The 236774-nt window shown below is 38.4% G+C and overlaps 16 protein-coding genes across 36 annotated transcripts in view; 6 read left to right on the forward strand and 10 right to left on the reverse strand.

Annotated features, from left to right (window-relative positions):
* LOC122328386 (trophinin associated protein) overlaps positions 1-2410 on the reverse strand; it is a 6524-nt gene extending 4114 nt beyond the window's left edge. Inside the window, exons 1-7 of one of the 4 annotated variants that reach the window (XM_043224058.1) lie at positions 2276-2410; positions 2003-2077; positions 1301-1514; positions 461-974; positions 225-340; positions 78-123; positions 1-2 (exon numbers count right to left, since the gene is read on the reverse strand). The exon at positions 1-2 is cut by the window's left edge and continues 144 nt beyond it. In XM_043224058.1, the coding sequence (XP_043079993.1) occupies positions 1-2; positions 78-123; positions 225-340; positions 461-974; positions 1301-1514; positions 2003-2058 (948 nt within the window). In that variant the 5' untranslated portion in view covers positions 2059-2077; positions 2276-2410. Of the gene's footprint in view, positions 3-77; positions 124-224; positions 341-460; positions 975-1300; positions 1515-2002; positions 2078-2269 lie in introns of all 4 variants that reach the window. The other 3 variants (XM_043224059.1, XM_043224060.1, XM_043224061.1) reach the window with 3 other exon arrangements.
* Positions 2411-4411: 2001 nt separating this feature from the next.
* Positions 4412-13700, reverse strand: phf8 (PHD finger protein 8). Of its 3 annotated transcripts, none has more exons than XM_043224950.1 (22): positions 13412-13700; positions 12102-12474; positions 11907-11992; positions 11197-11317; positions 10775-10935; positions 10532-10673; positions 10060-10246; positions 9782-9944; positions 9586-9673; positions 9388-9494; positions 9080-9171; positions 8611-8700; positions 8228-8533; positions 7830-7921; positions 7561-7727; positions 7310-7395; positions 7109-7227; positions 6693-7009; positions 6483-6578; positions 6292-6401; positions 5486-5861; positions 4412-5399 (listed from the first exon to the last, which is right to left on the reverse strand). In XM_043224950.1, exons 2-22 carry the CDS (start codon positions 12197-12199, stop codon positions 5311-5313), a joined length of 3093 nt encoding a protein of 1030 aa, XP_043080885.1. In that variant the 5' UTR covers positions 12200-12474; positions 13412-13700; the 3' UTR covers positions 4412-5310. The 3 variants fall into 3 exon arrangements, with proteins under 3 accessions (XP_043080885.1, XP_043080883.1, XP_043080884.1); XM_043224948.1 differs by having other exon boundaries at positions 5486-5867; XM_043224949.1 differs by having other exon boundaries at positions 5486-5867; positions 12102-12500.
* A 2906-nt stretch (positions 13701-16606) lies between these two features.
* arf3a (ADP-ribosylation factor 3a) lies at positions 16607-21160 on the reverse strand. 2 transcript variants are annotated; one of them, XM_043224109.1, is made up of 5 exons: positions 21105-21160; positions 19600-19761; positions 19339-19449; positions 18737-18861; positions 16607-17864 (listed from the first exon to the last, which is right to left on the reverse strand). In XM_043224109.1, the coding sequence occupies exons 2-5, from the start codon at positions 19745-19747 to the stop codon at positions 17703-17705; spliced, it is 546 nt and encodes a 181-aa protein (XP_043080044.1). In that variant the 5' UTR covers positions 19748-19761; positions 21105-21160; the 3' UTR covers positions 16607-17702. The 2 variants fall into 2 exon arrangements, with proteins under 2 accessions (XP_043080044.1, XP_043080043.1); XM_043224108.1 differs by lacking the exon at positions 21105-21160 and adding an exon at positions 20917-20966.
* Positions 21161-22895: 1735 nt separating this feature from the next.
* On the reverse strand, positions 22896-29556 carry wnt10b (wingless-type MMTV integration site family, member 10b). The gene is given in 5 exon segments (XM_043224196.1): positions 22896-25569; positions 27123-27370; positions 27373-27573; positions 27868-28130; positions 29195-29556. Coding segments are annotated over 5 exon segments (1278 nt in total). The 5' UTR covers positions 29269-29556; the 3' UTR covers positions 22896-25077.
* Positions 29557-32726: 3170 nt separating this feature from the next.
* On the forward strand, positions 32727-38762 carry wnt1 (wingless-type MMTV integration site family, member 1). Of its 2 annotated transcripts, none has more exons than XM_043224182.1 (5): positions 32727-33437; positions 33959-34105; positions 35239-35492; positions 35636-35901; positions 36832-38762. In XM_043224182.1, exons 2-5 carry the CDS (start codon positions 34005-34007, stop codon positions 37321-37323), a joined length of 1113 nt encoding a protein of 370 aa, XP_043080117.1. In that variant the 5' UTR covers positions 32727-33437; positions 33959-34004; the 3' UTR covers positions 37324-38762. The 2 variants fall into 2 exon arrangements, with proteins under 2 accessions (XP_043080117.1, XP_043080116.1); XM_043224181.1 differs by having other exon boundaries at positions 34000-34105.
* A 6844-nt stretch (positions 38763-45606) lies between these two features.
* On the forward strand, positions 45607-46725 carry rps26 (ribosomal protein S26). Its single transcript, XM_043225132.1, has 4 exons — positions 45607-45684; positions 46100-46277; positions 46364-46494; positions 46639-46725. Exons 1-4 carry the CDS (start codon positions 45682-45684, stop codon positions 46672-46674), a joined length of 348 nt encoding a protein of 115 aa, XP_043081067.1. The 5' UTR covers positions 45607-45681; the 3' UTR covers positions 46675-46725.
* Positions 46726-47710: 985 nt separating this feature from the next.
* ikzf4 (IKAROS family zinc finger 4) lies at positions 47711-57638 on the reverse strand. 5 transcript variants are annotated; one of them, XM_043225432.1, is made up of 8 exons: positions 57525-57638; positions 55468-55522; positions 55099-55203; positions 54649-54954; positions 54355-54522; positions 53395-53547; positions 52308-52439; positions 47711-51438 (listed from the first exon to the last, which is right to left on the reverse strand). In XM_043225432.1, exons 2-8 carry the CDS (start codon positions 55508-55510, stop codon positions 50642-50644), a joined length of 1704 nt encoding a protein of 567 aa, XP_043081367.1. In that variant the 5' UTR covers positions 55511-55522; positions 57525-57638; the 3' UTR covers positions 47711-50641. The 5 variants fall into 5 exon arrangements, with proteins under 5 accessions (XP_043081367.1, XP_043081364.1, XP_043081365.1 ...); XM_043225429.1 differs by having other exon boundaries at positions 54355-54537; XM_043225430.1 differs by lacking the exon at positions 57525-57638 and adding an exon at positions 57270-57420 and having other exon boundaries at positions 54355-54537.
* A 1669-nt stretch (positions 57639-59307) lies between these two features.
* On the reverse strand, positions 59308-61361 carry dnajc22 (DnaJ (Hsp40) homolog, subfamily C, member 22). 2 transcript variants are annotated; one of them, XM_043224111.1, is made up of 4 exons: positions 61181-61361; positions 60186-60746; positions 59728-60020; positions 59308-59613 (listed from the first exon to the last, which is right to left on the reverse strand). In XM_043224111.1, exons 2-4 carry the CDS (start codon positions 60724-60726, stop codon positions 59431-59433), a joined length of 1017 nt encoding a protein of 338 aa, XP_043080046.1. In that variant the 5' UTR covers positions 60727-60746; positions 61181-61361; the 3' UTR covers positions 59308-59430. The 2 variants fall into 2 exon arrangements, with proteins under 2 accessions (XP_043080046.1, XP_043080045.1); XM_043224110.1 differs by having other exon boundaries at positions 60186-60752; positions 61181-61360.
* An 852-nt stretch (positions 61362-62213) lies between these two features.
* On the forward strand, positions 62214-76505 carry lmbr1l (limb development membrane protein 1-like). 2 transcript variants are annotated; one of them, XM_043225199.1, is made up of 16 exons: positions 62214-62576; positions 67496-67580; positions 68983-69016; positions 69477-69616; positions 70916-71019; positions 71123-71246; positions 71408-71476; positions 71650-71714; positions 71960-72032; positions 72216-72299; positions 72384-72460; positions 72548-72625; positions 72799-72963; positions 73081-73147; positions 73692-73853; positions 74536-76505. In XM_043225199.1, exons 1-16 carry the CDS (start codon positions 62466-62468, stop codon positions 74619-74621), a joined length of 1524 nt encoding a protein of 507 aa, XP_043081134.1. In that variant the 5' UTR covers positions 62214-62465; the 3' UTR covers positions 74622-76505. The 2 variants fall into 2 exon arrangements, with proteins under 2 accessions (XP_043081134.1, XP_043081135.1); XM_043225200.1 differs by lacking the exons at positions 62214-62576; positions 67496-67580; positions 68983-69016; positions 69477-69616; positions 71650-71714 and having other exon boundaries at positions 71002-71019.
* A 4745-nt stretch (positions 76506-81250) lies between these two features.
* dhh (desert hedgehog signaling molecule) lies at positions 81251-86899 on the forward strand. The gene is made up of 3 exons (XM_043225337.1): positions 81251-82133; positions 84483-84744; positions 85221-86899. Exons 1-3 carry the CDS (start codon positions 81822-81824, stop codon positions 86009-86011), a joined length of 1365 nt encoding a protein of 454 aa, XP_043081272.1. The 5' UTR covers positions 81251-81821; the 3' UTR covers positions 86012-86899.
* Positions 86900-88555: 1656 nt separating this feature from the next.
* kmt2d (lysine (K)-specific methyltransferase 2D) lies at positions 88556-120993 on the forward strand. 5 transcript variants are annotated; one of them, XM_043225248.1, is made up of 54 exons: positions 88556-88963; positions 91750-91832; positions 92175-92286; positions 92568-92770; positions 93664-93773; positions 93882-94044; positions 94137-94308; positions 95034-95148; positions 95567-95748; positions 95964-96121; positions 96827-96970; positions 97238-98034; positions 98135-98263; positions 99022-99135; positions 99231-99335; positions 99426-99607; positions 99693-99857; positions 100253-100362; positions 100453-100494; positions 100588-100758; positions 101049-101237; positions 101320-101436; positions 101884-102147; positions 102229-102312; positions 102399-102482; positions 102560-102721; positions 102869-102899; positions 103003-103241; positions 103378-103451; positions 103549-103599; positions 103690-105288; positions 105386-105553; positions 106076-106203; positions 106314-108121; positions 108211-108334; positions 108691-108778; positions 108870-108930; positions 109445-109677; positions 109768-112713; positions 112791-112934; positions 113028-113192; positions 113350-113497; positions 113586-113667; positions 113771-113946; positions 114032-114156; positions 114248-114383; positions 114491-114606; positions 114716-116057; positions 116160-116296; positions 117733-117863; positions 117956-118241; positions 118326-118399; positions 118481-118589; positions 118684-120993. In XM_043225248.1, exons 2-54 carry the CDS (start codon positions 91784-91786, stop codon positions 118774-118776), a joined length of 14937 nt encoding a protein of 4978 aa, XP_043081183.1. In that variant the 5' UTR covers positions 88556-88963; positions 91750-91783; the 3' UTR covers positions 118777-120993. The 5 variants fall into 5 exon arrangements, with proteins under 5 accessions (XP_043081183.1, XP_043081181.1, XP_043081179.1 ...); XM_043225246.1 differs by having other exon boundaries at positions 102402-102482; positions 102815-102899; XM_043225244.1 differs by having other exon boundaries at positions 88557-88963; positions 102815-102899.
* A 729-nt stretch (positions 120994-121722) lies between these two features.
* Positions 121723-137750, reverse strand: acvr1ba (activin A receptor type 1Ba). Its single transcript, XM_043225249.1, has 9 exons — positions 137560-137750; positions 127589-127831; positions 126635-126880; positions 126329-126559; positions 125839-126006; positions 125594-125750; positions 125360-125484; positions 124273-124403; positions 121723-123917 (listed from the first exon to the last, which is right to left on the reverse strand). The coding sequence occupies exons 1-9, from the start codon at positions 137648-137650 to the stop codon at positions 123792-123794; spliced, it is 1518 nt and encodes a 505-aa protein (XP_043081184.1). The 5' UTR covers positions 137651-137750; the 3' UTR covers positions 121723-123791.
* Positions 137751-140398: 2648 nt separating this feature from the next.
* Positions 140399-153275, reverse strand: acvrl1 (activin A receptor like type 1). The gene is made up of 11 exons (XM_043224814.1): positions 152720-153275; positions 148221-148292; positions 147998-148033; positions 147687-147911; positions 146890-147068; positions 146414-146513; positions 145619-145765; positions 145190-145465; positions 143423-143620; positions 142026-142156; positions 140399-141272 (listed from the first exon to the last, which is right to left on the reverse strand). The coding sequence occupies exons 2-11, from the start codon at positions 148288-148290 to the stop codon at positions 141126-141128; spliced, it is 1509 nt and encodes a 502-aa protein (XP_043080749.1). The 5' UTR covers positions 148291-148292; positions 152720-153275; the 3' UTR covers positions 140399-141125.
* A 3107-nt stretch (positions 153276-156382) lies between these two features.
* On the reverse strand, positions 156383-164402 carry ankrd33aa (ankyrin repeat domain 33Aa). The gene is made up of 5 exons (XM_043224262.1): positions 163356-164402; positions 159798-160156; positions 159549-159678; positions 159330-159470; positions 156383-157855 (listed from the first exon to the last, which is right to left on the reverse strand). Exons 2-5 carry the CDS (start codon positions 160074-160076, stop codon positions 157041-157043), a joined length of 1365 nt encoding a protein of 454 aa, XP_043080197.1. The 5' UTR covers positions 160077-160156; positions 163356-164402; the 3' UTR covers positions 156383-157040.
* A 3689-nt stretch (positions 164403-168091) lies between these two features.
* On the forward strand, positions 168092-226516 carry arhgef25a (Rho guanine nucleotide exchange factor (GEF) 25a). 4 transcript variants are annotated; one of them, XM_043225026.1, is made up of 18 exons: positions 168092-168613; positions 170765-170903; positions 173478-173510; positions 207536-207843; positions 208458-208568; positions 213142-213266; positions 214512-214578; positions 214923-215026; positions 215425-215494; positions 217839-217928; positions 218707-218799; positions 219635-219685; positions 219958-220035; positions 220448-220639; positions 220714-220894; positions 221023-221240; positions 222069-222236; positions 224570-226516. In XM_043225026.1, exons 1-18 carry the CDS (start codon positions 168518-168520, stop codon positions 224687-224689), a joined length of 2244 nt encoding a protein of 747 aa, XP_043080961.1. In that variant the 5' UTR covers positions 168092-168517; the 3' UTR covers positions 224690-226516. The 4 variants fall into 4 exon arrangements, with proteins under 4 accessions (XP_043080961.1, XP_043080964.1, XP_043080962.1 ...); XM_043225029.1 differs by having other exon boundaries at positions 168093-168609; XM_043225027.1 differs by lacking the exon at positions 173478-173510 and having other exon boundaries at positions 168093-168613.
* Positions 226517-227421: 905 nt separating this feature from the next.
* On the reverse strand, positions 227422-230669 carry sp5l (Sp5 transcription factor-like). The gene is made up of 2 exons (XM_043224214.1): positions 230239-230669; positions 227422-229696 (listed from the first exon to the last, which is right to left on the reverse strand). Exons 1-2 carry the CDS (start codon positions 230290-230292, stop codon positions 228662-228664), a joined length of 1089 nt encoding a protein of 362 aa, XP_043080149.1. The 5' UTR covers positions 230293-230669; the 3' UTR covers positions 227422-228661.
* Positions 230670-236774: the final 6105 nt, after the last annotated feature.

The following is a 236774-nucleotide window of genomic DNA, read 5'->3' on the forward strand; positions in this document are numbered from 1 at the left end:
GTCTTCAGGTGAAAGGACAAATGTAAAGCTTTCTCTCTGAGATCAATGAGAAAAGTTGTCTTTAAAAATGAACTAACCTGTGGTGACATCAAAGCCGTGACTCTTCTTCACAACTCTTTGAGGCTAAAAGATCAGAATGCATGAGCACCAGAGGACATTCTAATTTGAAAAGCCAGCTGTCATGATTTTTATAACTTTTAATTTTATTACTGAGATTTTCTAACCATATTAATGGAGGTTTCTGGTCCAGGAGGGCAGGTAGATAAACGTGGCATCACGCATTGTGCTCCAACAGCACTTGATCCCTCACACCGTGGGAGGACACCGTGCACAGCTGATTCTGCTCTCATATTTACATTAATTAATTAAAACAAGTTATAGCTTAATTAAACAAAGAACTATTAATACAGTTGAGGTCGAACATCTGACACAAAAAAAGATCTGACATTATGCCACTCACCTTCAGTGCTTACATGCCTTTGTATTGTTGATGGAAAACAGTGCTTGTCCTTTGGTGCTTGATTATCAGAATTAATATCTACTTTAATGAGTGAAGTTTTACATAAATGACTCATACCAGAGTCTTCAGGAAGCTTAGATTGCGTAAGAGTGATGCTACCTAAACGTGAACTTAAATCGGTGTGGCTACAGCATCCAGATTCATGTGATGGTGGGTGAACATCAGTGGAGTCTTTATATGATGCCATGTATCCTACATGACCACCTGACTGCAGTCGCTGTGATTTGTTGGTTTGAGCCCTGAGGACACCTGATGTCGTAGCTTTATGGTTTGGAGTTACAGTTTTGGCACTTGGCTTCAAGTTCATCACTTTTGTCCCTGGTGTTAATCGGGTAGAAGGCACCAGAGGTGCTTTTCCCTCGTGATCACCCGTGTTTCTCTGATTGCGTGTACGTGACTGGGACAAATTGAAAGGAACAGGTTTGGTGCAGGTTCTTTTTTTTTGAGCTTTACTCTGAAGACAAATGAAAAATAAGTAATTATAAAACCACTGAAACCATTTTCTTTATTAAACAAAGCTTAAATAAAATATAAATACTCAAATTAAAACTTTCTTCAAGTAGTTGACAAGGAAATGTTTTTTAAGTACTAAAACCATTGATGCAAAAAACTATAAAGAAATATTAAATGATAAAATGGCAAAAGCACATTACCAAAAACAAACAAAAAAAACTAAAATCTAAAAATAAAAGCTAATTGTTCTAATACTATTCCCAAAAAAAAAACACTACGTAAAACAATAAATAAATGAATAAAATAACACTTAAGTGGTATCCTTACTGTTAGAGGCCTCTGTTCCCAGCTGTTGTGACTGGGATTTTGGGAGAGCTCACTTAGGGCTGGTTGCAGAGATTTGGCGAGGACGGGAAGCCTGCTGACACCTTTGAGTTTACCGACTCCTTTTTCAGTTTCAGCAGAAGCACATGGGTCAACATTTTCAGATCCTCTTTTAAAGGAAGCACTTTTTGTCTTCAACTCCTGATGTCTCAAGATCCTAATGGCATTGAAAATAATGGATCAGAAATCAGCACCACAGCATTATTGTAAGATTTTCCACTTTTCATACTTATGTAAACTATTCAGTCACTGAACTAGTTGTTGGTTTTATTAAAAAAAAAAATACTATTTTAAAAATATTACGAAATTACTCAAAAACTAAGCAAGACAATACCAGATATATTATAATAATGCAAATTAGAGGGTAAAATGTGTTTATTTTATACTAAAATAGCATAATGTTATGAAAACAATGTTATGAATTGGGTTTTATTCCATTTTTCATTATTTATTTTATATATTTTTTGCTTTTGTGCGAATTGTGAAATTTATATTCTTGACATGTACCTAAAATTGCTCAAAACAAAAATTTACATTCTGAATAGTTTCTGTCAAATGCATAACTTGAATAACGTAAGGAGGACAGACTGAGACAACGTTACCTGTTTATATGAAGGCTGATATAAATATTCATGATTCACTCACCCTGCTTGATCCTGTTGACTTCTGTTCTGGGGTCTCAGGGGGTAAGAGGACGCCATCTCAAGAGGGCTTCAGTGTCTAGAAACAAGACGGCAGTTGAACGGCTTTAAAACGTTAAAAGTAATGTTACTACTATAAAAGCGTAACAGTGTAGAGCGGCAGTAAACTGCAGATACGTACTCCGCGTACTACCAGTTGTTCTGTATAATGTTACGTATAAATTGAATACGGCGGCAGATTATATAATTATTAATATATATTTGTACTAACCAATACCTGGGTTTAGGCAGTATCCAAAAGCTGCAGCTTTTTATGTTGTTTGTGAAGCCACAGGACTTTCCGCACCAAACCACTCTAGCCTGGCCCAGGCTCTGAAGAAAACAACACCAGACTGCCGACTTCCGGAGTAGTTTGTAAAAAGCGCGCATTTTGACTGGCTGACGGAGAGTTGACATCAGCCAATCGCTGAGCGCCATTGACACTACTATGGCAACAGAGATGCGGCTTTAAATCACGTGACCGATTCCGTTTGCGCTGTCGATTCCATTTTCATGGGTTCATTATTTTTTAACGTCTGGCGCACAATAGAATTATGAACACTTGAAAGACACAAAGAAGCTTGTTCGCGGGTAAATGCGGAGTTGACCCAGAAAGCACGCGAGAGACCGCATGACACACGCAGAGGAAAATAGGCTTATAATGACAAAAATGCAAACATTTTTAAAAAATATCTTTTAATAGAGGTCATTTGGAAAAATCTGCTCAAGCCGTTTCAAAAACCAAAGGTGGTGACAATAGCAAAAGACAACGTCCAATTCTTAAATATTAACTGGGTTCAGATTTTACTTGTTTTTTTTGTTTTTTTTAAGTGATCCTGAATGTGAACTCCTAACACTACTGTTGCTCTTTTTAAACGATTCTATCAAAATGATATTAGATACAAAATAAACCCTGAGAGGAACTGTGTGATCAACATTAACAGACAAGAAAATGGTTAAAAGATAAATAAGTCCTAAAATGCACACAATTAACTTCAGGTGATAAAGAAGAGAATAACTTAAGTAAAATGTAAGTTTTAATAAGAACATATTTAAAAGTCAGATCTTGGATATTTTGAGGTTTTTGAACACTTTCTTTGTTGCACATCCTGCTTCACATCATTCCTGTTTTTACTGTCAATTTCCAGAAATCCTGAATAGCTGTCCTCGGCAGACAAGTGTTGCCATTAAACTAAAGTATCTAGTATCAAAAGATGTGCAGAGACGCACAGTTTCAATAAGAGGTTGCTACGTTTGGGACTTCACTGAAGGCACAGATGTTTAGTAAAATATGAATGTAAGTAGCAACATTAGAAAAAGATGTGAAGACGATGACAAATCAAATAAATGTACAAAAAACTCAAAATATTACAGAAATATCCTTTTAAATTTCAGAGTCATCTGACAACAACGTCTAAAAATAATTGTTTTACCAGAATATTCCAACAACTGTCTTCAGTTATTTCACGTTCAAAAACAAATTTCTACAAACCTCAAAACAAGTTTCTAATTACATGTGGATGGCATGATGACAGTTCGGCAGGGTGACAATCTGTGACATTTTTAGGAAAAAAAAAAACAATCTTAAAATAATATTTACACTGGCCCACTGATTTACCAATATTTTTGGTGGTGATTATAGACATAATGGAAAATGAAGAAAAAAAAAACTGTTGCCATTACATAAAATAACAAGGAAATGTTACATTTAACTCTTCTAGAATAGAGTGTGTATGTGTGTGTAATTTTTATATATATATATATATATATATATATATATATATATATATATATATATATATATATATATATATATATATATATATATATATATAAGCAAAACTAAAATATGCTGATGTTAAAATTAATATTATTGATAAGTGGGGGGAAATAAAATAACATTGAAATAGCAATAGAATACATTAACTTCATCACATTGCTAATAGCATAAGCATCAATGAAAAATAACAGCATAATTATCCTATACAAATAAAACTGACTAAACAACTCTGCTGTTATTTACCCAAAACATGTATTTTGTACAAGGTGTTTCAAGAAAGATTTCAATGCAATTTCTTTCTAAAGAAAAACATTAATAAACAAAAAACAAAAATTATAATAAAACACCAAATATGTACACTGAACCTACAGAACCACCCATATGATCTCAAACTGCTCTAAGTCAATTTCTGTTCTTGACAATTACTAAAATGTGCCCACCACTGAACCTCTAGAACACGGATTTGAACTATAGATGGGAAAGACAACCCTGGCCAAATAGTTGCAGGATATTATGCTGCCCATGCTAAGTGGAAAACAAATAAAACAAGACAAACTTAAAAGTATATACACATCTAAAATACATTTGTTGAAAAAAAAAAAAAAAAAAAAGTGTTAGTACACTACTGTAAAAAAAACATTTTAACAAGCAAAGAGACATTACTACAGGACTTCATCTACAGCAATTACAGTCAATTGTGTATCAAATTGCCTTCTATGGTATAAAACATATTGATATGAACAGATACTAAATGAAGCATGTAAACAAATAATATGCATGGCTTCAGGAGGAGATTGGACCAGGACAAATAGCCATGAGTGTGACATTTTCAAATTGCTGAGGTAATGACTAAAGAATTGGATCTCCTCTCATTTCTGGGACAATTCAGGCCAAACAACAACCTCAATACTACTTTTTGAAAAGTTGGTTTTTCAAATAAAACAGTCAGAGATCTTCTAAACAATGTCATTTTTTGTTTGCAATGGCTTTAGGCAATTTGATCTAACATCAAGTGCTCCTCAGCATTAAATTTTTTTCATTTCTTTTTATTTTTTTTTTTTTTTTTTTTTTTTTTAGAAATATACAATGTTAAAACTAAAACTCAAATAACTATGAAACAAACAGGGCTTAAGAGGAGTGTACTTGTACGCAGTTTGTTTTTCAGAGGTGGAGCACTGAAAATGATGGAAACAACTTTAGCGATACAGTCATCACTCCATTAATGCATCCGTCTGTTTAGCTCTATTTGTTTTTCCAATAGAATTTCTATTCTAAAACACCATGCTAAATGGATTTCAATCGAATTTATCACAGCAAGTTACAGTTCTTTTCAATTTTTTCGTCCCGATGAAGCAAATAAAAACCAGGCTAGCAGAACATTAACCATAAAACAGCCACATAAATTAACGCCAAAATCACTCAGGTCCTCTCCCGTCCTTATTCGTTTTCTCCTCCTCTATTGTTCCCTGCAGTCTCCTCTCCATTTTATTAAACTACAGGAGAAGCTTGCCGTTTCGATGTATTTTCAGGATCTTTCCCAGTCTCTGTTTAGCCGTAGCAAGTCCTTTCTTTGGACGTTTTCCTGTGAAAAGAAAGAAGAGTGGAAAAAATTCAGTGCGCTTCCAGACACATAACCTTTATTAAGTAAGGTAGAGTAATCCCAGTTACCTTGACATGCTACTGCCGACGCTGAAGTAGCCAGCCCTCCGGGTGAAGGGGCAGAGGGAGAGTAGCTGCTGCTGTTTTGGGGAGAGAGTGAGGGGCGTCTTGAAGTCAGGAACACGCCAGGGGCCATGGCACCACTTCCTCTTGGGCCCCCTGGGCTGAACGGGCCTGGTCCTGCTGTGTACTCGTGGTCCAGGAGGCTGGCTGAGTACACCTCCACTCTCCTCTCCTCGACTATGCAGTCCACTGGAGGCTCGGAGGGCAGAGGAGGAGACACGGGTGCAGAGTCCGGTTGGCGCTGGAGTTGGGCAGCTGCAGAATGTACTTTATCTTGAGAGACCTTCTTCTTGGTGTATTTCCTCTTGGTTATGGTTTTCTGCTGTTCCTTATATTAAAGTAACAAGGTGTTAATCTCAGTGTTGATCTTGTTGAAAAAAAACATAGCATATAATATAGCAATATTATAGAATATTATTTATAGAATATTATTATATTAGTACCTACAAAATGACTACAAAATGTAAACCATAGTGTTCATAGTAACGTTGTTTTTTTACAACCTTTCTTCAAGAGATCATATTTAAACAAGTTTTTATTCCTCTTTATTCCTTTTATTTAAAAAAAAGTTAGATACTTTAGATATTAGATACTTTCAGTAAAACTGCTAAAATGAGTATGAAATGAACAAATATTGACTACATTAAAAGGATATTTTGAAAAAAAATAAACTAACACTTTTAAAGGTGCACCCACATTAAGTAATAGTATGTAATGGTCCACATCTATAGAAGTTCTGGACAGAAGCTCACCTGTTGTGCCAGTTTAGCAGCAGCAGCTGCAAGCCCAGTTTCTACAGATGCCACCCTTGCACCCTCTCTCACCGGTCGCTCCTGCTTGGGCAACGTAGGGGTCACACGGGCTGAGGACGCGTGAAGAAGAGATGTTTAGAACTGTTTCTAAATAAAATGCTACAAAATCATAAAATCAAGATCACGGTTACCTTTAGGACTCCAGGGTGTATCATCCCAGTTTCGCTTTCTTTTCATTTTAGATTTGCTTACGTGATCCTCCTCGTCAGATTCTAGTGATGGATACACTGCAGAAGAAGTTGGAAATTCTCCTTTAAACAGAATCACTTTGAGCCGCAGTATTTCCTCTGCTGTATACGCATGCAACCCTCGTGTAAACATTGAAGAATCTGTGAACTCACCGTAATCAGAATCTTTAAAACAAGTACCCAGGGTCTCCTGTTCATCCAAGCTTTCTTCATCGCTGAGGTGCCGTGCTGGACGTTTAATGGGCCGTTTTCCTGGCCTCTGAAATGTGGTCTTTTTCTCACTTTTCTTGACTCCACTTATCCACCCAGCTCTGCCTCCTTTCTCCTTGATAAGCCCCAGCATCTCACCTCCCCCGGACATGGATAGAGGAGAGGATGAGGAGGACGAGGATGAGGAAGATGGGGGGTTGGCCATCGAGAGCATGCCCTGGATAGCATCACGAGTGCTGGGGGAGGCCGGTGCTTCCTCACTGGATGATAATTGAGTATTGAGTATAGCAGCAAGCACGTAACTGCGTATTTTATTGAGGCTAATAACGATCATAAATAAATAGATGTGTGTTAAGTACCTCAGTGCAGAATCAAGACCCGCCACCTGTTTGCTTGCCTTGAGCAAGTCTAAAATCCCACCTGCTCCGCCTTTCACACCCTGCACTGTAAGCATCTCCTCATCTGTGGTGTAATCCTCCTGTTTATCAACAAGATATAAAACTGGTGACAACCACACACCTAGAGAAGAATCTGAAGCTACCTAATATAGACTTCCATACTTCAATATCAAAGTCCACTTCGCCCGGCTCACGGATTCTGTGAGGGTCACTGCATGGTTTGGCCCGAGGTAGTTTCCTTGGTAGACCTTAGTGAAACAATTGAGCCAACTATTAGTTCCTACTAAGATGTTATTAAAAGTTAAATATTTTCACAGAAGAAAGTGAGTCTTGGGGTGATATAAATATGATTAAATGATGCATTAACAATGAAATCATGCATGCATGATGAATAAATGTTAGAAATCTTTTACCAGCTAATTTTTTCTTGCTGGGTAAAGATGGTCTGCGGCGAGGAGGAGGAGTTTCGTCAATCTGAAGCTCGTCTTCTGAATCAAAGTCTGACAATGTAGCCATGTGGGGCTGGAACTGTTGAAGTGAACTTCCAGCTCCATTTGCACTGCCAGCACGACCCTTCTTCCTGAGAGAAAGAAGAGGAGGTATTAAAAATAAAGGTGCCAACACATAAGGCTGAAAATCTCTGACAACAGGGAAATTAAATTAATGAAGATAACTGTTTTACCCTTGTATTTTTCCATTAGTCAGCACAAGCTTAAGCTTGCTCTTGTTGATCTTCTCTTCAAAGTCATCTAGACAGTCATCAGGCAGCTCAAGCTGAAAAGCCAAATAATTTTTTTTACACTGACGACAATGAAAATGTACAACAAAGTAACAATTTTTCAGCTTTAGTTCCATTTTTTTTTAATCATGATTACAAGTATTTAAATCATTTAATTAAATTTTTTTAAAAACAAATTTATCTGAAGAGAAAATAATATAACAGGCAGAGAATATATTCAAATAATAATCTGTCTGATACAGTTTAAAACCATTGTCTTGTAACATTAAATGTCTTTACTGCCAATTTTGATCAATTAAATGCATTCTTGATGAAAAAAATTTAAATATTCTGAATTCTACCTTGCTCTTTTTTACTTTGCACCCTGGCTGGAACTTCTTGAGAGTGTGTTTAGTATGAATCTCCAGCAGGTCCAGCTCTCCGGCTTCTGTTTTTATCTCTTTGCCTTTTTGGATCTTCTTCTTAGCTCCTGGAGGACCAACACCCCCTCCTCCAAATCCATCCTTCGACTTGGGGCCTCTCTTTTTACCAGGGTGCTGGCCAAAAGTAAGGGCTGTGTTTAATGGAGCTTTGGGGTGTGGAGAGGGTAGACCCTGAGAGCCACCGAATGGTGTCCCACTCCTGCCGATGTTCTGCTGGAAGATATCCTGCAAAAAAGACAAAAATCAAACAAAAACACAAACCACAAGATTTTTTTTTGCTGTAAAACCACAGCTAGTCTCACCTCAACCAGGCGAATCTCTTTTGCCAGATCTTTCACTAACTGCTGGGTCTTTATAGTCTCTGGTATCTCATGTTCATGTTCAGCCAGAGACTGTAGGGGAAAGAAAAAATAAATAAATAAATAAATACATCAACCAATACAAACTTTGTATCATCACACATAACTTCCATTAGGTGATTTATGATGGTAAAAAACAAATATTTGAAAGTTTCGCACATAATTTGACACGGATGACATATCTAAAATTCTTCAATATATATTCACATATATTCACTATTCATATATTTTTAGTGAACATCATACAGTGACGATGCAAATTAATCACTGAACTAGAGTTTTGAATCATTTAAGTGAAACATTTAGAACAGATTCAAGTGAAATTAACTGTTGTTTTGTGAATGTATTATATGTATATAACATACATAGCCTATTAATCGCCCAGTTCTGTATGTAATATAATTAAACTTACTTCCTTTCGTGTCCAGCCGCGAAAAGCATTGTTGAGAGCTTTAGCTCCGTGGACCAAGTATGTGGCAGGATGCCGTCGATTCTCTCTTAGACCTTAAACGGATACAAAAAAAAAAATTTAATTATATATATATAATCTCACAGAATGTTGTATTAAAACTAGGGCTGCACGATCATCATTGTGAGATATGTAATGTAAGTAAAGAGGGTTTTATAATCAGTGGTAAATTCCATCAGGTGCGTGCAGCCCTAACTAAAAACAAAAAAAAAGCTGTAAAAACAAACATTTGCTCTGAAGAGAAATCTCACCTCTGAAGGTGTCCAGCAGATGCTTGCCAACATACCAGCACACAGTCTCAAAGTTTGGAAACCTGAACAAGTCTGCTGTGCTTAGTCGCTTTTCTATTTCATATGCTCTGACAGAAAAAAAACAGAAAAGAATGACCAATGAAAAAGGGCAGTACGAAACCATTTAAAGTAAGGAAACAAACAAAAGCATCATCTCACCGAAGCTGCATGTCAATGTTGAGGCTGTGTAGAAAATTTCCTCCAAATGCCAAACAGTCCACAGGGGTCAAAACAGCATGAATCCATCCTGAAGGAGACAATTATCACACAAAGAATAACCGCTTATATATATATTTCTCACATGGGAGAAATAAGTCATTTTTTTAAATAAATCTTGCAGAAACAAAAACCGCACCTGTTGGGATGAAGAGAGTGTTTCCTTGCTTTAGTGAACATTTGTAGCACATGTCTACCTGGTCCCCAAAAAACAGCTCATTCTGATTGGTGGATGAACTCCAGCGCTCAAAAAGTGACAGGTTAGCAGCAGTGGGACGAATGAGGTAAAAGATCTTCTCGCCCTGACGTGTAAAAATGAATACATAAGATCACTTATATCTGGAGGACAAAGCATTATCCTTTCAAAGAGACTTGCTTTTATTTTGCACTGCATATGACTCATAGAAAACAACTAACCCGTAGTACATGGTACCACACAGAGGTTCCACCAAAGTCGATGTGAAAGTCTGTGTAACTGTCCTTCACTCCCATCAGGCAGTATTTCTGCACATTAGGCCTCTCAAAAACAGACTCCTCAGGCCAGAGGTTCTCCACCCATGACAGCTTCCTCACGATTTTTGGTGTCTCAACTAGGTTTGACAACCTACAAAAGAGACAAAGAATATAGATAGTTGGCAAGGTTAAACCCGTTAAAAAAAAAATCTTTGGGCACCTTTGAATTTGTGATGTAATGGAAATAATAATGGTGTAGGGCAATAACTTAAATCAATCAATTGGTTGTTGATTGAACAGAAGATCTTAACTCTAGGTGGTCGATTGCAAGAAAGATGCAGGGTTTATGGATGGATTGCCATTTGATAACTGTACATAGCTGTACACATTTAGATTGACATCTGTGGATTTAAATTTGTACATCCCTAAAAAGTACCTGGTGTCTGAGAACTCTAAGCTGATCACGTTGAGTACTCTGTCTCTGTTTGGGCTGTTGTAGTATTCGACAAACTCTCCCAGCTTCATCTTCAGGTCTGCTTGGCGGTTGACATCAATCACATCAATTTCCTTTTCAGCACCTATGAAGCAATAGCAAAACATTACATTACCATTTAAAAATGACTTCTCACAAACATGAAAAGCACTGTACAGCAATGCATATGTGATTAGAGCTATTTACCAATATAATGCTCTACATCCGATACAGAGAAAGATGACGGGGGCAGATTCATGCCCAGACCATCTTTCCTGAGCACCAGGACTGGGACACTGAAGGAGCGCTCCTCTAGAAACTCAACCGTTAACTGGGCCCCGGTTGGCTTCAGCAGGACTTCATCAGCACTAAACATAAATATATAAAGTGGTAAACATTTTTTCCAGAGTACTTATCTTTCAATTTATTATTTATTTATGATGTAACACCACACAACACACACACAATCATCTTTCAACCCAGTAACACCACAGATTGCTTGCCCCAGCATGATGGTATGAATCACGGCTTAAAGTCTGATCAGAGCTAAATTAATCTGGGTTACGAGTGTAAGGTCACCTAGTGGCCTAGATTTGACCTGGCAATAAACAATTGTCCTGTGAACATACCTGGGAAAAGTGCGGCTGCGTAGCTCCCTGACAAACTGAGCGCTGCCCGTCTTCACAGGTCGTCCTGATTCTCTGCCCACTCCTGCATCAGAGTGCTTAAAAGCCCCTCGACGTTTGCGCACTGAGAGAGAAGCAAATAACAAAGTTACTAATCAAATCTGTGAAATTTGTAAATCTTTGGTAGTACATTCTGAGCTACTTTAATGGTTTAAAATTTCATTTTCATTGTGTTGAGGTTGTAAACGATCTATCATCCTTACTAGTTGTACTTGATAAGTTATTAGTCTACTATTACAGTTAACTAAAACTAATACTATAAGTAACATTTTAGAACCTGAAACTAAATTAACATTAAATAATTTCAGGTAGTTACCAAGGTAATAATTATACATACATACACATATATATATATATACACATACACCACTAAAAATTACAAAAACAAAATTACTAAAATAGAAAAATTTAACTACTAAACTTAATACTACTGTATTTTATTTCCCTGTTAAATTAAAATAATAATAATAATAAAAACTATAATAGTGTCTCAATGACAGCAATTAAAAAAACTAAAAACAGTGGATACAGAGTTATCCTAGCAGATGTTCTGTGAAAATAAAACAAATCTGTAAGAAAAACAAATAACGCATTTCATCTAAACATCAACGAACTGCCAGTTATACAGATTATGCAGTATTTGCGGTACTTACTGACGGAGGGTCCATGTGTCACCTGACAGTTAGGACAGTGATACAGGTCAATATCTGCCGCTTTGTCTTCTTCCACACCAACACAACTACACAAGAAATAAAAACATTACAATTGCAACCAAATAACTTCATATACACCACAAAGGTGATTTCAATTTAGCTTTCAGTTTTAAAATTTACAAAACGCAACTTCACCTGCCATGAAACCAGTCCTGACAGACATCACATTCAATCATGAACCGGGTGACATCGTAAGGGAGGCGGCACAGGCAGTAAACGGGAACAGATGCCATTCTAAAGTCTCTGGCCAAATATGTCAATGTAGCACAAAAGTTTTGTAATATGGTATTGCTTCCGTTGGGGACCACTTCACTTAGTCGCTTTTATGGAGAGTCGGCTTCACTTTAGAGTAGTCCACCAATCAGCTTGCAATGCTGTTAAGTCTGTTGTATTCACAGTAGAGAGTATAGAAGTATGTTGGCAGTGACAACAGCTCTCAGTCAATCGTAGATGAGAAATGTGTTGCTACTACAACCACTGCAGTCAGGTGCATACCATGGTTCGGCACCTGTCGACAGAGAGGAGGACAATTAGCTGAAAAAAAATAAGAATGATCATTCTTATACACAAACTACAATGTAAATAACAATAAATACATGCACGGTAAACTCTGAAAAAAGTTGTTATGCCTAGTAGGATCATTAAGCAATTATCTGCTTCATTTGGTTAAAGTTCTACATCCATGCACCTGCACCCTTTATTATGGTCAAGAGACTCTAAGAGTCTAAGCAAGTTGCCTATTTATTTAAAAAAATGACTCTATACACTTAAAGCAAAGCACGAAAAGCGTTATAATTATATTTTATGATCAAAATGTGCAAATTATCTTCACTCCATATACTTCAATGCCTAGCCTATATTTTTCTGATATTCATTTATTTCGCGTCATAACACTTTTAAACACAATGCATTACAGATCTAAAAACGGCACATTTATAAAAGAGACCCCTTTAAAGTAACTTATAATCATACAAATAACAAAGCAATAACACAAACAGTAATTACACGCCTATGTATTAATAGTGATTTCACATAGTTTAAAAGCTTACTTAACCCTTGGACGGTGCCAATAAGTACAAAAGCCATTATGTGCAATGCAATGCACGATTAATTTCGCTGTGTCCGCCGTATTTGTTAACTTAAAAATAAACGTTTTCGATTTAGCAACGCGGTCTGTGATAGAAGAAAACAGTTTGTTGAACCATAAGAGCTAGTAGCTAGCTTAGCTGCTAATAACATAGCATCCTCGTCAACGTCTAACTACGCGAATCTGCCTAATCTTTGTGTTTACAATACAACAACGATACGGTACAGAGCCAACTCACATATCTAAACTCAAATGTAGCTCAAATACGAAACATGGAGGTTGGGGTCATACGACCCACACCAAAACAAAAGAACTTGTTGCAGCGCGCGCTGTTTCGATAAGCGCTTTCGGGTCTTACCGAGTGTCAAATGCCGCGAGTGTCCCGTGGGCCGAGCGCACCATGCCGGACACAATGTTAGGAAAATCCGAGGGCTCAGCGGCCTGCTTTACAAACAACAAGATGTTTTCTAAAAACCGCACACTTCTTCCGTTCTTACGTATTTAACAGGGGAGAGTGAATAAACAAATCTGGCAAGATCTCGAAAAAATACAGTCCACAGCTGAAAAGCAAAGATTTTATGAAATTCATAACGCAGCGATTTTCCGTGCTATAAATCCATCCCAATCCGCCCGTGCAGCGACCACTGTCTGCGGGAGAGGGAACAATAAAGTTGCTTCGTATGTCGGTCTTTCTTCGGACGGCAGAGACTTCAGTTGAGCATGTATACTCCATAACATTATTTCATAGCCATTATACTTACTTGAACATGTACTTACATAATTACTTTATTGATTTATTTAGCTGTGGTTCTAGTACATGAACCAAATGTAACACATTTGATAGCCCCTTGTCACCTTTGTAAGCTGAGTGTAACTATAGTTTCTAAAAAAATATATAAATAAAGAAGGTTTGGTTTTTTTGTTATAAAACAATTTTTAATAATATCATAAAATAGAAAGTAACACGCAGAGCTTCTCATAGCCGTTGATAGATTCGTGTAACTTTTACAAAGTAAGCTATTTGCTGTTTAATGGAAAAAAATAAATAAATAGCCTACGCAGATGCAGAAGCTGTAGATAATCGAGGGTTTGTTAGTCTGAATGTATGAATCAGCGTGGGTAAAACCACGGTATCTTTTCTTTGCTGTTACATCCGGCCTCGAGTGAAACATAAAGCAATTGTTACTACGTGGTAGATTTTAAGCAAAACGATTGCTTTTTTCCCTAAAATATAGAGCTGTATTATAAATCTATAAGTCTAAATGTGCAGGGCGTAACACTATGTGTGTCGTCCAGCAGATGGAGACATCAGCTAATTGATGCAGGGCGGTGCTAAAACGGCAGTCCTCGTCGGTTCGAGGTTATTTTGTAGCCTACAGTACAGTTATAATGGTTACTTTGAGGGAATACAGACAAAGATTTAAACTGACAGTAATGATAACCTACTGAACACCCCCATGTCCATAAACCACTTACATTTCCTTGGTATATTATCACACCACATTTCGACCCACTGATTTCATTAGACTTGTTGGTTCTGAATAGGCAACACTACTAGTTATTTACTTGTTTTTTTATTATTTGCCACTGTTTGAATAATCAAAGCGACTGCTGCAAATACTACTTATTAGTAATAACAACTTTAGTGAAACGTTTAGAGGAGGTCATCAAATATTGAGATACGGGGGAGTAAAGAAAAAAAACAAGTCACTGAAAAGCCATATTGATCTGCCACTAATATGGGTGTGATGTGTTCCCTTCGATATTTCTGGCTACTACAGCCTTGCCTCACTCCAAATGTGACATTATTGTGTACAAGAGTGTGTGTGTGTGTACTTGCTTGTTCATGCTTGACAATCCATGTACTAATTTCAAGTTTTCTTGAGGAGCTTCCCAAAGTAAAACAACTCTCATTATGCCCGTCTGCTCTGACTGAATACATGGCCTCCAAATAATCAGCTGTACGCCATCCAGCTCCTGATTTCTCCGGTCCTGCTTTTCAGCCTCATTGCTGGTGGTCATGGCCTGGATGAGGGGTGGGCTGGCCTGGCTTCAGCGGTCGCCGCTCCCATCACAGATTGATGAATTGATTGCAGCATTGCTGCCAGTGAGTCTGTGCCCTGGGCGAGGGCGCCCCGGTTACGGGAGGGAATCCCAGCTATGGCACCCGCCATGGTGCCGCTATTATGAGTGGCCTGCAGGGGGCCATTGGGGCTGGCAACCCAGGGAGCAGCCCTGACCCACATACTGCTGTCACGCCCCTGGAGACACACACTGTGAGGGCAGGCGGGGAGGTGTGTGGGATTTGCCACAGAATAAGGGGGTGAGGTACTGGGCATCTTGCTAAACAAACAGACTTCCCTTCTTATTATTTCTGGGCTTTTCTGAGCCTAAGAGCCATAAGTGTTCACACAGAGCGGATGAAGTGCTGTATGAAATTTTCACAAACCACACAAAGATAAGATTTATTACATTCTGTGGTGTCTGATAAAGTTATCAGAATGCAGAAACAAATTTTATAATTACACACCAAACCGCCGACTGACTGAAGCTACTCTGCCGTGTGTGTAAACTGAATTCTGGAGGAAGAAAAGATCCCAGAATGGAAGCAATTAGAGTAGATGAACTTTGTCAGGCATGTGGATTCATTTTTGTTTGCGAAGATTTGGTGGGATCTGAAAAACTTGAGTGGTTTTGTTGTGTTATTTTTTGCTTTTCCCAGGCTATAAGTTTTACTTTGGGGAACAAGCACCTGTCATACACTTCTGACTAGTTACATGGATTCAGTGTTGTTATTGTTAGCTGAAACTAAACTGTTAATGCCATTATTACATTTTTATATAAATATTAGACTTCAAAAAACTCAAAATTTACAAAAATGTGAAAATTTAAAAAGCAAACACTAATAAAAACTAAAAATGCTCAGGACAAATTTATTAAACTTGAACTAAAACTGAAATGAACAGAAACACTTCGAAGGTAACAATTTGATTAAATAGTATTTGGTATTGTTTTTTAAAAAAAATACTATTTGGTAATTATTCGATCATATTTTAAAATGTTTTGAAAAAGCATAGATGTCAGCAGCGTTATTCTGGTATTATTTATGTACTAATATAGTATTTATTAATAGTTTGAATTAGAATTTATTTATTTTTTTAGTTTGAATAATTTTGTAATATGTTTTGTTTTTGTTGTATTTTTAACTAGCTTAACAATTTAACTTTTAGTCTTTTATAATATATTTTTTTTAACTTATTCCAGTTAGCTGCAAGACAAAATGATTTTTAACAGTTTATTTTTGTATTTGACTAGAATCAAGCTAAAGACGATAAAATGATGCATAAACGAATAAACTGAAGTATGGATAATGAAAAAACGATTGTGTAGACGCAAAGTTGAAAAAAAAAAAACATCTAAAAGAGTTTTTAGGCAACATGATTTTAATATTAGCAGAATTAACATTTTTTTTCAACAATATTTTAATGCAAGGAACATAAAATAATGTAAAAAATGTGTGGACACAGGACTACAAGAAATAATAGATATTCGCTTTAATTTATCCAAGTGCATACTTTATTAAGCGTGTAATATATAAACACACTTCTTTCATGAGCATACACACAACCATAAATATTTGAGTCTACTATTACCTGTGTCTACTGTAAAGTCACTCTTTCCAGTCACAGGGCTATAGAGATCTACTCTTCAGCTCCTCAGATCTGCCCATGCAACTCAAGCAACAAAAAAAAAATCACATACATACGAATGCAATGACACAATCAATGAGCATGTCTACACGGCACGACACAGACGAAACAGCATGCAAAAGCAGCGGATACAGCCAGTGAAACAAACGCGTTTAGCTACACGACAAAACAGCGGCTTGGGTAGTGAACAATATCAGCACAAAAGAAACAGTTCTTGTACAGAGAACAATGTACTATTTAATCGTCGCAAACTACGCATGCCAAGACAAGAGATCCTTTATCTATTTACATACAACTGCACTAACCAAAGCTTGCTCAGCAACCTGTGCAGAGACGCTAGTGAATGCATGCAATAAGAGCATCATCATTGACAGTCATGAAGTCTGGCTGATATGCTAATAATAAATCACAATGCATATTTAATTGTCAGTAGCAAAACAACACCGCTGTAGCAAAAAACACAACATGTTTCTTTAATGTTTTCTGAATAACATTTCACTTGATTTTATTTAAATATTTCGGGAAACCGAATCAACAGGTTTCTCATCTATCAGTGCGGTTAATATAATTTAAATGACCTGCATTTAAGAGTTACTCCCACAGTATTAATATAAGTAAAAGCTTTTCATTCACTCCGTGTTAATGTCTTTTATACATTTACAGTGTAGAGACACGAGATGTTTAAATCACACGAGAATAGCAAAACATGTCTATCTTCACTAGTAAATATGAATATGAATCATGGGTGCTTGCCCAACCATCTCACGGCTCTGTTAGGTGGGACATAGTGAGGGGTTACAATGTCTGAAATGACCCGGCTCCTGTTGGTTTCAGCTCGTAAACAGAATGAAAGAAACTTGGAAACCACTAGTGCTCCCTGATGAGCTGTCACTCAGGTGACTCTTCGGCCACACCATTTCCTCTTGGATCCAGTCTGCCTCATTTCTTGTTCTTGAGCTGGTTGGCCAGCCAGTCCAGACCCTCATATAAGCCGTCCCCGCTGGTGGCACAAGTGGCCTGGATGTACCAGTTACGATGGCGCAGGGAGTGGAGGCCCAGCTTATCTGTGATTTCTGCAGCATTCATGGCATTTGGCAGATCCTGGAGAGGGAGAAAGAAACAGACACAACTTCGTATCTTACTATTTGTATGCATACTGCATGCCCTCATCGTTGAGGATTTCCCATAGTTCCTGAACTCATTTTCCTGGAACCATAGTCTGTAATTCCTGCATGCACCGAAATCCTCCATTTCTCTTGAGATCTTTTACAGATACAGTGTTGGGAGCATCGTGACCTGCTGCTTCTCACTAAGATACGGCAGCTGCACATCATCAGATCAGAGAGACCTTCAACGGGTGGTCAAAACTGCTCAACACATCAGTGGCAGACCTCAGCAACCACTGCCGGCAAATCATCAGAGAGCCCATCCAGCCCCAAAATAGCCTGCTTTTACCTCTGCCATCTGGAAGATGAGGCAAAAATCTACAAACTAGACTGAGGAACATTTTCTGTCTTATAGACGTTGCCTGGCTGACTTCAGTTAGTTATTTTTCAGTTAGAGTTCAAAACTGTGCCTCACCTACTGCATCTCTCTCCTGTGGGGTTCCCCAGGGTTCTGTTTTGGCCCCATTGCTTTTTGCTTTCTTATTGCCGCCTCTGTACTTTTCAATGTATGTTATCACTGCTATGTAGATGATATTCAACTTTATATCTCTTTTATTATCTCTTCTTTTAAATTCTATAAAAGTCTTGATGTCAAACGATTACCTCCTTTAAATCCATTTTAACTAATGAAGCATAAACATACATACTATTAAAGCAATTTCATCTTCAACAAATCATCACATATATTACAGAAACTGATACACATACTAGGGCTGATTCAGAATTGGTAGACAGCAGATGCAATGCTAACATTATTGAACTATTTCTGATTTGAAGAACACAGCAGACACATGAGGAAACTCTTGCCTGCTTGTTGGCAAAGACAAGGAGTACAGCGTCTCTAAGTTCATCCTCAGCCAGCATCCTCATCAGCTCCTCTCGGGCTTCATTAACTCGCTCACGGTCATTACTGTCCACCACAAAGATCAGACCTTCGAAAAAGATGATAAATGACATAAAATGTGATTATAGAGTGGTAGTAATTAATTAAAGAATTTCTAAAAAAAAAAATAGCACAGTTTCCCTAAAAAACACAACAGCACAACAGTTTTTAACATTGATAATAAGAATTTGCAAATCTGCATGTTAGAATGATTTCTGAAGGATTACATGATTAAAGTAAAAGCTGAAAATTCATAATTGCCATTATGGGAATATATCGCATTTCTCAATGTATTACAACAGAAAACAGCTATTTTGAATTGTAATATTTTACAGTATTTTACTGTAATTTTGTTCAAATAAATGAAGCCTTGGTGAGATTTCTATCAAAAAAAAAAAAAAAACAGGACCAATCCCCAAAATAATAATAATAAAAAAATATATATATATATATGGTTTACATAAACTGTTGGCTATTTATCATATGTTTTAGAGTGAGTGTGTGTGTTCATGAGTCCTCTTCTTACCTTGTGTGTTCTGGAAGTAATGACGCCACAGAGGTCGGATTTTGTCCTGGCCACCAACATCCCACACTGTAAAACTGATATTTTTGTACTCAACAGTCTCCACGTTAAACCCTAGTAACAAGAAAACACAATAGCACAGACATTACACAGAGGCCAGATGCTTAAAACATTACATAAAGACCTTTGTCTCTATATAAGAGGACAATACAACACAATAATAACCAGTAGATTAAATATTTAAAATCTAAAAATGTGCTTCACCAATAGTAGGAATGGTAGTCACTATCTCTCCCAGCTTCAGTTTGTACAAGATTGTGGTCTTCCCAGCCGCATCAAGCCCGACCATCAAAATACGCATCTCCTTTTTCCCAATAAGACTCTTCAAAAGGTTGCCAAAAATGTTCCCCATGATAGCTGGTTAGCCTTTACCAACATGAAAAGAGAACATCTATGGTCATTTTTTGTTAACTTGACACAACCTTCAAATAAAACACCAGTCCTTTCAAAAAGAGCACTTGCTACCACATTGTACTCTCTTAACTCCATCTAATTCATTACAAAATATCAGTGTTACTGTTTTTAAATCTTTTAGAAACCCTTCTGGAATTTTAATGATTAAACACGTCTATGATCTTTACGGTCTGTGGCCGTACAAAATCAAAAACTGCTAAATTTTCACAGAAAGCATTACATTTTAGAGTACATGAAACACCAGATGAGTATATACAGACAGAAATTTTTTTTTTTCTCTCTCTCTCTCTCTTTTTTTAACACAGCCGCACAGAAAAAAACAAATTGCACACTTTACTAATAAAACTTACTTTTTGCGTTAGGGAAAAAAAGATACTACAGCCTGCAAAACAAATGCAAACCTTAAAAAGAGCCAGAGCACATGACCGAGTCAGTGATATCATGCTAATGAAAGGTCATCTTGATCAAGCCGTGTCTGCAAATTCATCTCAGATGATTCATAACTGTTAACATGCACTGATTAAAAGAATGTGTACAGAACATTGTATAAATAACATTATAGGCTACACGTCATTTATTAATATAAAAATACAATCTACTGGGCTTCCCAGTCAAAACCCACTATTTAAAGCACATACATTAGAATAACTAATTAAGTATTGCTTTATTTCAGATGCTGACTGAAAGACTAAGATGTGTCTGTGGACAGAATCATGAGATGTGGCTCTTTTATTGTGTCTGTAAGGAAGAAAGATTCCTCATCCTCCATAAAATGGTGATGACATCTACATCGTGATTATAGTATGCAAATGATAGAAAATCTAAGACTGGTGATTTATATCAATTTAAATCCAACAGAAAAGGGCTACTGAAGCCCAGATCTGATCACATTCAGCTTTTGGGATCAGCCGGCTTTAACACACATGCAAATGGTAACAATGATTTAGGATCAGAAAAACATGATATGAAAAAATTATTATGTCAGCCTATACACATAGGTGGGCTGCTAACGAATACGCAAGAGATTCTCGCATCCCGTTCTATCATTCATAAAACAGAAATGCCTTCTCGTGATAAAGCGGTGCATGTAACATCAGGTAGTGATACCTTTTATTTTTGTCACGACGTAGAGATAACCTAGCAGCAAGAGCCGGCCTGCATATAAGACAAATTATAAATTGCTCGGCTATTTAAAGTCAATAATGTTTAACATATATCAACACGTCAACAATGTCTAATCTATTTTAGACGAAATTACAGCATCTTTTTTCACGCTTTGCAACATCCCTACTCACCTCGGAGACCAACACCGGATAATTTCAAGCAAGTCACTCCGCTCTCGCGATACAAACGAAATAAGCAGGAGAGCGTTGCAGGTCTCGCGATAGTATCGAAGCGCATCCTGGTATGTGCATTCAAAATGTCAATGAATGAAACTCATGCAAGAGGTGGTCTGTTTGAATCAGATTGCAAGATCTCTAAAAAAGAACTATTATTACGTATTTACCTACAACAGATACCTTACTTTTGTGTGAATAATAATGTGTTTGTTACATAAATATATTTCTGTTTTTATTACGTTTTTTATGTACATTTCGATCTAAGCTTTCAGTTACTGTCTGAGGACGAGTGATATCGAAGTCACAATATTGTCAAAAATGAGAATAAAGGAAAGTGTAGCCAACATTTGTATAAAGGACACTCTTATGATCTCTAAATCACAAAAAGCGTCAGAAGGCAAAATTGTTGCATGCAAAATTGTGGTACGTGTTTAGTCCCATATCTCAAAAACTCAGTGAACCCTTTGAAAAAGTTTCCTTCAGAAATTTGTATTATGTGATAATTTACGACTGAAGGATGTGTTGCTGGAAGTGTTTGGAAGCACATTTCCATATTGCGATTAATTATTCAGCTATGACTGAACCTAATGAATAAGTAACCTGCTAGATGCTGCCAAATTACAGAACTTGGCAGCAACTGGCTGATTTCTTCAGGCTGCCAAATTACTCAGTAGTTGCATGCCAGATTATCAGCAGTGTAGCAAAAGATCACTCTGTATAGAGTAAAGACTGTATGGTTAAACAGAATAATACAAGAAATCACGACATGCAGAAATAAAATTGCTCTAGTAATTACAGTAGGTTTTATTCATAATATGGTGCTCGTTGTCATGCATCAATATATTAATTTAAAATGCATGTTCATATTACATTTTAAACAGTCACTAAGCACACAGTCCCTGCCCAGACCTCGTCCAGATGCGAAGGAAACTCTGTCCCTGTGTCGCTTCACACGGTCCACCGTGTGTCAGTGGCTTTATGATCGATGTGTTTATCAATTCAGTGGTTAGGGAAAGAGAGAGGGAGTGGAGCAGATGCTTGCAGCTGCACACCAGATTATAGGGTGGAGTGCTGTATGGGGGGGGAGTGCTGTGTTTGTGTGCACTGGGAGTTTTGGGGGTTATGGGGTGGGCAGAAGAGGCTACAGTGGGTAGGGGTGGGAGCAGAGAGCTGGGCCGGGGGTGGGAGTTATAATTTAAAGGAGCCTCTCCTCTGAAGTGTTTGCCAAAGTGCACCCCAGCAAACACAATCATAAGTCGGGTTGGTTAGGCTTGCAGAACTAATGAGGGCTTGCACATTTAGGCAACAGCTTTGATGTTCTGAGTAGCTGGCTCCTTGTTTTTTCTTTCCCTTTCTCTTTTTCTCTCTATCCCACATCAAAAATGGAAGGGGAAGCTGGACAAGGAGCCCAGAAGCAGATGTTTCCAGCTGTTTTTCTTCCCCTTTTCCTTCTCTTGATGTACCTAAGTATGTGCAATATATTCACATATTTACATATCCGCTAACATCGACATCTCATGCTGTAATTTAATTACACTTGATCTATCTGCATCCATCTTTCTATTCATTTGTCCATCCATCCGTCTATCTGTCTGTCTGTCCATCCAACATTGTATATATCTCATGTTGTATATTAATTACTTATTATTTCTATCTCTATATCCCTATCTATCTATCTATCTATCATCTGTTCGTCTGTCTGTCTATCTATATGCCCATCTATTCATCCATCCATCTGTATAAATCATATCTATCTGTCCGTCCATCCATCTATTCGTTCGTCCAGCCATCTATCAACCGTCCTTCTATCTATCCATTCTTCCATCTCTCCATCCACCTATCCATCTATTCATTTACCAATCCATTCATCTACCTATATCTATGTATCTGTAATTCATCTATCCACCTACCTATATCTGTTTATCTATAATTCATCTATTTATCCATCCAACCATCCATGTGTCTTTCTGTGTAGTAGCTGACCCAGTCTTAGTTCTGTGGCCTTCTGTCTTAACTGTGGCAGTGTCTGGTTGTCATTATTCTTGATTTTGTCAGTATGTTGCTTTGTATGTGTGATTGGCTGCACTGCATTTTGTTGGGGAGGTGGAGGGGTGGTTTGGTCTATGGCTGTCCAATTTCTCTGTCTCACACATGGGAGAAACAGCGACAGGAAATTCCCTCTCGCAGCAGCTCCAGGGTGAAATGATAAAGGAATAAAGAAATGCAAACCAGATATCCAGCGCTTTATCATTCCACACCACTCTTTTTCTAGTTCTCTTATGCTCCCATCTTTATTGCCAGAGGAAATACCACGAGAAGTAAGTTCGATAAAGCCAGCAGACCGTGGGTGGTCACTTCACTCAGTCCACAGCCGCCACAGCGCATCCTCATTACAGAGTCTCGTGAGGAAACATACAGAAAACTCATTTATTCTTGAGATGTTTGTGATTGTTGTGCATTCAGAAAAGTCAGACAGAGCATAGACATCAGAAGTGCGCCTGTATTTAGTTAGGAAATCACACAGTGGTCCAGTCTCTGACAGTTGCAGATTCACAGACAAGGACAAACAGTACTCAGCAGCACATGGTGCAACTTTGGACAGCTGATCCCATAAGATCGGTTCATACCTCAATCTGCTTATAAAACTCTTTATGAAAACCTATCCCTGTTGCCCATTATGAGAGGTCAGATTCAGTAAAAAAAAAAAAAATCTCCAGAAGAGAAGAATTATATCTAATACGCTGATCTATGACCCCTCCACTGTTTTAGAGGGTTTCTCCTGGTTCTAAAACCTACACACAAGGTTTTCTTGACCAAAAATTCTTCTTGTATCACATCACAATAACAAAAGTCTCAAGAATGCAAAATGCAACAATACATGAAAGTTAATTTATACATATAATTAATTTGATTCCCTAAGCACTGATTGCTCAATAGTAATGTTTTAAAAATCGCATACATCAGATTCACTGTAATATGATTGTAATGGCAACTGTTTAAATACAGTTTAACTTGAGAGTATGAATGTCTTCCCATTCTTGCATCAAAGGCATCTGGCATCCAATATTGTTCAGCAGTATGAGATGAGATGTGACTGTTTTTAATCAGCTGCAAAAAATCCACGGGAGGCACAAGTGTTCTCCAGTCTTTCCTTCACTCTATCCATCTCCGTTTTCCGATTGGTCTGTCTCTATAAAGGTTAGAATGGGGTTACACAGCATATCAACTTCACAATTGTCCTGGTTTTCATAAAAACCAACTAAACTCAGATCCCTACACAAGGCACATTCTCAGTCGATGGCCAAGATTCACTCCAGACTTAGGAGAGTTTTCTCTACGACATCTTATGAAACCTCATAAAAGGCACTGGGACGTTCCTTTCAATCATCACAGCCATTGATTCTTCGTGATCAATGTGGGCAAAGATCATAATACTGCAAGATACAGTGTTTCAGAAACCTCAGCCCTACTATGATGGTATTTCACCATCGAGAAAGATTACAACTTCTCAAAACATTTTGCCAAAGTAAGGAATATACATTAAGTGCACTTTTTAAATGAAAAAAAAAAAAAAAAAAAAAAGTAGACCGTAGCAGTGCCGATATTTCTCAGGAATAATTCGTTCCTGCTGCTATGCCTCGTTATTTGGAGAAGTGCAGATGGCGTTCGGGCCATTTGCTTGGTTCTGGAGGCTGAAGATTCCAAGCGAGGAAAAAAAGACAAATGACATGAGTCACCTCCTCCTCAATCTCTGACTTGGCATTTTGAACATAACAACAGCAACACAACGCAAATGGATCCCAGATGATGAAGGAAGGAGAGAAATGGATAAACAGACACTCTGTAGGAGAGCAAAACACACAGGCAGTCACAGGTTGTTGTCTCCCGGTCCAAAAAAGAAATGAGGATTTGGATGAAAATGTGTTGGCTACTTGCACACATTAACCCACTCTGTAACCCTGCACTCCTCACAAAGCACGTAGCAGCACCAGTGGAAGCGGCAGTGGCACCGTTCGCTGCGTGCCTGTTTGAGGATGTTGTGCCCTCGACCGCAGCACAGCGACCCGCAGCCGTCCATGCTGGGGCTGCTCTTGTTGCAGATGCGCCCCTGTGTGCCCGGCGAATCCACTGCGGGCTCACGGTCGCAGAAGTCAGGCGACTTCTCGAAGTACACCAACTCACGGGAAATGTTCCGCCGACGGCCTCTGAGCTGGTCCGAGCCGGGGCTCTCAACAGTTCGAGAGTTGAATACTCCGTTGTTCTTGTTCTGAGAGTTTATGAAGATGGCGGTCAGAAATTTCTCCCGTAGCAGTGATCCCACGAGCCGGAATTCAGGAGATACATACCAGCAGGTCTTGAACTGGCAGCTGCCCGATGTGCCGTGACACTTGCACTTTCTTCTCATGTTGTCAGTAACTACCTGTTAAGGTCAAACGCACAATGAAAACATTTGTAGTATATCTGGATATCTATCTATCTTGAATAGTTTTTAAGAAACGCTGAATGACTGCACGTTCCGTTTAAAGACTGCAATGTTTCTCCAAATTAAAAAAACGTAAAATTACGCAGATGGGAGTCGCACCCCCTTTTGATACTGCATCACCGTAACATTTGTTTTACTTGTGAATGAAAACAAAAAAAAGAATTTAAATTCTGAACTTAAAATGATTAAAAATGCAGTTAAATAAAAATGCATATATAAGGTGTATGTAGATTAAATTAGATTTTTTTTATATCTAACATAGATAAAAAATTGTGTTATGTATCATTACATTTGGGGACTCCCCCGTGTGATACAAGTAGGGATGCACTCGAATTTCGGCCGCCGAAAATTATCGGTCGAAAATACGAGCTGAACGTAGGCTATATGATATAATAGATGGCGCGCCCCGCTCGAGTCATTGCGCGGTTTGGCGCTCCGCTCAGTATCTCGCTCAATGAATGCGCTTCTGCTCAAAGTCCGCTCAAATAACAACGCGCAAAAAGTAGAGTCCGCTCGAATAACGCGCCGACAGGAAAGGTCTACGTAGCATACTTGTTCCTGTTTGCTGTAACATGCTGTAGTTACAGCTGACGGTATACTCGTGACGCCAAGCTCTGTTTAAGTGCTCTCATAACAGTTTTGTGGGAATAATTATACATTATTTGGACAATTATTTTTTTAAAGTTATATTGATTCTGTTGCATGGAAAAATACAAAAATAATGTATTGCTATTAAATGTTAAGGCCACTTTACAATAGGGTAAACTAACATGAACGAACAATGGACAATAAATTACAGTACTTATTAATTTGTGTTAATGATAATACAGTTGTTCACTGTTAGTTCTTGTTCATTCAGAGTGCATTAACTGATAAGCACAACTGTCAATTTTAATAATGCATTAGTAAATGTTGCAATTAACATTAATAAAGATTAATAAATAAATTAATATTATTGTTCATTCTTAGTTCATGTTAATTATAGTAGTTGTAAATTAATGCTAACTAATAAACCATTATTAATATAAATTCTGTCCCGGTTTTGGTTTTCGGCCAATTAAATCCAGACTTTTTGTGTTTTCATTTTGATGCATAGATAGATATAAGTTGCATCACCAACAGTTTTTGACTTTCTGTCCCTCCAAATAAATAAAATAAAACAAAATCAAACATGACTTTTAATTCAGACCTTATATGTACAAAAACATATATATTTTTGGTAAATTAATAGATAAAATAAGTTTTATGCCACTGATAGACAATCATGCCCAATCTGAAGATATTTAATCTTATAACGATGATAGCTTATGGAGGGGAATTTTGGACCAATAAGATTTCGCCTGTGAATGTCTGCATAAAATCCAAGCAGGTAAATCATTTAAAACGCGTACAGGGAAAAACAGTGTTTTATCATGTCATACCTGTTTAGGACACGGTTGCTATACAGCTTATTAGAAAAGATTATTAGATTTGAAGACATAGAACCACACCTGTCTGCCCACTCTATTATTATGAATCCGCATCCGAGCGTGTATATCGCGAGGAGATCCTCTGGAATCCAACCAATCCCTGGAGAACCGTACACCAAGACGCACATCGTGACTGCAGCCTCCCCACTCCCAGGTGTCCTGCAGCGGCGTGACCTCATCCGGCAGGGGCTTGAGGAGACTGATAGGGTGGGACGAGTGCAGATCGGCCGGCAGGCTGCCATGGAGCGATCCCAACTCAGGTGTGTTCTCCCTGCACCTGCAATGGACACCCCGCTCCTCTGGAAAGTCTGAAGCTGGAGCTGGGTTAACTTGAGTCGGATTTTGTCATCATCCAGGCGACGTTTAGCCTCGCAGCCACACCCGCGCAACTTACCGAGGCTGCAGGCCGAGGCCACCGAATGCACGACACCTGCCGCCAGCAGCGACAGCGAGAAGGCACTCTCTCGGAAACCTGGGACGAAGAGAAAGCACTTTTACACCACAAATAAAGCTGCCAGCAGAGTAAACAGAGCCTTCAGAAAGCGAAGTGCGCACGAGCCAGCTGGTGAGATAATTATCTATAACGATCTTTATCTAAAATCTCATAAAAGATGTTTTCCATGCCGCAAATGCGTTAAACAATGACTCAACGCTGATATTTTCCGTCTTTGGCCAACGTAGCATTTCAATGCCCGGATTATGACTGTATTGGCTCTCCACAACTTCAACTTCAGCACTTCCCATGCCCCTTTTGCCATCAACTCACCCCTGTTGAGAATGGCACTCTGATGGGGCAACTTGCCATGGTTCTCCAGGGAGGAGCAGTTCCAGCGCTGGTCTCTGAGCTGGTGCTGGCATTCGTGAATAGCAACCTGAATGCCCTGCAGAGCAGAGGCTGTGACATCAGGGCTGCGCACACACAAACGCATCTGTTTTTTGGTCAGGCCTGCCAGTCGTAAACACACTGCGTTGGGGGTAAGCACTGGCTCTCCTGCCACCTTCAGGCCAAGGATGTCATTGCCCAGTACCCTGAGAAAGGAGAAAATTAATTTTATAGCAGTGATATCATTGCGAAGTAACACCGCATGCAGTAAATATTGCGGAAGGCTGGTGTTACTTAGCATCACATGTGGTCTTTTTTAAATGACTCACACATGTGAAGAAATTATGACAATGAATTCAGTCATTAACGAGAAGCAGGAAAATATTGTATCAGGAATGGATGCTTTTTATGGTGCCGTATTCATTTCGAATCATGCGATCGATACCTACTTACTGGAACGGCAAAGAAAAAAAAGAGACAACTTTTTATATCAGAAGTGAACGGCCCTGACGCTCAAACGAGGCTGTGACCTTGCAAGAGGCGTACATAAAACTTCCATGAATATTCAAACGCCCTGCTTTCTATCAGTGTCTTGGCATGCCTGAGGATAATCTGATGAGAAAATGACTATATGGAAAAGATTTGTGCGCAACATTATATCCAAATCATAACACGCTGATGCTAATAAATACATTATGCCCATCGCCAGTTTGGAGAAGTGAGAGAACATCCATAACCACACAGTTACACTAGATTAAAACGTTTCTGTTAACAATTACCAGAATAAACACTAGTTATCCATTCCATTAGCATTAGGAGGTAATTGTTACTAACACCTGTTAACTAGAGAAACCTGCACCAGCAACAATTAGTATCTGAACAGCAGATTCCCAAATATTCAATGCCAAACATGTGCAGTTTGTTACTAGTAACAATGGAGGAGTCACTTGTCTAGTAGCAAAGGAATGAGTACTAGTATGTAATGAATAAGTAGCCTTGCATTGATTGAAAAGAGATACTTATTGGGCTACACACTAATAGTAAAAACAAGTTATGATAACATTAAAAAGACACTAATTCGGTTTTAGATACTAGCATGCTACTTTTAATAGAAGCCGTGACGCGAAACTGATTTATTTTTTTATTCAAAGTTCTAATTAAATGCTAATGATAAACGAATCGTTCATTTGAATCTCTGGTTTCCAAAACAAACAGTCCGTTTAGGCGACTCCAACAGACCCCATGAAGGCGCTTCTACCTTTCTACTTACGTGAACGCAGGTGACAGAAGCGCTGCAGTCACAATCAGGACTCGTCCCAAACACTGTCTGTGGGGTAACTCCATTGCGCCGAAAGCTTTTCTCGACGGGACATTAAAACACCTGTGGGATCGCTTTGGAGAGCAACTGGAAATGAGTTCAATTGTTTGTGTGAGGAGCGGGGAGTTGAGCAAGCAGCATTTGATGAAGCCTGGGACGGGAGCGTGTATGTCACTGAGGAGAAGGAGGAGGAGGAGGGGGCGCCGTCAGGGTGGGCGAACTTCGCCTGAGGCGCTTGTTTTTAAACACGACGAAAAAACAGCAAGGCCTGTCAAACTTTATATATTCTTAAAGCTGCATGTCACAATCGTGCCTCCCCCCTCCACCAATAGTGGTCATGCTTAACAGGCATAAATCTGACTGCGAATAAATCAATGTCAATAGAAGCCTGAACCAATAGGCTATACTGTTTCTCATAAAGGACGCGATATTGACAACAAGGGCGTTTACTATTTTACATTTTTTTTGTTTCAAGTGCACCGAGCAGCACGTGACTAACAATATTACCAATTTTGAATGTAGGCTATCTAGCCGATTTTTTTAAATAGACAAATACACTCACACACACACACACACGTTGTTTTTATCTGTGACCAACCGACATGCAAAACCGACGAACAATTTAGGCTATTTGTTCATATGTATTTCTTTTTCTTTCTTATTTTTTCGTATTTTTCACACATTACGTGCATTATATTGTATGGTTTACTTTATTTAATTTTATTACCAGCAGGTAGTAGCCCATTGCGCCATAATATTTTTGCTAAATTGTTTTACGGTGTTTGTTTTTTTTGTCCAGAGGCGGTACAATGGCGTTATGAGGTGTTGTCTTTGCCGTTCATGCCATTTATCGGTAGAATATGAAAATAACCGATAACTAATAAGAAAAGCGCAAATAATGACGACAGACGAACAAACAAACAAATAGGCGTACGGTTAATTCAGCCAACAGAAATCTACTTTTAACTGCAGCTTTAAAATTTATTAAAACTAAAATGGCGATCTATAACAATTGACCAATTTGATTATTGGGAAATAAAATCGAATTCCGTCCCATTCATTATTAATATGAATTATTAATTTATTAATACTTCAATAACTCTGCTGAACCGCTGTCGCATGCATCCTAGGACCTGTGACTTGTTAAATGTTACTTATCGCATGCAGTGTGTGCATTCTTTGTATTTATTTATCGATCCATTTTTCTTGCTGTCTTTTTCTGTTTGTTTATTAAGTAGGCCCATTATCTGGCCTGTCTGCATTTTGCTCTCCCGTAAACGTATACGAGCGCCAGGGGCTAACCTAAACTAAAAGTCATTCGCATAGGCTACGATGCCCAGGACAGCAGCAGGCAAGCGTGCGGATCTTCTTGAACAATGCGAGGTGCGTGTGCGTGTGCGCGTGCATGTGCTCGCCCATCCTCCCGCTCGGAATCAGTTCAACAGTTCACCGCGCACCCCTAGTGACGTTTCACTTTAATTAAGCCCACATTCATCATTTTCCCCGACACTCTTAATGAGAAGGCTTTGCTGACTGTTGCTGCGGATAGCCTAGAGCGCTACTGGAAAATAGACTTATTTCGTTTGTTTGTCTATACACGTCTGAGTTTGTGCGTATAATTAGTCCCATAACTGACCATGATGGAGAGGTTGTTGTCAAGGCTCATTGAAAGTGATACGCAATTACATAGTGGGCCAACAAATTATGCATAATGCACATAATAAGTTTGTTCAATAGACAAGCTGTCAGTGTTTTTCTTTTTTCGTTTTCTTCTTCTTGTTGCTGCAACGTAGACATGATGCCATGATAAGACGTTTTGAGTATAGTAGGCTACTGATAAATGTATGAATAAAGCAGAATATTTGAGGCATTAGCAGTTTACAAGATTAAAGGATTATCGTGCTGGTGGTCAGCTATGCACTATGCACAGCAGGTGAAAAAACTCTTTAACTGACCCTAGAACGAGCATCTCGCTTCTTATCTTTATTAATATTACTATTAACAGTAGTAGAACTAGGATTAATGTCACGAAATTGAGTTAAATCCCCCTTTAACCATTCTTAACACCGGGTCCTGACAACACTTCTTGGTTTTTGGGCTAATCACCTCCCATTCTGGAAGATCAATTCTTGTATTGGAGCTAATCACCTCTATTCCTTTCCTTAAGCTCTGGCAACGAAAAGTGCATTAGCATTTTGCCATGGCGTGTATATCTAAGTGGCTTAAAAAGTGATTTGAAGTTGATTTGTATATAAAAGGCGTCCCTTTAACCGGATTGCCGCTAATCTGCGCCGCATCGCATGAGTGTTTCAGGAAAACCTGTTTAAGATCCTTCAAGAGTATAAGAGCAGGCTAAGCCCAGAAAAGCAGCCCTCATTAAATACCACTAACAAAAGCGCACTTCCTTCAGTTAGCCATTTACTTCAATCCCTCAGAGAAAAAAAGTGCTCTCTCTCTCTTTCTCTCCGATTCTTTCATGGTGACATCAAACACCGTATATGTGCTCAAAAAAATTAAAAAAACGCCGATTTAATATTTGCCGTTTGCACATAATTCTTTGCGCAGACGATGCCATAAATGTATGGAGTCAAACTGACAGCAAAACACCATTTGATTCGTGCCTTTACTGACCATGTGAGATCAAGGGAGGTCTGCAGTCCAGATGGTGAACAGTTTTATCTAGACTCTTTCTCCTTTGGTGTCACAATTTAAAATCAGACGTGTTGAGTTATTTATCTGTAGCGATTTCGTATTTTATTCGTCCTCTAAAATGGCATAGAATTGCTTATTAGAGATGTTGGAACGACTTGTGACATCAGTGAAACTTCTTAGAAACGAGTCACAGGGGTTAAATTGCCATTAGAAGTCGCAAGGACGCGAGAAACGCGATTTGTGCGATTCGTTTTAAAGTTAAAAGATACGTAACGTCTTTTGTTGATGTGTCCACATGAAACGTTTGCTATTTACGCTTTTTAAACAAACGTTGAAAACGAACTGATGGTATGATGGAATAATTATTGTGAACGACTTAATGTGATCACCACAATAAATTCGCATCCATTCGCACTTTTCACAATGTTCTTACAGCCTCGTCGTTACAACTCAGCAAATTTAAAACGGTTTGGGGATGAATTATGAATTTTAACTTCAGACAGCTATGCGAATATATATCGAAACACGAGAGACACGCAAGACCCAAGAGACGCCGAGTTACAGACTTTGAGATCAAAATGTGTTGCTGCACTGGTCAAGCTCCATTTGAAACTAGAAACTGAAGCGGCATTAAGCGCCGTCTCTTGTCTCTAATATTCTCCTATTCATTCAACCCAGATTTTTCACCATAATTATAGCATGACGTTTCTACTTGATGTGCTTTATTTAGGCTAAACAGTACAGACGGGTGCAGAGCGCAAGCATGGACATCTATAAAAAAAAAAAAATTACGCGCAAGAGGGAGGAGACGCAGTTAAGGGAGTAATGCATGCAAGCACTCCGGGTAAAAAGGCCAGTTTAAGATGTTTTATATTCTCCTCTTACTGTAACCGTGTCGCGACAGCATCCACGCAGAGGGAAGCGAAAACACAAGCGGCGCGCGCGCGCACACGCACACACACACACACACCCGCTGCAACGAGAAGGAATAAATCTCCTCTGCGTCTACGGAAGACTCCTAAAGGGACTGCGTTTTATATGAATTCGCTTGAATGTATCCGAGGAATCTTTGGACGAGGATTACAAAATGATATGTAATTTAAAGCGCCTATAACGGATCCTTTCTTCATCTCCTCTCCTTTATGTCGGGTTTTGCCTCCTGTATTCATTGTGCCCAATGAGAAGAATTAAGCTATCCGTCCATTCAGTTCCACTCAAAAGGAGGGAGGAAAAAAAACAGAGGGAGATGAGAGCTGCAAATCCCTTTTTTATTCATCTTGTAGCGTTCAATAAGTGAACAATGTGTCGCCTATCAGTCACCGAGGGGATCAGGTCTACGGGACTGTCCCACGCGCTCAGTGCTGTGAGCAGAGCATCACTAACACACAGACTGTAAGAGCAGAAGCAGCAGCAGCAGCAGCAGCGGCGGCGGCGGAGGAGGCACTGGCACTGGCATCCCATCCAGGACCCTTTCTGTGACTTCTACGCTTATTTTATGAATAAACTTTGACCCACGCTGTCAGTCGCACTGGAATGTGGAGTGGTAAGTGGATGCTTCTTACAACAAACAGGCAGTTTATTCAGTCGTGTAATGTTTAAATAAAGGCGCAGGCTTAAGAAGCATCTTTAAAAAAATAAATAAATCATATAGTCACTGTTGGGTTCGTGCGCTGCTGCATGATTCTTTGGAGACTTCTTTCCAGACCACGCGTATCCATGGTCTGGACGGTTTTGGAAAAAGCTAGAAAATATTCAATAGGTTATTTTATTTAGATTTTCACAACATCTTTATTTTCATTTATATAGCCTATAGATTTTTTAAATGTTGTGTGATGTATCTTTGTGTAGACCGATATTTGTTATTTTTGGTATTACAGAGCCGTTCACTAATCCGTGTTTTGATCATTCACTTCACACAACACGTAAAATATCCCTGCATTTAAAGGCTAAAGCAATAAAAATCAAACAATATTTCTGCACACTACCCAATGATTTTCCTGTTGTTTTTAGATGCCCACTAGCTCCTCTAATATAGAAAGTTCCTGATATGGTTTCTTTTCGCAGGGATCTGATTTGAGTTTAAGTGGTAAACTTTGCCCTTCCAGATATCATGCGGGTACTCGCGTTGCTTCTCGCAGTCAAAGCGGCATGTGTCCTCTTGGTCTCCTCTCTCACTGGCACAGGGGCGGTGAACAACAGCGGCCGGTGGTGGTAAGATACAGCAGGCCCATAATATACATTATCACATTTAACAGGCTACATATAGTACGTTCATCCTACAATGTCTACAACTGAAACCCTTTTTTGGTGCACAATATCTACGATCAATAACTAAGTCTCCTAGATCTTTAGCGCAGACAGCAGTAAATTAAACGTTGTTAGACGAGCTACAGATTTATAATGTCATTTAGTGGTTGGAATGAATCTGTCATTTACTTCGTTAGTAGGGTGTAGCGCGTTGTAATTTATAGCCTGGCTTTGTTTTAGGAAAAAAAATACATTATGTTAGGCACACTGATAAAATAAATGAGCTATGTTTAAAGTAAAGAAGTGAAATGCATCAATGCGCTCTCATGTAACCTGTTTACGCGGAGCTACTGTCTGCGCGCCCGCGCGCGCTCTCCCTCTCTCGGCTTCTCTCTGTCATTTTGACAGTGTGGCTTGAACACGGGACAAGATTTTTCAATCCAATGTGGGATAAATTAAATGCGGATTTATTTTATGGCTGGGAGCAGTTCCTTTCCAGGTCGCTTTCAGGGTCGAATTCATGTAATGTGCTGAGCATTCCGGAGTAGGTAAAAGACACGACTTACGAGCCAAAGCTCTACGCGTGTGTCATAACGTTGAAAGGAGAAACAACAAGTATACATACTAATGCAAAGCTATATGTATATATCATAATTCCGGCGAAAGGATCATTTAAATGATACATCTAATACAGCACTTTTTGTTATTTTTTTGATCCATGTACACATGCTGATTTTATATCTGATTGGTTTTGAAAAGTTTTGTGTTAAGCAATTTTTCAGATTAGATTTCAGTTTCATTGGACATGATTTGGACCTGATGCAGCATACTGCCAGTTGCATTATGAAATATGCACATATCGGGCTTATGTTCAGTATTACATCATTAACATTTTATATGTATTTGCTGTGAGATCTCCTTCCATGCATTCTAATGAAGCAGTTAATTTTTTAGTTTAAACTTTTGCACACCACAACTGTGATTCTCAACAAACTAAAAAAAAAAATCAATGACAAGAACGCAATGATTTGCATCTCATGCCAGTTAGACGAGAAAACTCTTTTTGACCGAAGTCAACCTTTCTGTTTCTCCATCAGGGGTATTGTGAATGTGGCATCCTCGGGCAATCTCCTCACCAACTCCAAGAATGTGCAGTTGGTGTTGGACCCCAGCCTGGCGTTGCTAAGTCGTCGTCAGAGAAAACTGATCCGTCAAAACCCGGGCATCTTGCACGCCATTGCAGCAGGCCTGCATACGGCCATCAAGGAATGCAAATGGCAGTTTCGTAACCGCCGCTGGAACTGTCCGACCACCCACAGCCCCAACGTCTTTGGCAAAATTGTCAACCGAGGTGAGCATGGCTTCTCAGAGTGACATTATGAAAGCTTTGTACCATCCCATACAGCGAAATGGGAGAATATGGAAGTACACATTAATATTTTCTGTATGGAGACAAGGCACGATCATTCTAAGTTGTGCTTATTGTTTGGTTAGGTTGCCGTGAGACTGCATTTGTGTTTGCCATCACAAGCGCTGGTGTTACTCACGCCGTGGCTCGGTCCTGCTCTGAGGGAGCCATTGAGTCCTGCACCTGCGACTACCGGCGCCGGGGTCCTGGAGGGCCAGACTGGCACTGGGGAGGCTGCAGCGACAATGTGGAATTTGGCAGGATGTTCGGGCGAGAGTTTGTAGATTCCAGCGAGAGGGGCAGAGACCTGCGGTATCTGACCAACCTGCACAACAATGAGGCGGGAAGAATGGTAAGACCATCAAAAGGCATTTGTCATTAATAGATCTAACAATAAGTGGTACACATGGAAAGCTGCTAAAATAACATTTATTTATTTTTTGTTATTATAATGAATTTAATGAATAATAACCAATAAACTTACTGAAAATACTGAATTAATTACAAACTAATTATTTTAAACTAAACTGATTATTATAATATATTGTAGTATAATATGTTGTGTTTAAATATACAAATAATCAACTAGTAAATTTAATTTAGTTTATTTTGAAGTTCATGTAACAGGGTACATTTACAGGTCTACATTTACAAAAAAAGACAATATTATATTGTAGTATATTACATTATATTCTACAATATGTTATAATGAAACATACAAAAACTCAAACAAATAAATTAATTAAATAATTTAAAATGAACGTTATAGCACATCTATAGATTGTTATTTACAAGATCTAAGAAAAAACACATTATATTGTATTATATTTATAGTATGATATATTGTTAGTAGACAGTATGTTATATTTGGAAATACAAGCATCCGAAATAATAAATAATTGATTAATTTTGTTTAATAATTAAATTAATTTAAACTTAAATGTAACATTTCACGTTTACAGATTTTTTTCTTACTTAAGACTAATAAAAACAAAGACATTATATTATATTATATTATATTATGTGACATTTTTTCCATAAATATATTAATTGATTCAGGTTATTATTTAGTAATTATAGTTAATTTGTTAATTATAATTAAAATTTCAATATAGGTCTATTAATATACTTTATTTGGATTGATGGATCAACTATATATGGGCTAGTTGATCCATCAACCATTGATACAAGTGTATTTGTGAAAAGTTAGTCAAATTGAAGAATTGAAATATATGTGTATAAATTATTTTGTACAATATAGATTAATTTTCATTCCCTACAGACAGTCGCATCAGAGATGCAACAAGAGTGCAAGTGCCATGGGATGTCTGGGTCCTGCACTGTGCGAACATGCTGGATGAGACTGCCCAGCTTCCGTGTAGTGGGAGACTTCTTGAAGGACCGTTTCGACGGGGCGTCCCGAGTCGTGTACGCCAACAAAGGCAGCAACCGCGCGTCCCATCGAGCTGACCCCCGCCACCTGGAACCAGAGAACCCAGCACATAAGCTCCCTTCTGCCAGGGACCTCGTGTATTTTGAAAAGTCCCCCAACTTCTGTTCCTACAACGGCAAAACGGGCACACACGGCACTTCGGGACGTGCCTGCAACAGTTCGTCGCCAGCGCTGGACGGTTGCGAGCTGCTGTGCTGCGGACGGGGATACAAGACTCGAATGGAGCAGGTCACAGAGAGATGCCACTGTACTTTCCACTGGTGCTGTCATGTGAGCTGCCTCAATTGCACCAGTACACAGACCGTCCATCAGTGTCTATGATCACCAAACAGAACGAATTGACAAACTGGAGGCTCCAAAACTGGGTATTGAAAGGGGCCGCTGGGGTATCTGGAGGTTATATAGGAATAAATAAGCGTGAAACTGAAAAAAAAAAACATAAGAAAGGGACTAAATAATCTGTCGGTTGAATACGCAAGTACACTCAATGTATTAACTACTGAGAAAAGTTCAAAAGTACATGTGCAAAACTCTTAGCTGATGGTAGTCCTTGAAAAACACAATATTTTGTTCATGTTACTGCAGCATAGGGATTCAAAAGTGGGTCGAGAACTACTATGCACTACGCACATGTGGACAGATTTTAAAATTCAGCATGCTTGAAGCACTAGTCCTGAGGTTCTAGTTTGTCTTCTCTTCTCCCGATCTCCGTCTCTGGTGCTCTAGGGAACATGGAAGCTAGAAAGTAGTAACTGGACACAGTTTGACAGATGTTCCTGTGGTTAGCGAACCACAAGCATGCTCTCTCATAAACCAGTGCAAAACTCTAACAAGAGGGCGGTTCTTTAAAATATTTTAGCGTTTTGTTTTCTTTAGCTGCAGTCCTACTCGTCTCACATAAAACTGTGTGAAGTGCTTCTCAAGGGATGGGGCTTCCTTTTCCGATTACTATGTAGCGGAATCCCGAACTCAGCCCAACCTCTTGTGATTTCCCATTCGGACCTGCCACACTTCCCGTCATTGCTTTGAGTCTCCTGCCATTTTTTAATACCATTTATTATTATGTGGTATACCATGTTATTGTACTGATGGAAAAGAATTGGGAAGAGAAAATTAAGATTGACCCGAGATTGACTCGATTCGGCTCTGACAGAAGCACGTTTACTATCACAGAAACTCTTTTGGGAGAGAAGAAGGCTTCTGTCGGAAGTTGCCTGCATCGATTACGCACAAGTAGATACTAGTTTTGAAAAAAAAAGTGTGTAAAGATAATCCTGTAAATGCCCTGCTACCTAGTTTACAGTGGACAAACAGTTCACGTTTATGTTTTTGAAAGAGCCACAATTATGGAAACTGTATTTTGTATATCAGCTAACATAACCAAAATGTTGTAAATATTCTAAATAGATATGATCTATATATTTATACTGCAACTTGCAATGTGAGAAAATGATTTAATCTGAAAGTGATGGTTAATACGCTATCATTATTTACGGAATAATTCCAGCCAGTTGTGCGCTAACTTATACAATGATAGGCCACATACATCTCAGAGACATGATTACTTTGTCAAATGCCTGATTTGCTTGTCTCTGGACACTTGTGTTTTACATGCACTGAACACCATCTTTTAATATTGTGAATGAAAAGTATTTATTATTGTATGATGGCTTTTTTTTTTAGAGAAGAAATGCTGATAAAAGGAAATATTTTAGCTCAGTCTAGAAGAGTTGTTTTCATATAGAGCAATAGCACAATAAAGTTTATATTTTCATTATCTGTGTTTTCAGAGAACCACTCATTTCCTAACGGTGCTCACAGTTTGTGTTCAATAACAGGTTTGCCTTTCCATATGTTCCACAGCGTATTCGCCCCAGCTTCATTTGCGATCCATCAATCATTTCTCACAACCGCAAACTGGTATGACAGGGTATGTCTAAAGCACTTAACCTAAAATCAACAATGTGACTGTGCAAGTATATCCGTTCCTCTAAACATCATTCCCACCGCTAAAAGCACAAGAGCAGCCCTCTTCTTCGAACAGTCATGCACCCTAAATCCACAGTAACCGCTGAGGGAATTTGGGCAGTGGCGTAACACAGCGTTAAATCTGTGTGTTTTCGCGACACTAGAGGTTTTGCTTCACTTAATATCAGAAACAAAATAAAGAAACGGTATTAGAAATAATGACAGGCTGCATTGCCCCCGCCCTGCTGGCGAGGCCGGTGCAACCACAAGAGTTTGGATGAAGGCAGGCGATTCTTTCGCTCTCCAACCGCAACATATCGCAGGGCCACTGAAGGTCAGCAAGACGGAGAGCTGCGCTGCTGTTGTCGTCAGATCCGCATCCCAGAACTGAACTGTCACCAGCCGTTACTTCAGTCTGCAGTGTCACATGAAATTATTTTAATATGCTGATTTGAGGCTGTGTTAGTGTACATTGGTAACAATTTAAAATAGGTAACACTTGTTAACTATTAACTATGACTTTTAGGTATCAGGTAGGATTAGGGATGTAGAATGATTAATATGTGCTTAATTAGCACTAATAAATGGCTAATATTTTAGTAATATGCATGCTAAAAAGCAACTAATAGGTGTAAAATAAAATAAAATGTCTTTTTAGACAAAGTTTAGATTTAAAATCTGTAAGACTTAGGCCTACTTTTAATAACCAAGGATGCAATGAATTGATCAAAAGTGCGAGTAAAGGTCTGTATAATGTTACAAAAGATATTAAAAATGTTCAAATTCAAATCAATGCAGGTTTTTTTTTGGATGAACTGCAAGTAAACAAAGTATTAGAGTTTTCAGAAATATTGAGCAGCAAATCTGATTGATATTAAGAATCATTATTAACTGTGTACCAATAATAACAACTGAAAATCAGCATATAATTTCAAGCAATAATTTCTGAAAAACCATGTGACACTGACGATTGTTTTAGTGGTTCCGGCAAAATTTGCTGTTCCATCAAAAAAAATATTTTTTTTTTATTTGCAATCCATTAGAAAATTAAAAAATGTCAAAAATATAATACAACACTGCTTCTACTGATTTTTTTTAGCATAACAGGCTTCTTAAAAAAAAAACACATCTTTATTGTCCCAAAATGTTGACCAAGTACTTAAACGAGACAAATGCACTAAAAAGTGTTTACAACAAAAAACCTGCACTCCGACATATTTTGTAATAGCGCCTCTGACAACCAGAGTTTAAATCTTAAATTAAAGTCCAATCACTGTCCTATCACCTTCTGCCTACTTTTAAATTGTATTAGCCAAAAAAATTTGGCATGCCCAAAAGATATAACCAAAAATTCTTCCTTCGTTGCAAGGGAAACAATCTGTATCATAAAATCATAATGTCTTCAATCTTACAGGAAGTTTATATATATATATATATATATATATATATATATATATATATATATATATATATATATATATATATATATATATATATATATATATGCGCATATTCATTACAAAGCAAAAGAATGAAGAGCATTAATTAAAACAGGAAAGATATAGTGAGAATAGAAGAGAAGGATAGAAAAGAGGGATAAAGAAGCAAAGTCAGACTGCATTCCCAGGCACTGGTGGGATGAGGGAGGCAGAGGGTGGAGGGCTACTGTCATTGTGGGAGTGCTGAAGAGTCACTGATAATTAGCTCAATTAGTGACAAAGGCAGTGTAATAAATACCGACTTAGTGTCTGGGTCCCTGCTGTCCACTCTCTACACGGCCTGTGATGCAGCCAGGGACTGACGGACAATTCATTAAACCGACAAAATACCCCACCGTCCAGGCGTGACGCTGCGAGTTAGCCCCCTACAGGCCAGGCCCATTGTTCTAATTGTCTGGGTTGGAGTCGCTTTCTGGCCATCTCCTCCTCGCCCCCTCCTTCGTCCTCTTCTTTCAAAAAACCCAAGGAGTTAATGCCCCTACCTAACTCTGTAAGTAGGTGATCAGCAGGTTGGGGGAAAGAAAAAAATGGAAAGAGTTACTCTGGAGGGAGGGGTACGGTGGGATTAGGGTCCGAGGGTTGCCCGGGAGTGTGAAGACCGGCCCTGATCGGAATGTCGTAGAGATGAGTCCAGAAGCTCGGATGCGGGACAAAGAGAGAGTTAATTAGGAAAGATTGAAGGAGTTGGCGACAATGGGCCGCCACCCGAGTCGAGATGAAATTGCTTCCGCGGATTATTGGGGAGCGAGTGTGTGGGTTGCAGAGATGTGTGCGCCGGGAGGGGTTCGAGCAGCCTTGGATTGATGGCTGCCCCTCTGGTTAGGGAATAGGGGACAGGGGAGGCTGACCGGCTGTTCCCACAGTCTGTTCTGCAGCAGCCACCTTTGACACACGGGCCTGCCAGGCGGCAAGCAGGGAGGGAGGCTGGGAAAGGGAGGAATCTCCAAACACAAGAGCTCTTAAAAGCATAAATTCATTTCACTTTCCATGCCAATGAGGATCATGATGGACGTATGCAAAGGAAAGTGTCAAAAAAGCCCAAATTCAGAGTCGCGGGTTACGGTGGATGCAAAACCACGAGATGAACACTCGTACATCTCTATTTAGTAACGTGGTCTGAGAGATTTTATGAATCGCCGTTTCCATTAATTGGAGCGCTCTGCTCTTTTTCCAAAACGGAGCAATAAAGTTTTAATTCAATAAGTGCCCTTGAGGGTCTCTGAAGAGCTTCGAGAAACTTAACCTTCCAGTCGTGGTTTGAAGCTAATAGAATAATGGCTAAAAATTAAATAACTTGATAAAAATCCAAAACAAAACCTCACTGGGTTGGACCGAGTAAGAGCTTGGCCAAGCACTGTTGTTGCAGAGCGACTACTTTCCATTCGAGGGAAGAAAAGAGTCTCTTTAAACTCATGGGAACTGTACAGCAAACAGGTACAGGAAGAATGGACAACCAAAAAATTGTGACAAGCAGCTTTAAAAAAATAGCGGAAGATGGAATAATGGCCAAAAAAAAAATTCATTACCTGACAAAAACCAAACTAAACTTCTCTGGACAGAGTAAGAGTTTGGCTAAGCGATTTTGTTGTAGAGTCACTGCTTTCAATCCAAAGAAAGAAACAGTCACTTTAAACTCAAGTTAAAACAGGTACATGTATATGGAAAAAATCGTGACAAGCAGCTTTTACCAAATATTACGGAAGACGTCTTCAAATTCAGGGCCTATGGAAAGGACTGAGATGCGGGTTACCGGGCAAAATGTACCAAAGAAAGTATATGGAATGTGAGCAAAGTTCGGGTCACCGTGCTGAATAGAGCACTGTGGAGCAGTGGTCACACGCAGGGCTGATGTAGTGTGGGCGCATAAGTTCAACAGAATGTGTGGATTCTGCACAAACCCAAAAAGGGAGGAAAAAAAACTCTGGTACCTCAAGACAAGAATCCCAACATTCTTTAGTGTCAGCCCTGATGAGAATGGTTTCGGCAGCGCAGCATGCCTGGGATTATGCGTGTCTGCGAGTGTGTGTGATAATTGCGAGGTGTGCAAGTGCGGTTGTGTGTGGATTTCGGAGTGCCTGGGCACGGCAGCTGGGAAGCAGGCAGAATCCAGGAGATTTGAACCCTACATGCTGCCTGACCCTCTCAGCAGATGGTGGCTCCAGAGAAACTGCCATCTCACATCACAAAGGCTCTAGTCTTGTAACATCTCCATCACTCGCTACTGCTCTGCCTTGCAACTGCTCCCTGAGAAGAAGCAATGTTAAAGATGACAGGGCATTAGTTGGCATTATTGTTTAGGAATTATAATGCAATCAACAATATAGACACTGAGCTAGTAGATTTCATTCACATGAGCAGTACTAAAGGAATAGTTTACTCACCCTCATGTCATACCAAACATATATGAACACAAAAGAAGATATTTTGAAAAATGTTTTCACCCATGAAAATCTGTAAGGTCCAGCATAACAATAAATTTAATAATATGAAAAAAAATACATAAATAAAAGAAAAAACCCTAACAATATCTAAAATATCTACAAAGGTTAATCTATACCTATGAATGCCCGCACATGACATAAGCAGAAAAAATATATATTATGGCCACAAATTAGAAACTAAAAAATATTAATTCAAGACAAGAGAATTATTATAACGTGGTCACAATTTAGTTGTGTGAACAAAACTTCAATTCATTTGCATAATATCCTGTTTTTCCGACATGCATAGGGCTCCATTACTCATAAATTATTGTGATGTTTTTATCAGTTGTTTGAACTCTCATTTTGATGGCACCCGTTCAATGCAGAGGGTCCACTGATATAGTTCTAAATTTCTCCAAATCTCTTCTGACGAACGAACACATCTTCTTGGACGTCAGTAAATTTTTTGGGTGAACTATTTCGGTGATAAAACCTATATGCTACGGCAAATAATGTTTGATGGCTTTGACGTAACTAAGATCTTTTAATAAAAAGACTTGCAAACATATGAAAAAATGCATTGTCTAAAAAATCAGAGAGTATGGTTGACGTGAATAATAAAGCTATTTTTACATTATTTAAGGATTAAGCAATCAGCATGCACAGAAATAAGAACTGTAGACTCTTAAACACACTTCTTTCCTGAGGATGTTTCTATGGAATGGAGTATTATAAACCATTAGATTGATGTCTGTGGCTTATACTGAGCAATGCGTGCAGTGATGCAGTGAAGTCTGGATGATGTACAAGTCTGTGGAAGAAAGACTGTGTGAAATAATATCCATATTCCTGTGCAATTGTGTACATCAGCGTGTGTGTGGGCGAATGGGCCTGATGCAGTAATGATTTAGGTGGCAATATCGACCCCCCTAACTAATGGACCATGACCTTTTGATTTAGTCTATTGAGGCGACAGGCGGTTCTCAGTAGGCCTGTTTAAATCACTTTCTGAAACCGCATGATGACGGAGATAAAGTTTAAATAATCGCTGCGTATTTTTTGGATTGTTGTAAAAAGTGAATCATTACTGTTGTTTCAGAAACAAATGTTTTAAAGAATGCAAAAGAAAATATGAAGGTCTATAAAAAAAGAGGGTGTTGTTTTTTTGTCTATAAAATAAAAGTCAAAGGAATCTAAAGGGATGTTGTCTGTAATGTTGGTAAGTAGCAATATACAGTTTATCTGCAATAATAGGTTACATTAATAATCTGCAGTGCTTCATGCACTTTCATGCAGAATTAAGAAAAAAAAATCTATCAATGGTACGATTGTCTAAAAACAATCCACTAGGGGAAAAAGTTGTTAAAGACAAAGAAAAAAGCATTGGGTTTTTTGGTTTTAATTATTGCCTATGTTTTTACAGCAACAGTGGGCAAGTGTTCAGCTCTGACACATGAACGGAGGAATGTTTATTTGCTGCAGTTTAGGGGCATAGTGGTTACAGGAACACTGACACATTCTTCTGTCACCATCTCTCTCTTTTTCTCTCTGTCTCATGATATCTTAAGAAACTATTCAGCTTCTGCACACACACTGACTGAAGCTTTCTCTTCTCAGATTAAATTTACAGATGCTTATATTTCAGTCACAGCAAGCTTTCCCTCAGGTCCCAGCACTAAAATTGAGACCTTAAATGCGGTACTATTACAAGGTCAAAGACAAACACAATAAGAGTAGGAGTGATTTGATTGCATGCACCTTTGCGTCAGTGGGCCTAGGTTTCATCCTTTCAGTTCCCATCGGCGACACTGTAAAGAAGACATTTTTCTTGGCAACAGCTCCCTATCTGTAGTGACCTAGGGGACAGTCAACTGCAGGAGCTACACGTCCACTCTTCAAGACTGCATATGCATGCTGAGAACTGCTTGCATAAGAACACCTCCCTCTTTTGCCCCCACCCTTCACCAACAACGCTCCACTCCACAACCCAACTCTATAATCACTTCCAGAAGCAAACCAGAGGACATTTCAGAAATGTCATCAGCCAGCCGTCAATCATTGTCCATAATCTCAGAAATCCACCTTAGTGAAATGGCAAATGACACATACAGAGGTGTGGTTTGATCTTGAATGACACTGGAATTTAGACAGTGAAACTGTTTATGAACTGTCCCCATTGATTACTGCTCAAACTATATGGGTGTTGTAATGATTCCTACATTTCTACATTTGATATATCCATATTTTGGCAACTACTCTTGGCAGGGCTTGATCCTTATTTAACTAGCTACTTCTAAACTTTGACGAACGCATCTGGGTGAGATGCTTGGTTCTCTGTGCTATCACAAAGCTTTTACTGACACCTAGCGGAAATCTTAATATGCCACAAATTTATGCACACAAAATTAACTTGAATGGTTTGGACTTACTGAGATGGCAATACATCAACTGCAAGCTATTTTATGAAGGTTATTTTAGAGCTCTCTAATTTGGAAATCAGTTTGGAAACCTGTCTTTGTACGTAACCAGAAATATTTCTTTCTATCTATCTATCTATCTATCTATCTATCTATCTATCTATCTATCTATCTATCTATCTATCTATCTATCTATCTATCTATCTATCTATCTATCTATCACGCGATTTATTTGAAATAAAACAGTGTTCTATTACTTTAAAATCTTGTGGGGCTTTTCCTTGTTTTACCCGGAGACTTCCGGCTGCTGTACGCACTATATAAGTGACGTAAGCGCTTTTCCGGTCCTCTCTCATGCCTCTCTGAATCAAGATGGTGAGTTTTCCGCTCGTTGAGACAGAGGCCAGTCTTTTATAGTTTGATTATGGCGGCGAGTTAGTGCATTTGTTTTAGCGGTTCTACATTTCGGAGTAATTTCTTTCCTCGTACAGAGAAACACTGCTTTGTTTTGTTTATATTAAGCCATTAAAGCGATCCTGCGAAGTGTAATGTTAACGCGTGTACAGAGAAGCACGCAACATAAGCATTTATAAGCCATTAAAAATCATTCATGTGTCTATTACCTTTTACACTGTATGTATTATAACAATAAAGAAACAATGAGTAAAAGACACAGACTTGGGCTACAATTATATTTTAACTTAATCACGACAAATAATTTTTTATGAGATTAAGCCGACATGGTTGTGTTTAATGAAGCTGGGTTAACAATATTTCTTAAATCTCCTAGACCAAGAAGAGGAGGAACAACGGTCGTGCCAAGAAGGGACGTGGACATGTCCAGCCCATCCGCTGCACAAACTGTGCCCGGTGTGTCCCTAAGGACAAAGCCATCAAGAAGTTTGTCATCAGAAATATTGTGGAGGCTGCAGCTGTAAGGGACATCTCCGAAGCCAGTGTGTTTGACTGTGAGTAAATACGCTTTCTTCACAAAGTGTAGGCCGCTTGGAGAGGGTGACAGAAGTACTGAAATTGCTCCCTTGTTTTTCTACAGCCTACGTTTTGCCCAAACTGTATGTGAAACTGCACTACTGCGTCAGCTGTGCCATCCACAGTAAAGTGGTGAGAAACCGCTCTCGTGAGGCCAGGAAGGACCGGACCCCTCCGCCGCGCTTCAGGCCCACTGTAAGTCCTGCATCCGTATCCACTCTCAATAATAGCATAAACGTACACGTTCTGCTTGATAGCTGGCATGTATTTGTGAAACATACAAATTGTATACTATTGTCAATAGAGCTATAGAGTTTACTCATTTTTTTTTCCTTTCAGGGTGGTGCCCCAAGAGCCCCTCCAAAACCAATGTAATCTGGAGATATTTTCGTACATTATGTAAGGAAATAAAGCAGACTAAAATAAGTGCATTCTTTTTGTCTGTTCATACAAAAATAAAAAATGTTGCTCTTGTGTACCTGAAGTTTGGTAGTGTTCTGAGAAAAAAAAAAAAAAAAATCAAACTGCTTAATTTTCCAGTCATATGAACTAGTAATTTTTTTTTTTAAATTGTGAATATAAGGCAAAATGGCTTAAAACAAATACACTAGTGCGTTTTAAAAAGGAAATTGCCATATTTTAGTATCATTTTACAATTTGTTAGTTTGTTAGTTACCCATGAACAGTGCGCAGGTTATTTCATTTACTAAGACCTTTTCAAAATCAAAGTTAAATCCATTAACATTAATGCGGTGTGAACAATAATAAGTTATTAAAAGACTAAAAGTTTTTTTTTTTTTTTTTTTTTTAAACAAAACCATCTTTAAATATTTTCATTCAAATTTTATACTATTTTTTACTAATATTAAGTAAGCATCAGTAGGCATTCTCATGAAAATACATTTAAACTACTCAAACATCTTGCTTACGGAAATAAAATGGAAATAAATAAACCAACTGAAATTAAAACTGAAAAAAAAACCCCACCTAATACAGACCCAACAAAAAGACAAACTTAGTTAAAATTACACATTAAAATGAAAACATTCCAAATATGAACAAATACTATAATAGTATATTAATAATACTATAATAGTATATTAATAATACTAAAATATCTGTATTTAAGTTAACAAAAATCTTTAATTTATAATACATGCTATAATTCTAAAATTATTAATGTAGACTACGTGGAATATTTGTACTTTTTAAAATTAATCTGTAACACTGCACTATTTAAATGCATTAGAAAAATAACAAATGGTGGTTAAAGATCAAAGTGAGCAGTCATTTTCAATATTCACTTCCCCTAAATGTACTGAACAACAATCAACATGAGGGCAATTTGATCTAGATTAGACAAATTAGGCAAACTAGAGAACAAGTGTTTAGAGTTGTAAGCGGACAGAAGTTACAACAAATATTACTTTATTGGACATGAAAAATTACTTCAACTTAAAGTTGGGTTACACTCCTTAAAAACAAGATCAAATAAACAATACCTCTTGAAACCAACACACCTTTTATAGAACATGAGGCAGTTTTTTATATTTTAACAAATTTGAGGTAAAGAGTTTTTCTTTGTCATATACATTTTTTTTTCTCACAAAATATTTAAAAACATTGAACCCAGGGATAAAGCCCAAGAATGACAGAGAGTTTGATCCCTGTCTCCCCCAAAATGCTAGGTCTCTCTTTCTCAGTTGCTGCTCATTATGGTTGCTTCACAGTTCATTTAAAAATATTGAGCTCATCACACCTTGGGGATAAGAAATATGAAATGGTGCAGAAAAGAGCTGGGTTTGGTTTAGAGGAAACAGGGAAAATTGCAGCTAGTATTTCACAAGCAGAACAGTTGCAGAACCCCAGCAAACAAACGAGTACACATGCAAACTCTCCCATTCACACGCTCTCTAGAATTCATTACATAATTTCTTTTTGACCATTAAGTGCATTAAGTGTCATATATGGTTTTTGCCATAATTTCAAGTAAATAAATTGATTTTCTGCAGAAAAGAGAGAAAATGAAAGTCTATGAAGGGTGCAAAGTCGTTATCTAACCTTTGTAAATACTGGATTTGGTCTCACTTCTTCGATCCATTCATACTGTACTCCGTAGGCTTGCACTGGAGTGAATTCAAGCATACGCATTAAGAGGCCTACAAACGTCGTAAAAATAATCGAAAGATGTAGGGTCAGTGGATTACACGTAAGCAAGTTTTGGAAACAGCTGACCACCTCCAAGGTCAAGTGATACACACATGCCACAACACCCAAGTACCCTTAACCACAGCCCACGTCACATAGAGGTGAGAAATGTACAAGCAATCAAACAAAACAAATCTTCAAGAATCTTCAAAATTCACTCGTTGTTGCTTTCGTTTTGTCTCAGTTTGTGCAAGTGAGATCCACTGATAAAACAGGCCACGATATATCTTGGCAGGACGGTACGTAACTCTACGACAATGTTTCAGTTCCTTCCTTCAAAATCGAGCAGCAGTTCGTACTCAGTGGGGATCGAGAGTACCGTATGCATGAACTCATATAGGACATGACCACACAGGACAAGCGTACAGGATACAAGTCCAATATCAAGGGCAGAAGTCACACAAACATCCAAGCACCAAATTTTACAACACAAGGAGAAAATGTTCAGTTCTGAATCCTTAAATGACCGCGACCCCTTTTGTTATTAGGAAAATAGCCTTTATAGAATTGTTTTTAAAAACACCACACTGTTTATCTGGTCTTTATAACCAACGTGTTCTCGTATCAAATTGTTTCTTGTTTTCTCTAAATAGCATTTTTATCAGAAATCAGTGCAATAGAGCAATTTCAGAAAACAAAAGAATATGTTTCAAAGCTCAGTTACCAGTCATTACTGTGCCTGCTCCCCTAAAGCCTTTAAATAAAATCCAACCCCCACCCCGTGCCGCCACGCCTGTCCTAAAACCCTCCCAACAGCCCCAGCAAAACACTCACATTTAAGCAGAATTAGAAAAAGTGCAATCCTCCTTTTGAGGTAACAACCCTTCCCCTTCACTCATCGTCAAAGTCACGGAATGCAACATGGGTCTGCGTTTGGTCTGCACCAGAACATTAAGGCTCCTTTCCCCCCTCCGCAATGATTTTACCGCGTCTAAAAAAACAAAACAACATAATGTGGCCCACTGTGTTCGCAGCATTACAGAGGATGGATGGCGGGGACTTTGTACTACAAAAACGATTTAAAAAAAAACCTCAATAGATTTGATAGGCAAAATCTTTATCGTCACTTAAGTGAGGTCAAGATAAAGTTTGAAACGACAATCAAGATCTGAGGCACGAGGAAACCAACTGTTTTTTTTTGTAGTTTTTTTTTAAATTCAGGACAGAGGTTGTAGACTCAAAAACTAAGGCAAATGTTTCAAGTTCATTTCCTTTCTCGAATAAAACATCAACATACATTTTAGACAGAAATAAAATTACCCGAGCCTTAGCCTGACCCCAATCCTATTTGACCCAAGAGTGCCGTATCATCTCAGTTCTGAAGTTACCCGAATTCAAGCTGCACGGTACCTACTGAATCGTCCAGCATTAAAAACCATGTGCAATTCGACAACTAGCTTGTACAGGGTTCATATAAAGCAACGATTAAGGCAATATGTGTCTGTGCTCCTTATATGGCTAACATACCAATACTCCAGCCTCAGTTTTGCAATTCATGCTGCTTGCTCTCCATTCCCTCTCTGTCAGCAGTGTCCTCCCTGAGTCGCCTAATTTCAACAGTCCCACCGAGGTATCCTAAAAGAGCACAAAGTTTGTGTGAATACTCCTAGGCATAGATTTCTCTTGTTTAACAGGCTCAGAAACTTTGGAAAGCCGCTCTGGAAACAGTCCAGACTTTGGACGTCTAAGCAGTTCATTGTCTTTCTCTCTTCAAGAGGCAGACTCAATGTAAACGCCACCGAACAGATGAGTATAGACCTAATCTCACACTTCGAATTTCTCTGCTCAACTGATAAAAAATAAACCCCACGGAAGGAAGGCACTTCTAAAGCAAAACAGCTGCGTCTTGCGATGAATGACTTGATGCGGGAGTGCAATTGGAGGATGTGACCTGTCCCCCATTTGTATCCTCCTGACATCCTCCAACATGGGATGCAATTGCACGTCTTATGGTCGTACCATTAGTGATTAGCCTTCGGCTGTAAAATTTGATGTCTGCTAACTATAAAAGCAAGTGCTAATGTGCCCCAATCTGGTGCAGACCGAACTAGACGCCATGACGCCATCTCAAAGCAGCATACAACTCTCTGTACATTTCCCCCCAGTCTCGACTTCCACCATCTACAAGCCCACCTCAGCCAACCTGGTGCTCCCCACGGACAATGTGCGAGGAGAACTCGTAGCGGTCCTGGCTGCGGTGGCCGCAGATGTTGCACTCGAAGGGCTGGCGGAAGCCGTGGCAGCCCATGTGGATGGTGAACATGACATGGTCCAGGAAGAAAATGCGACAGTGCTCGCAGCGGAAGGAGCGCACCGGCCGCCCTTCCCCATCCACCACCTGCATGGCTTCCCTGGCTGGTGGCGAGCGCGGACTCGCCTTGGTTGGTAAACCCCCAGGGACCCCTTTCTCCCTGTCCCCTTCCATGTCCATTTCTTTGGCGTGACTAGGACTGTGCCGCTCGCGCCCGCGGTGGTTCAAGTTTCCCGGTGGCACCGAGGTGATGACGCACTGTTCCTCTGCCATGCTCTCAGTGTCTGTCGAATCTTGGTAACCGTTGCTCGGCGACGCAGCACGGCTGCGGGTGGAGGGCGCATCTTCATGACCCTCGCCGGCCTCCCTCCCGGCCAGGCCCATGGAGATGCCCCCTGCACAGTTTAGACGCTGCCCTAGCGGGGTGATGTGAGGGTAGACGGAGCTGATGACTGGGGTGAACTCTGAGAGGCAAGCGGAGTGGGGAGGCATCCGCAGGGAGTGGGAAGGATCCACATCATTGCTGCCTCCTCTAGGACCCCGCAGGAAACGCCCTCCCATGCCTGCTAAAGCAGCGGGGTCACCCTCGGGGTGTGAAAGCAACATGTCCCCTTCTTTATCAGGATTGGGGTCGAGTTCATAAGGTGCTTCGGATATATTCAGTCGCATGTGCTTTTCACCTAGAAAGTCAAGGAGCATCAGTATCATTGATCTTCAGTAATGACTAGATTGCACTAAGGTGAAATTGTTTCACAGATAAGCAATTACCAATACTATTTTTTTGAAGTTACTTTTTAAAAATCATATTGCAACAAAATACTAAAAACTAAGGTAAACACACACACACACTTATATTTTACAGAAGCAAAAATATAAATAAAAAAGTAATAAAAAATTGGTAGTAAAAAAATATTTTATTCATAAATAATGACCACTGAAAATTTCGTTTTGCCACCACTTAAAGAATTTGCATAAATTGTAACAATATATATATATTTTTTTTCTGTGTCTTTTTTCTGTGTCTGTGTCAAATAAATGCCGCTTTGGTGAACACAATGTTCTTCTTTCTTTCATTAAAAATGTACCAACCACACTAGTGTATATACAGTACTCAACATTTGAAGTGGACCAAAAAAGGTAGTCAAAGTTTTCCCAAGACAGCAACGCATTTTGATTTTAGTGTTAAGGACAACTTTAATGAAAGGTTTTGGTCCACTTCAAATGTTGACTACTGTATACTTTTGAGAACACTGTTATATTGACCACCAATCTGTAATTGGACTGAAATTAGTTTCACTAACCTTACAAATTTCCATGTTTAACACTTGTGAATGTACAGAAAAGAGAGTAATAGTTTTCAGCTTAATTGGAATTGGAATCAGCTTAATTGGAATCAGACATAGTAATTATTTTAAAAAATAATCTAAATGCTTTTGTGTATAGTCTGTATATTTCCTCTCTTACTGCATAGAGTTCACTACCTCACAACATTTCACCCTTAACACCAGAGCAGAAACACTTTTTGGGTATTTAAAAAAAAAAAGCTTACCCAGAAACTTCTGGGGTGTAGATCTCTTCCTCTTGGTGATGCTATTAGCCAGCCGATCAATAAAGGTCATCTTCTCTGAGGAGGATTGGATCAGAGGTTCAGACATCATCTCCACGTTATGGGACTCGTCACCTGAACATAATGCCAATGTAAAAGCATGTTTATAACTGAAATAGTAAGTGCTTGGCTTCAAACATTAGCCTGTTGCATAAGACCATTCAAATGAACTATCTGTATATTTTTTAAAGGAAAGCAATTTTTATATGTTATTGAAATTACACTTATTTGACTTATTACTTATTTTCTTATAGCGGTAATAAAAGAAAACGCTTAATTGAGGATGTTTTGCATGTTCTTTTAGTCCATTTGATGTTTTTCTTTTGCACAGGTGTTTTATGTAGCATAATTTCAAGCATCTAAAAATCGACAATTTTATTTTTTGCCTTTAAAACATGTTTTCTTTCTAGTTACATAAAGAAAAAAAAATGCATATTTTTCCTGCAATTTAACTAAGGTCTACTAAAATGCAATTTAATTTTTTTTCTTCCATATCCCGATATAATATCGGTATCGTCTGGACAGCATAAAATATCAGTATATATATATATATATATATATATATATATATATATATATATATATATATATATATATATATATATATATTTCAGCTCATAATCGCCCTTCCCTAACTAAGAGTTGTTCGAACCTCCTTACTGAATTAAGCCCCAGGTCTGTTTATAAAATAAGAATAAAACTGAGAATATAAACAACATAACTACATTTTAACTCGCTCAGACCTCAATGTCTACAGAACAGTAATAATTTACACATAACCACCTGTTAATATTCTCTATGTTTACAATAATACCTCTCCAAAGCATGCATTTTAATCACAAAGTGCTTTGGACCGCTACATCACCAGCTGTGATCTTCACAGAGCATGAATGCAATAACACTGGAGAGCTTGCAAAAGCAGCCGCCTGTCAGACAGCACTTGAGTAATGAATACTACTGCTACTGCAGAAAGAATGATATCATGCATTTTAACATCAACTTGCATTTGTGTGAGTGAATATGGTATTACCGTGTGCAGGCTGGGTGTTGTGAGCCGGCTGGTGGTCCAGACTCTGTAGGTAGCTGTGACAGCGCTCACGATGCTCCTCCAGGGTGCTCTGCTGCTTGTAGCTGCGGCCACAGTAACTGCACTTGTAGGGCTTCCCTACTGTAGGGGAGGACACTGAAATATCGAGAAGGCAGCTTATGAATGCATTTCACAGCTTTGCAGGTGTTGTGTAAATATGAATATTATTTATACAATATTGACGTTGTGGCTAATATAAGGTGTTACCTACTTAAATTAGTATTTTTTAAAAACCATGCAAAATAAATGTAATATAATCATATTATTAAATACGAATAATGTAATGACTGGTACAGGATTCATCAGACCGCAAAATTTCCCTTGTCACAATTTCCCCCAAAACATCTCATCTATGATCATCTATGACGTTTGCAGAATAGGAAAACCTACAGACCGCAACAGCCCGTTCAGCTTTAGAGATGTGCGTCATTTCGTAGAAATTCACTACTAAGTCATATCTGCATCCTCATTCAAAGGACCATACTTAGGCATCACAGGTGAATGCTCTTCATCATTCAAAAACATAAGCAGGATATCCTGTTTTCATAATACTCTAAATGTCATACTAGACCGCTAAATTTTTGTTGTCTTTAACTTGATTACATAACCGATCGATGAGCTCTTATTCACACTTATTAATCTTCTTGCACAATCCTTAGTAGAGCAACAGGTTTAAAAAGGGAGTTTAGCAAAGTTCTAGGCAGCAAAATAATCACCACTTGCATTAAAGGAGAAGAAGGTTAAAATGACCTTGACTACATTAATTTCTGCTCTGTAACAAATCAAAAGGCTTTTTTCCATCCCACACACTTTTCCATCCATTTATTTTCCAGCCACAAAGTTCTCTCTCCTTCCTTCTCTTTATTTCTCGCAAATGGCCTCTCTCAAACCACAAAGGCTCACCGGAGTGGGTGCGGAGGTGTCCTGTCAGGGCGTCGCGGCGGCGACAGGCGTAGTTACAAAAGGGGCATTTGAAGGGCTTCTCGCCAGAATGGAGCTTGATGTGACGCAGCAAGTTGCCCTTCTGAGTGAAGGAGGCCCCACACTGGTTACATTGGAATGGCCGCTCACCTACCGAGACCAAGACTACCAGTTTTCCCACCGGCCCAAAAAAACAGCAGCACATATTTTCAAGCTAACATTTTTATAAACGGTTGATCTTTTTTTTTTGTCAAGAGTTCATCAAGAAACGCTTACCTGTATGGCTGCGCTTGTGCACCATTAGAACATTGGGACCAATGCAGATCATCCCACATATATCGCATTTAAGTTTCCCATTGGGCAGCCGAATGGGACCAGGGGATGCCGAATCAGAGCTGGCCATCTCCCCGCAGCCGCTCCCAGCCTGCCCTCGTGTACCTCCGACCATCTCCACGCCACCATCTTCTGCCAACTCGCCCTTTTCATCTTTCCATCCTTCATCCTTCTCCCCGACTCTCCTTTCCGCCAACGGAGCACCAGCTGCCTCCTCGTCACTATACAGCTCCACCTTGATGGAGTTAGCTGGGAGTGGAGAGAACGTCGTACATTTATTCCCTTTGCAGATGCTTTTATCCAAAGTAGAAATCATTGACTATCAACAAATGCAGAATTCTAGAAGAGTAAGATGTAAAAGTTAGTTAGTGTTTGTCAGTCAGAAATACTGACCACTGAGTGAACGGCTGGGTGAGGACTGTTGACTGTTTGGTGTGCTCACGGTGGGTCCTCTCAGCCCTGCAAAAAACTCCCGCTCTGTTGAAGAATCTCCACTACCTGAAAACAATAACATGTACGATGGGGTTCAAAACGGTTCTTAGCATTTTTTATATTTAATGCATATTTTCCACTATAAATTATATCAGCATGACAATTTGAATGAAAAGTTGAAATTAAAAAAATTCAGTCTTAAACAGATAACAAAAATCCCAGATTTTACTGTGAACATGAACATCTGAAACCCACTATATTTAGATGCATGCACGTCTATGTAAAAAAAAAAAAAAAAAAAAAAAAAAAGATCTGAAAAAGGCACCTTACCTGACATGTACGAACGGCCATTGCAATCGTCAGCATTCATCATCACACCAGCTGCCTGTACAGAGAAATCACACAAACATTTTTCTTTATAAAGGCACAAAACTTACACACCTTACCACTTTGAACATAAACCTATGTTTTTAAGAAACGAGTGCATGCTCTGGTAAATTTGCAATAATACAGTGCACATAAAGAGCATTAAAATGTACGTATTTGGTTCCTCTGATTTCAACTGAAAAAAAAAACTGGTTCACTTGCAGTTTGTTATTTCTTCCTTTCCTGTGTGGTTGCACGGTTCGAGTAGCTGAATAATTTATATGCACACACTGGTCAAGATCTCATTTCTAGCTCAGGAGCTGAATTGTGTGTCCATTCTATAGAATTCTAGTCTTAAACGGAGAACGTTAAGTGCAAGAAACTGCCCTCCCTTTAGCCTGTGACCTATCAGAACACAGGCTGACATCTAAAGAAATGCTCATACTAAGCCAAATGCAGGGGTTGTTATGAGTTGCTATTACTCAGAAATTTCCACATATTATCTGTCACTTTGATGCAACCCATTAGCAAAACAAAATATATGCTTTTGTTTACAAAAATATTATTTGACACCTCTGCTGTCAAATATGAGCCGTATTTAAAGAAAGCATTTAAAACTTTAAACCTTCTGCAAATAAATAGTTCTTCCTGGGTGTCTACAAATCAAATATATTCCCAAAATCAGACCCCCTTGTTTATGACAGGAAATAATAGGGCTAATGACCACCCCTTTGATGCAATCTTTTACACTAAATAACAACACTAAAACCCTAAATAACCACATAGACCACCATGGCACTTTCCTAAACAGTGCGAGTGCATGGAATAAGTGGGAATTAATACATTTGTATTAATACAAAATATTGTCTGCTCCACTCATAGTAGAGAATTTTTAAATATACATAAACCAAAATTAGAAATAAAAATACACCATATATATACACTAATAACAATATAATGCACTAGGTGTTTTGAAACAGGCATTGAAATGCTATAAGTGACTGAAAAAGCATGAAAAATGACACCGAGTTGTCAGCTTTTCTTTTTACATAAATTATGCACAAACAAATATTTTATTCACAAATAACTTTTTTCCCCATTATAGTACAGTTTGGTACCAGATACAAACTCCTGAACGACACTACATATATGGTATCACAATTTACCTATTTATTCATTTTAATGGTTAAATATGTATCAAAACACATTTAGTGTAGGCTCTAGGCAGCTGCTATTATACAGCTAAATGACAAACGACATACTGTTTTCTTTTTCATTCTTTAAAACCTGGAATAACCATATGGACTCTTAAAAAATATTATCTTTATTATACTGCCTATACAGTGTAATACTTATCTAAACATATACAATAATAGCTATATGATATGAACAAGCAGGCCGTCGAAAACGTAAGACCTTATTGTGTCGTAAAAGGCAGAGAACATACACAGCTGCAACAGGCAGATCTCATGAATTCACTGTGCTGTCAATGAGTCCAATTACCGCAATAATCGAAACAGCCCCTCTCTGTCAGAAATCACACCATAAACAATGCCTGGCGACGAGAACGCGATTATCGTGCTCGAGCCCTCGTATGTTTAGTAACTTTTCATGCACCATCGTTCCGCAGAGGAGGATTGACAGACAGCACGCAGAATCATGTCAATCCTGTCTGTCTAGAGCAACACTAGCTAGCAACCGCTGCTAACCAGCTAACGAGACGTGACAGCTCACAATAAGCCAAAGACATCGCTAAACTAACTCACAAACGAAAGAACTAGCGTTGCTGACAACGCAATCCAGTCGGCAGCCTCCGGTCGTGAAATACGGTCGATCTTTAGACGTGACAAACTAAAGCGGAATTATGTTTCCTGAGAGCCCGCTGGCGTTGCTATGGCACCCAGCACTCGACAGATGCGTCTAGCCTTGTAAACCCTCCCAATCCGAGCGTAGTTACCTGACCTAATGTCGCTTTACTTGAATAACCGCTATCGATTTTGCACGGTGACTATTTTTGTTACCTGACGATCGACTGTGATTGCAATATTTATACAGCAGAAGCGCCGTTTGTTTTCTCTGGCGAAGGCAGCATCTCCGGGATCTTTTACCTGAAACCCCAAACAACTTCCGGGCCCATGCCGGGATACAGGCCCGAATAACCTATAACCGAAAACTCATGATTGGGAGAGATTATCGAATGCATCGATCCTCATGCTACAGGTTACGAAATACAGAGCTACACAGAGGCCACACGCGCCACATATTATTATATTATTATTGATTTCGATGATAGTGTCAACAAAAGTGGCTTTTTGTTGAACGTATAAGTCTCTTAGGACAAATGACACGATGCTATTTTAAATTCTAAAATAATCATAGGCTAATTATGAATTTTTATTTATTCATTTATTTATGTGCTTATTTCATAATGGTTAGTATTTAGTTAGTATGGTACCGTTAATAAAAATCCAATTAACCTAAACTTTGTGGGTATTTTGTTGAACGTGTAATTAAAACAAATGGCAGAGCATATTCAAAATTATTAAACCATTTACTATTATCTTCATATGCGTATTGTTGTTGTTATTTCGATGACAAGAGATTTTCAAAAAACAAATGCTTCTTTAGAGGTATCTTAAATAATATGCTACTACTAAACTAGTCATTAGGGTCGATGTTTTGAAATTGAGATTTATACATAATCTGAAAGCTTAATAAATACACTTTCCACCGAAGTATGGTTTGTTTGACAATATTTGATATGACAATATTTGGCCGAGGTAAACTATTTGAAAATGTAGAATCTGAGAGTGCAAAAACAAACAAAAACAGAAGAAAAAAAGCAAAAAAAAAAAAAAAAAACCTTTACATTTGCCCAGGTGAAGTTCTTAGCAATGCATATTTTATCCAAAAAAGGACATTTACAAAAGATCTTCATGGAACATGGTCTTTACTTAATACCTTAATGATTTTTGGCATTAAACAAAAATCAGTCATGTATTATTGTCTACTGCTACACTTGTGACTTATGGCTGGTTTGTGGTCAAGGGTCACAATTATATTAATGTGCATTTTGTTGTTAATATTTTGATGACACGTTTCAGACATGTTTATGAAGATTCATCGTGAATTAACTTTTTTAATTTAACCACTTGAATTATGGTGAATGTAAAATTAGAAGAGTGTTCTAATTTCTAAAACCATTAATAATTATATTCATGCGCATATTCGCGTTGTTATTATTGAGATGACAGTGTCAGAACAAGTGACATTCAAATAACAAAGTTTCCCAAGATCGGCTACTTTTTCATTTAAGCAACCCTCAAGCAATTCTCTGTGTCAAAACAGGTAATATTTGTCTCTTTGTGGGAATATATTTGAACATATAATTAGAAAAAAAGCAAACAGTAATGATGGGTCTGTTCTAAATTGTAAAACCATTAATAATTATGTCATTGTGCATATCAAAAAAAAAAGTTAATTTAAAAAGCAAGCATGTTACTAAAATTGATAATAAATTCAAATTCCTCAGTCCTCAGTTAAAGCAACATTTAATCTTGTTATTACATTTATTTTAATGAGTGAATTGAATTTTACGTTCAATGATTTTATTTTATTAACAATAATTGGCCGATCCCTGCAGTACCACTCCAGAACCTCCTGGAGGCGCCATCTCCCCGTGGAAGACCGCTGTGTCAGACTATAAAACTACTCTTTTAATACGTAATGTTGCCACAAGGTGGCAGAGAATCTGAAATTGTCCACCTCGGGGAGAACTTCTCTGAACAAAAATAAGAAACTCTGTTGAAAGATTCACGTTTATTACTTGACATTCAATTTTATCAAGAAAAACAATCCAGTTGTTCTCAAGTATGTGACATTTTACTCTGTGTGTTTTAAATGATATGTGACCTCCTCCTCAGACGTTCATTGTCTGCTCTTCGTCTTATGTCTATTGAGAAGTATTTCATATGCCTCTTGGATCTGAATGAACATCTTTTGTGCCTCTTCTTGCCGCTTGGGGTTGTGATCTGGATGCCACAATTTAGCCAGTTCCCTATAGCTGCGAGTGACCTCCTCCAGTGAAGCTTCTTCGGACAATGATAGTATCTGTTTTTAAGAAAATAGCATGATGACAAATATCATTTGCGTTCTGATTATATGTAAAGACAAAGTGAAAATTCTAAATGCTATATACCTAGCTGACGACCGTACTGAGCTCACCTTCAGTGCCTCTTTTTCTTTTTTACTGTACTCATTAAGAATTATTTCTAGCACCTTCCTCCAGCTTTCTTCGTAGAAACCCTCCCCTGTCAGGACACATAGCAGACGGTATGGCAAAAGCAGAAAATACTCCAAGAGTCCTTTGAGCCATGGAATAAACCAGAAGAAATCGAGCAGGGCCGCTATGCAGTCCGATATGTAGTATAATGTGGCAGTAGTGTTGTGGAAAACACAGTATCCCAGCGGAGCAGAGAAAGCCAGCACACCTAAACTCAGACGATACAGACGAGGCCCTTGGGAAGATTAACACAAACTAGGTTAATTAAACAGTCTTGCGTATGATGCAACTCAAAGTAAGAAATATGTTCTGAGAAATCCCAACATGTCAGACAGTTCTTAGTAAATTTCTGTTGACTAGAATGACATGCATTAAATATTAAATGTATAGTGCATCTCACCAAGCGGCTCTGGCCTTAAAGGTTTGAGCGTGCTGTGCTGTGCAGCTGTAACGCTACCAGCGATGCTGATGGGCAGAGGAGAAAGATTGCTGCCGTAGAAGATGGACGACGTGATGATGCATGTAATGAAGGTCTTTTGAAGGTCAGAGGTCTGCTGGCCCACAGAGGACACCAGATGTATACCCGTAGCTACGCTCAGCGGCAGCACTAGGAAGTAGAAGAAGCTAAGAGAACTGAGGCTTATTAAAGCCACAGAGCCGAAGTAAATACCAACGCAAATCTGACCGGCAAACCGGATCAGGCCTACTGGTGGTGGCGGGGTGGCTTGTGAACGTCTAACGGGGGCTCTGTCCGCCGCATGGTTGGCATCTCTCACGTACGACGGTATACGGAAGAAATCCCTCGTCCAGCCAATGCCAAAACCGCCGAAGGTTAGAATCCAAAGAAGAGCATGGCTGTCTCTGCCCAGGTAAATGTGATGAAGGCCAAGTGGGCCACCCATTGCCCACAAGGCGTATGCGATCACGATCCTTTTAGCCATGAGGTCATTCTAGCTGCACGCTGGAGCTTGGAAAAAAAAAAAAGCCGATCAGTTTCAAGTTTAGCCAGTAAAGTGATTATGAAACTGCTGAATAGTAAAGTTTATGGAGAAGTGTCTCGTGTGAATCTCATAAATTAAACAAAACCTGTCATGTAACACTTAACATGTAATATAGCTTGTAAGTCATATGGTGCTTTTTTCTATTTTGAGCTTGATAGCATTGGTCTGCGTTTACCGTATGAACAAGAAAAGCACATTTTGTTAAGTATTTCCTCTTTTGGTGTTCTACGGATGAAATAAAGACATGCAGGTTTGGATTTGACACTAGGGTAAGTAAATTAGGACAGAATTGCCATTTTTGGGTTTCATGCTTTTGATAATCTCTCTATTCACTCTTATCACCTGTATCTCTGGCTTTCAAGTTATAAAATCACACAGCTCACTGTTCTCTTACCTGCGGGAACTGAGAGATCACGCTTCATTCGTATACCGAATTGTTTTAGAAGACTCCTATATCATTGCCAGCATTAAAAATATTAGACTGCATGCAGTAGATCACAGCATTATCGCTTTGACGTTAACTTTAAAATTTAAATCATTCACTTTCAGAAAGTAATAACCTATGGACTTCCGTGTTTGCGTCAGTATGGACTTTGATTTGATGATGACTCAGTTGTTAAGAGCAAACTTTGATTTATATTATCTGTGAACACTTTTCAGACATTGAACATTAGACATTTACTAAAATGCACTGGACTTTTTAAAATTGTTTTTAAACATGCTGTATCCTCAGACAGCAACCTTAAACACACTTAATGTTTTTTTTTATCATTGCTTTTTATTTAGCAAGGATGCATTAAATTGATCTAAACACACACACACACACACACACACACACACACACACACAAATCTATTAAAAAATGCTATTAAATAATAATGCATTAAATAATCCTAAAATAAAATGCACTGTTTTCACAAAAATATTACAAAAATTTGCAATAAAAATGAGAATTTCATTTTAGAACTTTTTTTTATATATGAAGCATTTGTTATATAATTATATATTGCACAAGGTTTCTGAAATAATAATTCTCATTCTAACAATTAGTTTTAAAGACATGCACATAGTTGATTGTGAAAAGAGCAAAGAGTAGGCTATTGATAACTCAGCTCTAAGAACAGTTGAAAATTATGTTTCAGGTTTTATTTGTTGAAGTCTAAAGTGCACAAATATTTAAAATAAAAAACCCCCATCAAAGTAGTTAAGAATGTCTCTTGAATTTGCTCCTCGATTTGAAACTAGGTTTTGTCCCATTACTATAATATAAAGTTTATTATGTATACAATAAAGTATTATTATGTGATATGAGAAAATATTTCAAACACTTTATATTATCGTCTATTTGGGCCTGCAAGCTTCATTACTCCTAACCCCTCCCCTTCTCCTCCCACAAGTCCTGCCCCTCTCCAGTAGATGGAGTTTGAGAGCGTCCGAACGCTTCATTTGTAGAGCATCTGTGAGCACGCTGGCTCGAAGACTTTCACGGTGTTTTAAAAATTCCCTGTTTGCGGGGGATTAATCATTTCAGAAGCAATTATCCACCTCGGTGAAGTAAGACAGGACTAGTTCGGTGGCTTCGGCCAAAGCAGCCGCGATGCGTTTGGAGGTGGACAGCGTTTGTTCGCTTTAACTTGAGACAAGTTTCCACGTAGGCTATTATCTTCTCGGAGACTCAAATGGTTCACAACTTACACCAGAAACGCGTCAAGACATGGTTTCAAAGCATGGAAACAGAAGACGTGACGGTTAGAGAGCAACTATTCCACGACCGAGTCCGAGAAACCATTGTGAGTTTTTCTCTCTTTACATTTCTCGTTTACACAGTGTTATGAAGTACCGCTTGTCCGAACGCGCCCTTGTGTTTGTCCTATTGGAATTCAATAACAATCGATTGATTAGATGATTAATGGAGGGTACTTTATGTTCTCGTAAAATTTAGATTTCACTGTGACTGTTTGCGCTGTGCTTGCTTTATTATTTGCAAAACATTTTGTTATGGAGTATTCTCTGCACAAAAGAGACCCCGAGGCATCCATTTACTTTATATTGTAACTACATGGTGATGCACAGCTGCTCATTGCAAAATTTGAGACCGTTCAGCTTTTTGTGATCCAGAGCCCATAACGGATGAGCTTTTGGCATCCTCGCGTCTTTCATTACAACTATAACTGGACTTCAGACCTCAAGAACCTTACAGCGAGACAATTGGAGCTGACCTTTACTCCTTCACAATGTATCTCACTCAGCAGTTTGCAGCAATACATTTGGTGCTTTATTTTTAAACCATTAATCTGGTAGATTATGCAATTCGCTAGCTACAAAAAAGGACCTTGTAAAACTATAGATTAAATGACGATTCTAATACACCACTTCAGAAAATGAGTCCTAATCTGTGTGAAGCAGTCATAGACATTGCTGACTTCATTATTTGTTTTTCTACACAAGCAGCGTTTTCATATATATATATTTAAAGTGCATATTCTCTCTATTTATACACTCTACTGTTCTGTTTTTGTCTGTGTGATGCAAAGCTGTAATCCTCCTAGAAAATGAGAAATGCCTCTTTTAGTGAAATGCACAGATGGGTTCACAGATAATGTAAATCAGACCCATTGTCCTGCCCCAGGCTGTGGACATCACCACAGAGCTCATGCTGTCATGGTTATTGATCCCTTTTGCTGATGCTTATCTCATCTGGGATTTATCATTTAAATCAGTGGTGTTCAACTGGTGGGCCGTGACCTAAAAATGCATCACCGGACTGTGATCACGGACTACAGGGAAAAATCGGCTTGAAGTTAAAATTGCGAATAATAATAAGGCAAATAATCATGTAATTATTTTTAGTTAGCGTAACAAATTGTCAAATCAGCTTTTAGGGAGGGTGGAGAAAATGCTTTACATATCTTTTTTTTGTTGACGTAGAAATATGCGCACGTTGTATAGAATGTGCGCACAGTCAGACTGGCTCTGTCAATCAGTAATATGACTAATATGAATCACAAAATATTAGGCTTGGTGATTCTTTACTGCTGATTAATCACTTATGCTGCTATTTATATATTAATGAAGCTGTTACTGTTCATTCGTGTATTTCTATGCTTTATAGTGCTTAATAAATTGGCTATTTTTACTATATTACTATTGCATATTGTGAATCTCGCCTTATGATGCTCAAATTGAAGACTAATTTTGCTGTAAAACCAATTAAGAACCACTGATTTAAATCAATCTGTGTGTTTTGATTCAGACTTTAGATTGTAATATACATGCTACAAAACAATTGGGGTTTATTTATTTTTTACGTATTTTTGAACATTTCTATCTCTTATTAATATTTTTTTAAATGCTCAGCAGTTTATTTGATTGAAAATGAAGCAAAATGTAGTCATATGTTTACAATTTTAAACAAATGTGTATTTTTATTTTAAAATAACGAATTATGTGAAGTGTAATTTATTCCAGTCATGGTAATTATTATGTTTATTTTTCCTCTTGATATTTAAAAATATTTGCACTAGCATCAAACAGTGGATAAAATTGTGATTAGTTGTTGCCACCTAAATTAAATGCATTTTGTGTGAATAAACAGTTCAACCGAGAATGTACACAGATGTGTCAGATAAAACCCCTTTCTGTAAATGGATCCTTGGGTGGAACTCAGAACTATTGAATTTCCACCTGTAAAGCTAACACAACATCAGTTTTGTTCTTGGATGATCTTCAGTCTGAGAGGGAGTAGCAGGTTTGGCACAGTCCCCACTCTTTAGATGTGCAAGGAATGCCGTGCATGTAATACAGTTTATTAAGGTGCATATCTGAACATGTTACTTGGCCTTCAACAATAGAGGGTTTGTACTCACACCCACAGATGTTTAATAGTGTTTACTAAGAAGGGATCTCTTTTATGACTATTATTTGTTCCTCCAGAAAATCAACTTTTTTGAGGTTTTTTTTTTTTGCATTTGATATTCCCCAGAGATCTAATCTATTCCTTTAGTACTGGCTGTAGGACTTCTAATCAAATCATTTCATTCGTTTTTTTAGTTATATGTCTGTCCTTTTGCTAGTCTGTCCCCGGACACCTCAAGCATTGTTTACTCATTGTGTCAGTTCACGGTCACTCTATAGCTGACTGTTTTGTTAAATAGGCTGTTTCACTTGAGTAAATAACATGGGCTTAGTTCCAAGTCTCATTGTGCAGAGAGAATTACCCAGAGCTGATAAATAAGCCTTAAGATTCAGAATGCTTGAGCTCAGCTGTTTAACCAGTCCTGCCAAATTGGTCAGCAAATACATTATAGATGACCTGGTTACCGGTTCATACTAAAAATTACACTCACGTTAGACAGTTAGTCATAACAACATTGACTCATTGATGAAGAGGTTTGGAAACCTGCCCACCAATGCCCAGTTATGTTACATTTTAAGATTTTGTTACTTATCTGTTTATTGACCTACAGAAACTGGTAAATATTGTCCCTGTCCGCCCTTTTGGTTGTAGAAGGGATTAAAAGGGATACTGCGCAAACAATGAAATTTCTGTCGTCAAAGAGTGCTGTTCCACACCTTTATGACGTTTCTTTCTAATGTGGAATTTCAGTTTTACAAAAGGACAGACTATCAGTGAGAGACTGTTGAGTGCAGTGTTGTTTTGGATCCCATTGACTCTTGTTGTGTAGAAAAAAAAAAAAAACCCTGAGGTTTTTTCTATTTTTCTACATTTCTTTGACTGGCAGTACAATAAGACCAGACATGTATTCTCATGTAATATCCAACTGTTTTGTGTTACAAGCAGTCTTTTGTTTTCGGTTTTCACATGCTTTATATTAGCTTGGCTGTTTTTTTGTTTGGGTATTTTCTGTTATAGTCAAAAGAAAACTAACTATTCAAACGCTGAGCTTACAAATCTGTGTGTGAACGTCTTTCAGCGCTTCGGTGATGCTGTCCCACAGATCTATTGTTTTCACTGCTGTTGCACTTTGAAGGCAAAATCCCAGTTTCCTGTCCCATCCCCTCCCTCATCTCTCTTCCTCTTGCTGTCTTTCTTCCTCTCTTTTATTGGACATATGGTGCTTCGGAATTGTATTTTGTTTCTTTGGTTCACTTATTATATCTCATATCTCATACAACACACACACAGCAGTTCAATACATAATCATGTCTTCTTTCATTTCTCAGACCTTATGAGGGTCTTGTATCTGAAATCAGGATAAAAGTTAATTTTAGAATTAGACGGTTACTGTCATGCGGACAGATCCCACTGCAGCTTTCTCAGGATGAGGGGAGTCATGCATTGCCCTTCCTCGATGTTAAAATAGCACCAAAAGAGAGATTGAACAACAGAAGTCTGATGCCAGCATGTTACAGGAATTGTGTTCATCTGATTTTCGAGATTGTGGCTTTGTTTTTTAATTAAGTAAAATAAGGCATTGACATGAATTCAAGGTAACTGAACCAAAGTCTCTCATATATCTTTAGCCATCCTGCTCATGCTTCATTAATTCATTAAATGTTACTTATATTTTTACAGTTTTACTTGCATAAACGACTGAATTAATTTTCTTCTGTTCAAATGCACTACAATTTCTTATGGCTGATATTATTTAGGAATGTAATTATTTGTAATATGTAATAATAATAATATTATACATTACATAATATACATCAATACTTTATACAAGTAGTAATAAATATTATACATAAATTGATACATTATTAATATTACTCAATTATTATGCAAGTAATTATAGAATTGTAATTATACAAATATTATTAATATAGCAGTAAATGTCTAATTTCCCTGTAAATCTTTACTGCGTCTAATCTATTATCTAATCCCAGTTGTGACTGGTTTAACTCTTCATTTGCATTTGAGCTGTAATCTTCATCCTCCATCTGGTGCCGTTACCTTCATTCTCAAGTCTGCATTGTGGGTGTTCATTCATTTGGAATTCATATTTCTAAGAAAAGGGACAGCTGGCACCAAAATGACACTGTACGTTCTGATTCACACTTGCTGATTCACTTTCTACTGGCACACAAATGACTGGACATTAAATCCATTTTATCTTTTATCAGGAATATGAAATGTATTTCTGTAATATCTTTGACCGGCCCGGTCCCGTCCCACCCCTTCGCCAGTCTGTGTGTTATCATTTAAAAGCCAAATGTCCTTGATTGGGAGCTCTTATGTCACAGAGCTGTAAAGGCAATCTGGACTGCACACAGCAGAGTGTATCAGTGATAATAGAGCCGTGTTGGAGTGTGTTTCATGACCTCTGCTCCGTAACAGGTCTCTGTCTAACGTGTACTTGATAACTTAAATTGGCATCACATCTAAGCAGCGTGTTTGCACAGCACGTCTTGTCACTGCCTGTTGACGATTGTGCTGCTCATTTTAACTGCGTGACTCATACTGCAGATGTCTATGAAAATGTATGTCATCTCTGATATTCTGCAAAGTGCCATTTAAACCCAATCTTCCAAGAAACGTTGAGGTTATTTCTTCATGGAACATGACATGAAAAGTTTTATGAGAGAATGAAATCCTACAATATTTATATACATAAATTTATATTGTTATTGCATATTAAAATCAGCTTAATCTGTGTTTGTTGACAAGCTGCAGTGTATTACTTTATTGTCTGTAAAAATAATCTAAATGTCATTTTGCTCTAATATTCTTCTTTTTTTTCTGTTTTAGATTTGCGTGCTACTTTTCATTTGCCTGTACATATTGTCTCACTTCATTCTCACGCACTTCAAGAAGAATGCTGAGTTTGTCACCGGTAAGTTTTTACGTGACCCCCGGACCCTCTGCGCTTGTTTGGCTTCATCACACCTGTGATTTGCTACAGCTGCTCTCCATTTGTTGGTCAGCACAACCTGACACGGTCATGCTCCTGCACTTTCCAAAAAACGCTTTGTTTGTTACCCAGTCAGGCTCAGATAGTGAAGTATTCGGTGTTATTGGTTAAATATATGAAATGATCTCCAGAATAGAAGAGTCAAAGCTTCTGATTGCTGTCAACAGCGGTTATGTAACATTGAGGGAGGGCAGCAGTGGGGATGAGGAATGTTCCCGTGAGATAAACATAGGCCCCCTGCCCGAGCACTGCCTGAGGTTTCATAAGAGAACACTACCTCATGTTTTGGTGTACACCCCATAATTGAACTCTCTTCTCTGCTATACCTACATTCAGTGGAAAATCCGAGGGTTGTTTTTTCTAGTGTCTGACTTCTGCAAAACACATCAGGCTTGTTTAGACTGTTGAAGGATTGTTAGGATCTGTCTACACAGGACGCATTCTTGTCCTAAACAGCTACGTAAAGCAGGACAGAATGCAGGAGTCTCATCTTTTCTCTTTTTTTTGCTTTTTATGATCGTATAGGTCAGCAGAAAGCTGACAGGAAAGCTCTGGGACATCAGTTTAGACTTAACCTGGGTCCTGTAAGCACAGCTGCTCCAGTGTCATCACAACATTCAAATACGTCCAGCTAGCACGTGCTTGCAATATCACCAATTTAAAACATGCGAAAACATCCTGTTAGACGCACTTAAAGAACATTGTGTACTGAACTGCAAGCTAAGCCATCGCCATTATTATACATATTCAAATCCGAGTACACAAACAGAATTTAAATCCAAAAGTCCATTTATATTCTGAATGCGCACCGATCGTGGGAGGCTGAAGGTGTTTCTTCAGTTGCATATCGGTGGGTTTGAGAAATATGTGCAGAAAACCTGTTTTGAATTAGGTTTGGAGCCCTCCCAGGAAATGTCACACATATCTACCCTGCAGCTGTGTCACACTGGGCATGTTTTGCTCTTCTCACTTGTGAATGTTTGAGGTTTATTTTTTATTCTCCATGCCTCATGTTCTTAATCCATTTGTTAATAAGGCAAATTCCTCTTGAAACGGATATTGTTTTCCTGCACAAGCAATAATATAAAATCTAACAACAAAGACTTCCCAATGTTTTTTTTTTTTTTTTTTTTTTTTTGCGAATAAGGGTTTAAGAGTTTTGTTTACTTCACGGAATAGCTTCATGATAAATCTGGGTCATTGTGGGCGCTTGTTGTTTTGTTCAATTTAGTTTCAAGGCTGAACGGTGAGTCTAGACATTAGTATGTCTGCAGTAGGTTAAATTTATGGTGACAAACTTTCCTTTTTCTTTTTGTGCCCGCAGATGACATTGAGGATGCCACTGTTAACAAAATTGCGTAAGTTCTTTTTTTTCCTGCTTGATTTCTTAATTTATGTCGTATAAACAACCGATTTTGTCTATAATAGCCAAATATCTATTTAGGCAAACACGCTGAAATTCAGTCTGGCTTCATTCGAGTGTTTAACATCCCACTTTTTTCCCCATCCAATAAATTCCAAACGCATGAAATAAGCACCCACCCTACTTAAGTGGCTGATTCTTGTTTCGTTCAGAAATTATGTCACATTATGGCAGTAGAATTCTGCATTTTACAGCTATTTGCACAGCTTTTAAGAAAATAGGCCGTTATTTTAATTTTTATTAGTTTGCCCTGAATGGTTGTAAGGGGACAGTATGCCCTTTGGTCTCCAGCGTGGCGTTTAACAACCACCTCCCTTCACAGCTGGCACTATGTCAAAGTAAAGCCCTGAAAAACACGTCCTCGCCCCTCTTTGACTGTTTTTCTCACTCTGCAGGCTGTGGCTGTGTACATTTACACTCTCAGTGGCCGTATGTGCAGTGCTGCTCCTGCCCATCTCCATCCTGTCCAATGAAGTTCTACTCACATTCCCACACAGCTACTACATGCAGTGGCTTAATGGCTCACTCATCCGTGGTAAATACACACACACACACACACACACACACACACACACACACACACACACATGCATGAATAACTAATTAGCTGGCTTTGCACATGTGGATTATGTGACTATAAGACTGGTTTTCAAAGACAATAAATACATTTGCCATTTTAAGTTACTCACAACTTTTTAAGTAGTATTTTGTTGCCCAATCTGGACTGAAATGTTATTGTTTTTATTCCCACAAGGTCTTAGTATTGGGTTATCACGTGTTGGGCATGCGCGAGTCTGCCAAGAGTATAATATGTTCGGGCTGTAATTCTAATGCCACTGTAGTTTAAAATCCAGATTTTTTTTATTTGCACTTTGATATTAAGTTTGTGGGCATATGGTGAAATGCCTTTTCTAGTGTTTTGCAGTGCACGTGTAACACCAGATCTCATAAGCTGCAAGGGTTGTATGTGATCACAACAGAATTAGCCAGGAAATCTCAAACCAACTAAAACGATACAAAAAGATTAAAGGAATAGTTCACCCAAAATTTTTAAATTCTGTCAATTTAATACGTTTCTAGCCACGCTGTTTTGGGTCACCATTGACTTCCATAGAAAATATACTATGGAAGTCAGTGATAACGCAAAACAGACTGGTTTTAAGAGACTAGATTTAAAACTACTCAAGGGTGAATAAATGATGCCAGAATTCATATTTGTGGATGAATTATTCCTTTAATGGCACTTTAGATGAAGAGCTAGTTGAAGTTAATATGGCACGTGGTTGCCCCCTGGTGGTTAGTTAAATGTATTTGTTTTACTAAGGTCATGTGAAATAAGGCAGTAATTTGTGCCTAATTAGCACCAATAAATTACTATTATTCTAGTAATATGCATGCTAATAAGCACCTAATAGGTGTAACCGTAAAATAGTGTTACCCTTTTTTGTTTTGTTTTTTATGCTTGCAAAATTTTATCAAAAATAAAACTAATATTTTCCTGATGGCAGAGCTGAAATTCAGCAGCCTTTTCTCCATGATTCTTCAGAAATCTAATATGCCAATTCAGTGCTTAAGAACATTTTTTGTGTTATTACTGATGTTGAAAAAAGTTGTGCTGATTAAATTTTTTGTGGAAACTGATACATTTTACAAACTTGTATTTGTAAAGAGCATTTCTTTGAAATCTTTACTGTCTCTTTAGATCAATGTAATTGCTGAATCAAATCTTACTGATCCCAAATTATGAACCGTAGTGTAACCAAAATGTACATTTGTGTATTATCACACAAGTAATAATTTTACATTTCTCATTGTCTCTCTGTATCTGTTTCAGGCTTGTGGAACCTAGTCTTCTTATTCTCAAACCTTTCATTGGTGTTTCTCATGCCATTTGCCTATTTCTTTACTGAATCAGAAGGATTTGCTGGGTCCAGAAAGGTAAAAAAAAATTAATTCGTGTAAACCGTAAACGCAAATACTGAACATTTGAACTCCTGTTCTGTGTCTGATGTTGATATGTGTTTTTTTTTCCGTCTGAAAGGGCATTATGGCGCGGGTCTATGAGACTGCTGTAATGTTGCTGCTGCTTAGTCTGCTGGTTTTGGGCATCGTTTGGGTGGCATCAGCCCTCATCCATCACAACACTGCCCGTGAGAGTCTTTATGGTGAGGCTGTGGAGCATTAGAGTAGCACTTGTTCAGTAAAATAGAGGATAGGTGATAATGCCAGCTCGACTCCCAAATGTCCTTTTAATTGAATTGGTACAAGATGGATAAATAGTTTTAGTAATGTTCTGCTTTTTTCTCTTGTGTTTTTTTTTTTTAAGACCTGTGGGAATATTACCTGCCCCGTCTTTATTCTGGAATCTCACTCTTTGGAGTTCTGCTGCTTTTGTGTAAGTGTGTTTGTGTGTGTATATTATATGTTGTTGGTGGCTTCTGTTTAGTTTGTTTGTTTTAAATCTTTACTGTTACAGTTTAGTTTGCCACTGTATTGCATTTGACTTTCAATATATAGATACTTTCAATATATAGATTTGTTGAATGTTTTTTTTTTGTCTTGTAACAGTGTGCACACCCTTTGGGCTTTCACGTATGTTTAGCGTCACTGGGAGCTTATTGGTTAAACCTCGGGTAGGTGGATAATGTCTCTTAAAATTTCTTTTGATTGTGATATATATTTACACAAGGGGCGGTATGTTAAAAAAAAAAAAGAAAGTCACTTATGCTCACAAAGGCTGCATTCTTGTAGAATAAAACACTAATATCTTTCAAACTGAATCTTAATGTTGACTCTATGTTGATAATTACTCTGAATGTTAAAAAATTTAAGGAGGATTTAGAAGTATTCTTCTTTTCTTTTCTTTTTTTTTTTTTAGCTGTTGGAGAACCTAGAAGAAACGATGAACTGCACAGCATTTGAAGAGGCCTCTCTGTCCAGGAAGTTGAAAAGTGAGTGTCAGGATGTGAGAAATACATACTTGATACGAAGGAAGTGACCCCCACCTTCTAAACATTTCTCTCTCTTTCTCTCATTTTCTTTTTAATGTCCAAAAAGCTTTACTGATAAAGGTTTTACATTTTCAAAACATTTTTTTCCCTAACCTCTTATACTCTTTCTGTCAAATGTTTCAGGTAACACTTCCTGTTGGATCAGTGCAAACATGGAAGCCATCAACAATGAACTTTTGAGTGTACAATCCAGACGCATTGCTTTAGGTACAAACATGCCTCTCAAAGTGTTGAAACAACACTTAACCGTCATGAATTGCTTTTGCTTCATCCTTGTTTCTTCCATTATAGAGTTGCGGAAAAGAGCATCTCCATGGCAACGCAACCTGGGATACCCAGTGGCCATGCTGCTGCTTTTAGCTTTAACTGTAAGAGTAAACCTTGTGGAAAACGGATTACTTATACTCTCTACAATTATACCCTTGTGCTAAAACTAAATTGATGGTCTTTCTCAGGCGGTGTCTGTGCTGATGGTGTGTTTCCATGTGCTCGAGCTGCTCTTTGATGAGTCTGCTATGCCTAGAGGAATGGAGGTGAGATGCATGAAATGGGGCATTAATATTTGTGGTTAGATGAACCTATGAATGTAATTCATGGAATAAAGGAACATTATTATAATTTAATTTACTCATCCTCATAGTCCAAAGAGTATTGCATTAATAATTCATTATCATATTCTGACAGTGGTTGGTTTTCTCTGTTGCAGGACCCTCACTTGGGCCTTGCCTCATTCTCAATGTTCGGTTCTCTGGGAGCTGCAGTGCAGGTGGTCATCATCTTGTATCTCATGGTCTCCTCTGTCGTTGGATTCTACAGCTCTCCACTTTTCACCGGTTTATTGCCACGTGCACAGGACACAACCCTCACACAGGTACTGAGATCCCTCATAATCATGAAACAGCTGTGGGAACGATGCTGGATATCACACATTCAGACGCTATGGCTCTTTATAAATTCAATTTAAGTCATTGTTTGTGTCTCTCCACAGATAATAGGGAACTGTGTTTCTCTTTTAATACTCAGTTCAGCCTTGCCTGTTTTCTCCCGCACATTGGGTAAGTATTTTAAGACAGCTGACCATTATTTAATAGGTTTTTATTCTGTCATTTCTTTTGTGTTTAATAGTGGCATAGTTTGAAATGTTTTTTTTCTAAACTGATTTCAGTAAAAAATGTGTTATTTAAACATAAAACTAAAATTGGTACTTCGGTATGGGATTAAATTCTCACCAAAAGTTTTGCAGTAATGGATAAAACAAGTGTGAAATAAATATAGAACCTCAAGTAAAAATGTATTGCGCAAAATGTAAAAATGAAAGCAATGTATTCAGAATTGCAAACAATGGTAAAGGATCAAAAAAATAAGCATACATCAAACATTTTAAAACACATTTTGCCATGCTTTTGGCTGTAATTTTATCCTATAACTTTTAAGGCCATTTTTCAATCTTTATGAATCACTAGTTCAGTTTTGTCTATCCACAAGAGGGCACTAAGCATCAATATTTCAGCAATATGTTTCCATTCTGCATTACAATTAGGAAAATGTTTAACCTTATAAGCTCTTTATATTCCTCTTTTCCCATTTAATTACATGTAGGAATCACAAGGTTTGATCTGCTTGGAGACTTTGGACGGTACAACTGGCTTGGCAGTTTCAACATTGTTTTCCTGTACAACATGCTTTTTGCTGGACTCACATCCGCCTGCCTCATCAACACAGTCACATGGGCTTTACAAAGAGAGCTCATCCGTGCCTTTGGTTAGTTGCTATTTATTTATTTATTTGATCCATTAATAGCATTGCTCATGCATGTGTGTATTTAAAAATATTCCTTAAAAAACACAAAAATTGTGAATATACTTTATTTTTTCCATTACACGAATGCCTTCTATATACCCCTTTAACTTGTATTGAACCCAGAACATTCCTTTCGTAACGGTTAATTCTAATGTTTATCTCAAGAAAAACGTGTGAGGAGAAAGATCTGTGCATGTACGCATTGTATCTAGAAAGGACAAGGGGTGTGCTACTCTGCCATTTGCCAGTGTTTGTAGTTAGGTGTTCCCCGCACAGGCCATGTTTCTCTATGGGTAGGTCTCTTTCCTCAGATAGAAAAAAACACAATTCTCTCAGGAAAGTGAGAGGGGACAGAAGGGAAGAAGGGTTCCTTGGGGACCTCAGGGCGTCAAACGCCTTCTGGAAGACACACGCCCATCGCCCTCCACCCAATACAAACAAAACTGCTGAATGTGAACACACACACACGCTCGCGCACATTGACCATCTTCAGATAGCATCTCTTTTTCTTTACTCCCTTAACTGGCTTTTGTTCTTTGATTGATTAGTTTGCTTTCAACTCAAACATCGCCTGCCAAAATGACCTTTTCTTGGTTGTTAGATCATGTTGTTTCTTTTTTTTTTTTTTTTTTCTTTTCTCCAGGTCTCCACAGACTGCCCCTGACTGTGTCTCGATCAACTATACCGCTCAAACTACTCCTAGCCAATGGGCTCTCAAAGATTCATTGAAGAGCGATTAAGCTTTTTGATATATCATTGGCTACTGAAGCCTTTTACCTTCTGGAGAAGGTTCTGGATCCCAATCTATGGCTTGCTCCTGTTGGACCAGAGCTATTCTGAGTCCATTTTAAGTGAACAATAGTCACCAAGGATGTTTACAAAGGTTGCCTAAACGATGTTGAACGATGGGACCTTCTAAGTGGGATTCTGCAACTGCGGTTTAATGCGTATTTTACTTCAGTAATATTTACACGTTTTACTGCCTTTAATAAAGGGATGTCAGATCACTGGACGCCTTGAACAAATGCCATATGAAAAATGAACAATGGCTGCAGAGGACTTTGACGTGCGTCCAGACAGGAGAGCTATTTCAGAGGATGACATCACAGCCATGACCGCGTTTCCTTTTCCTGGTGGTGGAATGACAGTGTTGAGTTCTGTCCTGGTGGGCCCCAGCGTTTTCCCCTTGTATATCACTATTTTTAGTGTCATCCAGTGAATTCTGTTCTGGGGGTCCTTATTGCACTGGCATTGGAAGTCCAGTCTGATGGGATTTGTCTGCTTCTAAATGAAGTGAAAGTCCTTGAGAAAAGGGATCAAAGGGTAACCAGTGACGGCGATCTTGGAGAGGATGTTCACTGTGAGAAAACAAATGGGGTTCTAGTTTGTAAAATACACTTTTTGTATAGGTTAGGTTTTAAAACGTATGCATAACAATGGTGGCTGACAGTGATTTCAAGCTTTAGGCCAAGACGAGACAGCTGTGAATGTTCAGGGATTTTGTTCCCTTTTTTGTTATATTTAATATGTGAATCTTTAACGTGCAATATTGTACTATGAAATGTCGACACAATCTAACATGATATTCTTCGAGAAGCTTGTGCTAACGACCAAAGGAGGGTGTTTACCCAATTAAGAACACCGGGATTGGGCAATAAGGTCAAAGTTCGGTTAGATATGTTTTGGATTGAGCTATGCAGAGGGACAATGAGCACACAGGAGCATTTCTTGTTTCACGGACACTAACTTGCTGTGATTTCATAAATGTGGACTTTTTGATTCGATAATCACTTGTTTTATATGGTGCAGTATTAAGGTGTACAAATTTGCTGATAACTGTTATTTGTTCTTTTTTTTATGATTCAGTTATTTATGACTTTGCTTTTGCGTAATTTTTAAACTAATGTTCTTCAAGCAGTGGCCAGTAGAGGACAGTGTGCCACAAATCCATCATTACAACATCGCTATCCTTCAGGTTCCTTCTTAACCATATTTCAACATGATACTTGTATAAAACAGATTTTCTTTTTCTTTGAGCATCGTTTACAGTTTTGTAGCTGTCCAACAATGAATGTGAATCTAGAAAACAAAAAAAAAAGAAAATTGTCATTTACTTACCTTCACGTTGTTCCAAACCTGTATGACTTTGTTTCTTTTGTGGAACACAAAGTAGGATATTTCGTGAACATTTAGGAGAATTTTGAAGAATGTTGAAGACGTTCTTAAACCACATTGAAACCAACTGACAACAGATATCTTTCAAAATATTATCGTATAGGTTAAGTAATGACCTAATTTTCATTTTTGGATGACTATCCCTTTAAGTGTTTTTTCTATTCTCACAAAATGCAATTTTTCATCTTAAAAAAAACTGGATTCATGAATTACAGGATCATATATGGATGTCTGTTTGACTTCTTTCAGGGAACAAAGAAAATACGACGAGCATTACATATATTTTTAAAAAGAAATTACTGACGTTTTAATTGTTTGAAAAACTCCAGTTGCTTCCTTTTTAATGCAAAGTAAGCAAATGGGATGTAATCATTTCTTCTCATTCCCTTCGTAATGCTGAGAAAGGAACAATAAACTTGTTTACAACTGTTTTTCCAAGCAGTGTGTCATTCGTGAGTCATTTAAACCCATTTTGGTTCTGGATTTGCTAAAGACCTTTCCGTAGAGGTCAGCATACATTTCTTGCCGTCTGAGCACCTGACCACTGCTTTAATGGTGCCGTGGTGGTTATGTTTAGCTCTGGTGTTAGTGTGCTTGTCTGTCCATACATCTTCCCCCAGCTGTCCCTCCGCCCGGCTTTAATCAGGGTCTTTATTTTGCCCTGGGTCTGTCAGCAGGCCTGTAGAGACGCCGCTGCTGACCCATCCTGTGCTTTCCCCCTCACGGATGCCCATGGCAGATAAAAGCCCTACATCATCAGGAGAGTGCAAACCACTCGCTTTCTCGCTTCCACCCCCCACCTCTATATCGTCCATCCGTTTTCCTCGTTGAGTGTTCATTTCCGTTTCCTTTTTTCTTTTCCCTTAAAGCAGAAAAAGCAATCCCGGCCTCTGATTATGATTTGTCTGTCTTGATTTTTGTTTTCTCTCTGTTCCTTGTGCTCTTTGTTGGATGTTCTGATTGAGCTAAAATACGGGATTTGTTTTCGTTGTTGAGTTTCCTCTTTTAAAGCAGCTTAACCGAGAAGCTTTTACTGAAACGGTAAATTTTAGGCAGATGGTATGACAAGCGAAAATTAAGATTTATGATACATCCCAATATTTTCTACATGCATAAATTTTATAATCAAACCAATATCAATTTAATCTTGCAAATTGTTCAGTTACTTTAAACTGAGTATCGGAATATTGAATATATGGACCAAATTTTTATATCTATAAATACAAAGGTGTTTTTAAGAGATACGTGAAAACATTAAGGAAATGTATATACTACATTATTTCAAAGTCAAAATCAAATTTTTTGGCATTGATCATGTCAAATTAACAAACTGATACTTATATGATGGCAGTTCAGGACTTGTCCTCTCGGTTTGTTTACTTCAGAAACGTTTAGTTGAACAATATTGGGTGGACGCATATCACTCGTATTGGTCAGTAGAGGGCATTTGACTGGTCCAAATCAATCATATCAGACAAGAGGAAGAAAGGCAGTCTTTCACAGGTTACGATAGGCTATCGTTATTGTAAAAACACAAAAATGAGGAGGAAAATAGGCAGATTAGCTTTTCTGGCGGTTGTTTGAAGTGTAGCCAAAGTGCATTAGAAGATGTTATTCCTTCTGGAAAATAGAAAACTCGGGGGCCGGAAAAGACTTGCTAATCAACTGATAATGAGCCGCTCTGCCCGCCTGCGAAGGCACATCCACACCCACCTTGCACACTCGTGACACACTCTGTTCACACACTTAACAGCCTTTCACACACAGAGGTATTTTTTTAGGAAAGGGCTACAGCAACTGAACAAAAAGTGTTTAATACAGAAAACAAAATGAGTTATAGAATTTGATTAAATTTATTTTAGTGCAACAACTTAATATATATTCAAGATTTGGTTGCAGAACGACAGCTTCAAAGGGATAGAGTTAAGAAAGAAGCTAATTAAGAAATATATATATATATATATATATATATATATATATATATATATATATATATATGTGTGTGTGTGTGTGTGTGTGTGTGTGCGCGCCTAGGCCATATCTACACACAACAAGCCAAAACTGACAATAAAAGTGCTTTGATGTGCGTTGGCCAGATCTAGTCCAAATCTAGTCCATATGAGACCTCTGCCATTGCCAGAACTGAGCCATATGTATCATAGTGGTCCTAGATCAGGCCTGGAAGTGTATGCTATATGGGAGTTTTGGTGGGTGCCATTCAAATTGTTTTGTTGCTAAATGAATCAATGTTTTAAATTAATCATTTGAGTGAATGATTCAAAGAATCATTTAAAGACATTTACTAATTTCAGAAACAATACTACTAGCAGAATATTTATAGGCATATAACAATATATTATAATAGTATGCTTCCAAATTCAGCAAGCCAGTTCAGTACTGCCTGAATGCATCAATGTTTAAAAGGCTTCATGAATTCTCTGTTTTGTATAATATATCAATCATAAAAGCTAGACGTGATGTTTTCCTGTGTTATCTTTTGTTTTCCTGGTCAAGTTAGTTATTCACTGCTGTAAAAACATGTTTCTAAATCTGGTCAGCATGATAGCAGGTACAGAACATTATCTGCAATATATTCTCTTCTCTTGACCTTTAACCTGTTTGTTTTGGGTCAGGAAGTTCCACCCTGATCTACTATTGTTCTGTCATGGTTGTTGTATTAAGACGCTTATTATATAGGCAAATTTCAATTGCTTATAAAAGCACAGAGCATGCATATATAGACGGCTCATGACGTGACGACTAAACCAGGCAATAATGCGGCACGGAGTATCTATGTACACCTATGACAGATCATCCTGTTTATCCATGATCCCCTGTCACATTGCTCTGGACTGCGATAAGCATGTTATTTAAGGTAAGGGGCTGCCAATGAAGCCGTATGTTGGCGCTGAAGCCAGAAATCATGTGCTTTTAACATAGCCCAGTCCGACACACCACCCTGCCTCTTCCTGGACTGATAACAGGGTGAGGGACGATAGAATTGACCGATGGTGGTGGGTCACAGTGGGTGTAAGCTCCTTGACTCTTCTCGGCAACCCCAACAGCTTTTGTCTCAGGAAACGTATGCAGAATAGCGTCTAGTCAGCGTTTTCCTGCTAAATCTAAGCGGCTCAGCCTTATTTACAGGCCCGTGTTACATAAACGTGGTCCGTAACATCTGACATGATTGATTGAACACCATCACCCCCCAAGATCAGCTGACTATTCGAGGCAATTTTGGAATCGAGGGCTTTGCGAATGATGCAGTATCTAATTTTGCTGATGCCAAGTAAAGTACCATGAGCTCAATGGCACTATTATAAGACCAGGTGTAGTCACGATTCGTCCGTAACGGGAAAACGAGGGCCAGAGCAACTCCGGCAGGAAAGATCTTATTTTCTGTGCTGTGGCTGCTCAGGAAACTCAGCCATTCACTGTTCTATATACTCCCATCCTGAAGTGGGGGAGTGAGGTCGCTTAAGAGACTAGGACGTGGGGGGGGGTGCAGAAATACTAATAACAATTACACGGTTTCCATTTTGAAACAGTTGAGTTTATTTTTATTATCATCTCCTCCCTTTAATGTTTAATGGCAGCTATTTTCTCTGTTTCCTCTTGGCGGGAATGTCAGTATCACTGATTGTGCTCTTGAAAGTGTTTGTACTTGTGATTAAGCTTTCCCCCACATTTGCTGTTATTTGTGGTGTCTGGGACGTGTGACTGAACCACAGATCCGTCCATCAGAGTTTCGGAAGTGCATAAAATATGACTCGATAATGTATTATTAGCATGGATTTTTGATTTATTCTAACATAAACTATTTGAACAAAAAGTTTACAGTTTATTAGTTTGAGACTGCAATGCAAAATGTCATTTAAACCTGAAAACAAAAATACAAGATATTATATTATAGAGGGAAATGGCTTAAAATAGTATTGTTTAATAGGTTGATAGATTTCCTAAGAGCCTTAACCTTTGCGTGCTTTATCTGTGTGTGTGAATTAATTGTCTGAGATGCCAAAGGTCTGAATGCATAACGTAGGTCAGCGGAAATCATTTTGATATTTTGCTGCTCTTTATTTTTCTTCCTCTTGCTCGCAATGGCACATTGACTTGAGATATTTGTATTGTCTTCTAATTTTGAGCTATTGTTCAGAGGTGGTTTATAATTACGAAGCTGATAAAATATGGGTGTTAACAGCCCAGAGGTCTTCTTGTCACTAGGCGCGCGTGTCAGCCAGTGTCTTCTGCTTCAGGAGAAAAACAAAGTGAGAAATTAATGAGTCACAGCTTAGCAGGAAGCTGTCATGAAGAGTAGATTTATGTGAATGACCCTCACCTACGTCTAAATACACTACAAGCTGATTGAGTGAACGGGTAGAGGAGACCGGGGCTAGTTGTCACACCGTCTTTGTGTTTCAAAGTTTTTGTTTGCATATTCTTCCCCTAGCATTAATGCTGAAAACATTAATAGGATAATTAGAAAGTTAATTTATATAATAAGAAAAAAATATGCAAGGGTCATTCTTTATGTTGGAAGGTGATTTTAAGTAGATTAAGTAGATTTCAGTATTTTTCTTTAATGTGAGGTCCAGGCAAGTAGTCAGTTTTTTTCTGTAATATATATATATACTTTCTTTTTTAAATAATTATTCGTTTACAAGATATACTATTTCAGACTTTCATCTCCATTGTTTTCCATTTCTTTGTAATTACTTCTGGAATTTTCTGAGTAAAAAAAGTGTTTCTAAACAAAATGTGTTTGATAGTAACCCTGGGGCATGGTCACAAAATATCAACATGCATTCAATAAACAACATATATTCTTAAAGTTGTTAACAGTTGAAATGCCAAAGCTTTTGTAGCAAAGAGAGTAACCTGTAGGCTACAGAAATGTAGTTTTAATAATAAACCGACCCTTAAAATATTGATTTAAAGGCCTGCAGCTTTCTCTTCTGTTTTCCCACTTTAAACAACGGACAAATATAGCGCAGAAAAGAACTTTTTTTGAAGTATCCCCTCACTCACGCGATACACTGTGATGAACTCACAACTGCATGACTGGAAACGCGCGCGGAGAGGCGTGTGCGCTACTGTCCCGGCGCGCGCGCAGGAAGGGAGGGCGATCTTTGTCCGGTCACAAACACTCAACGGTCCGAGCGCCGCGGTTAAAAGCTGGAGCAAACACATGTCGAAGCAGAGTCAGAGCACTCGGACAGCAAAGGAATGAAAGCATGTTTGAGCGCGACTATCAGGCAGGGGGACAAACAGAGACGCGCGCTGTGAACCTTACCTCAGAAAACGCTGTTTCGCGCGGAGCTGTCCAAGGTGGAGTAGGATGATGGGATGAAGCACCTGTTGCTATGCCAATATCTACAAAACGAGAACGAGGATGCAATCAACCCACCTCTGCCCGGAATGCTGAAATCTGGCTTTCTAAATGGATTGACCCGCGTAAGCGTTAGATATTATATGATAATTAGATGCAAAACCTTTAAGTTTTAACATGGCTGGTCGTCGGATGTATTTATGTTAAACTAAATAATCAGTTTAATCTGGAAACCACCAGGCTACACTTTGGTCAATGATTCACGAGGCTAATCCCCACGATTGCCCGTTTTAACGCAACGCCGTGATATGGACGTGGAAAAGGTCAGTTGTGTTAACGAAATGCCACGAGGTGCTGGCAGAGACGCTCGCGCTGCAGGGCTCGCGGCTCGCTGATCCCCTCACACGCTTCACGCGCGCGCGTCAATGACGCTGGCTCCTTGGTTAAAGCTGGCGAGGCTCGGCCTGCTGACTGCCTGGCTTTATTCGTGGCTGCTGGTGGAGGGATGCGGACCGGGTCCAGGTTACGGCACTCGCCACAGGCAACGCAAGCTGACCCCGATGTCTTACAAACAGTACGTGCCCGGTGTCTCTGAGAACAACCTGGGAGCGAGCGGAAGAGCGGAAGGCAGGATAACGCGCAGCTCGGAACGCTTCAATGAGCTCGTGTGCAACTATAACACTGACATTGACTTCAAAGACGAGGAACACACCAAAGCTGACCGGTTCATGACCAAGGTAAAGGAAACCGATGTCTAACAGAGTCAGCTGCGTTCCGTTTTGCAGATGAGTCGCTCCACATTGCCTTTCATGCACGCGTATATGCAATGACCAAACTATAATGTTTCTTAATAGATTTAATCTTAATAGATATGTTAAAATATTATTATACATAATTAATATATTATTATATCAAATAAACCCAGTTATATATTAATTGCAATCTGATTTATTAGAATGCATATCATTAATAATCTACTTTATTAACGTTGTGCACAGATAATTAGGACAGTATAATTTTTCAGAATGTGACAGTAAGGCCTTTTTTGTTTATTATAGTTGTTTGCAGGGATTTTATGTACAGTGTGAAGTTTTTTTTTAATTGAAAACTAGATATTTGTACAAATGTCAGCATTACGTAATCTTTCTCCTAAACATTTTGTAGTGTCATAATCTTGAGCACAAGACTAACGGCTAAAGGAATGGTAAACCTAGAATGTATATAGCTAGCAAAAAGCAATTTCCTATCACCTAACAAACATTTTTTTGTCTCATATTATGTTTAAAATCTAATATAAAAATCAAAATGGGAATGGCACAGATTTCATGTAATGACCCAGATCCTTTCAACTCCCTCAGTCATCCATGACATACTTCATGCACAGTTAAACAGTACTTAAAAATAAAATGTTTTGTTATTCCTGTAATTCAGCTGTTTCATTGTCTTTTTGTTTTTGAAAACTGATGCAAAAACGACAAAGTTGTTACAGAAAGCATTTTTTTTCCTGAACACACCCTGCAAAACTGCAACTTTTTAAACTTTAAAGTCGAACATTTTGACTGTCACGATCTCATGATGTTGATAGATTGTTTACCCATGTTGCCATGTTCCCTAGGCAATGCAAAAACGTGACAACAAGACTGTCTGGACAGCCACAGCACCATTTAATCTTTAACCAAGTTATTTGCTAGTGAGCTATAAAATGATCACTACACCTCTACTTCCTTAGCCTGGGAGTGTGTACATGTTCCCTTGTATAAACATGAAGGTAGGTAAGGCAGATAACATTGTGAAGAACACAGAGTGCACTAAATCTTCATATTAAACCTTAAATACATAAAAGCCAAAATAAAAGACATTTAAAACAATTTTTTGCCAAATAAGTTAACAGAAATAGACATTGTATTCTTGGGCACGGCCTAATCCGTTAAGGTATCAGGTCGTTTTGAGATATTACTGATAAGTTTGCTATAACTGATAATAAATTTGATAAGATTGTCATCTAACTAACTGTGAGGACACTTATGAAAGCACTTCAAGTTAGTGTATGTGTACGTATGCATGTGCCCTCTCATTGCCCAACTCTGAAAGCTATCCTTTGTGCATCTTTTCAAGCCTCTGCTGCGGGGTCGCCTGTGCAGAATTCTCGCCTGTTGAAGTAATGGCACCATCGGAAAAGCCTCTATTGTAGTTTTCACAATGAATCGCCTCTGTCCAACAGCATTGCGAGAAAAATCTCCCTGGTTTGTTTTCTTCCCCTCTTGATTTCTCACTCTCGCTGTCACATTCCCAAGTAGACGTCTAAACATTCCATCCATCTGCCCGCTCGCTCAGACTTTGCTTTCTTCTTGCTCTAATTGGCTTTTCGACCCTGTCTTGCTCTCTCGCCTTTTCCCATACCCCCTCAATCACGACCCTAGGTCACATAATATTATTTTCACTGACAAATAATACTACATTTTCACAGAGTCACCGTTACGCATGATGTAGAGAGGCACGAAATGTCGAAAATGCCTGGACGAAGTCTAAATTCTGTATTTTAAAGTCTCAAGTTTGACACTGGGGTCATTCAAAAGACTGTGTGAAAATGTTCCAATCGTGTGAAGAAAAAAAAAGGAATTGACCTTGACTTTACTCTGTGACCAAGCTGAAGTGTCCAAAGAATGCTGGAAATGAGTTAAAGTAGCTTTGTTCTTTTTGTTAGATGTTGGGGGTGGAAATGGCCTTTTGCAGAGCTGAAAATGCTGGAGAAAAATGTCCACCAGCACCAAATTCTGACAAAGAATTCTGAAATGTCATGGTATTCGCTGTGCTTTCAGCATTAGCACACCTCTGGTTTAAACCATCGGTAGTAGAGGAGGAGGCTTTGGCAATCTGTGGCAGCTGAAGTTAAAATTCACTCAAAAATAAATATTCCTCCTTAAGAAGTTGTAAACATGCATTACCTTTTTTGTTCTGTGCAACACAGAAGAAGATATTTTGTTTATGTCTGTGAAAGTAGGAGGGTTCAAAAGTTGTTTATGGTATAGTCCTTGCCTTTGTATCACCTGTTCAATGCTTTCATTTGTTCTTTCTACTTTACCTAGCGCTGTAAGGACTGCCTCAATAAACTGGCAATAGCAGTAATGAACCAGTGGCCTGGGGTCCGACTGCGAGTGACGGAAGCCTGGGACGAGGATGGCCACCATCCTCCTGGTTCTTTGCATTATGAGGGCCGTGCGGTTGACATCACCACCTCAGACAGGGACACAAAAAAATATGGACTACTTGCACAGTTGGCAGTTGAGGCTGGATTTGACTGGGTGTACTATGAATCCAAGTACCACGTGCACTGCTCTGTCAAAGCTGGTAAGATTTACTCCTCATTCAGATCTTTTAATGTTAAAGCTCTTAAAGTGATGGTTCTCCCTAAAATAAAACTTTTTACATAATTTACTCACCATAATGTAGTTCCAAAACTGTATAAGAGACAACAAAGAAGATATTTTGTAAAAGTACCATGCAGTGAAAGTCAGTGGTGTCCCATGCACAGACAAAAACTAATAAGGGTGAGTAGGCTAAATGACATTTTTGGGTGAACTATCACTTTAAATTCGAAGTTCTGTCATGAAACTCAGCTGAGCTTGCTACTTAATGTTTAAATACTTGGCTAGTGCTTGCTATATAAGTTGCAGTGCTTCAGAACCCTCCTCCTTCCTCAGCTCCACCTGTATAGTTCTGCTATGTTCATATGTTATAAACGGGGTTATTTGAAATATGTTAGACCTATATATGTACAATATTTCTTAATATCTCGCATTTGTTCCACCTCTACATTTCTTCAGATCAATCTGTAGCTGTAGAAAAAGGTGGCTGCTTTTCAGGATCAGGACTTGTGACAGTGGCTGATGGCGTGCAAAAACCTATGTCGTGTTTGCGGCCTGGCGAGAAGGTGCTTTCCTTGTCCGAGTCGGGTGAAGTTGTTCTCAGTCGGGTACTTCTCTTTTTACATCTCGACAGAAAGAGCAGAACCACTTTCTTTATTTTTACCACTGAAAATGGAAAACGAATGGCGCTTACTCCCAATCACCTAATTTTTGCGGCTCCCAATCTCAAACTGCACCACCATGAGTATGAAGCTATGTTTGCCAAAAAAGTTAGGACTGGGGACTACATACTTACTACTGATGACACCAAAGGGCTTCGGCAATCTAAAGTGGTCTCAATTTCACTGGAGGAGAGGATGGGGGTTTATGCTCCTTTGACAGAACATGGAAACTTATTTGTGGATAGCGTGCTGGTATCCAACTACGCTTCTGTTGAGGATCACAGACTCGCACACTGGGCATTTTGGCCTTTCCGTGTTCTTTTTTGCTTTTTCCAGACAGTAATGGAAGAGAACTCCCAAAGGACATCGGCTAACAGTAGTGCCGTGGTCCCTGATATCTGTTCCACAGATCAGACCTTCCTCACAAACGTGATGCACAATAGTTCTTCCAGTACATGCAAGAAACTCCCAGATGTCACAGAGGAAACAGAAAGTGAACATAGGTTTTTGCAACAAAAGGTTTACTGGTATGCAAGGCTTTTGCACACATTAGGACAGCTATTTCTTGACCCTCAGAAGTTTTACTGACGGTGAATATGCAAACATAATGTCAACTGCAAAATAAATTACTGCTTTTTTAAAAACTACTGACCAAAAAGGAAATGCAATAAGCACTATAGCTGGTATAAGCACTCACCACATATAAGGTCCAGTTACAGTTACTTATTACATTTAAAATTGTAAATGTGTTGCAGTTATGCATATTCTTTATGTGAAATATTCAGTATAATAAAAAAAAAAATCATAGTTTTTCAGATACGATTTGTCATATTGAATAATCACCATATGGACTATTATGGGATTCAAAATGTATTTTTATGTTTGTTTTACTTTTTTCAGAGATAATATTTATTTTTATACTTTTGGATTCATAATATATATTTCATTTAAACTGTTCATGTAGTTCTGATTATTTGTTATACCAAACAAAGACTGATACAGTTGTTATAATCTATTTTTAGTTATTTTAGCTCATTGTGTTGCAAAATAAACATGACCTGCTCAGATTTTTATTCCCAACAAACACGTTTTATTCTTACTAGAACTGTACCGAGTACAAAATGCCGTGTCTGTTCCCAGATTTACCAAAAAACACAAATTGTGGATAAATTAACATATTACATCATGTCTTGTATATGGTAATGTTAATGTTTTAAACATTGTGTTAACAGAGTTTAACCATGTCTAATGACTAATTGTGGTTCAATTCCGATGTCAAAAATCAACAGCCTTGTGCTAAACAAGAAGTTACTGCCCGGCTTTTGCTAAGTTCATCACACCCCCTTGTGGACACCAAAGAATACACCGCTGTCCATTCTAACGTGCTTAGTATGATTTGCCATCTTTCTGTTCTGAAAAACAGCTTCCTTGAATTAATAATACATGTAAAACTTTAATAAATTATTATTTGTAATACTTTGTATTTGTCCTCTATTATTTTTCCTGTTTAAAATATATAGCAACAGCAATGCAATGCAAACAAAATTTCGAATTAAGCGCAGCCTGACCATGCAAAATTAAAATAATGCTTTTGAGACTGTGTTGCATTTTTGGAAGTGCATGCTTTTTCCTCTATTTATTTTTTCACAGCTGTGAAGGTATAGAAGAGGATTATCTTGGTCATGGAGGGGGCAGATGGACACGCACCCCCACTGGAGAGGAGATGTTCTAAACTCTGGATCAGGCCAATGGCAAAGACTGTAATGTAGGCCCACCCAACAGTTACCTTTGGCGAACCAATCAGATTTTAAAGATAAGCTTAGTCAGGCTCCCTCAAAACCTTTCCCGTTCAAACTAATCCTGGCGAAAGCTGGGAAGAAGTTATTAATCTTGTCAATAGGGTATGATCGGAAAGTACAGAGAAAAAAATGTTTTATGCTATCAGGTTATATTCTATAGAGATCAATTTATTAATGCTTTAACAAAACAATATGAAACAGATAGGGCCTATACTGTGCGAACAGATTTTGCATTATTAGATTTTCAGTTTCTGACCGTAAAATAAACATGACCTAATGCAGCGTGCTTGAGTAGTATATTGGAGAGAACATGACTTCATTGTGTTAGATGTTGGCAGTGCTTCAGCATGTCCATAAATGGCCATTTTTCCATCATATTTATCTCTGGTATATGAATTAAACAGCCTGTCTGAATATGCTGTATAGCTGTATTTATTGCACATGACTTAAACTATGTGACTCTAATGCCTTGTCAATTTAAAAGATGTCAAAGCTACTCCTGCTTGGTTTCTTCCACTGAATAAAAGTATGGTTTACATAATTCAACAGTGCATACCTTTCATAGGCGCCGCGATGAAAACAAAATCATATTTGATAAAAATTGCCATGTCATATGCAGGTGTACATAATACAGACTTCACAATGCAGATTATTTCAAAACTGGCAGCTCGTGCATTTGCACTCTTGGATCAATAAAGTCTGTCTCTTTTTAAATCTATACTTATCTAGTCTAAGAATAGACTAATAGTAACCTTTGATCAGGCAATATTTTGTGGTCTCATTTACTCATTTTAATGCTTTGTTTAGAATTGATTTTCACTGAGCTAATAGTGTGCTAATTTTGAATGCAAGAATGGACTGCCATCTATTATGACTAAATGTACTGAGAGGTCTGCTGTTAGCATTTTGGCCAGATAATGAACTAGCTACTTCAAATGGCAACCATTTTAGGCAATAAATAAACATGATATATATACATTATGTAATTGTTTAGTTACTTATCTATTGTATAGATAGACAGACAGACAGACATACAGGTAGTTTAGTATTTAATAGATGACTGACAGACAGATAGACAGACAGATAGATAGATAGATAGATAGATAGATAGATAGATAGATAGATAGATAGATAGATAGATAGATAAAAACAAGCTAGTTATAGTTAATTACATCTTCACATTTATGCAGGACTGTGAAGGACAGGCGGTTCAACAGTAAATCGGGAGTAACTAACAGAATTAACACCTGTCTAACTAACTTAACCATGACCCAGAGTTTGTAGTGCACCCTAATTTGTTTGTCCTCTCAAAAGTAGGGGTCGCAGTTGGACTCGGCATCGGTGTTGAAAACATGTTTTAATCTGCAGACTGCACTTACACAGAAAGCTGGTGCAGTATCCGTCAAACAGTTATAAGAAGCAAGTTTATCAAACAAGCTTGCAACATTTCTCCAGATTGGAGATCTGGGTGTGGGTTAGCCAAAGCTACTCAGTCTGGATGAAAGCAGCAAACATGAGAGTCCTGCATGAACTCATTTGATTCACTGGTATCGGCCAGCCAAAACCTTAATATCAGGTAGTTTTGCAAACGTTTGCTCGTCCGACAGCACTTCCCCCATCAACAACAAACTAGTAAACCCTGCCTAGCCAAAGCTAGCTTAATGAAATGAAACGGACCCCAGCGATTATTATCCGGAGGATTGTTCCGATCATGTACGAGGACGTTAGCGGCGCATTGTAGGTGAGTGTTAAAAGTAGTATTTAATTTTGAAAAATATATATATACTTGCTGATTAATCACCCTAGCGATCCTCGGGCCCCCTTCTACGTCCATTTAGCGAAGTGAGTGCGAATCTGTCGGCCAAAATGAATGTGCTGCTAGCTTCATACGTACCATTGCGTTTCCTAAACTCAAGGTTACAAACACCAGCGTTAGGATTAAGCTGTTATTGTGCTGGCCGTTTAGTTTCTTTCCCCCATTGCTCGTCGTGTTTTTAGTTTAGCCTGATGCACTAGTGTTTATGTCCTTGGTAAATGGGTAAGCCATATTTTTAGCCAGCACCAGTTCACGAACCATCCGTCATTAAGAGCGAAACCACGAAAGCTTAACGTTAGGACTTAATGTGTTGCTTTACTGTCCAATATGTTGCCGTGATATTCTAAGTCTTTCATTTGCTGTATTTGCATTAAAATATGTGGCATATTTGCTGTTGTTGGAAAGAGCAACAGCATTTAGAGTATGAAAGTATCTGGCTAGCAAGCTGAGTTAGCAGATGTGAAACGGCGACTTGTTTATCTAATTAATTTGAATCGGTTTCTTTTTTATAAAAGTAAAACTGGTAGTAAACATGGAATAAAATGTGTGATTATTCTAATACATGTCGGTTTTTAGCAGCGGTTGCAGTTTTGTGTACCACACAGGGACGCTACTTCTTGCAGCCTGTTAGCATGCAGTGCGTTTTGGTTACTTTATAACATTTGACACGGTATAAAACATTTGAACGTCCCATAAGATGGACGAATTTCGTTCAGCGACTGTGCTATCCGTAGCATGTGTGAATGTGGTCGTCGGTTAGCGTGTTGGGACTTAAACCGCTTGGGAAACATGTCAACAAATTAGTGTGAAAGGATTTGGCTTGACAGTTTATTCCAAGTTAAAAGGTCAGGGATTTTCAAGGTGGTGTGGTAAATATTTCAGCATATGATAGTTTAAATTCACGTTGTTCAGGTAAGCAAACACAACAACACACCAGGGCAAATGGCAGCGATACGTCCCATATTTTGTAATTAGCTACGCAGTTTAAAGTTGAAATGGGGAAGCATTGCGTACAGGATTTGTTATCGCTAAACAGTTCCTTCTGAGAACACCTTAACTAAACAAATTGCCCAACGAAACACGGGTAGACACGTTAAAGATTGTTCCTTCGCAGAGAAACGTGGTCACATTAATAGCAAGTTTTGATTGAGTTTCCCGAATAACACGCTTAGCATATAAACCATAACAACGTTTTCTTCCATAACAGTCTCAGTATTTCTCTAGACTAATTTTAAGGATTTGTATGCTGTATAATGCTGCTTGCTTAATGTTATATACACGCAAACATTCGCATTCATAATTAAAGGTCATAGTGTCGTGTCTAAAGTGTTCTGGGTTAGTAGTTTAGGCTTCGAATGAGGATGGCCAGACTTCAAATTAACTTTGTGTTTCATCTGAATACAGATCCCTTTAAATATCTGCGAAAGTCCACTAAACATGCAACAAAATAAACACACACCATTGTGAAAATGTACAATCTGCTTTTTAGATTTCATATCTCTCAACCCTGTTTTCACATATCCTATTTTTTATAACACGAGAGGAAACGGGCAAATAAATCAGGAAATGTGTGTGCAGGGGTCCTGAGGAGGACAGGACATTGTATTTCAGTCAGTTTCATTTTTTTTCCATTTATGCATAAAATCTTGAGCACATTATGCAACCTTGTAGCCGAATTGCATTTCCTGGTGAACTAGCAACATGAGGTAACATTTACATCATGCTATATTCAGTTTAGATAGACAGATAGACATACAGACACACACTTAGACACGCATACAGTACAAAAAAAGATGGCAGAGCAACAGGGCTGCAGGAAGAGAAAGTTCGCGTTAGTCTGTAAGTGAAGAAACAGCCAGTTTAAGTACACGTTAATTTAAGTTACACTGAGCTTATCAAATACTCTGGGGTGTCGTTTTGTCGACATGACCGTATTTGAGTTTTTAAAACCTACACCGGTGCACCCCTGACAGGCGGAACAAAATAACCATGCCCGTGTTGTAGCCCGACCTCGTTGAGTGTGTCACAGGAAGCGCGCTACACGGAAGTTGTATTTTCTTTGTGTTTCTCCCTTTAGCGTCGTTTAACATAAAGAAAGTAACACGTTATCTTAGTTATGCACGAAGTTACAGGGTTTTATTGACCGCGGTGGATCACTAAGCAACGGAGCTGTGTATACGTATCTGTATTTGCCTGGTTTGATGATGGGCGAGCGGATTATTTTGCAGAGAGTTTGCTAACCCCGGTCAGAAAGCTAGCGTGTTAGCCGCGTCTATGCACTACTGTAAGCTGAGCAGAACGACGCAGCTGCAGGATCCGACAAATTAAAAAAATCTGTAAACTGTTGTTTATCTACCAGCGTTAACCAAAACGGAGAAAATGCATCGAACACGCGAATCCACCTCATGGTTTGTATTCAATCAACTGTTTTGTGCTATGTTTTCCTTTATACAGTAATGTTTGCGTAGTTAGGTGTGGAGTAATTTGAACTTTGCTGGATTATGCATATTAATTACGCATTTGCGGTATGACTAGACATTCCAAAAAGAAGCTGATCGGATAGTGTGCATTATCCAGAGAGAGTTTACTTGCAGTTAATCGCTCAAACTTTTTAAATTACATTCTTTGAGTGGTTTAAGTAAAATGACAGTGGTTTTGTGGCTGTAGAAGCGTTTTCTTTTTCAACTATGCAACTGTTCTCCCCGTTTCAGATCTCTGCAATAGAGATCTTCTTCAGGAGTAGGAATGGACGAGCAGAAATCCAACTGCGAAGAAAATGATTCAGAAACTGCAGGTTAGTAAACATTAGAAAAAGGTGATTTGTTTAGCCACGAGTGTGTAGTATGTCTCTTTTTTTTGTTGATAAAGGGGCATGTAAATACTTTTTTATAACTTTTTATTGTAGTAACTATGCTCTTATTATTAATGAACAAATTTGTGGGCATACTGTGGTTAAAAACGCAAGTAGAGAGATTTCAAAAAGTGTATAAACGCAGTGTTGTATGTTGCAGAGCAGTGATAGCTTGTGACCTTTGCTTGAAATCACTGTGAGGGAAGAGCGCTACCTATCTGGGATTTTTAAAGGGCACATTTATATTTGCTCCATCTTAACTTACTGCTACCATGTTTCTCTCAGCTGATGATGGGACCCCTGCAAAGGAGAGCGTCCAAGTTGAGGGGGAACTGAGTGGCCCTGTTGCTGCAGAGGACATCTCAGGCACTACTGTGGACACTTCCAGCTCATCATTGTAAGGCCTTCTATAAATATTGCGGTTTGAGCTGCTTTGCATAAAATGTAGGTCACGCTTGAATAGCTCGGTTTATAGGAAAAGGCTATCTTCAATAAATAGAACATGACGTTAAGTAGAAAAGCTAGTCACTTGTTTAGAGGCATCTATCTCTTAGTCAAGGTCAAATATAATGCAAAATTTGAATATTAATGCATTACATTTGATTAAACCGAGCTGTTCTGTTGAAGTAATGTGTACAGAGTTGCTAAACGTCTCTCCGGTTTGGTGTTTTTATTCAGGGAGACTGTCGGGGCCTGTGCTCTTTGTAACTGTGTGGAGCGTAGTCTGCATGGACAGCGGGAGCTCCGGTGTTTTGGACCCTCTTCCGATCGGCCCAGCTTGGAGCCCTCCGTCTCCTCTTTGCCAGCAGCTGGAAACGATGACCTGTCTTCCATTGGATTCTCCGAGTCCACCTGTCTGGCATCTCTCTTTAACGATACAGGTATGATAATAAAATCACAATTATAGTGTTGGATCGAGGCACGTGTGGAATAACATGGTTTTTATTTATTTCAAGCATTTCTATTTGTATGCTTTTTTTCAATTATGCAGAGATCAACCTGGTTGTTTAGAGCTATACATGCCTTAAAGTGTTTTTTTTTTTTTTTTTTTCTTAAATTTTTTTTTTTTTTTTGTTACTTGCCCAACCACAAAAAATATTATTAATCATTTTTAACAGTGCACTACCGTTTACATTTTTGGAGTCTAGCAGGGTTTTGTTCTTAATAATATATGAAATATGATTTGTGGAAACTGTGATCATTTGTTTCTTGGAGTAGAAAGCTCAAAAGAGCAGCCTGTTCGAATTGCTAATCTTTTGTAACATTATAAATGTTTTTTCCCAATTTAATGCATCCTTGTTTTATAAAAGTATTAATTCCTTTAAAATTCATAACAAAAGTTGTTACATTAAATTTAAATTTTACTTAAAATTAAGTCACATTAATCATAAAAACATTAGCTTAGCAGGAGGCTAACTCAACACTACAAGATGATATTAATCAGTACATCACAAGAAATTAATTTTTATGGTTTTCATGCTATAAAAATGCATGTTAGCAACAAATGTAGGGAGTAGTGACAGTTCCATCAACTGCTTCTAAATTCTCTCACTGGCCCCCAGGGTTTAACATTGAGCCCTGCAATACGTAAAAATTTGGTTTTTGAGTGTATGGTTTAGTGCATAGGTTTAGGTGCCAGTTTTTTTGCCTTGCAGTGATAACTGGTATAGCTGATATATTTGGGATTTTAATAGAACAAGACCTCATAAAATGCACTTTGAATGTATTTTATTCTCAATAGTGCTATAACTGCAAATCCTTTCTTATGAAACAGGGAGCTGCTGGGTTCACCACTGGTGTGCCGTTTGGTCTGAGGGAGTGGAGCAGACTGAGGGTGAGGTGCTGATAAACGTGGATAAGGCAGTCATCTCAGGGATACAGCGGGTAGGCTGAGAGCTTCCTTTATCAGTGCTTTAAACCTTGTAAATCTTGCTTTATAGCAGGCTAATTAATTTTTCTTTCTTTTGCTTTGCGTTTCAATCTCTGGTTCAGCCATGTGATTATTGTAAACGGATGGGTGCTACCATCCGGTGCCGGGCCGAAGGCTGCTCACGGTTCTACCACTTCCCCTGTTCGGCTGCGAGTGGATCATTCCAGTCCATGAAGCAGCTGGCGCTCCTCTGTCCAGAGCACATAGACAAGGCCGAGGAGATTGGTACGGGATGACAGCTCAACAGATGCGATGTTATCTGTAAATAATGTTTATGTTTCAGTGGTTACTGAGATGATACTGTGTTTGTTTTGCAGCGGGAGAGGAAGCACGGTGTGCAGTGTGCGACTCCATCGGGGAACTGTCAGGTCTGCTATACTGTACGGGCTGTGGGCAGCACTATCATGATGCCTGTCTAGAGATCAGTGCCACGCCACTTCAGCGGTCAGGTTGGCAGTGTCCTGAGTGCAAAGTTTGCCAGACCTGCAGGTATGTTCGTGCATCTTCACATCCGGTTTATATCATGAAACTTATCAGTGATGCACTAAACTTTTGGCACATTTTTGATTTGTTGTTAGAAACAGTTGGGATATTTAATTAGTGTTTTTCCAATAGTGTATATATAGTATATTTCATGCAGACTACATGGATAAACTACAACACTAGTGCAGGATTACCAAAATTGATTTGTTTTTATTTACTACTGTTATAGATTCTTAACAATCTCATGATCTTTTAGTTTGTTTTCTGCTGATGCCTGATCGTCACTAATTGCAGTAAGCTTTGTACTGTTACTTTTAATATGAGAAGTCTCAGCTTTAGAAAAGAAGTCAGTTTTAAAAAGAAATACAGGAAATTTGGTTTTGATGCTCTTTGTGGAAATGAGCAACAGAAGGTGTTATAAACAATAAAACATACTGGAATATATCATATCTCATGTAATCAGTCATTGTTTTGGCGGAAAACATCAATTTATTAATTTATCAATCTTTTATGAAAACAGGATATTTCATGCCAACCTAAAAACTGGATATAAAATTCCAATTTGAAATTGCAATTTAAATGTTTAAACAACTTTTTGTTGATTATTAAATTAGATTCTATTTTTAAATAAAATATATTTATTTTTTGCCAAGTGCATCCTACATTTTCCTACATATATTGTTGTTTACAAAGACTTTTTAAAGAAAAAATACATTTTTATTAACATTCAGGCAACCAGGGGAGGATTCAAAGATGCTGGTTTGCGATGCTTGTGACAAGGGCTACCACACCTTCTGTCTACTGCCGGCCATGGACTCTGTGCCCCCTGATTCATGGAAGTGCAAAGTAAGCTTAAACCCATGACTCATTCTTACATGCCCTTCATCTGTTTAATATCACCATTTAAGGCAGAATTCAGTCCCGTGTGGTTTATTTACATAGTTGCTCTGCTTTTTTCTTGTGCCTAAAACCGCATAAAGAAACCACCCGAATTTTTCAACCAAGGTTCCCCTAAAAATGAAAATCATTGTCATTTACCTCACCGGCATGTCGTTGAAACACAAAGTTTATCCAGTTCAAATAACACGTCATCCGAGCACTTTTAAAACGTGTGGCTATCCTTTTATGGTAGCCCTTCGAGTGATTGTGGCATGTAATGGCGGTATCAGTTTGTACAGATGTTTGGCGAGTAGGAAAATGTGATTTTTGTAAGTGAAATATGGCTCTATTGTTTTGTCTAACCTGATTTGCATGTCTGTTTTAGCGGTGCCGTGTGTGTATTGACTGTGGCATGCGAGGGCTAAAGCTTCCTGGCTCTGAACAGTGGTTTGAGAGCTACACGGTATGCGAGGGCTGTCAGCGCAGGCGCACCTCTGTCTGCGGCGTGTGCAGTAAGGCCACAGAGCCCTCGGTCTCCCTGCAACATCGCTGTGCCATCTGCCACAGGTCAGTTTATGTACCTTCTGGCATTAAGAACAGGCAAGTGAGCTGCTTCGTTGTCTAGAGCTGAGCGTTTAGTGCTATACAAAGAAGCGGGTTACTAAAATGGAGGTGACCTTTAAAGATTCAATGTGAAGCAGTATTTGTCATGAAGTAACAAACAAACTGACTTTCGTTTGTCTCTTTGCATAAATTTAACTTGTGTTTGATGTCCTCTGCAGATGGGTACACAGTGATTGTGCCTCTCTGTCAGGGCCTCCTGAGGAGAAATGCATCTGTGTGCTCTGTAAAGAAATCCCAGATGAGGTTCCAATCCAGTCTGAAGTGTCATCCACACAAGTAGATGAGAAAGCTGATTTGGAGGTGCCAATGGAATTGGGTATGATCTCAAGTATTTTTTAAAGAGCAGGCTCTGTGCAGTCACGTATCTGTTTTGAAAATCTCATGTGATAAGCACTAAATAAGGATGGGTGCATACAGGGTCCAGGATGTTCTTATGTTTCTTTTTCTTCAAACTACATTCAGGGGTTTTTAGAATTGCATGTGACGTTTTGTAAACACTTATGACTTATTTTGCTGTGTCCCTGTGAATTATCCATTGGGTTTAAAATTTGGATGGTCACGAGCTTTTAGAAAAGCCCATACATGCATAAACCTTCTGGAAAGTTTGGTTAGATGTCAACATAGTTCAGTTGACCAAAAGTAGTTTTAATATTGAAGCTTGAATAAATAAGGCTTGGAATATCTGTAATTTTAACTGCTTATTTATTTTCATTTTTAAATTAGTTTTTTTTTAAATAATTAATTATTCTACAATTACTGAAAGTATTTGCTGAAATGTTGCATTTAAATAAATTTTAAAATACATTTAATATTCTCAAGAAGCACATCTCCCTTTTAAGTTGTTTTAATACTTTGCGAAAACAATCTTTTTCAGGGTTCTTCGATTAACAGAAAGCTTTAAAAAACTGAACTAATTTTAAATAGAAATATTTTTTATATACCCAGATCTAGTTTCTTTTCTCTGTGCAGTTTTATTGACTGATATTAGATGTGGATATTGAGCTGATGTGTATCATTTTAGGGACAGAACTCGAGGTGGTTGGAACAGCAGAAGTGAAAGAAAACATGGAGGAGCTACAGGAAGAAGGTGCTGAGGGCCCCACAGAGACTGATATGCACAGTGAGGTCTCTACAGAGCAGCAGGGCCCTTTAGCTACAGTTTCAGGTAAATTTCAAAGCCCACCACAGTAGTTCAGGCTTATGTGCAATCATGTACACCGTCACAAAAATGGTTGTTTTTATTTTTTATGCAGTATATTGTATTTATGAAGGTGTCATTTAAATGTGTAATAATAAGAATGAGTTCTCAGGGGGAAATGTTTTTTAATTTTTTATTGAACAACTATATATTTTCACTATTTTGTAAATAATAGCTGCAATTTTTTTAATATTGGCAGCATAACATTGAAAACCTGCCTATTGTCTTTTGTAGAAGCTGATGAAAAACAAAAAGAGGAGACAACTACCATTGAAACAGTGGCTACAGAGGCCATTGAGGAAAAATCAGTGGACACTCAGGACACTCCTGTGAAGGATAGCCCAGACAGCCCTGTTCTAGACACTATAGAGGAAGCCCAACTTGATGTAGCTGAAAAGCAGGGGGAGTTGCAAAGGCAAGACAGTACTCCGCCAGCAGAGACAGAGTTGGCCATCACAGAGGAAGCTACAGAAACAAACCCTCCAACAAACCTATGTTCTCAGTCTTCTCAAATCACACTCCCTGTTTTGGAAGCAGCAGAGCCAGTTGTTATGGACTTGGAGGAGCCACAGCAAGAGGAGGCAATAGACCGGACTCCTCCCCCTGCTCCTCAGACAGAAGTGCCCCCTGCATCTGACACTGATGATAGAATGGGCCAGTCTGAGGATGAAGAAGAGGAAGATGAGCAGGGGGTGGAGGAATCTTTAGAGGATTCGCTCCTTAAAGATGAGAGTCAGGGAGAAGATGACCAGTCCAGGAAAGAGATGCAGGAGGGTATGAAGCCGGAGCTGGTCCTCGATGAGACATCAAACATTAGCCACGGTGACGAGAGCAGCAGCGGTTTCCTCGGCTCGCCGGCTGAGGCAGACTCTCAGATGCTATCCATGGAGCTCAGTCTGGTGCCAGCCGGCAGAACCCGTTCTGATTCGCTGCTCACCGAAACGGAGGACTCGTTGCCTTTTGATCCACTGAAGCCCGATGGAGATAAAGTAAAGCGCAGAGGCTCTCCAGGACGCTCACGGGTAAAACAGGTGGATGTCAGACACCAAACCTTTTTCTCATTAACATTGGATTCTGAAGAGCTTAGGTACACCGCTAGTCCAAAAGATACATTATGTTCTGACATTTCAGGGCAGAGGCAGTGGTTTTCCAGGGAAACGGCGGCCACGAGGTGGTGGTGGCAGCAGCGGCAGTAGTGGTGGAAGAGGACGTGGGCGGTCACGTCTCAAAGCAATGGCCTCTTGCATTGATGCCTTTCTAGTAAGTTTTTCTTTTCATCTGCCAGCCTTTCTATTCACAGCAAAGTTAACTTTTCAGTTAACTTTTGAATCTTAATTGAAATGAAATTAAGCATGTCTATTGAGTTTATTGCTTACCTTATAGACATACTGAAAGACAACAGTTAGTTTACCTTAGAACTTGAAAATAATTTAAAGCAAAGATGACAGATAAAACTGTGAACTCACTGCAAACCAATGAGTGTATTCCATAACAGAGGTGTTATCAGTCACTCAGTATGTACATTTAATGATGTTAACAAGCTTTAATATTTATGGATTAGATTATAAACATACATTTTGTTGCTAGATCACTGCGCTTCCAGAGACAGTCTGTCCATGCATGCGTCTGATTGGCTGTGATGTGCGATTGATTTTGATGCGTCACAGTGTTGCGTCGTGTTTAGTGTGGACACCCATATTGCTTGTTGCTGGAATCCTGTCGTGTCGCGTGTAGTTAGGACACGGTGTAAAGTTACTCAAGCTGAAAGAAAACAACTCAAAGCTAAATGCCCTCAAAAAAATGCAACACGGGTAATAAAATCTAAATCTAAATATTAACAAAATAAATGTGAAATTAATTTTGCATTATATTATTATATATTATATATAATATTACATAAATAATGCTGAACAAAATAAAACTCGGATGAACATGGTTCACCATAAATCCTGAAACAGCCAATATCCCTTGTGCTGAGCAATGCAAGTTTAAATGAAATTCATACATTACATTTACAGCAAACCATGACTGCAGACACTGGACTTAGCAAGGAAGAAGATGAGGAGGAAGATGACACCATGCAAAATACTGTGGTACTTTTCTCCAACACTGATAAGTTTGTCCTGCAGCAGGTATGAATATTACTTTCATAATTCCACTCCGTCTTGCTATAAAATTCAGCATCATGATTGACAATTACTTGATTTATCTCTTTTGTTTTTACCAGGACATGTGTGTAGTGTGTGGTAGTTTTGGACAGGGTGTGGAGGGCCAGCTTCTAGCTTGTGCTCAGTGTGCACAATGTTATCACCCATACTGTGTGAACAGCAAGGTAAGCATTCAAACTGTCTATTCTGTATGATTACTGGCATTATGCACAGACATTTTTTTTTTTTTATTTATTTGGATGCCTCCTCTATAGATCACCAAGATGATGTTGAGAAAAGGCTGGCGTTGTCTTGAGTGCATTGTGTGCGAGGTGTGTGGGAAGGCTTCAGATCCTGCCCGTTTGCTGCTTTGTGACGACTGTGATGTCAGCTATCACACTTATTGCTTGGACCCACCCTTACAGACTGTGCCCAAGGGAGGCTGGAAGTGCAAATGGTCTGTCATTGCCTTCTTGCACTTATATGTGCCACGAGTCCACAGAGAATGTTTTCTAACCAAAGCATTGTTTTACTCCCTTCAGGTGTGTGTGCTGTATGCAGTGTGGTGCTAGCTCCCCTGGGTTCCACTGTGAGTGGCAAAATAACTACAATCACTGCGGCCCTTGTGCCAGCCTGGTAACTTGTCCTGTGTGTCGTGAGAACTTCATGGAAGAGGAACTGCTTCTGCAGTGTCAGCACTGTGACCGGTCAGTAATGCATTCTTTTAATTAAAGGATAATTGAAAACTTGTATACATTCTTCTTAATAAGTTTGGGCTTAAGTATTTTTTAAAATGCTTTTATTCAGCAAAGATGGATTAAATTGATCAGACATTCAATGTATTAAAAATACACCAGTGTTACACCAGAGGCTGGTTGCATAAACTGCTTAGACTAGTCTTAAAAAGTTAGTCACCTCTTTCAAGTTATGAAAAGGTAGCAACTCCTAGTTGGTTAAACTAATTCTTAACATAGTGACAAAGGTATGCCACTGACCCTTGTAATAACTTGTAATAATAGTTGACTATATTACTGTTTTTATTGTTTTGAATAAAATGCAGCTTTGGTCAGCATAAATAGCTAATTGTATCTTTGCTTTATAGATGGGTTCATGCTGTATGTGAGAGTCTTTACACTGAGGATGAGGTTGAACAAGCATCTGATGAAGGCTTTGCCTGTACAGCCTGCACTCCATATGTCCCCAGGCCTGTTGGTGAGTTTCTTGATGCTTTTCAATTGCTAATATATTTAAAAGTGCTAATTTTACATACCTTTTTACATCTCTTTTATCTGTCTCTCTTAGTGGAGTCTACTATGATGTCAGCCTTCAAAATGAAAGAACCAGGTAAGTGCTTATGCATGATAATTAGTTGTCAGGCTTTCATCTATTAGCTATTTTTATATGACTTAATCACTTTTTCTCCATCTACATGCTCAGAGCCACAATTTTATCGTCTGGAGGGAGTCTGGCTAACAGAGACTGGCATGTCTTTATTGCGAAGCATGTCCATGTCACCCCTGCACAAGCGTAGACAGCGCCGGTCCCGACTGGGCACCATGTGTATTGATGAGCTGAAAGAAGGCGATGCAGATGGTGATGAGGGGAAAGGTCAGATAATAACCAAGTTTAATTTTGTGTTCTTCATGTTTAGCAATTTTATATATATATATGTATATATATATATATATATATATATATATATATATATATATATATATATATATATATATATATATATCTATATATCTATATATATATCTCTATATCTTTGTTGCAGCTGAAGTTTGGTACAATGTTTATAAATGTTTAAAGATTACTGGAACATTGTGTTAAATCAGTAAGGTGGCTCACTGTCATTGATCGTGAATGAAAATAATAAGAAACTGAAATTGTAATAGGAGGTGCAGAAGCGATGGAATGTGAGCCCAAGCTGGAAGCCCCTGGGAGCCCAGATAGGGATGGAGGAGTGGACAGAGAAACTGGGGCAGATGGAGGTATAGAGGGCATGGCTGACTGTGAAACTCTCAAAGGAGGAGTAGAGGAGACTGAAGACGGGAAGAAGAGAAAGCGGAAACCATATAGACCAGGTTACTGAGCTGCTTTATTTCAGATTAGTTCTATTAGTGTTTTGTGCTTTGAAAGAAATAGTTAATAAAGTGATTTTTGTAGGAATTGGAGGGTTCATGGTCCGGCAAAGAAAGTGTCACACACGAATGAGGAGAAGTCTGTCTGCTTCTGGTGATGGTGTTCCTGAAGGTCAATCAGCTGAAATGAAACTTGAGGAAGGCAAGTGTGGCCAAATTAGTTACTCTCTCCCAGCAAACACCAGCAACCAGTGCTTGTTAGATTTTATTGTGTAAGCATGTTAATAGCACAACCTGAATATGCCTTTGAGTTTTGGAATGTTTTGAGTTTGGTATATTTTTCCAACAAGCTATGCAATCTGACATGAAATAATAATGCCCTTACGAACTGCATAAATGTTTGTCTTGATTGACTGGAAAAATGCCTTTTACTTTTTTTATGAAATAATTCATATTGCATCAGAAAAGTAAGGAAATGTGAACTGCATCTGCAAATATACTTGTATTTGTGAAGCAAATATTTAGCTTTTTTTCCCATCAATGTTCGCCCAGCATCCTCTAGAGATTTTTCTTAGCAGTGTGATTTAACATGTTAGTCTCAATCTAAGCTTATGTCTGTCGTTTTCATGGTCAATTTTATTTCATTTAGGACCTCACCCTGACATACCTCTTGATGTCCCAGAGACAAAAACTGCAGAAGGAGAGGGTGAGCAAGCCAAGAAGCGCAGGGGCAGAAAGAAGAGCAAGTTGGAGGATATGTTTCCTGCATACCTGCAGGAGGCTTTCTTTGGCAAAACATTACTCGACCAGAGTAAGAGAGCTTTTCTTGCTCCTCCAACCCAAAGACATACGCAGGGCGTTTTGAGACCTCCACTTCCTGGGCAGGGGGCCAGAAATGCAGCCTCTGAACCAGGTAACACACTACAGTAATGTTTGTTTTCGATAATAATTGTTTGATTTAAGTGAAGATTTAAAAAAATTTTTGTTCTTACAGTTGAGGCTGCAGTCAGGCCAACTGGGCTGCCCATGGAACTAAAGCAAGAAGGCGAGGGATCCAAGCCTCCAGGAGATCGAGCAGGTGAGATTTTTGAGATTGAAGTACTTTGATATTTTGACAATGAATGTTAGCAGAACATAATATTTATTTTAATATTGAATGTTTAGAAGGGCAAGGAGCAAGTGGGCAACTTTCTAACAAAAATCAGAGCTCAGGAGATACACAAGGGTCTGATGTACAGAAGAAAGAAGGTAATTTCTTTAAACAAAATAAGTGAGGTAGCTGTCAAGAACAGCGTTACTCAAAATATCACCTTTTCACCCACCAGATCTCCCTCAGGGACTAGAAGGCCAGGACTCTCAGCAGTTTTTTCGCAAGGTACTAGGACCCACAGAGGGAAACGCCACAAGTGGGCCTCTGCAGCCTAGCATTAAGCCTGTTCGAGAGGGTGATTCAAATCAAAGTAGTTGCCCTCAAAGAAGCCTTCTAGGTATAGGCAGAATTTCATATTACTACTTTTTTTTTTTTATTTATACATATCTACACTTATAAATACTGAAGAAATACTATCATTTAACTACAGGTGCATCCTTATCTGGCGCACTCCCCACAACTAGTATGATGGAATCTTTTTCAGGTCTCTCCCAGTCCCCTTTTTTTGACATTCGGTAAGCCATAGATTTGCTTTTCTGTTTTGTCCCTTAATTTCTTTAATTCAATTATATATTCTTTAATTTAATATATATTTTTGTTTATTTGTGTAATCTTCAGGGATCGAGGTGGTCTTTTCAGTCCAGACCAGGATGAGGAAAGCCCATGGGCAACACCATCTGCTCCAGCCACCCCTTCAACTCCTCCAACTCCTACTGAACCGGAAGGTGATGGCCTCTCCTACAACCAGCGCAGTCTGCAGCGTTGGGAGAAGGATGAGGAATTGGGAAATCTATCTACCATCTCTCCTGTACTATATGCTAACATGAACTTCCCTAGTCTCAAACAAGACTACCCTGGTTAGTATTAATTTGACTTTTAGAAGTGTTGTAGTGTGTGTATTCGACAGTTATTTACTTTAACTGTGTAAGCTCTCTATATTTTGAGCAGTAAAGATTTGTTAGGTCTGCTTCATTATTTCCTTTTTATTCATAGACTGGGCCAGTCGATGCAAACAAATAATGAAGATTTGGAGGAAGGTATCAGCAGCAGACAAGGTTCCTTATCTGGTAAGTGCAAGTTTAAATCTATAGTGTAACTGAACTTTATAGTACTTTGTTTTCTAATTTTGTTCTTTTCTTTACTACTTTTCCATTATCTATTCAGCAAAAGGCCAAAGATAATAGGGCTGCTCAGAGAATAAATAAGGCACAGAAGGTAAGTAGCCATTCTATTCAAATGCACTGTATATTAGTTTGATTTGTTTGCATTGTAATTTTACACATTTTTCTTTATTCTAATCAACAGCAGGCAGAGAGTCAAGTATGTCGGCCTATTAAAACTGAGCCTGGCCGTATTAAAGGAGAGCGCCCTAATCTGCACCTCCAAATTCCCCCACCCTCAGGCTCCGTATCCACACCCTCCCAGCCGAGCTCTGCAGAGAGTCCCTACCCCCTTGCCCCTGACTCTGCATCTTCAGCCTTTTTTCCTGATGGACCCCTCAAGACCCCTTGCTCAGCTGATGTTCAGACAGACCCATTTTCTAAACTTCCCTCTCAGTCTCCGCACCTTCAGTCTCAGCCATCCACACCATACTCACAGCCTTCTTCCAGCCCCTTGCAGGCCTCTTCCTCAGGATATCCTATGCCTGGCCCACAGGGTGCTACTCAGGGACGGCCAGCCAACTTTGGCTCCCTTGACATGCAACCAGGGACTCCTCGCAGGGCCCAACAGGTTGACCCATTTTTTAAATCACAACAGCAAATCCCCAAACCGCAGCAGCTCTCTCAGGAGGCCTTAGGTCCACCTGAGAGTCCTAGATCTAGGCCTGGTGGGCCTGGAGACTCACAGATGTTCTCACCGCCTCATACAGCCCTTTGTGGAGACCCTTACCGTGGGCAGCATGGAGCTAGCCGGCAAGATCATGCTTCATCTCCATCACCTTCTGCGATAGCTTCTTCACCTGCTGCAGTGGGTCAAAATAGGGCAGAAATTAATGCCCCATCTCCACGTTCTTCATTTGGCAGACAAGACCTAAGCTCTGGTTCTCCTGCTAGTTTGGACTGTGGAGATGGGCTATTTAAAGCTCCCATGACACCTCGTATGCATCAGGGGGATGCAGGCGGATTATCTGTTTCACACCCTCCAGGTGCCTCTCCAAATCATCCTCCTGAGAGCTACCGCCAATCTCCCTCTACGTTCTCTGACCCTTACGCCCAGCCTCCTCTCACACCGCGACCTCAATCGGGTGACGGCTCGTCCCCTCTACCCCAGAGGCTTCCTCAGCAAGAAACGTACTCAAGATTGCCTTCCAGCCCTCAGTCACAAGGCAGTTCTCAGTCGCCTCTCACACCAGGAGCCATTTCCAATGATGTGCTTTCTGTGCAGTCACCAGTCACTCCACGCTTCCAGTCACCTGACCCCTACTCCCGCCCACCTTCACGACCTCAGTCCAGGGATTCATTTGCCTCATTGCATAAACCCCCCCGCCCATCTTCTGTAGCACCAGAAGGTAACTCTCCTTTTAGAGGCTCGCCTCATCATAGCCAACAACCGCCCTGCTCACCCTCAGTAGCAGATCCGCTCTCTGGAAAACCCCCTGCTTTCAGCTGCAGTCCTGGTGTAGGGCTTCAAATGGGCCAGCAACAAGTAATTGGCCAGCAGCAGATGACTCCTCAGCAAGCTCAGGTCCACCTCCAGCAGCCACAGTCCCAAACACAACCAGTGGGTGCTGAATTTAACTCAAGAATAGCACTCCCACCTGGAAACCAAGAAGCAAGTGTGCGGGCAACAGATGGTCCACATTTACCCAACTTGCCAGGGGTGCAGGATATGTCAGAGCTGTCAGCTGGACAGGATCCAGCTCTCATGAGCCTTAGTCCATCCGAGTTAGAAAAGCACAGACAGGTAAAGTAGACATTCAGTAGTTGTGTAAGTTTAATAAGAGTTTTGGGTAGAATGAGGTTGGTTTTAATTTTCACTTATCACACATCTGTTACTACAGAGGCAACGATCACGAGAATTTTTGATAAGACAAAAAATGCAGAGAAACTCACTTCGCCAAGAAAAGGAAACACCTGTGGTGGGTAATCCTGCTCAGAATTGGCCAGGTGGGGATATGCCACCCTTTCAGCAAGACAAAAGCCAGCGAGCACCACCTCCTTACCCTCAGGTATTGATATGGAATTAATATTGACTGGGATGTACGGAATCTGGGCTGCGTGATTTAATTTGGGAAAAAAAGATTTGATGCTGTGCTCTTATAGGGGTGCACAATATTTTGTCAATTTTCGTATTTCTCATTAACTTAAGAATATTAAGCAAAATATGAAAAAGAATTGTTACTACACAACTGTCAATTTTTTTCAACACTAATATTTATTACAATCATTATTAGTTGTCAAATCTTAATCGATCTTCCTTTTATTAATGTTTCTCATAAGTTTGGGAAAATGGTTGACACACATTGCACTCTCAAATACAACCCAAACTCAGAGCACATGCAGAGATGAGTTCAGAAATGAGAAACTTATTATTATTAGAAATGTATTTTACTAACTTGTGTGTGTGTGATATATGATCACATTAAGCCATATTATGATTTTTGGCTTTGTTTCTGTTGATTGTGCAGCAGTTTGAGTAAACAGCCAAAAGTGTTTTGTTAGTTAGCTTAACATCATCTTTTGACCATCAGGACAGAGCTGTGGTTGCTCAGGCAGCACTTGCCACCAGGATGCCTCCGCCAGTGGGAGCAATGGATGAAAAGCTCTGCCGCCCACCTCCTCCTGGGACACCAGCAACTATGGACCCCAGTGCTTTAAGGTAGACTGAACTAATTGAATGCTACTGATTTTGAGTACATTGTATTTTTAACAGTCCTTGTACATGTTACTTCACTAGTGAGCAATTCATAATCAACATTTTTCTTATAGGCAAGCTGGGCCCAATATTTCTCAGGGGATGTATTCTCGTCCACCATTTCCTGCACAGTGGCAAAACCAAGGTGTTCCACGGAGGTTCCCACAGCCATCTATGATGGAAGCCGTTCCCAGACAGCACCTTAATACTCCCATCAACAATCCTCTTAACATGCAGTCCATGCAGAATATGCCCAATCCATTGACAGGGGCTCCAGGCACTGGCACAGAGGCTGTACAAAGCCATGTGTCGGGAGCTCCACCTCAGTTTATAGAGCTGAGGCATAATTCCCAGAGAATGCCACTGGGTCCTCAGTTTATGCAAAGGGCGCCTATACCCAGACCACGCATGTTTCTTCCACAGCAGGAAATGAATGCTGCTTTTGTTCAGCAGAATTTACCCCCTTCTCTCGAAGCTTCAGCGGAGGGAATGCGTGATCCTAGAATTGGGTTACAGCAGGGTGGCATGGACCTACTGATGCAACAACAAAGCAATGTTCCCCCTTCTCAGTCTCAACTACAGTCGCAGCAGGTGCCAACTACTACACCCAAAACTCCCATTTCTCACACTACTACTCAGCAGCTTTCTCAAACAAGTACAATAGGTGGTCAGCAGACTGTTGTAAATCCAGTTGACCTACCAGAGTCTGACCTTGGTCTTGGTGATACAGTGGCAGAAACCGGAGTCGAGGACGATGATCTTGCTACTCTTGACTTGGATCCTGATAAAGGTGATGATGATTTGGGAAACCTTGACAATCTTGAGACCAACGATCCTCATTTGGATGATCTGCTAAACAGTGATGAATTTGATTTGCTGGCTTACACTGACCCTGAACTTGATCAGGGTGATCCCAAAGATGTCTTCTCTGACCAGTTACGACTTGTAGAAGCAGAGGGGGAAGGACCAGGTTCTTCTACTAAAGTAGAAATCAAGGTCGAAGAGAAACCAAAAGTGGATATAGTTTCCCAGGACATGCACACAACTGCCACTCAACCGCCTTTAAAGACTGAGACTTCATCTACCAAAACTCAGAAGGTAGAGTCTTCTGATGTCATTAGGCTATCCTCTGTAAAACTTGAAGACAAGGGATTGATTGAACAACCACAGTCAGCACAAGCTCCTGTTAAAGATGACATTAGTGAAACCGTGTCTGTTTTGCTTAGTGGAACAAAAGCCTCTAATCAACCAGAGACTGCAACTGCTTCATTGAACACAGTCCGTCTAGGTGGCATACCTTTTCCTCTTCCCAGCCAAGCAGAAGCACTGTCTTTTCCACCAACTGCACCACATCCGGACCTGGGTAATGATCCCCTTGGATTACCAGATGCTGGCCACCATTCTACAGCAGACGATCTTGACAAAGTAGAAAGCTCACTGGAAGCGAGTGAATTACCTTTGTTAATACAAGATCTTTTGGAACATGAAAAGAAGGAGCTTCAGAAGCAACAACAGCAGCAGCAGTTAAGTGCTCTACAAGGAGGAATTGGTAGTCAACTCCACGGCATTCAGAATCAGCAACAGCCTCCACAAGGGCCAAATCAAATTATGATGCCACAGCATCACCATCCACCCCAAGGCATAGTGCCTCAAGCTGGTATGGTGCCCAGGCCTCCTCACATGTTACCACAACAGCAGCAGAGGTTAATTGGTGCTGCAGTGCCTTCACCTCCCCATGCAGCAATGGGACAGCAGCAAGGCATTTTACGCGGTGTACAGCCTGGTAGAATTCATCCAGGTCTTACTCCTCAGCAGCAGACAGCTCCACCTCCGCATGTTGTTAAACCGCAGAACTTGGCCAGCAACTTTTTCCCAGATAAAGGTGTGCTGAGTTTTATCAACTTGTGTTATCAAGTTTTTGTTATGCCAAAAATTAATGTTCTTGTTAATATAAAAAATCTTTTTTCTCAGACCTGGATAAATTCATGACAGATGATATAATGGATCCCATTGCAAAGGCTAAAATGGTTGCACTGAAAGGCATTAAAAGGGTGTTGGCTCAAGATCCTATGGGTGTACCACCAGGAATGAATAGGTACTGTTTTTGACTCTTATTATTTTTATTTATTAATAAACCTATACATAGAGTTCAGACTTACGAAAAACAATGGTCTAGGCAAGTGTTTACTGTTTAAAGGGTTAGTTCACAATCTTCACTAAAAGATTTACTGGTCAGCTGCTAGGTAACAGTTTCATGCATTTTTAAAATTAAATAACAATTTGGTGCACACTTGTGGCAGATGCGTTATGCAATTGCCCTAGATACAGTTGCCTTTATGTAGAAATTGTATTTACATTTAGAAGTGGTTTTGTTCCTAGGCAAAATTTTCTGGTTGACATTTCCATAAAATTGCCCACTTAGTTTCTGTTTTAAATTTGATTTAACTTTAGGCAACAAGTGTCTCTATTAGCTCAGAGGTTGACCTCTGCCCCTGGAAATGATGATTCTCAGGCTCAGCTTGCTCCTGGGTCTTCTAAGGTAGGTTTTTTTATTCTTCTTTAGCTCACATTTCATTTGAATTTAATACAGAATATTTTAATTCATTTGAAACTTAATCCTTCTATTTCAGGAGGGTGAAGGCAGCAACCAGGTTCAAACAAGACCAAATCCTCCACAGTTTGGCATCATCAGTATGTTTTTTGTTTTTTTAGTAAACCACTCCTTTAATGCTGTTATTACTCTTTCCCTTAATAATACATTACATTCTCTATGTAGAAATGCAGTCTTATGATTTTTGTCACTATAGAAAATAATCCAGAAAACAAAATGTAATTCTGATTTCTGGTTTCAGAAATTTGACAATTTCAGAATGCAGATTATAACATGACACTGTGTTGCATATTGAAGAAAAAAAGAGGCTGTTCAGAATTGTGCAGTTTTAAAAGCGCACAATTTATTTTGTCTTCATGCATTAATATAATGCAATATTATAATATACTCTATGTAATTTTTCTTATAATAATTCAGTTATTGCACACATATGCATATATATATATATATATATATATATATATATATATATATATATATATATATATATATATATATATACATACATACACACACACACACACACACACACACAGACGGTTCAGTTTATTTTTACACAATATTAATGTTCTTGGGGCATTACACTTTTAACAGATGATGCTGAGCAACACCAATATGAAGAATGGCTTGTGCACACCCAGCAGTTGCTGCAAATGCAGTTGAAGTTCTTAGAAGAGCAAATTGGAGCACATCGTAAATCCCGTAAAGCTCTATGTGCCAAGCAGCGCACTGCAAAGAAAGCTGGGCGTGAATTTGCAGAGGCAGATGCTGAAAAGCTCAAACTGGTCACTGAGGAACAAAGTAAGATCCAGAAACAGCTGGACCAGGTATGCAAAATGTTTTTATACTAGTTTTGGTGAGAGATTTTATTATCTTGAAAGTTATTTAGCTAAGAACAAATAAATTTGCTTTTCTAGGTGCGTAAACAGCAAAAGGAGCACACCAATCTTATTGCAGAGTACCGAAGCAAGCAACAACAACATCAGCAAGGGTCTTCTATACTTGCTCCAGGGCCCTCTACACAAGCACCCCACATGCTTTCCAAAATGCCTGGACAAATGATGATGGGCCAACAAGGAGCACCAATTATTGGTCAACAACCTGGAGGAATGCCTCAAGTAGGGATGCCTCAGGGAGGCATGCCAGTTAGGATGCCTCAAATGCAACCTTTTGGTGGAGCCCAGCCTTCTCTCCCACTTGGACCTGGCACTGTGCAACCAGTGCCACCTCCTGGTTTTTTCCAACAACCCCCTGGAGCACAAGGACCAGATCCAAGAGTTATACAGGAGCGACAGTTACAGCATAGAATGCAAATGGTTCAAAAAATGCAGCAACAACAACAGCAGCAGCTAATGATGGGGCAGCAGTCTATGCCACATCAACCTCAGCAGCCTGGTATAATGAATCAGCAACCTGGAGCCATGGGCAACCAGCCAACCCAAGTTTTAATGGGCAATATGGGGCAGCAGCAACCAAGCTTACAACAAGGATTAATGAATAGCCAGCAAAATCAGCAGGGGTTAATGCAAACAACTCCAGGTATGATGGGAAACCAGGCTATTGGGCAGACACAACATAATGTCATGGGCCAACCTATGACTCAAACTGTAAATATGATTGCAGGCCAGCCACAGGGTATGGTTGGTAATCAACAAATTGTTCAGCAGCTTCAGAGACCACAGGGTTTGATGGATCAGCATGGGCCAGGTGGACAACATGTTATTAGGGGGCCACCAACACAACTCACGCCTCAACAGCAGAGTGTAATGGCTCAGCGCATGCTCATGACACAACAGCAACAGAATGCTGCAAAAAACCTTGCTCAACTTCAGCAGCAACAAATTTCACAACTGAAACAACCTCCACAGGTTGGTCCCTCTGAGCCACAAAGAGCTTTAGAAACTCCACAATCGGCTAATCCCCAAGGAGCTACTGAGAACTTGCAGCAAGGTGTCCAAGACCTTCAAAATCCTGATCATAAAGATGGGGGACTGCTTAGCCCAAAAACACCGCCCCAGCAGGGTGGACCTCCTACACCACTTCAGATGCAACAGACGGGATCTAATGGAGACCAACAATGTGGTGTTGGACAGCCACAGCAAACACATGCTTTTCTGGGTCAGCAACAGACAGCACAGCCTCAGTCAAACCAGAATATTGGAGTACCAGAACAACATGGTTTCGTGGGCAACCAACAGGCTGGTCCACATCTTAAAGTACAACCGCAGCAGCAACAGATGCAACTTGGTCTTCAGACGCAGAACACCATACAAATAAAACAGGAAGATCAGCAAATGTGCTTTATGGCACAACAGCAAGCTTGTCAGATTGCTGCACAACAACCACAGGATATGCTTGGCCAAAATAGTGGTCAGACTCAAACTACAATGACTGGCATTACAAATCAACAGCAGCAAGCTCTCTTGACTCAACAGATAGGCATGCCTAGAGGCCAGCAGATGGTGATGACTCCAAGGCCTGGTGCTCCAACAGGGCAAATACGTGCCCCTTTCAACATTCAGGCCTTCATTGCACAGAACCCACAACTCCGTCACCTGACTCCCAGCCAACAGTTGCAGCAAATTCAGGTAATGATTGCTCAGCGACAGCTACAGCAAGGCCAGATGCTAAGAATGCAAGGTCAGGCTCAGGGACAAATGCGTCCCCAGGTCCCACAGGGGCCACCAGTTGGTCCACGGATGCCAGGTCTTGAAGCCCAACAACAGCAGCACCGCTTTGGATTAGCAGGCAAACATGGTCCAGCCGGCCCTCAACAGCAATCGGGAGCAATGGGACAATCATCTGGTATGGCTCCACAGTTTCATCAAGGTGTTTCGGGGGCTATGCAGCAACCTTCTCAAGGACCTTTGCCTCAGTACATCAATAGTGCCCAGCAGCAGCAGATGTTACAACAGCAACAAGTACATCAGCATCAGATGATGAGGAGTCAAGTGCCCAGACCAGTAATGGGTCAAGTTCGTGCCACAGCACCAGGACATATGGCTAGGCCGATGTCTCCCCGTCAGTTAGTGGGTCAGGGTTCTCCTGGAAGCCCACTTTCTAATCAAAGGCTCATGAGAATTTCTCAGACTCCACCAGGCCCCCAGCACCTTCAGCAACAGCAGGCCCATGTGGCAACAGCACTGAGCCCCTTTCAAGCCTCTCCCTCTCATGTGGGTTCTCCTGCAGGGTCTTCTGTTCCAGAACCTGGTTCAAGCCCAGCATCTGTACATAAATCTGAGCCAGGCACCTTGTCCCTCTCTAGCCACTTGTCATCCCCTTCTAGGCCAGAAAATGTTGTAGGAAAGAGTAGTCCCTTTAGCCAGACAGGGGGATCAATAGCTTCACCTTTGCGATCTCCAATTGCCAAGACTCAGAGCCCCAATACTGAAACTCTGTCATCTCCTTTTCCACTTAATGGTCCATCTCCTCAGTCAGCACAGAACCCACACCAAGCAACAACTGCTGCCCAAGTATCTGATAGTCATTTGTCTCAACCAGCTCAGCTGCCCAGTGAAATAACACTGCAAAACATCAAACAAGAACCACGTGAAGTCCAGTGTGACACTGGAGGTAGTGTAGAGGCCCATTCTGAAGGCATAAAGAGAGAAATTTCTGGAGAGGCAGTCACTGCCATTGCAAACTCTGTTCCAGGCTCTAGATGTCAAGCAGGAGATCTTGGATCCCAAATTCAAAGGACAGAGACTGGCCAACAGCTCCTACAGAAACTTCTTAGAACCAAGAACTTACAAATGGCTTCTCAGAGGCCCTCAGATGGCATTCATAATGAGATAAATGGGCACATCAATAGCAAGCTCGCAATGCTAGAGCAAAAGCTTCAAGGAACTCCACGCAACATGGAGGTATGACCAAAAAGCCTCTTGATTTAATTTTTTTTTTTTTTTTAAAGCTTCTAATTTTTGTCCGTTGTGGTTTTTAGGATCTGCAGTCCCTCACAAAGAGAACTCCGATAGTAAAGGCAAAACGTACCACAAAAACTGGAGAGCGTGGACCAAACTCTAGAAAGAAAACCAAGAAAGAAGAGGTTGGAAAAACTGAGGCAATAATGAAGCAGCTGAAACAAGTATGTGGCATTGGCTTAATGAATATTTTCTTCCAGTTTTAAAAGTGATGCTATATTATAATAAACAATTGCTCTCTTACGGTTAACCCACAGGGACTTTCTCTTCTTCCTTTGATGGAACCCTCCATTACTGCTAGTCTGGATTTGTTTGCTCCTTTTGGCAGCAGTCCAGCCAATGCTAAGGCCCAGTTAAAAGGCTCATTTGGAAATGCTATGCTGGACAACATTCCAGACTACTATTCCCAACTTCTTACAAAGGTATGGTATAGTTTGGCATTTTGTATACCTTTCAGTACACAATGGAAGACATGTTCCTTGTTCTGTCAATTTCAAAGAGACCAAAGTTTGTTAACTGCAACACTTTTTCAAAATGTAATATACATTTTTTTTTGAGATGTTCTTTTTTTCGTATTAGAACAACCTCAGCAATCCTCCAACACCACCATCATCACTTCCTCCAACTCCACCACCTTCTGTGCAACATAAGCTTCTAAATGGAGTAACACCTGTAGAAGAACTAGCAGAAGGTCAGAAAGAGACAGAGACATCAGAGGATACCATGGGTAAGACAAAGTATTAATACTAATTCATTAGTGGGACTATTTGATGGATTGGCCGTTTTTGCACAGAATTTTTTCTTTGTACTTGAAGGTTCTGTTCCAGATGAAGTTAAAAGTGTAGACATACTAGCAGCTCTCCCCACTCCACCTCACAACCAAAATGAAGATATACGGTAAATTACCAACTACAATATGTTCCACAGAACAACTATATTAAACGTGTGTGTGTGTGTGTGTGTGTGTATATCAGTGCGCTTATGGATTTTGTCAAATCAGGATGGAGAGCGATGAAGACAGTGACGCTCCAGACAGCATTGTGCCTGCATCCTCACCTGAAAGCCAACTAGGTGAAGAGACAACACGCTTCCCCCATCTATTGGATCCTAAAGAGGAGGAAGATGAGAGGGCCATCTCTCCTGTTATACCCATTATTCCTCCTTCTGCCATCCCAAGTATGTAGTATCATTTGGAAATGATTTGTTTGCTTGAATCTTTAAAGACTCGATCAACTGACTTGTTGATCTAACCCATGCACAGGTTTTTCCGAAACAAAACCATTTGAGTCAGCGGATGGAAAAGTTGTTGCCTCATCCAGCCAGTGGGACAAAACCAAAAGCAATGAAGTGTCTGTAACCTTTATGCTTTCATCAGCTGCAGCAAAGGTATTCAGATTCACTCTAAATTTCTTTACCCCCATAAAAGCCTTAGATAATTTTGTGTGACAATTTAAGTACTGTTTTAATTTCCCAACAGAATCTCAACACAGTGATGTTGGCTGTTGCCCAACTGCTGCAAATACGTATGCCAAGTTCTTATGAGGCAGCTTTTCCCCAGAGTCCTGGTAGAGCAGGTGTTGGACCTGGGAAAGTACCTGACGCTTCCAACCCAGGTAATGCACTCAAGATGTCATTTAACATTTTCAAAATGTTTGCCAAATATTAAGCTCCTCCTTTGTATTTTTTTTTTTTCTTATACTGTTTTTTTTTTTTTAATCAGGTATGAAGGCGGACCCTTCTGCAAGCCATGATGCAGAATGGCTTAGGCAGTTTGATGTTTCCCTCCCAGGGTGTACCCTGAGAAAACAAGTTGATATTCTTGCTCTCATCAAACAGGTGAGATTCCTGACAATTGTTTATTTTATTATTATTTTTTTTTATGAATGTCATCTTGTTTTTGAGAAGTACATTACATTTCTTCTGACATTTTTTTACACTTTTGCAGGAATGCCAGGAGCAAGAAGATAGACCTGCTCAGCACTGTTACATGACAAATGTTTCAGATCTGGATGTGCGCCACCTGCCTGTTATTCCTGTTGAGGTTTCTCCACCTCCATCACCATCGCCACCTCCTCCTCCTCCACCTCCACCTCCACCTCCATCATGTACTGCAGCTGAGCCAGAAATCATTACTCAACCTGAGCCCAAACCTGAACCAGATGCACCAATTCAGACTACATCATCCCCTTCGGCAAGTCCAAGTGCTCCTGTCAAAACTGAATCTATAGATAAATTGGAATCTCACAGCTCTCCTGTTGCTATGGAGTCTGAATCTCAGGAACCTGTGGTCCTTCCCCAAGCTGCTCCATCAGAAGAACAACAACCTCCTGCTCCAGCCAGTTCTCCTCCTCTAGACTCCCCCACATTGGAGATATCCCTCAAACCCATCAAACACCGTAGCAGGCCTCTTTCTGATGAAGAAGAAGAACGACCCAAGGTTAAAAAATGGAAAGGTCTGCGCTGGAAGCGTCTCCAGATAGTCATCACTATTCGCAAAGGAGGCTCTAAGAAAGAGAACAGCCGTGAAGTTTCAGAGCTCATGGAGCGTCTCCGCATTACGCTGAAACCAGACAGGCTTCCCCGAGACAAGCGCAAGTGCTGTTTCTGCCATGAGGAGGGAGATGGTGTCACAGATGGACCTGCACGCTTACTTAACATAGATGTTGATCTGTGGGTCCACCTTAACTGTGCTCTATGGTCCACTGAGGTGTATGAGACCCAGGGAGGAGCACTTATTAATGTGGAGGTTGCCCTTCGGCGTGGACTACGCACCCGCTGTGCCTACTGTCAGAAGACGGGTGCTACTAACAGCTGCAATCGTCTGCGCTGCCCGAATGTTTATCATTTTGCCTGTGCCATCCGTGCACGCTGCATGTTTTTCAAAGACAAAACTATGCTCTGCACCCAGCACAAGCTTAAAGGCCCCAGTGAAGAGGAGCTTAGCAGTTTTGCTGTTTTTCGACGTGTCTACATTGAGCGAGATGAGGTGAAGCAGATCGCAAGCATCCTACAACGTGGCGACCGCATTCACATGTTCCGTGTTGGCGGGCTCATCTTCCATGCTGTGGGCCAGCTCTTGCCTTCTCAGATGACTGTGTTTCACTCACCCACTGCTATCTTTCCAGTGGGCTATGAGGCCACACGCATTTATTGGAGCACTCGTGTGCCAAACCGCAGATGTCGCTACCGCTGTCGCATCAGTGAACAGGATGGCAGGCCTCTGTTTGAAGTGCGTGTGCTGGAACATGGGTATGAAGACCTGCACTTCCGAGACACCACTCCAGATGGTATGTGAAAAAAAGTTTATATTCTGGAATGACTGTAAATATAATCCTAATGGAATGTTTTATTTTGCTGTGTAATGCTAATGTCATGCTTCTGCTCTTCAGGAATTTGGTCCAAGATTGTGCAGCAGGTTGCCAAGCTGCGTGATGAAGCAGCCATGTTGAAACTCTTCACCGAGCATGTCAAGGGAGAGGAGATGTATGGGCTCACTGTCCATGCAGTGATGCGAATCACTGAATCGGTGAGAAGTTAATAAGTATGGTTGGGAACAAAGAACTGTTAACAAAGTAAGAGTTGCTATGAGGTGGGGTAGAGATTTTTGACAATTGCCTCAATCACAGATAAATGCTTACATGACGTTGCTGTGCTATGTGGTCATGAAAAACAAATGTATAATATGCTATGCATAATTATACATTCAAAGAATAATTATTAAAAACAATTGATTTCAAGCCATTGAAATGCTATCAGCAGAGAAGGGGAACTCCTTTCAATCTATCATGAAGTGCACATGAAGACAATTATTTAGTAGAATTCAATTATTTTCACTGGTTTAAAGGCATTGAACATTTTAAATACACACACTGTAAAAAACACTGTTTTTAAACGCTACAGTAAAAACCGGTTAACGATAAATTCTTGTACAATTTACAGGGAAAAATTGTAAATTCACATTCTCAGAATTTCCTGCATTGCATGTAAAATGTAGTTTGAATTTGTTTTTTCTTATCACTGTTTCTTAGTTTTTCTTTTCAGTTATGTTTATTAGGGTTGTATGTTACATCTAATGTTGTTAAATTAATGTTTATTGCATATTTCAGTTTATCATGATGGTGTTTAGTGTTTGTATGAATGCACTTTCTATATATGTTATAAAAGCTGCTTGTGATGGGCTTTGGTTCAGCATGTGACTTTTTCTTAATCACCTGCATTTGGTGTTTATCAGAGTATTTCAAAATAACCAATAAAGATTTCAGTATTTGAATAGGTTGGTATTTTAGCATTATATAATTAAATGAAATTATGGTATTTAACTGTAAATTTAAGTTAATACCGTAGAACCTAAAATATTGTTACCATGTTTTTTTTTAGGATAGAATTTCGACAACCACAGCTCCCAGTTTTTCACCTTAAATGTTATGGAAATTTTTTGTTTATATATGCACTTGTATCATGAGTCAAAATACCTGTCTTTGCCTGTATCCTCGTAAATACAGTAATTTATGTCTTAAGTGAAGGCAAGCAACTGAAAACGAAAACGTGTAACAGTATATTGGATCCAGTTAGCTCTTAAAGTGACAGCATATTCCTGCGCTATAATTTATATTAATCAAACCATAAAGAGAACATCTCCCACTGCTCTTCACTAATTTACTTTTGTAAATTAAATTAGAATAACATTTAATTTACACAAAGAATTTGCAGTGTTTTATACATTATAACGCATGTAGCATTTCCTGTTTATTTGTTTTTCTATGAAACTCCTGTTGCTATTGGAAATTTTCAACCATTAACACCTTATTTAAAGCAAAAATAACCATATAATGATATGTTTTATAATGAAATAAAATGTCTTTTATTGTAATGGGAGCTTTGTCAGATCGCCCACCCATAAATTTTGACTTTATAATAATAATGAACAAGCTTATTTATTTGTTACTTGCCTATGTCCTACAGCTTCCTGGTGTGGAAAACTGTCAGAATTATACGTTCCGATATGGCCGCCATCCTCTGATGGAGCTTCCACTCATGATCAATCCTACAGGCTGTGCACGATCAGAACCCAAAATTCTCACCCACTGCAAAAGGTAATGAACAAAAGAAATTGTAGACCGTACGTGTCAGATAAGTGTGGTTTGGAGATCGTAAGGTTCTAATGCAATTTTTTCCTGCTCATCAGGCCTCATACTCTGAACAGCACGAGTATGTCCAAAGCCTATCAGAGCACATTTACTGGAGAGATCAACACCCCATACAGCAAGCAGTTTGTTCATTCCAAATCTTCTCAATATCGTCGGTTGAAGACGGAGTGGAAGAACAATGTGTACCTGGCCCGTTCTCGCATTCAAGGACTGGGTCTGTACGCTGCTAAAGACCTTGAAAAACACACCATGGTCATTGAGTACATTGGCACCATAATTCGCAACGAGGTTGCAAATCGCAGAGAGAAGATTTACGAGGAGCAGGTTTGTACATATCAAGCTTCCAACATATATTTGCTCTAATTGTCCATTCTTTTTCTTCTAAACCCAATGTTTGTTTTTAATTAGAACCGTGGGATCTACATGTTCCGCATTAATAACGAGCATGTGATTGATGCCACCTTAACTGGCGGTCCTGCCCGGTAAGATGCTACTTCCTGTGCTCTTCTTGCAATCCAGTTGTTTTGTTTGGGTCTTAGTTTCTGATTTCTTCCTCTCCCTAGTTACGTTAATCATTCTTGTGCACCCAACTGTGTCGCGGAAGTAGTGACATTTGACAAAGAGGACAAGATCATCATCATTTCGAGTCGCAGGATCCCAAAGGGTGAAGAGGTTAGTTAATCTTTTCCCCCTTTTTTTCCTCCGTGTTCTCAGTGCTTTTCACCAGTGTGACGTTTTGTATCGTCCTCTCTCTTTTTTTTTTTAGCTGACATATGACTATCAGTTTGACTTTGAGGACGATCAGCACAAGATCCCCTGCCATTGTGGAGCCTGGAATTGCAGAAAGTGGATGAACTAACAGGGACAGAGAAAGAGTCCGACCCGTCTTTGCTCCCTGGTGCCAGAACACTCCTGCGCCAAAGCCTGTTATATTCTTACTATCCAGTTAATAAGCTGCTCTAAATTGAGGAAGAAAAGTTCATTCTCAGTCACCCGAAAGACAAGACTTCGTTATTCACAACAAGAGCCAAAGCTTTGAAGAGTAAACTTTTGATGCCACAACCTTTTACAGATGAGCTCAAAGGTATTGGACCTGCTTGAATCTTTCGTGTTGATTTTAAAAAGTACACCTCTGCCAAAAGCACCTCTACTTCCTCCACTGTTTCCTCCTACAATAAGCTGACTCTGGCTGCAATCGATCCTTTCGACATCTACCAAAATAACCGAAGCTATAGCATATCAATACACTTAGACTAGAACTCAGTGAAGATGTTTGATTAAAGCCATGTAAAAGTACTCAAAAATGAACTAGTACACTTTAGCTTGGACCTATCCTTTCCGCTACCACCCTTTCCGTCACCCCAGATGAACGCTCTCCCATCAAATCATCAATGAAGATCGTGGACATTGGCAAGACAATCCTGGAGTGGCTCTGCATAGAACTGTGATGAGATATAACGTCGAAATACTATTGACCTGTGGCTCGAAAGGCACCAGATGTTTTATTATATTGAGTTAAAAGGTGGGTTTATTTCACCCAGTCTACCTCATTGAGTTTGTGGGACGTCACTGCTTTGTATTAAAACTGTTAAGTGCTACTGTGGAAAGGGGAAGGCAGGAATGTGTCCATGGCAATTGCCTTCTCGGATAAGCAGGGAAACTTAAGCAGCAGGTTTGCTTCTATCTATATTTTGCTTTCTGATGATTACAATAGTGAGCCAGTGCAACTCTTTTTGATTTGATTATACAAATGAGATACAGTATATGACGATGCATTACTTAGAGCAATCAAAACTCAAACGGGTGTCTCGGAGGTCACCTTTTTCCGACTGTAGATATCATGTAGCTGCGTCGACACACATAAGGATCATGCTTTTAGTGTAGAAACGCTCATCCGGATTCTCTCGCGTTCTTGACGACGGAGCAAATTATAAGAAAGGGCCACGGTGCGGATCCACATTGGTGCAATTTGAAAGATTATAGGGCAAAAACTAGTGATGCAAGACTGCCACCGCATTCAACATGTTTTCCCATCTTGAATCCTTCCATCCTGCTTTCATTAGATCTCCGTACGGATCTCATCACTCCAACCAGGACCCTTAGGTGTAAAGCCTCTTCCCTTCTGTGATAGTGGACTGTTGTAAACTTACTGTAGTGAGTCTTTCTCTGCCTGCTGACGGCCGGTTGTATCTAATCTATGTATCGTGGTTTGATAGTGGTAGCACAGTCTACAGGCTTGACGCAGTGATGGAGGAAGACTTCAAAAGGGCATTTCTATTTTCTTTTATAGTAAAGTAATTTAAAACAGTTAAAAAAAACAAAAAACCAAAAAAACAGTTGAATTTCAAAGAAGGGAGTTGAACAAAGTCTCCACATAGCCCATGCTACTTTGTTCCTTTCTCCCCTGACTTATGACCTCACGTTAAGAATAAATGCAAAATGTATAAACTGTACATAGTAGGGGTCTAAACTCTTTATCCAGCCCCTTTTACATCAAATTCAAAATTGTAGAGAAATAAAATTCATGAAAAAAGCAACCACTGGATATCATTTTATCAGAAAACTAAATGTGTATATATCTATAAATATATGTAAAATGGCAAACTAAGTAATATCTTTATGTATATGAACAAGAGTGTTTTTGCATTTAACTTTTTTTTTTTTTTTTTTTCTATCTGCGTTTTTCCTACAAGACCATATACAGTTTAACTAAAAAAGGTGTGATGTTTCTCTTGTCTTCACCAATGAATTTTGGAAGACTTGTTGCGGTGAATGGCAAACATTTAAGATGGGATTCATGCAAAGTTTTTTTTTTTTTTTTTTTTTTTCATGGAAATAGATACTACTTTTGTTTTTGAGAGATACAGCAGTAAAATGGTGCATAGCATTTGTGTATTTATGTAATATTGTTCACGTATATTTCTTTTATTTATGCTACTGCTTGTGAATTACTGAACCCTGTCCTTGAATCAGTGACAGTTTAATTAGCATATACAGTTAATGGAAAATCTTGAATCTCCCAAGATGATACTGTTTTTGATTCGTGTCCTGTTGTTTTCTTCCCCTCCCCTTCCTGTAGAAGTGAATGTTTTATATGACTTATGAAAAGGCCGCGTAGTCGGAAAATGGTATGACTTCATTAATCGAAAATATCTTCATTAATTACATGTGAATTGCACTCAGCATTATTTTATTTATACATCCTCCGAACTAGCGTTGGTTCTTTTTAAGGGTAGTCTGTTAATAAACATGGGCGCTTACTGGATTTTAGCCTGAGTAACTCTCGCCCCCCTTTGTTCTTTTGAAATCTCTTAATTTAAGATCTCTACTCGTATTGTAATTAAATCCTGATTTTGGTTTTCAACCTGATCTACTTTTTAAAAAAAGATGCTGCAACTGTACAGCAGAGCTACTTTTAGGGAAGATGATGAATAAAATGGTCATTTTTATTGTATGTGGCATGTTTTGTATGGATATAATTTTGAATTGTACATATTTTTTGACGTCAGAGGTTGCATCTCTTTATATACGGCTGTCCCTTTCCCTCCCAGCCCTCCATTTATTTCTTTGTCTCTGCTTTCTTTCTTGTAAAGAAAAATAAAATGCATTTTAAATATAAAGTGTTCTTATGTTGTTAAAAATTATTACTTTATTCAACAATTGTTCTCTTCCGCATCACTATCCTCCGCCATTATGGAGAGTAGCAAGATACTGGCTCTCGGATTTAATCAAAAATCTCTTCATTTGTGCTCTTAATTTGGGTTGAGCTGTTCCTTTAAGCTGTTGGAAAGAATGAAACCTAAAATAAGAAAAAGGATTTATTACTGTATACCATTTATGTACATTATATTAACTAACCCACAAGTGGATTTGTTTTCAATATGTTTAAAATACACATGGAACCTCAGGATCAAAAACTCATATGCATTGGATTGAAAGCATCAGCTACCAAGTCTGAACTCTTATCATCAAGACTAAAATGGACAAACATTTCAGGGAATTTCGACTAAATTGCCTCCATAAAGTGGCAGTAACTACCATCTGAAATGAGTTTCATTCCTTAAATCTTCTGCAAAAGTTACATGTTTTACAAACATCTGCAAAATCCAAGTTGTAAGGGAAAAAAGCAAGCACAATATAAATAGTGGAACAATTAGCCTATACATTTCTAAGGACAGAATTCCCAGTGTATGATGTAGAGCACCATGATATAACAATATTCAGTCATATTTCTCAGTTATTTTAGCCTTTCTTCGACTGAATTCAAACGAATTCCAGCTACACAGAGCAGATTCAAATGATATGACCTTGACAGTATAAAATGCACAGGTCAATCACAAATGGACTGTAATAGAGCCTGCAATCAATTAAATGATACACAACACAGGACCCTTGTTCTCCTCCAGCCCTTCAACTAGCATTTGGCTTTAATGCCAAAGCTAATGCTAATCTAGTCTCATTTTGCATCTACTGTTTATATGTATATCAGATTCCAGTTAGTCATTCACAATATCTGCAGATTTCTTAACTTTTATCAAGACAATGGTGCAAGCGAAGTTAATAAAGGATGGAGGGAGTAGTGAAGTTGGCATATGATGCAGTGACGCCGTGCCCAGCATTCGGTGGTTAGTCGTTGCAAACCCTAAAAATGTTCAGTAGTACTTTGAAATTAAACTGAATGACACCTCTTCAATGCAAGGCAAAGCAGAGCAATATAAATGTTGTAATGCAGGCAAATAGAGAGACGCATTATTTTACTTCAGCACTTTACATGTGTGTGTCTACTACATCCCTAAAAGGACTGCAAACAAATAACAACAGTGCATTTTAACATGCCAGCATCCCAGAATAATGGGAATAGAACATACTAAACGTTCCAATAAAATAAATTCATTTGATAAGTTGAAAAAAAAAAAAAAAAAAAAAAAAAAAAAGCAAAGCATACAAGTGGTAGTGACTTTCCTTATGCCAAAAAAAGTGTTATTTTCTCAGTATTCCATCAGACAACAGGACTAAACAATCATCCCACAATGCATTCAGCAATCACAACGGATTTTAAGAACCCAAAAACAATTAAATAAACCACACACACACACACACACACACACACACACACACACACACACTCTCCCTGTGAACATTTAAAAAGCATTCGAACCCGAAACCAAATTAATGGAGCGAGTTTTTAAACTAATGCAGCCTGAAGGAAGATAAATTAGCAGGCTGATTTTTACTGGAGTAAATAATCTGCACTTCTTCATTTCTTCCACAGGAACAAAGAAATGCAATGCCACTTTGTCACACAGTCACGTGTGTTCGCTTTGCTACACTTAGGTCTGTACATAAATTGCTAGTCATAACAGGAGGAGACAGTGTTATCCACATTTTTTCACATTCTCACAACAGCAGTAGAGCACTATATATAATCACAGATTCACACTGGAATATGACATACGTTGTGTTAGTGTGTGAGGACGCACAAAAATGAAATCGAAACATTCTTTTAAAAAAAGTCACACGGCAAAGTCCATTTTGGACGAAAGTGGTGAAATAAAAACGATCAAATCAAAATGCCTGTCACAGTTCCATTGTCATTCCTGCCAAAAAGAAAAAGAGAAACAACAGTAGGTCCATGGAGGGAGGTTGTGCTGAAATCAGCGGTTGGAGGCTCATCCACAATTGGGAACTTTGATGTCGGAGAAGGGAAAAGGGCTGGGATGGACTCAACCTCAGTAGTTTCGTCTAAGATGGTGAGGTAGGCCTCGTCACAACTTTTAGAAGGTTCAAAAAAGGGCTAAAACTGGCAGGCTGCTTTTGGCGTAAGTCTTTATTCGCTTGTGCGTCTCTACAGGGATCTGCAGCACCCCGCGTCTTTCAGATCTTAACGTCTTCTTGGACGCTGAGTTGCGAGAGAGTCTTCTTAATCCGCAGAGCCGTAAGCCTCGCCGCTCCGTTGGCATACCAACACTCCCGCATGATCTTCCCCATCACTCTCAGCGCCTGCGGAGAGAAAACCCAAATAAATCTCAGTTTTCCAGCCTCTCGCACAAGTATGCTTGCGAATAACAGCTGAATTTAATTAAAAGGCTATATTTTCACATTGAAAATCTCAGATGGCACGTCTGAGGCACCCGAAAATGCCATTTCAAATTGGCAAGCATGTTTGTGGTGAATGCTGTACCATTATTCGCTTTTTTTTTTCCTTAGTGTGGTCTACTGTTATCATCAATTCCACATGTACCAGTCCTAAAAGTCATTTATTGGCTGAATAAACTGCGGCTGGTCACTGAAAATGTCAAAGCTGGAGGGTCACAGGCAAAAAAACGCTTTGAGGCTAAATAGTGGGAGTTTTTACCTCGTAGCTCTGCCACCAGTTGGGCACATTGGGCCGTAGTCTCTGATCGCACACCACCTTCCTCATCTCTTCTATAGATGGGTCGGAGGGCACCAGATCGTAGTAGGGAAGCTGGTAATCTTCATGGATGCCTGAGAAGAGAGGTTCACGTTTATTTCTAAATGGCTCAATGCAACATTTATGTCATATTTTATTGCTCGTGTGTAGCAAAATAAATCAGCATTCACAGTCCCGAGGGGAAATATTACAGCTGCAACCAAATATTCAAGATTGGGAGCTGGAGGCAGGCCTGACGTTCCTGCGCTCTGATAATTTGCTACTCTAGGCCTCATGTTAGCTGTATTTAAACCTGTGAACATATACATTATTACACAGCAAACGAATTAAAAGACTAATAATTGGTTTTAACATTAATAAATACTGAATACATATTGGGGCTACATAAATTGGCCCAAAATTATTACATAACTGATTAAACATTAGTGCTGTCAAACGGTTTATCATATACAAAATAAAGGTATTTGTTTACATAATATAGTATGTATGTGTGCTGTATGTTTATTATGTATATATGAATACACACACATACCGTAAATGAAATTTTTTTACATATATGTACATAGTAAATACACACTTGTGTATACAAAACTTTTATTGCATATGTGATTAATTGGGATTGATTATTTGTCAAATTTATTTAAAAAACAATAAGTTTTTACAGGAATCTATGCTAATCAGCTAATATATGAAATGCAAAAAGGTCAGGCAAAAGATATAGATTTTTTTTTCTCCTCCAGATTTTCAAGACGTCTTTTATACACACCAAACTGTTTTCAGTTGATGAAAATACAGCAAAAACGGTAATATTGTGAAATATTATCATACTCCTACCAATTTAATGCACAGATTTGATTTCAGTGTCACATGATTCTTCAGGAATCACTTTAATATGCTGATTAAGTGCTGAATAAATGGTCCGGAGACGTGACACCTAATACTCCATGGCACCTACAGCCAGTGAAAGCACTGATATTAAATCACATTTGCTAGAAAGTTGTGGGCAGAATTTAAGTTCCTTTTTCCTCACCTCCAGCATTACACCGTCGCGCAATCTCCCAGTATACCAGTCCCAAAGCGTAAATATCAGCACACTTGAAAGAATCAAAATGCTTCATGTTGATCGTTTCATCTAGTACCTCTGGGGCCATATATCTAAAGAGAGGAATAAATTCATATCAGGTAATGCAGTTATCTTTACGGTTCAATTTATATGAAGCAGCTGTTAAATGAACGTGGTAGCAATGTCTGGCAATAGATGTACCTTTTGGTGCCGACCCTCTGATTAGGTGCGATGTCTATAGTATCAGTGATGGACTCGTGCCGTACAGCGAGCCCCAGATCTGCTATGGCACAAGTACCATTCTTTTTCACCAGGATGTTTTTAGATTTGAGGTCACGGTGTGCAATGCCTGGTTTCCCTGTGGGTGGAGACCATCGTGATTGAGTTTGGATTTGAGAGATTTTCCAGTTCAGATGTAGAGGCTGACATGATTCGTTCATATTTACCCTGTGTTCCCAGGATCTCCATGTGCAGATGTGCCAGGCCGCTGGCCGCTGAGAGAGCCAACTTAATCATCCCCTCGATTGTGACGGAGTAGTGGTTGAGATAGTCGAATAATGACCCATGTTCGTGATAGTCCGACACCAGCCACAGCTGTGTCCATGTGCCATTGTCTAAGAAACAGACACAAATATTCAAAGAGAATAATATTTTTTATAATGTTAAATACTGAAAGCGTACTGTAATATAAATCCAATAGACAGATAAATAGGTATGATTAATTGTTTAAAATTATTACAAGATTTTAAATTACATTAACATTTAAATGGATGGATAAATCATTATTTGAAATATTTTTAAATAAACAATAAATATATTTCATTTATATGTATGTAAATACACATTAAATATATAATGTACATTTATTATAGATAAATAATAAAAATTTTAAACACTATATCAATGAAATTAAACAACAGATGGATAGATACTTACCCTTATTATCAGCAGCAATGAAGCCCAAGATGTTCTCGTGACGGAGCATGATGGTCTGGTAAATCTCAGCCTCACGGAACCAGGAGCGTTCCTCTCTGGACGAGAAGATCTTTACAGCCACATCCCCTCCTCTCCATCTCCCCCTCCATACTTCCCCAAAGCGACCTTTACCAATAATTTCCTGCAGAACAATTGTCCTGGCCACCGTTCGCTGAACAAACAAAGGCAGACCTGCAATGAGAAAACTCATTAGCACACAAACCCTCACGCTCCTCACGCACAGGAGGAAAGTGAGTGGCAGCTCACCAGATCCTGAACCGGAGGTGGACAGATCGAAGATGAGATCCTGTAAGGTCTTGTCTTTGGCCAAGTACAGATGATCACAGGACGGATCCTCAACGTCGAGTCGCTGTCGATGGTTATAGTTGCGCTGGTGATGCTGGAAAACGAGCACTCCTACGATAAGCAGCAGGCAAAAGAGAAAGACCGGGCCTGCTATCACTGCCACCAGCTCTACAGGACCCCAGCTGTCCTCTTTACCGTCAATAATGCCTGAAAGAGAGGAGTAATATGCACTTTAGAGGGATGCACCAATATTAGAATTCTGTTTAATACTGATAACAGGTAGATAATTATCTTCAAGCTAGGATTAATAAATACATTCAAATTTAAACCCGAAAAATTAAAAGTAACAGTTTTGAATACCATAAGTGAAATTAGGCATCATATTATAATACACAGTGCAAAATAATTTATTTTAAATATATATTGTTATATTATACTACATCCTTAAACATAGTGCGACCCTGGACAACAAAACCCGTCTTAAGTAGCATGAGTATATTTGTAGCAATAGCACGGGTCAAAATTATTATTTTTCTTTTATGCCAAAAATCATTTGGATATTAAGTAAAGATCATGTGCTGTAAAAAATATTTTACCACAAATATATAAAAAAAATTACATTTCAGTTATGCATAGCTAAGAACTATTCATTTTCTCAATATCACCCTCAGATTCTGGATTTTCAAATAGTTGCATCTCAGGCAAATATTGTTATATCCTAAAGCAAACCGTTATTTATTCAGCTGTTAAGAAATAAAACCAACAAAACAAATAAATAAATTAAACGAACCCTTTTTGCTGGTTTTGTGGTCCAAGGTTAAATATTTAAACTGAATAAAATAATAAATAAGCTAATACAGAAAAAACAAGCAAACTATTGACGATGAACACTAGCGTATTGGCCTGTACTCCTACCGCTGGGAATCTGGAGGTTGATGCTGTTGCAGAAGTCTGTATAACAGCAGTGCGTGTTAAACAGGCCTTTGGCGCTCAAGCAGTAGATGGGCTGTCCGGGTGGTACCAGATTGACACGGGGGATGCAGATCCGAACTTGCTGCTCCTCCTGACCTTTGATGTGGGACGTAGAGGCCATGCAGGCCCCATCAGTCTCGCAGACATAACCGCTGCTCTCACAGGCAGTGCAATTACACTTAAGAGCTAGACAGAAGAACAGAGAGAAGAACGATTAAAATACGACTCTAAATAACAGCACATTATAAATGAGGTGGATTTTAAGTGCACCCTTTAAGTGAAGTGTGCTAACTCGAAATATCCACCAGAGGGCAAGCAAGTCTAATTTAAGGACATGAAGAATCACCGAGTAAGGTAACTCAGGCCAGAGGCACTGCATGCAGAGTTCAGTTCGCTACCAAACTGCATAACATGAAACCGAATCCGTCACTGCAGATGAACCCAAACAGACTGTGTATAGCAGAAGCTGGCATGGGACGGCCTGATTCGGACCCCCACTGCAGCACTTTTATATCAGCAAAACACTTCACAGACTATTGCGTTATTGCAGTCCGTTTGCAATGAATAATGAGCAGGATGATTAGATTTGACAAGAGGTACTAGTATCAACATTGCATTAAAATCCAACTGAATGTAGATTTTTTTTATTAAACTAAAAACGGGCAATGTCTTATTTATTATTATTATTTTTTAATGATATCGAAGAAAGGGGGGCTTTGGAGTCAAGCTGGTCTAATCGCTAAGAAAATAAATGTACTCTGCACCAAAATATCTAGAAATCAAAATGGTTCATCTTCTATTGGCAAGGTCGTTTTTAGATTTTGGATTTGATACATGAAGGAAATTACGCTTTTGTTTCGCAGACCAGCTTGGCATGGTTAACATCAGATGAAGGAAAACTCAAAATATCTTACCATCTCACTATAACTAGACCGCTAGGCGTGTTTACACGCACTAATTTCCGTGAATTGGAATACATCTAATCTGATTAAGATTCTAAAATAATTATGTTTATGTGAAACCTAATTGTTGACATCTTCGTTTATACGTGTAAAGTTATTCCAAACAAAACTTCAGCCCAGCCGCCATGTTCAGAGTGGGAGAAAGCTAATTTATCGACATAATGTCAACTAACGCAATTTTTTCCATATATCTAAATAAAAAAAAAAATGTATATATTCAGTTTAATTCACAATTTCGAAAACAACAGAAGCCTGATGGAAACCGTCACAGAAATTCTAATGGTTTCCATTACAATACTATTATGAACTAATTTTTCTAGTAAAACCATTGCTAAATTTCTTTTTGTAGAGTGTTTTTGGGCACTTTTCCATTAGAATTTAACGTCCCACCAACAGAACCCATCACATACCAGTAGACGCCATAGAAAAATTCCCATTATGACCATTAAAGCCATTACATTCTCTGTTGTGCTTTGAGCAAGGTTCTATAGTTTTTTTCAGCAGGGTAGTCAAGTACAGTGGAAGTATCATAGAACAGATGGTAGAATATATAAGTCCCTTTGAGTATTAGGTAAATGCAATAATCTATGATATTGAAGTACAAAATATAAAAACTTCCAAAGTAACACCTTTAAAATCCCTTGTAACATAACAGTAGCTTTTTGCTGCCTAACCTTAAGAGCCTGAGAGCATAAATAAACTATATCATTAATCTTCAGGGGCATTCGAATGGCACAGTGATGAATGACCATATCACCTTTTGAAACTTTTTTTAGACCTGTCATCACCATTGTGTATTTTTGTGTCTCTTCACCAGATCAGACAGACTCAGACAGGATGCGATGATGGCCGGTACACAGACGGCCGAGGGTGACCGAGGTCATGACACCAGGGGTGGCGTTCATACTTCACCGGCGCCCTCGATTTTATCCGAGCCGCATACAATGGCAGACCACTCTAGACAAATTGCAGTGGTTTTAAAATAACAAGACTTCAGACGCTTGACTGCTGATCACAACATGGTCCACCAAGAGACAAAAAGTGCCTTAATGCCCAGTCTTTTCTGGGCATCCCTGTCAAGAACATTCTATTCTAATCCTCTTTTCTCACTTTAATGCTTTTCTTTCGCCTTTCCCACATGTTCAGGCCTCTGTTTTTACTTTGTAGTCCCACTGTCACTCATCTTGCTCCACACACACACACACACACACACACACACTTAATTGAACTGACTCACTATGCTTCCTCCCACAGTTTTTCGCACACAGGTTTATTGCACAACTGATGACATGCAAGCGGCGGAACCACACCCTCCTAAACAAGTGTCAACTTTGCTTTTTCACTGTGTGTATTTGCGTGGGTGTGTGTGTGTGTGTCAAGTGTCATAGAGCAAGAGAGGGAGTGTGAGAGAGTGTTTGTGTACTCTTTATAAATTTTATAAAGGCTGTGATCTAACAGACACCGAAGCACGCTGCCAGTAACCGTTAGTGGAGCGGATCCAAGTCAACTGAAGTTCACATGCACAAGGAATTTCCTGCAGATTACACGGAGGTAACCAGGCCCTGATAGCGAGAGAAAAACAACCCGGTGCCATAATAACCCTCTAATGGAGCACACACGATATCATTAAATCACCGGGCAGCAAATAGAATGACCGTAATTGCCTCATAGTCTCTTTCTAAAGAGGTTTGAGATGTGGATATCACATTAATCATAATCAGGATAACTATACTTACAGCTGAAGTGTGTAATTTTACGGTTAAAATGCTTAAAGGAATATTCTGGGTTCAGTACAAGTTGCTCAATCAACAGCACTAGAGGTACAATGTTGATTAGCACAAACATTTATTTTTATTTACTTGCCCCTCCTTTTGTTTTAAAAAAAAGTTAAATTCTGGGTTGCAGCGAGGCAAGAACTGAACTGAACCTGGCCAATCCTTCAACATTAACACACAATAGTAAAGTCGCAAGATGTAAACGTGTATTGTGTATTAAATTTATTTTAATGTGGAAAAAAAGACTTTCTACTAACCTTTTTAGTGTAAAATTATATTCTGTTTTATTCTATTTCACTGTCATGGAAACATAATGCCTAAAATTCCAGTAAAAAGGGCACAACAACAGACAACAGTACACAACACAAACTGAAATACAACTTTGAACAGAAGATTGATTGTAAGTGATTTTATATTATTAAAAGCTATATATTATTAAAACTATCGGTAACCATTTGAAGACTGATTTAGCCAAAAATGCATCTTTTGCAATACCAAAACCATTCTGTTTGTGCATCTTGACTAGTCTGACAAAGTTAAACGGACTCAACTAATGGTGTGATTTGGGGGCAAGGCTATCCATTTTGTCGACCAATTAACCAATGAAAATGAAAGATGAGGGGCGTTATTTTCACAGTTCTGCATGGTGACAGAAATTAAAGTTCTTTTTGAAAAGTCGCCATCAAGCAATAAGGATTCCAGAGACATCACAACTGGAAAAACACAACACTGGTTTTATGTGAGATCAAACAGTTATGAAATCACAAAGCCTTTTCAAGTCACCTTTATATGCATTGTATAATGTTGACATAATTTAATACGTTTTTCCATGTAACAGAGAGAAAAAAAAACAACTAAGCTTTTCATTACCCCATGATGTAGAGTGTCAAGATATCAATATGCCAGTGCTAAATATATCTAACAGTATGTGTTTGTGTACTTTAAGAATATTGTGTAGTCACTAAACTGTTTGGTGTTTTTAAACAAAGTCGGCATGATGTGTAACTTAGCTATTTTGTAATGCATGTTAAAGATCTTAATATAAATGATTCCTCTATCTGTATACGTTTTAATTTTTTGTGTCATAACTGGCAAAATGACTCTCTCTGGTGACATATTTAGGATTTATCAAATCATTCAGTCTGCCTAATCCCACTCCTCCCCACGTCTCAACATCAAATGGACTGAACCAGTTCCCAGCCCTAAAACTTTTATTTTGTAGTAATCTGTTACAATCGGATGTCTGTCACGTCACAGAAGAAAAGCTATGTAGCTGCTTTCATTGCGACTTTAATCTCAAGTAGCATTTTGTGGTATTTTACAATGAATTTTTTTCAAATGATAGCTATGCCTGTTTCTCCATGTAAAACACAAAGGCACATTGTGAGCTATTAAGACATAATAATTTTATACCATGTTTACTGTGACTTTAATTTACTAAACTAAACCTTCCACAACCGCCGTATCACTTATGCTAGAAAAACCCAACACTATTTCCACTCCAATTCCTGCAACACAGTCTGTGAAACTTCAAAAAGACCAATCAAAGTTTATGCAAAGCTAGTCGACAACGCGGCGTGCGAGGCTCCAAACCTGCAGAGAGGGAGCGTGAGCGGTTCAGGCCAAGCGAGGTCTTGTATGCGCATAATTGGTGGCCTTACACTAGCTCTTTGTGTGGAGATTAAGGGGACATGAGGAGGGATTGGGCGGGCTGTGTCTGGACAAAGGATGGGAGTGGGTTGTGCGGTGGAGGATGGGGGAGTTACTGTTAGAGTGGCTGGGGGCAGGGGACTCCCCTGACATGCTTTTAAGAGCTGCCGGTGAAACAGATATGCCAGGACAGAACACAGAGAGGTAACAGAGGGTGACTTACAGAACCCCCAGCTGTGAAGGGATTTCGACCGAGGGACTAGCTGCGACAGACCTTAAAACCCTAGTCTAGACTTGGCTTAACCCAGCAGAAAAGGGGGAATTCAGTAAAGGACGACATCGAAATCTCACTGCCAGTGTGAAGTTCCTATCATTCCATTCTTGTTCAGACAGGAAATGAAAACCATTGCGGGAAGACGTGAATGAAATCGTTGCCATTAACAGTGTGCTTGGCTGATCAGAGCGGGGCTCATGGGAAGTCTTTAGTCAACGGTGTAGCCGCAAACAACTTTGCATTACCGGCACTGTGACTAAAGCCTTCTTCACTATGGAACACAAATTTCACAACCTCTCCTTTAGGACTACCGGCTTTCCATGTTGGGGTCAAAGCGAGGATTAAGAGCTCACAGGGTTTGTGGTTTAAACACTCAGAGGCAAATATTGCCCCCTGCAACACAAGCAGTCCTCTCATATCTATTACAAATGGACGGCCAGAGCGGTGGAGGCATTATCTCTTGCTTCACCTCCTCTAGATAATGAAAGCCCATCATCCTCCTCTTCTAGCAGGATGCCAGGGGCTACTGAGAGCGGGCAGACTGAGAGAGTGCAGTTACCCAAGATGCATAGAGCTGAAATGAGATCCATTGAGCACCCAGACAGGGAGCTGATTAAGACATGCCGACGCCACCAGACAGCGCGCGCACACACACACACACACACACACACACACTCGCGCAGACATGCACTCTAAAACACACGTCGAACTACACTCACAAAATCAATGCAGTGAAAGGAAAGGGAGCTTCTTCAGAACCCTCATGGTCAAATTACTCATCTCTTCCAGAGGCAAGAATCTCTCTTTTGCCTCTAAAAACATTTAGAGTTTTTTCTCTTTTAAAAGGGCAGCAGGCTCAAACCATTTCATGTGACAAAAAAGTTCTCTCTGAAAAGAGGTGCATTAGTTTTTAATAGACACACTACCATTTAAAAGTGGCCAGTCTACGAAATTACAGTCACCTCTCGTGCTCTCCAAGTCTGTGTTTATTTGATGAATTTTTTTTAAATAAAATATAGGAATATTATTAAAAAAAGTAACCATTTTCTATTTCTATATATTTATACTTCAGTGTCAGATGATACTGCAGAAATCACTCTAATATGCTGATTAGGTGCTCAAGAATCCTTTCTTATTGTTATGAATGTTGAAAACAGCTGTGCAGCCTAATATTTTTATGCCAATTTTTCCAGTATCCTTCGATGAATAGAAATTTCAAAAGAACAGCATTTCTTTTAAACTGAAATCTTAACAGAAATGTCTTTTCGCTCAAAATAAAGTCACATTGCATTTGCAGTTTTTTGCGGAACTTTCTGGAACTTGATGGTTGAGTTGCCTTAACGATAATTCAACAATATCTGATGGAAATATAATGCTATAGAGGTTAGGAATGACATGAGGGAGAGTAAACAAGCTTATTACAACACAAAATTACCCTTATTTTCAAGAAAATAAAAGCGGCAAGATAATGATTTTAGTACTGAGGGAAAAAAAGTCAATTAAATGTACTATTTCTAAACATGCTGTATAATGTAGGTCACACAAAGGTCTGCCTCTCGATGTAATCGGTACTGCCCGCCGGCCATTCGGGTCATTAGCAAGGTCATTAATGAAGCGGAGACCAGCTTCAGTCGGCTGTGACCGTGGACTCAACCCCAGCAGCCGGCCTCCCCAGACACATACTCGCACGCACACACACTCCCCATGAACCCACATATCTTTTTTTGCTACACTTTCCGTTCTCTGATCTTATATACAAGCACACACATGCAAAATATGGCTTAATGTGCTCCCTTTCATTTCCATAACAGCACTCTCAAAGCACCTGGAGCCCTCCTGCGATACAGGCTTCAAATGTCTGCTCCTTCCTGCCTTCACAACAAGTTCAGAGAGACTGAGGTTCAGAACATCTCTATTATAATTGCATGCGTTAATAAACAGCTAAAAATGTACCGGTCACAGAGAATTAAAGGAAAAACAAACATACAAAAACATATAAAAATCTCCACCATACAAACTGTAGAGGAGATTGTTACTTAATCATAACAGATTTGGAGAAGTTTAGTATTACATCACCCTCACCAGTGGATCCTCTACAGTGAATGGATGCCGTCAGAATGAGAGTTTAAACGGCTGATAAAAACAACACAAAAAACCACACGACTTCAGTCCATCAATTCATGCAGTGGAAAAAGTCCATCCCCTGTTGATCTCTCTTGATTCAAATAAGGTTTTGGATTGTCATTGGAGAAAACTTAGAAACACACAGCTTTTCACTTCACAAGAAATACATTTTTGTGGTGTGGATTACTTATGAATTATTGTGATGTTTTATTAGCAGTTTGGACTCATTTTGACGGCACCCATTCATTGCAGAGAATGCATTGTTGAGCAAGTGATGAAATGCTACATTTCTCCAAATCTGTTTAGATGAAAAAAAACCTCAAACATCCTGGATGACCCAATTTTCAGAAAATTTTCACTTTGGGTGACCTATTCCTTCAACTCACTTTTTCCACTTTTGCGGTTGTTGTTATGAGAAGTGGAACAATGTAATGGTCATTTCTTATAAGTAAGTGAGTCACTCGTGAAAATGTAAGTTTCAATGGCTTATTGTGTCATTCCTGAAGTGTTTTTCACCAAACGTAAATGTAGGAGAGCAGGGACTTAATGCTTCAGTCTGGTCTGTGTGTGAAGGGAAAAGAAAAATGTGCGAGAGAATGAAAGATGATGAAAGCGACGCACCCTGCCTCACGGCTGTCTGCCTAGCTCACAGTGCCCATATCACATTGCTGTTGTTTTCTCACACAGGCCTGCGAGAAGCGTCACACAGGCATCTAGAAGCTCGAAGACTCACGACTAAGCCAGTTTATCAAAAACAAACAAAAAAACTGCATGCTTACTGGAAAACTAGGCAGTCAAACGGCAAGTCCAGTGCCTTGAGACACAGATTGCTTGCTTTCAGCAGCACCTCGATGGAAAAATTACCATAACGTGGTTGGAGTCGCCAATCTGTTTCATTTCCACTAGTCTGCGTCCAACTACCGGCAGCTGTGCAAACCCATCACTGGCAGCCCAAAGGCGCCTCTCGTGCTACAATCCGCTCACTGTAGAGTCTGACATTGAGCTGACCCAGTCAGACGTACTACAGGTGGGATCTGTCTGTTTAGCATTTCCTATCAAGTTCTATTAGAGCATTTGGCAGCATTTTGTGCAACATAACCGTTTGCGAACAGTGGGAGAGATCCTTCTCGGAAAAAGATGAGTCACCAATTAGAGATCACAGATTGCTGAACTTTCTCAAATCGCCGATGAAAATGGCCCCTGCTGTGTTACATTTCATTACACAGTCTTCGGCGATGCGCCTGGAGCACAGCGAGTTGCAATGGAGAAAATAATTTCAAATTTTAAAGACCAAAAGATCCACGCTCATTAGTATTCTAGTTGATCGCACTACAAAAACGTGTTTTCATACTATATTTTGTTGACTTCTCAAAGTCTTCGGCACAACATCACACTGATTTGCACAGTTTTGTCGTTCCAGAAAATCTCACTGGTGTTTCCAAGCATAAACTGTTATCGTGCTGTGCCATGCAACCACAGACATGTTTATTTGTGCTTTGGATGTAACCACCATCAGTTTGACCATACAAAAGAAAGGCAGACTCCCTTGACAGGCCACTGAATAGGGCTCATTGCCCACATTTCCATTACAAAGGACCAGACTCCAAATCTGACTTGAGTCTGAACTTGCTGAATGACCAGCTTCCCATCGTACTCTACAACAAATACGTACTTGCCAGGGGTTATAAAACACAACATTAGTTTTCTAGAACCAGTAAAATACGTGAATAAATTAAGAAATGTGCAATATTTCAGGCCTTATGGCTTGGCGATCGCAATGGGGTCAATGAGGACTGTTTTCGCCAGTCGAAATACACAATGCTGATTAACGTTAAGAAACACCGCCAGACTGTTTTGTAAACAGGGTACACCACAGCAAACGATGTACTGTCAACAACATTTATGATATAATCTAACATGTAGCTACAAATAAGGCTGGCCATTTTAAATGAATCACTGGAATTCATGTTGAGTTGCATTTCACAATGACTCATGACTGGTTTCTGCTGTGTTTTGCTGATGTTAAAAGTTATTTTTGTTATTTAATCTGCATGAAATTAACAATCATCAACAATGGATGGAAGTAAAGCATCAAAGTAAAAAAAAAAATCCAACCACCTATCGGTGTATAACTCGCGGTACTTTGATGTTATACACAGGTCGGTGGATGCAGCGACGCTTTAAGTCGAACACACCTTATACCTACCATTTTACGTCACGACGTATTTAATTCATCACGTGGTTCCTTACACTCTAGTATGGTATTTCATGCTGTACAAACATTCTGCTCCTTTTTTAGTTTACGAATCGACTATTTACGAAAAAGACGGCTCCTGGTTCGATTAACAACGTCGGTAAGTTTAGAAGCGGTCGATAAAGTTCGAACAAATCCTTTAAATCGGCAGTGTGCACGTGAACCGGTTCAACCAACCGATTAACTGAAAAGATTCGAATCAGAAACACGATTAATTTACGAATATGGGGACATGGCTCGTGCAAACCACCGGGAAAGGTGTTCCTTGCAAGTTTATTCATTTAAGTTTTGCGACATCTAACGTCTGTTACATGAAGTCATGTGAAATTCTGGAGGTTTGAGCAAACTTGCCACAATTTACTATAATATTTTATAGCTGCTAGTAAGCTTGAATACATGCATTTTAATTGTAAGCGACAGCAGGCCTTTATGGACAGGGAAACTATATATATATATATATATATATATATATATATATATATATATATATATATATATATATATATATATATATATATATATATATATACGCCTACATTAAAAAGGAACAGCGAGAAACGCGGTTAAATCCTAGCCCTTTCTACGAGCCTTAAATATTCTACATACAAACATAGATCATGTGCCGCGAATGAAGCGCAATTCAAAATGCAACGCTAGTTATATATGAATAAGAAATGATTTACGGTACTGATGACTGGTTTACAAACCCCAGACACAGCGCCATGATGAGCGCCAGGCTGCCCCGTCCAGCACAACACAGCACAGCCTGGCCACACTCTCTCTCCACACACCACCAGCCTATCAAATAAATAAATACACACACGGAGAGAGAGGTGACACACACACACACACACACACACAAACACCCGACTCACCATCGCCGACCGCTATTAATCCACACAGGGCGAGCAGCGCTACAGCAGTTCGTCGTGGAAGCATGACTGCAAGATTCCCATCTCTTAGCATTAATGCATTCGTTGTGTGTGATATTGACAAGCGAGCGAGACTTCCAACACAACCACAAACCAACCAACCATACACCGCCTGCCAGACTCGGCTAGACAATAGTGGGTTAAAGGGGTGTGACTACTTTTAAAGGGGAGGGCTCCACGCCTGGGCTCCTTTGTTGTGGTGAAATGTCTCTTTACAAGGACTCATTTGTGAATTGGCCCGATGGTCCTGTCTGTAGTCGAGGGCTCATCGGGTTTGTTTTTATTTATTCTGCGTCGTATGTCTCAGAAACTTAGCCTGTGGACGAATTAAGACAAGTGACACTGATTTTTAAACAGTGGGGGAAAAACTGTTCACAAATCAGGAAAAACAAACTTTGTAAACCAAAGAATTGCTTTAGACTAATCAGTTCAGATGTATTAACGCAGATGTGTTTTTTAGTACGAACTGCTTTTCACTCAAAATGTGGGTCAATGCTTTTTTTTTATAATGTTTTAGAAGCATGAATAATATTAGAATTTAAATAAAAATGTAATATGTTAATAAGCCAAGTCATTTCAGTACACACATAGCATAGTTTAAACTGATTTATCTGGTGTTTATCGCAACCATATTTATCACACATTTATTAAACATCGGTTGCATTTTCTTATTTATTACAGTTTATTTAAAAAGTACTTGTAACAAACATATTTATTATTTCAATTTAAAGGGGTTGCAATTAGCAGAAAATTAAAATGATTAAAATAATTTAACAATCATAGCCATCAAGACTTTTCAGAGTAAATCATAAAATGTGCCGTACACATAAATTCATTATTACAGAATATTTTGTGTAATGGGAGAACACTTTTTTTTTCGACATGTATAAAAGCAGCTTTCTGGTGACGTCTTAGTAGTGATCCAGCAGGTGTTCGCTATCCTTCAGAGTCTCAGCATTAATAATCTGACTCCGGAGCCAAAGTTACCTTTGTTAGCCGGACACACATTGTGCGACGTGTGTGATCCAAAGTAGCTTACAGAACCCATGTGAGCAACACGAAAAGCATTCAGGACTCCCACAAAAACCACAGCATGGGTTAAGCTAAGAGACCTCAGACCCTCATAACAAATCACTGATTACAAAAAATCAGTTCTTCGCGAAAAAGGAAACTGCGTCTTTAGGGAAACAAGTCAAACGTATTCCTATAGGAGCGTTCTGGCTTCTGCCAGGACCTCAGGATGTTTACTTCCTCTAAATAGCAGGGCAGAGGAGAACTTGTGATTTTAATTTTGAGGAATAAAGAGACATTTGATGCACTCAGTATTTGTCCTCCTAATGGCCACATGACACGAGGAGACTCTCGGTTAGTGCATTAAGCCGTATGGGTACGTAAAGAATGATGTACAAGACCTAATCTAATTACGCTGAAATTCCTTTCAAGTCTCTCTCAACGCAAAGGTCAAACACAAAGCGTTTAGAGTTGCGGCCTGCAGTCTAAAACCTCTATTGTTACCATTAACCTCTATGCCTTTGCTAGACTGCATACTAATCTGGCCCCTGGCTGTCTATTGTCTATAAAGTAGGGTCATATCTTTCAATTATCAATCCACATATTTCAGCAGGGCGTTCATATCCGAGTTTTCCCAAACAAAGGCGTGTGGAATGGGTCCACTCTGTGTAAAATGTCACAGCTGATAGAAGGACACCGTTTCAGGAGGGTCTGGCCTACCAGAGCAGGGCATTGATACTCTACTCAGCCACCGTGCGCCTGTTAAAAATAACCCTCTCTCTGTCTGCCCGGACAGGCAGAGTTGGAGAATTATCTCCAGCAAAGCCCCCTCTCTGTGCTCCTCCACAGATGGATATAGCGAGGGCGCAGATATAGATAAACAGGCAGGCAGGCAGAAATCAATGCCCATCCTCTCACTCCGCCATGCCGTCTGACAGCAAGACAAACGCGACATGCTGAAGGGAAACTTCGGCTCAGGAAAAAAAAAAAAAAAAACCCGAGATAAACATCTTATAAATATCCATCAATCAGTGGAACATCTGCTCTTTTGGCCTTCTCTGCGTGTCGGTGTGCGTAGGAAGGGATTTATACTGGAAAGACACCCATTTGGCAGTCTCGTTTCTATGAATAAGATACGTGAGATATCTATTTGCGCCGGGTAAATATAGGTCTGTCTGAAACATGATAGTGAAGGATGCATTCAGTATTGTGTCCGTGAAATGTTGTTCAACAACACCGAGGTGTGTCTTGGTAGTTCCCAAGGGGTGTTGGGTCTTTTAGTGTCTCTCATGCCGAACAACAATTCTAACAATTGCGAGATTGCGTGGCTTGTAAGACAGGATACACATTGTTTACGGTTTATAAGAAATGGATTGAGGGAAAAAGGAAATAGATCCCTTATATCTCCTTAAGGACGTCTGAAGTGACCCTGTATTCATGAACCAGATCAGGCTGTGGCACAGTTTGCTGTGCTGAGAGAAAAGGCAACAAGAACCCGATGTGACACTTTGGGGGAGAAAAGAGCAATTAATGATGCCCTCTAGTGGACAAAAGTACATGTTAATGTTCAATGAATTTAGGTGAAATTTAGCTTTTTGTAATTATTTGTTTATATATATATATATATATATATATATATATATATATATATATATATATATATATATATATTTTTTTTCATTCATGTATATATTGATACACTTTATCATTATTTTATTGTTCCCCCCTCAAAAATGTATTTGACCCTTATGGTGCAGAGAAAATTTCAGAGTCTGCTTCAGTATCCTGAAGTTTTATTAATACTTAAATACTATTATTTGAAGTGAAAATAACAATATTTTGTGCAAAAGAACTTGTATACAATTTTTTTTATGATTATTTTTAAAAAAAGCAATTATATTGTACATTATAAAAATGATATAGCACAGCAAGAGTATTGAAACTGTAATTTTGATTGTGTAAAAATATTTAACAGTTTATATTTTACTTGGTGCAAGTTGCGATGCATTTCTTGTTCTTAAAAAGATGGTCCAGTCTTTCATGAAATCAAAAAACAGCTTCCAAAAAATAAGTGCAACAGTCTAAAGCATCTGCCAACCTTTCTAGGTTACAGTCATGTTTAGGAAGTTAAGAATTTCAGGAAACACAGCAGTTAGGAAGTCCAAAATGACCCACATCCTGACTGAAAAAAACCCTTCTCACTCTCACTATACTAAAAAGAATTTGGTGGATTCATCAGCCTTATTTTGATTTCAGTAACAAATGAGTCACCTTGTTGTAATATGCCGGTCCTGGAAAAGCATTCATGTGGGTATATATTTGAGGAGAGACTTCCCACAGTGAACTAATGTCATGATAAGATAAGCCATGTTCAGTGGAGCCTTTAAACAAGAAGCTTGAAAGGCTTAAAAGAGTCTAAAAGTACTCAGATGGATAAATATGTCATGTGGGTCCATTAGAATTCAACTTCCTTGGCTATGCACGAAAGGAGGTTTATTTTAGAGGTCCAGTTTGAGCTTGTCGATGTCGTAGTCATGGTCCTGGTCCAGTTTGGAGAGGGTCTTTCTCACACGCAGAGCAGTGAGTCGAGCTGAAGAACTTTGGAACCAGCACTCTTTCATAATCTTCGCAATTGCAGACAGGATCTTAGATAATAAACAAAACGGGAAAAAAATAGTCATTTATTTAGTCATTTTTAAAGATTGCATGTTTGTCTTATTTTATAAACGTATAAGTGTAAGTGTATAATGTGTAAGCGACTGGAGTTCAAATCAAACTACCAAAATAGACACGAAACGTCCCAGGCTTGAATTGCAAATCAACTTCTTACACAAAGCAACAGGATTCTGTGAGAACTGTGTCTATGTGTCTTACCAGCTTTAAAATACGTGTCATATCGGATTTATATTTCAAAACTGAGTTGCTTGCGTTTTTTGGAATGTGACTAGATACACTGTAGGAGTTCGTGTTTGTGGCAAACACAAAACAATCTAATATGACAAACGGTTTCAACAAGGAAGAATTATTTTCAAGCGCAAATCGCAATAAATTTAGCAACTAGCCTGTAAGTCAGCTGCTCTTCACATGGCTGCTGAATAGCTGCTTTTCTCTGTCTTGATTATGGCATTAAGCAGGATAAATGTAAATTTCCATCTATTTTCTATGCAGCGTATGTATATAAATACGCTCTCTACGGCAAGCCTTAAATTAAAGCCCACAAGATTCTTTTCAGTGACATCATAGACTGATAGAATATTTTGTCCCACACACATTTAATGCTTTCCTAACAAATTGCTCCAGATTGCAGCTGTCAAAGCAAAGCCTTGTGTAGAGTCTGACTGGAGTCCAAGTCTTCCGAGTCACTGAGTCTGTATCTCTGGCATGTTTGACTATCTTACCGGATGAGAATGTAGTCGATTGTGGAGACTGGGCCTGTGTTGGTCCACACACACCACTTTCTTCATCTCCTCGAAACTGGGGTCAGAGGGCACCACGTCAAAGAACGGCGGTCTGTACTCCTCCACAATCCCTGAGAAAACCACAGAATGAAGGGATTTTATGGGTTTTTGTCAACGTTTGCTGACTACATTGCATTAGAATTTTTTACTGACAAAAATGCAGATGTGTGCCGAGACTGAAAGTCTCTTCTGACCATATCTATAAAACAGTGGTTTGGGAGTTTGAAGGTTGGCAGTACTAATATTTCTGTGGGAGGATGACTGGAAATTATCCAGGGAGTCTATGAGCAGCATATGGCAGCTGACATTATGGGGTAAAAAGCTACAGTGAGACTATTAAAAAAGCTATTATTTAGCTTTTTTATGTAAAACAGAATTTTAAAAAATGCAAATTGGAGCTTACATAGGGCGAGCCTGTAAGATTTATTTTAAATGATAGAAGTTAATACTTTCATTCATAAAGGAGACATTAAATAGATCCAAAGTGACAGACATTTATAATGTTGCAAAAACATTATATTTCAAATTGTAAACTTTATATTCATCAAAGAGTCCTTAAAAATCCATTGCAGTGTCCACAAAAATATGAATAATATTAATGCTGCTAAAAATTCATCTTTGCCAGCACAAGAATAAATTAAAGTTTAAAATGTATTCAAATAAAAACAGTCATATTAAATTGTGCTACCAGTTAAATAAATGCACTATTGGTGAACAAAAGAGTTATTTCAAAAACATTAAATAATCTTACTGATACATCTATTGTGTACTACAAGCAAGATGCATGTGACTAATATTTCACAGTACATAAAAATTATATAAGGGGTTGATTAAAAGCTTCTTAAAAAGTATGTGTGTGTGTGAGAGAGAATGAGAAAAAAGAGAACAAGTGCATCTGGACTACATGAGCGGGAGTGCTGACACCAGATAAGATTGTTTATAATTATTGGACAGCTAATCGTGGGTGAATAGAGGAGACAGACTGGAGAAAAACTGAGGGAGGGATGGATGGAGGGGAAGTAAGATGAAAAAACTTATGAGAAAAAATAAAGAGAGAAGTCTATCACATCTATTGGAATGGTGAAAATTGTTGCTTAGCAACAGAAAACCAAAAGTTAGTTAGAACACGGAGATCCTGCATTCAGAGAACTTTTCAGTGAAAGCTGGAATGTGCAACGAAACGCTATTCAATTATTATTTGATAAGTATCTGCATATTAAAGTTTTTGCTATCAATACTGTATGTGGCTCCATCCATAATTAAAATAATTCCAAGTCACAAGAGCACAGTAGTGGTGCCACCAAATAAAGTTTTATAAAATAATCACCGCATCTTACCGTTTACAATAGTTCGACGAGTTATCTCCCACAAGACGAGTCCCAGGGCCCAGATGTCAGTTTGTTTATAAGACTCAAAAACGTCAACGCGAATACTTTCGTCCAAAACCTCTGGTGCCATGTAACGCTTGGTGCCCACCCTCGGGTTGTTGCCCACATCCAGATAATCATTAGACTGAGAGTGAATGACAGCCAAGCCTGAGAGAGCACACAGAAGACCTTATGTTTAAATAGAAAAACTACAAATTATTTGCTATAAACTCAATTGTACCCTTTTTTGCCAAAATAAGAAAAAAATAACCAAAGTGCTCTTATTGTTGCCAGGGTGTTGCTCTGTGGATTCTTATGTGTTCTGTCTTTATCATGCTTTCATGCAGTTGCAAAGTTGCTTTAGGCATTGCTAGGTGGTTGCCAGGATGTTGCTATGATATGTGTAAAAGTTTCAGAGTGGTTTTATTTGATAGCAGATGTGCTGTGGTGTTTTAGCATGCGTTTATGCAGTTGAAAGGTGCTCTTTTGATTGTAAGTTGCTCTGGTGGTTGTTAGGCGGTTGGTACAGTGTTTTGGGTAGAGTGACCATACGCGCCAATTTACCCGGATATGTCCTTTTCCAGGATTTCTGTATTCCCAAAAATTTTTCAAAACACTCTCAAGGTACTTTAAATCAAAGAAAACTGAAATGCTGGCTAGGATGCGTCTGGGAAAAGTGGCACGTATGGGCACCCTAGTTTGGGGTGTTTTCCGGGGTATTGTTAATATGCAGTTGCTTAAATATTCTGAGTTTTTATGTTTTTATTTGGCATCAAAGTTGCTTTGGTTGTTGTTAGGTTGTTAATTAGTAAGGCTGGGTTTTGACACATGTTTCACAGTTTGATTTGATTCTGACTCATAAGCTTTCGTTTTGATTACATTTCTGATTCAGTAAAATTAGTAGTGCTGTAAAACAATGGTTTAGGTTGGTACTACATTACTATTATATTGAAGGCTAAAATAAACTGATTGATATACACATTCTTGTGTATATTCTTACATTTTTGTAATAATAGTTCCAATAATCTTTTTATAAATATAAATAGTGGCTGTCATAAAAACCTGATGTGTGTAATCAAACACAAATTAAACATTGACAGTAAATGATCATGAATATGTGATATGGTGCATATATTTAGCAAAATGTTTAAGTAATTTTTTTAGTAGACTAAAAATCATTAAATGTATTTCTGATGTAAAATACCGTGACATTGTTTACAAGCTTTTATACTCATGTCTTCACACAGCTGAACTACTGATTGAGTTGTACTTTTCTTTTAACATACCTGTTTATTTCATGCTGAAACTGATATTATAGTGGAGGACATGATCAGTTCATACGCGTTTTGAACTGAGGTACTACAGCAATCTGTCGCTCCACATTAAACACCGGCAAAACAGTAATTACAATAATTGAATAATTAATTGAATTAACTGTAATTAAGTTTCATATAAAAAGTAAAAAAGCACAAACTTATTGCAGTTTATTTGATGGGTATTGTGCTAACATTACTGTTTCTAGACTACAGGTTAGAATCGCTTCTTGAGATTTATGAATAAATACTGTTTAGGAAAATTGCAAATGATTAAGGTAGTTGCCAGGGTGTTGCTATGCGGTTGCCTAAATGTTTCATTTTTTATGTGGTTTTATGCTGTGGTGTTCTGACTGATTTAGCACGCTCTTAGGTGTTTGTGTTATGTACTACACTTTTCTTTTTTTTCTTTCTAATTTCTCACCGAGGTCTGCAATGCAGCACTGTCCATTTCTCTTCACCAGAATGTTGCGGCTCTTCAGGTCTCGGTGTGCAATGGCCGGTTTGCCCTGCGTACTGAAGATCTCGGTGTGGAGGTGCACAAGGCCGCTGGCGATGGACAGGCACATGCGCAGGCAGCCCTCGGGGTCCAGCTTGCTGTTCTGCAGGAAGTCGTAGAGGGAGCCCAACTCATGGAAGTGCGTGACGAGCCACAGCTGAGTGCTGGAGTTTTTAGATGTCATGTCCGATGCTATGAAGCCTGATTGCCGTGCGGAGAACATTGAAATATTACATTTTGAATCAAACATTTTGTAACATTGGGTAAATCAGAACATATTGTGGCTTCAGCGGTACTCTCAGAACGATCCCTTCCCACACAAGCAATGAAAAATGCAGTGTGGGTGGAACTTACCCAAGATGTTTTCATGCCTTAGTTGGACCGTGTTATAGATTTCAGTCTCTCTAAACCAGGATTGTTCATCACGAGAGGAGAAAATCTTGACAGCCACACTCTCTCCCATCCAGGTACCTCTCCATACTTCTCCATAACGCCCTTTACCTGTCAGAAAAATTCAGAAAAGGGGAACATTAATACTGAAATTAAATGCATATTATTGTGATGTACAGTGATAATCAGTATTATCTGTTTTATATGATAAATAATTATAAATTTTTTAATAACTTTTTATTAGAATTTAAATATAATTGAATATCCAATTTAATAACAATACAATATTTGATATTATAGATAATATTTAAAATACTGTTACAACAAATGTTAATGGTTATGTTTAAAGTATGAAGATAATAATAATAAAATATTGTTACAACACATTAAATTATTATTTATTATTAATAAGATTAATAAGATAATAATAGTAATAATGTTACAATAAATCATCATATTTATGTTGATGGATTTTTTATTATTATTAATAAGAATATGATTTAAATTAGTGTAATCTGTAAGTGTAAAAAACTGTATTTGGTAATTTAAGGTAGCATTTAAAATATTAAAGTATTTAAATTTAAGGAACATTTAAACCAGTCACCACTATCTCAATCACATTCAGTGTTGTCAAGCATGTATTTAAGAGAAAAATGTATGCAGGATGACACAAACTCCTAGACTTCATAGCGTCACCCTACAGTTGTTTCAAACTCTGCCAAGGCAGCATTGTGTAATGACATATGAATGTTCTCTCACCAACACACTCAACCAGAGAGATCTGTCGAGCCATGGTCCTCTGCACCAGATAAGGCAGGCCGGTCCCACTGCCCGACGTACAAAACTCATCAAATATGTCCTAAAAAGGAGAATTACATGCACTTAGATTACTAACCCAACAAAACAAATTGCACACAATTTGAGTCACAACTCAAAGGAGCATTTTGCTTAAAGGCTGCTAAAAAGACTAACTAAAATCAACTAAAAGACTTTGTCTCAGATGTTTCTCCTCTTTTAATTACAAAGTTTGGTCTCTTAAGCACAGTTTACGACATTCTAAACGTATTTGAAATTACAAAGGTATCTTTCTCCGTTGATAACATTTACTCTTCATTGAATCACACTATTGCCTATGAGGAACAACAGAGATTTTCCTCTAGCTCATTACAAATTATAAAGTGAAGACACTGAGATTAGTTCGAATCTGTGAATAACACCCAGCAGTAGTGTTTTACCCCATATGTTAGGTCCCCTCCACTGGGGACTTTGAGCATGGAAGGGTCGTGCTCCACCAGCTGGTGGTGCTGTCCCCTCGTACGCAGCCACAACACGAGCCCACAGCCTGCCATCGACAACACCAGCAGCACCAGCAACGGCAGTCCCACCAGCAGAATCACTCTGATGGGCTTTTCCACTGGAAACAGACACAACAGACAATAACGTGACTGTACCAGACTAGCTAAAAAAAATGCTGCATAGCCACATTTTATGTCCTTTTAAAAGGTTCAACTTTGGCAAATGTTGTTGTGTTCCACATTTTACTGTTATATAGAGGCCTACTTTTTATATATGCTTATCACTGCATGACCCTATTACCATATGATGTTATTAATACAGGCAATTATGTTGTAAAGTGTGCTTTTAGTGATTGATAAACACCAGTCAATCATTTTTTTACTATAAAAATAGCAATTCTTATGATGCCCAAATAATAAATCCTAATTGAGGTAACATATAAATAACATAAAATAAATAGGTACATTTTCTTGGACTATAAAACTAGTTATATAAAAAAAATAACAATTCAGATAAAGTCAGAAACTGATTCATTGTAATGTTTCTGTGGACATGTTGCTAAAAATTTTACAGTGCAAGTTTAATTTAACCCTGTTAAACACCAACACAACAGTAAGAGGCAGCAAAGAGCAAACTTCCATAAATGTCAGGCCAACCAACGCAAAAGAGTTTTTAAGTTTTACTAATTAATCTCTGTATTGACTGTAAAACGAGTAACTGCTAAAAAGTGACTTACCTGTTTTTTCAGGCATAGTGAGGTTTGCATTACAGAAGTGTGTGACGCAGCACTCGGTATACACTTCAGGTACTTTGGGCACATGACACTGCTCGCGGGTGGGAAAACAGCCCCTGACTACCCGCTCATGGACTGAACTGTAGAAACAGATACGGCCCCTGCAGGTGTTGTTTTCACAAACTGTGTTCTCACAGCTGCACTGTAAATGGCCCTCCTCGCCTTCATCTATGGACAAGAAAGGCATAATGTAAGTAGCAATTTTATCCGTGAATAAAATCGCAGTATTTCGGTAGTTGATTATATGTACTCACTATTCTCTGGGGGAGGGTCTGTCATCTGAACGTGATCTGAAAAAAGAAACGTGTTTGTTTGCAACTGTGTCTAACAAGATGTCCAAGCAGAGCAGGAAGATACATACTTCCTCTGGCTTATTGTCTACTCAGGAAACAAATATCTACATCACCCGGCTGGTTTTCGTGTATGCAGAAATATGCATACATAAAATTGTGTGTGACAGCAATTATATAACCTCACCTGCGAGAGTTGTGTAACTCCTCGAATGCACCAAAACAAACAGTACAGCGAGCATCTCAGAAGCCTTCATGTCTAGGAAAGAGGGAATAGAGCGTAAGAGAGTGCACCTCCAGCTCCTTTCATTTATTCTTATGCATATATCCCATGCTCCCTTTCCCCATCCTTCGAGGATCTGGCATTTACAAGACATCGCTTCATGCTGGAGCCATTTAATGGCATAATCATACAGTGACATGTAGTGTTAGAATCTCTTTACAAGCCCTAATAGAAAGTAGCTCAATATCCCCTGTCCGCACCAAAGGAAGTCATGAGTTAAAGAAGGACAGATGGAGAGGGTCCAGTCAGTCTGTCTGTGTTGCAATTATAGTCAGAATGGGTGGGAGAGGACTTCAGTGGAGGCCTCGCTGGTCCTCGCAGACACTCTGGCTGCTGCACACGCAGAGTAAATATTGATGGCTATACTTCCTGCCATTCAGAGGCCGCACCCGACTAGCCGTCCAGATACTCTGGATTGCTTGTTCCTCTAGGACTGGTCACGCAAGCAAAATGGCTGAGTGAAAACCTATTATATGAAAAGGAGGGAAAACCTGCATGCTGAAATGTTGGCCAAGGTTGCTTTCAGCAAGCAATAGGTGATTAGTTATCAAATTATTTGACTAAAAATATTACATGAAACATATCTGATATAAGAAATACTCATATATATTTTAGTTTTTATTTTCCTGATACCAATGTATTTTATAATCTATCTACAAAGAGGGTCCATAGTCCTTTATGAAGAAAAGCGTAAACAAGTTTGTGACGTCGCCCGGTATGGTGGAGGAGGCCAACCCTGTGTGGGCTCACCACCTACGGCGACCCAATCCTTGTTCACAGAATCTAGATTTAGGGACATGGAATGTTACCTCTCTGAGAGGGAAGGAGCCTGAGGTACCCCAGTGAACGAGAGGGTCATTTTCCTGTGCCCTCGGGTTGGGGATAAGTCTGTGCTAGTCACAGTTTGTCCATTACGTACACCATGTTCAAGCATAAGGGTGTCCATCAGTACACCTGGCATCAGGACCCCCTTAGGCAGAGGTCAATGATCGACCGGCCATATGTCTTGGACATATACATAGAGGGGCGAAGCTATAAACTGATCACCACCTAGTGGTGAGTTGGATCCGTTGGCGGGGAGGAAGCTGGACAGACTCGGCTGGCCCAATCGTACTGTGAGGGTCTGTTGGGCAGAACCCCCTGTCAGGGAGGTCTTCATCTCCTGCCTCCGACAGAGGTGGGATTTGAGAGGTGTTCCGGGCATGTCCCACTGGAAGGAGGCCCTGGGGAAGACCTAGGACACGCTGGAGAGACTATGTCTCTCGGCTGGCCTGGAAGAGCTGGAGGAAGTGTCTGTGGAGAAGGAAGTCTACTTAGACTGCTGCCCCAGTGACCTGGCCCCAGATAAGCGAAAAATGATGGTTATATGTATATATATGCATATAACTAATAAATATCACTAGTAATTTTTACAATAAAATTACTGTCAAAAAATGAATCGCAATTAATGCCATCCAAAGAATTTTTTTTCTTAACATAATATATGTGTGTGTGCTGTGTATATTAATTATCTGTGATTACATGTATGTGTATATTTAAGAAAAATGTGTTATGTTTCTATATTAAATATATAATAAGAATATAAATATATAAATGTATATGCATGTAAATATTTCCAAAATATATGCTTCAAATATCGCAATGCACACAAAATTATGGGTGACATATCAAAAATCTAAAGAGGATAAATTGTTGGTACACGTGTTGTTGGCGCATCTGTGACCCAGACAGCAAGTCTTTGTGACGTATTAAGAGCCACGGCATCCAGGATAATGTGAGCATACCACCAAGAAGGATGAACCACATCCAACATGAATAACTGTGGATGCAAGAGGAAGCTATCTGAAAGGGATGAAAGGGATAATCCAGATTGTATCCAAAAAACGTAAATACCGCAATGCTAGGGATTTTGTCAGAATTCTAATATTCAAATTCAAAATATATGAAAATCTCTAGCATTATAGCATATATGCTTGCTTTTTTGTTTGTTTTTTTAGTATAAAGCAATGACATTTATACATTTTATACTGATCACGTGTCCCAAATTGTCTAGATGTTTTTTGTAATCACTATATAACTGCAGAATAATGAAAAAAACAGAACATTTTGTATTGTCCCAGCGCTATAATTAAAGTAGGTATACTATATACTTATGTGATGTCATGGAAAAACAGAGTCAGCCATGATGTTTTGAAATGGATCTGTAATTAGAGCCAGAGATGATGTGAGTCAGTGCTTCCCTTCTGAAGACATATCACACACATAAAACTTAGGAGAAGTTCCCTTAAATATTGAATCTAATCTGTGACATTTGTTGCTATCTGCAATACATTTGCTATAAATGAACGGCGGGATACGAGCCCTCACACAAATAAAGGGTAACTGGAAATTATGATGACCACTTCATGATATAGAAACACATACAGCGAGATTCCAGCATGAGTCACTTTGTCTGAGAAGCATTCGCTTAAGTCTTCTATTTAAACCCACCAGTGTAAACGCAGGTGGGTCAGTGTAAACAAATTTGTCACGTACACTTAGTGCACATAAAATGGGTAATTGCTAGTCCCTCTGGGGCACGTTTAATGCGGAAAACCACCCCGCCCTTTTGGAAATGCTCTCTTCTATCTGGGTACACTGATCTTTATTTCCAAGCTGCCAGGATGTTTCTCAAATCAGATAGTGTCAGTCTTGAATCTAAGCCTCAAGTTGACATGATGAAATGCAATTCCTGTTTCGATGACCTGCTTGTCAGCATTCTCTATGAGAGCAGTCTGAAGACCCATGGGAACAGTACACTTTCTAATTCTCCTTCCACTTTTCTCAGGACTCATTCTTTTTGCTCTCACAGCTTTTTGTCATTTATGTTTACATTTATTCATGTTACTATTAGCCTATTTCTATTTCTGCTGAAGTGACTTATCCTGTTGAGTAATATGAGGAGAAGGCATTTTTATTTTAACATTTAGGGCTTAGGTTTCGCTTTACTCACTTTTTGCATTCACTTGTTTATTTTAAGCTATGAAAAAGTTGCATGTACAATAATAACACACTTCTGTTTAAAATAGCTTAGGTGGAGAATAGCATGTCTGCAGGACCTCCTAAAAGTATAATAGCCCATATTGTTAACCTGAAGAAATGAATTTGACGTAGGAATTTGAAATAGTTAAGGGTGAATTCAGCAGCATATCTTTGACTCCATCTTGCAGCTGTAAGAACTTGCCTGTTTTGACTCCAGTTAAAAAGGACTGGTACGCCTCAATGTATTTGTAAGCGCCAGCATTTCACAGTTATAGAGATAAATGAACTGACCTCATGGTTCATGATAACTAGATGTGGGTTTCATTTAGAGCTCTGTTTGTGTCAGTGAGTGCAACAAAGATTCTGACATGCAAAACACACAGTATGCACAGAATACTGGTATTTAAACTACGGTAATGGTTAAATTATTTGATTCTAATGTCTTGTTCATATTTGTTAGTATGACAGCATCATTCCAGTCTCAGATACTGCGCTGTTTTTATAAAAAAGGTTACGTGTTTTTAGCATTCTACCAAAATAGTGACATGTTTAACTATACGGAACAGGAAATTATATTCTAACAGCAAATCATATTTCTGTCATTGTCCTGCATGGTTTGCCCTCTGTAATGTTTAAAAATGCACCTGTATTATATTGTTTCAAAACAATACAGAAAATAAAATAAGATTTCCTTTGGGGGAGTGACGTTAATGAATTTAAATTAATAAGTTAATTTAAGATATTATTTAACCCATTTTAGCCTGTACTCATTAGGATACCCAACAAAACAGGATTAAATATGTTTATATTTTTCTGCTCGCCCTAGATGGGTGGGTTTATTTTTTCCTCCAACCTTGTGTTCTCGAGACCGGGGGAACTTAATGGCTCTGCACGGTTTTTTATATATATATATATATATATATATATATATATATATATATATATATATATATATATATATATATATATACACTACAAAAGATGTTTTTAAAAGATGTCTCTTCTCCTCACCAAGGATTAATTTATTCGATTAAAAATACTGGACAAAACAGTAATACTGTGAAACATTTCTAACTGTTTTCTACTTGAATACGTTTTCAAATGCAATTTATTTCTGTTGGCAAACGTGGATTTTCCTCATCATTACTCCAGTCTATTAAATGCAATGCAATTTCAGTCATGTACAATTATAAATATGGAATGACCCAACTATTCATGACCTTTTAATTCAAAACATTATCAACTTTACACTTTAAATAGTATTCAAAATATGAATGAATTACGGCACTTTAACAGTAAAAGCAATTCAGAGAGTAAGCTAGAAAGAGAGCGAGAGAGAGAGAGAGATAAAAATAGATTAGAAAACAAGAAAGGTGTTTTACCTGATTTTCGTCTTGCGCTCACTCACGAATGAAGTTGATCAAACTGCATCAGTTTATGAAACTCGTCTCTCATTACTCAAAGCATAAAACCATTATCTTCTAACGGCGACTGTAGGGAAATCAGCGGCGCAACTCATATCCAGATGTGCTGGATCCTTAACTTTTTCCACATCCTGGTACTCTCGGCGTAAACTCTTCAGTTAAACTCTCCACGGTTAAGTTTTCATTCACTTACAGTCCGATCTGCCCCATTTCCCCGAGCGAAATGTCGCGTAGATCGCCGTAACGCAGAGCACGTCGAGTCGTGGCATATATCTCCAGTCAAATCTCGAGCTGATAAACCGAAAACAAGAAACCGCTTCTCGAAGACGAAACAGACTTCTTCCGCTTGGAAATAAACATTCCCCGATCGACTCCCGACGAGTCCATCTCGATAAGTGTAAAGCAAACGTTGAGCAATGTTCTTGATTTAGGGGTTAGATTACAGATTTTAAAATATACAGTTTTGTCCCACCCCTCATTGTCTAAGCCGGGGTTCACTTGGAATGTGCTCTCATAGCTGTTTTCCTGTTGCTGCAAGACCTTTCATTTTTTCCACGTCTGTTTTTTTCTCATAGCTGGTTGCTTATGAATAGAACTTCGTAGAGGATTCATGTGACTTCTGAGCAAATCGCATCTCAAAAGCGATCTCTGTAACTCAGCTTGTGCTTTTTACGTGAAATTGAAGCACTGTATCGTTGCTCAAAATAAATGGATGCATGAAAAAGTATTGGTTATTTTGTTTATCATTGAAAATGTCATTGCGGGTTTGAGGTTGATGCTGACATTCAGGTGATGTAGCCCCAATCTGAAAGATCTGAGCTTGTAACCAAAAGGAAAATGTAGGTTTGAAACATCGCAAGGGTTGAATAAAGAACTGTTATTTTCTGAAAATGCTAGTTTTTGCATTTATGTTACCATTCAAAAGTTTGGGATTGCTAAATTGTCTAATATCAGAATTGCAGTAAAATACAGCAATACCGTAAAAATTAACCGTTTTCTATTTGCATATATTTTAAAACATAACTTTTTCCTGTGATGGCGAAGCTGAATTATCAGCATCATTACTCCAGTCTTCTGCATCATGTGATCATTCAGAAATCATTCTGATTTGATGCTCAAAAAATTAATAATGTTAAATTACTTGTACAATCTTTTTTTTTTTAAATCTTGTAAGCATCTTTATACTATTACTTTTGATGAATTGTATGCACCCTCTGCTGAATGAAAGTGTGAAATTTTACATATGCTGGATATTTATGTGCAAATGTAAGTCCATTTTCACAAATTCACATAGAATTCAGACTGGAATCCTGAAAATAATACGCATAAAAACATCATGATAAGCAAGTCCGGTGATCCCAAGGCAATACGTTTCTTTTAAGTAGAGTGGACACAGATGGACATTTGGTTTATATGATGGGACACTGCTGAGGGCAGGGCAGCCTAAGGTTATGGTGACATCTCCCTCTAAAGCTTGAAGCCTCCCATATGGTCCAGTGAGGCAGAAAGGAATCTATCAGCATGACAGCTCTTACAGATACGATGGAAACACAAATCCCATCTTTCATTCATAACATGATCAAGAAATAAGTTCCAAGAATAATATTAACTTAGACTGCATCATAACACATGATAGAAAATGTCCATGCAGGTTTCCTTTGGAGACCTTTTCAGTCTGCTTTCTTGGCTAGTGTTTTCAGACACAGCTGGCGCTCCTCAGATCTGAGGAGAGGAGAAGAAGAACTGTTATTTGAACAGCATTTGTGTATTTATTTTCCCTGTTCCCATGAAATGTGTGATTTTGAGTTCTGTCTTTTCTCAGACTTCTATTAACAGCAGCACACACTAACTGTTTCCACATGACTGGTTGAAATCCTTTTTGCTGAGAAATTGTTTTGAGCATGGAACAATTTAGCAATTAACAACTTAACAATTTAGCAGGTCTGAAATGTATGATGCTTTGTTTGCAAGATTTTAAAGTAATAGTTCACGTAAAGAATAACTGACAATGGGACATTCGTTGGCTAATCGGATGCGAGGATTCAGAAGCCCTATAGAACCAACCAGAAGTAAACTTTTACTTCCATCCAAGATGTAGATTAGTTTTTAGGTTTTTTTTATCACTGTAAAAGATTTAGAGAAAGTTTTATTAGCAATACTGTATATCACTTATGGGTCCTTTGTAGCGAATGGGTGCCGTCAGAATGAGAGTCCAATCAGCTGATATAAACATCACAATAATCTACAAGTAATCCATATGACTCAAATCTATCAGATAACATTTTGTGAATTGAAAAGGCCATTATTTTGAATTTTTTGATCCATTGCTTCTAGCAATATTATTGTGTTATCCATTGAAAAAGTGGCATGATCTGAATAAGGAGAGAAATATGCACCGATCAAATACCAACAAATGAAAACTGTTTAAAACTGATTTTGAGTAAACAAGGGGATGGAGTTTTTAACGGAAGTAAGCATTATTATAGATTCTGCACTGGTATTTTGCCAGAAGTGATGGTTTAAATGTAAAATGTCTGGATGGATTTGTTTCTTATAAATATACAGCTTTTTAACTAGACTAGAGTCAGTTGGATTACTTGTTTTGTGCTGTTTGAACACTCATTCTGGTGGCACCCATTTACTGCAGAGGCGAGAAAGCGATGGAATGCCAAATTTCTTCAAATCTGTTATACCAATAGTAAATTAAAAATGGCATCTCCCTTAAATAAGGTCCATCAGGCCTTCGCGTCGCTGAAATGTTTTCAAATGCAAATCAGCTACTGTTGTTTATTTAAGCATAATCACGATACAGAAAAGCAACAACAGGACATGGAAAAAAAAAACTGCTGTGTCCTCAAAAAGTTTTACCCGGCCTGGTTTACATGGCTTTACCTCACTTCACTTCAAGGCAAAGATCTGATCAGTTACATAAGGTTGGCACAATTAGTGGATTAATTCCAAAGTCCACTTGTCCTCCTTTGTGTTTTGACCTTACTGCTCCAATTATAGTCTTGCCTTGAGCTTAGTGATTGGTTTAAAACTTCCAGTGATATCATAGAATTAAATTATTGCAAAATAACGTGTCACAAATGTGTGTGTTTAAACTTTATTGAATTAGCCTCTCTCTTTTTTTGTTGTGTTTTATCCAACTAGAATATCACAAACAATGTAGAATCAGTCAAAACAAACAATAACACATAGCGTATTGGCTGGTGCAATGTACAGAACAGTTTCCATATTACAGTCTAAAGGATAATCTTACACTCACCAATAATAACAATAATAATAATTCAATGAGTGTTGCATAGATTTTTCTCTTCAAGGGTCATTTTAGTGCCTGCCTTTATAATGTACAAAATACATGCTTTCCCTGAGACAAAAAATGAACAAATACAAACACCCTTTGAATTTTTACATGTAACTGGGAAAAGAGTAAAGATAAATGTCCTAATTGCCTGTATGATAATATATATAATATATATATATATATATATATATATATATATATATATATATATATATATATATATATATATAAAGATATTAAAGTGCAGAATAGCGTAATGCAGACAAATGACACACAAATACATTACCATTTAAAGTTTGGGGTCAGTATGATTTTCTTCCTTTCTTTTTTAAATCCTTTTCTTTTAAGAAACATATACATTTATTCATCAAGGATGCAGTAATTAGTTCAAAAGTAATATTAAAGACCCTTATAACGACTTTTATTTGAAATGAATACTGTTCTTCACTTGCTATTTGTCAAGGAATACAGAAATAAAAGTATTCCACAAAAGTATGAAAAAGCCTAGCTGTTTTCATCAGTGATAATATGAGCTTCTTTTGCGAACCAAATTAGCATATTAGCATGATTTCTAAGGGATCACATTACTGCTTTTAAATTTCTGCTTTTATTGCACTGAATGCATCCATCCGTGGTGATAAGTGACTTTCAAAGACATTAAAACTGATAAACATACTGAACTCAAGCTTCTGACTGTTAGTGTAGCATAAAAAAGTCTTTGGTAAAATAACACACACACACACACACGCACACACACACACACACACACACACACACACACACACACACACACACACACACATACACACATATTCATTGAGGTTATATAAATTAATCAAATTGTCCTGCTTTCTATTCAAATGACAGTGGAAGGAAGATCCATTTCCTTTTTAACTCCTGAAACAGATAGGAAAGGACTAGAATGATGACAGACAAGTCTGAGAACATCATGGCAACCTGTTGGCAGTTTATTCATTTTTTAGCTTTTTTCTTGACTCCTTTATCCATTTTCTCTTGTTCTGCTTTTTCTTTTTTCTTCTCTTTTTTCTTTTCCTCTTTGGCCTCCTTATACTTCCATATCGGTGGCTCTAAATAACCTTTGGTTAGCTTATTCTTTTTCTCCTTCTTGGGTGTTGGCTCTCCCGACTTAGTCACTTTGATTTGGGGAACGCAGCCGGTGGGGAACACGCTGTTGCGGCGGGCCATGCTGCGTGGAACGAACTTGCGGACTCCATTGGAGGCTATGGAAAGCACGCTGCCTCTCCTATCCGAGTCAGAGCAGCAAGAGCCCAGCGACACAGAAGAGGCTGAGGTAGATGCGACAGAGATGGAGCCATTGCTGTGCCTTATCCCGTGTTCCTCAAGCTTTTTTCCAGGGTTCATCTGCATCAGTTCAGGCACGGCCAAGCGTCTCTTTCCAATCTCTGGAGGACTCGACGGACAAAGAGGATGGCATCCGGTGACCACCAAAGGACTGTGGATGCTCGTGGTTATGCGCACCATATGGTCCATGATGCCATTGTCCTGGGGGTCATGTGGAAAACTAAAAGTGAATGTGGACTTCAGGCGATGGGCGACTTTCTGTCCTGCGCTTTTTGTGGATGTGGCCTTGGCCACTAGCTCTTTCAGATCTGGCCACTCTGGGACAAATTTTTCACAGAATTGTTCAGCCTGAGGCCTGCTGTTCAGCCGTCTAAGTCTGTTTAATGTCTCAAAGCGACCTGTCTTCAGAGCCCATTCTCGTATATCCTTCCCCCTAGCAGCATCCACAACATTTATGTCGGCTCCTAGTAAAAGAGAGACACATGAAGACCATATTATATTCATTTTTATATAACTTACATACTAGAAATCCATTCTTTTAGCCAGATATCAGGAAGCATATATTTGTTCGAAAAAAAAGAAGTGTTATATAGCACATTTTTTATAGCATAATACTTAAGAACGAAACTATATTTATGATGTGTATTTTTATCTGCTGATTTGCTGCTAATTACAGTAGCATTATATCCGAAAGAAATAAATGTTCTATTTAAAAATAAATCTTTATTTATTTTACTTTTATAACTCTATTTACAACTAAAGGCAATATGAAGTTGAGCTGAGCTGAATTTGTGTCTATAGTTAGGTATGAAATGCATTAAGCAGTAGTTTAGACCCCGCCAAGTGGTGACTTTGGGTATAACCTTAATATCTGATCTTGAAGGAATTCTTTCTTTCATTTCTTTTTCTTTTCTTTCCTTTTTTTTTTTTTTATTTTTTTAATTAAACCAATTTAATTGATCACCAAATGAGATTAACCAACCCAGGTGTGAAATAAAAATCATTGTTAAGTTTAACATATCTTTGTTTAAGCAGAGCACACACTTGAGTGATTATTATTAGCTGAAGTGACCAGGATTTACTTGTCCTGTGTCATAACAAATGCAATACGATTTAAAACCACTACATTAAAGCAAGTGATAACATCATTATTGTAAGGAATGTTGAATTAATTGTATTAGGGTAAGTGAAAGGCCCTGCTGACATTTTGACTACCTACGCCGTAGGTACAGTAAGTGTGGTGAATTGTCACGTCTAAATAATCACCGGCAAGTGCACACATGGCTAATCCATTACTCGCCGTGGGGGATAAACGATTATCCAAGGGATCAAGAAAGAAAATGTCCTCAGCTTCGTCTTTTAAACCTGCTGGAGCTTTGAGTCGTGTCACCACATCACTGTGCTACCTTATTATAAATATATACATTATATTGCCAAAAGTATCACCCCCATCTAATGAACAGATTTAACTACTTTAGTAGTACCCATGAGCATAAATCCTAATTTTAAAGCATATAATGATATTGTAGGGAATTGTGTCTAGTTTTATAGCAATACAAGACAAGACAAGACCCTTTTCTATTCTTATTACTAAAGTAGTCAAACCTGTTCATTAGAAAGGGTGACTTAACTTTTATATATATATATATATATATATATATATATATATATATATATATATATATATATATATATATATATATATATATATCAAAACATTTTCAGTAGTGGTCTCAAACTTCTGTACTTTTCTGACGTACAACCTGGTACTGGTACTTAGTACTGGTTTTTTGAGGAAGACAGGAACAGCATCCCATGGTTTTAAATATTATGTATTAATTCACTTCATCCAGATTGCTTGAGGGAAGCTGGTAGGATCTCATCTGTCCGACCTGGCCAGGGTGTAAATTAAATATTACAGTCCTTAAATTAACGTACCAGCCATGAGCAGTGAAGCCACGCAGTCATCGCTGCCCTGCATGGCTGCCTTGAGGAGTGCGGTAAAGCCTCGGTTGTCCCGGAGCTCCATGTCCACACCACTGAAGTAATTTAGGATGTAGGTGAGGATGATTACGAAACCTGCAGTTTTTATAGAAGGAATTAGGTCCTTTTACATTATAATTGTTGTTTTTTAAAATGTTTTAATATAGAACTTACCGGCCTGTGCAGCGATCATGAGTGCAGTGTTTCCGTCATTATCCTGATGATTGATATCCAAAAGCGGGCACTGGTTTAGTCCATACACCAGATCAACGAAGCCTTTTGAGACTGCCACCATCAGACCGTTCTATCAGAGAACAAGTAGAGGTTTCGTCAGCATAGAAAATGATGTAAACCATCTCTTCTGCCAAATTTTCTGTAATACGGATGATGCCTTATGAGTAATAAGGTTATCTGATACCCTACCCTGCCATTTATGTCTAGTTCCATGACTTCTTCTCTTGTAACACCTCTCTCTAGAACTCTGCGGAGGGCTGCAGCATTGTTCTTGGCACAGGCTTGGTACAAGGTGTTGGCAGAGCCTCCACTGGCATCTTCCCGCTCATAGTCAGGGAGCACAGAGTCATCTGACAGCACGCTCCCAGAATCTGAATCATTCTCAGAAACTGACAACTCAGAGGCATCCTCATCTGGACCGGAGCCCAGATTTGGATCCTCCTGCACTGTGACTTTAACCTCAGCCATCTGGCCAGCACGAGCCAGGACTCACATGCTCAGCAGGCACTTCATCATCATCTGCGTCCTCGCCGCTCCCTCCCTGGAATCTGCAACGATAAAGATAAAGGGCAAGCTGAAACCACACTTTGATTGTACAACGAAATGTCCCCGGAGTAAATAAAAGCTGATTTTTCTTATATTTTATAAAGTGCCATAGATAAAAAAATAAATAAATTATTAGGTAGCAAATATATTGACAAAATAATATATTTTTAATGTCCAAGATTAGAACAACTTTACAATGTTATTTGTAAAAAGTGAGAAAAAATTTCTAGTCTTATAAATTAAATTCTTTAAGTTTTTTCATTCGCATGAGCAGGTTTTTCAGGGATGTGCAAAGTTTGCACTTAAAGGGTTTTGTAATGACTTTAATCAATACACATACAGTGTTTACTGGGAAACTACTGAACTACCGGCAAAAATGCCGATACATTTATTTACTTACTTAGTAATGTACTTACTTTCTTATATTTAGTGTTTTCAAGGAACAAAAAAATAGCCAACAACATTTTTTTGAAGAAACATTGACATCCATAGAAACTGTCCATTGCACAAAAGGTTCTTTATAGCGGAAGAAGGTTTAGATTTTTAAAATATTCTTCACACCAAGAAAAAGAACGTTTCTTTTCGAAACGATTTTTCGTGTGTACAGTGAAATGTAATTTCACTTTATTTAAATTGTATTTAATTACATTTAAATATAATTAAATGAACATTATTGGCACATGTCAGTCAGAGAGCGGTTTGGGGCTAAACAGGATGAAGAGTCTCACCTGAGGTGAACGTTGTTGTGATTGACAGATGGTAATCTGCACAACTTCACTCAACTATGCTGTAACAGGCTCAATGTCTGTGAAGAGCTTCACTATATTTATATCTGGGATGAAACTATTTATAGGTGGAGAATTACAGGAGAGCATAGTAACTATTATTTATTTTGACTGAAGCCGGAACTTACCAAGCACAGAGTTTAAGCAGCAACAAACATGATGAATGTGAATGAGAAGGAACCTATGAACTTTTGTTCAGGCTTTCAGAAAATATTCAAAGGAATGTAGAAAACAAGGTCAGTAAGTGTATGCCAAACTAAACATACCGCAAAATGAGTAATCATTTCACAAGTCAGGCATAACACATTGATATTCTGACTTTAATTTCTACTAATGTGGGGTTTTTAATGAGAATAATATGCCGAACTGAACACTGGTGCAATTCAGTAAATGGTTTGGAAAGAGCAGATTGTGCTAATGGCTCAGGAGAACAGATACAGTTAGTCAAACTTTAACCTCATGAGTAATGTGTCTGCTTGTGTGTCAGCCAAGGCCTGACACTTGACTAATCAAAGTCATCTAAGACCATTTCCACTTCCCACTTTAAAATGCCTAGGAGTGAGCAATTCTGGAAGGCACTTAAAGAGATAATTCATCCAAAAATGAACACTTGCTGTATTTATTCATCTTCAGGCCATCAAAGATGTAGAGTTTCTATTTTCATTAGAAAATGTCTGGAGATATTTAGCATTACATTGCTTGCTTTCCAACTGATCCTCTGCAGTGAATGGGTGCCGTCAGAAAAAGATCACAATATATATAGTCCGCAAGTTGCCTAATTTACATGACTCCAGTCCATCAGTTAAGGCATGTTTGTAAAAGGCATTTTAACTTTACGCTATCACTTCTGGCCAAAATATCCATGAGGCATAATTACACTTGTTGTAAGAGTCCATAATCCATTGTGGCACTGTGTTTCAGTCAGAAGAAATGGATTAAAGGTTAAAACGTCTTGATGGGTTTGTTTACCACAACCACACAGCTTTTTACTTCACAAGATGATTACTTGTGGATTAAGATGTTTTTGTGAGGTAACTCTCATCCTGACGGCACCCATTCACTACACAGGATCCATCGGTGAGCAGGTGATGTAATGTAATGTAATGTGTAATGATGTAAATCTCTTCAAAACTGTTCTAATAAAGAAACAAACTGACCTACATATCAGCCATTCTGAGAGTATTTTTGGAAAACTTCTCTTTTTGTACTAACTGTTCCTTTATGCTCAATTTGCTCATGTACGTCTTTAATAAAGGTTTTTAATGGTTAATCCCCTTTTTATAGGAAGTTCAGCCACACGCATCATTATTAATAAAAAAAGAGACAATGCTAAATTTTATGTTAAATCTGGCCTGTGCTTAAAAAGAACCATTGTTTGAATTTTTTTTAAAAAGAGCATATTTGCTCTCACAGTGCTTTCCCAGCTATATTTAGCTACTGTTACTGGTAGCATAGTGGCCAGTGCAGACTGACATAGAGGCACTGAGTGTATGTGTGTGTTTGTGTGTGTGTGAGAGAGAGAGACAGAAGGGGGGAACGAGGATGGGAAAACATTCCCCGTTAGTGCCACATAAACAGTCTGTCCTCTGAGAACCACAACACTGTCCCCATGCTGGTTTAGCTTTGCAGACCATAGAATTAAAACAACATTGTAAACACTGTCCCACTGTCAGCCCAAGCACTATACTGCACTACACAATACCAGTCAAGATTTATGCACATATATGTTTAAGAGAAAATATGTTTTTAGACGATGGTTTTTTCGCTTCTGTTAACTGCCCACTCTTAACCAAGTTTTTGTTTTCAGTGGTCCAGTAGTGTGACAATTTGTACAGTGCCATCAAAAATGCATGCACAAAATTTTTATAATAAAATATCACTGCTGTGTAGATTATTATAGCACATGTCATACCACGTTTAAAGGTACTTTGACACATATGCAGCATCTGCACAAAAACATAAAGTTTTAACTTATTTTATGCTTATAAAGCATTATATAATCTGGAGACATCCAGCATCAGGACTGAATAAGTGAACTTTGGGAAGTAGATCCACATAAACATAGCAAATTCACAGTTTCTCCTAAGTCGAAAATGTCTTATTTACTTCCTGTTACTCCGCATGCAAACTTTTCAGCAATGCTCAAGAGACTGGCCAATTAAGAACTGATTTTCAAGCTCATGCTTGATTTATTTTTTTATTACACAATGAGAACACTCAAATTTCCAAGCTATATCTACATCTAGCCTAAATAAATAAACAATTACATAAATTGCTAAAAAATGTTTTGAAGTAGCCAAGTTTTATAGTCAAAATCTTTTCTTTTGTTGCCACACTATACATGCCCTTTCAAAAAACTGATACTTGTATCCCCTCTATATACATCAAACCAATAAACACATCCATTGTATCTCACCATTAAAAGTGCTCAGAAGTGTCCACGTCTCTCTGGGTGATCAGATCATTGCTCCTGCTGTGTCTGTTTAGTCCTCCCAGTATGGATGTTACTGAAGACTGCCTGATCCTGCAGGACAGAGCCGTGTCCCTGCCTGTCCCCTCCTCCCAAACCCTCCGATCGGACACTTAGGCCTCCGATCACTGAAGAATCCTTCCAAATCTTGACACAGGTGCTCTGTTAAGACAGGCATGGCCTCTCATCCTGATTACAGGAGATTTATGGATTAACATTCAGAAATGGCAGCTGCCAGGAGTCTGTGGTTGTAAGGTTGTCAGTGCTTCATTTCTCCAGTCTGAGGTGGCGTGTTTCTCGACTGACTAAAAGGATTTTTGTTATAGAGAGCAACAAATTATTATACAATAAACTGGGGATTTTATTGCAGATGTATGTTACACAGTACAAGCACTAAAGAATTTTACACTCCTAATCGGTAAAACTGTAAACCTTATGTGTGTATTATGAACTTTGCTGTTTATTTTAATCATCCCGCTGCTAATTGATTTACTGGTGAGTTGTACGGTATTGTTTCTTTTACCGTTTCTGCCTGGCAAGTCTTCAAACAACCTATGTGTCCTGAAAAAGCTATGGAGCAGAATATGGTAGAGTTTAGCCAATTAAAACAAGCTTAAGAATATCAGAGAAGCCCAGGTAACACCTTGTGCCATGTACCTTACAGCCAGGAGAAGCTCATCTTGCAGCAGTCACGTGAAAAAAGAAAAAAGGGACTGACACTGAAATTAATCCGATCAAATCTTATATCTTCAATATCATAGTCGTTTTTTGGCCAACCAGTGAATGCCTTTGGAATACAAACATTTCAATAGGTTTGTACTTTTAGGTCAGAGGACAAACTGTTGGGGTTTATAAGGAGTTTACAAGAAAATCATCTTTCAGAAATTATTGATTTGACTGCACAGACAACATTAGATAAGAACAAACTTAATACTATGAGAACTGAACTGGATAGTGGCAGTTTGTCTTTGCTAGAGCTTTCACTATTTCACTATTGAGGACGTTCATTGCAACAGTTATTAAATGGAACTGAATCAACAGGGACTTAATATTCCTTCTTTAAAATAATTCATGTTTACCTGAATCATGACAACTGTCTCCTCTACTGCTTAAATTTAAGTAATAATTATATTTTTAAATAACTGCTATTTTATTTTATTTTTTACCTTTGTTATACTGCTTCAAAATGGTATGTAAAGACTCTAAATTTATGATATATTTAGAACCAACTGAAACAAAACACGAAAGATCCCATATGGTGTAAGTCTTTGAACTTTTTCTGCCCACACAAATACACAAAATGTATGAAATGATTAGTGAGGCTCAACGTGTTTTGAAATTTCCTCATGCCAAGAAATCAGAAGTAGGGCCCTTATGCGTGACATCATAGTAAAACACAAGAACAAACAGAAAAAATACTAGCATGTTAAACTCAGTTAAGTTTATCAAACAAATTGAGCAGACTCATTTGCTGGTTAGCCACAAAATACATTTTGGCTCACGTCATAAGGATCTTGGAATGAAAAATCTGAACAAAACAAACTTGAGAGCCTGGAATGGTGTATTCCAGATGGAAACTAATTTTGACTAAATTTATGGTTTCTCTATTTACAGTAACCCGGTTACAACTGGAACAATCAAACCTTTGTCGTTTCATCCGTTCAAAGTTATATATTCAAGACCACAATGACACCAAAATATCACAAAAATCAGGTCATATGCAAAATATCACCTTAAAATACAGTTAGCCTTTAACATCGACATAAATTTTATTTAACCCTTACTTGTATGATAGCAAGCCTATGTATAACCAGCGTGTGAAGTGTTTGCTCAGTCGAAACCAGCCAAACCTTCAGGAATTTTAGAGCTGGATCACGTCAGGTTGACTGGGTGAGTTGGATTCGGAGAGCATGCGGAGAGGTGATGTGCGGCCACTGTTATTTTCTCAGACTGTTGACCTGAAGCAGAAGAGTTATTGCAGTGCAAAGACTCAGGAAATGAGGCAGAGAAAGAGGAAGCTCAGCTGGCCTTAGAGATCATTCAAGTGGGGCGACTCTCTCCACTAGAGGAGAGAAGTGAAATAGAGCAGAAATCTGATATGCTTTTGTTCAAATGTGTCTGGTAATAAAAATACCACCCGACTTAGATATCGCAGCGTTTACTTCTTTAAAGTGAGCTTTGAAATGTGCGTATTCCTCGTTGTGCCTGCAGAGGGCGGCAAACTGCACGATTACTGCATTTGTTACTAGATAGGGTGTTGTTTATGTAGTGTTCTCAGGGTACTCGGTGTACCATCACAAAATCGACCTCAGCACAATTCAGTGCTTAGTTTAGACATGCTTAATTTAACTGGGCTTTTGTTTATAGTTATTTCTATGCGAAACTTTTTTTTATGAAAACGAACCTCCAAGTCATATTCATGGAAACAGCTTTGATTAATTAGGAACGCGCGTGACTGGTCGTTTGTGAACGCATACTGCAAGAAATTAGTGTTTCAGTGTCAGTCACGGTACAAACTGTTTGCACGCGCGCACACACACACACACACACACACACACACACACACACACACACACACACACACACACACACACACACACACACACACACACACACAGAGTACCCTATGGTAATTCTAATTATGTGCAATTATTGCATAATTATATACAGTACACTGTCGTTATGTTCAAAGTACTGAATGTCCTACTAATGATATGTTGTTATAAACCTTTTTTTAAGATTGTTTGGTGTAGAAAGAGACCACTAGCTAGTCAGATTTGGTCATTTTAGCTCTCTTTATTAGTACCATATGATGCATTTAGGTGTGCGTGTACATGTATGAGGTGAGTGATTGCAGGATGACGGGCTACTGAGCACTAAGTTTAGTCACAAAAGCAGTGCTAAAGACAGCCATGTGCAGAGTTATTATTAGACTCTTGGCAGTGTTTCCACAGCCCATCTTTACACGGTTTGGCTCCAGCTTGGAGGGGCTCAGGCGGATCACGTTCCGCTTTTTCAACCTCCTCTTTTTTTCACAAATCTGTGTCCGTGATCATACACCATCACAGAAGAATCTGTCTAGATGAAAATCCGACCCAAATTTGTGTGCGGTTTGGGTTGTAATATGAGAGAGAGAGAGAGAGAGAGAGAGAGAGAGAGAGAGAGAGAGAGAGAGAATAGACTAACATTTGTAATTGTATAAACGTGTGTCTTGACTCCAAGCCAGGTGAAGAAGGAATGTGTATGTCTACTCTGCTCAGAAAAGCACACATATATAATGTGGGCCACCCAAGTATGTGTATCATGACACGGTCATTCATTTAACCTGGAAAATATCAAGACTAAAATAAGCAAGGGACTCGAACAGTAAACAAAAGATCTAGCAAATAGCCTTTTTTATGTTGGGTTAATTGGAAGAATGATTTCTAGCACAACACATGAGCTACTCTATGGGGAAAAAAGTTCGTTTGTTTCTCTCTCTTTTTTTTTTAATATATATATTTAGTTTTTAAATAGTAGTATTTCAGGGCTGCCACAGTATATCTAAAGATGTTAAAAGCCGTGGCTATTGAAAATTGTCACTTCTAACAAAGTGGATTTGAAAGGGCTTTAAATTTTATACTGTGTATCCAAAATTCATTTGAATAAATTAATTTAAATGTATTTTAGTTTAGTTTTCCCCTTTAAGTTTAATTGCTTTTAACATTTTGTTGTTTGTTTTTTATGCTGCTTGCTTCATTTTATTTTATGTTTTCAGTTTAGCTTTTGTTAACAGTATTGTTTTTTTTTAAAATGTGCCTTTAATAATATTAATGACAATTACATTTACAATTAATCATTTAGCAGATGCTTTTATCCAAAGTCACTTGGAGTATGATTTTTTTTAAGAAGTCTCATAAACACTGCATTTACTTAATACAAATAATATTTAAAAAAAGCAATATCATTGTTTTTATTTTATGATAAACTGTTTACTATTTTAATATATTACAAAATGTAATTTATTGTTTAGGCTCATTTATCCACAGAAATCATTCTAATATGCTTATTTTTATCAGCACATCAGTTATTTTAATTTAATTATCAGAATATATTATTTATTGTATCAAAGTCTTTACTGTCCCATTAAAACAATTAACTGCATATTTGCTGAATAAAAATATTAATTTCTAAACTGATTAGGAAAAAAAGTTGAGAAATTAGACTCATGTTTAGAAATTTATGGCAGCCTCCTCCTCCTCAAGCTTTTGTTGTAAGTTTTAAAGTGGGCAGCCATTATGAATTATATCTGACAGCTTCTGTGTCAGTGCCCTGAGCCCAGCACAGCTGCCTTATTTGGGTTATTTGCTGCTTTTTATGCTTGCACCATGCCAAAAGCCATGTGTCATCCATTCAGCCTGGATAGGAAACAAGAAGAGAGAATGATGGTGAAAGTACACGAAGAAAAGGAGGAGGACGAAAAAGTAGGAGATAGAGGAGGAGGACAGAAACTTGAGGATTGTTCTAAGAATCAGTGTGGTGTTGTGCAAGGGAGGCACAATGGAAGATGAAATTGATGTAGAGAGGTTGGAGAGGAGTCGGCTGAAGGGGTGGTAGATGAACGCAGCCAATGACAATCCAGTAAGGCTGACTCACGAGTGGTTAGATGTTCTGTTCACAAAAGGTCCCAAAAGCCAAGGAACTTGCAAAAACAAGTTACTTTTCTCAAAGGAAAGGAAAGGAAAAGAGAAAGAACAGAAAGCTATCTTGATGGTTTACTGTGGTGTGGTTAACCCTCTCTCAGGAACAACCCCCGGTTTTAGGGGGAGGGGGGAGAGAGGCCTGACTGAGACCCACAGCAAGACCTTCCCACCTGTGTGAAGGACAGGAGTCAGAGAAGACGCTTTAGTTTGGGCAGCAGGATCCTCTCGTCCGCTTTAAACTAAACAAAAACAGACCAGCCTTCTCCATAATTCATTATTTATGTGCAAGAGCGTTCCAGAGGATCATAGAAAATTGGAGCTGGGCTGCGAATCAAAGCTCTGGCACGACAAACCATAAGAAACGGGAATTTGAAAGAGGGAGGAAATAGCGACAAGAAGATTCACATAGACAGAGGCTGCTGGAATATGAAGTCTCTACCAAAGAACCAGGGACGAACCGACCAGATTTTGGGCGCTATGGCGGATATGCTGACATCTCTGGCGATACCCAATCAGAAGTGGGTGAGTGACTTCTGTGGCCTTTCACATTTGTGCTTAGTTGCTGAACAATGTTAATGCAACACACATGTGACTATTGCACAATAATATCTGTCCTAATTTTGCATTTTGTGATTTGAGAGGCTTTAGGTTTTATTTTAAGTAGCATTTGCTTTCATATAAGTAAGCAAGATTTAAATAATGAACGGCAGCTGGTTTTTCGTGTTTGGAGAACAACTGTCATGCTTTTTTAATTTACTGTAACTTAGCATCGTCGTAATCATAATTCACTGAGCAGTTCCTGTTGTTTTTTTCAGAGATGATTAAGATTAACAGCCAGTGAAATCAGAAAAAGATGCATGAAGGATAAGCTTATTGTCAGTCATCCAGTCTAACTGGCTTGAGTTCTGTAATTAACGTGTGCCTATTTATAAAAGGAACTATTTGGAGTCCCGCTCCAGATTGTGTAAATTTGAGGAAAAGAAATGACAGATGAACTTGAAATTTGAAATGTGCGTTTCCTCTGTACTTGTGTACAGCTTCAGAAAAACAGTTGATAGAAGGATTAAATGACCCTTTGTTTGTGAACATCCATGTTTAAAATCATGTCATAACAATGGCATCTATCAAACGAGGAATACATCACTGATAGGAAAAGAATTGAGGGATAAACAATGAAGTCAGTCAGAGAGTGACAGAAGCATTTCAGAGGAAAGCTATGCAAGAATGCTGTGACGGGTTGCAGTGACACACCAAAGACACTCTCATGGGTGTTTAGGAGGAATTTAGAGCACTTACAGGCACAGGAAACTACTGCTGATTAAGACATCTCCTCTTAAACAAACACTTGCATGCCATCTTCTCAAAATAGCTGTCAAGCTGTAGGTTTTGGCCGTTTACTGTTCTTTAAGACAGTATTTTTTTTCTGAATCATGTAATTTTTTTTTTAAAACCACTCTGATGAACCTGTCGCTCAGACTGTAAGACATCATAAGAAAAAAATAGAATATAATTTTACCCGTTAACTAAAATCTATTAACACTACACACACACACACACACACACACACACACACACACACACATACACACAGTGTATATATATATATATATATATATATATATATATATATATATATATATATATATATATATATATATATATATAAGTATATATACACACACACACAGTTCAAATACCACTCTTTAGCATTTTTAGTTCCATTGCCCTTGCCAAAATAAAGTCTGAGGAGAAAAACATTTGTGTGAGGAATGTTAAGACTAGATGGTAGGAAACCTTCTGCTAAGAACATAAAAGTAAATGTGACATACATAAAAAAATGTCCTAGTTCACTATTAGTCTATTGGATAAAGAATTCCCAAAGTATTATCATGAAAATATTATCCTGCAGTTAAAGTCAACCTTTTGATCTCTTAAATATTTTCTCTTAAATCTTTATTGGCAGTCTACAGAATTTGATATGTCTCAACCAAGGCAGGGCAAAGAGAAAAGCACTAAAACATAAATTTATAATGAATTAAAGGGCAGACACATTCAAACCATTTAAACATCTGGGGTCAGTAAGAAAGTAATATTTATAACCAGCAAAGGATGCATTCAATTAATCAAAAATGACACCAAATCAGCACATTAGAATGATTTAGAAGAATTATGTGACACAGAAGACTGAAGTAAAGACTGCTGAAATTTTTTGCAAAGGAATAAATTACTTTTCAAAATATATTACAGTTTAATATAAATAAAAATATAGATAAACACAATTTATCCATTGTGTTTATTCAAATATTAAATAAAAAAATCTAATAATTAAATAATTAAATAAATATGACCCTGGCTGTGAATACTCAGCTCAGTCATTCTTTTCTTTTCTAAAATCAAAAGGTAAAGTCTATTATGAGAAAATGTAACCTTGATACATTTAATCCTGACTGAGTAATGCCATGTCAAACATTAAAATCATAGTTTAATTAATTGGAAATGAAACTTTGATGCTTATCTCATAATTAGCTTTTGATACTGGATTTCACAGGGTTACAAATATCATAAAACAAATGTAATTTCAAATCTTCCATCATGAAAGTTTTTGAAAGCTGTTTTTACAGCTGAAAAGGCACATTTTAAGTATAATTTGTGACTGTCCATCTTTGGTCATAGAACTCGGAGGGTATTGAGCACCTGAGTGTGACACAGGAACAGAAAACAGGAAAACAACGCCCATGGGACACAGAGGGACTGAATTGGGATGATATGTCTCGGGACAGCCTGGAAAGAGTACGAAGAAGAGACAGAGCAAGTAAGACACAACAGCCATATTTGGTCAAATGTTGCTTGACTTGACTATTAGCAGGTTAAACATCCACAACAAGAGTTGTCAGTGATCAACTCCAATGTGATGGATGTGGAACACATGTAAAAAACAAAACCAAAAAAATAAAACATGGAGTTTGAAGAATGACTTGGTGCAGTCTTGACCTTCAGTAACGAAGGAGTGTATGTCAGTGTTGATGTTGATGTAAGGCCATGTTCCTGTTTAAAGCAGCTATCATTTCTGTTTGAACTACGCCTCAATTCTGCAACATGTGATATCAGGAGTTGTTTTGATCTGCACAATATGCTTAATGACAGAGTGATATCCTTATTATGGGCTGAAAAAGATTTCTTTCTGCTACACTCAACCCGCAGTACAAACAAACATTCTGGCCTACAGTATTTAGGGTTTGCCAAATATTTACAAGTGCAGTTAACACTATCAGCATGTTTTGGGTGCTCACATGGAATTATAATGGTTTCAGCATGAGCTGAAAATAGCTTCACCTAAGATTTAAAGGCCATAGTTTGCTTTCCCTGAAAAGGGTAACCACTGTGGCTTTATTAAAACATTCATCTGTTTGTTTGTTTGACCATTCCATTAGCAGTATATTAGCATCAGTGGCTAAACCTATAGCATAGGGGTGGGACTGGGCTACCTGTTTGGTTGTTTCTTTTTCACGTCTAACAACAAGTTTTACCTTATTAAAGTAGGTAAACCATACGTACATACTTCACATAGTTTAACTGTGCATTTTACATTTTCTTATAACCAGACTTTAACAACAACACCAGTAGGTGGTGACAAGTAACTGTGTATTATGAGTGACTCACTGAATCATTCAAACGATTCTTCAAACAAACTGATTTCATTTAGAAACGAAACAACTGTCATGAGGGAGTCATTGAATCGTTCGTTCAACATATTCATTCGAACACACCGCTACATTCAGCAAATAAACGCCAGGAATGTGTTTTGCTTGAAGATGTGCAACAATCGATCCTTGTTTTGCTTCGTTCAATACTCTTGTTATTCAGACATGTAAGTTACACATAGATTGTTTTGTTTAAATATGTTGACTGGTGTGGTGAATGTGAGCACGGTCTGCTCGTGTGATATATTTGTTTACAGCTGGATGCAATTACAGCACAAAAATGCCACTTTTTTGTATTTATTATTATTTTAATTGCAGTCCAACAATGAAGTATGAAAGGGTAAATAAGGCTAATGATGTATTTTGGCTGTGAGTGAGTTTGTGTTGGGTGTAGATAGTTCAGGTAACAGCTGTTATCAGATCGGCTCTGTCACAGGTCTAAGCAGGTGGTTAATGAACCACGCCCTGTAACTACTGCCTGAACTGATAATCAAACTTATTTAATCAAGCTGTAGAGAGGAAACAGTCTTCGCTAATCTTCCATGACGAAAACTGGATGAAAAAGCTGCTCTGAACAGCTTCCAGATGGGAGACCGTAACTGCCTTGCCTTTGACCAATGTCAGGAAAATGCACTAGTTGTTTTAGCTATTATCATTTGGAATTAAACGCATTAAATTGAGTTCTTCGCCACAAAAAAAGAGCTTCGTAATGAAAACCCGAGGTCTTTGACATGTCGTGTATAGGAAAGCAAGGAGCCCTAGGATGTTTGTTGCAAATGAGACTGCTTAGAAGAATTGAAGTGTCAAAGCTGTAGCTTCTAAATATTAGTTTAAGACATACCACGTGTAAGCACCGGTGCCCATTTAATCAGGGTTGCTTTCTTATGCAAGTTTGCTCATTTTGTTTACTTCAGTGCCTTGAATGAGAACAAAAATTCCAAAGCAAAATTCAAAAGCGATGACAAAAATTACTGCTTCTCAATAGGACAGTTGACCCCAAAATGAAAACTCTTTTGCATGTTTTTTAGTCACCACTATGTCATTGTAAACCTTTATAACAGTCTTTGAGCACAAGAGAAGTTCTGAAGAGCACACTGAATGAGGACTATAGCTTTCAAGCTTCAAAAAAGGATATAAAAGCACCATTATGTGTCACAAGTAATCCATAATGTGCTTCTGCAGCTGTACAGTAGTTGCAGAACACACTATTCACTGACAATGTTGTCTTCCAGTGAACCGTTCACTATGCTGTATCTCTATCACTTGACCAAAATGAATTAAGTAACCAGAGCTGTGTTTCCCAAAAGCATCATATACCTAAGTAGATCATAGAAAGCAATTCGCACTAATGGTCTCTATGATCTACTTATGATAACAATCCAGATCAGTCCAGTCCAATTGAATCAGTGAGTCATTCAGACTGGTTTTGCTCTCTGATTAATTCACAAGATTCAAATCAAAAGTATTATTTGTTTAAATATTTTTCTCTCACAAACATACCAAAGAAAAAAAGATATGAAAATTGCCTGGAAATGAATTCACCTTCTGCCATCCATAATTACATATATACCTTCACACATGTTTCTCATTCATATATATTCATTAAAGGCTTCAGAACATTCAATTGAATCCTCTTGAAAATAGCAAATGGAAAATGTTAATTTGTCTCCTTTTGTATTTCACAGAAGAAATTCTAGTAGATTTGGAACGGCATGAAGGTGAGTTAACAATGACACAGTTTTTTATTTTTCGGTCAACTGTTGCTTTAATAGCAGTCTGTTTAACCAAATAAGTTCTCAGAAGAGCTTTAGTCATTCTGTAACATGTTGTCTCTTCAAGTTAATACTCTTCAGTTCCCCATCAATAAGATCTGAAGGGCTCAAAGTGAAATTTCCATTCCTTGCTTTGTCTATGGCTAAAGAGGCCCCTGCAGTACTAGAAGAGCTGGAGGTACAGGAGATCACCCATCTGTTAAAGATTAGAAACAAGATGCCGTTTAGCAGCTTCAGTGGAATCACGGGACAGTGCCAGCATTCACTAAATCACATACAGACGTGTAGCTTGCACACATTCACCCATTTTTTTTTCTTCCTTACCAAAAGCTTATGTCCGGCAGTCCATTCAGGACATTTCATTGGATAGAAGCCCTCAAGTCTTCACTAAATCTTCAAGCTTCACTTTTCACTCTAAGAGTCTTTAAGCACGTCATGTAGCTCTTTTATAACAGAGTTGACTGTGGATGATGACACAAATGTTAAAAGCGATATGGATGCCCTTAGATTATTTTCTTTTGTGTGATTGAATGCTGGAAATCTGTAACAAAAGGAAGCAGTAAGGGCAAGATGATTGGCTCATACATGTTTCCTGGGCCTATGACCTCAGGTAGTGGGATTGACATAATCAGATCCCAGATATATTTGCTTAAAATCTTTCATGTGGAGAAATATATTGCAGGGCACTGAGAATTATTTGTTGTTTGTAATTTTTGCATTTTTTTTTTTAGTGGTTCATGCGAATTTATGGCTGAGTCTCATAACTTGTGCAGTATTTTTTGTTCATAATTATTTTATTCATTTTCTTCATTCATTATTTAGTTACAGCAAAGCTGTGTGGCTCTGACATGTTTTGCTGATGTATCTTTCTCTTGCATTCAGAAAATAGTCATGCTTTCATCACTGCAGCAGAAGATGCCTGCTGTGCAAACAAAGATTTTTTTGGGTGCTGATTTGACATAAAACATTATGTAACAGCGTATCTCAAAAGTCCTCTATATATGGTTTGTTCTGCAAGAAATGTTCATCCATTCATAAGTTGGCCCATTATAAAGACCCCCTTTCCACATATTCTTTAGACTAAAAAAAACAACAACACACAGCTGGGGGAATGTGGAGTCAGAATTCCCAAGAGACCCATAGGCTAAGCAAGTTCCAACCTTAAAAGGTCCTTTGTTACCACAGCTTTGGAGCTGCACTGCCACACTGGGGAAAATTGGTGGTGGTTGCCTCAGGCTTTCCCAGTGTGTGTGTGTGTGTGTGTTTTCACGTCTATATGTTTTATTGAGCACATTTAAAGCATGTCAAACCTTTATTAGAACATAAACATTGACATTTATTGCTACAGTGTGTGCCTGTTATCCAACCTAACTTCCAGACTTCTGAACTGAAGTAGCAACATCCTTTAAATTTATGAGAAAGGATTTGCCACACCCCACAGAAAATTAAGTGGAAATGACAGGATTAGACATTTCGGGAGATACATTGATAAACTGCTGGCCTCTAGGCCAGAAGCCAAACCTTCACACCATCACCATCAGCCATCATCCTCTCAATCAGCTCCTAGAACAGTTTAAGCTTGTGTCAGGAACATTGTAAAGCTGTAGGGCTGTTTGTATATTTCTTGGTGTTGTGTTTATCCACTGGATGTTGATATATGGTTACTGTTGGGTGAAATGTATTACGTTGTTGAAAGATCTATGGTTTAGGATGGGGTTTGGGAATCAGATGGGTCATGTGGTGGACGTTGGTCTGTTTTGTTTTGCCTCTTTGGTGCTAACTGTTGCTTTGTTGGTCGTTAATCAGAGCAGAGGTTGCTACACCTTCTCCCAAATGCATAAGCCAAGTCCTCAAGATGAACAGCGCTCTGGGGAGATAGTCTTTGATCTGAAGATGCGAAAAGGATAGACTGACATTGAGTCATTGTCCTTTTGGCTACAGGGTTTGAGAGAACAACATTCATGCAGACAGAGACAGTGGTCTGCGGAGATCAGATCTAATGATCTGCTTCTTTATGTATCAGGGAACAAAACTGGTCCACAGATGGCCTTTCCACACTGTAATGTTTTATGAACAGAAATCCCAGGATGAGATAAAGGACCGAAAGGAAATGCATGCTGTTCTAGTCATTGGAATAAGATGTAAGAGGAGACTTTATATGGAAATGGTAGCAGAGTTTGAAGTCTGTGTGTACTGTAATTTAAAACAGATATGCCTTACGTAACCTCTGCCTTAATTTGTGGTTGAATGGACTGTTGCATGTCTAGATGGTAAGAAGGATTGTGTTTACGTTGGATAAACCTATATGTTTAAATATCTCATCACTAATCTTTGAAAATCCTGAAAATCCTCCTCAGGACATCTTAGCAGCTAGATTTATAGGATCTGGTGAGGAGTATTCAGCTGAGGTGCATCTATTTAAGTACAGTATACAAATATGGGGAGTTATGGTGAGAGGGATTGTGGGATATTTTTCCCATCATTCTGTACAGTACAGTTGACAGTATGTATGTATATCTATGAAGGACATGTTTAAATGTGAATTTGTGTCTCCTTTTCAGTCCATTTCATTCACCACATCCCACATGATGTTGAATTGGAATAACAAGACATTGAATTTGTTGAATTAAGCTGTATTGTTGGCTCCATTTTAGATAAGAACATTTTGGGGCTGCTAAGATTTTTTTAAAAGATATTTCTTAAGCCCATTAAGGCTGCATTTATGCGATCAACAATATAATAAAAAAGGTAATATTGTGAAACATTATTACAATTAGAAATTTGCACACATTTTCCAATAATTTAAGATTATTTTATAAATAGTTTGTTCAAAAGAACAGCATTTATTTGAAATAGAATCTATTGTAAAATTACATAATGTATCCTTGCTGAATAAAAAATATTTATATAAAAATGTTCTTACTAGAAAACTTTATTTTGTGTAAAATTTAATTACATTTATTTATTAATTGAGTAATGGTTAAAGTAATATATATGACAATTTATACAAACAGTAATTTATAATTCAAAGGTTTATTATTAGTATTATCTAATGTTTCTGAAAATACCTTCAATGGAATGATATGATGTATGATATTGTGTTTATGGGTAATAATACTGAAAGTGAACTTAAAAACACTTGAATATATGAATAACAGTTATACGAATGAATTTCTGAATATCATTACTTTTAAATTCCACTTTGTATTACAATCTTACAATCTCAGTTGCAAACTAATTTGAAATTGAAATTCTCAATTCAGTTCTAAATGGTGCATATCCCTTGTATCTGAATACGTGATTGAGTGTGCGTGCACATTTTTGTATATATTTTTGTGAGAGTCCTGGCCAATCTCTTGGCTTGGGTTGGGAGACAGACCAGCAAACAAAGTGCAGAGCATACAACACCAGCTCACTGCAGCCAGCCGGCTTTCTGCCAGCTGTCTCTCTGTTCTCCCACACTGCTGCCTATTCATGCAGGCCTTAATTGGAGCTCCTGCTTTTAGAAAGAGAAAGAATGAGAATTCGAGAGGTCTAAACGTCCCAATAAAAACACAGTATGGCGAAAGCACTGCACAGTATGCTTTAGAATGGCTTGGAGAAGGGGGATGAGAAGTCACTTTACTTAATTTTCATCTGGTTAGTTCATGTAAATTAACCTGGGACATCCGTATTGGTTATTGCATAATTGCATATATAAGCTTGCTGACCTTGAACCCTGTACTACTAACATTTTCACTGTTGCTGTCACTGTCAAAGCTGTTAGACCTTGAACCATTGTTGGTGTAATTAGCATGCAGGGAGCAACGCCAGAATCCATCATCATCATCAGTATATGCAAAAACAAGTTGAAGGGGAGTGGGCAAGCAGAGCCAACACTACTTTAAGCTATTTGTCAATCCATTTTTCATTTCATGCACTTAAATGTGAGTGAACATTGATAAACGCAGTCTTGGACAAAACTATTTTTGAGCCTCCCATCGTAATTTGCGTGAGTTTGAAGTAGGACTATTTGTTTTGCTGATGAATTATTGATGGGAGAAATGTTGTAGAATGAAATGAGTGGTTTTGTATTGTATATAGTTTCATGTTTGAATACAGTATGTATGAGGATGAGTGTGGATGAGTTTGTGTGTGTTTGAATAAAGTGTGTACGTGGGGGGGCAGACTCATAAACTGAGGCAATGAAGTGGGGAGAATGAGTAAATAAATAGAAACCAGAAAGGATTAGGGAAGAACAGAGGAAAGAGAAGTTAAAAAAAGATGTGTATGGGTTTTAATGCACTGTTTATCTCACAGTCTTTCTTTGGTTCTTTTACCCTGTTGCCATGGAATTCTAAGATGTATCTGTGCTGATGGATAACAGTATTCAAATGCCAAACATTATTTATTACACCCCTGAAATTGTGTTGTATGCTTGAATAGGAAAGTGCCTTTCAGATTCTTCATTCAGATTCTTGTAAGTTTTAACAAAATAATAATCTATTTAAGACAGGTTTTACAGTTTGTCTATTTAAGACACTTTCTGTAACCTGTAATACTTCAGGATATTTAATATGTAATATTTCAGGATTCTTTGATGAATAAAAAAAGAGCATGTATTTAAAATGTACATCTTTTCTAGTAATATACACTACCGTTCTAAAGGTTGGGGACAGTACATTTTTATTATTGTTTTTTTTTTAAAGCAATTAAAACTTTATTCAGCAAGGATGTGTTTTCATGAAATATAATTAGTAGAATAATTAAGATATGTTAACAAAACAATTATTACGTTTTGCTGCAAATGCATAATATACAGTATAAAAGTGCAGTGAATTTAACTTTTAATTTATACTTTTATCAGATCTGTGTCCACAAATCACAGAGAAGATTCTTTAGAGGGGTAAAGACTCACCCAGGCATATAGTATACACTCCCTCTACTGATCAGAGATGTTAATGCAATCCATACTGACAGCATAAACTTTTAGTGTGAGCCTTGTTTTACATCACAAGATCACATGGTTGAGATATAAATTAGATTTTTTTTCTTTTTACAAATTAAATACACAGCAAATGTTAATATGGTGATTACATTGTCCCCTTTGTCAGTTTAGGCAGTTGCTGTACACTGTGTTGGTTTTGAGGGAGGTATCTGCCTCTAAAATGATTCACTTGCGTGCCTTTTAAAGAAACAGCATGCTGTATCTCATCTGGAAGAGCAAACACAACAAACTCTCAGAACAGCTTAACCAAATTTGCACTCCTGTCATGCCTAATTTCCTGAAGTATTGCAAAGAGAGAAAGCAAACTGGTTAGTGAGGAAGAGAGAAAACCTAACTCGTGATCGTATACAAACATCTCCATGCAAGCTATGTTTATTGTCCCAGCCATGCAGCTCCCGTTCTCTTGCTTTGGTAAGCATCGAAGTGAGAAGGAACAAAAACCGGAAAGGACCGCTTGTTTGATATGTGGCATGCTTTTAAAATGCTTTTTCAATTTCAATTTAATTTGTATTCCTTTTAGCCAAATCAAAATACAGTTTGTTCTGTTTGTAGTTGGATTATAGATTATAAGAGAGAAAATGCAGCTTTGTTATTGCGAGTAAAATCCTGTGCCATTCACGTCACTGGCAGACAACAGCGTGATGTGTTGCGGTTTACAACACTGCAACCTGGTGGAGGTGTTATGGGGCTGACAGCAATTTTGTGGTAACAAAGTAACGTCATCGGTTTGCAATGAGAGTTGGCGTTTTGAGGTGACGGGAATGACAGTGATGGGCAAACAGTTGTTTACGTGCAGGTTTTTAATGGAGCCACAGCAGGTTTTGAATAGAAGAGTTTCCATCCGTCTGTCCAAATATGATATTATGTGTTAACAAATACTGAAGGATTAATAATGTATGTCACACGTCATCTCTGTCTTTCAAAGCAAGCACACAATGCTGAGGCCAATGTTAGTCTGATTAATATGTAAAATGCTGAACAAAGCCTATCTACTGTCACATTGTCTGATAATCTGGCTTAGAACTGGAAGGACTGTTGACGTCTGACTAAAGTTGCCAAAAAATGAGTGAAACCAAAATGATGAATTGCATGGGAATGTATTTACTGACTTCCATGCAATATATTTTGTGCCTGTAATGACAGATTCAACTGTAAATTATTTTATATGCAAAACAGGTGGTTTGACTTTGATGCATTGTGCGGTCATCTCAGTCCTGATGTTTTATCTTCCTGGTGGGGGAAATGTTTGTTGGGTTCTTTAGTGAATTCTCCATTCTTATTGGCTGTATCGCACTTATACAGAGCCTCTCTGCTTTTCTGCAATATACACCGGGTAATTGGGCTCTGGAGAGAAACTAATTCCATCAACACACACACACAAACTCAGCAAAATCCCCAGCTGCTCATGTACTCTAGAAGAGGCCTGCACTCCATTTCCTGCTCGTCTTCACCATTAGCATCACATTCCAACACACATTTTGCTTACACACGCCTTGTCTCTTTATAGAGCTTTTCACACTTGACACTGTTTAAGGGATAGTTCACAGAAAAATGAAAATTCTGTCAGCACTTCAACTTTTTCTCTTCTTCTGAACACAGAAGATATTTTGAATAATGTTAGAAACCAAACAGTTTTGGTGACCATTGACTTAGAGTATATAGACAAATCACTGACACTTTTCTGGTACTAACTGTTGAATATTTCATAGATGTTTGGAATGAAATAGGGTAAACAATGACAAAACATAAGTAAACAATGAGGTCATTCTTTGGGTAATTTTGTTCTATATTTCACATTTTTCGTACAATATACTTTCATGGTTTAAAAGAACGTGACATTCTTTTTCAACTCCCCTTCAGTTTTACCATTTTTCACTCCATCCAGACGGTACCACTTTTAGCTGTAGCTTAGCATAGATCGTTGATTCTGATTAGACCGTTAGCATCACATTCAAAAATGACCAAAAAGTTTCAATATTTTTCCTATTTAAAACTTGATTCTTCTATAGTTGCATTGTGTACTAAAACCAACGTAAAATCAAAAATTGCTATTTTCGACACTGATATAACTAGAAACTATACTCTCAGCAGCGGTTTACGCAACTTTTCATTTTCTGTCAGTCTTAGAACAGTAACGCGTAGTCGAAATGGGTTGTCCCTATTTTTTAATAAGTAATGTGGGTTTTCTGGGCGTAACGTGCAATAAACCAATTAGAGTCCCATCTCCCATTTCCATTAAGAGCGAGTTGTGCTCGTGCTATGGCGGGTCACTATTTGCATGGCAGAATTTGTTGGCGGAAAAGCTAAACGCTTCTCAAGTGAAGAAAGTGATCTGCCCGTCCGCGAGGCTAATTCTGATACACAGTATGACTGTCAATCATTCATTTTTTATATGTTTGTAGCCTACACAGTAATATTCTTTTACACTGTAATCCTTTAATGTTTACAGCGCATCTGTGTGTGTAATAATCAACGCACGCTGTGGACCCACCCAGAGGCACATTTTCTACTAACACACTCATTAAATAACAATAAAATACACACAGTCCTACTGGTGAAGTCTGGCAGGGAAAGCACTTAGATCAGCTTTACCTGAATAACAATCCCACATTGGTTGTACTGAAATGACATTGTAAGTCAATGCTTACAAACTTACACTCAACACCTTAAATCAAAGCCTACAATATGTATAAACAAAGAAACATGTCATCTAAACCTATAAACATTACTATTTGAAACATGATTTACCACACCTGACTTCCCAGGTCTGTAACTTTCAAAACTAATCAAACGGCAGCTATCTTCATCCCGACGCTCTCGAATTCTGACAATAACTCTGTTTACGGTAAACAGAGAACACTCCCAGCAGGTCTGTCAAAGCCTCTCTGGGTGGACGTATTTGTGAAGATACTCTATTAGCCTGGTATTCCTGAAAATTACCACAGGCAGTCAAGCTCACATTTAGAATTTATTTTCCACCTTGTTTATCTTGGATATGACTCATGAGGGTTTGAATTAGGACCAGCCATTAGAGATCCTCTAAAATTATGCGCTAAAAAAGTCCAAGACAGATGCTTGAGTAGAATGGAGAGCAGAGAGAGAATTTTGAGAAGAGTAAATGCAAGACGAAGGGGATAAAAGGGGGAGTGGGAGCTGTATCCTGGAATAGCCAGCAAGTCGAGCTGCTAACTCCGCCCCCTCACCCCCTCTCTTTCTCTCGCTCTCTCTCACTCTCTCTCTCTCTCTGGCAGTCTTACAGTCTGTCATTTGAGCAGACAGTGAGAGCAGGAGGGAGGAAAAACAGGGAGACTGAGCTGTTCTTTTGCCTGCTGTTGACTCGTCTTGTGCAGTGACAGCCCGAGACTGGATATCTGGATGGTGTATGATTCCCTAACAGACTAGCAGGACTTTCGCTCCTCTTGGGATTTGTTTTGAGGTTCTTCCCCACGCCTCTTTGGAATTACCATTGCAGGGATATCCCCGGCGTGAACGTGCGCGTGTGATGTGCCATGCCCATGCCTGTTAATCTTGTGGTCAGCGACTGGGGTAGACCATGAAGGGGGGCCACCATCATCGGGGCTGCGCCTGCCACCACTTGTTTCGGAAAGTCCTGGCAAAGTGCGGCTGCTGTTATGCCCGGGTCAGAGGTCAGTGACTTTAACACTGTCACGGTGGACTTGATTAAGGAAGGATAGGAAAACTACTGCTATGCTATGAGTTTGCAACTTGTTTGAATGGCATACTGATGGTCTGATTTTCTTATTTAGTCTACAATGTTCTTCAGTGCTTCTCACATTCCAAATCTGCTCACCCACGTAGTCTCTAAAGTGATTATTGAGTGTCAGCGTATTGCATTGCATGTGTGTCGGGGGATTTGCTTCTTTTTCTTTTGCTCGCGCTCAGCTGGAGCAACAGATGTCTGTCACTTCTCCTGGTTACGGCTTCCCCTCACACTTTTCATCTCACTCCCCCTCTCATGCGATTATTGAGCATCGAGAAATGACATGTATGCATTAGATGGAGCGTGTTTACGTGTAGGACAGGGTGCCATGTGTCGAGGGGGGGGGTTTTGGTGCAGCACGTGGGTGGATGAAACACTGGGGACTGCACAGAGACATTCCTTCCTCGTTCAACAGTGAGACTTTGATCAGGACACACTCCGTCTGCCTACCTTCCTTTTTGGTTTGTCTTTCACTATTTTCAGTCAGTCATGGAATTGTCTGATAAATTGATTGTTCACCCAAAAATTAACATTTTTGTCATAACCCTCAGTCCAACTTCAATCCAAACCTTTTTCTCTTTTTGTCTATACCATGAAAGCCAGTGGGGGAAGTCAATGTGTTGTTTTGGATCCCAATGATTTTTATTGTTGGGACAAACAGAGTTTTTCAAAATATCTTCTCTTCTGCTACACGGAAGAAATAAAGCTGTACAGTTTTCGAATGACATAAAAGTAAGTAATGCCATGATTTTGATATTTGCGTGAACTCCTCTAAAGTTGCAGTAGTGAGTTTAAGTTTATAAGTTTAAGTAAATATGACACGTTGAAAGGAAAATAATTTTGATTGCATCTGCACAGTCGGTTCTTTCAAAACCCAAACTGTTTTTATTCTAAATTTGTGTAATTTATGCAAAGCGCAATGCTTTAAAGCTTTTTTCTTGTGCCCTTTTATCATCGTTTTGACTCTGCGGGGCTCTGGCATAGTTCAGATGCCTCTAGTTTAATCTCCAGTGCTTATGTAATGGATATTCTTCCTCTGAGCCAGGGTATGTGCTTTCTACCTTCACTTAGTATCATGTAAGTTAACCTCAGACATCATTCTGATGTCGTGCCAAACCGTGCGAGCCATGTAAGGGCTGTAAACTTTCTGAAATAGCTGTTAGTTTGGGATGTTCCCATTTAAATAGTCCAGCTTCCCTGAAGAAATGTCAAAGAAAGGACTTATAACTTTGAATTGACTATTTCTGAATTAAAACAATTTTAACCCTAAATACTGAATGGTTGGCCTCATGCGGCCATCATGACACAAAAGACACAAATGATAACTATTCATTCTATCACAGAAACCAAGCTATTATTGCTCACAGTATAAATGAATCACGCCTAACTGTGAATAGTGCCTGTATACAGTGTAAAAACTATCACTTTGCATAATACTACGCCTCTATAACTCTGAGTCGACTGCAGTGTCAGTCACACAGAGTTGCTAAGTGCACTTTTAAAAATACATGGAAAGAGAATAAAACACCTCGTAAGTGAAAAATGGCAGTGTATGTACCTTCAGCAGCAAGATGACCGTCTCGAAGTGACAGTACCCTGTGGTTATGTGTAGCTGATTTCGAATGCTACTCAGTCAGCAAATATAATTTTAATGTTGGGCATTAGCATCGGGCTCTCCTTCTTAAATATAAATCACATTAGGAGAAAGCTGCAGGCAGATGGAGATGGCTTAAACCCATATGTGACTTCCTCCCACCCTCTTCTTCTTTCACTTTAACAGTCTGACTCTCCTGCCTTGGAGATTATATGCCTCTTTCTGACACCTAAGCTCTATTCTCTATGATAGAAGGGAGTATAAATGGCTGGTTTATGTAAGAGCGTTTAATCACGCTTGGATGAGGTCTAAATGTTTATTCAGCCCTGGGAATAAAGTACACAACCTGTATGCGCCCAGAGCAGGAGGGCTGTTGACGTGCTGTTTTCTGCATGGTTAAAGGGGCAGATGTGATCTCATGTGCGGTACTAGCTATCGGTCTGACGTCTGGAGGGTCTCGAAAGGGATGTGCGTGACACTGAACCATACTAACAGCTAGTTTCGAGACCCGCCACACGTCTGAAACCCATGTTCCATACCAAGAGTGCAGTGCAAACACTTGCATACACCCTTCTTGTTTTGGTATTTATAGAAAAAATTATTTAGATTGCGCAGAGATAATTATCATCACATATCAGTCTTCAATGGTTTTACCTGTCTGTGAGGGTGTAATGGATGGAAAAGTCTAGAACTTGCACTTCTAGGAAGTAACTACTCTTTTCTAACCTTCTTGAAAAAGCACTATGTTACCATATAGTAGTGCCACAAAACTTTGATATACACACACCATAGTCCTGAATGATTACTGTATTTTTTGGTGCTATTTATTTTGTTTAATTAATTTCTATTTATCTTACAGATTGTTGAAGGGTTAGTTTAGATTTTAGATTAGCCATTCATTTTTGGGTGAACTAACCCTTTAAGATACGGAGCGACTTCTAAATATGATAACATTATATTTGTGTAAGTCTTAAGCCTTATTATGTCTTAAGTCTTATTATGTAAGTCTTAAGCTGCTATTTAAACGTTTTTTAAGGAGTGTCTCATTCTCACTAAGGCTACATTTACTTGATCGAAAGTATAGTAAAAAAAAAAGAAAAGTGAAATATTATTACAGTTTACTATAACGTTTTTTTTTTTTTGTTTAAAATTTGTATGTCATTGCTGTCACTTGTGATTCACTTTCTGTGTACTTGCCAACGTCAACGTCTTTTCCTCTGATTTAGCATCCCTCATGCACAAACCGCGAGTTTAATTTTTTTTTAAACCGTTTAAGGAATCAGTATTAAAAAACTCAACCACATACATCAGTTCCTTAGTGGTGTCTATCCAAAGACCTGGAGAATGCAATCACATAGCTTTTTTAGCCAAACCATCATTCTGGTAATTGCAGAGCAGTGAAAGCTGTTTCTTTTCCACACTGCAGCTGTAGATGGCTATTATTTACAAGCCCAGCAGGAATCCACCATATGACGTCTCTTCTCTCCATCCTAATGAGCACCAAGTTGCATGACAATCATCTGCTCAAATACTATTAAGATAACCATGACTATGTAGCTGAGACAGTTCCCCACTGATACCTGAATGAAAACATTTGGTTTCAAATAGTGTATCTGCATGTGTGTCTGTATATCATTCATAGACCCACTTGGAGATCAATGAACTTGGAACAGAAATCTTGGACGTAATGGCACCATGCATTGACTTAATAATATCAAGCATCAGCAAAGCTTACAGCTGAGACAGCACATTTCAAAGTATTGCTATTAGCATCAGGCTGAACTTGCAGCTAGAAAGATAATAATGTTATGAGTTGGAAAATAAGAAAGGAAAATAGAAAGGGAGGAAGTAAAGGACGGATGTAAACAGTCCGAGGAGACATAACTCAAGAATTGTGTCTGAGCCGAGCTAAGACTTTGTGTTATCTTCTGAAACTTGCTCGGCTCTGACAGAAACAGGAAGCTGAGTTTTTACCTCAGGAAAAAACACATCTTTGCTTAAAATATGCTGGACAAAAGGAGCTTGGTGTAGATTTTGCAGCTGTGTTCACTGAGAAGGACATTGCCATAGAGGCTGGGAACCATTTCAGTAAAAGATTCAGGAATTGTGCCCACCGATTAGCATAGTTGCCTTATTTATTAGCATGCACTGTCTGACTTGTTTTAGCATGCAATTTGCTAGAAATAGCAAGTCCTGCATTGATATTTCCTGGTTAAACTGGAATAGATAGTGAATAAGACATTTCTTTTTGCCTCAAATAAATTAGCACAGCTGTTTAGTAAACCTGTTTAGTTTACCTGCTAAAATTTGAAAATGCCTCTGATCATTTACAGATATAAACAAATTTCCACTTACATGACATGATTATTTTTATTCTTACAAAATTGTACTATTTATCTATTTAAGTCTTGGCAGTAAAGAACTAACATGAAAAAACACTTCAAGTTCAGCGTCTCGAATGAAACCCAAACATTCCATCGAATTCCTTCTTGTGAAAGCACCCCTAATGTTTCCCTTGTTTTACCCCATTATCTGTCTCTGCGTATTTTGGAAAATCTTCAAATTTTTGCTTGCACACTCCCCAAACTCCCACTACAGGTTCAACTGGAAATAGATTGATAGATCTATAACAAATGGCATAGTAGTTAGTGAACAATAAACTTGGTTAAAGAAAAAAAAATCTTACAAACTTGACTTTTAATGTTGTCTCTGTTGTCTTTGGAAGTCTGTCGTGACGAAGATATTTAAAGCTTTAGTCTCATCGTGATAACAAAATGGCCCCCTAAAAACAACTTGCAGAAATACATGATTTTCAGGCGCATTTAAAGCTGCTTTCAGGCGGCTGGTGAAGAACGATGCTTTAATGAAGCCTGGGTATGAGCATGTGCTTCTCGTCATGGTAGTGATTAAGGCGGGAGACAGTACCACTCTGCAGTAAGTCACAACATCTGCTGCTATATTGCGTTTCTACCACTGCAAAGCTCTCTACACCTCCAGTGGTATGTCACAAACCCACAGGTAATCTTGCTTTTATATATACTTTTCCAGAGTACAGGCAGGCATAACACATGTGAGGTTATCACAGAGACTCCAGTGGCAAGAAAGAAGTGAGCAAATCGAGTAAGGACCTCAGCGCCATTGCTCTGCCAAGAGGACGGTCTCCTTTCCAAACCTCTGTTTTCTTTGGCCGTGATGTATATTGAAACCAACGGCTCCACGCTTTCTGTCTCCCTGTGCCTTCATTTTCACCTGCAGGTTTCCTTTCTCGTTTTCACCCTGAGTCAATTTCAAAGCCAACTGTGGTGATGCCTTAGAGAGGCGATAAAGGGCAATTAGGGGTGGAGAAATGGTCACAACAACAATTGTTTGTCTCGCTCTCTCTGTGTCTCTGAAATCAAGTGCAAACTACAACACAGAAACTTGTTGCTCTATGATGTTTTTTCCTGTTATGTGCAGATATTGTGGGAAAACAGGAGCAAACATTTTCTCCCTATTGTTTCTTGACATTTTGGCTGTACCCAAATTCCCAACTTCACTCTACCAATGTAGTCCACTTAAAGGGGTAGTGTACATTTAAGAATGAAAATTTATTGATAATTTACTCACTCCATGTCAACCAAGAGGTTCATGTCTTAGTTTTAAGTAAGCTTAAGACATATCTATCATAATTTATGCATCTTTATGCATCTATAAAAACAATGGGTGAACATGCATCAACTTGACTGAAAACAAGAAAAACTTTGGCTTTGTGCAACTTCATAATGCAGCCATTTTGAGACATCAACTTCAAACATAGGGTTCATTTCAACTTTAGCCTACATTATCTTTCTTTGTTTTAATCTGGTTTGTCAGAGAAATCTGAGGTGGGTTTGTCATATTTTTAGGTTTCTGCTGGATTTGTCACACACACATCCAGGCCACCGTGAGCCCACCTGAGGCCAGTGTTTCTGAGCAATCTTGACTCAGCCTCTTAATGAGCTGGCACTCACAATTCCTGGCAGCTACTCAACCCAGAGAAGGAGAGAGGGCTTCACAACTATAGCAATAATAATTATCTCATACAAAAAAGACTGATCTGCTCGCATTGCACAAGAACATTGATAAGTGGCTCTTGAAGGGGCCGTCTGATTGGACGGGTTATTAGCTGCTATTTAGCAGACCTCATGCAAGGCCACCTGCTATGGTGTGTATGTTTGGAACAAACTGGATTTAAGTGCCAACCTCAAGGGTGCAGTGGTACTAAAGCCAACTGGGACAAGCTCTTTGGTACTAAACCTGCAACCTTTGTGGTGACAAACCTGCTTTTATAGTGCACATAAAATCAAAACGAATATTTCTCATTTTGTTTCTGTGTGTGCATAGATCTACAAATAGAGAAATTGATAGACATCATTTATAGTAAATGGGTATGATTTGTGTTCACATCCCACTAGCTAAGTCTTTTTGAATTTGCAGACATCTTTTTTTGTCATCCACTTATAAGGTCTCATTCCTCCATGCATTATGGAAAAAGCTGCAAAAATAGCAAAAAAATGAAAGCAAGCTGAGGTACTTGAGACTGCTCTTCGCTCAGTAGTAGGAGATATTTTTAACACAACACCCCATCCCCCTTCTTTCACTCTGTCTTACTTTTATTCCCTCCTTTGCTCTCTCTCTCTCTCTCTGTCTTTGTATCACTGTAAATCACCCTGATATATTTTCCTTCCATCCCTCACTCTTTCCATCTCTTACTCAGTCAGCCCCTCCAGCGAAAATGTAGAAATAGCCCCAGCTGAATATTGGGCAGAAAGTTGTATGATATGCCTGTGAGGAATGTGAACATCAAGTGAAGCGTTAAGATCATTCCAGGGGCAAATCTCACTTTCTGGTTCTTTCTCTTTGTCTCTCACCCCCTGAACCAGACTAAATTAAACCTCTGTCCACAGCTGGATGCAATAACCTCCTCAACTTTATTCACCTTTGCTTTTTCTCAGTGTTTCTCTCTCTCTGTCTTTCTGTCTCTGACCCTGAACTCCCCAAGGAGGATATGTGAAGAAAATCATCTGTCAGCATTTCCATTCATCTCAAAGGCCGCTGCTCAGTTGGTGCCACTGGAAGTTTGGGATTTAAAATCAGCTATTTTTGCTCGGGAGGTGTAACATCTTTAGATGCTGTAGATGCCATTTGGTTAATTAGATGTAATCAGATTGTGTTTGCTGTTTGCATCAGTGTAAGGACGAGAAGAACGAGGGAACAAGTTATTAGACTCAAGAGTGCATTCCATGCCTTGTTTAGAAAAAAAAGAAAGAAGGAGGACATCGTTCTTCTGAATTCCACATTCTGCTGCTCCTTGAACATCATCTCTGCTCTAAATTGTGCTGTGATTCACAACATTACCAATGCCAGAATGAGCCACAAGCTTCTGGTGTTTATCTTGGTGGTGAGAGGAGTGTTTTCATTTACTGTTGATGTGTATTTTAGTGGCACATTATTGAATTGCGTTTTTCAACACAAAGGTCTTTCTGTCACTGTTGGCAATCTCGTGAAGTTGTTTTCCCTCGAGGGTTCTTCACAGACAGCACTGGTAGACATATTTTCTTGTAGTTAACAAACAAATTGTGGTGGAGTAGAAACAGTTCTTTAACCTCTTGGACCAACAGCAGCTTGACTCCATGTACACAGAATACAAAAAAAGGACAGATGCTCCTTGCTATGGCTCAGAGCGAACATGAGAATAATAGCTTGTTTATGAAATCCAGCGTGTTATCCGCTTATGCAACAAGCCAGTGACTTAGTAAGAAATGCATGCCTGTATACAGTTACTTCTGACCTTGGGCGGAAATGAAATACGTGTTACAGACAGCGGTTTTTAAAGAGGACATTATGTGCTTTGTTCTTACATCGGAAAGTGTGCTGCTTCAGCGTCAAGCTTTGTTAGTTAAGTCACTCCTGTAGTTTTCAGGCTGCTGATCTAAGCTGTATGGGGCCAGATGCTGGTTTAATTAGAAAAAGGAGGAAAGTCAGAAAGAGCTCTTATTGTGAGACTTTCCGTGTCCCAGAGATAACTGATGATTTAACGTTAACATGTCATTGTATTTATTAGTATATCATGGTGCATGTTCAATAACATTTTAAAACCATGGTATTTTGTGAAAAAAAAGAAAAGATTTATAGAAAAATGAAGAGAAAAATTTCTGAAAAGTAATGTAGAGGTGCCATTTGTGGTCCAATGTGCTATTATAAAACCATTGTACATAGAAATATGCCATGGTACTAGTTATTGATGACTATGAAATTTACATAACATAGTATTTAAACTATTTAAACTTACTCCTACTATAGGTACTTCAAAATATACCATGCTAATATTAATATATAATATACCATGTAATATTCTTTTTCTGTGGATGGATACAAATATCCATCTGTTGGAATTAATTTCTATCCATCTGTCATAATTAATCTCTTCATAAATCATATCTATCCATATGTTATTTTATGCTACATAGTTGGACAGGTCTTTTCTTTCCTTCCTTCTTCCTTCCTTAATTTCTTCAATCTTTCTGAAGAAAACAAACAACACTTACTATGATACTATTGTAGTATTTTCAGAGCTATAATATACATAAGTTTCCATCATATTATCATTTGATGCAAATCTACCATGGTACCTAGCACAAGGTATATGCAAAAAACATATTATTAGCTACATGCCCAAAAATGTGTTGATACCATAGTATTTCTTGTGGAAGAAAGAAAGAAAGCTTACAATAAGTACTTGAGAGGTACCATGTTCCTGTGATCTGATAGCAGATGGCAATACCATGGAAAACTGATATATATTAATAATTGATGACTTTGATTGTAGGATAAATGAAGAATGAAAAACAAGAAAGAGCGATATACTCCTGTAACAAAATGCTGACGCTTCTGACACTAGTCCCTCACTTATTTGATGATGCTCAGTTGGCATTTTCACAGTCAGTCAATCCCTTGTGCTGAACATGACAGTGATTGGCTCGAGCGAGACTTTGATGTGAGTGATAACAAGCTGGCTGTGTAAAGTGAACTTTCAGATGTGTGTGCGGTATGCATATGTCAGTCGATGCCCGTAACTTGTCTCTCTGACAGCTTTTCTTTTGTGTGGTTGTCCCTAACTCTCTTCCCTTGGGGTTTAGTTGCCATGGCAATGTGACTTAGAAGAAACAGAGAGACATGGTAAGGAATAAAAATTTGTGCTGGAGGCTTAACAACCATTATTGGTCTGCACATACTGTATACAGTGTGCAATCAGTCATGCTAACTATGATGCACCTGTGAGTCACTGGAGACATCATTTGTAAGTATTACACAAAGCTCAGAGCAAAGATCCTCCTACGCAGATGGTGACACCCAGTAAACTACCTTAACGTAGCTGAGAATCAAGGCCAAATACAACCTTCAGGAAACAGGAAATACTGGACGTCCCTTGTTATTAAATCCCCACAAGATGCTATTTGGATGGTTAAATATACAGAGTTTTCCACATGAAATAAGCAATGTCTTAGCAATAGCAATGAGGAGTGTGTCTGCAGGGGAGAATTTGTCCTCTGATCAGTAGAAAGGACTTTCATATCGCTAAAACATCATAGCAGACACTCGCTGAGATCATCTGCCTTTTGATCTATACACAGAAAGCAGGATGAAGACTTTTTATTCTACCGTTGTCTGATCAACAGGTTCGGTCAGCATGGATGAACGTCCTGCCGTGTAGAATCTAGTCTAGCTTAGTTAGACCCTTGAGTAAATAACAGCTTATTTTGTCCAAAACCACCTACTTAGATGAGAATAGATCCTGTATATATGTATGTATATGTATATATTTACTATATATATATATATATATATATATATATATGTATATATGTACTATATATATATATATATATATATATATATATATATATATATATATATATATATATATATATATATATGTGTATATATATATGTGTGTGTGTATGTGTATCGTTCCTATATTGCAGCCATTTGCTAAAATCATTTAAGTTCATTTTTTCCTCATTAATGTACACACAGCACTTGATGTTGATAGAAAAACGCAGAATTGTTGACATATTTGCAGATTTAAAAAAAAAAAAACTGATTGGTGACGATTAATTAATCGAATGAATCGCAAATTAATCGCACATTAAATTTGTCACTATTATCAATCTTGGGAGGGTGAAGTATACATTTCATTATTTTATTAATTTTATTAGTATTACTATGGAAATAATAGTTCTTTAGAGAAATTACACTGTAAATAATAAATGGTCGCAAATGTGTTAATGATTAAGTCATCGAGTTATTTATTTGATTTGTTCAAATGGCAGATTCCAGGGGCAGTTCTAGACTCAACCCCCTCTAGAACTATAATCAGTAATCCTAAAACAAAAAAAGGATCAGGCCAGTGCTGCTTCCTCAAGAAAGATTATTTCGCTCATTTATCAATCTCACACATTAGGGACTACATGGACCTACATGGACCGCGCGGGCCTGGTCTCATTAAAGGGCGTTTCAATGGCACTATTTTCTAGTGTGGGCACCTTCCCCACACCTCTAAACGGATCTTCATCCTCATCAGACCGATCGGTGTGTGACATTAAAATTCCTTGAGAACAATGAGAGAGCAGACGGCTTCCTTATGTTCTTGAATCGCCCTGGTGGCATTTTGCCCCATATCTTGAATTTAGGGACATTCTTACTGTGTTCTCTGGGCTCCATCATGATCATGCAGTGAGTTGCTGCACTACCATATTTGTCATCAATGTCAGATAGGTGGACCCCATAACAAACAAATACCAACATGTGTGTGTGAAAAATTATTTCATTATATATTCAATGATAGAGAGAGAGAATGATTTTATTGCTGGTTCCCTGACAGTGTGTTCATATGTTATATACATTATGTATACAGTATATATTGCATTAAATATTAAGATCCAGAAACTGCTTTCCGATTTTGTGGGCAGTATGTATTGACTGGACTGTGGGAGGTCTGTGAATATGGTGTGTAAGACTTTTAGACTGTAAAAATCTTTTGTTTTCTGTGCACTCTGCAATGTGTGATGCTCTGTTGTGGTTGTGTGTGGGTACAGTAACAGGGAGGTGGATGAGCAGGCAACTTCAGGGAGATGTTTTTTGCTTTTAATGATCATAATTGAGAAGATCTGTGCACAAACAGGCAGTGCCACGTGGACTCCCTCGCAATGCAGGGCTTCTCTTCTGGAACGATCTCCATGAGCCATCCAATCACTGGCATCTGGTCCTAAAAATCCTGCCACATGAACCAAAGGCTGCTGTAGGCAGATAAAAGCTGACACACAGGGAGGTCCACCCACCTACACACACACACACACACACATACATTGTCATTCCTAATTGCTGTGTGTGTGTGTGTGTGTGGTGATGGAAGACGAGGTAAAAACACAAAGTAGTGTGAAAGAATAACTTCAGACAGATGGTAATGGACAGAAGCGATATGCTTGCTCATCCTAATGGGATGCTGATCTTTTTGTTATTCTCTTCCTTAATTATCCCGTATAGGGAACAGGTGCTGTTGGTTTTCCTCGCCTCTGTGCCTACGTGTTCAAGATGTTATTGTGGCCCAGGGCTGCAATGAAAAACATGCAGATTGCTCACTATTACAGTATATGGATCTGCATAATGGATTCATATAAGAGACGCAGCAGAACTCCTTTCATACATTTATAATTTGTAAATACATTTATATAGATTCTATTTGGAAACAAAACTTAACTACTTTGTTAAAAATTTGCCAAAACCATGCTCAATCACACTAGTTTGTGTGTGAAAATTAGACTGATTAATTGCTTCATTAGTGGAAGGTTTTGCTTGTGTTTGTGATAAAAGACATGTCCGAATGTTTTGTCAGTTACGCTCTGTCCCTGTTGATGAGCTTTGACCTAAGCAATTTGTAAATTTTTTGGTCATATGATATCATTGCTTTCAAGAATGTTGCCCTTGACACACTCGACTGCAATGCAAAAACTTGGACTATTTGACCTCCTGTCTGTTACGTCATCAAATTCATGTGTTAAATTGCTAAAGCATAGGGCCAAGTTGCAACAAACTCCTTAAGCTAAGAAAATCCTTAATTATATGTATCGCACAAGCATTTTCACAAAGGTTTGTTGCAACCAGCTAATCTTTTATTTTTGATACCCATTGCTAAATGGATAATTAAAGTGATTGTTCACCCCCAAACCTGAATTTGTCTTCAATGAAACACAAAAGAAGATATTTAAAATAATTTCACACCATTTCGCACAACTGTTATATATATATATATTTCTCAGAAACAAAATCAAACAGTTTTAGAATGAGGAGGGAAAATGATTTTCAATTTCGAGCCAACTAGTATTTCTAGTTAAAATGTTTGGTTTTGGCAAGTCATATCAGATATTGTTACATTCTACATGTTTGATTTGATCCACTCACATAGTTTTCATATTGTTCTTGCAATCTGATTTAATCAATGTATTAGGTTACAGTTCCTAATAAAGTTACCAATACACTATAGAGCATCTTTGCACATACTCAAGCTCCATTTACACATCCCTCTCTTGTTTTATTGACATTCACATTCAGGATTCTGTGGTGCTTTCTTAAGCTGGCAGGTAAAAGATAAATCTGAGTCATCAGGAACTATCGAGCTCATCCCCTTGTTAGTGACCCTCTCCTCTTGGCCACTTTAACAGCAGTCGTGGCTCGTCTGGACGTCAGCAGTGAGGGGTGATGCTGAGGTTGACTCAGGTCTCCAGTCTGGGGTGTAATTAAGATCTCTTTTACCCCTTTTTTGTAGTGTCAGCAGGGCCAGAGCCAGGAAAGCAGATAGCCACGGTCTCGGCCTTGCACAGCAGTTGTGTGTCTGTGGTGGAACATGGCAAGAGGATGAGGGAAAGAGGCTGGGATTGCGGTATAGGAAGGCTTTTGGGAGCAGCCGGGTAGGAATGCTGAGTTTTTTTCCACAGACCAGTAGTTCATCACCACTGAGGAGTATGTGCCATGCCACTCAATTCCCACATCATCACAGAGACAGCATTAATAGAGTGGTAAGCCTCTTACTCAGACGCTTCGGACCGTGAGACTGATATCGCTAGTGCATTATGTAATTTTTATGCTCAGTTTTGCTTTTCATTGTCATCAAAATGCACCAAATCCAGTAATTTCATCAGATTATAGAATGGCGATAAGAGCAGGTCATGTGACCTCAGCATGTGCACTTTTTTTTAGTCAGCCTGCCTCTGAGAGAGCTTCTGATATGCTGAAATTGGAGGATGTCTCTTATGTTTTGGTGGAGGAAGAAGACTTATAAGTGCTGTTATCCGGGTTCAGACTGCATGCTTGGAGCATTCATTATTGTATCAGCCTGACTGTGTGCATATACGTGCACACTTATGCTTCAGTAATACCCAGGCACTTTTGGGTTTTTCTAAGTGTTATTGCATGCTTAAGTGTTCAGACCTTGGATTTTCAGCCTCTTAACAAGTGGAAAATCCCTATCCAGACTCGGGAACAGAAGATCAATATATCCAGGGAGGTGACTACTGAAAAACACAGGGTTTGTTTATGTGTATGTGGTTCTTCATTTATGGCCTGTGGTTTCACAATATTCATATTGGCCACTCGCAGAGGGTTGCTTCTTTTTGCTTTATGCCATAACCACAAAGCGGTTGTTTATGTGTGTGGGAGAATAATGGCTGATTAGGATGCTACAACAGCGTTTTAATAGCCACATTACGTTTTAAAAAATTCTAGGATGTTGAAAATGATGTAATGAAATCAAGAAATTAATAGTGTATAAATATTGTGTGAATAACATTATGAGAAAAAGTGATTTCCACAATAGTAATAGTGCTATACTTGTCATAATTGTTACTTTAAAAAAAAATACTATTTCATTTTTAGACCATTAGGACTTTTTTATCAGTATTTTTTTTAAATGTATCACTAAAATGGCATTATAGAATGCTGCATGACAGATAAGAAATAATAAGATTGATGTCATAAAAGTTCATTCTTTCCATTTTTCTTAGCTCAACTGTTTTCTAGTTACTGCGTTTTGCCTTTGTAAGGCATAATGCTGTTTTAATCAGGATATCTATAATTCTAATACTGATGCACGAGAAAAAAAAATTTATGAAAAAGATTTATATTATCTTTCAATTAATCAGTTTTACTAATCTGCTTTTCCTCTATACCATTTCTACCCCTTTAGATCCGAGAAAGCATCTATGTATGGCCTTGCCTGAACCTTAAACTCAGTTCAGTCTGTCAGAATATGTTGATGTCTTTGTCGATCACTCTAAAGTATTGCTGCCACCTCCCGTCACAGCCTCCGTCAATCACAATCTCTCTTTTTTGAAATCCCTCCTCGTATCTATTTCACCTCTGCTTCTTTCAGTTTCAGCACTGACATTATTAGACCTTCTCTTTGTTGAAAAGTAAACACAAATAGACTGAAGGGGTTCATGTTTGCAGAAGCATTTCTAGTGCATGCCCCTTCTTTTTATTCTGAGTCAGATGCATTTTGAAAGCAACTTCCACATCGAGACTTGTGCTTTTAATGCTCATCTTAGCATTTCTTCATGACTGGGCAGGGTAGGAGCGGTGCGGTGCGGGGGGCTGGTGGTTGAGGGTCTCTGGGGTTGAGGAGGCCGACAGCCACTGTGTAATGCTGCAAGATAGGGGGAGTGGAGGAGAGCAAAAGAGCATGTGGCAGAGAAAATGCAAAGGAGGAAGATGGGGAGGGTGGAAGAGCAGTGGAGGAAACAGCCAAGTGCCAGTTCTCATTAATTAAACAAACACATGAAGAAAAAAGCAGTTAAAGGGACAGTTCAACCAAAAAAATAAAAATGGTCACCCTTACAGCGTTCAGAATCATTTGTTGTTCCTTTCAGATCTTAAAAACATAAAAAATATATACTGGACTTGCTGGTGTGTTTTGGATCATTGTCCTGCTGCAGAACCCAGGTTTGATTCAGCTTGAGGTCACGAGCAGATAACCTGACATTGTCCTTCAGGATTTTTTGGTAGACAGCATAATTCATGGTTCCATTTATCACAGCAAGTCTTCCAGGTCCTGAAGCAGCAAAACAGCCCCAGACCATCACACTACCACCACCATATTTTACTGTTGGTATGATGTCCTTTTTCTGAAATGCTGTTTTACTTTTACGGCAGATGTAATGGTACACACACCTTCCAAAAAGTTAAACTTTTGTCTCGTCAGTCCACACTGTATTTTCCCAAAAGTCTTGGGGACCATAAAGATGTTTTCTGGCGAAGCTGAGACGGGCCTTTATATTCTTTTTGCTCAGCAGCGGTTTTTCGTCTTGGAACTCTGCCATGCAGGCCATTTTTGGCCAGTCTCTTTCTTATGGTGGAGTCCAGTGCTTAATTTGTAAATTTCTAGGTCCCGGAACAAAGCGGGGTGACGGATCCGGCATGTGATTAGAGGAGGGAGAGGTAATGGAGCATTCACGCAATCACACTGGAGGACGAGTGTGATTAATAACAGCATGCTTGCTTTTATTAGGGCTCGTACATGAAAAGCCTGGAAAAGCCATAAAATTTCGCAACAGTAATAATCCAGGCCTGAAAAAAAAATCTATAATGAAATTTGATTTCACTAATTTCTGTAATAGAGTTCAATTTAATCATGTTCAAAATTTACACATCACATAGTTTTACTCTTTCCCAAGTTTATAATGAGGGTTCCTGCAAACATATTCAGTATAGCATGTAGTTTAGATGCCTAAATTAAATAAATTATCAAGCTATCAGATTGAATCAGTGAAAAAAGTGTTAAGTGATTAGATCTCTCAAAGTGGTTTCACATAAGATGTGCCTGATCATTTTTCTTTCATTGTCTCCTAAGCTCATTGTTGTTCCCAAAAACATAAGCACCTCTTTTCTACGGCAGTCTGCTTTCAGCTGTACACATTTCAGGACAGTTGCATTCAGAATTGCATCTTTGCATCTTTTGCCCAAATTTGCTCATTGTATATATCGTCCCAAAATGTGTGTGTGTGTGTGATGTTGGTGCCATCCATTGAGCATCCATTGAGCTATTAGTTATTAAAAAGATCTAACTAAAAGGTAAGGCTCATTCATGAATCAGAACAGTGCCACATAACTAGAAAAATAAATTCTCACAAAAACACAAAAAGCTGTTGTATTGCTTTAGAAGTCTTGAAATATAGTTTTGTGCGCTTTTACTTTCATCCCACTCTTCTTGAAGCCTGAAAACACCACAGAAAGTCATATATGCTTAGAGTAAATGACAGGATTTTCATTTTTGGATGAACAATTTTTTTACCTACAGAAGCACAGAAAGAGGAAAAAAGGATTAAAACCCTAAAGAAGGCTGTGGCCAGAAACATCAGGCTACGTTTAAAAGTCTTGCTGCATTGCAAGGAAAAACTAAGCCAGGAAATGGCTGTAATCACAGCCAGCCAGGAAACCAGCACTCTGATCGAGAGCGGGAGATGGTGTGTGTGGCCACAGGCTAGGAGCAAATGATGTTAATGGCGCAGTGCAGTACAGTACGGTCCGATCTGATCCGGAGCAACGTGTTACGTGTCCACTCAGGAGAGGCTGTCCTTCAGCGTCTCTACACACACAGACCTGTCTGAGGCTCAAACAGCTCCATTTCCTCTGCGTAAGTGAAATGCAATCCAAAGGCCAGGCATCGGTTGAGAACAAGTGGTCTAGAATGAGAGCGAGACAAAGAGCAGGAACTACATACTTCATAACAATAGAGAAAAATAGACACTCTGATTTTGCATTTGTGGGCCTACTTGCACGGCACTCTCCTTCCTGATTAGATGATACTTTTATCGAAGGAGGAGAGAACACTACAATTACTAGTTCACCCAAAAATGAAAAAAAGATTGTCATTTTTACCTGCTGAACATAAAAGAAGATATTTTTGAAAAATGTCCCAGTGTCTATACGGTAAAATTCTTTGTAGATTTGGGCCCCACTAGCTTTTATTGTATGGACAAAAATAGATGTTTATAATACCACCTCTTGTAGTTTTTTTTTATAGAAAGTTTGAAATGGAAAGTTAGTGTTAACGACTAAAATTAGTTTTTTGAGTGAACTAACCCTTTAACTTTGACAGTATATAAAATAGCCAAGGAGTTATCATTTTTAATTTATACTTTTTCAGGTCTAGAAATATATACAGTGCCTTGCGAAAGTATTCATACCCCTTAATTGTTTCGCATTTTGTTATGTTGCTGCCTTACGTTAAACTGCTTTTAAATTACTTTTTTCCCCCACATCAATCTACACTCAATACACCATAAGTGTACAACAAAAAAACTGTTTTTTAACATTTGTAAATTTATTACAAATAAAAAACTGAAATAAGCACATTGCTTAAGTATTCATACTCTTAAATAAATATTTAGCTGAAGCATGTTTACAGTCTCAAGTCTTTTTTGTTTGCTGCGACTAGCTTTGACAAATTGCTGTTGAGCTATTATGTGCCACTCTTGGTTTCTTTCAAACGTGATGCTTAGAATTGAGGTTCATCAGAACAGAAAATCTTGTTTCTCACAATCACAGTCTCACAGAGATTCCTTAAATGTGTGTTTTTATGTGTCTTACCTGAGGAGAGGATCAAGTCTTGCCACACCACCATAAAGCCCAAATTGATGAAGTGATGTTTGTCCATCTGTAGATTTCTTCTATCTACATATGATCATGAAGCTCTACTAGAGTGACTTTCAGGTTCTTGGTCACCTTGTTAACCAAAGCTCCATAAGTTGCTCAGTTTGCCCAGGAGGCTAGATCGAGGAAGAGTCCTGGTTGTTTTAAACTTCTTCCATTAAGGTTAACGTATATGCTTCTGTTTGTTTTGGCCTCAATGCATGTTTTTTGCTCTGATATGCATTATCAGCTAACTTTTTATTAAGACGTGTGCCTTTCCAAATTAAATCCATTTAATTGAATTTACCAAAGGTTCATTTCATCCTAAGTGTAACATCTTAAAGCAATATGAATGCTGACCATGATAAGGGTATGAATGCTTATGCAGTGAAGTCATTTTAGTTTTTTTTATTTTTAATAAATTTGCAAAGATGATAAAAACCTGATTTGGGGAAAAAAAGTTTAAGGCAGTAAGAACAAAATGAATACTTTTGCATGGCACTATGTATATATATTTTTTCAATTGCATATATACAGATTAAGTAGGAACCCTTGTTTTTCAAAGATGAAATAAAAAAACTAAGAAATATGTTCATTTTGTAGTTGTTTTGACTATTTTAATGCTTGTGTGTTGTCTTATTTAAAGCTATAATCTTGTAAGTAATCTTGAGCCCTTCTTGTAAGGTTGTTAAGACCCAGGTTGGGAACTACTGTTGTAGGTAAATATTTGAGAGGAGAGGTCTTCCATCTAGTAGAAAATGTGCTTCTTCAGTGTGTGGGTCTAAATGAGAAAGCCTGGGTTAGGTGCAATCTCCAGAAATTGGATTATAGCAGTATCAGATAGCTGCAAAAAGGAAGTTGATGGAAAACCAAATTGTTCTTGGCACATTTATTTAGCTAAAGCAGTTTTTTCCCCAAATAATATCCTCACTTCATAACATCATATTTTCCGAAGCCTCGTCCATTAAGTTCTCCTCTAGCTTCCAAACTTTCAGATAGCATCTAGTTATCCATAAATTAGAGTCAGTGTCCCTGATTAACAGACAAGTGTATGTTTTGGATGCAGATCCACAATATTGGATGCTTCTGTCCTACCTGGTTGCTTAACAAGCTTAACCAAGTAAGTTTTGATGCTATTGGATGTTGATCCAACAGATCTATGCCTCATCCTGTCCTATAGGAAGGCATAGAAAACATCAGGTGCAGATGCAGTGACTCAACCGCAGTCCAAACTCAGCGACTGTGGCCAAAGCTGACTAAAGCTCTGCGGGTCTCCAGAGGCCTGAGCCTCTCTGAAAATTGCCGTCATTAGAGCCAACACGATCCCTCCTGCAGAGCGGCTGCCTCAGCACTCTTCCAGCCAATCAATAAGTGAAAATGGAGCCCAAATTCTTGGAAAGGTGGACTCTATAACACATTGGTCTACACAAGCACATGTCCCATGGCAGACATTATCACTAACATTTATACATTTTTGCAACCATTTGCATTCTTTTTTTTGGCTTGTGTGAGACTGCCTGTTGTTTCTTGAGCTGTAAGTCATGTAAATTAAATGATTAATCAGTATCTATTAATATCATCAATAAATGGATTTAATTAATTGGTGTTTAAAAAAGTGGGGGGGGGGGTTTGTGCAGTTGAAGTTGAGCCACTGATGTCACACGGACAGTTTTACTGACATTTCAGTTGTATTGCTGTCTATAAAGGGTCAAATAGCTCTCTGATTTCATCAAAAATATCTAAAGTTTGTGTTCTAAAGATGAACAAAGGTCTTATGGGTTTGGAAAGACATGATGGTAAGTAATGGCAGAATTTTGGGTAACCCTTTATAACAACTACACACTATGAATCTTTAGGTAAGCATTAGTAAATAGCCTGTTCATCCTTTATAAAACATTGTTTCAACATAAATAATCATTGCTAAGCCATTTATAAATACATCTATAAATGCCTTGCTCTTGATTTATAAACATATCTTTTACAAAGGAGATTTAAAGGCTCAGTTATCTTCCTAACAGAAAAAAAAATAAACAACACAGAGGGATACAGAACTACTCATTTCAGGATGCAAAAAATTTAACTGTACAACTAGACACTTGAAAGTTTCTTTCTATGAAATTGCAGAGGTTTTTCACTACAGTTCTTACTAATGAAATAATGGTTTATAAAGGATGAATTGAGTGTTTACTAATGCTTAACTAATGAAGTGTTACAAAATGTTCATTTTGAGGTGAGCTAACTGTTTAAGCATGCACTTTAGTAATTTCATGCTTTCTAAAAAAATCTGGATACATTACATACAATACAAAACCAAATATTGTTATCTTATGCATCTGAACCCCACAGGTGATTTTTTTTTTTTTTAATGTTGTTTAAATATTATATTATATCAACAGTGCACTATTGAAAAAGAATGCATTTTCCTGAAATTACATTTTTAATTTAATTAAGTTTTGCATTGAATGAAACAACAATTTGATTTAAAACTTTTTTACTATTCCTTTTTTTCTACACGCTCTACATCCTAATACTATTTTATAGTTTAAATTAAATTTTGAATCCCAGATTTTCCACATTTGTCTCAAAGTTTCTTCATTATATGCTTCTTCCTCAGATAACAGAGTCTGGAAAGTTTTTTAGCAAGAATCTGCATTATCCCAGAGCACAGAGATTGTGAAGCTCAGAAGAGGGAACAATCCCTTCTGTTGCACCAGACTTCTCATGAAGACAGGGCTCAGAAGAAAGTGAGAGAGATTTAGAAGGAAGAGGATTGTGGAGAGAGAGATGACAAAATTGGAGGAACGGCTCAGCATTAGCTGATCACTGGGGACGAGGAGGGCTCAGACTTAATATTTTGCTTAATTCAGCTTTTAATTATCAATTTTGTTGAGCGGTGCAGTGGCTGCATTATCAAAATGCCTCTTTGTAATCTCTCCTGGCTCTCAGACACACCATTACAGAAATGAGTTCACGCACACACACACACACACACACACACACACACACACACACTTGACTGACAGAAGAACGGTTTTTCATTTAAATATTATATCCCCTCCTCTTCTTGTCAATGTCAGAGTGATGGAGAGAGACTCACTTAACCCAGTCAGAAAAACATCTAGAACGCCTTTGCAGTGTCAGATGGGTATTACAGTATGTTAATTTTTTTGGATCCCCAGTTGGCACAATGCTGGGTTGTCTTGATGTAGCAAAACTCCTCCGTCATTGGAGTTTAGTGGCAAACCAGGGGCGGAAGGGTGGCGTGATTGATGTGACATGGTGTCTTGGTTGCCATGGTGAGTAAAGCAAGAAGTTAAACATGTGATAAGCCGGGATACTAATACCATTGTGTCCAACTTTATCACAGTACTGTATATTTTACAACACTAATTTCTCAAAACCCATGCATGTACAGCATGTATGCAGATGCATTGATATGGATCTTAATTTAAGACTTTGAACCTTTTAGTTCATGATTGTGCTCCTCAGCTGTAGTTTGTGGGACTGAATATATTTCGCAGGCCTGGAGTCAGACAAATCAGACTCTGTAAACCGCAAGTCCTTTCCATAACAATCAGATGCGTGCAACAATGCACACACAGCGTCTTATTTATTTTCCCACAAAGTTATATAGAATTGTTTTTGCTGTCTTGTTTGCAGTCTGTTGGTTCAAGCTATACAGCGTGTTAGTTTTTCTTTCTTCGTCTCTTCCTGTATCCACTGTGCCATAAGCGTTTGCTCAAGACCTTTTCCCTTCTCTCCTATTTTGAGCCCCTGCTCTCCTCCATCCATTCATCTCTCCATCTCAGATCCCATTACACTCACCCCCCACTTGCGCTTTCATGTTGACTTTGTTGCTGAGGGCCGACGAAACAGCCCACCGGCCGCCCTGAGCTGAAACACATGCTCTCCAGAAATTATGGTTGGGCCTGCCAGCGGGGGGCTGTGGGGAATTCTGTGTTTTCTTCCGTCCAACTGAGCCAACCTTAGATAACTATTCAGTCTCCGTGCAGGGTTGTTTTCACTGCACTCTCTGGTTTCCGTCTCGCTCGGCTAATGTGTTGTGTGGGCACTCATTTTGCTGGAGAGGTTTCCGGTGATGGAGACTGAAGTTTCGGGGGCCCGTGGCTCTGCGTCGTGTAAACAAAACAGCATGTTCTTTTTGTGTAGTAATAGGCTGTTCGGTAGCCCTGAGGTCTGGGAAATGCAGTAACCTGTTACGCCTGTTTTGCACCTAAATGTTCTTCTGTCCGTATTTACAGGTTGCAGAATTCACACTGGGTCTGCTCTCTGTTCAGTAAATCAGAGTGAATCTAGATTGTTTTAGCAGTTTAATGCTACAGTTTGGGCTTTGGATTGTGTTCTGTGTAGTTAAATTAACATTTTAATGTAAATGTGATCCCACTTCTAATGGAAATTAGGTTTCAAAACAATCATGGTTGTAATATCAATAGCTATTCATTATAAATGGGCTGATCCTGATTACCATTTTATAATTTATGGCCATTATTAAAATACATTTTCAGTGTAGTAACCCCGAAACCACTTGATGCTTCAGGATGGAGCTGAAGCCTCACAAACACACGGCTTTCAGAATTGTTTTAATGCCCAGAGGTTACTTTTCATGCCTCTGCAGATCTGTATAATTATTGCTGTGTTATTGCAGTATTGTGTAAGTTTAATTAGATTTTTTTAATTTAGAAAAATGTCAATGCAGTTTTAATGGTGTTTTATTTCAGTTTTTTATTTCATTCATTTCAGTTCAGTTCAATTCAGCTTAATTTAAAATAGTTTTATAAAATAAATGTATTTTTATTTTTATAATTTCAGTAACTGTCAACATATCACAGATATAAACATTTATTTTCAGGAATAGAAGTATATCCTGATGGCACAGCTGTATATAAAGCATGTAAAACTATAAGGTCAGTGTAAATGGCAGAGCGAGGATAATTTGGTTTCAGAAGAGCTGAATGACAAATATACTTTTTTGACAGTTTGCTTTAAAAAAATGCTAGAATCTAGAGGACATTAAGATTACTAAGATCTTTTTATTCGGAGAAAAATTTGGAGACTGTTTTCTATTGCCCTCTGCTTAATCATATTATTAACTGAGATGTTTAAGAAATCTCAGTTGTAATGTTTTATTTCCATGAAAAATACAGGGTGTACTGTTTAATCACAGCGTAGAGATACAGCCTTAAAGTATGTTGCATAGAGAAACCTCATTACATATTCTCTCTAAGTTCCCCTTCGCTGAAGCTATCTAGCTATTAAGAAAAATCCGTTCTAATGTGTTGAGCACTCAGTCAGTGCCATATTAAGAGGATCTCTCTGCACACACCACTAGCACTTAAGCGTAACTCTGCAGCTTTCAAATCAATTCAGCTCCTCTGTTTACCAGCAATCAAAATGAGGCATCTCTTCCTGTAATTTCAGCCTCGCTTTACAAGGTGCGCTTTAAATTTTTGTAAAAAACCTTGAGTCTCCGTTCGCATGCTCTGTTGCATCGCGTCACGTTACTTCAACAAATACCCGGGATTTTAAATCTGCACGCGGGGATATAGTGATGGATAACGCATTGTTTCATGTGGGTGTCACCGCTGATTTGTGGAGGATATGGTTAGCAGTGGCTGCCGGTTCCCAACAGCCTTTAGTTCCTGATAACATTCAGTTCCCTGCTTTAAAAAACCAAACAGGGTAATGAATTGGTCTTTTGCTTTTTGCCTCTTTCTTAATCCGTCAGGTCCATACTGAGTGTGGAATGAAATCATTCTTCTCTTTTGTGTCCCATGTGGAGACACAAGAGGAACAGTCTGGCATGTTGTTCAGTGTTCCCCTCTGCGCGCGCAGCAGCACGGTATCAGGAAAGCAGCTTTGCCCTGCTGTTTAGCCAGCAATAAGAGTTATAATCCTTCCACTTTAGGATCTGCTGAATTCCATTTGGGTTGAGGTCAGCTCCATTATTACACTGATTATTCTACGACGAAAGTGGAAAGTTTGTGGATTAGATCACGACAGGGGTTGTTTCTTTGTGTATCAGCACAAATTCTGGGTCAGTTCTGCTACACAAAACATTAGCTTAATAAATTAGTCGGACCTTTGCGTTGTTCTCTCAGAACCCTTTTGTTTTGTCTGGAGTCTGAGAGACCCCTAGGGCATTCTAATACCTAATGTTTCATCGGAATTGTTATGCGTGGGGTCTCCCATATAAGTGTTCTTTAATTAGTCTACAAATTCAAAATAGCGTATTTTATGCTGGTTTTGTGCAAAATGTTTTATTTTATTGCTGAGTTTATTATTCGTATTTCTTTCGAAAAGATGACTGACAATTAGCATAAAATTTGGATCGGAGATATGGTTCTGTATTAGGCAAGAACTCCCTGCGTATCAATGCAACCTAGCAGGGAGAGCAGCCATATAAATAAATACATTTATGTCGGTTCTGTTTTGTTTACCCTGAGGGGGGTAAATAAAACAGAACCGACATAAATGTATTTATTGTTTAATCATTTAATGTACACATTTTAGAAATTAATCTGATTAAAAAAGGAGAATCAGAAGGCTGAATCTTTGTTTATTTTGATTTATTTATTTATTTATTTTTTTATAAAATGACAACCACTGTAAGTCACATTTGACTCTAAAAAATGCATGTCTAATTTTTGATTAGATTAAAGCTGCCTAGAGATTATTCAGTTTATCAAAATAACATAAATTCAGGGGAAAATATGAACTTCATAAACAAAAAAATACAGTTTAGCCATGGTATGTAGCAGGTACTGACACAGCCTGACATCTGGGCACAGCACTGTGTGTCTCTGGGCAAAGTGTGTGCGTGTTTGTGCCGTCCTGTCAGGCTGTGTTCGGCTGAATCAAGGGGTCAACCAGGGGCTGGATTAGACGGGTGAGAGACTGAAACATGTGAAGCCTGTCCTTGCCGCCACTGATAACCTTAGACAGCCACTGTTCTGGGTCAGGAAGAGAGTAGTGGGGGGCATGAGGCACAGCGTAGAGAGAGAACAAAAAAAGTTGGTGACCTTTTTCTGGACGAGGATTAAAGTGTGCTTCCTGTGCACATCCCCCCCTGTTCTTTTCCCAGGGTCCCTCTGACACCAGCACCGCAGTCTCAGCCTGAGCTCCGACTTTGGGGCGGGGTTTATATTTAGCTCTCCAGGGTCACACGACTGCTTGGCTAACCATCGTAGCTTCTCAAAGTCTGCCCTAAACCAGTTTGAGTATTCCTCATGTGATTAACACTAACTGGGATGTGCGGCACGAGGCCTGTCTGCACGGATCACATACTACACACACACACACACACACACACACACACATGGGTTCAGTAATGAAAGCGTGCAGGTTGCGTACTTAACAGCTCTCACACAAAATTTCCATTGAACTCACGGCAGGTGCACATGCACTTGATTTTGTTCTTTCCTTAATGAATGTGTTTTACTCAAAATGAAACGGTAATTATGATATTCCATAGACATTTCCATTAAAGTGTCTCCATTACAGGGTTACTGTACCCAAAAATTAAAATGTTATTAACCACTTACCTCCATGTCATTCCAAACCAGTAAAGGTTTTTTTCAAAACACAATTTAAGATATTATGGATGAAAACTGGGAGGCTTGTGACTGTCTCACTGACTGCCGAATTATTTTCATTGTCAAGGTGCAGAAAAAAGTAAGAAAGACTACTATAACATTTTTCATAATAGTGTATTTGAAAGTCTACAACGTCAAAAGTGCCTGTAGTTGAAGAAACTAGTCATAGGCCTGAAGTCTGAGATGGGAAAAATTCTTCACAATGCCTCAGCTATGGGCCATATTTAGTGTTATAGTGTGTTTATGTAGAGTGTGTTTATATATAAGGCAGATTTATTTTGTTTTCCCTCTGCTGTCGTGCTTTCAGATGGTTATTCCCAACTTAATTCCTCTTCCCTCTCTCTGTCTGTACAGACTCATACTCAGCCGCTGGCAGTGAGGGCAGTATCTCCACCTCGGTGGCCTCTCTGCCGCCCCAGGCTTCGGGTAGTTCAGCCCCAAACTCCCCAGGCTCCCGTCGCTCTGTCAGCACCCTGAAGAAATGGCTGACCAATCCTGTGCGTAAGCTGAGCGCCGGAGCAACGGGGACGGCCAAGGGAGAGCGGCAGGTCCGCAGACTGGAGGGCAAACCCCCACCTCCACCCGCCAGGAGCAGCCAAGACCTGGGCAGCCCACAGACAGAGGAGCAGTTCACCATCCTCCCAGTCATAGACAAAGACCTGGTGAGAAAAATTGTTTGATATGTATCATTTTCCTAATAAAAAAAAATCACTTATTATTTAATTTTTTCTAAAACCTAAAATGAATAAATAAAAAATAAAAAACAAAAACAAATAAAAATGACAAATACACATCAAAATTACTAAAACTGTAGCTGAAATTGGTGTGAAAACATAAACTATAAAAATATTTTCTGAACTATAATAGTGTATCAGTGATATTAAAATAACACTGTTATAACACTGTTTGTAAACAGTACCAACAAGCATTGTTTTGTTTAGTCTCTCACATAAAACATCAGTTTACATCACAGTACAGGTGTTCCTATGTTTTTCATTACGGGGTGTGAATCGCACCACACTGTTCTGCCAACTGCTTGCTAGTGTCCTGTGGTTCGCCTATGAACTGTTCAATGTGAACTTTAATCACAGTGACCATCTAACACACACGCTTGTCATAGTCACACAGAGAGAGCAATTAATTATGGGTCAGCTTTATTTTGACCTGAGCATTGATGTTTATGAAAGGCCATGAAGGTTGTGGTTCTTGGTTCTTTTAAAGCAGTATTTTGAGTGTGTGTGTGTGTGTGTGTGTGTGTGTGTGTGTGTGTGTGCAGGAGTGGAGAGATGGCCTGCCTACTTTCGGTGACTGTGATCCAGGTGTCCAGCAGTCCTACAGCTTCCAGTCGGACTCTCCACAGGGATCCACCACACTAGGGCAAACACAGGTATATCAGACTTTTGGCTACTGTTAACAGAATAAATGACAAATACTGCTGTAAAGCAACTCTAAAAAGACAATGGTGTCGTTATTCAGCAAAATTCAGATTTGATTCAGGTATAAAGCAGCTTCACAAAAGACAGAGATATCATCATCAAACTCAATTTAGTTGGAAGTTTTAAAAGTCTTCAACTGCCCTTTCTTTAAGACGTTTAAAGAATAAAAAAATATCATTCAGAATTTTTATTTATCTAGATGCTTTTTAGTGTCGCTTTAGGTGTGAGTCTTGTTTACAGGTTTTTGTAAGCAAACTTTGTGCCACCCATCTAAAGTCTCAGGGCATGGTCTTTGAAACTGATGAAACTATACAAAGTTTCTTATTAAGAATGACTAAGGGAAAGAGAAAATAAGAAAGGAGGTTGTAAGGACTCGGGGGCTTTCTGTCAGCTTGCGCACGGGGGTCCGATGTGTTTGTATCCACGCTGAGGGTGAGAGAGGGTGAGAGAGGCCAGATGGTCATTTGACTGATGGGTCATTTGTTGCCAGGTCCTCTCACACTGTTTGAACCTTTAAAAGTGAAAACACACATTGATCAAACACAATTCTTTGTATGTTCTTCTTGTCAAGCGGGGTTCAAAAGACTTATATTTTTACATGTAACAAATTGCTCTGCCTTAATATCAGGTTTTCAGTGTGATCTGACATTTTGGACCCCACTGTATATTTTTACATATGCATGTAGACTATCTGAGCCAGAACATAAAACACACAATAAATAATCACCATAGCTGGAAGAGAGTGAGTGTAGATCCAAATTGATGGCTAAATCTGGTAACATTCATCATTCCATCAGAAGGTGAGTGATGAAAGGTAATTATGACCAGAGGTGCAAAACAACAAGGAGAGGAGACTGAGATCTCAATTTATCTAATTTATTACAGTTCATGTTCATACACATGTAAGGTATATGCTGCTTTATGTTATATGTTTAAAACCATAATACAGTGGCCAAGGGTGAGATTGTTATTAAAATATTTCTCCTTTTAAACAGCTTATTCACGTATTTCTCTTTTGCGTAGATGTTTACTTAAATTTTACTGGAAAACCACATAAGCTTTTGTAGTTTATATTTGGTGTAACTCTTGGTGTTGCTCTTCAGCGTTATGTGTTATTCTGTAACTTCCTGCCTCCCTCCGCGGTGAGGCTGAGGTGTAGTTTATATCATAGTCATTTGTGTCTCTGATTCAGCTCAGCTGACACCCCACTTTGTACCTGACACAGAAACATTTGCTGTGGGGATCCAGCATGAGTTTATTATTTGTTGGCTAATGGAAAATTCCTGAATGAATATGTAAGCACTCTTCGGATCCGGCCTGTCTCCCGGACGGAGGAACGCAGCACATGTTTATCAAACTGGCTGTTTTGTTTTATTCCCCGCACAAATGGAGGTCTGACACAGCACTTTGAGCGAGGAACTGCTCGTGATATAACCGTAATGCGAGTCCCCGCATAGCATACATAAAAAAAAAAAAAAAAAAAAGCAGGGGAAAAGAAGGTTGGATTACCTCGCTCTGCTCGGGCTAACTTGAACAATTTCCTGTAGAAAAACAACAACCAATATGATATTCCTTTTTATTAAAGATCCAAGGAAAGACTCTGGGCTTCTGGGTGGAAAAAGAGCCGTGGTGATATAAAAGGGTAAAGTGCAGGAGTGGGGGTTCTTCTGTGCCAAAAAACATCTGGAAATGATCTGAGTAGACCTGTGAGCTAGGCAGGAGTAAGCACACTGCTCTAAAACACACAAACACTACCCCGCTCCAGAAAACAACACAACAGTGTAATATAATACTCAGACAAGCTGGACTGCATGAATTTATCAGCAAAGTGTTGGGCATAACACGGGACTACAACACTGCATGACGAAGCAATACGGCACAATATAAACATGATTTACATAACTGTTCGGAAGTTTGGGTTTAATGTGGTCGGATTTTTATCTTTTTATCTTTTTATTTTTATTAAATATTACATTTAAGCAGAATAAAACAGTTTTCACCATCGATAATGATGTTTTTAAGCATGTTTTATTGTTTTCTGAATTATCATGTGACACCGAAGACTAGAGTATTGATGCTGAAAATTCAACGCTGCCATCACAGAAATAATTGACATTTTAAAATGTATTAAAACAGAAAACAGGTATTACTAAAGTAACCGGTATTAGCTTTTTAATGCATTTTAAAACAAATAATTTCAGCTTCGATGAAACAAAAAAATATATATATTTATATTATACTGAACATTGTTCATTCAAACTTTTGAAGACAGTTCCAATGAATGACAAGCGAAGCTTTCAAGCTTCGAAAAGAATGCAAAGCATCATGAAAATAGTTTGACTCAAATAGTGTATTTCAAAGCCATGCCGCGATTTTGTGTGTAAAACTACAATTTAAGACATTAATTACAGATAATCTTCACTTCACTAAACTGTTAACTGCTGGACCTAAGGTTGCCGTGAGTTGAACTCAAAAACCTATTCTTTATTTGAACATGGTTTTATTAATGAAATAATCAGACGAGTTTTGTGAACGGATTTATTAAGAAAAAAAAAATCATAAACAATTTTTTATTTTGTACTGTAATGTATGTAGAAAGGAGATCTAAAACAGATGTCAAGATTTTAGTAAGTAATTTGAAGATTCGGCCTCTCTTTTTAACAAAGCAATTGGCTTCAGAATACGTGGAATTCATTACAAAAGTGATATGAACCACTTTAAGATTCTTTTGTATGGCCCTTTAATGTCTGGGCCTTTTTCTTGTAACTGAATGGAAAAGAGCAACCAGTAGATATTCAAAACATCTCCTTTTGTGTTCCACTGAAAAAAGAAAATCACACAGATTTGGAGCGACACAAGGGTGAGTAAATGATCAAATGATGCAAGGAACTTCCGTTCATTGTAATCCGCATCATTTTTGTGTAGATTGTGCCACATTTTTCTCACACACAACAAAATAACACCCTTATAAGCAAAGGAAGTGTTTTGTAAAGCTCCTGTAAACAAACAAAGTGGGAAAAAAGCAATAACATAATAGATGGATAGAGATGTTCTCCATCGCAAGCTCTGAGCAAAGGAATCCTTGCTTTGAGGAGGATGTGTGACGTTATATTGGAAGGAGTATACTGTGTGAGAGACCGGGGGCCTGTGAATGAAGATAAAGTGATGCTTCACAGGTGACTATGATGTTAACCAAACAGCTAAACAGCTTTGGTTAAAGGGCAGATCTTATCAGAGCTTTAGTGCATTTAAGGAGCAGGGAAACACAATAAATGGGTGTAATTGCTTTCTTTGTTTTTGTTGTTTGTGAAGATGCTTTTGAGCAGTAATATGTCTGGTTACTTTTGTCTGCAGGTTATTTGATTGGCTTTTGCCCCTACGTAATAATTTGTTCTTGGCTGCATTTTGCCTATATTGTTACCAAAAGGTTAAATTGATGTTATAATCGTTGCCTTAAAGTCATAGTTACCACTAAAAATAACAATTCTGGCATCATTCATTCACCCTCATGCCATTCCAAACTAGTGTCATTCTAGTGTTATTTATATGTTTTTTAGTAATATTTTGAAATAGCTTTTATTTTTATATTTTCAGATATCATTGTAATTTTTGTAGTTTTGTTATGTGAATATTTCTTTTAATGTAATTTTAATTATAGTTAACAATAACGACACTGTTTCAAACCTGTGTGACATAAAAATATATTTTAAGAAATGTCACACTGTGTTTACTTCTTTGTCCATACAACGAAAGCTAATGGTAACCAGAAATGGAACAGAAATGTAATTTGTTCAGTAATAAATCATGTATGAGCATGGAACACATCTGAGTGATTTTAGCACAATGCTATGCAGTTGCACAATTTTACATTTCACTAGGCAAAAATTGCAAGTTATAAAAGAACACCATTTCACAACAAGTTGCATGATTTGATGTATTATTCATGATAGATGAAGAAGAAGATACTTTTGAGATATTACACTTTGTAGAAATAACAAGCATGACTACAATCAACTGTGAAGGACGTGACAAAGTGTGGGGATTTATAGCATAGTTTATGTCCTAGTTTTGCCTCTGATGTGGTTAACAAACACATTAACAAAGACAGGACGTCTTCAAACTTCCTCTTTCCGTCTCAAATTATTAAACAGCTTGGGGGGGCTGTATGCACATCTTTACTAAAACAATGGTCTTCATCAACCAAAACAATTTGACATGAGTATTTCTGAGAACATTGTTACTTCACAGGGTCAGTGGTAGTTAGATTTATGACAGTGCATCTCCTCGGTCTCGTTGGTGTCATGGTTATTAGTGAACGCTGAATTCCTGTTATCATTCAGTCACTGTCACCAGCAGACCCAGCATGCTCTCTTCCTGTCACCTAGGCAACCTGAGCTATTACAGCAGCTCATATCTTCCCAATCCACTCTCTCGCCTCTGTCCCTGCAGCCATCCCTGGAGTGAATAACATTTCAGCATTATGTCTCGTCTCTTATTCACAGTTATCCTCCTCTGTGTCTGCAGATCACCCAGTGCACCAGCCTACAAGCTGACGACAGTGGCTCTGCACTGATGGATGACAACTCCAGCCAATCATCAGCCACCATAGACAGTGAAGAAGATCGGAAGAGTGCCTTAGAAAAAAGCATGTGTGTGTGAAATCTTCTTCATTTGCAACTTGTGTTAAGTAACATAGGAACTTCTTTTTTTAGACTGCTTATGTAACAGAAATGCTTCATTTAAATCTTTTTGATGTGGTATTACTTTGAGATTTCTGTTGCAATATTAAACAGAGCAGACATCAGATGTTTATTAGTGCACCACAATCACATCATCCCTGAAGGAAAATCCAGTTTAAGCCAGTAGGTGGTCATTAACTGGTTCAAGCTGGCAGACTAGTCACAACAGCTTAAGGAAATAAAGCTGTTTTTTGCAGCATGGTAGCTAGAGGATCATGACCATCTTAGACTATCTAAATAAAGACTATGTTCAGCTAATAACAAAATATGTCATATGTCAAATATATCTTATCTGGCAACCAGCATTTTTTTTTTACCAGATAATGACTACCAATGTAAGCTATAAACCAGCTGCCAGATGGTCAACACCGGTCAAACTGTTTTTTGGAACATGGTAGCTTTTAGACCAGATAAAAATCATCTTCAACTAGCTAAAGATAATCTTAGACCAGCTATTGACCATCCTAGATGAGCTATTGACCAGCTTGGACCAGCTAATAACCATCTTTATAAACTAGAAACCAGCTAGCCTCTGAGCAGGTTAAACTGGGTTTTGAAACATGATGGCTGCTGTATAAGATGAAGATCATCTTAAACCGACTAAAGATAATCTTAGACGAGCTAATAACGAGCTTGGACCAACTAATGGCCATTTTATCTAGCTAAAAACCAGCTGGTCTTACAGGTGTACCAGCTAAAGACAATCTTAATCCAGCTAAACACAATTAGACTATTGACATTTTAGATTATTTTATGACCACCTTGAACCAACTAATGACCATATTAACCAACTAGACACTAGCTAAATATCATCTGATTCCAGATCATTGATAATCTTACTAATTAAACTAATTACACTTTTAGAAAAGTTAATGACCTATTTGGACTAATTAATGAGCATCTCCCAGCAGCTATCCAAAACACAGCTACCGTCATATACTGGATTTTTCTGTAGGAATATTCACACATTTTGATATAAAGGCCCTTCATCTGGTCCACAAATAGCTCCCAGATTATTAATATGCTGCGCCAGTCAGAGCTCTGCTAATATTACACCTTGTATTACTCACATCACATGTTTTGAGCTGTCAAATAGTGTCAATGTATGTAATGACTTGATGAAACCAGTTAAAGCTGACCTCCTTTCTTCTGCAGGTATGTTCTAAAAGAGTTGATAGAGACAGAAAAGCTGTATGTAGCTGATCTAGGACTTATTGTGGAGGTGAGCTTAAAATATCTATTAACAAATCACATGTGTATTTGATCAACTCTGTTACGGAATGCTATCAATTTTCCTGTAATCTTAGAACGACTCGAATGCATTTCAGAGCATTTAATCACCACAGAATTAGATTTGATGCATCAGCTGACCTGAATTCCTCTCAGCTGTAATACTGATCACAGTATAAATCAAAATAATGGTGCCTGGATTTAAAATATTTGGAATATGATGATCTTTTATGAGAGTGATATTTTATCACACTTGAAATGCCTCAGATTTAATAATAAAAGAGTATTTTTATGGGTCATGAGCTTTGGAAGTTCATCATGTTCTGTCTCTCAAAGGGCTACATGGCCACTATGAATGCAAAAGGAGTTCCAGAAGATATGAAGGGAAAAGACAAAATAGTGTTCGGGAATATTCATCAGATCTACGACTGGCATAAAGAGTAGGTTTAACTCTTTTTGTGTGTATATCAGAACTCTAGAGGAATGCTCCACCCGCATGTCGTTTGAAACCCGTAAAAGCTTTGTTTCTTCTTTGGAACACAATTTAAGATATTTTGGATGAAAACTTAGAAGCTTGTGACTGTACGATTGACTGCTAAGTAAATAACACCAGAAAAGACCAGAAAAGTATGAAAGACATTGTCATCATACCCCATCTGCCGTCAGTGGTTTTCATTTTGGAGTGGAGTGAGCCTTTAAGTATATTCCTCATCCTTCAAGTCACTTTAGAAAATGTCCTTGTATTTTCTACACTGATTTTTTTTGGGGAGGGGGAAATCTGTCGAATTAGTACATGCAGATTCCATACGGTCCTGCTGACGACTTTTGTTCTGTTCAGTTATTTCCTGAGTGAGCTGGAGAAATGTGTGGCTGAGCCTGAACGACTGGCCCAACTTTTTATCAAACATGTAAGTCTCTCTATTATTCTCGCTTTCATCTGTCTGTCTGTTTCTAGCTAAGCTGAGCAGAACTTCCTCTTGCACTGAGTAAACAGAGCTGAGAAAACACCGGGGTTTTTAACACGCACGCCTGTTTTAACACCCCATTTATTCTCCCATCATCCCACTCTATTTCTGTCCCCCCTCAGAAACCCTGTTACTGATACGGCCCATTTGAGGCTGTGTGTTTGCTTGTGTTGTGTCCATTGGCTCACAACCACAAGGGAAAAAGAGGCGGGAAAAGTAAGAGGAGGAACAACAATTACAGCTACGTCCTTTGATAACATCACTGCTTTACACACCGTGTCTATTTCTGGAGTCCAGTCCTACGCTATGGACATACACACATAAATAACTTGTCAAGAAGAAACAACACAATTTCCGCCACCCACACCCACGCGTTAAAAACGAAAATTCGCAGATTTGCAGTTGTGGAAGTACTTCGCAGCAATTTGTTAAAAGTTACCACATGCTGTGATACAAGGTTTTGTGGTGAATCAAAGTGTTTTGCTTAAATGAAAAGCGCAGAGTTACTGTACGAATTGGCGTCGCCAGTGTGTGCCCTTTCTACTGTTTAATAAGCCTGAGGCCTTTGGGGAGTAACTTAAAAAGGCTTGAGGGGAATAAAGAAACTTATAACAAAAACCTAAAGGTTGAGTCAAACTGTGAAACTAGCGTAGTGGGAAATTGGTTGATAATGAGAAACAGTAATGGAGGGTGAGTGAGGGCCAGACTGTCCCGGTGCTTTTTTTTTCTTTCACAAACAAGACCTTCCCCCTTCTCTTTCTCGTCCCAGTTTCCTCAGCCTCTGCTCCCACCCTCTCTTTTAACTCATACAGTGCATAACAAAGTTATTAGACACTGAAGTTATGTCAGGACTTTCCAACTTCCAGTCAATGATGTGTAACGTAGATATATTAAGATGATGGCTTGCAAGATCTTTCAGCTGGTCTCAGACAGTCTTATAAGGACATGTCAACGCACTTTAAAAAAATTAGAATTAGTTTGTAGTAAAAAATAATAATATAAAGAATAGTTTTACACATAAATTAGGGAGTTTACTGTACAGAATTGGGTATCTTAAACCAATGATTTTACATTGTTATTAATGTACTTTATTAATTTAAATGCAAATTTAATACATTTAATCATGATTACGAACTGGATTTTGTGCATTGTCCATATGAAGCTCTTACAATCTGTTGTTACAACCATTCATGCATTGACGTCTACCCAGCCGGCTTGTCTCTAGGCAACACATTCAGTGTGTATGAGTGTTTATTTTTGTGTGTGAGGTAGTGTCCAGTTGTTACGTCCTACTACCTGAATGCAATGTGTGTGTGAGAGAGAATGGGGCTCTGATTACATTGAGGATAATTGGGCTGAATTATACATGGCCTTCTGCTCATGCTCCTCCATCAGTGTTGTGTAATCTCTCTCTCTCTATGCTGTCACAGCACGCTGCTCTTATACTGCAGACAAATGCAGTTTCAAACTTATTAAACACTTATAGCAGCATGAAAGTTTCTGTTGAATCACCCCTATCATGATGCATGTCCAGCGCTCCATATCTTTTTCTATCTGCATTTACTGTAGGATCAGGAAAGAAGGATTTAGATCAGATAAACTAACAGTAGTGACCAATTTATCAATCTTAAATTCTTAAATGTCTTTGACATATTTCCACAACAGTTACTGTTCCTTCTCATTGGCAACTATTTACTTTACTAACACATCAAAATAAAGTGTCCCACTTTACATTAGATGGCCTTAACTATTGTGTACTTACATCTAAGTTAATAATTTGGTAAAGCTCACTTATTGTTTACATACATATTTTTACATTTTACTTACATTTTTTAAAATACAAGTTTTGTTACGTTTGTAATTAATTTACTTTTATAATTACACTGTTGACCCATCCCTTACACCTTAACCTACCAATACCACCTGTCCCTAACCATACCCATAATGTCATCTAATAAAAACTTTGACCAAATAAAGTGTTACTAAGTTTACGTTTACTAATGCTCTAATGATTACTAGGTGACATGTAGTAGCAAAGTTAGTAGAATGTCAAAAGTGGACTATAAAACTTGAAATAAAGTGTTACCGTTGTTTCATCACATTAGTAATGGACATTAACTATGTTTATCTGATTTTGAACTGTATACATATTATTTTACCATTAAACTGTTAAATTAAAATATTGTTAAAAAGAAATCACCATTTCTAATAAGTGTACAAGTACTTCACTGTATAACCACTCTGCTTAACTAACTCAGTCTGCCCTTTCTGTTTGCGAAAACCACAGGAAAGACGGCTTCACATGTACGTGGTATATTGCCAGAACAAACCTAAGTCGGAGCATATCGTGTCGGAATACATTGAGACCTACTTTGAGGTAAGTGCGTATGAAGTGCAAGCTCACAAACACATGCATACACACTCGAGTGGAGTCCTCAAAGACGCACAGGTTAAACATGAGGGGCTGTTTTGGTCGCACAAACCCATCTGTGTAAATATCTTAAGGCAGACTTTCTCTCTCTCTCTCCTTTTGCACTGTGTGTGTGTGTGTGTGTGTGTGTGTAATCGCTCAGTGGACATGAAGGCCCCGACTGACCCATCAATTCTCGAAACAGACAAAACAGGGAGCTGCTTGATCGAAAAGTTTGACACTTAATGGATTCTTCTCAGTGCTGTGCCAAAACATTTAGAGCGTTACTTTAGGTTTTATAGATTGCAATTGCAGGGCATTATGGGATAATGGATCAAGGAGAGTGTTTGGCTATGTTTGGAGTAGAATGCCAGCATACGCTTAATGCATACTGTCCAGTATGTACTGCATACTGCCTACCATTTTCTAATATTTGAAACAATATGTAAAATGACCATTTTTAAACCCATTTTTGGCAGTCACATCATATGATGTTTCAAGAAATAGATGTTAAAGGTATAAAATATTAATTGAAATATGCTTTATTTGTATTCTCCACTCATTTGCTAATGAAACGGCTCATCTGGGTGCACCATTTTATGCTGCTCACAGTATGTGTACAGCAAAAAAGTAAAATCTAAAAGAAAGGATGTGTAGTAGCATGCTGTCGGGAACATCGGCTTTATCTCTTTGTGCATAAAGGAATCAGTCAGTGAGGTGATAGTTTGTGTGTGTTTGTGTGCAGGAACTGAAACAGCAGCTGGGTCACAGGCTGCAGCTGAACGACCTGCTCATCAAACCCGTGCAGAGGATCATGAAGTACCAGCTGCTTCTGAAGGTGAAACAGAGTGCAACACACAGACGTACACAAACACACAAATCACACACATTCTTGTGCGCTCATGGCTCATTCTGTTAGGAGTGTTGTGGACCATGTCTAATCAATTCCACATCACAAATCAAACTAGAATATCAAATTATTATAGAAATATTGATGGAGATGTATTTGATTTCAGGAGTAAAAAGCAAAAAAAATGCCACAGTTCTATGTTCCACATTAATGTGGAAATCAGTTGTGTGGTTTTGCAGCTTATTATTTATGTGGAAAGGCATTATTTCCTTTCAGGATTTCGTGATGAATAGGAAATTCAAGGAACAGCGTTTATCTAAAACGGAAACCTTTTTTAACATTGTAAAATGCATTTACTGTTGCTTTTGATCAATGTAATGTGTCCTTGCTGAATAAAGTAGCTCATTACTTATTGACTCCAAACTTAAATTTTAATATATGTGTTGGTTGGCAATCACTTGGGAAAGAAATGCTTTCTTCGTATGCCGATGGCTTTGTTTTTAAATACATCACATTAACACCACAGACCTGTTACTATTCACAACATATCTGAAGTTTATGGAAGAATAATATAAGAGTAAAATGTTGCCAATGTTGAGTGTCATACTGTAAAATTTAACTGAAATCTCAATGGCTTTTTTTAGCAGCTTTGTAATTGTAGAGTCACCCACATACAGTACATTCCTTCTCATGTTCAAGCATCCAGCAGCTTACTGTTCAGAATGCACTCAATTAGTTTCCACACACAAAAAGCCATTAGTACAAATAGATCCAGATGCAAAAATAGAACATTCTAGAGCTCACGCTGTGTGTCTTGCGACAGGATTTCCTCAAGTACTACACAAAGGCTGGGATGGACACTGAAGAGCTGGAGGTAGGAGTCACTCGGACACCAATGATTTTTCGTGCAAGTTTTATTTCTCAAGACCAGAAACACATAATCCCACCAAAGAACATTGTGTGACTCCCTGACTATGCCAACATATTTTTTTTTTCTACACTTTGGTGTCAGCTTGAGCCAGAAATCAGTAACACTGTACTTGCTCATAGGCTTTAGTAAGGAATTGAGGTCAGTTTTCACGCATTGCTGTTTCTCGCATCCTGTCATCCTCCGTCTTTCTCTGTCTGTCTTTCACTCTGAAACAGAAAGCAGTGGAGGTGATGTGTTTTGTTCCGAAGCGCTGCAATGACATGATGAACGTGGGTCGGCTGCAAGGCTTTGAGGTATGGCGCCAGGCTGTGGTTTAAAGCTGTCGGGCTGTGGAAATACTGGGAGAGACTCTGATCTCCTGAAGCAAAGGAGTGCAAGAGAAACTGAAAATGAAAAAAAAATAAAACATGGATTTTTGCTATGTCACAAGTAGTATGAATTTTTATTAAAATTCACTTTTTATATATTTTATAAATATAAGACATTTATTCATTAGAGAAATTATCACAGCTTCCACAAAATATTAAGCAACACAACCATTTTCAGCATTGATAATAATAACAAATAATGTAGCGTATTTGTTTTGTATGTTGTGTTTTTCGAGCAATTTTTTATTTGCCTTTAACATATTCACTGGTTGTATGATTTTCTATAAAGCTAATTTGGAATGGCATTTATTATTAAATGTATGTATATATTTTTCAGGGGAAGATCACGGCACAAGGAAAACTTCTCCAGCAAGACACGTTCACAGTTGCAGAACAGGATAGCAGCATTCTTTCCCGGGCTAAAGAGAGACGCGTCTTCCTGTTTGAACAGCTCGTCATCTTCAGTGAGCCAATAGACAGGAAGAAAGGATTCTCTCTACCTGGATATATTTTTAAGAACAGTATTAAGGTGAGTTTGAGGAACCTGTCGCTGTATAAGGTTTCTATATTACTTGCATGTGTTAACATGGCTTCTCCTTTCAGATAAGTTGTCTGGGTGTAGAAGCGTGTGTAGACGGTGACCCGAATCGTTTTTCCCTGACATCTCGGGGGGCTGATGGCAGCACGGTGCGATTTATCTTACACTCTTCATCGCTGGACATCTGCAAGGCTTGGGTCAGTGATGTGAGCCAAATACTGGAGACCCAGCGTAACTTTCTAAATGGTGAGACGTTCCTCTGTAGTTATTAAAAATAATACTTCGGTCAGAGTAGCTGCCATATATAAAAGACGGTGGTTTTTGTTTGTGTCATATTAAAAATGGCTTTCAATTTTGTTTTGTGTTTGTTTCAGCTCTGCAGTCCCCCATAGAGTACCAGAGAAGGGAGAGCAAGAGCAACAGTTTGGGCCGTAGCATGAAGCCTCCTCTGTCAGCAGTGGTTGGTCTGAGACCCCACTCCTCAGCTTCTATTGACCGACACAAACTCCCCTGTCTGCGTTCCTGTAACACATCTTTGCCCTCTCTGTACCTGCCCAGCCAGGTCCCCACTGATGACCACTCACAGCCAGAGGTAAGAGAGTCGTCAAGCATCTTAGATTGCTTGAAACTCAAGCACCGTTTATCCATGCTTCTAATCAAACCTAGGCCGAATTCCAAAGTCTTGGGTTTAATGCATCCCAAATCATAGTATACTTAATGGTGTACTATTTTTGAATGTTTATACTAAACAGTACATACTTTTTTTTTTTACTTGTTCCTGTTAACTAAAACTATTAAAAATGTGTTTGTTAATTGAAATAACAAACATTAGATGAAAATTTTTAATTCAGAAATGACCTGAAATACATTTAATTACCAATTAAAACTGACATGAAAATACATTATTTATATAAAGCATTATTCAGAAATTTAAAAAACTGTAAGACATGCAAATTGACAAAAGCTAAATCAAAACTATGCAAAAACTAAAACAAAAAAAGCTCATTCAAAATATTTCTGAAAACTATAATAGTGTGTGTAGTAATAGTAAAATAACACTCCATAAATATAATCAAATCAATAACAGCAAGAAAGTAATATTAAAATTAAAATATTAAATTTCAAAGTATTTCTTTAAAAAACTATATGTAAATAATAGTAAAATGACACTTTACATATAATAATATACAGTTTTAATATGTAAATATAATACATGTCAGTATGTTACTGTAGTTTTGCTAAGAATAAATGGCCTCTTCTGTCTGAGATTATTCTTAAAATGTTACCCTAACACTTAAGCTTCCGTTAAATCCTCCCAGTGTTATCATCTAAGGGGTGTTACAATCTTATGTGGTAAATGAATATCAATAACTTGTTATTTCTTGTATTTGTAACTGCTATCTCTGTCTGACGTTTACAGTCAACACAAATCCAGCGCTGTCATGTGGACTCCAGACTAAATTCCCAGACGGTGTCTCCAACTCATGTGCAGCTGGCCTTCTCTGAAGAGCCGTCATTCTCCCAGGCACCCCTAAACTGCCAGGCGGTCTCCAACGGCCTGTGTTCCTCTAACACACAAGCCTCACAGGTAAAGTGCAAGCTTCTGATCTTTGGCAAGCCTGCTATTTAAAAAAAAAAAAGAAGTTGCACTGCTCCCCCTGCTGGTGCGATGCAGACATTCAATAACAAACATAAACATGAGTTTATTTGCAGGACAGGTACAATGTCTAAACCTCCGGCTTTATGTGATTTTATACAGCCGGTTCATTTCAACAATGATATTTTCGACAAAACAATTGGGGTGAAATATTTACACATCTCATTAGAAATAGTGCAGAGACTTTAATATTTCTTATTCATTATACCTCGTAACACATTCAATCATATTTATCAGCTGTCTCCTTTCTTGAGGTTTTCCCTATTATGATGCTATTAAAACATCCCTCTCCATCTACAGCGGTGTCTGCTGCCGAATGAGCTTTGATGACAGCTCAACAATAGCTCTGTGTGAAATAGCTGTTTATCTGCTTTACTCAGGCCTTTGAGCAACAGCACTTCACAAACAGGAAGGAGACAGGTTGACAGAAGGAAGTAACAGATCCCTATCAAACGCCTGATTGTTCTTGCAGGCTGTTGAATCAGACTGGTGCTGGATCCAAGCACTGTTTTGGCTTCAGTTCCCCCGCGTTTTCTTTAAAGACAGCTACTTTTCACGTTAAGTTAATTTTATAGTGGTGTATCTACCACATCTAAATCTAAAATGATCTCATTTTTTCAGGCTATGTTTACGATATCAAGGTTTCTCAGGATGTGCTTATATTAGCATTTTGATTGTTATTTCTGTTTTGATATTGAAGGTGTGAAATGCGCCAAGTACAAGTATACCGAGGGACACCAATCATAACTAAGATCCCCGACGTTTATAATAAGTGTGAAAAGCTTTCAGGGGTTTTAGACCGAACCAAAAAGCAAGGCATAAGACAATAACACATCTGTCTGTCTTATAACGAGGATTCTTGATCCGACAGGAGCGCTGAACAACATGTCGTCATTTCTGAAGCTCTGTTATGACAATTTTCAGTCATGCCTATTTCAGTCATGTCATAAACCGTGTAACAAACATATTACTCTTAATATCCTGGGCTGCTCTCGGTAATTAAAAGTCTTCAGCCATTTTTAGACTAGCGCTAGGCTTGTGACAGCTCATTATTCTCTGCTGGGGGAATAGATGAGAATTTCTTTGCCGTCACGCCTCACAAACCTTGATACGTTCACAAATGAAGATTTCAGAAGAATTGTCTGGGGAAAAATTCGAATCCTATGGAAGCCTGTGAGACTTTAAAAAAAATTAAAAGGTAATTGAGACTTAATGTATCTCACTTGCAACTTTGCAACATACCAATTGCATTTTTCATAATTGCAACTTTGTATCTTACGTTGTAATTTTCTAGCACACGATTGTGTATTTTCTTTCTCATAATTGTGGCTTATGTCACATTATGACTGCATCTTGCAATTTCAGCTTTCTCGCAATTGCAACTATTTTCTATAATTGTGACTATATCTTACACATGCATCTTCATATCTCCCCGCTGTGATTTTATATTTCGCAATGTGACATTATTTCTCACGATTGTGATCTAAAACCCCACAACTGTGACCTATATCTTGCAGTTTTATCTTCATTTGGTAATTGTGTCTATTAATCTCAGAACGTGTCTTTATTTAGCAATTATAACTTTCTTGTAAACGTAACTTTATATCTTAAAATAATGTCTTTTAATTTCATAACGTGACTATATTTTGTAATTACAACTTTGTTTCTTGTAAATGTAACTTCATATCTTAAAATCGCAACATTTTATCTCACAGTGTGATTATAGTTTGCAATGACTTTTTGTTGTAAATGTGAATTCATGTCTTAATGTTGCAACCTTTTTTTAAAAAAAGTAACTTAACAGTGTAAATCTAACTTAACTTATATTTAAAATTGTGGCTTTATATCTCATAATGTGGCTTTTTATTTAGCAGTTACAACTCTATATCTCATATAGTTTGACTTTATATTTTGCAGCTGTTACTGTCCAACAAAGCGACTTCATTTCTCGTAACTTTGTATCTTGCCACTGTTTCTCACATCTGCTTCTTTACAGCTTATAGTGTCATTATATCTTGCAGTTTTGCTTTATCTACTTTATTTCTCATAATTGTGCCTTTATATCTTAATATTTGACTTAAAATTTACATTTCACGGTTATGACTATATCTCACACTACACCTTGTGACTTTTGTATCTTACAATATGATTTCATTCCTCACTTTATTCCCCTTTTTTTCTCAGTAGGCACAAAACCATGCTTTCACAGAATCTTGATGTTAGTAACATTCAGTTTTTTTTTTTCTCTCTCCGTTGTTTCCCAGAGCTCGGGAGATGCTGGTCGCAGATCTTCACCGAGAGAAGGACGCATGGCTGTTCCAAGTCCCTCCTCCACTCTCCAGCGCTCCAGTAACTTGGCCCAGCTTGATGAGGATGACCTGTGAATGGAAATGACCCTAATTCTGACATTTGCACCAGAGCATGCCACAGTCTGGTCTTTATTCACGTCTGTTATCTTGTGGTATTCTTCCTAAACCTGTGACGCGAATTACCTAGTGACTTTTTAAAATAGTTTTATATCATTTCTCTTTTTTTTGTTGTTGTCGTCTTTTATTAAAGTTGTGTTTTGTTCAAAGGAGAATCAACCATTCCTATATTGGGAGGTCACTGGAGCAGGAACCAGAGTAAACCTTTATTTGAGATGCATTTGGTCAAGCGTGCATGTAATGTATGAATGTGTATTTGTGTGCTAAATTCTGATGGCTTCGTCCTTGCGAACATGCTGAACGTTTTCCATCAGATGTGTTTTGCAAAGAACATACTGTATTATTAGAAACATATGAGGGTCCTTGGTGGGCTCACGCTGGATTTTAAAGGTTTCGCACTATCGGTGCCTCTTTACAGAAGCTGTCTTTCTATCTCTCTTTCGTCTATATTGAATGCTTTTGTGGGCTGCATAAACTCTTCTGAAGGAGCTAAGGGGAAACATACTCTAAATGCAGCTAATTTGTATATACCGTATGTAGGAGAAGGAACTCTGCATGGAGACACGGACACGTGGCTTTCTCTTCGCTTATTGGATGTTTGAATTCTCGAAGATCGGTCAACTCCGTTGTGGTGGACAACGAGCGCCGTCGCTTGTGCAGCTTCGTGTTCAGACTTCACAGCTACAGCTGGACACGAGAGATCACACACAACGTGCATCTGGAGGAACTGCTCAAGGGAAGGACCGAAAAATGGACAGGAGTTGTTACGGCAGAAGAAAATGCAGTATAAAAGGAGTTATCTGTGGTTAAATGACTCTTTTGGTCTTCTGCAGCTCCTCCTCGGGTAATGCACACTGCCTGGATTACTCTGCAGGTCTTGTCATACAAATTGAGGTTGCTGAATTAGTATATATTATTATTATTATTATTATTATATAACTTAATGAAGGCCAAAGTTGAATTGTCATTTCATTATGTGCCAAAAGCAGGTGCCAGTACCCTTTACACAAAAATTAAAGCGAAAATATAATTCAGTTCATTCATCAACAATTAGAAAACAAGCCAAAACTTCATTTTTAAGAAAATGCTCTCATAAATACGAAGGAAAAGGATGAAGATGTCAGATTTTATTGTCCAAAGACTTTTTTTGGTTGTATTTTTAGTTTTATAGTATTTGCTAATAACGAACCAAATCATTAGTTAGAAAGAGGATTGACATTGTTCATCTGAAACATGTAGTTAGTCATAAAATGTTAGATGTCTCACCAAAGAAGGGATGGTATGTGTTTGGTATTTGATGTTGAAGCATGATCAAAAAGCACTTTCACTACGTTTAGCTCGTTGCACATTCTTTCCAACAGAGGGTGCCAGAGGACTTCAGCGCTGTATACACAACCAATCAGTCTTTTCCATAGATCAGTTTAAAACTTCCAATTCAAAACTCTGCACCAAAGTTAATGTGCTTAACCGTTGGCATGTTTCAGATGCATTCGTATAAATATCCTTAAAATGATTGTAACAACCTTCTCTTGCCTTGACGTACTATTCAAATCAGCAGAAATCAGATCATTTGACATAGCCCTGTATTAACTGAAAGCTTTCCTGTACTGCCTTTCCACAAACGTGGATTTGAATCTTACATTGTTGCATGCTATTTTGAGGAACACCTCTAAAGGATGAAGGAAACGATGTGGAGAAAGGATTGGACATGATCTATGTCTATGTGACAAAACCTATAATTGTATTATATCAAATTAAACTGGTTCCTTTTGGAACACAAGAGTGCTTTGGAACACATAATGTTTCTTTTTCTGCTTTAATCGCGGGTATTTTCCGTGCGATTGCATTGAGAATGTGTGTTCGTGTTAGGGGAGGCTGGGGCTATTTGAATATTTCTCAGATAAAAAAAAAAAGATTTCAGAAAAAAAAAAAATTACAAAAAGACTTGACCTATAAAGTTCAGTTTTCAGTTAGTGAAAAACACAATAAAACCTGCTATCAAATAGCTTTACAAAAAAGTAAAGTATAATATTATGCAAAAAAAATATTTTTGACTTATAATAAAATAAAATAAAAATCTTTATTAAATAGTTTACCTTTTGTGTACCCCATTGTAGTTTTATTGTTGTTATTAGTTCTAAGATACAATGATAAAAATATTTTTTTTTCTGTGACAAAATTTGCCCAAAGACATTTGGTTTGTATAATTTTTTGGTCTGGATGTTTAAAACGAATATGTAAAATAATTGCTAGAGAAAGTCAGAATGTATGTTTTTTTTTTTTTTTTTTTTTTCTGCATTCAGTAGATTCTGGTGTAATTTAACTAGAAGCAATTGGTCACAACTTTCTTGCTGAATTTCTTATCAAACTCCATCAGACACTTTACAGTCATTTTTGCTTTGTTGTATCTCCAAAAAAAAAAAAAAAAAAAAAAAAAAAAAAAAAAAAAGTAAAACAAGAATATATATATATATATATATATATATATATATATATATATATATATATATATATATATATATATATATATATATATATATATATATATATATATATATATATATATATATATAAATAAGTATGTATATATATAATAATATATATATAAGAATCATACTGATCTCAAACAAGATCAGTGAGGCTTCTGTGATCTGGCTAGGGAATCTAGTTAACACTTGCAGACATCTGGTTAATTTGTCTCTGTTTAAGTCACATTCTAGGCATTCTTGAGCAGCAAAGGGTTCATTTGCACACACAGATGGGGGAAGAGGGTTTGTGAGCATTCACTATCACAAAGGTGCCAAATCAAAGCGACTTCTGTCACAGTCAGTGGGATATAAACAGCCGGGGGTCCATTCACAGTGAGCTCCAGTAGAGCGCTATCCTCAGTGACGGTTGTCTGTTATTTACACCGGCCATTACGAGACAACATGACTGTGAACTTGACGGGAGAAGGTCAGACCACTGTTCTCATCAATGGCCCGACTATTTACTGACAACTGTAAAGTGTCTGAAGACTCTCCAGTCATTTGTCTTTGCTTTAAGTGCTTCCTTGACACCTCGGAAACAATGGCCACCTTAAATTAGCATCCTGAATGCCAGTACATTAACATTAGAATAAATGTAAAATGCTGAGGTCCAACATGCAGTGTTAGATTTAACATTAGCCATTTGCTGAACTTCACACATCTGTTAAAATACACTAAGTGCGCTTGACAAGGCATTAAATGCTGCGAAGGAATGAACAAAACGAAGCACGAGATTTCGATTTGCACAGTTATTTGCGTTTATTAATATTTCACATGCTGGTCTTTATAGAACTGTGCGCTATATAAACATTATATACATTTGGTTCATGTCTTGAAACTATTTAGATTAAGAGTGAAATAGATTTATAGCAGTGCCATTCTCTGCAAGGAAACAAGACCTACAGTGATCTGTCAGGGAATAATGTTGGCAAATTTCGCAACCAGAGCTTCTCATTTTAATATAAGGCATCAATTTTCCCTAAAAACTAGAGAAAGCAACAACAAAATGTAAACAAATGACATTTTCACCATGTGACAAATACTTTTGATTGTGCTGTTAGTGGAATTGAATTATCTTTAAATAAATGTGCAAGGGCAAATTTGGTCATAAAAAGTCTTTGCATCCAGAGCCGTAAAAAATGTCACTTTCTTCTGCTCTTTCACGTCCACTGTGACCTAAATTCTCTTTAAAGTCTCAAAGATCAATTTCGGTGCGGCATGGTGTTCACTTGCTCCAGTGTTTTCAAAACAGGCCCATGCTGCTATTGCTTTTTGGAATATATATTGTATTTTTTAACAATTGCACCTTTTCTATAAAAGATTTTAGATGACGCAAATAGCCTCAAAGGGTCTCTGGATTCATTCCTGATACTACAGCAAGTTCTTTTGCATTCAGCATCCCTTACTCTCTCTTAATGTTGCTTAGCAGTGAATCGGTCCCACTTTGAGAAGGCTGACTGGACCGGCTCTTCCTGCTCTGGTGGGTCTTCACATGCTTGGAGAGGTGATCGCTCCGCATAAACCTTTTCCCACACTGCTGACAGCCGAAGCGTTTCTCTCCGGTGTGCGTGCGAAGATGCCTCTGCAGCTCGTCTGAGCGGGTGAAGCTCTTTCCGCAGAAGAGCCAGTTGCAGATGAAGGGCCGCTCGCCGGCATGCCAGCGCAGGTGAGCCTTCAGGTGAGAGGTTTTTTTGTAGACCTTGCCACAATCCGGAATGTGACAAATGTGTAGTCTTTTCTTCCCGAACTCCAGAGCAGCACCTCCGTTTCCCGTGGACTGGCAGTTGGGGCACTTGCACCTGCGACAGCGGCGAGTTGAGCTCAGCAGACCTTTCGAGGTTCCCTGCAGAAGAGCAGCGATTTGAGGCTGGTGGCCCAAAACCAGCTGGCGTCCCAGAGAGAAGGGGTGTCCGGAGGGTGCGCTGTTACTCTGAGGGAGACTCCACCACTGCTGGCCGTCCTCAACGTGTCCACCTGGCAGGTGAGGTCTTCCTGAAGCGTTCTGAAGGAAGCTAGGAAAGTTCTGACCCACAGCGTTGTGCTGCGTGTAGTACGACGCGTTCCCCTGTGCCTGGGAGGAGAGCATCTTCACTGGAGACAGGTCGAACGAGTAGGCGGACGGAGGCTCGGCTGGAGGGGTGAGGGGGAGCTCGTGGTGGTGATGGTGGTGATGGTGGTGATGATGGGAGTGCGAGCCCAGGGTGGGCTGCATGTGGCCGGGGAACTGCATTTTGGGCACGGTGAAGGTCATCTGGTGAGCGCTCAAACTGGAGTTCGGGGCCACGTCATTGCTCCAGAGCTGAAACATGCTGGAAGCGGAGCCCACCGGCCCCTCGTAAGGGAGCTGAGACCCTTCCTGCCAAGCCTGACTGCATGTGGTGGCCAAAAAGGAAAGGGTGTTAGGACCGCTGTCTGGAGAGGAGCTGGGAGTACGATCCTAAATCATAAAACAAACGGAGAAAAACAAATTATTGTAACTAAATGAAACTTCATATTTGTACATGGAAAATGCTATATTTGATGTACAAAAATATTTTGTAGAACAGGTTTAATTACAGCCATGTTGTTTTATTATTTAAAATTATTTTGAAATTGGTACATTAATCATTTCTAAATGATTTAAAAAAAATCTGCTCATTTACATTTTTTTTACAGTAAATATAGTGAATATGATACATAATTTTGCCAAAATGACAACTTCAAGATATCTGCACTTTTTAAATAACTTTTAATTTATTCACTGAATTATAGTATTATAGTTCTTAAATTGGAAGGAAAATATGACATTATAAATCAATGGACCATAGATAGATAGATTGAAAGAAAGAAAGAAAGTGCATCCAAATAAAAGTTATGCAGTGAAAAAAAAATTAAGTGGTTGATTTATTAGTGCCAAAGTTCCCCTATGTAAGCTTAAAATGTATAACAGAACTAATTTATATATATATATAAAACAACAAAAAGACTAAAATGCAGTACCTGTAAGAAATTGTGCAGGAAATTGTCCGCTCTGGATAAGGTTAACGCAGCCATGTGTGCGGGAGCTTCAAGATATATCCACACCTGCGTGAAGCGCGGCGCGCAGTGCGTAACCGTGCCAAAGTCAGAGCGCGCAAAGATCCTTCACGGACTGACCCCGTTACACAACCAGGTTACCGGTGCATGAGTGTAAATACAGTGATCATCAATAATCCCTCGATTCTCTCTTCCTGCTCCTGTCCTTTATCGGTTGTAAGAGTCTCTGACCACTTCGCGCTCTCGCTCCTGGTTTTCTGGGTCCCCTTTTCAAAAGCAGCGGCTTTCAAACCGGGACTGTTCCTTTTGAAGTGCGACTGAGGGCCTGTCGCAATAAGTCCTGAGGATCATTTCAAAGGCGGTCGGATTGCATCTTCTCTTTATAGGGAAAAGATCCTCTCGACGGGGTCTCTTAAGTATGTATCAGGAGGGCCAGTGAATGGAGGAGAGATGCGGAGGGGGAATATTGGGGAGGGCAATCTTTGGGAGATTAGCGAGATGGGTGTGTATTATAACCTTCATTTCATTCTAATTTAATTTTGCCAAATGTTAACCTGTGAGAGCCCCTTTACTTCACTCTAGGTTGTTGGTGAGAAATGTACATTTTTAACGACACGACTCCTTCCTCGGTCGCAAACTAAAACCGAAACGAGCGCAGTCAAGACATACAGAATCATTTCCACTCCATTTGAAGAGTTTCAGCTTGTTTTTATTTCCGATCAGTAATTACATAAAAGTAACGCAAATTAAAACGTTTTAAGGACCTCTTACATGTGCATTTAAAAGGAATATGAAAATATATTATGCATATGAAAATGTGACATTTATATCTACGTTTCCTATATATTTGGTTCCTAAGGGGTTAGTAAGTAGGCTATTTTATGTAGCTCCACCGTAGGCGGTTTGATTCCACTGATTTTGTTTTATGTATTTCTTCAACTGTTATTAGTTTTCACCTGATCGTTCTGAAAAAAAGAAGGATGGCGTATTAATTCAAAGCTTTAACGGTGTCCGAAGGCGAGCTAATTAAGCTATTATTCTTGGCCCGTTAATAAACTCGAGCGAAGAAGCTGAGGTGATCGGTTTAAGTTTGCAAGAAAACAAATGAACTAAATCTCCACGCACACTCGGTAGTTCGCACTCTGAAGTGATATTATAAATAAAGAGCCCTGCGTGACATTTTCACACTCCGGGTTCAAGTTAAGGGCGTCATCACGTTTAAAGGGATTAAATGCAGAGCATCCAAAGTTCATCTAACACTTTGAGTCTTTCTCTCGCAGAATTTACATTGAAGTCGGAAAGCCATTTAACATCTTAATGCATAGAAAATCCTCGCTGCTTTGTGTTGCCTCTCACCTCCAGCCGCATAACAATCGACCTTTGTCCTAGCAGATGCATGCTTTAGTCTGCTAAAATATACCACGGCGATGGAGAAATGAGATGACACGTAGGAAACGTGCTTAACTTATACGTGCGTTTCTTCAGATCGGTCAAAGACGGGGTTATTTTTTAAGACCGCCTTTGAAATAAACTGACCTGTGGTGCTCAGCCCATTAAGGACTGTTTGTGTCGAGCTGGTGAATTCATTCACACATCAAAAGAAAGAAGGAAAAAACCGTGTTTAATTATAAAATAGATAGACAGACAGGCAGATCAGTTTTGTTAAAATCGCAGGATATTTTCTGCCTCGGGTTGTTAAAATTAAAATATTCCTCTTTCACAATAGCTGAATGAAATTCTTCTGTTGTGTCTGTTAATCTCACATCTGACTGATTGCTGATTGCTTACAGTTCATAAAAAAAACAAAAAAACAAAACAAATGAATGTATGATATTCTTAATAAACCATCAAACTTTGCTCGGAATAAACCTGCAAAATTGTAACAGCGTGTAAAAATCATGTCAGAGAAACTGAATTTTAAATGCAAGATGATAAGCAGCACACCCCTGCACTGTATGGGGGGCAATTAAGGTGCGTAATACTAATAAAACAAAATAATAGTTAAAAAAAGGGGGTCTGGGGCAGAGGACGAGGCATAACAGATCAGAAATTTGGTGGCTTTACGTAGGGGAGGCTGCTTCTGTTTCCTTTTGCGTGCTTTATTACGGAGCAGAAGTTGTTAATTACCCAGATTCTTATTTCCTGTCCCCTAAATCCCCCTCCTTCCCCAGCCACCCCCCACTCCTCTCACTGCCTCCCAGATGAGTGTCTTTGAAGTGCAAAGTACGCTCTCCTCACTTTGAACTGTGCAAACAATGCTCCAGTGGTTGTGCTTACCTTCCCCATGTTACCTCATTTAAATAGACCTGGATACGGCTTACGCCGTTTTCAAGGGAAAACTCATTTCCAAAGCAAGCGCAGATCCCAGCCTTCATTAGGCAGCTGTAGAGATGGCAGGCAATCAGGAGAACTGCCTTTAACAGAGGTTTCGGCTGCTGTTAGGTGGCCGCACGCTGTTTCCTGAGCATGATTGGTTTACTACATCCATTTAGGCATAAAGTAGTTGGCTCCTGCATTCATATATAGCTTGAACTGAAAACAACTATAGTATTTAAAATCATGCTTTGGATTGAATGTGTAGGATATAATGATCGACCCTGGACCACAAAACCGGTCATAAGTAGCAAAGGTATATTTGTAGCAATAGCCAACAATACACTGCATTGTCAAAATGATTTATTTTTCTTTTATGCCAAAAAAGTAGAGATCATGTTTTCATTTTGTAAATGTCCTATTGTATGCTAAATATAAATATGCTAAAAATATTTTTGATTAGTAATATGCATTGCTAAGAACTTCATTTGCACAACTTTAAAGGTGATTTTCTCAATATTCAGATTTTGATCTTAGATCTTAATTTTGATTTAGATCATTGACCTTATGACTGGTTTTGTGGTGCAGGTTCACATGTAATGCTGATTTAAACCATTATTTATTAAAATCATTATTTAAAATATTTAAAATATTCTATATATTTTCCCTAACATTATATATATTATACATGAAGGGATATCATATATTTATTTATTTATAATGTATGTTTTAAATCTACTGTGTTCTAACATTTATAATATTTGTTTATTTATTTTTGTATTTTTTCACGTAATCTAACATATTATTCTAAATAATGGTCACTAAATGGTAGTAAATATAATATAGTATAAAGATACTAGTGCTGTAAAATATGACTTCCCTTAACCTTTTTTAATTTCAGTTGAAACCATTATTTTTATATTTAAATTGATCTGATTTATATATACATGTATATATGTGAATAGTATATAGATTTATTTCTACAATGTAATTTCTAAAATGTATTAAGTCTTCTCGGTTACAAATGCAAAAAAGAAAGTATATAGATTTCTAATAGTTATAAAAAAGTACATTTAAATAAAATGATATATACAATATTATGTTTTTCATTATGCCATCTTAGATTAATATAATTTTAAGTATTAATGGTATTAAATTAGTATAAAATGAGTTCTAATAGATTTCATTTAACTTCAATTTAACAAACTCATTTCTAAAACTTGTTATCGGTCCAGACAGCAAGGTTCTACTCTTCTCTATCACAAATGCCAAATCCATTCATTCAAAGATCAATGTCCTCATAAAATGAGCAAAACAATGGCAGGCATGTTGTCAAGCTGTTTTTTAGCATGTCTGGAGGGCAGTTTAAGAGTCTCAGATCGCTAAATTGTCCCAGCTGTCTTGACCATCTGCACTCCAAACAGCCAGCCACAAGCTTTTGTACTGCTGGCCATCTCCAAAAGCCAGTTTACAGCCCCACATGGACTAAATGACTTGAAACCCCCAACTTGACAAATGTGGCATAATGGATGAGACAGAGCGCATGTAAAAACCTGCTGCCCCCTGCATCTTTCCAGCTAAAACTCTAATCAAAGCAATGAGGAACGGCACTGGTCATGATTACCACGACAGTGTCGAGGAATGCTGAATAGTTTAGGATGCTGATGATGCTGAGCTTACTGATGATTTCATACAGTTGCCTTAATCTCTCATTTAATGTTTGTATAATGCATCTTTAGAACACATGAATTTGTAACGCACATCATAAAATGGAAAGGATTCTTCAGGCATTGGAGAACCGTTTGGAGAAACTGGAGAAACAGAATTGAGTTTTTGTCTCCCAATTGCAAATCATCTCACAATACCAATTAGCACATTTTTATCTAACGTGAGTTTATATTTCACAATTCAAACTTTCTTCCAAATTATAAGAAATAAACAGAAAGATATCACTTTGAAATTCTGAGATGAAAAATTGCAGTTTACCTATCCTGAGTTTATATTTCAATATTCAAACTGTGATATAAAAATGTCAGAATTGGATAAAAAGTCATTTAAAAGTCATACAACTGTTCTGTTTAATGGCAGAAATTGGCTTTAATATAAATTCATGTTTCAGGTGCCTCAAAATTTCCTCAATTTCCATTTAAGAAAAAGTGTCGCAAATGCTGTCTGAAATAACTATTTTATTTATTGATTATTTTAAACTACTTACAGCACATTGCCACCTGATCACTTTTAAAGATATGGATTAAAAGTGCAAATGAAAGTTTCTGAAAAGAAGATTTATTTTGCACTATGTAACGCTCACATAAGCCGTTTTGAAACTATAAAGAAATTGTAAAAAAAAAAAAAAAGAATGAGGTGTTTTTAACAACTGTCCGTTTGCATTTAATGTAAGATGGAATTCCATCATTTGTGTGTGAAAATGCAAAAGCACAAAAATCCACTTGTCAGAGAAACTTTTATCATTACTAGGGGCACTTGAAGTTTGTTTGCATTTTGTTTTTCAGTACTCTTAACAACTTCAGAAGTCAGATCACAGGAGCCTGTGATCAAAGCAGCTTTCGGTTAGTTCAGGAAACACAGGAGCTATACCCCGTGCTTTGATATTCTACATCAATATTTCAATTCAACAATCGCTTGACATGCGCCTGCACTCCCTGAGACGAAAGACGAAAGGAAAGAGTGAAATGGAGGGGGTACTGGAACTGTACATAAAAACCAGAGTGAAGACTTTACAGCAAGGAACAACTCCCTTCCTCAGCACCGATCTGCCTCGTCTGTCATTTAAATACACCCTGACTGCTTAATCCCACAGCAACAATGGATGGTAAACCAGAGCGATTCAGCTCTTTGACCCACACGGAGTCACGTGGCGAACTCTCAAAGTTGCCATCTGAAAGAAATTTGCTCAGTGTTCAAGCTTTGAAGAATACTTCAGCACTTTGAACTCTCACATATTGAAAAGACATCCTGTTTGAAGACCAGACGTTCAACCTCAAGCACTCAGTTTCCCTGGAAGACAGACCATTTGATACAGACTACTGTTCAAAAATCTGGGGTCAGTAGGATTCTTTGAAAGAAATTAATACTTTTTTCAAAAAAGATTTATTAAATTGATCAGAAGAGATTGGTATTTTAAAATAGGTGCTGTTCTTTTAGAACTTTCTAGTTATTAACAAATGGTTTTCAACAACTGGATTTTTTTTTTTTTTTTTGCATAGATGATAAGAATTGATTTCTGAAGGATCGTGTGGCGCTGAATTCTGCAGTGATTGTGCTGAAAATTCACTATTACCCTCACATGAATCAATTACATTTTAAAATATATTAAGATATAGAAAACTGTAATATTTAAAAAAGTTTTACTACAGTTTTGGTATAAGAAATGGAGCCTTGGAGAGCATAAGACACGTTCAGAAACATTAAAAAGTTTGCTTCTTACAATAAAAATAGATGTAACATTATACAAAAGAGTCCAAAAGACTGAGAAAATAAATGAAAATGCTATTTTGTATTTCTATACATTTTCCCCAATTAAAACAACATTATTCAAACAATAATTTAAGTAAAAAATGTAATTGTATTTCCGATATATCTTATTTAGTTTATTAAATTAATTTATTTTTTACATTTTAGATTTTGTTTTTCAGTGTGGATACTTCTTTATTACTTTACCCTGTCACATTAAATGCACTCAGTCACAGCAGATGCTGGTGTGTGCAAATAACGTATCTGAAATTTAAAACGAATGATTACTAATTTACAGTGCGAGGGGGGGCATTGTTTATTTATGGATCATGTTCCTTAAACCCCTTAAAGACTAAAGACTAATCCCCCAAAATAGCTGTCAGTCTAAGGCAACGTAATATAAATAATATACAAGCCCGGCTGAAAACAAAAGAAAAGAACAGGCGGATTATCAATCAAATACAGCTCATAACACGCAAACACACACCGAAAACAAAAGAAAATAAATAGTCAGAACACCTGACAATGTCAAGTTAATGTGGGTATTGCGCAGCGCATGGACCCCAGCCAATTTCCTTAGAAGCTCAGAATTACAGTGAGACACGTGAGCGGTATGTCAGGCTTTGATGGCTGTGTGTTAATTACACGTATAATTCCTGTACCTCCGTTTGATTACATGGCAGAAAGCTTTACTCTGTGGAAATCACGAATAT

This window comes from Puntigrus tetrazona, chromosome 23, assembly GCF_018831695.1.
Source record: "Puntigrus tetrazona isolate hp1 chromosome 23, ASM1883169v1, whole genome shotgun sequence".
Classification (NCBI taxonomy): Eukaryota; Metazoa; Chordata; class Actinopteri; order Cypriniformes; family Cyprinidae; genus Puntigrus; species Puntigrus tetrazona.

Excerpts from the sequence above, each read along its gene's own strand:
- phf8 (XM_043224948.1), bottom strand. The coding sequence starts at position 12,199 with ATGGCATCTGTTCCCGTTTACTGCCTGTGCCGCCTCCCTTACGATGTC. Across the intron at positions 10,247-10,531 it reads TTAGAGTTCTCAGACACCAG|GTTGTCAAACCTAGTTGAGA; the intron begins GTACTTTTTAGG and ends TCTCTTTTGTAG. Across the intron at positions 9,945-10,059 it reads TGTGGTACCATGTACTACGG|GGCGAGAAGATCTTTTACCT; the intron begins GTTAGTTGTTTT and ends TTTACACGTCAG.
- arf3a (XM_043224109.1), bottom strand. The coding sequence starts at position 19,747 with ATGGGGAACATTTTTGGCAACCTTTTGAAGAGTCTTATTGGGAAAAAG. Across the intron at positions 19,450-19,599 it reads GACTACCATTCCTACTATTG|GGTTTAACGTGGAGACTGTT; the intron begins GTGAAGCACATT and ends TCTTGTTACTAG. Across the intron at positions 17,865-18,736 it reads TTGTCTTTGCCAACAAGCAG|GATCTGCCAAATGCCATGAA; the intron begins GCAAGAGTTTCC and ends CTCCCTCTCCAG.
- wnt1 (XM_043224181.1), top strand. Across the intron at positions 35,493-35,635 it reads TGGCAAAATTGTCAACCGAG|GTTGCCGTGAGACTGCATTT; the intron begins GTGAGCATGGCT and ends TTGTTTGGTTAG. Across the intron at positions 35,902-36,831 it reads ACAATGAGGCGGGAAGAATG|ACAGTCGCATCAGAGATGCA; the intron begins GTAAGACCATCA and ends CATTCCCTACAG.
- rps26 (XM_043225132.1), top strand. Across the intron at positions 46,278-46,363 it reads CGAAGCCAGTGTGTTTGACT|CCTACGTTTTGCCCAAACTG; the intron begins GTGAGTAAATAC and ends GTTTTTCTACAG. Across the intron at positions 46,495-46,638 it reads CGCCGCGCTTCAGGCCCACT|GGTGGTGCCCCAAGAGCCCC; the intron begins GTAAGTCCTGCA and ends TTTTCCTTTCAG.
- ikzf4 (XM_043225429.1), bottom strand. The coding sequence starts at position 55,510 with ATGATGAATGCTGACGATTGCAATGGCCGTTCGTACATGTCAG. Across the intron at positions 55,204-55,467 it reads TGGCCGTTCGTACATGTCAG|GTAGTGGAGATTCTTCAACA; the intron begins GTAAGGTGCCTT and ends TATTGTTTTCAG. Across the intron at positions 51,439-52,307 it reads TACACCCCAGAAGTTTCTGG|GTGAAAAGCACATGCGACTG; the intron begins GTAAGCTTTTTT and ends TTGACTTTCTAG.
- dnajc22 (XM_043224111.1), bottom strand. The coding sequence starts at position 60,726 with ATGGCTAAAAGGATCGTGATCGCATACGCCTTGTGGGCAATGGGTGGC. Across the intron at positions 60,021-60,185 it reads TTTAAGGCCAGAGCCGCTTG|GGCCTCGTCTGTATCGTCTG; the intron begins GTGAGATGCACT and ends AATCTTCCCAAG. Across the intron at positions 59,614-59,727 it reads AAGAAAAAGAGGCACTGAAG|ATACTATCATTGTCCGAAGA; the intron begins GTGAGCTCAGTA and ends TCTTAAAAACAG.
- lmbr1l (XM_043225199.1), top strand. The coding sequence starts at position 62,466 with ATGGTTCACAACTTACACCAGAAACGCGTCAAGACATGGTTTCAAAGC. Across the intron at positions 67,581-68,982 it reads GAATGCTGAGTTTGTCACCG|ATGACATTGAGGATGCCACT; the intron begins GTAAGTTTTTAC and ends TTGTGCCCGCAG. Across the intron at positions 71,020-71,122 it reads GATTTGCTGGGTCCAGAAAG|GGCATTATGGCGCGGGTCTA; the intron begins GTAAAAAAAAAT and ends TCCGTCTGAAAG.
- dhh (XM_043225337.1), top strand. The coding sequence starts at position 81,822 with ATGACGCTGGCTCCTTGGTTAAAGCTGGCGAGGCTCGGCCTGCTGACT. Across the intron at positions 82,134-84,482 it reads CTGACCGGTTCATGACCAAG|CGCTGTAAGGACTGCCTCAA; the intron begins GTAAAGGAAACC and ends TACTTTACCTAG. Across the intron at positions 84,745-85,220 it reads GCACTGCTCTGTCAAAGCTG|ATCAATCTGTAGCTGTAGAA; the intron begins GTAAGATTTACT and ends ACATTTCTTCAG.
- kmt2d (XM_043225244.1), top strand. The coding sequence starts at position 91,784 with ATGGACGAGCAGAAATCCAACTGCGAAGAAAATGATTCAGAAACTGCA. Across the intron at positions 103,452-103,548 it reads CAGACAAGGTTCCTTATCTG|CAAAAGGCCAAAGATAATAG; the intron begins GTAAGTGCAAGT and ends TTATCTATTCAG. Across the intron at positions 108,931-109,444 it reads TCCACAGTTTGGCATCATCA|ATGATGCTGAGCAACACCAA; the intron begins GTATGTTTTTTG and ends CACTTTTAACAG.
- acvr1ba (XM_043225249.1), bottom strand. The coding sequence starts at position 137,650 with ATGCTAAGAGATGGGAATCTTGCAGTCATGCTTCCACGACGAACTGCT. Across the intron at positions 126,560-126,634 it reads CACCTCCGGTTCAGGATCTG|GTCTGCCTTTGTTTGTTCAG; the intron begins GTGAGCTGCCAC and ends TTCTCATTGCAG. Across the intron at positions 125,485-125,593 it reads CAGAGGGTCGGCACCAAAAG|ATATATGGCCCCAGAGGTAC; the intron begins GTACATCTATTG and ends TCCTCTCTTTAG.
- acvrl1 (XM_043224814.1), bottom strand. The coding sequence starts at position 148,290 with ATGAAGGCTTCTGAGATGCTCGCTGTACTGTTTGTTTTGGTGCATTCG. Across the intron at positions 148,034-148,220 it reads GAGTTACACAACTCTCGCAG|ATCACGTTCAGATGACAGAC; the intron begins GTGAGGTTATAT and ends TTCTTTTTTCAG. Across the intron at positions 143,621-145,189 it reads GTGCTGCATTGCAGACCTCG|GCTTGGCTGTCATTCACTCT; the intron begins GTGAGAAATTAG and ends GTGCTCTCTCAG.
- ankrd33aa (XM_043224262.1), bottom strand. The coding sequence starts at position 160,076 with ATGGCTGAGGTTAAAGTCACAGTGCAGGAGGATCCAAATCTGGGCTCC. Across the intron at positions 159,679-159,797 it reads AACTAGACATAAATGGCAGG|AACGGTCTGATGGTGGCAGT; the intron begins GTAGGGTATCAG and ends GTTCTCTGATAG. Across the intron at positions 157,856-159,329 it reads GGCTTCACTGCTCATGGCTG|GAGCCGACATAAATGTTGTG; the intron begins GTACGTTAATTT and ends CTCTTTTACTAG.
- arhgef25a (XM_043225026.1), top strand. The coding sequence starts at position 168,518 with ATGAAGTCTCTACCAAAGAACCAGGGACGAACCGACCAGATTTTGGGC. Across the intron at positions 217,929-218,706 it reads ACATTGAGACCTACTTTGAG|GAACTGAAACAGCAGCTGGG; the intron begins GTAAGTGCGTAT and ends GTTTGTGTGCAG. Across the intron at positions 221,241-222,068 it reads ATGACCACTCACAGCCAGAG|TCAACACAAATCCAGCGCTG; the intron begins GTAAGAGAGTCG and ends TGACGTTTACAG.
- sp5l (XM_043224214.1), bottom strand. The coding sequence starts at position 230,292 with ATGGCTGCGTTAACCTTATCCAGAGCGGACAATTTCCTGCACAATTTC. Across the intron at positions 229,697-230,238 it reads TCCTGCACAATTTCTTACAG|GATCGTACTCCCAGCTCCTC; the intron begins GTACTGCATTTT and ends TTTATGATTTAG.